Source organism: Sturnus vulgaris, chromosome 29, assembly GCF_052056855.1.
Source record: "Sturnus vulgaris isolate bStuVul1 chromosome 29, bStuVul1.hap1, whole genome shotgun sequence".
In the NCBI taxonomy this organism is placed as follows: Eukaryota; Metazoa; Chordata; class Aves; order Passeriformes; family Sturnidae; genus Sturnus; species Sturnus vulgaris.
Window position 1 is genome coordinate 4,440,155 of NC_142271.1, and position 247,791 is coordinate 4,687,945.

General features: G+C 53.8%; 6 protein-coding genes, 3 long non-coding RNA genes and 2 other non-coding genes across 51 annotated transcripts; 6 read left to right on the forward strand and 5 right to left on the reverse strand.

Annotated features, from left to right (window-relative positions):
- Positions 1-282: 282 nt before the first annotated feature.
- Positions 283-46,010, reverse strand: PLEKHA6 (pleckstrin homology domain containing A6). Of its 10 annotated transcripts, none has more exons than XM_088180428.1 (27): positions 45,909-46,010; positions 21,419-21,499; positions 21,189-21,303; positions 20,986-21,090; positions 20,841-20,913; positions 20,440-20,540; positions 18,090-18,265; positions 16,921-17,430; positions 15,432-15,921; positions 14,869-14,955; positions 14,166-14,219; positions 11,882-11,962; positions 10,183-10,254; positions 9,819-9,899; positions 9,289-9,438; positions 8,964-9,059; positions 8,228-8,339; positions 7,946-8,085; positions 7,356-7,508; positions 6,136-6,262; positions 5,738-5,826; positions 5,241-5,438; positions 4,306-4,470; positions 3,914-4,047; positions 3,465-3,607; positions 2,379-2,503; positions 283-2,073 (listed from the first exon to the last, which is right to left on the reverse strand). In XM_088180428.1, exons 3-26 carry the CDS (start codon positions 21,288-21,290, stop codon positions 2,388-2,390), a joined length of 3,555 nt encoding a protein of 1,184 aa, XP_088036554.1. In that variant the 5' UTR covers positions 21,291-21,303; positions 21,419-21,499; positions 45,909-46,010; the 3' UTR covers positions 283-2,073; positions 2,379-2,387. The 10 variants fall into 10 exon arrangements, with proteins under 10 accessions (XP_088036554.1, XP_088036549.1, XP_088036557.1 ...); XM_088180423.1 differs by having other exon boundaries at positions 18,090-18,205; positions 45,909-45,962; XM_088180431.1 differs by lacking the exon at positions 7,356-7,508 and having other exon boundaries at positions 18,090-18,205; positions 45,909-45,962.
- Positions 46,011-54,601: 8,591 nt separating this feature from the next.
- PPP1R15B (protein phosphatase 1 regulatory subunit 15B) lies at positions 54,602-61,910 on the reverse strand. 3 transcript variants are annotated; one of them, XM_088180432.1, is made up of 3 exons: positions 60,370-61,910; positions 58,935-59,052; positions 56,453-56,492 (listed from the first exon to the last, which is right to left on the reverse strand). In XM_088180432.1, the coding sequence occupies exons 1-2, from the start codon at positions 61,720-61,722 to the stop codon at positions 58,975-58,977; spliced, it is 1,431 nt and encodes a 476-aa protein (XP_088036558.1). In that variant the 5' UTR covers positions 61,723-61,910; the 3' UTR covers positions 56,453-56,492; positions 58,935-58,974. The 3 variants fall into 3 exon arrangements, with proteins under 3 accessions (XP_014728063.2, XP_088036558.1, XP_088036559.1); XM_014872577.2 differs by lacking the exon at positions 58,935-59,052 and having other exon boundaries at positions 54,602-56,492; positions 60,370-61,904; XM_088180433.1 differs by lacking the exons at positions 56,453-56,492; positions 58,935-59,052 and adding an exon at positions 59,063-59,309.
- Positions 61,911-62,455: 545 nt separating this feature from the next.
- Positions 62,456-94,171, reverse strand: PIK3C2B (phosphatidylinositol-4-phosphate 3-kinase catalytic subunit type 2 beta). Its single transcript, XM_088180421.1, is given in 34 exon segments — positions 62,456-63,161; positions 63,243-63,371; positions 63,457-63,563; positions 63,660-63,741; positions 63,915-64,032; positions 64,115-64,239; positions 64,314-64,515; positions 64,599-64,708; positions 64,799-64,955; positions 65,520-65,689; positions 65,785-65,921; positions 66,102-66,231; positions 66,791-66,883; positions 66,975-67,082; positions 67,467-67,647; positions 67,806-67,900; positions 67,995-68,088; positions 68,174-68,362; positions 69,396-69,538; positions 69,619-69,730; positions 70,346-70,513; positions 71,570-71,692; positions 73,609-73,804; positions 74,566-74,599; positions 74,977-75,123; positions 76,026-76,089; positions 76,670-76,749; positions 77,196-77,307; positions 80,731-80,851; positions 82,173-82,327; positions 82,912-83,012; positions 83,901-84,299; positions 84,301-84,902; positions 94,139-94,171. Coding segments are annotated over 33 exon segments (4,839 nt in total). The 5' UTR covers positions 84,769-84,902; positions 94,139-94,171; the 3' UTR covers positions 62,456-62,972.
- A 1,273-nt stretch (positions 94,172-95,444) lies between these two features.
- On the forward strand, positions 95,445-95,517 carry TRNAK-UUU (transfer RNA lysine (anticodon UUU)). The gene has a single exon. It is a non-coding gene; the product is annotated as a tRNA-Lys (tRNA).
- Positions 95,518-95,704: 187 nt separating this feature from the next.
- On the reverse strand, positions 95,705-95,777 carry TRNAK-UUU (transfer RNA lysine (anticodon UUU)). The gene has a single exon. It is a non-coding gene; the product is annotated as a tRNA-Lys (tRNA).
- A 1,040-nt stretch (positions 95,778-96,817) lies between these two features.
- Positions 96,818-118,871, forward strand: MDM4 (MDM4 regulator of p53). Its single transcript, XM_088180542.1, has 11 exons — positions 96,818-96,965; positions 102,539-102,644; positions 102,947-103,021; positions 104,427-104,560; positions 106,178-106,227; positions 111,007-111,068; positions 111,862-111,958; positions 113,838-113,998; positions 115,124-115,258; positions 115,769-115,849; positions 116,662-118,871. The coding sequence occupies exons 2-11, from the start codon at positions 102,570-102,572 to the stop codon at positions 117,202-117,204; spliced, it is 1,413 nt and encodes a 470-aa protein (XP_088036668.1). The 5' UTR covers positions 96,818-96,965; positions 102,539-102,569; the 3' UTR covers positions 117,205-118,871.
- LOC148220941 (uncharacterized) lies at positions 111,961-113,824 on the forward strand. 2 transcript variants are annotated; one of them, XR_015808772.1, is made up of 2 exons: positions 111,961-112,067; positions 112,148-113,824. It is a non-coding gene; the product is annotated as an uncharacterized LOC148220941 (long non-coding RNA). The 2 variants fall into 2 exon arrangements; XR_015808773.1 differs by having other exon boundaries at positions 111,969-112,067; positions 112,108-113,824.
- A 1,564-nt stretch (positions 118,872-120,435) lies between the features above and the next one.
- LRRN2 (leucine rich repeat neuronal 2) lies at positions 120,436-132,626 on the reverse strand. 4 transcript variants are annotated; one of them, XM_088180540.1, is made up of 3 exons: positions 132,398-132,626; positions 123,566-123,642; positions 120,436-122,732 (listed from the first exon to the last, which is right to left on the reverse strand). In XM_088180540.1, the coding sequence occupies exon 3, from the start codon at positions 122,482-122,484 to the stop codon at positions 120,451-120,453; it is 2,034 nt and encodes a 677-aa protein (XP_088036666.1). In that variant the 5' UTR covers positions 122,485-122,732; positions 123,566-123,642; positions 132,398-132,626; the 3' UTR covers positions 120,436-120,450. The 4 variants fall into 4 exon arrangements, with proteins under 4 accessions (XP_088036666.1, XP_014728110.2, XP_088036667.1 ...); XM_014872624.2 differs by lacking the exon at positions 123,566-123,642; XM_088180541.1 differs by lacking the exons at positions 123,566-123,642; positions 132,398-132,626 and adding an exon at positions 131,231-131,253.
- Positions 132,627-135,193: 2,567 nt separating this feature from the next.
- LOC148220942 (uncharacterized) lies at positions 135,194-139,940 on the forward strand. Its single transcript, XR_015808748.1, has 3 exons — positions 135,194-135,599; positions 136,200-138,182; positions 138,567-139,940. It is a non-coding gene; the product is annotated as an uncharacterized LOC148220942 (long non-coding RNA).
- Positions 139,941-142,528: 2,588 nt separating this feature from the next.
- LOC148220943 (uncharacterized) lies at positions 142,529-147,933 on the forward strand. 2 transcript variants are annotated; one of them, XR_015808735.1, is made up of 2 exons: positions 142,529-143,313; positions 146,228-147,933. It is a non-coding gene; the product is annotated as an uncharacterized LOC148220943 (long non-coding RNA). The 2 variants fall into 2 exon arrangements; XR_015808736.1 differs by lacking the exon at positions 146,228-147,933 and adding an exon at positions 143,469-145,377.
- A 7,581-nt stretch (positions 147,934-155,514) lies between these two features.
- Positions 155,515-237,426, forward strand: NFASC (neurofascin). Of its 25 annotated transcripts, XR_015808757.1 has the most exons (33): positions 155,669-155,748; positions 173,508-173,666; positions 174,226-174,243; positions 175,047-175,152; positions 175,496-175,692; positions 176,596-176,718; positions 177,581-177,751; positions 180,970-181,020; positions 185,165-185,276; positions 185,874-186,058; positions 186,612-186,743; positions 187,289-187,432; positions 188,516-188,627; positions 188,728-188,894; positions 190,155-190,302; positions 190,902-191,026; positions 191,800-191,835; positions 192,879-192,980; positions 193,618-193,815; positions 194,830-194,900; positions 195,884-196,106; positions 197,117-197,232; positions 198,301-198,505; positions 201,728-201,850; positions 202,641-202,814; positions 206,016-206,045; positions 213,532-213,795; positions 216,383-216,499; positions 217,937-218,092; positions 224,026-224,157; positions 225,554-225,623; positions 231,820-234,584; positions 234,616-237,426. XR_015808757.1 is itself a non-coding variant. In XM_088180457.1 (32 exons), the coding sequence occupies exons 1-32, from the start codon at positions 155,530-155,532 to the stop codon at positions 232,049-232,051; spliced, it is 4,422 nt and encodes a 1,473-aa protein (XP_088036583.1). In that variant the 5' UTR covers positions 155,515-155,529; the 3' UTR covers positions 232,052-237,426. The 25 variants fall into 25 exon arrangements, 23 of the variants coding, with proteins under 23 accessions (XP_088036583.1, XP_088036560.1, XP_088036566.1 ...); XM_088180457.1 differs by having other exon boundaries at positions 155,515-155,746; positions 173,487-173,666; positions 206,016-206,030; positions 231,820-237,426; XM_088180434.1 differs by having other exon boundaries at positions 231,820-237,426.
- The last annotated feature ends 10,365 nt before the right edge of the window (positions 237,427-247,791 follow it).

The window sequence follows — 247,791 nt, forward strand, 5'->3', positions numbered from 1 at the left end:
TGTTTCTCCAACCCGACATTAAATCCCATATCCAAGCTCATTCCTGGAAAAAAAAAAAAACAACAAAAACAAAAACCAGAAAAACATCGTTGTTTCATAGATATTTTTATTTCTCTACCGCTAGGAAAATATCCCAGAAAACCAAATCCCTCCCGTCCCACCCCTCCCCAAATGCATAAATAGATTTATTTCGTCCCGATGCAAATCCTTCCCGGGTTAACAAGTCACTGCTTTATGAAGTGTTTATGAAAAATAATAACCAAAATAAAATTAAGTAATTAATTAAGGTTTGGTTTCCTTGGTTTTTATTGTTATTATTATTATTATTATTATTTATTTTTATTTTTTTTAAATAAAATAAAATCGCGGCCGGGTCGCACCTTTGGGGACAGCAGGAGGTGGCTTTGGGAAGGGAGGGATGGGAGCTTTGGGATGCTCCTCGTCCTCTCTGGATCCCACAAATGGGAATTGCTGCCCCACAGCCACCCCAGGATGTCCCCAAGGCGTCCCCAGAGTAGGGGGGGGTCTGTCCCAGTGACCCGAGAGGGGACACAGGGAAATAAACTCATCCTCTCTTCAAACTTACAGTCTCTGTATATTTTATTTTAAATAAATTTGCTTTTTAATAAAAGCAGAAAAAATAGATATATTTTTTTAAATAGGTTTTTTCCTTTTTTTTTTTTCCTTCTTTTTTGTGTTTTTCTTTTTTTTTCTTTTATTTTTTTTTAATTTCCTTCCCCCTCTGGTAAATTGGCAAAGAATTTTTTTTTTTTTTTTTTTTTTGTTGGCAGCGCTGGCGCCAACAAATCCTGCAGAGAAGAGAGAGCTCGGCACGAGCTTTTTCCCGGGAAAAGAAGAGGAAAAACCAAATATAGATATATATTATAAATGTAGAATTTCCATCAAACATATATTAAGGCATGTAAATAGCAAAATAAAGGGCCAGCTTTATGAGCTAAAGGGGCTGAGGGAGGCTCAGGAATGGGATTTAGGGCTCCAGGGATCCTACAAGTATTGCTAAATTGGGATTGGGATGCAGGGAGTTTGGGGTTTGGGGTCGGGCCAGGAGGGATGGATGGGATTTGGGATTATTTGGGATTTGGGATCCAGCTCCTGGCTGCCACCCTCACATCCTTCCAGGGATTCTGCTTTTTTTTTTTTTGTTTGTTTTTTTGTTTTGTTTTGTTTTTCCCACCCTCCAGGGTGATAAAGACAAGGGGGAATTTGCTACAGGAAATCCGAACCGCTGGAAGAGGCTGGAGAGCCGCGGGAAGGGATTTTTGGAGGGTGACAGCGGGATGGGGGCGGCCCAGGTGACCCCGCTGTCCCCAAACCCCTCCTCAGCACCGTCCCCACCCTCCAGAGTGGGGAGGGGTCCCTGCCGACCCCACAGCTCCGTTATCCCCCCTGGCCCCCCAATTCCCTGCTCTGCTCCCATCCAACATCCCCATCCCTCCGGGTTTGGGGAGCCCTCGGGGCACCCTGGGGACATCTCCGTGTCCCCCTGGAGAGCCCCTGGACACTTCCATGTCCCCCTGGAGAGCCTTTGGGGCACCCCAGGGACACCTCCGTGTCCCCCCCCAGTGCCACCCCCATCCGTCCTGTCCCCTTCTTTCTCCGGTCGGGCCACCAGCAGTGACACAGACGGGTCCCAAAATCAGGATCAGAGCTCAGGGAAGGGAAGCGGTGCCCGAGGAGCCGACAGGAGCATCCAGGAGCGCTGGAAGGTGGCAGCACCATCCGTGGTGGGGACAGGCGGGTCCCCACCCCAAGAGCCCCGTCACACACCTTGGGGGTCCCTGTGCTCGCCGCTGGCCCGCTGGCCACTGTCACAGCTGTCCGGGTGTGTCCCTGTGGCCGGTGACAGCCCTGGGGGCTCCTTGGGGACAACCCCCAGCCCCACCCCTGTCTCCTTGGGGCGGTGCCACATCTCCCGGTGCTGTCGCCGCCGGAGGGAGGGAAGGGGGTCCGGGAGAGCCGAGGACGGTGGCGAGAGGTTCGGTGTCACCTCAGGAGGGGACTAAAACGTGGCCCCGTGGAACTTGATGGCGCCGGCAGCAGCCAGGGCTTGAGCTGGGGAGGGGGACACACAGGACAGAGGGGCTGAGCTGGGGGGGCTCCACCCTGAGCCCACCCCCCCCCACCCTGGAAAATGGAAAATTTGGCTGCGAGGAGCCGGGGGAGGCTGTGACCCCCCCGCAGTTTTCATGCTGGACCCTCCCCCCCGCCCTTTTCCACCCTGCACTTCCCCTTGGATTTGGGGACTTGGATTTGGGGGGGGGGGGGGGGGGGGGGCGACGCTCGGTCCATGGAGGAGCCGGGGCTGACGTGGCAGCGAAGGGATGGAGGGGGTGACGTCAGAGAGAAGAGGTGCTTACGTCACAGGCTCACACCCGCATGAGGTGGCTGCTGTCGGTGGCCCGGGGCGGCTCGGACGAGAGGGGGTTGGTCGGTGGAGTCGGGGAGGCTGGGGAGGTGGGAGGGCTGGGGGTAGCGCACTGAGCTGGAAACGAGAAACGGGGAGAGGGGCGTGAAGGAGCGGCCAGAGGGGAGGGGACAGCGGGGAGGGGACAGCGGGGCTGGGCAGGGGACAGCGGGGAGGAAAGAGAGAGGAAAGGGGGGGAAAGCAAGCGCGGGTAGGGCAGAATCACAGCTGGCAGGGCGGAGAGTCACAGCTGGCAGGGCAAGCAGCCACAGCTGGGCAGGACAGAGCCACAGCTGGCAGGAGAAGCAGCCACAAACAGGCTGCCAAAAGCAGCCTTTCCTGTCAGCCAAAAGCAGGACAAACAGCCACAGCTGGCAGGGCAAGCGGCAACAGCGGGGGGCAGGACAGAGGCACAGCTGGCAGGAAGGACAGAGGCACAGCTGGGCACAGCTGGGCACAGCACGCACACGTGAGCTCCCGGCAGGGCTCCTCATGGACAAGGCATGGTGTGGCACCGCGGGCACCCGGGCACGGTGTGGCAGCGCAGCCAGCCAGGTACAGGATGTCACCGTGCTCACCTGGGCACAGCGTGCCACCACAATCCCACCCCCCGCCCCCAGCACTACCATGCACGGCCACAAAGTGCCAGCCCGTGCCACCACAACCCCTGTGGCATGGGGTGACACCGCGATTCCCTGGGCGTGGGGTGACACGGCAATCTCCCTGCAAGGGGCGCCACCCTGCTTGCTCAGCCACTCCGTGCCACCTCATGCCACTTCATGCCACCTCATGCCACCCGGCCAGGCACTCCCACCCTCACAAACACTCCCCACAAGGTGCTGGAAGCTGTGCCCGGCTGGAATGGCTGCTCCATCCCAGGATGTCAGGGCAGGCAGCCCCAGGAGCTGTTGGCATCCCCCTGTCCCCTCTCCTGCCCACTGCCCCCTTGCCGTGCTGCCAAATCTGTCCCTGCCTTCACCCTCCTGCCCTCGCTGTCCCCGGGATCTGCAGGATCCGAATCCAAGCCCCCGATCCTCACCCGAGAGCATCCGGCCGCGGCGCGAGGCCTCGGCTGCCAGGGCACACGAGATCTCGATCCTCTTCTCCTGCTCCTGCAGCTGCACCTCAGGGTCCTGGGGGGTGTCCACCTCCCCCTCGCCCAGGGGGATGACGTTCTGCAGGCTGGGAATGGCACCTTGGGGTCAGCACCCCTGCCAGGACCCCCGGGGTGGGATGGAATGGAATGGGATGGGATGGGAGGGGTGGGATGTTCCCCCTGGTATGGGTGGGGGAGCAATGGAGGTGAGTGGTCATTTCCCCTCAGGATGGGCTGGGTGGTCATTTCCCCTCAGGATGGCCACGGAAGGGATGGACATGAGTGGTCAGTCCCCCTCAGGGTGGCCAGGGAAGGGGTGCAGGTTGCAGGTGAGTGCTCAGTCCCCCTCAGGATGACCCCTGGCATGGCCGGCGTGGGCGCTGCAGCCTCACCTGGATTTAGCAATGAGGGTCTTGATCCTTTCCACTTTCTTCTGCTTCTCCTTCATCTCCTCGGGGCTGAGGGGAGATTCGGGCTCCAGCTCCACGTAGCGCTCAGGGATCAGCACTTTGTCCGGCGTGGACAGCTGGGGAAAGAGGGACAGGCTGAGGAAGGTCCTCCAGGGGGTGGATGGTGACACGTGGAGCCACACAGTGTCCCTGTGCTGGACACTGGGGACCTGGCCCCTCCAGCCCACACTGGACACAGCTCCAGGATGCTGCCAGGTGAAGTCCCCCCCTCCTGGGGACACTCAGGGACACCCTGTGCTCACCCCCTTGTTGATGTTCACATCCCAGGTGAGGTGTGACTCCCCTGGGGACATTTGGGGACACCCTGTGCTCACCTCCTTGTTGATGTCCACGTCGTAGTGCTGCGGCTCCAGCTCCATCTTGCGCAGCCGGGCGATCTCCTCCTGCGGGGTCTCGTACACCTTGCCGGGCTCGTCGGAGCGCAGCGCAGCCTCCAGGTCCGAGATATCCACCTCGTGGATGCTGCGGTGCCGCCGCACCTGCGAGGGACCACGCCCTGCTCAGCCTGTGGGCTCTGCCCACAGCCCTGCCCTGGAGGGATGTCCCTTGAATGGGGTGTCCTTTAAATGAGGTGTCCTTTGAATGGAGTGTCCCTTCAATGGGGTGTCCTTTGAATGGGGTGTCCCTTGAATGGGTTGTCCCTTAAACTGGCTGTGATTATTTTATCTCAACCCTCCTGGAAAGATGTTCTTTAGGCTGGCACATCTTCCCTTATCACGGTGAGCCATCCCCAAAGGTTTCAGTGATCCCACCATGCCCTAATACCCGTGGTAACGCATTGCTCTCTCCCCCTTGCCACCACCCTTGCTTTCCTCCATAAAAACCCCAGTTTTTCCCCCAGTTCTCAGGGGAGCAGTCATCCCTTCCCAGAGCTGCTGGATAATAAAGGAATCTCTGCGGAATTGCCACATGAAGCTCCTGTCTCTCTGTCCCCGAGCTGGCCTGGGATGGCCCCGCAAGCAGAACTGAAATCACTGAGAGCTGAAATCACTGATCAGAGCTGATCACTTGTGGCCACAGGCCGCTGCTTGCTGAGGCTTATCTGGTGGCCAAAGACTGCCAGAGACCCCCCCAGAAGGCTGTAGACCCCCCCCTCAGAAGGCTGTCCCTTGCAGGACCCTCTTTCCGGGAAGGTTGGTGGCTTCCCAGGAGCATCAGACCTCCACGGACCCCCTTAGCAGCCTACAAGCATCCCCTGTGCTGTCCCTTGTGCCACCCCACGCTGTCCCCACCTGGCTCAGGGACTCACCACCTTGTAGGAGGAGGGGGTTTTGGTGCCGGGGGGTTCGGGCTGGGGGCCGGGCAGCTGCTGGGGGCTGGGGAGCTGCAGGCTGCGCCGCTTCTCCTTCATGGAGCCGCTCTGGTGTCGCTTCATGCGGTCGATCTGCTCCTCCACGCTCATCTTCACCTTGGTCTCGGTGGCGAACACGGCGCTCTTGGGTCTCTCCTGGGGGAGGGGGGGACGTGTCCAGCGCCGTGGTCACTCACTGGTGGCCGGCCACATCCTCCCAGTGCCACATCCCTCTGCTGTGAGCCGCTGGGATGTCACTCCCGGGATGCCACTCCCGGGATGCCACTCCCGGGATGTCACTCCCAGGAGCACGGAAGGTGCTGAAGTCACCCTGGGGGTCTCCAGGAGGTGGGTGGTGACACACAGAGCCACACAGCCACGTGCTCCTGTCCCCAGGCTGCAGCTGAGCCCCCCCTTGGCTCACCCAGCCCCCCCAGCCAAGCCCCCAGCCCTACCCGGGAGCTGAGCCCGTTGGCCAGGCCGTTCCTCCTGGGCACCGCCTCGTCCTCAGCCGGAGATTTGGTCCTGGGGGGCACGATTCCCACTGTGGGGACACCACAATGCCAGGGTGAGCCGGGGCAGGGTGCCAGTGCCACCCCTGTGTCCTGCCGGGTGTCCCCAGTGCCACCCCCGGCTCCTCCCGAGTGTCTCCAGTGCCACCCCTGTGTCCTGCCGGGTGTCCCCAGTGCCACCCCCGGATCTTGCCGGGTGTCCCCAGTCCACCCCTGTGTCCTGCTGGGTGTCCCCAGTGCCACCCCTCTGTCCTGCCGGGTGTCCCCAGTGCCACCCCCGGGTCCTGCCGAGTGTCCCCAGTGCCACCCCCGGGTCCTGCCGGGTGTCCCCAGTGCCGTACCCTTGTTGAGAGCCGCTTGTTTGTCCCCGTCCTGCTCCGGCCGGCTCTGCTGGAGCCCCTCGGGCGCGGGGCCGGGGGGGCTGGGCCGGGGCGGCTCCTTCTTGCTCTGCTCGAAGCCTGGCTTGGGCTGTGGAGGGGGAAAAATGTCCCCAGTGAACCCCAGTCCTGCCTGGGGGCCACGCTCTGCCTGAGGACACTCGCTGCTCTTGGGGTGACAGATCAGGGACACATGGACAGGGGACACCCACTGCTCTTGGGGTGACAGACAGATCAGCGGCCAGGTGGGGCCAGGGCACCCCAAAACTGTGGGGAGAGGGACTGATGGAGCTCTGCTCTTGTCCCTGCTCTGTCCCCTCCTGTCATGGCTGGGCAGCCATCGCTGTCCCCACAGGAAGGGGCGAAGGTTCCTACAGGTGACAACCCCTCCACAGCCCCCAGGAGCTGGGGGACGGGGACAGGGACATCCTGGCTCTGTGCTGGGCTCCAGCCTGGTTTGAGGCTGGCACCGATGACCTCATGGGGTGACACAGGGCCATGAGAGCAAAGGGACATTTTTGGGGTCCTTCCCCTCTTGTATCCCATGGGAACAGCCCAGAAACTGCTGGGGTGACAGAGGGGTGTGACAACAGCCCCAGCAGCCCAGTGTGTCCCCCTAAATGCACCCTGACACCCCTGTGTCACACACAGCCGCCCCTGTGCCACCCACGGCAGCTGGAAGTGCCACCTGCGCTGGCACCGTGCCCCTTCCCAGCTCGGCACAGCCACGGCCACACATCCCGAGCCCTGGCTGTGAGGCCACTCGTGTCACCTGTGTCCCCACACACGGCCGAGGTGTCACCAGGAATTCCCCAAATCCAGGTTTTCCCTGGAGCTGCGGGCTCGGAGCCTGCCAGCGCCACGCCGGGAGCGGTGACACGGAAGGACAGTGAGTGACAGAGGCGAGGGCAGAGCCAAGCAGAGGGGACAACCAGGGACAACCTCCCCAGGAGAAGGAGGAGGAAGAAGAGGAGGAGGAGGAGGGGACAATCCCTGTCCTGAGCGCTCACAGGGCGTGGCGACCTCCTGGGGACACCAGGGGTGTGACAGGTGCCACCTCCACGATGTCGCTGTGGATTTGGGGCGGGCAGCTCCAGCTCCTGCCTCATCCCAGCGCCTTCCTTGCCACGAGGAGGAGGAAGAGGAGGAGGAGGAGGGCGGCGGTGCCCCGCAGGGTTCGGTACCTGTCCCCGCTTGGCCTCTCCACCGCCTTGGTGCCAGGAAGGGGAGGCGGGGTAGGGCCAGAGGCGGCTCTCGCTGGGGAGCGGAGGAACGGCCGGAGGAGACTCCAGGGGAACGTAGGACTTGGGGAGGGGAGGTCGAGGCGGGCCCGGTTCCTGGGGCGGGCAGGAGCGGGAGGCGTGAGAGCAGAGAAGGAACAGAGAGTTAGAAAAGAGACCGAGAAAAAGAAACACGGCAGGAGCAGCCTGGAGAAAGGGATGGAGCAGGGAGTGACTCCGGGGTGTCCCTCTCGGTGTCCCCAGCGCCAGGCAGGGCTTGATAGCCCTTGGGGGACTGGCGTCGCCTCTGTCCAGCCAGGCGGGGCTGGGGAGTCCCCAAATTCCAAATTCCTGTGCATGAAGGTGACAGCAGCCCTGGGTTAGGACACCAGGAGCCAAAAGCTGGCGCTGAGCAACTCCCGTCCCTCCAGAGCCACAGCCCTGCAAGGACCACGGACCCCAAAGTCACCAGGTGACACCAGGCAGCTCCATGGGTGCCCAGCAGCCCCCCAGCCCCTGCTGGTGACAAAGAGGGGACAGGCAGGGTCACTGACCTCGCCGGGGCCGGGCTTGGTGGGCGATCCCTGGGAGCCGGAGATGAGGGAGAAGGGGCTCAGGGGGCTGGTGAGGCTGGCAGAGCTCAGGGGGCTGGCGGGGCTGTTGGAGCTGTACGTGCCCGAGGGGCCCAGGGCCACTGTGGAGAAGAGCAGGAATGAGGTAATTATAACATAATTATAATATAATTATAACATAATGATAAGATTTTAACGAGGGTCTTCATCTCCCTGAGCAGGAGCCCATCGGGGACACCCCAGGCAGGGACAACCCCCCCTCACCTCTGTGCTTGGCGGTGTCGGTGCCACGGGAGGGGTTGTTCTTCCTCAGCCCCTCCATCACGTCCTGGATCCTCCAGATCTCCTTCTGGATCTGCCTGTTGAGCATCTCGTTCTGGAATGGGGGAAAGGCAGCGCTCGGAGGGGGCTCGGGGACATCGGTGCCAGCCTTGGGTGCCCCCAAACTGAGCCCGGGGACATCGGTGCCAGCCCTGGGTGTCCCCAAACTGAGCCTGGGGACGTCAGTGCCAGCCCTGGGTGTCCCCAAACTGAGCCTGGGGACGTCAGTGCCAGCCCTGGGTGCCCCCAAACTGAGCCCGGGGACATCGGTGCCAGCCCTAGGTGACCCCAAACTGAGCCTGGGGACGTCAGTGCCAGCCCCAAACCAGGCTGGAGCCCAGCCCCAAACTGAGCCATAGGAACTTTTGGAGGCTGAGCCATCACCACCAGGATTGTTATCTCTGGATCTGCTCCCCAGGACCCCACCTGGGCTGGGGACAGCTGGGGGGGACTCTGGGCTGCCCCCCTCGATGGCACCCAAGTGGCCAAAGCTGGACATGAGGGCTGGGCATGGAGAACCAGAAGGGGCAGAGGGGGATTTCATCTCCATGGGGACATCAGGGATGGCAGGGGATGTCCAGGTTAAGGGTGGCAGGGGACCTGGGTGTCCAGGTTCAGGGGTGACAGGGGACCCTCTCACCTGGATGTCCAGATTAAAGGTGACAGGGGACATTCTCACCTGGATGTCCAGGTTCAGCTGCTCCCAGAGGTCATCGTGCAGGGTGGACACCTCGCTCTCCAGGCTCTCGTACTCGGCCGTGCTGTTTGCCAGGGCCTGAGGGGACAGTGAGGGGGGGGGATCAGGGGGGTCTTTGCCACCCAGCACAGCCCCCCGAGCTGGGGAGGGGGTGGCAGCAGTGGGGACAAGCCCTGAGGTGCTGAGGTGGCACCTGGGGGTGCCTGATTTGCTTTGTGCCATGGGAGGGATTTTGGTCCCCAGCCAGAACTCCCGGCTCGTTTTCCATCCGGGAAGGGACAAAAGGGACCCGAATCCCCCCCGTTACCGTGCTGGCCTGGGACAGCTCCACCCGGATGTTGATGAGCTGGTTCTGGAGCGATTCCTTCTTGTGCAGCAGCTTCTCAGGGTAGGCGGGCTGGCTCCCGAACATCTCCAGCTCCTGGTGCGTCCCCATCAGGGCACTCTCCAGGCTCTCCTGCGGGAACAGACGGAGCTGCGAGGTCCTGGCTGCTCAATAACGCACCGGGAGCGCCGTGGCCTCGCCCCCAGCTCAGAAATGTCCCCAAGCTGTGGCTGCTACATCCCTGGGAGTGTCCAAGGCCAGGGTGGAGAACCTGGGATAGCGGCTCAGAGGTGGAATGAGATTTTTAAACGTCCCTTCAACCAGGGATGGCAGGGGACACACACACCTGGGTGCCCAGGTTAAAGGTGACAGGTGACACACACACACCTGGATGTCCAGCTTGAACCCAAACCCTCCCGTGGTGACGTCACTTCCTCACCACACAGGTGCCACCACCACGTCCCCGAGCGGCCACCTGAGGTGCCACCACCTTCTCAGGTGCCACCACGCACCTTCTCAGCCCGCAGCTGCTGCACCAGCCTCTCCTGCTCCCGCAGCACCTTGTTCTGCTCGCAGAGCTTCCCCAGCAGCTTCTGTGCCCGGCGGGAAGAGAAACGGGGGAAGAGGATGAGCAGGACGGGAATCCCAGCGGGATGCAGCCAGGACTGGTGGGATTGATGGGATTGATGGGATTGATGGGATTGATCTGGGGGGAGGAGGGGGTTTCCAACCTCCTGCTGTCATTGCAGGGGGTGACACGGGACAAACCGGGACCTAAACTCAGGGCTGGATTTATCCCTGAGGAGCACAAAGCCACGGGCACAGCTCTGCCTGCGGGGACAGGGGACACCGAGAGGGGACAGGAGCGGCTCTTACGTCGGTGTCCTGCTCGCTGATCTTGTAGGGGGGGTGCAGGGTGTCCCTGTAGGGCTCCGGGAACGGCGTCACCTGCAAGGAGAGCGAGGGGTGAGCCCGGAATCCCCCCGGGACGAGCAGGGAAGGGGAGGCAGCTCCCAGCCCCTCTCTGCCATCCCTGCGAGCCGGGAAAAGGAAACCAGAGCCGAGCTTCGGGTGCTCCTCATCACTCAGGAGCCACTGGGATGAAATCAGCCTCTCCCTGGCCATTCCCAGCGGGAACGATCCATCGTGAATCATTCCAGCGGCAGGGAAAACAAAAGGCCCCGCGATTGAGCTGTAATTCCACCTCGGCGGAGTGGGAGCACCTCTAAATCAGCAGCTGCTGCTGCGGCAGCAGGGCCTGTTTACCCCCGCCCGGCTTCTCCGTGAGTCATTTTCCTTTCCTGGAAATCTCAATTACTAATGGGACCTGCAGCAATTAACTGCCTCCCAGAGCTGGAGATGAAAGGCGCGAGATAGGAAGGAGGGGATCATTATTGCTAGAAAGCAGAGAGGGTTGCTTTGGAGCCATTTAAAACTCCGGGATGACGCAAATGGATCCGGATCTGGGAAATGCCCGCGGGGTTGGAGGCAGAGCCGGGTGGGTCGGGATGAGGCGGGCAGGGAGCCCGGCCAGCCAGAGGAGCATCCCGGGAGCTCCCGGCTCACCCTCCAGCACATCCCTGCTGGCAGCAGATGGAAACAGGAAAATCCTTTTTGGTTGGAAAATTCCATCCAGGAAGTCCCCAGGGCAGCACAACCCGGGCTGGGTGGCATTGCCATGTGACATCGCAGGGATGTCCCAGTGCTGGGGACAGAAGGAGCCTCCGGGGTGGAAAAGCCGTTCCCTGTCCCTGTTTCAGGAATTATTCCTTTGCTTTAAGAGCTGCGTTCCTGTCACCCTATTCCTTCTCCTTGAAAAACAAGGACGGGTCAAGTCCCGCGTGTCCAAGAGTGCCTGGGACAGCTCTGTCCCCAAAAGTGCCTGGGACAGCTCTGTCCCCAAAAGACCCCTGGGGCAGCTCCGTCCCCAAAGGGTTCCGGGACAGCTCTGTCCCCAAAAATCCCCGGGGCAGCTCGATCCGAGAGACCTGGGACATCTCTGTCCGCAAGAATCCCCACGGGCAGCTTGTCCCCCAAAAATTTCCAGGGGCACCTTGGTCACCAAGAGTCACCGGAGGCAGCTCGGTCCGAGAATCCCGGGACAATTCCGTCCCCAAGAATCCCCCAGGACAGTTCCGTCCCCAAGAATCCCGGGACAGCTCCGTCCCCAAGAATCCCCCAGGACAGTTCCGTCCCCAAGAATCCCGGGACAGTTCCGTCCCCAAGAATCCCGGGACAGCTCCGTCCCCAAGAATCCCCGGGACAGTTCCGTCCCCAAGAATCCCCCAGGACAGTTCCGTCCCCAAGAATCCCCGGGACAGTTCCGTCCCCACCTCGCGCTGCCAGCACGAGGATTTGCCGGCTTGGAATGGCTCATGGATGGATCAGCAAAGCCTGGGATGGAGCAGCGCGTCCCCCCAGAGCGGGATGTGCCGGATGCCGCGGCTGCTGAGCGAGTGGCGATGGCAGGAGGTGACCCCGGGGTGACAGCAGGTGACCCCGGGTGGCGCGGGGAGTGGCCGGCACGGCCGCCAGGCACGAGCCATGCGGGGCCATCCGGTGGCCAGAGCCTTACTTGCATGTAGAGCTGGGCCCTAGGTGGGGAGGTCTCCACCATCCTGTTCACCATAGTGATGAGGGTCTCGCTCTCGCTCATCTGCGGCACACAGGGAAGGAAAGGGCACAGGTCAGCGGGGACACGCGTCTGTGCCGGCGGTGACCGGGCCAGGAGCCCTCAGGATGCAAAATGCCACCTCCCGAGGTGGCCCAGCGGCTCCAGATGTGGCCCCAGTGCTGCTGTTGCTCCGTTTAGTGCGGTTTGTTTTTTTTTTTTTTTTTTTTTTTGGAAAAATACGGATAAAACAGAGCCAGCTCGGAGCAGACGGCACAGACAGACACGAGCTCGGGCAGGGACGGCAGCAGCGTGGCCTGGCACACAGACGGACACACGGACAGGCCCTGGCACTGCCCCACGGCTCCGTGCTCAGCTGGGCCCTGAAAATGAATGCTGGGTGCTGGGGAAGTGGCTGAAAGGTGGGATTGGGGACAGCAGAGTCCCCTTTTCCAGGTGGCACCGGGAGTGGCACATCCCTGCTGCCAGACACGGTTTGGACAGGTTTGTGCCACTCCACGGGGACAGGACTGTCCCCAACCAGCTGTGCCACCTCGGTGCCAGGTGACAAAGCCACTCAAGCCACCAGCACCAGAGCTCCTCGCAGAGCCCCCCAGCCCTGAGCTGGGAGCAGGGAAACCCTGAAATCCAAAGGGTGACAAGACTTTGTCACCAAACCAGCGCCCAAACCCTGCTGGGGCTGCAGCGGGGGGAGCTTGGGCGAGGAAGGAGAGAGAAACCAGAGCAGGAGGATGTTGGAGGAGAGGCCCTTGACAGCATCACTCCAAATCAGCCTCTCCAGAGGCCGCTGGAAGAGGAGGAGGAATGAGGAGATGCCAAAACCTTTTTTAGGGAGCGTTTTAAGGAGTCCCAGAGAGGCTGCAGAGCTCTGAGACAGCGCAGGGAGCTTTTATTGCAGCGAGGGCTCCTGGCCCCGCTCCAAGGCGGACACACATCCTGGCCACGGGACATTTGCATCCAAATGGGATCGTGCCCAGGAGCAGCTCCCTCCGTGCCAGCCTGGCCCCGGGCTGCAGCTCCTGTGCCCGGCTGTGGGTCCAGCTGCTGCCTGGACACATCCCTGGGGGCTCTCCCGCCTGTATCCCCCTCCCCAAATTCCCGGGATGAAGTTAGAGCAGTTTTCCTCCAAAAATCGCTGGTGAAATCAGGGTTTTCTTCTAAAAACGTCACGCAAAATCAGGGTTTTCATCCAAGGTTTTCCCCCCAAAAACCCTGTGAAAATTAAGGTTTCCTCCAAAAAACACTGGCAAAAACAGGATTTTCCTCCAAAAATCACTGGTAAAATCAGGATTTTCCTCCAAAAATCACTGGCAAAATCAGGATTTTCCTCCAAAAATCACTGGCAAAATCAGGATTTTCCTCCTAAAACATCACACAAGATCAGGATTTTCTTCCAAGGTTTTCCTCAAGAAAACCCTGGCATAGCGTTTTCCTCCAAAACCCTCTGGCAAAATCAGGGTTTTCCTCTAAAAACCCTGTTAAAATTAGGATTTCCTCTGAAAACCACTGGCGAAATCAGGGATTTCCCTCCAAAAACCTCCAGCAAAATCAGTCTCTTCCTCTAAAAATCACTGGCAAAATCAGAGTTTTCCTCCAAGGTTTTCCTCCAAAAAAATTGCTGGTAAAATCAGGATTTTCCTCCAAAACTCCTGCCAAAATCAAGGTTTTCTTCCAAAAACCTCCAGCAAAATCAGGTTTTTCCTCTAAAAATCACTGGCAAAATCAAGGTTTTCCTCCAAAAATCCCATTGAAAATCAGGATTTCTCTCCAAATCCACCTGAGCACTGCTGAGTTTTGGGCACCACCTTTCACCCCCGAGGTGCCACCACATCACCAGGACCACGGTCCCCACTGTCACCTGCCACCCCCGGCACGGGGGACACACCCTGGGCACACCTGAGGACACCATTCAGGTGTTCCAGACCCCTGAGCTCCAGGACAACACCCAGAGCACCCAGAAATGTTGGAATCTGCCCCAAAACCCCCAAAACTCCCCCCCCCCCAAAAAAAATCAGAGCTTTGGGGTGGGGATTTTTCTGCCCAGCGATGAGCGGCGCTAAGGATGCAGAGGATGGAAGAAGCAAAACCAAAAAAAAAAGACAAACTGGTGCTACTGGGATGCTGCTGGGATGCCGGGAGGGGTGAGGATGGATGGCAGCAGGGGACAGGGACATGGTGGGGACAAGAAGCAGCCGGTGAGGTGAGGCTGGCAGCCAGCTCCGCCTACCTGCTGGTCCAAATACTCTAGGTTTCTTTGCAACTGAAGGTCTAAAAGTTCATCCTACCAGGAGCCAGCAGGCAAGAAACGAGCAGCAAAAACACATAAAAGAAGAAGCAAAGCGGTTAGGGGGGAGCCTATGGAATTCCCAGGCTGGGAATGATGCTGGGAATGTGCCCTGTGGGCCCTGGACAGCTGCTTTCTTATTTTTCTCAGTTTTCTTATTTTTCTTATTTTTTCTTAGCTCTTTTTTTTTTTTTTTTTTTTTTTTTTTTTTTTTAATTTTTTTTCTGGGGAGACCCTGCCTCCGGCTGCGGGGGATGGATGGGCGGCATGGGTGGGCTGTGGTGAAATTCAAACTTCTCCCTCCTCTGGCGGTCCCGTGCCGGGGTTTTGGGATCTGCAGGGACCTCCTGGTGTCACCCCCCAGCTCCGGGAGGGGACACGAGGCAGGAGAAACAAAGCAGCTGTGGCCAGATGTGAGGAAGCAGAGCGGGAGAGGTTTGGGGACCACCCTGGGGGTCCGAGGGTGTCCCATTGCTGCAGAGGGGCCTTCCCACATGGATTTCCTTTGGGAACGGCCGGGAGGGACCGGAGACACCAATGAAAGGCCCAGGGGGAGTGAGGCCCCCCCCAAACCGCCCCATGTCCCCGGGGTGCGGTCTGTGCCCCCCCTGTCACGGGGTCACCCCAGGGGACAGCGGGTACGTACCATCTTGTCGTGGATGGTGGGGGATGCTGGGAAGTGGTACGGGTACACCCCGGCTGGGACAGGCCGCCTGTCACCCAGGTAATCGTACTGTGGAGAGAGGGGACCCCCAGCCCGAAATCAGGGACACGGGACAGGAGAGGGACAGGGGCGTCAGTGCTCCCTGCTTGGGTGCACATCCGGGGTGGCCCTGAGCATCACATCCCATCCCATGGATCCCATCCCATGGATCCCATCCCATCCCATGGATCCCATCCCATGGATCCCATCCCATCCCATGGATCCCATCCCATCCCATGGATCCCATCCCATGGATCCCATCCCATTCCATGGATCCCATCCCATGGATCCCATCCCATCCCATGGATCCCATCCCATGGATCCCATCCCATCCCATGGATCCCACCCCATGGATCCCATCCCATCCCTTGCAGGATGGCTATGTGCATCCCAACTCCACCCTCCGCTGCAAGCCACGCGCTCAGTGTCACTTTGACACCGAGCCACGCCCACACAGGTGACCCAGCCACACCCCCGCCCCACCTCCCCGCCCCTCAGGTCCCCACCTTGGGCGAGCTGATGGACCTGCGCATCACGAAGGTGGCGGGGTCGGCGTAAATCTCATCCCCGCGGGGCTGCAGCCGCTCGAAGCGAGCGCTGGGCGAGCGCACGGGCGAGTAAACCCTGGCATGGCCGTAGGAGCCCTGGCTGGGCGAGCGCGGCACCGAGCGGGAGCGCGGCTGCAGAGACATCCTCCGCAGCGAGCCCGAGGCCGCATCCACCTCGTCCAGGTAGCTGGGCGGCCTGGAGGGCGCCGCTAGCCACAGGGGCATGTCCTGGCGACCGAAGGCGGGGTGGAAGGGACCCCCGTTGCGGAAGGAGTGGCGTTTGTCCTCCAGCGCCCATGGGGGGCTGACGCGCTCGAAGGCGGGCATGGAGCAGATGCTGTCGGGGCGCACGCCCGGCGGGTAGTACTGGTACTCCTCGGGGTACTGCGGCGAGTAGGGCGAGTAATAGTCGGGCACGCGGCGGGATACGGGGTAAAACCTGCTGGGGCTGGAGAGGGGGAGACCGAGGTGAGGGGGGTGGGCAGGGACAGCACGAGAGGAGGCGGCTCGGGAAGAGGGGAAGTCGGGTGGGTGGTGTTTGTGCTGCCAGGGGTGCCACGCTCGTGGGATTCCTCCTGCCTGGGGGCTCTGTGGGAGCTTCTCCTCGTGGAATTCCACCTGCCAGGGGTTCTCGTGGAATTCCATGAGGGAATGGGTTTCCCTCATGGAATTCCTCTGTGGGAGCTTCCACTCATGGAATTCCTCCTGCCAGGGATTCTGTGGTGGCCTCCCCTCCTGGCATTTCTCATACCAGGGACTCCATGGGAGTTTCCCTTCATGGAATTCCTCCTCCCAGGGACTCCATGGGAGTTTCCTCTTGTGGAATTCCTCCCTGGGGTCTCGTGGTGGCCTCCTCTCCTCGTGCCCCTCCTGCAGGGACACTGAGGTGGCTTCCTGTCCCGATATCCCAACTCCCAGGGGCTCCGTGGGAACTTCCCCTCATGGAATTCCTCCTGCCTGGGATTCTGTGGTGGCCGCCCCTCCTGGCATTTCTCATGCCAGGGACTCCGTGGGAGTCTCCCCTCTCCTGCCAGGGATTCTGTGGGAGCTTCCCTTCATGGAATTCCTCCTCCCAGGGACCCCGTGGGAGTCTCCTCTCGTTGAATTCCTCCCTGGGATCTCGTGGTGGCCTCCTCTCCTCGTATCCTTCCTGCAGGGACACTGGGGTGGTTTCCTGACCTGGCATCCCTCATGCCACAGATCCTCTGGTGGTTTCCTGTCCTTGTATCCCTCTTCCGTGGTGGCTCCCCCATCCTGGCCACCCTCCTCCTTTACAACCCACCCTCCTCGCCTTTTTGGGATATCCCACACCCAGCTCCGAGCTGGGAGAAAAACAAAAGAAAAGGGAGGAAAACGAGATTTTTCTCACCCCCAGGAAGCCACAAAGAACCGGGAAAAGGGGCAGAACATTCCCAAGAGGAATGGAGCATCGCGGATCACCCCTCACCTGCGCAGTTCCTCGGGGGGCGCGGTGGCGAGGCGCGAGTTCATCCACTGCTGCAGCTGCGACATGGAGCTCTTACGCTGGGCCACCTTCTCGGGGTGGGACCTGGGGGTGACCCCCCGGCGCTGGGGGACCCCGATCTCTCCGTCACCCCCCGGAGGGAAGGCGGTGCTGCCGGGCCGGCTGGGCGAGGGGTACGGCCACCCATTGGGCTGTGCCGGCCGCTCGGCGCTCGCCGGTCCCCGCGGCCCCTCGGGGTAGGGACTGCCGGGCTCTGAGGGTGCCTCCTGGCCGCTCAGCCCGTTGGTTTTAGCCAGAGGTTCCTTCTTGCCGTCCGTCCTCTCCGATGGTTTCCTCTCCATCTTCTCGGAGCCGCGGCCGTCGCCCTCCCCGCGGGCTTTGGCGTCGGGCTCGGCCTTGGCGTGCTCGCGGTGGGCGGCGTTGCAGTGGTGGTGAAGGTGGTGCTGGTGTTTGCTGGGGGGGATGTTCTCCGAGTCCGGCTTCTCCGAGTGCCTGGGGTGGGGGGAGAGACACCACAGAGGGGTCACCAACGCCTGGCAGTGCCCCTGGGGTGGTTGGTGATATCCCTGTCCCTTCCTGAGCCTTGTGGGGTCACCCAGTTCCCTTCTCCAGTGTGCCTCACGTCCCCAAATGTCCCTGGGCCCCTTCTCCAGAGTGTGCTTCACGTCCCCAAATGTCCCTCATGCCCCCAATATCCCTCACGTCCCCAAATGTCCCTGGGCCCCTTCTCCAGAGTGTGCCTCACGTCCCCAAAGTGTCCCTCATGACCCCAAATGTCCCTCACACCCCCAGATGTCCCTGGGTCCCTTCTCCAAAGTGTCCCTCATGACCCCAAATGTTTCTGGGCCCCCAAATGTCCAAGCTCCCTTCTCCAGAGTGTTCCTCACACCCTCAAATGTCCCTGGGCCCCTAAATGTCTCTGGGTCTCTTCTCCAGAGCGTCCCTCACACCCCCAAATGTCCCTCATGCCCCTAAACATCCCTGGGCTCCTAAATGTCCCAGGTCCTCTTCTGCAGAGTGTCCCTCACACCCCCAAATGTCCAGAGTGTCCTTTCTCCAGAGTGTCCCTCACGTCCCCAAGTGTCCCCGGTCGTGGTGCCAGCACGGCACCGTGTCCCCAGGAGGGCAGAGCGGTGGCACCGGGCGCTGACCTCTGTGTCGGGGGGATCTGCACGCGGGCAGCCTCGCCCATGGCCTGGATCCAGGATTCCTGCTCCTCCGTGTTCTCGGCGCTGAAGAAGTAGGTGCGGATGCCGGCGTGCTCGGCCTGGGGAGACAGGGACTGCCCGTTACCCGCCGGCAGCTCCTCCAGCCAGCACACCGTCACCTGTGGGGACACAGAACGGGGACACAGACACAGACACGCGGGTGAGAGCTCTGCTTCCAGCCTGGCAGCCCATCCTGCTGCTCCCAGCTCCCCTCCCTGTGCGGCGGGAAAGCTCTGCAGCCTCCTCACAGCGGGGTTTTAGCCCCCCCTTGGAGTCACTCCCAAGGGGGTTTTTGGGATCAGCATTCAAGCTCCCCCGAAAGGAGCAGCTCCCCAATACTGGGGTGGCAAAGGGTCCTGGCGAGAGCAGCAGCACCAGAGGAGCATCGTCCATGCAGAGTGAGGGGGAAGGTGGCTTCTCAGCCCAGGAGATATTTTAGGTGGAAAATATTTTTGATCCATGATATTGGTGGCTGTTCTCCACCCAGAACGTGCTGGAAGGAGTCTTTACTTGAGGGCCTTTTTGAAGCTTCCACCTTCCCCCCATGTGGAAAAGGGATGGGGCAAAGCGAGGAGGAAGAAAAGGGAGGAACCGGAGTTTTCCTCCTGAAAGAATTTCAAGGGTCAGATCTCTTAAAAAAAAATAAAAAATGAACTAAACTAGAAAAATGAATTCTGATGAAACCCCTCCCTTGAATTTCCATCCTCCCCAGAGCATGCAGCCACCGTGCCCAGCTAGGGTCACCCCCATGCATTTCTGGAAGCTCTGCAGGCAGGGGAGGAGGCGAAATCGCAGGGATCCATCCCTGGGATTAGAGGGAGCGGGGGAGCAGAGCGAGCCCGGGGGTCCCCCAGCCTCTGCATGCAGCAGAAACACAAGAAGGTACTACCTAGGTGCTGGTGGCTGGGTGCTGGCGTGGTGGGTGGCACCGAGAAACCCCTCCTGTCCCGGCATCCTCAGAGGAGGAGGAGGAGGAGGAGGAAACACAGACACGGGGTCAGTGGGAGTGGGGTGGGAACCTCTCTGCCCTTCCCTGGACAAAACCGCCCTCCCAAAGCCGAGCTCTGCGTGTGGGCAGCAGCTCATCAGCGTCAGGCAGCAGGGATTTCACGGAATCATGGAATTACTGAGGCTGGAAAATCCCTCTAGGATCATGAACGGGATCCATGGGATCCCTGTGGGATCATCGAGCCCGAGCTGTGCCCGATCCCCACCCTGAGCACTCAGTGCCACCTCCAGGTGCCACCTCCAGGGACGGGCACTCCAAACCTCCCTGGGCAGCCCCTGCCAACCCTTTCCATGAGGAAATTCCACCCTGAGCCTCCCCTGGCCCAGCCTGAGGCCGTTCCCTCTCCTCCTGTCCCTGTTCCCTGGGATGAGATCCCAAATCCCCCCCGGCTGGCCCCTCCTGTCAGGGAGTTGTGCAGAGCCACAAATTCCCCCTGAGCCTCCTTTTCCCCAGGCTGAGCCCCTTCCCCTCAGGATTCTCCAAACCCTTCCCTGGACATCCCCATGTCACTTCCCTGCTGTCACCTGCAGAAAGTGACAGCACCATGGGCACAGGGCAGACCCCATGTGTGACCCATGGCCATCCCTCCCCGCTAAACCTCACTCAGCTGAGCCTAAATTCAGGTTTAAGCAGGGGCAGCTACACAAATCCCTCCCTTAGACTGGGAAAAACTCGGGAGTGCCCCGTGGGGACCCCAGCACCGTGGGAGGACACACTGGGATCAACCAGGGAGTGTCACAGTGACCCACGACCACGAGCAGCCGGGCTGGGGAAGGTGCCCGGTGATGCCAGAGGTGCCCAGCGGTGCCAAAAAAGTGCCAGAAAAGTTTAGACCCTGCCAGGGCCGGATGTGAGGGAGCAGCAGCCGCTGTCACCTCTCCCTGCTCCCCTCTGCAGCCCCACAGCAGCCACTGGTGACAGGCTCCCCCCTTCCCGGTGACACTTGCCAGTCAAGCAGCTAAACCAGGGCTGGAATTGGGGACAGCTCCGTGCGCGGCTCCGGGAGGGGAGCAGCAGCCATGGAGAGGGGAAAGCAGGGCAGGAGAGGGGTGGGAGCCCCCAGCAGAGCCCTGCAGAGTGGGGGCGGTGACCTTGGGGACACTGCCCTGTCCCCATTTCCCCAGCAGATCCACGGGGGTCACCCCAGCGTGCTCCATGCGCCGCCACCAAGAAAGCCACGAGAGCAGCAGGGACCCTGCCAGCATCACCAGCGCCACCCCAGCGCCACCCCAGCGCCACCCCAGGGCCACGCTGTCCCCTGCAAGCCCCGGCAGAGGCACTGACCTTGAACGTGTGCTTCCTGCTGATGTTGTCCGAGGGCTGCACGGCGGCCACGCGGAAGCTGAGCAGGGGGATGCTGCCCAGGATGTTCTCCTCCTTCTCGTCTGGGGGAGGTGGGGGGGGGAAATCCTGGGGTTACACCCACGGAGGGACCCCCGGCACAGCCCCCTCATCCCCCGGGATCCCACCTGTGGGATCGGCTCCCCGCCTGTTGCTGCCCCCGCAGCTCTGCCTGCCTCACAAACAACCTCCTCAATTATTGATGCCGGCCCCGGGCCGAGCTCGGGAGCTGCCAGGGAGGCGGGGAAAGCTCGGGATTAACCCCTCGGCGAGGAAAACACCAGGGTGGAGCGCGGAAAGAGCCTGGGACTTTGTGCTGGTGACGCTTGGGGGGGTGGCCGTACCTTTGTAGTAGAAGAGGCAGCGATCCACCAGCACGAACCAGCGCTTGTTCCACTGCTTCACCCCCGAGCTGGCCTGCGAGAGAGGGGCAGTGAGAGCGGTCCTGGGGCTCTGTGGGGCCGGGGAGGGGTGGCACGGGGCGGATACCTGCTTGTAGAGCCACCCGCTCTTGGTGACAGCGGCGTTGGGGTTCCTCTTCATGGAGTTGGAGCGCTTCCCGAAGGCGATGCCCTTGCGGGAGGAGCGCGGAGCCTGCAGGGAGCGACAGGAGATGCTCAGTGCCCGGGTTGGGGTCTCTGATTCCCTGTTTGAGCTGGTGACAGCCGTGCCACACGGCCCTGGGCACTTACCCGGCCTCCGGGGCGCTCCGGGGGCACCTCGGCCACCATGGCGTGGTTGGGGGGCTCGCTGGGGACGGTGGCCGGCCGCTTGCTGCTCGCCTTGCTGGACATGTCCGAGCTCTGTCTGTGACACAGATGGGGGGGATCAGTGGCTCTGTGCTTCTGCACCCCCCTGGAGCTGTGCCACCACCACCACCATCCCACCCCGCTGGGCACCGAGGGGATTTTGGGCCACCTACTTGGGCAAGTCAAGCCTTGAGGTGTCCTCGGGGACCTGTCCCGTCACTGGGTGCAGGAAGGTGTTCCGCCTTTCATTGTGGCTGTGGGGACAGCGATGGGGTGGGTGTTAGGAGTCCCCATGTCCCCCACAGAGTCCCCATGGCCCCCACAGAGTCCCCCACAGGGTCCCTTTAGCACCACGTTTGCTCCTCTGTTGGTTCCGGGGTTGGTGTCCCCTCCCCTGCCCCGCTAATCCCACGCTTAGGATCCTCCACGGCATCACAGAATCACGGAATCGTTAAGGTTGGGAAACGCTCCAAGGTCACCAAGCCGAGCCATCAACCCAGCACCACCAAACCGTGTCCCCAAGTGCCACACGCACCCAACTGGTCACTCCCAGGGATGGCGAGCGGAGCCCTGGTTGCCCCCTCCCGTCAGGGAGAGCCTGAGGGTCCCCCCTGAGCCGCCTTTTCTCCAGGCTGAGCCCCCCCGTCCCTTGCCCAGCTCCATCCCCTTCCCTGCACACTCCAACATTTCATTGGCATTTCCCAGGAAGTGCCCAGGCAGGGCCAGCCTTGCCAAAATCAGGGCTGTGGTGGCCGAGCCGTCCTTCCCGCTGCTGTCACATCCCAGCTGTCACCGCTGGCCACACTCACAGGTCGCTGCAGCAGCAGCAGCAATGGCCCATGCCGGGCTGTGCCTGCAGCCGTGTCCCCAATGTCACCTCCTCCCCTGGCTGCTCTCGGAGCCATTTCCAAAGCACCTCGAGGCTTTGAGTTCAGGGCTCCATCCCGGGAATTTCGCACCGGACCCCATCCCCTCCTTCCCAAACCCGCCGGGCACCGGGACACGGAGCCACCCCCGTGCCACCAGCTCCTCCTGCCTGCCAGCAAAACCGGGGAAGGTGGAGCAAGAAAACACCGCTGCCAAGACCATGGATCCCATCCCATCCCATCCCATCCCATCCCATCCCATCCCATCCCATCCCATCCCATCCCATCCCATCCCATCCAACCCTGGCACCCCAAAAAGTGCTGCTGTCACTGAGCTGCCGCCCTTTTCAGTCCCACCCTGTGCCCTCCCAGGTTTCTGATTCCCTCCAGCAGTGCTCGGGGGCACCTTAAAAACCTGGGGGATGTGTGTGTACCCCATAACTGGGGGGGTTCGCTCTCCAAACCCCCCCAGTGCCCGGAGTCACCCCCAGTGCCCGGCCCAAGCTGCAGCGCAGCCGAGGGGGCTCTGCCGGAGCCTCTCCCGGATGGTTTTGTCACCCTGGCAGTGCCTCCGGGGGGGTTCAAATCCCGGGAATTGGGGCAGGTCCCATCCCCGCAGTGACGCTGATGCACAGGGAGGGTGAAATGCTGAGAGAGCAGCACCCCGAAAGTGCCAGGTGTGGGGAGTGGGCGCTGCCAGCACCCACCAGCTGGTCTGGACTCCACGCCGGGGGTCCTGAACCCCACGCTGGCTGTCCCCCCCAATCCCTGAACCCCACTCTGGATGTCCCCTCATCCCTGAACCCCACTCTGGGTGTCACCCCCCATCTCTGAACCCCACTCTGAGTGTCCCTCTCTATCCCTGAACCCCACTCTGGGTGTCCCCCCGCTCCCTGCCCACCCCTGTCCCCGCAGGCTGGCCTCTCCCTACGGGCAGGACTCCCCCATTCCGCAGCTCCCTGGGCTCCTCCTGGCACCCACCGCGCTGCCTCCCCCCACCCCACCCCACCCCACCCCCGTCCTCACCCCCGGCCTCCGGGAAGAGCCGGGAACCTCCCGGGAGCCGCTCCCGGCAGCCGCTCCGGGGCTGCCCCCGCTCCACAAAACTCGCCAGTCCCCATCGCCTCCCGAGCACTGCAATGCAGCAGCCACTGCCCGGCCCGAGGGTCCCGCACCGCCGGCTCCCCGCGGGTCCCCCGGGGCTCCCCCCAAATCTCCGGGGGCTCCTACCTCACCCTCCGGTCCGCCCGAAACTTCAGCATGGTCCCTCCCGGGCTGGGGGGGGCTCAGCGCCCGCTCCCGGCTCCCGGCATCGCCACCGCGCTGGCCACGGCCGGTGCCAGCGGCCACCAGCGCGCTGCCAGGGGACAGCGCGGGCCACCAGGGCAGCCCCGAGGGGGCAGGGGGACGTTGGCGGTGGGCGAGGGCTGCGCCCGTTCTGTGCCAGCCGTGCCAGTCCCTCCCGTGCCCCGCGCCGGTGGCATTGGCGGTGCCGGAGCTCCGGGGGGTGGGGGGCTCCTGGAGGGGCTCCGGGGGGATCCGGTGGCTCCGGTAGCGGCGGGGTTGGGCAGCCCCGGTGTGCGGCAGCCAGCGGGGAAGGCGACAGCGGGGACAAACAGCTCCCGCTCGCGTCCCCGCAGAGGAGAGGCGAAGGGCAGCGCGGCACAGCCGCCTCCCCCCAGCCCAGGTGCGGAGCCGGGAGATGCTGCTGGTGGCAGGGGAAGGGCGGCACGGGCAGCTCGGGGGGCTTTGGGGGGGGTTAGGGGGGTCAGGAGGGCTGGTGAGGGGCTCCTGGGACCCCTCCAGCCCGGCAGGGCAGCGGGGAGGGCGGGTGTCACAGCGAGGGAAGCGGCCGCGCTGAGCTGAGAGAGCTCTGGCGCTGCCCTGGATTCAGCGGCCGCGTCCCTTCCCCCTGCTTGTGTCCCCAAAACATCCCTGAGCGTCCCCAAAACATCTCTGACTGCCCCCAAACCATCCTCATGTGTCCCCAAATCATCCCTGGGTGTCCCCAAACCATCCCTGGGTGCCCCCAAGCCATCCCTGCTTGTGTCCCCAAAACCATTCCTGAGTGTCCCTAAACCATCCCCATGTGTCCCTAAACCATCCCTGGGTGTCCCCAAACCATCCCCGGGTGTGTCCCCTCCTCCCCGCTGCTGTCCCTTCCCCAGGTGACACCGGGAGGAAATCCCGGGGACCACGATGGGCACAAGCACCGGACCGGGGGAGGGGGGGACGGACGGACCCCGCAGGGCATCAGCACCCCCCAAAAAAAATCCCGGGGAGCCCTTCACAGGTTGGGAGCAGGATTTGGGCTCCGCCTGGACTTTGGGAAGAGAATCCCAAGCCCTCAGGGCGGGTAGGAAATCCTCGGGAAAGAGGGAGGGAGGGAGGGAAGGAATCCGGCTGACATTTCCAAGAAAGCTCCAAAGAAGGAAGCGGAGCACGGGGAGGCCGCTGGGCTCCATCCCTGCTCCGGAAAAACCCGGGAGCACCGCGGGGCGCTGCCAAAAATCCCAATTGCACCCGTTTGGGGTGAGACCAGAGCCAGAGACCAGCTCAGGGATGTCCCCGCTGCCCCCTGGATGGCACCAGCGGTCCCAGCCCGTCCCAGAATGTGCCAGCGCTGTGGCATGGATGAAACTGAGCTCAGACTAAACTGAACCCAAACTAAACTGAACCCAAACTAAACTGAACCCAAACTAAACTGAATCCAAATCAAATCCAGACCAAACTAAATCCAAGCCCAAAGCAAATTCAAACCCAAACCAAATCCAAACCCCAACTAAATCCAAGCTAAACTGAATCTAAACCAAACCGAATCCAAACTAAACTGAATCCAAACCAAATCAAATCTAGACCAAACTAAATCCAGACCAAAGTGAAACAAATCTGAACCCAAATCAAATCTAAACTGAAACAAATCCAAAGCAAACCGAATTCAAACCAAACTGAATCCAAACCAAATCAAAACTGAAATCAAAGTAAAACCCAAACCCAATTCAAACTGAACAAAATCCAATCTAAACCAAATCCGAACTGAACTGAATCCAAACCAAACCGAATCCAAACCGAACCGAATCCAAACTCAAACCAAATCCAAACTGAAATTAATCCAAACCAACCAAATCCAGCCTTTTAGGGCACGGGGTGAGGCACATCCATGGCCTAACTCCAGCACTCTGCCCGTGGGCAGCACTGGCCTCACTCCAGGGGCTGAACAAACGCCCTGGTGCTGCTGTCCCCTCGTGTCCCCTCATGTCCCCAGCACAGTGACTCACCCGCTCCTCCATCACCACCAGCCGAGGATCCGGGGCCAAGGTCCCCCAACGGCTGGGGGCTGGTGCCAGCCCTGCTGGGTGACAACGCCAGTGCTCGCTCGGTGGCACTGCCACCACGGGACCTGCCAGGGGAGGCTGTGGCCACTTTTGGGGAGAGCAAAGCGGGGACAGCAGGGAAGGAGCCACAGGAGGCTCGGTGTTTGGTGTCACAGGGGCTGTGCCAGCCTCGGGGGTTTTGAGCCGGGTCCAGGCCGGGTTTACCAGCCTGGAGGTCCTGGCACCAGGCGGGCTCTGTCGCGGGCACCAGTGTCCAGGTACAGCCGTGGCTGATCCCTGATCCGTGGCTGATCCATGGGCACCTCCAGGGGTGCCAACAGCTCCCCCCGACCTCCCGGGAGGGCTCAGGGGGAAAAGTCGCTGCTGCCCTCGGGATAAACATCAGAGAAACCCCTGGGAGCCCCCTCGTGCTTTCCCAAAGGGACACGGAGCAAGAGGAGGGAATAAAGGCGATAATTGAGGAGTAAAACTCCCAACGCCGCCGTTCTTCCCCAAAGTGTGTTGGGAGCAGAGTGACAATCCCTGTCCCCCTGTCCCCCTGTCCCCTCCCTCAGCCCACTGGGGCTTTCCAGCTCCTCAAATCACAAAGCATGGCTGGGGCAGGTTCCCGAGGACCCCCAGAGCCACTGTCACACTGTGAGTGTCACCCCCTGTCCCCAAAGACCCCCAGAGCCACTGTCACACTGTGAGTGCCACCCCCTGTCCCCAAGGACACCCAGAGCCTGGAGCTGAGTGTCCCAGGGAGCTGACACTGCTCCAGCTGGGAAGGAGCAGGTGCCACGGTGACACGATGACACGGTGACACGATGACACGGTGACAGGACAGAGCTGTCCCCTCGCCAGGGCTCTGTGCCCGCAGGGGGAGCAGCTGAGGGGAGCAGTGTCCCCCCGTCCCCCCCAGAACCCCAGAGTTAACAGAACCATTCCCACCCCAAGGCCATTCTCGGGGTGTCGGGGCTCCCCAAATCCCAAGTGAAGCAGGATGGGGACAGGGACAGTGACCCTGCTGTCCCCTCCAGCCCTGCCCGGCTCCGTGGGAGCCTCAGGGCTGGCAAACCCCATCCCAAAGAGCTCGGGGATCCTCCCACACCCCAATCCCGATCCCAGCTCCGGCGGGGACCCCCGTGGCTCGGAGAGGGCAGGGATGGAGGGGTGGGGGTGGGACAGGGCAGGGATGGGGGTGGAGGCAGCCGGATCCCCCCACAGAGGCCATAAAACCCCTTCATCCAAAGGTTTTCCATGTTCCTGGATTGAGGGACGGGGCTTGTGTGGCCACCAGCCAAACACGCCCCGCACGTTGGCCTCTCCCCCTCCCTCCCTCCCTCCCTCCCTCCCTTCCTCATTTTTCCAACCCTTTCTTCACCTCTCCCTCTCCTCCCACTGCAGCCCTCTCAAATCCCGTTCTCCCCAGGAACTGCAGGGCTCAGCACCCATGGGAGGGGACTCGAGGTCACCCTGTCACCCATGGGAGGGGACTCGAGGTCACCCTGTCACCCAAGGTCCCCACCAGGGAAAATCCACCCTTGGAGGAGCAAGGACAAACTGCTGAGGAAGCCAGGGTGGGGGAAAAAAATGGATTATAAGGCACCAAATAAAACAGGGATGCTCTGCACTCCGGGTCCACCGTGTTGGGCAGGATTTTTTAAACAATAAGGATGAAAAAATTAAATGGAATTCAGTTTCCTGGGGGGGTCTGGCAGGGATGGGTGGCAGCAGCTCGGCTGCTCCAGCATCTCCACACGGGCTCATCCCAGCTCCTGCCCTGCCCAGCCAGACCTCGGCCTGCTGGATTTGTAGAAATTCCATGGCAGCCCTGGGAGAGGGCAGGAAAGGCTGCAGGGAAGAGGAAAAATGGGATGGAGAAGAGCAAGGAGCCCCCCCGTGCATCGCCAGGCCCCACATCCAACCCCAGCACGATAAATAAATGGGAATAAATCAATAAAGTGGTTTGTGGGCACTCAAAATCCAAGTGTGGAGCCACACTCTGAGGCTCCCTCCTCATCCCTGAGGAGCTCCTGGCAGATCCCACTGCTCCACAATCCCATCCCAGCCCTAATCCCGGCCCCTCCATCCAGCTGAGCCAGCAATTCCAGCCCTGCATCCATCAGGGCTGGGGGTCAGGAACAGCACAGCCCTGCTGGGGAAACAATCCCACTCCTGGATAAGAAACCCCACTCCTGGAGAAGGAATCCCACTCCTGGATAACAAATCCCACTCCTGGAGAACCAATCCCACTCCTGGAAAACAAATCCCACTCCTGGAAAACAAATCCCACTCCTGGAAAACAAATCCCACTCCTGGAGAATGAACCTCATTCCCGGGGCAGACCCCAAACACCATCCTCGGACCCCCCAGGGCCACCCTGTCCTGCAGGACGCGCTGGCCACCAGCTCGCCACCGTGCCCGTGTTTCCCGTGGGAGCCGCGCAGGGAGGGAGGGCGGAGGCGGAGGCTGAGCTGGATCCCCTGGGAAGCAGAGCCAGCCCTGCCAAGCCGGGCAAAGTCCTCGGGAAGGGCGGCCCGGCAGCTCCCGAGCACCCAGGGCCCACGTGCGACACACGGGGACATCCCGGCTTTGGGGGGGGGAGCACGGGGAGGGACAGCGGGAGAAACTCCGGGTGGGATGGAGAGGGGCAAGGCCGGGGATTTCCAGAGAACAAAGCGGCTGTGGCAGCCAGCGGGGCCGGCGGCGGCGGGGAGGGCGAGTCCCCCGCTGCCGCGCCAGCTGGGGTCGGGGAGAAGCACAAAAAGCAGAAAAAAAAAGCACCGGGAGTTTGTGTTTTATCTCCCTGGAAACCTCGGCTCCATCCCAGCACGGCCCGCGGGGGCTGCCGGCCAAAATCCAGCTCCTGCTCCTGCTCCTGCTGCTGCTCCTGCTGCCGGGGATTCGGAGCAGGCCGGCAGCAGCGCCCTGACCCCGTGGGGGACATTTAGGGAGGGTGACAACCCCGCATCGGGGCAGAGCGGGTGACAGTCCATGCCCCCCGGCAGCTCTGATGTCACTCCATTGTCCCCTTATGGGGACAGAGCCCCAGTCCCTTGTGCACGGGATCACCGGGCTCGCAGGGCCACCATTGCCACTCGGAGCCACCATTCCCTCCCAGAGCCACCATTCCCAGCAGAAGCCACCAATGCCACCTGGAGCCGCCATCTCCACCGGGAGTCACCATTGCCACTTGGAGCCACCATTCCCATCCAGTGCCACCACTCCCTCCCAGAGCCACCATTCCTATCCAGTGTCACCATTCCCATATGGAGCCACCATTCCCACCTGGAGCCACCATTGCCACGTAGTGCCACCATTCCCAACGCAACCTCCCAGCCATGACCTGGCCTCGCCCCTGGAGGGTTTGAACTCTCCCTAAGCTCCTCAAGAAGCCACTTCCACGGCCGGGAATACCTGTCCCGAGCAATCCCTGCCATCAATCCTGTCCCGAGCAATCCCTGCCATCAATCGTGTCCCGAGCAATCCCTGCCATCAAAGCAGCGCGGCCCCAACCCCTGCCCGGCCAGGTCAGGTCAGGGGATTACGGCAGCGGCGCTGCGAAAATCCTGCTGGGACAAATCCCCAGCACCTGCCCGAGCCGTGGAGCTCCATAATCCCACCCAGGTCCCGATGGCGCCGTGCCTGGAGCGCTGCTCCTGCCAGCTCTGCTTGTCACCACGCTGGGTGGCACTGGCCGCAGACAATGGCCCACGAGTGCCATGGGCGGGCTCTGTGTGCCACGTTCGGGCTCTGTGTGACACGTCCGGGCTCCGTGTGACACGTCCGGGCTCCGTGTGACACGTCCAGGTTGTCACCACGCCACACTCACACACACGGACACACTCACCGGTGTCACCGCGCGTCCCCTCCGCCCGCTGCGCCACTCGCCGAGCCGGTGGCTCTCCCGCAGCCGGCCGGGGCGGATGATTTCCCTTCCAAGCCCATGGAGACCGTCATTGGTATCAATCATTAACAGCCGCCGCAGCTGCCGCCAGCTTAACCCCCTCGGCCCCGGGCGGAGCGCCAGGAGCCATCCCTGGTTCCCGCTGGAAGGGCCTTTAATGGCACCGTGACACGGCACTGTCACCGGCCGGGCAGGACAAAGGGGTCCCAAGGGGTCCCACAGCCCCACGGAGCCGCAGCCGCTCCTGGCTGGGTGTCCCCCCAGCCCTGTCCCAGCGCTGGGAACAGCCTCGCGTGTCGCCGAGCTGCCACATCCAAATTGTCACATCCAAATTGTCACACCGCTGTCCCCAGGGCGATCCCGGGGGGCTGAGCCCCGCCAGGAGCGGCCCGGAGGGGCAGGGGCTGCTCCCTCCAGCCCAGCCAGGATCGCGGCTCGGCGCTCCCGGAGCTCCCTCTCCCTTTCCCCGCAGCTTTTCCAAGGAACATCCATGGCTGTAACTTTACCCCGGCGTGTTTACAACCCAGCTGCGGCTCTTGGCTCCCTCAGCAGTGCCGGGGGCCAGCTCGGCTCGCGCTCAGCGGCCACACGGTGCTGTCACAGTGTCCCTGTCCCCCCTCCCCCAAAACCCGCGATGCCGGGGGTCCCCCGCACGCTGCGCATGGGGATCAGCACCTGCATCCCCATGGATGGAGGAGGAGGAGGAGGAGGAGGAGGAGGAGGAGGAGCGCTGTCCCTGCGCCTGAGCCCTGCGAAGGGTGGACAGATGTCCCTGTCACCTCCCCCCGCCCCCGCCGCGCTGCTGGCTGCGTTACCCAACCTGCCGAGGGGTTGAATGATTAACCTCGGGCTGCGCCATCGCCGGCTCCCTGCGGTGTCCCCGCACAGCCCCGCGGCGCGGTGGCACCTGGGGACCCTGCGCTTCTGTGGCCACCAGCTCCCGGGAGCATCCCATGCCAGCTCCCCTCAGCTTGTCCCCACAAACACACGGAGGGTCCCCACGCCTGTCCCTCGCCCCTGTCCCATGTCGCACGGCTCTGGATGTACTCACAGCACCGACAGCACCGCCCAGCTCCCTCTTCCCGACACGGCCACCCCGGGAATTTCGCCCTTGTCCAGCCCCAGCTGCAGCGCCGGGGGCGTCCGGGCTGGAATGATCACAAACAGCCTTGGACAAACATCTGCACGGCACCACCCCGCGGGCTGCAGCCAGGCCGGCCGAGGGATGGTTTCAATCACGCTCAAATCCCACCAAAAGGCCACAAAAAAACCGCGCAGGGGAGGGAGCCAGGCACGGCAGCTGATAAGGGACTGCAGATGTGGGGCTGGGTTTGACTCCCCGTGTCCATGAGATGCCGTGGAATGGGCACAGCTTTGGGAATTCCCATTCCCCACAAATTCCTCACCAACACCCCGAATTTGGAGCATCCCCCTGCTCCCAGCAGTGATTCCAGGAGCTGCTATTCCCGCTCCAGCCCACCGGGATGGGCCACAGGCCGAGCCCCAGCCTGGGCTCCATCAGGCTGTGCCACTCCCTGTGGAGCCTCTTGACGGCTTTTGGATAAATTCCCCAATTTTCCGCTGCCGGATCTCCCACGCTCAAAAAAAAAAAAACAAACCCAAAGCCACAAACGCAGCACCTAAGACGGGCACGGGCAGCAGCAGCTTCCACATCCGTCCTGCCCCCACGGGATCCCGTTTCCCGGAGGGGTTTGGAGGCTCTGGATCAGGGGGTTGGGCAGCGCTGGCTCTGCCCCAGCCCGGGAGCCGCAGCTCTGCCAGGTCTCCCGTGATTCATCCCAACCCCTCGCCCCGACCTCCCGCAGTCAAGCCCCGACACATTCGGCGCATTCCTGGCATAGCCGGCACCGCGGAGCCCCACACCTGCCGGAGCGGGAGGCTGGGAAGGTGCCAGCGGGGAGATTTATGGATCCCAGGCACGGTCCCAGGGCCGGGATGGCGGGGCAAGAGCGGCTCTGCTCCGGTGACACAGCAAACTTGTCACCGTGGGCAGCTTGTCACCTCCCCAGAGCTGTCCCAGTTGCCTTGCTGGTGCTGTGCCACACGTCCCTTTTGCGTCGGGATGGGTGTGAATGGGGAAATTCTCCTTTTTTAGATCAGATCCCGCGCCTTGCCGGGTTTGGGAACAGCCTGTCACCCGCGGTGACACAACCGAGCGCGGCTTGTGCAAGGGCTCGGCACCGAGCTGATCCCAAGGACGGGATCAGCGCCGGCTCCGGGCTGGCCCTGGTGGCTCTCCGGCCCCAAATCCATCTGTGTCACCTCCCACGGCCCCGGCAGCGACCCGCGGTGGCGGTCTGGGTGCCAGGAAATGTGCGGAGTGGCCAAAAGCGTTCCCGAGTGGCTGGAGGCAAGCCTGGCACTGATGGATGCCACGGAAGCCCCAGCCCCTCCAAAAAAAATGGGCACGTGCCCACCTCACCAATCTCCGTATAGAAAAGAACCAAAGGTCCCCCAAATTAGGTTTGTCCTAAGCAAAAAGTTATAAAAAATCCGGCACCCAAATCCCAGCATCAGGGGATCCCAAATCTCAGGACCTGCAGCTTTTACCAAGATTTCCCCCGGCTCTGAAGCGGTGCCATCCCTTGGGACATCCCGGGGGGAGTCACAGCTTTTCCCTCGCTGTCCTCGGAGGCGACAACCCCGATTTAGTGTCACCTCCACACCCTGGTGTGCCTGGCACGGCCGGGAACGGCTTCCCGGTGAATCACAGCTCATTCCCAGCTCCTCAACCGCCTTAGCGCCCCAAGCCCAGAGCAGCCCCGGGGGAAAAGCCAAAAATCTGCTGGGGGGAAAAACAGAGGGAGCCGAACACCCCCCGCACACACCCGGCCCAACCCTGGGAGTGTCCCAGGAGGCGCGGGGACAGGACACACCTCTGTGTCACCAAACAGCCCCGGCCGTGTCGCTTGTCCCCCCTCCCAGCGCCACCTCCGCAGCGCCACGGGCGGGCTGGGCTCTGCCCTGGATGAGGTTCAGTCACCGTGGGATGCTTCCAGTTGGAAATCGGGACAGTTCCAGGCCGCTTCCCAGAAATCCCATTAGCGCAGGAGCCCGCTGCCAGTTCCCCCTTCCTTCTCCCCCACGAATGAACGCGGGCCCGGCTCTCCCTCCGCCCCGCGGGGAGGAGCAGCCTCGGGATCCGGGGAGGGAAGCTGGAAGGACGGGATGGCTGAGCCGGGCTGGAGCCGGGCCAGTCCCGGAGAGAGCCCCCGGCGGTGCCTTTGGCGGCGGTGGAACAGCTCGGGATGGTCAGAGGATTCCCCCTTGGAATGCTCTCCAAAAATGTCACAGGATCCCTCCAAAAATGTCACAGAATTCCTCCCAAGAATGTCACAGCATCTCTCCCAAAAATGTCACAGCATCCCTCCAAGGGTGCCACAGGATCCCTCCAAGGATCCTCACAGGATCCCCTCTCGGAATGTCCACTGGATACCTCCAAAAACGTCACGGGATCCCTGCAAATGTGTCACAAAAATGTCAAGGGTGCTCACAGGCAGCCGGGACCGAGGAGCTGCACCGAGGAACAGGAACAGATGAAGGAGCTGGAACTGGTTTGCTCGGCCCCGGGAAGAGCCCGAGGCTCGTTCCACATTTCAGCTCTGAGGGATGGAACTCTCAGGGGTGGAACTCTGAGGGATAAAAGGCGTGGGAAGAGCAGCCGGGCACGGCGGAGCTGGGGGATCCCTCCAGCAGGTGCCCGTGGCTCCGTGGCTCCCGTTTTCCGTGGGTTTGGGTCAGGGTTGTTGTTCCATGTGATTGGAACCGGTGTCCCCCAGCCCAGTCTGAGCCAGGAGCCGCTGGGAATGGAGGGAATGTGATCCCAAACCTCAGCTCCTCAGGAATTCAGGGAAATCCGTCCATGCCCTCAGCCTGCCCCGCTGCCTTTTCCCCTCTCAGCTTTTCCTGTCCCAGCAGGACACAGCGAGCCCAAGGAAAGACAGAGCAGGATGGAGCCAGGACCGAGCTCAGCTCCAAACCCGCCCCCTGCCAGTGCTGGAGAGTTCATTCCCAGCTCCTGGGCATCCCATGGATGGCTGGGAGCCATGGGATGGAAACCACAGCAATCCCAAATCCCACAGCAGGAACGGGAATGATCCACCAGAGCCATCCCACAGCAGGACAAGGAAATCCCATCACAGCAATCCCAAATCCCACACAGGCCAGGAATGATCCACCACAGCTATCCTAAATCCCACATCCCACAGCAGGACAAGGAAATTCCATCACAGCCATCCCAAATCCCACAGCAGGCCAGGGAAATCCCACCACAACCAGCCCACATCCCACAACAGGACAGGGATGATCCACCACAGCAATCCCAAATCCCACAGCAGGATGGGAATGATCCACCACAGCCATCCACATCCCACAGCAGGCCAGGGAATGCTCCAAACCCAGCACACCCACACAATGCTTCCAAACAAGGGCTGGGGCACCTGCCACGGGGATTTGGGGAAGAATGAGCTTTTCCAGGCTCCAGGAAAACCCTGGGAAGTGTGACAGAGCCCACAGGGAAGGGTGGCTCCAAAAGAGATTTTCCTTTAAGGAGAACGAAGCAGGAGACAGAGCGAGGTCTCTCCCAGGTGATTTCAAGCAGCACTTCCAGGAGATTTTAGCTGGAATCTCCAGAAGAATCCCGCAGGGCTGCTCCCCCAGCCTCCAGTGGCACAGGGAGAGCCCCCCGAGCTGGGCAGGGTCCCCTCGAGCCGGGCAGGGTCCCCCCCCCGAGCCGGGCACCGGCTGCCTCTGCCCCGCTCCCGGCCCTGCCAGTCTTTTCCTGCTGCCACACCTTCCCTGGAGCTCCAGCCCGGAATTAACCCCTGCCAGGCCGTGCCCGCAGTGCCACCTGCCCGTGGCCACGCTGTCACACTCTCCCCGTGTGACACTCGGGGCTGCGTCCCCTCCCCACCAGCTCCTCCCAACCCGATCTGAGGCTCAAACCCCTCCAGCACCTCCATCCCTCTCCCTCCATCCCCTCAATCCAGTTTTTAACCCCTCCGAGGCCGGGCAGTGAGGACGGAGCAGCCGCAGCCGCCTCGGTTACCTGCTCCAGGTGCTGCTGCGGGGAGGGCGGAGGGGCAGAGCCGACGAGAGGAGCCCCGGGCTGGCGGGGAAGGGACGGGAAAAGCCTCGGTCGCGTCCGGGAACGCGGCAGGAACAGCCCAGCCCGGCTGATAAGCGAAGGCTGAAATCCGAACCTGCAGCTCGGCTCCTTCCTATATAAACACCACGCACACCCCCGGCCGCGCTGCCTCTCACGCCACTCCCGCAGCTCCGGGGCCACGCCAGCGACAGCGACAGCCGCGCTGCCCGAGCCTCTTGTCGCCAGTCCTGCCCTCCCCCAGTGCTGGTGCCAGCCCAGGGTGGAGCCTCTGGCTGGTTTGGGGTGGTGCTTCAGGTGTGGTTGAGCTCCATGGTGGGGCGGTGAGAGCGGGATTTGCGCTTTGGGAAGGGGAGCGGGCACCGGGTGGGCACCGGGTGGGCACCGGGCACTCGGGCATGGGGGAATAAACCGTGTGGGAGAAGCGAATAACGCGAGTTTTAGTCCGCACCCCCCAAAAAAAAAGAAAAAAAAACCAGGTGGGAGGGGCTCAGCGCGCCGCTGGGGCACCTGTGGCCGTGGGAAATGTCCCCTTTTCCCTGCGGTGACACCACGGGGGTGACAAGGACACAGCGTGTCCGGTGCCGCCCTGAGGGGACCCTCGGCCGGCTGGGGGCGCGGTGGCTGATGGTGGCCACACCGTGCCACCACTGCGCGACTTCCTTGTGCCACCGCGGGACTTCCTTGTGTGGAAGGACTTCCCGCCCTTCCTGGCTCGGCACGGAACCCTCCGCAGGACAAAACCCTGCCCTGTTGTTTTTTTTTTCCCCCCAATTCTTCAGGCTCAGCCCCAAACTGGGATGGCCACATACCATGGGCGAGGCTGGGCTGGGAGCCGTGGGGAGAGCGGCGTGTCCTGCTCAGGGACACGGGGATCATCCAGGGAATTCTCCACTGGAAAAGAGAATCCCAGGAGCGCTCTGCCCGCTGCGGGTGACGCCTCTCCGTGGGCACATCCTTGGGGACATCCATGGGGATATCCTTGGGGACATCTCCATCTGTGACAACTCTGTGCTGGGCAGCTCCGTTTGCGCTCCCAAGGATGGATCCAGGCTGGAATTCTGCAGCCGGGGTGCGGGGAGCCCCACGGAGCTCGGAGCCAGCTCCCCGCCCCGGTTGCACAAGCGGCCCTGGGGCAGCCCCAGCCTGTTTACGAGCAGCAGCCACCTGCTGATCCCTGCAGGAAGGACTCCTGAGCCACCCTCTGCCACCCTGTCCCTGCTGGACAGGGTCACCATCTGTCCCCAGAGCCACCTCGGGGCGTGGGGACACTCCTCGGTACAGGTGGGTGCGGCGCTCTGACCTTCAGCATCCTCCAAAGGTGTTTTTGGAAAAGCGAATTTGGATGGGTTGGATTGAGCAGGATTTCCTCCCCAGGGCCACCCCGAGGATTTTGGCTCCTGGGGACAGCACCCACCGTGCCCCGGGTATGGAAATTCCTCCTCTGCAGCTCCCACAAGGCCTGGCAGCACCCAAAAATCACCTTCCAGCAACCCCAAAATCCCCGGGGATGGAGCAGAGAACTCCAGCGCGGTCTGGGGCTCCTGCCAGCACAGAGAGGAGAAGCTGAGAGCCTCTCCTTGGGTGTTTTGAATGCACAATCATCAGTCTGGCCCCAAATATGAATTTTTTTTCTTCAGTTTCTTTTGTTTACAGGGAAGAAGTGACGGAGCCAAACCCCCCACGCCGTTCCCAGCCCCAATTCCCCAATTCCTGCCCCATCCACGCGAGGAAAGGCGCGGCCTCCACTTCTCCCAGGGGCTGCTCTGTGACCCCAACCCCACACCGAGCTTTTGGGGGGGATCCCCAAAAATACGGGGGGGTTCAGCCACCCCAGCCCCCCAGCAGCGGGACACGGAGCATCCCCCCCCGTCCCTCGTCCTGCTCCAGCAACCCGAGCCTGAACCCAAGGTCCCGCTTATCTGCAGCACAAGCATGTCTGGTGATAAGGCCGGCGATGAGATAAAGCCGCGGCAGCCTCGGCGCTATCAGCAGCCCTTCCTCCAGCCCCTCGCCCCAAGGCTGAGGGGTTCGGCACCCCCCAAAACCCCCCAAAACATCTCCCCAAATTAACCTCTCGCTTTGACGAGAAAACTTCCATCCCATTCCGCGCTGGTTGTTTCCCAATCAGGCAAAGCGGAGATTCAGGGGAAAGGGGGAAAATTAAATTAAAAAGCAAAAAAAAAAAAACAAAAAAAAAACCCAAAACAAACCAAACCCAACCAAATAACAAATAAATCACAAAGCAGAGCAAATAATGTGTCAGGGTTCCCCTGACAGCACCGGGGGGGGCACACCCAGCCCGAGCGCATTAAGTGAGCCGCAAAAACTGGAATTGCAAATCATCGCTGCTCAGCCGAGCTGAAAGGAGAGCCGAGGAAAACAAACCCAGGACCTCACCTGGGGCTCACCTGAGCCTTCCTCCTGCTCCTCCTCCTCGCTGCGGGCACTGCAGGCCGAGCATCTCCCGAAAAGAGGAGGGGAGCTCACCCTGGGGAGGGGGGAGCGGCTCCGGGGGTCGCCCCAAAAGCTGAGCCAAGCCCCGGTGCCCCCCGCCCCCCATTCCCGGTGCCCTCGGTGCCATCCCCGCGATCTGCCCGCGCCTGGGTGGAGTTAAATTGGAGAATTAAAGGGAAAAAATAAAAAACCCAAAACTGCCCCTTCGAGTGGGGTTTGCGTGCCAGGCTACCAAAACCCGGCAGCCACTGGCCCGCTCGGGTGGGGGCGTGGGATGGCAACACGAGGGGACAGCGGTGGGGACACGCTTGGTGGCACTGCGGGGACACATGGGGTGGCTTTTCCTCTGGGGCAGGGAGGGAGCAGGGCAGGGAAAAGGGGACGGTGCCAGCTGGGTGACACCGCCAGTGAGTGGGGTGACACTGCCACAGCGGGGTCACCCTGCCACAGGGGGGTGACACCGCCACAGCGGGGTGTGGCACTGCCCAGCAGGGTGACACATGCAGAGAGGTGACACTGCCAGAGGGGTGACACTGCCACAGCGGTGGCTTTTCCTGTGGGGCAGGGCAGGGTGGGTCAGGGAAAAGGGGACGGTGCCATCGAGGTGACACTGCCAGAGAGGTGACACTGCCAGAGAGGTGACACTGCCACAGCGGGGACGAGGAAGGGAAAGTCCCCAAAGCCCCCGGAGCAGCCGGGGCGCGCTGCCAGGCTGGCACGGGCACTGCGGGGACACGCCACCGCCCGCTGTCCCCGGTGCCACCAAGCCACCCCTCTGTCCCGATATCCCAAAATCTCCCCGGGAAATGTCGCAGGAGCCGGCGCAGCCCCCGCGGAGGGCTCGGGGTGCGACACCGGGGGGATGGCCCCGGGCAGGGGAAGCGCTTTGGAGCGCGGGCCCGCCGCAGGATTGCTGCCTCATTAGAGAGCAATTACCGGCTAATTACGAGATGGCAACACCCAAACCCGATCGGGAAATGGGGCTGCTGGGTGCCGGCGGCTGTGCGCGTTCACAGGAGCGCACATCCCACCCCCACTCCCAAAAAAAAAAAACAAAAAAAACCTCGGGAGCCTCTGGAGCAGGGATGGGACACGGCACGCGAGGTCACCGCCTCCAATTCCTCCAATTCCCGCTGGGCTGGCTCCGTGCCTCAGTTTCCCTGGCTAAGGAGGCGTTTCCTGCTCCCAGCCTCACCCCTGAGGTATCCAAGAGCCCCAGCGTCCCCTCCCTGCACCCCAAAATCACCCGCGGTGCCTCTGCCTCGGTGGGCAGCGCCCCAATCCCACCGAACCCATCCCGTCCTTCTCCAGCAGGCATCGGGATCATCCCCCGGGAATGGGAATGGGGTTTGTGCCACCCCACTGTCCCTCCTGGGCCTGGTGGCACCTGGAATGGGGTGACCCCGGAATAGGGTGGCCCCGGAATGAGGTGGCCCTGCACTCTCGGCCATCCCATAACCCAGGAGCCGGTGGCTGCAGAGGGCGGGTGAACTTTAGCCCCATAAATCACATTCCTGCGGGCTCCCGCTTATCTGGGGTGCGCCTGGCAGCAGCCAGAGAGGCCACCAAGGACACTGGGCAAGAGAATAGCGGCCAGAAGTGGTCCCTCCAAACGGTCCTGGGACCTCCAAAACCCTCCTGGGACCTCCAAAACTCTCCTGGACTTATAAAACTCTCCTGGGGGTTCTCTCCAAATTTCTCCAGGGGTTCTCTGCAAATGGTCCTGGACATCCAAAACCTTTCTGGGGGTCTCTCCAAACCCTCCTGAATCTCCAAATCTCTCCTGGGGGTCTCTCCAAGCCCCCCCTGAGACTTCCAGGACCCTCCTGGGGATTCTCCGAATGGTCCTGGACATCCAAAACCCTCCCAGGGGTCCCTCCAAGCCCTCTTGGTCCTCCAAAACTCTGCTGGGAGGTGTCTCCAAACTCTTCTGAGGGTCCCTCCAAACAGTCCTGGACATCCAAAATCGTCCTCGGGTCCCTCCAAGCCCTCCTGAACCTCCAAAACTCTCCTGTGGGTCTCTCCAAACGGTCCTGGACATCCAAAATCGCCCTGCGGTTCTCTCTAAACCCCCCTGAGACTCCCAAAACCCTCCTGGGGGTCTCTCCAAGCCCCCCCGAACCTCCAAAAGGCAGGGCCAAGGTGACGGCGATGACAACTGGCAGGGAGGAGACGCGAGGGGACAGGGACAGGACACGCTGGTGGCACCTCCGGGCACGGGGACAGAGGGGACAGGAAAGGAGAGCTCGGGACTCATCACCGCGATCACGGCTGAGCGCCGCAGCCCCGGGGGCGGCAGCGAGCTCCCGAATTCCCGAATTCCCTCATCGCCCTGACAGGAGCGCAGCCGGAGCTCCGGGAAAGGTCACTGCGATTGCACATCCACAAAACAGGGGTTTAGGAACAACAAGAAGAAGGAGGGGGGAAAGAATCCCCGCGTGGGAAAGAGGGAGGAAAAAAATCCACCCGGGGGAACGAGGGGGGAAAAATCCGCTGTGGAAAAGAGGGAGGGGGAAAATCGCCCGTGGAAAAGAGGAAAAATCCCTCATGGAAAAGAGGGAGGAAAAGAATCCCCCATGGAAAAGAGGGAGGAAAAAAAAATCCTCCGTGGAAAAGAGGGAGAAAAAATCCCTCATGGAAAAAAGGGAGGAAAAAATCTCCCATGGAAAAAGGGAGGGAAAAAAATCCTCCTTGGAAAAGAGGGAGAAAAAAATCCCTCATGGAAAATAGGGAGGAAAAATCTCCGATGGAAAAGAGTGAGAAAAAATTCGCCCGTGGAAAAGAGAGGGGGAAAATAATCCCGGATGGAAATGAGCTCCGGGAAGCGGAGCCGAGCTCGAGGCTCGTCCCCGCGGGACCGGCCGGGCAGGGCTGGGAGGCGGCCGGGGCTGCCGGACCGGTCCCGGCTGTTCCACCGGAGCCCGACCCACGGCACGGCATCCCCGGGGCTCCGGGACAGCCCCACGGAGCCACTCGAGCCCTCGGAGGCTGCGGGGTCAGTCCTGGCTGTCCCCAGCCCTGTCCCCATGGATCAGCAGCACCTCATCCCCCAGCTCAGCTGCAGCTCAGCACCCTCAGCCACCTCCAAAACCCTCCTGGACCTCCTAAATCCTCTTGGGGGTCCCTACAAATTCCTCCTGGTGGTTTCTTCAAACCCTCTTAGATCTCCAAATTCCTTCTGGGGGTCTCTCCAAAAGTTCCTGGACATGCAAAACTCTCCCAGAGGTTTCTCCAAACCCTCTTGGACCTCCAAATCCCTCTTGGGGGTCTCTTCCAAAGTCTCCTGGACCTCCAAAATCCTCCTGGGGGTCCCTCCAAAAGCTCCTGGACCTCCAAAATCCTCACAGCGCTGCTCCAGCCCCAGCCGCACACGGAAAGGGATCTCCCACCCTTGTTCTAGAGAAATCCAGCAGCCACATCCCTGGGGTTTGGGGGTTTTTTGGTTGTTTTTGGTTTTTTTCACCTGGATGCGACATCCAGGCCTCGGTGTCACCGGAGCCGCTGCCGGAGTTACGTAAGGAAAACTCGGAGGGGGAAAACGGCGGCGGGAGGAGAGGAACAACAACAGCAGGAGCGGCTGGGAAAAGGGTGCGGGAGCGGCGGGAGGATGCGGGAATCAGCAGGAGGATGCGGGAATCAGCCGGAGGATGCGGGAATCAGTTGGAGGATGCAGGAATCAGTTGGAGGATGCGGGAAGCACCAGGAGGATGCGGGAATCAGCGGGAGGATGCGGGAATCAGCGGGAGGATGCGGGATGTTCTCTCTGCTCCGTCACCGCCAGGACAAGCCCCAGATCCCCTCTCCCAGTTCCAGCCCCTCCAGGACTGAGGAGGCGCCGAGGATGAGGAGGGATGGTCCGAGGGATGCCCCGCATCGGGTCCGGCCTCCCTGCTCCGAGAACAAAGGGATGCTCGGAAAGGCTCCGGTGGGACTCGGGAGCAGCTGCGCGGGGATTTCACCAAATCCCAGAGTCGGGAGCGGCCCGGGAGATGAACTGGGGGGGACACGGCGTGGGGGGATCACGGACACGGCACGGGAATTGTGAACACAGCACGGGGGGGATCACGGACACGGCCCAGGATCACGGACACAGCTCAGGATCACGGACACGGCTCAGGATCACGGACACGGCCCAGGATCACGGACACAGTCCCGGATCACGGACACGGTCCCGGATCACGGACACGGTCCCGAATCACGGACACGGTTCAGGATCACGGGCACGGTTCAGGATCACGGACACGGTTCAGGATCCCGGATACGGTCCCGGATCACGGACACGGTCCCGGATCACGGACACGGTCCCGGATCACGAACACGGTTCAGGATCACGGACACGGTCCCGGATCACTGTCACGTCCCTTCCCCGCCGCCCCGGCCCCCCCCGGCCCGCGGGGTGCTCGGAGCAGGGCGTCTGTCGCCGGGCTGCCGCACACACACAAAAGGCGTCTCATTATCCCCTAATTAGTGCTTTGCCAGCTCCTGCAATTAACACCCGTGCAGGCGGCTGTTGTTGAGGTAAACAGAGGGTTTGAAGCGCCCTGAAGAGCCGGGGGTCCTGGCGGGGTGCGGATCCCCCATGGGCCGAGCCCGGAGGGTCCCACTCAGCTCCAGAACCCGCCGGGGGAGCTGGGCAGGGAACAGGGACCCCTTCCACTGTCCCAGGCTGCTCCAAACCCCGTGAACCCGGCCTAGGACACTTCCAGGGATGGGACAGCCACAGCTTCTCTGGGGAATGCATCCCAGGGCCTCCCCACCCTCACAGGGAACAATTCCATCCCAAAATCCCATCCATCCCCTCCCTCTGGCAGGGGGAAGCCATTCCCTGTGTCTGTCCCTCCATCCTTTGTCCTTCCCCAGCTCTCCTGGAGCTCCCTCGGGCACTGGGAGGGGCTCTGAGCTCTCCCTGGACCTTTCTCTCTCCCAGCCTGGCTCCAACCCTCGGAGCACCTCCGTGACCTCTGGGCTCGCTCCAGCAGCTTCACTTTCTCCCAAAAGGAGCCCATGAGTCAGGAGCAGCCGGGGTTGGGCTCGGGGCTGCGGGAGCTGCCCTGGAGGAGGCCGAGCCCTCCTGCCCAGCCAGGTGTTCATTCCCTGGAAACATCAAAGGAATCGCCCAGCTCTTAAATGGCCTTTCCCCGGCTGACCCAGAAACGCGGATCAAGAGCTGCCTCATCCCTTAATTGAGAAGTTGGTGACTTTGAATCTTTATTAAAGAGCTTTAGTGAATTCGCAGATTAAGGGCACGACCGGCCGCTGCCACCATCCAGCCTCGTTCCGTGTCACCATCCAGCCTCACTCCGTGTCACCATCCAGCCTCACTCCCTGTCACCATCCAGCCTCGTTCCGTGTCACCATCCAGCCTCACTCCCTGTCACCATCCAGCCTCACTCCCTGTCACCATCCAGCCTCACTCTCTGTCACCATCCAGCCTCACTCCCTGTCACCATCCAGCCTCACTCCGTGTCACCATCCAGCCTCACTCCCTGTCACCATCCAGCCTCACTCCCTGTCACCATCCAGCCTCACTCTCTGTCACCATCCAGCCTCACTCTCTGTCACCATCCAGCCTCACTCTGTCACCATCCAGCCTCACTCCCTGCATCCCAGCCGGGGCCACCTCGCCCTGCAGCTGCTGCCCCAGAGCCCTGTCCCTGCTCCAGCCTGGCTCTGGAGCTCCGGATGTGCCCTGGACAGGCCCTGGAAGGGCTCCCTGTGGTGCTGCCGCTGAGTAAAAACCAGAATCAAACCCAATCCAGCACTGCCTGCACAGAACCGTCCAATCCCAGGGGATTTTCCGGTTTGGGATGATGGAAGGGCTGCAAAGGGGGGCTCCACACGCGCCCCCTCCCTCCTTCCCTCCCTCCTTCCCTCTGCCTGCAGGTTTCCATCTGCCCGTGCCCCGTGTGCTCCTCAGCGGTGCCAGGGATAACAGGGATGTTTGGGATCATCACCTCCCCCCGGGGCAGGGGGAAGGGGCTGCAGGGGGGGCAGGACGGCCCTGGGTGGGCGTAGAGCTGTGAATGCTGGGGAAGAACGAGGCTGGAGAGGAAGGAGGCTGGAGAGGAAGGAGGCTGGAGAGGAGGCAGCGCGCTCCTCAAGGCGCTGTTCCTGCCTGCTGCTGCGGATTATCGTGTTTTCCAAGGAAAACAGGAGTGGGGGATGTTACAACCAAATCCTGGGAGAGACACAGAGAGAGGGAGAGGAGCAGCAGCGGAGCCAGAGCCGCGCGTCCCCTTCCAGCCGAGCTTTGGGGGAAATCTCCAGCCCGGCTGATTCCCGGGGGCACAGATGGAGCAGAAAACAACCCCCGGCCCTGCCCGCCTGCCTCAGGAGGTCTCGGGGGGATTAAAAAAAAACCCTCAGTGCCCATCTGGGACGGGTTTTGTGCCCGAGGCCAGGCCTGGAAATGGCGTGAGGAGTGTGGGCACCGCGACACGCGTGGACACACTGACACACTCACCCGTGTCACGGTGACACGCAGCCAGGGTCACACGCCGCTGTCCCTTGTCCCTTCCCCCAGGGCGGGGAGCAGCCGCTGGTCAGCGGTGACCTGGTGGCGTTGGCAGTGCCAGCCGTGTCCTTCACCCTCCTGCCCGTCCCTCCTCTGCCTCGTCCTCGCCAGCCCGGCGGCTGCTCCCGCCTGTTTCTATGGGAACTCGGCAGCAAAACGCGGTTTGCAGCGCCAGCCCGATGCGGTGCCAGCCTGTCACCCTGTCACCCTGTCACCGCCTCTGCCAGGGGCACCTCTGGGCACACGGGGACCCCTCGCCACAGCCCCTGTCGCTGTGGGGTGTCCCTGGCAGCCTGGTGGCCCCGTGCAGCAGGGTGGGTGCCCATGGTGAGCTGGGGGTCCCCTGCAAACACTGACTGCCCATAAAGGCCGGATTTTGTGCTTCCCATGGGATTTTTAGCTGGGGAATTTTAATTCCTATGCCACCCCCTCTCTCTGGGTGTCCTAATCCTGGCTCTGTGTCCCCAAGGGGGTGGCTCGGGGTGGGTGACAGGCGTAGGTGTCCCCCAGCCACGGCTGTGCCAGGCCGAGGAGGGAAGGAGCTGCCTTGGGAAGCCTCTCCTGGAAAAGGGAAAGGGACAAGAAGGGGACAGGTCCGAGTCTGAGTGGGACAGGAGCTTCAGAGCGGGACAGGAGCTCTGCTCTCCCAGCGGGAGCCGGGAGAAGGAGCTGGAGCAGCCACAGGAACAAGCCGAGCCCGGCGGGAGCAGGGCTGAGCATCCCGGGATGAGCTCCGTGCCGGGGACGTGGAGAGGGATTCAGGGCGGGATCGTGGAGGAATCACGGCGGGAATCATGGGGGGATCGGGGAGGGAATCATGGGGGGATTCCTGAAGGGATTCATGGAGAGATTAATGGAGGGAAACATGGAGGGATTCATGGAGGGCATTCCTGGGGGAATTCATGGAAGGATTCATAACAGGATTCATGGAGGGATCAAGGCGGGATTCCTGGAGGGATTCATGGAAGGATTCACAAGGGGATTCACGGCAGGATCCATGGAGGGACCACGGCAGAATTCCTGGAGGGATGCATGGGGGGATTCACGGAGAGATTCACAGCGGGATTCATGGGGGGATTAATGGAGGGGATTCATGAAGGGATCACGGCAGGATCCATGGGGGGACCACAGTGGGAATCACGGGGGGATTCAAGGCGGGATTCACAGAGGGATTCACGGGGGGATTCATGGAGGGATTCAAGGCGGGATTCATGGAGGGATTCACGGTGGGATCCCGGCTCTCCTGCAGACGCGCAGCAGCGGCAGAGAGCAGCGGGTGCCGCCGATCGCCGCACGCAGCGCCGCAGCCAGCCTGGAGGGACGAATCCTGCAGCAAACGCCAGCCCCGGCTCCCTCCGCTCCCGGCCCTCCCCGCACCCCTCGGTGGCCACCGGCAGCATCCCCGCCGCCCTCCCCGCACTCGGGGATTAACGGAGCGGCTCCCGCCGCCATCTGGAGCCGGGGGCCGGCCCCCCTGCCCCCGAGGGACCGCGGGCCACGGCAGGGCCAGGTGCTGCGGATCCCGGAGGTGACAGAATGACCGGACACCCCCCCCCCCCCCCCCGGCCCGTGGTCAGCAGCACCTTGGGGAGGGGGGTGAGGGGGGAGAGGCCGGTCCGGCCCCTTCCGCTGGGGTTTAATAGACTCGTGGCGTATGAACATCCCCATCATGTGATGAATCAGAGGCTGCTTCCCCCCGAGCGGCGCAACAAAGCTGCGATTGAGGGCTCGGGGCAGCGGCTGCGGCTCGCGCGTCTCCGGCACCGCCAGACACCCCCCGGTGCAGGGGAGGGGGGCCCCGAGCGGCGGAGCTGCCCTTCCTCCAGGCCCAGGAGGAGGAGGAGGAGGAAGAGGAGGAGGAGGATGGCTCGCTCCGCGTTCGCAGCAGGCAGCGAAAGGAGCCGCGGAGCCAAGGGAAGGTCTCGGCTTCCCTGGGAAGCGCCAGACGACATCTCAGCCTCATCCATCACATCCCGTCCCCAGCGCAGCGCGGGGGGCCAGGGGAAGGGTCCGGCCCTTCCGAGCCCCTCCCCTCACCAGGATGGGGTTTGGGGGTGCTGAGACAGCGAATAGCGGGGCTCCCCCAAAGCCTCGGCGCTGCTCTGCCCCTGCACGCAGTGGGGGCCAAGCCCGGGGGATCCAAACCCGGAGGGTCCCAGCCCGCAGCGTTTGGGGTTCTGGGGACACAAACCGAGCTCGCAGCCCATAAACACACGGCGGGGACAGCTCGGGGGGCCCCCTAAAAGCTCGGCACGAGGGGCAGGGGGTGCAGGGACAGCCGGGGGGTGCCGGACCCCAGAGCGCGCCCCGCTCTGCCCATGGGGCCGGAGCGCAGCCCCCCCTTTTTCCCTAAAAGAGCCCCCCCCAGCACCATGAGGGGATGCGCTGCCGCTCGGCTCCCGCGAGGAGGAGGAGGAGGAGGGGGAAGAGAGGAGGAAGAGGAGGAGGAGGAAGGGAGCCGCGCCGGAGGCACTCACCGTGCGGGGCGGGCAGCGGCCGGTCCCCCCCCGCTGCCTACGGGAGCAGCATCTCCCCGGCCGTCCCCAGCCCCAGCCCGAGCCGGAGCGGGAGCCGGAGCCGCAGCCGGAGCTGGGCATGCTCGGGGGCCACCGAGCGGCACGTGACGCCGGGCTGGCACCGAGCAGGGCGGGGGGGCCCGCACCGCCCCCACCGCCCCCCAACCTCCGCAGCCCCCGGGGGGACCGCGCCGACCCCTCCGTGTGCGGCACCGAGGGCGGCCGCGACCCCGCGAGGGGCTGGAGAGCGCTGCCCACCCCGAGGGGATCGCGCTGATCCCGCACCCCGGAGCCCTGGGGACAGCCTGGACCCCGCATTCCAGCTGGGGGGGATCGAAATTCCCGTGTCGGGGGACAGAGGGGACCCTGCTCGCTTTCCCCCATCCCAGTTTCCCGGATCCTGCATCCCAGCACTGGGATGGGGCACGGAGAGGTCCCTGCATCCCTCCTGGATCGGGGGACAGCCAGGACATCCCTGCGCATCCCTGGGACCCCGCATCCCTCGGGATCCTGCGCCTGGCGGGGCAGGGGAGCCCCTGTGGTGCCAGGAGGGTGTGGAACCCTCTGGAGTGGGGCGGGCTCTGCACCCCCAGGCTCTGGGGAGAGAGGATGGGCAGCGGGACAGCCCCCAGCGGCTCAGCTGGTGCCCAGCATGGCTCAGGTGGGGTTGGCAGGACCCTGCTCGGGCCCCTGTCACGGCCTGGTGGCTCCCAGAGCTGGGCACGGAGGTGCTGGCACTGCAGATTGCTGCCCTACAGCGATGGCGCCGTGCCCCGATCCCTGGCACTGCCCTCATTCTGCCTGTCACAGCTGCCAGGCTGTGGTGACACCCTGGTGGCACTGCCAGGCCCGTGGTGACACCCTAGTGGCACCTGTCAGGCTGTGGTGACACCCTGGTGGCACCTGCCAGGCCCAGCTCGGGCTCGCACCCCACAGGGACCTTCCCTGCTGGGCCTGGGGACAACCGGGGGCTCTCCAGGAAAGGGAAAACCGCCCTTGATCCCATAATCCCCCCATGAGCCATGGGGAATTAGGGGCTGGGCAGGGGGGGTGGCTTTCACCGGATCCGCTGCCTCCTGTGTCCCCACAGGGCGGGGGGACAGCGTCCCTCCCTGCCAGCCCACAGCAGGACCCCAAAACTGCAGCTGTCCCCTCCCCAAGGCCACTGTCCCCAGGCAGAGGGGACCCACAGGGGTTGCTCCATCTCCCCCTGTCCTCCTGCTTCCCAGGAGCGCCCCAAAAACAGCCCAGGAAGCCCAAGAGAAACCGGGGGAGCCCCCCCAGCCGAACCAGGCAGGCTGAGCACCCCCAGTTTGGTGTCCAGTTATTCCCTGACCCCTTAAGGGCACATCAGGAGCTGCTGGAGCAGCCCCCACCCCAAAACCACGGACACTGCAGGATTTCCTCCTGCAGGCAGAGCTGGGGCAGGATGGGGATGGGAAAACCCCACGGGAGCAGGGGATAGGGACTGGGTGCTGCCCACCCACACTCGGGGCCACCCTGGGGGGACAACGGCCACCACTGTGTCCCCTGTGCCCCAGGTGGGGCTGGCAGGACCCTTCTCCAGCCCTGGCCTGGTGGCCACCACCTTCCAAGCCCATTCCCTGCCCTGCTGTGACATTCCCAGGTGCCCAGGAAAGGTGGTTCCTGCCCCAGAGGAGCACGGCACAGCTCCAGCCTGGCCTGGATGGTCCCGGAGCAGCCCCAGCCCCATTCCCTGCTCCCTGCTGTGGAATTCCCGGGTCCTGGGGCACGCAGGGAAGGTGATTCCTGCTCCAGAGGAGGCAAAAAAAAATTCCACAGCTCCAGCCTGGCCTGGAGGCTCCCGGAGCAGCCCCAGCCCCATTCCACTATGACATTCCCAGGTCCTGGGGCACACAGGGCAGGTGGTCCCTGCCCTTGGGGTCACAACTCCAACCCCACCCGGAGCAGCCCCAATCCCACTCCCTGCTCTGCTGTGACATTCCCACATCCTGCGACACTCAGAGAAGGTGGTTCCTGAGATCAGAACTCCAACCCCACCCGGAGCAGCCCCAATCCCACTCCCTGTTCCACTGTCACATTCCCAGGTGCTGGGACACACAGAGGAGACGGCTCCTGGGGTCACAACTCCAACCCCACCCCGAGCAGCCCCATCCCCAGTCCCGGCCCCGTCTGGGGCTGCCTGAAGGACACCTCGTCTGCACTGCCCGGATTAGATCGGCTTTGCTCCAGCCCGCCGGGGGATCTTTGCTCTCGCCGGGGTTTTATGGCTGTCTGGGCACACAGGGAAAGCTCCGGGTGCCAGATAGGGACGGGCTCAAAGATCCCGTCTGGAACAGCCTCACCCGGCAGCACCCGGAGCCCCACGCGAGGCGAGGCACAGCCTGCAGCTCTCAGCCTGTCTAGACACCAAAATCGCCTCGCCACGGCCCCAGTCCCAGCACTGGAGGCAAGGAAGGGGAGAGAGGGAAATGGGGAACAACGCACTGGGATGAGAACCGGGAGCGGCGCCTCGGGCTGGAGCCTCCCCGAGCCGCGCTCCTGCTGCTCCAGGGACCCTCGGAGCCACCGGGCTCCTCGCCACAACCTCCGGGAGCTCGGCAGGAATTCCCCGCTGGGCTCCGGGGGATGTTTCCCTGCGGGATGACGCGGGACAGGAGGTGGCCGGATACGCCCACCCCACCCCGGAGCTCCGAGAATTTTTTTTTTTTTTTTTTTTTTTTTTTTGCATCTGTGATGGGCGTTTGGAGCAAGAGCTGCAGGTGCAGAGCCCAGAGCTGGGGCTGGTCCTTCCCCATCCCATCCCGGGATGCAAAAACTTCTCCCCCTCCCGGTCCCTTCCCACTTACTTGATGAAGTAGAGGCCGCCGTGCATGGTGGTGTCCACCTCCCAGCCTCGGGGCAGCCCTGCGGGGACAGCCCAGCAGCGGGGTCACCCTCCCTGTCCCCCCTCAGCACCCCTGGACAAGGGCAGGGATTGAGGGGTGACCGCCACACTTTGTGCTTGACTCTCACAACGCTCAAAGCGCATTTTTTTTTTGGGGGGGGGAGAAGTTTGAGGCCCCTCCTCATCAGGGACCACAGGAGGGAAGGGAAAACTCCCCAGGAATTTCTCCAGCTGGAAAACCCACGCTGGGAAGAGACAGAATCACCTCGTAGAACCCTCCCAGCCCTCCCCAGCTGCAGACAGACCCCCCCGGCTCAATTTTGGGGGGGGTCTCCTTTGCATTCCCGGAGGATTTCGCTCCGCATTTCCCAATCCTGCCCCCCCAGGAGCGGGGTCCCAGCCTCACCTGCGCAGGAGAAGTGCCCGCTCTGGATGGAGTAGCCCGTGCCGGGGTGCACCCAGCTGGTGGATTTGGTGTCGTCGCTGTGAGGGGACAAGGACAGAGGGGCTGTCAGCACCCCCGGGGGGCTCAGAGACCCCTCCCCACCTCCGGGCAAGGCTCTTGGCACCACGGGGAATTCTCCAGCCAAACGAGAGGATTTTTAGGGAAGAAGGGAGGTGGCCGCAAGAAGGGAGAAAAGCGAGGGCAGCAGAGGTGGGACAGCAGGAGCGACCCCGTTTCCAGCCCAAACCGAGCCCCCCGCCCTTCGCAGCCCCCCCAAGCACCCACCCCGCTCCCCAGCCCGCGCCGTACTCGATGAAGAAGATTCTGCCGTCCCCACAGACGCCGTAGGTCCACCTGCCCGGCAGGTCCAGCCACTCGATGTCATCCCCCATGGGGGTGGCACGGGGGGCTCCTCGGGCACGGAGCAGCCCCGCGCTGCCAGCCAGGACCAAAACCCGGCTCGGGAAGTGCCCAGCGCGGAATCCCGCTCTGTGCCCGGGAGCAAAGGCTCAGCTCAGCCCTTCCACCCCGGCTCTGCTCGCTGCGAATAACCCGGGAGGGAGGGAAAAGAAAAAAAAAAAAAAAAAATTCCCGACCAAACCCATGGAGTTTAACCCCCTCGGAGCCGCGGTGCGCAGGGCACCGTCCCAACCCTCCCCGTGACTCTCCAGGGCCAGCCCGTCACTGCTTCCTCCAGTGCCTACTCGCTGTAATTACCGTCAATTAACTCGAGGTGAGTAATTACGGAGTTGTTACTTCCCTCTCCTGTTCATTTGGAACAATGTCGGATTCTTCTGGCCCGTCTGATCTCGCAGCCAAGCCGTATGTAGGGCACCCTGATGATTATCTGCGGCACTTGTGGGGCTGCCCACCGGGTATTTTCTCTCGCAGCCCTCAATTAAATGTCTTTTAAAGCCAAAGGTGGGGTCTGGGAGGCACCCGGGCCGATGATTGAAGGAGCCAATTCGCCCTCCTGTCTCAGCGGCGCCTTTGCAAAGCTGCTCGTGGCACCAGCAGGGAGATGCTGGCTCGGGAGAGGCCTCAGAAGTGGAAAAGAAAGGCAAAAAAAAAAAAAAAAAAAAAAAAAAAAAAAAAAATCCTGGATCCCAAAAACTCCCTGGTTCTCAAAGCAAGGATTTTAGGATTATTAAGGTTGGAAGAGACTTCCAAGATCAAGCTGAATATTTGATCCAGCACCACCACGGGCACGGAACCATTTCAGGGATTTTCCTGCTCAGTCCCCACATCAGAGCAGTTCCCCGCCGGGATTTGGGGAAACCAGTTCCCCGAAAGCTTTTCCCGGGGTTCTTTGAACCGCGGGATGAGAAAAACACGTCTGGTTGGTCCCTTTGGGAGAGCAGGGATGGCACCGTGGCGCTGCCACCGTCCTGGGCATTTTCACCTGGAAAAGCCGAATTCCCTGGGCATTGTTTGACCTGGAAAAGGCGAATTCCTTGGGCACTGTTTGACCTGGAAAAGCCCCATTTCGTGGACATCATTTCCCCTGGAAAAGCCCCATTCTGTGGACATCATTTCCTCTGGAAAAGCCGAATTCCCTGGGCACTGTTTCACCTGGAAAAACCCTATTCCCCGGGAAGTTTCACCTGGAAAAGCCGAATTCCCTGGGCATTGTTTCACCTGGGAAAGCCGAATTCCCTGGGAAGTTTCACCTGGAAAAGCCGAATTCTCTGGGCATTGTTTCACCTGGAAAAGCCCCATTCTCTGGAACCTGGGAATACCAGTGGGGGTTTTTGTTTCCATGGAATCCCAAACTGGTTTGGGTTGGGAAAGACCTTTAGGCTCACCCAGAGCCATGGGCAGGGACATTTTCCATATCCCGGATTAATCCAAGCCCTGTCCAAGCTGGCCCGGGACACTTCCAGGGATGGATATCCGGTGTTATCCACAGGGATCCATCCCTTTGGGTGACTTTGCTGTGATTCCCAACACCAATCCCAAATTCCCACCCTCCCCATCCATCCGTGACTGTGCCCCGAATTCCTCATTTTTCCCCCAAAGAAGGAGCAAAACGGGGAAGTGGAGGGATCTGGGATCGAGGGAAATAAATCGGGAGCTCAGGCTGGAGCTGCTTCAGTGCTGTGGTGACTCCCAGGATCCCCAAATTCCATCCCCTCTCCTTTTCCCGGGAAAACAAAAAACTTGGGAAGACCAGGAAGAGGGAGGGGACAGCGGGATGAGAGGGAGTGTCCTGCAGGAAGATCCACGGCCTTGGACAGGGACGCTGGTTTGGAGAGGAGGAGTTTGCTCCCAAGAGGAGGATTTCCCATTTTCCTTTCCCATTTTCCTTTCCCACTTTCCTTTTCTCATTTTCCTTTCCAATTTTCCTTTCCAGTTTTCCTTTCCTTTCCCATTTTCCTTTCCCATTTTCTTTTCCTTTCCCATATTCCTTTCCTTTCCTTTCCTTTCCTTTCCTTTCCTTTCCTTTCCTTTCCTTTCCTTTCCTTTCCTTTCCTTTCCTTTCCTTTCCTTTCCTTTCCTTTCCTTTCCTCTCCCGGATTTTCCTTTCCCGGATTTTCCTTTCCCGGATTTTCCTTTCCCGGATTTTCCTCCCAGGAAACGAACACGTCCCGATGTCCCCCCAGAGAAGCCACCAGCCGCCACCTCCTCCTCCATCCCGACCCTCTGGGGAACAAAGGGGCGCTCGGTGAGGGGACAGCGCTGTCCCCGCGGCAGGGAGGACAGCCAGCCCCGCGGTGACCCCGCCGAGGGACACAGAGCCCGGCTCGGGGACATTTCCTGCTGGATGCGGTGGCTCGGGCAGCAGGAATGTCACAGGACCGGGCGTTGCTCCCGCCCTGCATTTTCCAATCCCAAAGCTCATCCCGAGGACAGGGAAGGGGTGGCAGGGAGGAGGTGGCACCTTAGGGGCAACCTCAGCGCGGGGGGTGGTGGCCTCGGCGGCGGCGGCTGCGAGTCCCGAAGGGTTCTGGCACCACCTCCTGGACAAAACATTCCCGGGAAAAAAAAAAACACAAAAAAACCCACAAAAAAAAACCCCAAAACCAAACCGGGAATGCGGCTGGGAGCGAGGGATGCGGCGCTGGCACTGCTGTCCCCAAATGTCCCCTCCGTGCCTGCAATCGTGGAAATGTTGGGATCGGGAGATTTGGGGATCATCCTTAGGGAAGGAAGGGACAATTCCCGCCGTCCCCGTCCAGCCCGGCCTTGGGCACTGCCAGGGATGCGGCACCACGGATAAATCCGGGAATTCTGTGCCAGGGTGTCCTCACCAGAGTGTCCCTGGCACTGCAGGTGAGTCCCTGAACTCCAGGTGTGTCCCTGCACTCCAGGTGTGCCCCTGGCACTCTAGGGATGTCCCTGGCATGGATGGGACATTCCAGGTGAGTCCCTGCCACTCCAGGTGTGTTCCTGGCACTGCAGGTGAGTCCCTGGCATGGATGGGACATTCCAGGTGAGTCCCTGGCATTCCAGGTGAGTCCCTGAACTCCAGGTGAGTTCCTGGCACTCCAAGTGTGTTCCTGGCATGGATGGGACATTCCAGGTGAGTCCCTGGCATTCCAGGTGAGTCCCTGAACTCCAGGTGAGTCCCTGGCACTCCAGGTGAGTCCCTGGCATGGATGGGACATTCCAGGTGAGTCCCTGCCACTCCAGGTGTGTCCCTGGCACTCCAGGTGTGTCCCTGGCATGGATGGGACATTCCAGGTGAGTCCCTGGGATCCAGGTGTGTCCCTGGCATTCCAGATGTGTCCCTGCACTCCAGGTGAGTCCCTGAACTCTAGGGGTGTCCCTGGCATGGATGGGACATTCCAGGTGAGTCCCTGCCACTCCAGGTGAGTCCCAGTGGGATTCGTGTGTCCCAGGTGGAAAAATCCCAATTTTCATTTGAAAGCAGATTTTTCAGGCACCAAATTATTCAGAATTTTTAAAATCTGCTTTAAAACCCCCACATCCTTTTTTTTTTTTTTTTTTTTCCTAGGAATACTGCAGGAATTTCCATGGTTTTTTTTTCTTCATTCCAGCAGTTTTTAAAATCCTGATAATCAGGAAAAATCAACCCTGGGATGTTTTTTAAGGATGAAAACAAAGAGGGGAAAACACGGATTGTGCTCCAAGGTGGGAATTCTGAGTGAAGAATTTTTTTTTTTTTTTTAAAAGGAATAAACCTGCAGGAACTTGGAATTTCTTCCCAGAGATTCCCAGGGAATGTCCAACACTGCCAAAGGGAAGTGGCAGCAGGATTTTAGGATTAAATCCCCCAAAAAAAAATCCTTCATCCCATTCATTCCTTGGGAATCCCTGGAAAAAAAAATCCAGTTTGTTCATCCAGGCACCTTCACCCTTAATTTTGGGATAATTTTGGGATCATTCCCCAATAATTTCAGCTTCCCCCTGGATGGAATTCCCTTCTTTAAAACCCAAGGAATGACAAATTCATTCTCACCACCCAGAAATCCTCGGATTTTGCAGTTTTTTTTTTTTTTCCCCCAAAATTTATCTTGCAAATCTCTTTTATTACAACACATGGATTAGTCCTGAAGAGTTTCTTATGTACAGAAATAGATTTTTTTTTTTTTTTTTTTTTTTTTTTTTTTCTTTTTTTTTAGGTAGAAAAAAACCCAACAAAGAAGCAACAAATCAAGGAAAAGAAAAAAAAAAAAATCCATAGAAAGCCAAATCCAAACTTTTCCCCGAAAATGATACAAAAATAAAAATCTTGAGGATCACAGTTTTGATTTAAATCCCTCCCACGGATTTGAAGGAATTTCAGAGGGAAAAGGGGAACTCTGGGATGGGTTTGGTGTTAATTCCATTTTTTTTTTTTTTTTTTTTGCTGGAAAAAAAAAAGGAGGTTGGAGAAGGGGGAAAAGCTCATCCAAGCAGTGGGAATAAAAATCTCATTTTTCTCAAGTTTTTACCCTTTTGCAAACACATTTCTGGTTTTTTTTTTTTTGTTTTTAAATCCCATTTTTCCAAGCAGCTGTGGATTCCCCAAGGTTCTCCAGAGCACCAAGAAATCCGAGTTGTCCATTAAAAAAAAAAAAAAAAAATAAAAAAAACCCCCAAAAAACTGAAGCACCAACATTCCCAAAAATCCCAAGGATTGGGAGATCCATGGGAAAACCAACTGGGAAATCCATGGAAAAATGAGTGTAGTGTGATTTCCTTGGAATTGTCATAAATCCACACATTTTTCCTCTTAAAATTCCACTTTTTTCTTTTTTTTTTTTCTGTTGTGTTTCCCTACCCCTGAAAATAAAAAGCAGATCCAATGTGAGCAAAATCCTCCAAAAATTCCAAGTGGGTTTTTCAGGATTTGAGGGTGTGATGTAAATTTGTAATTTTTTTTTTTTTTGAGGGGGAAAAAAAAAATCCAATTTTTTGGGATGGGAAAGAGCTGGAATTTGAATTAAAACAGTTCCTGATTTAATTAATCCCCTCAATTTCTTAATTGCACCACAAAAAAAAAAAAAAAAAAAAAAAAGGGGGGATTTTTCAACTCAAAGAAGCCACTTCCTGCAATAAAAATAAAGGATAAATCCAATAAAAATAAAGGATAAATCCAATAAAAATCCTGGGATTTTCAAGTCAGGATAAAGCAGGAATAAATAATTTTCTTCCAAATTAAAACCTGAAGGAATTATGGGTAAGTTTAAAGCACTTTTAAGTTGTTTTTTTTTTTTTCTCTTCTACAAAATGGAAATTACTGTGACCAGCTGAACAAATAATTGATTTATTGACCCAACTTTGTGCAAACATTGGAATTTTTTCCATTTTTATTCCCTGCTTGGAAAATTCCCACACCAACCTCCAGCTCCAAACCCCTTTTTTTTTTCCCCCCCTACAAGGTTTTTAATTAAAAGGATTTAATGGTTTTTAAATTAAGAACATAAATAAAGATTTTTGTCCTCTCACTGAAATGTTTTTGGTGACCCCAGTGCAGACACAAAGAGTTAATACTGATTTTTGGGGAAGAAAAATCAGGAATTTTTTTGCTTTTAAATTTCCTTAAATCCCAAGATAATTTCCTTAAATCCAAGAAAATTATCAGGATAGGCAGATTGGATATTAAAAAAAAAAAAAATCACTTTTTAAAAGCAGATTTAACAGCAAAGATTAATTAAATAATTAAGGAATTTTCCTCCCTAAATTCAAGCATCATCCACAGTTTTAATTATTAATCAGGATGAGGAATTTCCTTGCCTAAAAAAAAAACCCAAGGAATTTATTGGACAAGCAGCCAAAATCCTCTGGAATAATCTTGGAAAAGAGAATTATTTAAATTATTCAAACCTCAAAAAGCTCCAGAAGCACTCAAATATTGGATTATTCCGTGCAAAAAAACCCCAAAAAACCAAAAAAAAACCCCTAAAAAATGAGGGGAAATCCCATAAAATGAAGGGATTTTTAAAAATAAGGATTTTGGAAAAACCCCCCAAAAAAAAAGAAAATAAAAAAATCCCACACCAGCAAAATCCCTCAGGGAAATTTCAAATCAAAACTGCAATTCCAGGGAATGAACCCCCATAAATATTTCCTTCAAAATAGGTTTAAGCTTTGTAATTTTTTTTTTTTTTGTTATTTTTGTGGTTTTTTTTTTTTTTCTCTCCAAAGTGCAAAAATCCAACAGAACAGTCCCCACTTTCCCAAGGTATGGCAGGAAAAAACATTTTAAAAAAAATTTTTTTTTTTTTTTTTTTGGGTGGGGTGGAACGGATTGAACTCCTCCCAAAATCAACCCTGGCTTTTGTTAAGTGCTAATTAACAGGAATGCAATTAAGAACCACCTTTTTTTTTTTTTTGGGGGGGGGGAAGGAGCTACAAAAGTAACAAAATAAAAAAAATTTAGAGTTGAACTGTGAGAGGAGGAGAAAAAAAAAACAACAAAAAAACAGAAAGGAGGAAGGAGGGGCGGAAAAAAAAATAAATTATTTTCCCTCCGATATTTCACCGCGCGCAGCTGCCACTTGTGATTTTTTTTTTTTTTTTTTTTCCAAAAAAAAAAGGTGCCAGAGAGGTGAAATTTTGCTGGAAGGTTCTAGAAGGGCTCGGTGCTTTGGGGATGGGAGCCGTGGATGCTCTGGAACACTCGCAGCCTGTGCTCTGGCCTCAGGCAGTAGCCGATGGCTTCCTCGGTGTCCCGGATCCTCCTGTGGAATCTGCAGCCATCCCGGGCCAGCTCTTCCCAAGGTCCTTTCCTGTCCTCCTCGCTGCTGATGTAATATTCGGTCACCTGATCCAGGAATGTCACCTGGATGAGACAGGGGAGGGGAAATAGAAATTAAAAAATTAAAATAAAAAGAAAAAGAAAGAGGAAGGAATTGGTGTCGGGAGCGGCCCGGGGTAAGGGTGGAGCTGGGAGGGTTTGGGGTTTGTTCACAGGGTGGGGATGGGGTTTTGGGATGGGATTCCTGGCTGGAATGGGATTTTGGGATGGAGTCACAATTAGGATGGGATTTTGGGATGAGATTCCCAGCTGGGATGGGGTTTTGGGATGGGATTCCTGGCTGGGATGGGATTTTGGGATGAATTCCTGGCTGGGATGGGATTTGGGGATGAATTCCTGGCTGGGATTGTTTTTTGGGATGGGATTCCCAACTGGGATGGGATTTTGGGATGGATTCTCCTGGCTGGGATGGGATTTTGGGATGAATTCCTGGCTGGAGTAGGATTTTGGGATGAATTCCTGTCTGGGATTGTTTTTTGGGATGGATTTTCCTGGCTGGGATGGGATTTTGGGATGAATTCCTGGCTAGGATGGGATTTTGGGATGGAGTCACAATTGGGATGGGATTTTGGGATGAATTCTCCTGGCTGGGATTTTGGGATGAATTCCTGGCTGGGATGAGATTTTGGGATGAATTCCTGGTTGGGATGAGATTTTGGGATGAATTCCTGGCTGGGATGAGATTTTGGGATGAATTCCCAAGGAGGTGTGGGGGGGATCCATACCTGGGAGTGGGCAAGAGTGGATAAAATGGGTAAAAATGGAGAAAAAAAAATGGATTAAAAGGGGTAAAACATGGATAAGAAAGGGTAAGACACGGATTAAAATGGATTAAAATGGATTAAAATGGATAAAATGCACCTGGGATAGTGGGAGGGTCCCTGCCCATGGGATTGGATGATCCCTTCAAACCAAACCAGTCTGGAATTCCAGAATTCCATCAGCTGCTCCCTAATCCTGCCCAAAATATTTCACCTTCAGCTGTAAAACCACCCAGGGCTGGCCCAAAACACTCCAGAGTTACTCCAGGTTGGGAATGTGCTCTGGGAAAAGGGCTGGGATTGTGGGGATTGCTGAGGGGTACATAACAAACCCCCAAAAAAGAAAAATAAAAGTGAAAAATGAAGGGAGAAAGGAGAGAAAGAAAAAGAAGAAAAAGAAGAAAAAGAAGAAAAAGAAGAAAAAGAAGAAAAAGAAGAAAAAGAAGAAAAAGAAGAAAAAGAAGAAAAAGAAGAAAAAGAAGAAAAAGAAGAAAAAGAAGAAAAAGAAGAAAAAGAAGAAAAAGAAGAAAAAGAAGAAAAAGAAGAAAAAGAAGAAAGAAGAAGAAAGAAGAAGAAAGAAGAAGAAAGAAGAAGAAAGAAGAAGAAAGAAGAAGAAAGAAGAAGAAAGAAGAAGAAAGAAGAGAGAAAAAAATAAAAAGAAAAATAAAAACGGGAAAATAAAAAGCGAGAAAAATTAAAAAAACGAAAACAAGAAAAAATAAATAAGAAAAATAAAAAAGAATAGAAAAAAAAGAAAATAAATAAAAAAATAATAATAAAAAACCAAAACAAGCAGCAAGGTTTTGATGAGTCAAGAGCCCCGTGAGTCACCACGGGCACAGATAAGGAAAGAACACTCAACCCTACGTGACTGGACTGGAATTCCAGGGGGTGGAGCTCAGCAAGGAAATTAAAAATAATCCAAAAATATCCACACAAAAACTGTCACAAGCCCTCCTGGAATTGCAGGGGGGGGGGGGGGGGGGTGGAGTTCACACGAGGAAATTAAAAATATCCACACGAAAACTGTCACTTTTAACACGTATTAAACTGTTTTTGAGTAAAGAAAGGAATTTATAGGCTCAGGATCTCTGCACTTGGCAGCGTTTAAATTCGGATTATAGCGAGGATTTAAGTCTGAGTTAAACTCAGTTTATTTTAGGCTCCTGCTGGAATATTTGTGCTTTTACATTCAGCTCTAAAAAGGCACAAAGTGAAATGCCAGCACCTCGAAAATCAGGATTGATTCCTCAAAACAGACACTGGCATTCCAAAAAAAAAAACCAAAAAAAAAAAACCAAAAAACCCAGGAAAATCTGGAATTCCAGCAGGGTTTTTTTTTTTTTTTTTTTTTTTTTTACATCCCATTCCATAAAGGACATCTCCCACTATCCCAAGCTAGGATGAAGAATCTCCCAGGAATTCTCTGATCCCAAAAAAAAAAAAAAAAAACCAAAAAAAATCCGTGGGAGCAGGGCCAGCAGGTGCCACGTGCCCTCCCCTGAGCCCGAAGTGTGAAGGAATATTTCAATTTTTTTTCTCGATTTACGAGCAGGAATTTTTTTTTTTTTTTTTTTTTTTTTTTTTGGTAGGATTCCAAAGGGGAACGGGCTTTGAGCTGGCTGAAGGATCCCAAAAATTCCTGGAATTTCTCAGGAATGTCCCCTCGTTGCTTTTAGGAGCTGTTACATCAGCCCATCCCCACCTTGCAGGGTTTTTACATCATTCGGTGCCAACCCCGGGGGTCACAATTCCCGAGGTTCTGACGTCATTTGGGATATTGCAGCCAGCTCATCCCAAATTTCACCACGGCTCGACAGCACCTGGACCAAAAAAAAAAAAAAAAAAAAAAATCCCGGCTGGAACCACAGCCCTGGAACTTAGGAGTGCTTTAAATTAATTATCAATTGAAACGAATGGAGAAAAGTGTTGTAAAAAATAAAAGAAATTATAAAGATTTTTTTTTTTTTTTTTTTTTTTTGCTGTTTGCATGGCTCGTTCCACAGCTGGATTGCCCAGGGATTTGGTGCCCAGGTCATTCCACCACATCCAGATGTTTTGAGGTGTCCACCTTGAACATCTGCAGCACCAAAAAATGCAGAATAAATTCCCGTTCATCTGCATCCCAGCACATGGATTATTATTATTATAATATTATATAATATTAATTAAATTTAAAAAAAAATCTAATTACTCTGCCTGTTCGGGCTCAAAAGTCCAGTTTTTGATTACATCACTTCTATAAATAACTATTCTATAAATAGAACTATGCTATATAAAAAACTATCCTATATAAAAAACTCTTCTATATAAAAAACTATTCTATATAAAAAACTCTTCTATATAAAAACCTCTTCTATATAAAAAACTCTTCTATATAAAAAACTCTTCTATATAAAAAACTCTTCTATATAAAAAACCCTTCTATATAAAAAACCCTTCTATATAAAAAACCCTTCTATATAAAAAACCCTTCTATATAAAAACTATATTATTATATCCTATAATATATATACCATATAGGATATATTTGATATACTTATGATAGAAATATTATATTTATAAATAGTATAGTGCTAATAATAATATGTTAATGTTATGTAAATATGTTAATGATACTATTCAATAATATCTTAAACGGAAATGGGAATATTGGGATAATTTATATGGGAACTTCAGTTTACTTCAGAACACTCAACAAGTCCACTAAAAAAAAAATCCTAAAAAATTCTTTCGGTTAGAAAATAATTTCTTTTTAACAGAAATTGACGCTCCCAGCTCTGGAGTTTCCCAGGGTGAAAACAAACAAAAACCAAAAATAAGTTACACCCCCAACCCTGGAATTTCTCTGACGTCGAAACCACATGAGAAACAGAAAAGAAATTTCAACTCAAAAACGGAAGCAGAACTTGGGAGTGTCCAGGAGGAATCGCCAAGCCCGGCTCTCTCGGAGATTCTCAAAATTTCCCATCACGTGCCAAGGATGAGGCGCAGCATTCCAGAGAAATTCCCGGCACGGACGGGAAACACGGAACGCTGACCTCACCCCCCACTTGACACAGCGCGAAGTTTTTTTTTTTAAATTTAAACAATCCCCGAACCACCAAAACACGGCTAAAAAAATATCCTTGTGCCCGTACCTTTTTCCGCTTGGAAGTGGCGGTTGTGTCCCCGCGGTTGTGTTTTTCCAGCTGGGCCCTGCACACGCCGAGGTGCTCGGGGCTGACAGGGCTCGGCCTCTCTGTTCTTTTTTTCTCCGCTGTCTGAAAGGCCGCCGTGAAATTCAAAGGGTTATAGGGATCGTCCGAGCTACAGAACGAGTTCCAGAGTTTTAAGTTTTCCCCCTCATCCCCGCTGTTGTCGCAGTCCCACTCGTCCTCCTCGGAACTGGGAGAGGCCTCGGAGGACTCTGCCCATGAGCCTTCCTCCTCCTCCTCCTCCTCCATGTCCGACATTCCCTTTCCCGGCTCGCTGGGAGCCGTCTGGATGGTGGCTGTGAAGTTCTGAGGGTTGTAGGGATCCAAGCTGTAGAAGGAATTCCACAGATGGAGCCTCTCCCCGTCCTGGCTGCCGGCGTCCGAGTCCGAGGGCAGCTCTTCGCTGTCAAACCCGTCATCACCTTCATCATCACCATCATCATCATCCCAGTCTTCCTCATCCTCACTCTCCTCCCCACTGGATACTCCCCCGATGATATAATCGATTAATTTATTCGCGCACGCGGGTCTGGCCGAAATTGGGAAGCTTTGCTCGGTTTCCGAGTCCTCACCTTCCTCTTCGGCCAAGGCTTCCCTTTCCTCAGCCGCATCCCGGAGCGTCTCGGGCTCCCCGGGGACACCTCCGGGCTGTGTCCCCGAATCCTCGGGCAGCTCCAAATCCCCAGCATTGCCGATTTCTCGGCGGCCATCCCCGTGCTGCTGCTGCTGCTCCTCCTCCAGGCTGTGGTAGCCGTGGTCAGGGTCGGGCACGGGCAGACGCCCAGGCTGGAGGAACGCCAGGCGCTTGCTGCGCAAGAACTCAACCTCGGGCAAGCCCTCGGCTCGCAGGGGCTGCGGAAAGTGGCTCCTGCCCTGCTCCAAGCCCAGCACGTACCAGTAATCCACGGGAAGGGTCCCCATGCTGCCCCGCACCGGCCCGGCTCCCCACAGCCCCGCCGGCGGCTCGGGGCCGCTCTCCGGCCGCTTCTCCGGGGCTTCCTCCTCGGTCCAGTCCAGCGAGGTGTCCGCCTTGGGCAGCAGCACCAGCGGCAGCGGTGCCTTGGCGGGGCACAGCGCGGAGCTCAGCGCGGCGCCGGGCAGCAGCCGCTGCAGGAGGGCGGGCAGCGGCGACAGCAGCTGCGACACCACGCGCAGCAAGGAGAAGGGCGGGCTCGCCTGCGACGAGCCGCCGGCGGGGGCCGCGCTGGGCCCCGCCAGTTTCGGCCAGGCCGCGGCCAGGCCCAGCCGGGCCCATCCCAAGCCGTGGCCGGCGCGTTCGCGACCGCTGTGCTCCATGAAGCCGTTCAGCGCCGCCTGCGGTGCGGAGGGGAGTGTGGAGCGGCGCTCCGTGGCCGTGCGGTGAGTCTGAAGGCTCGGGATGCGGCGGGCAGCTCCAGCTCGCGTTTCGAATCCATCCTGAAGCAGCTTCAGCACAAAATGGCGGCGCCGCCGCCGCAGCTCCTTTCACCCCCAAGAGGGGAGGGGCGGGGGCGGCACCCACTCTGCCCCGCCCACTTCGCGTCAACACCTCCCATTGGGCGGTGTCGGTGAGGCCACGCCCCTTTCCCCGTGGCCACGCCCCGCGGGGAATTGCATCAGCCGGGCGCGCGCCGCGCGGCAGCGCCCCCTGGCGGCCCGGCGGGAGTGGGGGGGGGGGGAAGCCCGAACCCACCCGGGGTTGGTCACGGGACATTTTGGGGACCCTCTGGGGACACTTTGGGGACAGCGGTGGGTGAGGGGCGCACTGGGAGAGGAGCTGGAGGATGTTGGGGGTTGAGGGAGGCAGAGCCCAGACCCCCAGGGCTCGGCATTCTGGAGGGTGTGGCAGGCAGAGGTGCAGAAGTGCGGGCAGATGTGTGCCCAGATGTGCGCCCAGATGTGCAGGCAGAGGGGCAGATGTGCCGCCCCGTGTGCCTTTCATCCCCTTTTTTGATCCCATTCCCGTGCTCCAGGCAGGAGGCTCCCAAGGCAGGAGATTCCCAATTCCCCCACCCGTGAGAAATATCCCCACACTCCAACTGCCACCAGATGCAATATTTAAAACTTTTAATATAAAGGTTAAAGTTAATTATTCTCGATCCTGAGAAACATTTCGTCCGTTTACGGAGCTGTCGCTGTAAACAAAGCACCACAGGCACCAAGCCCGCACCCGGGGCCGGGTGACAGGCGGGGAGGACACAGATGTCCCCAGGGCATGGGGACACCAAGGGTGGCACGGGGCGGGCACCTCGCCACGCCGCTCTCCTTTGGGAGCGAATTCCCTGCCGTGGGAATTGCCCGGTTCCTGGGGTGGGGAGAGGGGTTCCACACACCCCAAAAAAAACCCCCCACCATGTGCCACCTTCCCTTTCCCCTCCGCCCCGGTGCTCACGCTACTCGTTATTAAAAAAAATTAAAATACGCATATCCCGAAGGAAGAAATAACCCCCGAACCGCCCCACGCCCCTCCCTCCCCGCGTTGCTCCCTTGACACAAGGTAAACTTAAAAAAGAAGCCACCTGGGCAGCGCCCTTTTGGGGACACACCCGGGGGTCCCCAGGGGGCACTCAGAGGGTGCCGTGGCCACGAGATCCCAGGGCGAACCAGCCCATCTTCTCCTGGGCCAGGTCCAGGTCACGGAGGCGAATTCCCACCTCCCCCAGCAGGATGTTCTCCCAAAATCCTTCCTCGCTCAGCACGCTCAGCCGCAGCTCCCGCTGCTCCAGGTCCCCCCGGGGGATCCCGTCGTACACCAGCTGCGGGGACACAAAGGGGACAAACCCCCTCAGCCACTGCCACCCGTGGGGACGCCCCAAATGCATCCCAGGCCCGCCTACCATCTCGTTGTAGGTGGGGTTGCAGGTTTTTCGGGCCACTTTGGTTTTCCTCTTGGTGGTTTTTTGGGGGTCGGGCAGCAGGTAGGTTTTGACGTAGGGGTCGGGGTCGTTGCCGTCCTGCAGGGGTGGCTGTGGGGGCGAGTGGGGACACGAGGTGAGCACAGGGAGGGGACAGCGCCACCCCACCCTGGTCCCATGGGTGCCCCGGTCCTACCAGCCCTCGGATGTGCATCACCATGATGAAGAGCTTGTTGTTCTTGTAGGAGATGGAGAGTTTCACCTCCCCGCCGACCTTGCCCAGGGATCGAGCCCACGTGGCGTCTGGAGAGGGGGACAGGAAGGATGGGACACCCCTAATGTCACCCCCCCTAAAATCGCCCCCCAAAATCACCCCCCCCAAAATCATCCCTTCCCCACCTGCTGGCTTCGGGCTCGGGTTGGTTCCGGCCGCCTTCTCATCCCGGGGCAGGGGGTGGAAGAAGGTGTAGATGAGGTCACACTGCAGGGCCAGGAGGCGACATTAGTGGTGACAGCGGTGACAACATCCCCGCCACTCCAAACCAGGGTACGCTCCCATGCTGCGTTGTCCCCAAGCACTCCCCCCCCCCCCCCCCCCCCCACCTCGCTGGTGGCCCTGGCGCTGTCCCCACCTCCCTGCAGCCGTGTCCCCACCTCTGCCACCTCGGGGGCGGCGTGGATCAGGTGCCAGATGTAGCCATTGAGCTCCTCCTTGCGCCGCTCGGCCACCGCCTCGCCCCGCGAGCGCCCGATGACAAACCTGCTGGGGAAGCTGCGGGGACAGACACTCATGGGGGGGCGTCCCAGGGGGGTTTTGGGGAGTCCCTGAAGGTCCAGAGGGGTTTCGGGGCTACCTGGGCAGCAGCGAGGAGGGGAAGAGGAGGCGCAGTTTGTTGTGCAGCTCCTGGAACTCCTCGAAGGTGCGCTGCACGAAGGTCACATCGCCCGGGTTGTCCCTCTGCACCTTCACCACGTAGGTCTGCAGAGAGGAGGGGCCGTGACCCGGGGTGGCCTGAACCCAGCCCGGGGCTGTCCCCAGCTGTCCCCACTCACGTAGCCCTTGCTGGGGTTGAAGACCCGCTCGTGGCGGCACAGGAAGACGTCGCGGATCCGGCCGGACGTTTTGAGGGTGTGCGTGCGGGGCGCGAAGGACAGCGAGGGCCGCGCCTCCGAGCCCGTGAACTTCATCTGCGCCAGGTTGTGGATGAAGAAGTTGAGCTTGGTGGCCACGCTGCCCAGGCTGGACTCGATCAACCTGTAAGGAGGCCACCGTGTGCTCAGTGCCACCATCCGAGGGACGCTCCGGGCGCTGCGGTGTCACCCACCCGTGTCCCCGACCTGGTGAAGTAGGTGGTGGCATCGGCATCGGAGTCCTGCGGCCTCAGCGCGTCGTAGACGTACTTGAGGTCCTCCAGGTCGGAGAGCTCGGGGATGCCACAGGACAGCATCTGGCAGGAATGAGGACAGGGGTGAGGACAGGGGACAGAGGGATCCCCGTGCCATGCTGAGGGTTATTTGGTGGCCCCCCGGGCTCTCACCAGCCCCAGCAGGTTGAGGAAGAGGTGGGTGTGCTTGCGGATCAGGTTGTAGGCCTGGCAGCACAGGTCCACGAAGTCGTGGAAGCGGCTGGAGGGTTTGTCCCCACCGTTGATGACGTACGCCATGTCCGAGGTGAAGACAAACGGCGCCCGGTCCCTGCCAGGGGACAGGAGGGACAGAGTGAGCAGGGATGGGGGGCGGGATGAGGAGAGGGAGAGGTCACTGATCACCAGGACAGGGAGAGGGAGAGGTCACTGATCACCAGGATGAGGAGAGGGAGAGGTCACTGGTCACCAGGACGGGGAGAGGGAGAGGTCACTGATCACCAGGATGAGGAGAGGGAGAGGTCACTGATCACCAGGATGAGAAGGTGAGGTCACTGGTCACCAGGACATGGAGAGGGAGAGGTCACTGGTCACCAAGACAGGGAGAGGTCACTGATCACCAGGATGAGGAGAGGGAGAGTCACTGGTCACCAGGACACGGAGAAAAGGAAGTCACCCACCACCAGGACAAGGAGAGGGAAAGGTCACCCACTTCCAGGACAAGGAGAGGGAAAGGTCACTGATCACCAGGACAAGGAGAAGGGGAGGTCACTGTGGCCACCACTGGGATGACAGGGAGACGTCACCCACCACCAGGACAAGGAGAGGGAAAGGTCACCCACCACCAGGACAAGCACAGGGAGCTTCCCCCCGAGATTCCAGGGGCTTCTCTCACCTCTTGATGTTGCCGAACATCTGGGCGTGGCCCAGGAACCTGCCAAAATCGATGTGGAACATGTGGCCCGTGGTCTTGAGCATGATGTTGTCGTTGTGCCTGTCACAGATGCCCAGCACGTAGGTGGCCACGCAGCAGCCGGCGCAGGAGTAGATGAAATTCTCCACGGCCTGCGAGGAAGGAGAGAAGGACAAGGAGAAAGGATGAGAAGCAAGGGGGTGGATCCTGGAATGGGGGGCAGGAGGAGCAGTGGGTTCTTCCTCACCTTCTCGTACTCGTCCTCCTTGGGGTTGTGTTTCTGCAGCCAGTCTGCCAGCGGCCGGTCCTTGAAGGAGCCGGTGACGCCGTGCTCCACCTGGATCTTCCTCAGGGTCTCGGCGTTGGGGATCATCTCCACCATGCCTGGCAGGTGGGACAGCGCGGTGAGACCCTTCCAACCCCAAAAAACCACGACCTCAACCCCTTTGTCACCAAGCCAACCGCTCCCCACCCTGTGTGACAGGGATGGGCTGGTGGGATCAGACCCCAGGATGTCCCACCCGGAGCCTGGTGACCCCTGGGGACCCCCAAACTCGGGCTCACCTCGCCCACGGCCGGTGGAGAAGCAGCGGAAGATGACCATGCGCATGTCCAGCCCCTCCTGCACCCAGATCTTGTTCATGATGCGGATCATCTGCAGCGTCAGCATGTCCTGCCGCAGGTCATCGCCACACTGCCGGGACAAGAGCCAGCAGGGCCATCAGGGCCAGGGGAGAACCACCGGGGCCAGGGCAAGAGCCATCAGAGCCAGGGAGGACCCATCAGAGCCAGGGAGGAGCCACCAGAGCCATCAGAGCCAGGGAGGACCCATCAGAGCCAGGGAGGAGCCACCAGGGCCATCAGAGCCAGGGGAGAACAACCAGGGCCACCAAAGCCAGAGAAGAACCACCAGAGACACCAGAGGCAGAGGAGAACCACCAGAGCCAGGGAAAAGCCACCAGAGCCAGGGAGGGGCCACCAGAGCCAGGGAGGGCCCACCAGAGCCAGGAAGGAGCCATCAGAGCCAGGCAAGAACCACCAGAACCATCAGAGCCAGGGAAGAGCCACCAGAGCCAAGGAGGAGCCATCAGAGCCAAGGAGCCAGGGGAGAACCCCCAGGGCCTCAGAGCCACCAGGGCCAGGCAGGAGCCACCAGAGGCACCAGAGGCAGGAGGAGCCCTCAGAACCCAGAGCAGGGGCAGTCTCAGAGGGCTGTGCCAGGATCTGGGCATTCCCAAAGGCGCCGGGCTCACCTTGAAGATGACGCGGATGTTCTCCCCGAGAGGATCCACGTTCTGGAAGGAGAGCTTCAGCGGGACGGCATTGGAGTTGAAGTAGGAGCAGTCCTGGCAGGGGAAGGAGGGAGGGGCAGCTGGGTCAGGGGCGAGCTGGGAGGGGGCAGAGGAGCCCCCCGAGCCCCCCAGGCCGGGTACTCACCCGGGGCACGATGCCCTTGACCAGCAGGCTGGGGCTGAGCGGCAGCCGGCACGAGCCGTGGGCCTTGAAGAACTGAGCCACGTCCTCCAGCCCCTCCCGCAGGATCCCCTGTGGGGTGGGATAATGGGATGGGATGGGATGGGATGGGATGGGATGGGATGGGATGGGATGGGATGGGATGGGATGGGATGGGATGGGATGGGCAAGGAACAGGGTGACCATGGGATAGAGAGGGATGTGCATGGGAAAGGATTAGCATGGAACACAGTGAGCAAAACGCAGTGTGGACACGGGAAAGGGTAGGAATGTGATGGGACGAGGTGGGAATGGGATTGGAGAGGTGAGTGTGGGACTGGCACCCAGCACCCCTGCACCCCTCCCAGCACCCCAGCACCCCACCCAGCACCCCTGCACCCCTCCCAGCACCCCAGCACCCCACCCAGCACCCCTCCCAGCACCCCCTGCACCCCTCCCAGCACCCCCAGCACCCACCTGGCGGGCGGATGGGGCGGCGTCCCGGACCTGCTGTGCCAGCCGGGCCAGCGTGCTGACCAGCAGGCACTGCCGGTCGAATTCCTCACGCAGCCCCTTCCCGCAGCAGCACAGCAGCGCTGCCAGCAGGTACTGGTACCGGATACTGAACTGCGAGTCCTTGAGGCCATCCTTCAGCAGCCTGCTGGGGACACGCGGGGTCAGGCCAGCCTCGGGGTGTCACTCGGTTTGGGGACACGCGGGGTCAGGCCAGCCTCGGGGTGTCACTCGGTTTGGGGACACGCGGGGTCAGGTCGGGCCCAGGGTGTCCCCAGCACTCCCAGAGCCCCCCAGACCCACCAGAAGAAGTAGTGGGTGACCTTCAGGTCACAGATGGCTCTCTTCATGAGGAAGCGCACCAGGGGACTGTCCAGGTAGCACTCGTACTTCAGGGCCTGCACAGGGGACAGTGGCACAGGGCACAGTGTCACAGGGGCACGGTGGCACCACAGGGCACCCCCTGTGGCACATCCCGGGGCCACCACACACCTGGACCAGCTGGGGCAGGTAATCCAGCAGCTCCGTGTCCGAGATGGAATCGATCCACTGCACGGCCGTCCTCCTCACCTCCTGGTCAGGGAACCTGCAGCCAGGACACGGCCATGGGGTGACAGTGTCACCACCACACGGCACAGGGGTGTCCCCACGGCCCATCACGGGTGGCTTACGTGGCGTGCAGCAGCCCCAGGGCGTCCTGGTGGCTCATGGAGCTCCAGTGGCTGAGCAGGGCGTAGATGTCGGGCAGGCAGCCCCAGTCCCAGCTGGGGGCACTGGCCAGCAGCATGGGCAGGGCGCCGGGGGACTCGTGGCAGTGGCAGCGCTTCTCCCACAGCCGCTGCCGGTCCGCGTCCGTCAGCCTGCGGGGACACGGCGACACGGGGACAGCGTCAGGGACAGGGGCAGGGTGGCGGTGGGAGGGTGAGGAGGTGGCAGCCCTGTGACCCCAAATCATGCTGGAGCTCAGGGAGATGCCATCCCCGTGTCCCCATCACACACAGAAGGTCAGGACGTGCCATCCTGTGTCCCCACCACATGTTGGAGCTCAGGGAGGTGGCATTGCTGTGTCCCCAAAACACGTGGAAGGTCAGGGAGGTGGCATCCCTGTGACCCCAAAACACGTGGATGGTCAGGGAGGTGACATTCCTGTGCCTCACTGTGCATGGAGAGAAGAGGGGTGGCAGGACGGGGAGGTGGCATCTCTGTGTCCCCATCACACATGGCAGTTCAGGGAGGTGGCACTCCTGTGCCCCACTGTGCATGGATTAAATGGGGTTGTCAGGATTGGGAAGTGGCATTCCTGTGACCCCAAAACACACGGATGGGATGGGGCTGGAAGGTCGGGGAGGTGACATTCCTGTGTCCCACTGTGCATGGAGAGAAGGGGGGGTGGCAGGACAGGGAGGTGGCATCCCTGTGACCCCAAAACACACTGGCAGGATTGGGTGTGTGGCCCCTCTGCCCCCACCTTTTATTGGAACCCAAATAAATCCCCTGAGCCCTCCCCGCACCCCCGCCTGGCCCTGCCCCTGGAAAGGAGGGGCTGAGGGACAGCAGGACCCAAAGCCCCGTGCCCAGGGTGGTCTGGGCTGTCCCTGGCTGTCCCCCTGCCCAGGGACCCCCGAGCCAGCCCCGCTGGCCGAGCACCCCCACACTCTGCTCAGCTGCTGACACCCGATCCCCCCGGACCATGCCAGGCTGTCCCCTGTCAGCTGTCCCCAAGGAGAGGGACAACAGCGAGGGCAGAGCACCCAGAACCGCCCAGCTCCAGAAAACTCCGACTCCTCATCCCTGGAGGGAGGCTCAGCCCCTCAGACACCGCCTGTGTCCCCATGGGGGGATGTCACCGCTGTCCCCCCCCAGCAGGGCAATGCCACCGCCGGGTTTATTTACCAATAAAGGGATTTTTTCTGCATGGCCTCCCGCAGCTGGCGCTGGTCCTCCTCCCCCAGGCTGCCGAACTCGTACCTGGGGCTGCTCTCGGCCGCGGGCGGGTTGGTGAACTTCACCTCGAAGGCCGAGGTGGGGAAATCGATCTGGGGCAGAGGCAGAGGGTGAGGGGATGCCCACGTGGGGCTCTGGGGGGGATCTGTGCCCCTGCAGTGCCCGGCTGTACCTGCAGGATGACGCTGTCGGGCTGGTTGAAGTTTGGGGCGCTCGACCTGGCCCTGGAGTTGTCCTGAGTCGCCGGCCACAAGCCCAGGAGCTTCCGCCCGCAGGTCAGGACCCTGGGGGGGACACAAAGGGTGGCACTGGGGGGGCCGCTCTGCTGGGGCACGAGGGTGGCACCGCTGCTGGTGCTGAGCTGAGGCACTGGGGACATCATGGCACTGGGGACACCGAGATTCTGGGGGCCCCATGGCACTGGGGACACCGAGATTCTGGGGACACTGAGGTTCTGGAGACCCTCCTGTCCTCCCCAGGGATGCCAGCCCAGCCCCTCCCTGTGCCCAAGGTTCTGGGGAGCCCACAACACTGGGGACACCAAGGTTCTGGGCACCCCAAGGCACTGGGGACCCTCCTGTGACCCCCAGAGATGCCAGCCCAGCCCCTCCCTGTGTCCAAGATCCTGGGGACCCCACGACACTGGGGACACCGAAGTTCTGGGGACACTGAAGTTCTGGGCACCCCACGGCCCTGGGGACCCTCCTGTGCCCCCCAGAGATGCCAGCCCAGTCCCTTCCTGTACCCAGGGTTCTGGGGACCCCATGGCACTGGGGACACCGAGGTTCTGGGGACACTGAAGTTCTGGGCACCCCACGGCCCTGGGGACCCTCCTGTGCCCCCCAGAGATGCCAGCCCAGCCCCTCGCCGTGCCCAGGGTGCTGGCACACCCCACGTACTGCCTGAAGTTGAAGAGGGGGGTGGTGACCCAGCCCAGGGCCTCGGGGACCCGGCGTTGCTTGTTGGTGTCAGAGGAGCTGCCCGGGGGTGGCACGGGCACGGCAAAGAGGGTGACACTGAGCAGGGTCTCCCTGGGCAGCCGGTTCACCTGGACTGGGAAGCAGATCCTGCAGGAGAGAGGCTGGGAATGGGCTCGGGGTGGTGGGGATGGGCTCGGGGTGATGGGGATGGGCTCGGGGTGATGGCGACAGGTTTAGGGTGCCAGGGGGAATGGGTGCAGGGTGATGGGGATGGGTTCAGGGTAATGGGGATGAGCTTGGCATGGCAGGGATGGGCTCAGGATAATGGGGTTGGGCTCAGGGTGATGGGGACAGGCTCAGGGATGAGCTCAGGGTGCCAGGAACAGGCTCAGGGTGCCAGGGATAGGCTCAGGGTGCCAGGGACAGGCTCAGGGTGATGGGGACAGGCTCAGGGTGATGGGGACGCGCTCTTCCAGTCCCCTCCTTGGGATGCCCCAGGAGAGCCCGGCCCTACAGCCGCCTTTGCTGCTGGCACCGGGGTGTCCCTGGCAGTCCCTGGCAGTCCCTGGCAGTCCCTGGCAGTCCCTGGCAGTCCCTGGCAGTCCCTGGCAGGCCCAGACACCCCCTCAGGTTTGGGCACAGCCGGCTGGTGCTGCCCCAGCTCCGGGACTCCCGGCTGCACTCTCGGTCCCCGAAGGTGACCGCAGGGACAGGGCCCTCCACGGCGACCCCGCCGGGCACTGACCTTGCCCCACAACCCCGTGGGACCCCGGGGCTGGGATTCCTCTCCTGCGCTCCCAGGGAGCTCGGGGTGGCAGCTACATCCCGCGGGAAGGGGATGGATCCCCGGGATCGCCGCGCTCGCCGCCGTCCCGCCGGGCCCCTGTCCTTGGGGGCACCGGCGCCTTCTAAAATTATCCCAGCCCATCCCCACCTCCCCGGGCTCTGGGGATGCCAGGCATGGCCAGGCCTCCCCGCCTGCTCCCGGAGCTATTTTGGGAGCAGATCCCCTTTCCCAGGGCTTGCTATTCCCGGGGAGTGACACAAAAACTTCCAACACCCAAAAAAAAAACAACCCAACAAAAAAAAAAACAAAAAAACAACCCGGCGCGGAGAGGAACAGGAGAGGAGAAGAGGATGGTGAGGATGATGAAGGCAGCGTGGGTGGGCACCAGGACCCCCGTGGCCGTGCCGTGGCCTTACTGCTGGTCCCAAATGATGAGGTGGAAGAGGTATTTGTAGACGTGGGCCTTCCTGGTGAGCAGGGGGCTGCACAGCTCCTTCCCGCCGTGGCTGAGGGAGCACGAGAGGTAGAAATCTTCATAACTGTGGGGAAAACACCAGTGAGCTGGGCGGGGCCACCTGAGCCCCTAAATCCTGCCCCGAGGATGGGAAAAGGGTGACAGGGGGTTACCCGGATCACTGGAACCCCTAAATCCTTCCCCAAGGATGGGAAAGAGGTGAGGGGGTTTACCAGGGCCACCAGAAACCCTAAATCCTGCCCTGAGGATGGAAAAGGGTGAGAGGCTTTATCAGGGCCACGAGAACCCCTAAATCCTGCCCCAAAGATGGTAAAGGGGTGGGGGGGTATACCCAGAACACCAGAACCTCTAAATCCTGCCCTGGGGATGGAAGAGGGTGAGAGGATTTACCAGGGCCACCAGAACCCCTAAATCCTTCCCCAAAGATGGGAAAGGGGTGGGAGGGGTTACCCAGATCACTGGAGCCCCAAAATCCTTCCCCAAGGATGGAAAAGGGTGAGGGGTATACCCAGAACACCAGAACCCCTAAATCCTTTCCCGAGGATGGGGTTTACCAGAACCCCTAAATCCTTTCCCGAGGATGGGGTTTACCAGAACCCCTAAATCCTTTCCCGAGGATGGGAAAGGGGGACAGAACGGGGCCATTTCCCCCCCCCCGCGATGTCCCCAGCGCCATATGGCACGGCGCATTCCGGCACACGGGGAGGGGGGCCCGGCCATGTGGCAGGTGCCGAGCGACAATCCGGGCAGGGCTGCGACAATCCGGGCAGGGCTGCGACAATCCGGGCAGGGCTGGGGGGCGCGGGGGTCAGGGGCTGGCGGCATTTCCCAGGCTCGCCGCTTTGTTCGGAGCCACTCACCAAGGGGAATGCATTAAGGACAAGGACAAAGGCGAGGGGTCCCCGCCGGGGTGGCTCTGCCGCCGCCGCTGTCGCCACCCCCCTGTCCCCTCCCGGTCCCCTCCCGAGCCGGGCACGGGCACGGAGGAGCAGGAACAAAGGGGCCACGCCGCGTGGGGCCATCTGTCACCTCCCCCGGGTGGCCTCGGGATGAGCCGAGCTGCGGCGACATCGCGCCCTGCATGGCAGTGCCAGCGCTGCCGGGAACGGGCTGCGATTTTGGGGTGTCGCAGTGGCAGCATTCCCAGGAACACTGGGATTTTGGGGTGTCCCAGTGGCAGCGTTCCCGGTAACAGAGCGGGATTTTGGGGTGTCCAGCATTCCCTGGGATGTGCTGGGATTTTGGGGGGTCCCAGTGCCAACGTTCCCAAGAACACGGTGGGATTTTGGAGCTTCCCATTGCCAGCATTCCTAGGAACACTGGGATTTTGGGGTGTCCAGCATTCCCTGGGATGTGCTGGGATTTTGACGTGTCCCAGTGCCAGCATTCCCAGGCATGTGCCAGGATTTTGGGGTGTCCAGCATTCCCAGGAACAGGGTGGGATTTTGGGGTGTCCCAGACATACAGTGGGATTTTGGGGTGTCCCAGTGCTAGCATTGCCAGGAGTTCTTGGATTTTGGGGTGTCCCAGTGCCAGTGTTCCCAGGAACACGGTGGGATCTTTGGGTGTCCAGTATTCCCAGGAACATGCTGGGATTTTGGGGCATTCCAGACACACGGTGGGATTTGAGTGTCCCAGTACCAGCATTCCCAGGAACACTCTGGGATTTTGGGGAGTCCCAGACACACAGTGGGATTTTGGGGTGTCCCGCTGCCAGCATTCCCAGGAACACTGGGCTTTTGGGATATCCAGCATTCCCAGACACACAGCAGGACTTTGGAGCACCCCACGAGCTGGAATTCCCAATCCCTCCCCTCTCAGAACACCCCACACCCCTTCCCCACCACACCCTCAACCCGCAAAACCCCGATTGCACCAACCCGCTCCGCCTGTCTCCCCCACATCCTCCCACCATTCCCGGCAATTCCTGGGGTACAAACCACACGGGGAGGGGTGCGGGCTGCCCAGGTGAGGCTTTACCTGGCGGCCCAGGTGATGGGGATGCGGTGGGTGGCGTACACGGTGAAGGACAGGGGGCAGCTGAGCAGCCGCGCCTCCTGCGCCGCTCCCAACTCGCGGCTGCCGGGAGCGGCCGTCTGGAAATCGGCGTTGAAGGTGCTGCAGTAGAGCTCCACCAGGTTGAGGATGGCGGCCGTGAGGCTCTCCACGATCCTCTCTGCGGGAAACGGGGAAGCAGGGATCTGTCAGAGCATCAGGGAAACCGGCAGGGATCCGTGGGTTCCCTCAGGGAAAAGGGCAAGGATCTGTCAGCCCCACAGGGATCCGACAGGGACAGGGATCTGTCAGTCCCGCAGGGATCCATCAATCCCTCAGGGATCCATTAATCCTTCAGGGATCTGTCAATCCCTCAGGGATCTGTCAGTCCTTCAGGGATCCATCAATCCCTCAGGGATCTGTCAATCCTTCAGGGATCCAAAAGGGACAGAGATCCATCAATCCCTCAAGGATCCATCAATCCTTCAGGGAATCAAGGACAGGGATCCATCAATCCCTCAGGGAAACACGGACAGGGATGGATAAATCCCTCAGGGATCTGTCAGTCCCTCAGGGAATCAAGGACAGGGATCCATCAATCCCTCAGGGATCCATCAATCCCTCAGGAAATCATGGACAGGGATCCATCCCTCAAATCTAAATTTGGGATCCCTGCACTGCTTCCCCCCCACCCGGGGATGAATTAGTGAATTAATTTCCCATTCGGATTAAGGGCAATTCCAGGTTTCCCATTTGGAGTTCACAAGGAGCAACACCACCTCCCAAAATCCTCCTTTTTTTTTTTTTCTTTTCTTTTCTTTAACCAGACAGGTTTCCAACCCGTTTTTTGGCCTCAAGAATTGAAGGGGGAGGAGGAGGGGCTTGGAGATGAAAAGCACCACGAACTTGAGCCCAGAAAGGAGAGCAGGAGAAGAGAAATACCTCGATTTTCCCTCTTGGCCAGAACATTTGGATCCTGTGGAGAGAAAGAAAAAAGAAAGAAAGAAAAAAAAAAAAACCACACACACACAAAAAAAAGGGAGAAACCACCACAAAAAAAAAAAAATAAAAAGAGAAACCACAGAAAAAAATGAGAAACCACAAAAAGAAAAAAAAAAAATAAAAAAGAAACCACAAGAAACCCCCAAGCTCCAGCCCGGTGCTGCCAAGGCAGATTTATTTATTTTACATAACCACCCCAGGCTGCCAGATCCCGGCTATTCATGGATTTTTCACGTGGTGGAAGGAGGGAAAAGAGCCAGATGTGACCATTTTTTTTTTTTTTTTTTTTTCCCCGCCTCTCTCCCAGCTCCTGGCTGAGCTCCCCCAGCCCTGCAGGTGTCCCTGGCTCACCTTCTGGATTTTGGGCTGCATTCGGGACGGGCAGGGCGGCATCTGGTTGAGGGCAGCCGTGATTTCCTGGGATTCCACGGCCGCCAGGGCGTTGCAGATGGCCATGACTGACTGGATCACCCGCTCGGCTTTCGGGGAAAAATCTCCCTGCCAGGGGGGGGAGAGGGGCTGGAGTGGGACCCCCAAAAACCCAGAGGGGCTGGGGGCACAACCCGGCGTGGGGATGCAGAGATTTGTGGCTTGGTTTCTCTGTTTTCCAATTTTTTTTTAGGGAAAAAAATAAATGTTCTCTCCTTGGAGGGTGGTGGGGATTGGGAAAGGGTCCCCAGGGAATGGGGAGTGGGGAATGGAAATGGGGAATGGGGAATGGGGAATGGGGAATGGAAATGGGGAATGGGGAGTGGGAATGGGGAATGGGGAGTGGGGAATGGGGAGTGGGGAATGGGGAATGGGGAATGGGGAATGGGGAATGGGAATGGGGAATGGGGAGTGGGAATGGGGAATGGGAATGGGGAATGGGAATGGGAATGGGAATGGGAATGGGAATGGGAATGGGGAATGGGGAGTGGGGAATGGGGAATAGGGAATAGGGAATGGGGAATAGGGACTGGGGAATGGGGAATGGGGAATGGGGAATGGGGAATGGGGAATGGGGAATGGGGAATGGGAATGGGGAATGGGGAATGGGGAATGGGGAATGGCACGGCCAGAGCTCCAGGAGAGTTTGGGAAATGCACCCAGGGGTGCCCAGGGTGGGGTTCTGGGGTGTCTGTGCAAGGCCAGCAGTTGGAATTGATAATCCCTATGGATCCTCCCCACTGTGGGTATCCCAGGATTCCTGGATTTTCCCTAACACACAATGGCACGAGGAAAAGAGGGAGGAACCCACAGCAAAGGCAAAGTGACCCCAAAACCCCCCAAACCCCCAAAATCCCACAAAGCCCCCCAAACCCTCAAAACCCCCCAAAACACCAAAACCCCCAAACATCCCCAAAAGCCCCAAATCCCCAAAATCCTCCAAAGCCCCCTCCAAGCAGCGCTGGCCTCACCTCGGCCGCCAGGAACGCGTCCACCTCGTTGTGGAAGGTGTCAAAGAGGAGGCTCAGGGCCTGCCTGGGGGACAGGGGACAGGAGGGGACAGTGCTCAGCCCGGCTGGGGACACGTGGGGACAGTTCCCCTGGGTGGGCACATGGGGACACTGCCACTGTGTGCCCCCCATATGGGGACAATGCCACCACGTCCCCCAGGTGTGAATTGGGGACAGTGCCACTGTGTCCCCTAAGTGGGGACAGGGGACAGGAGACAGTGGCAGCGTGTCCCCTAGGTGTGAACTGGGGACAGTGGCAGTGGCAGTGTGTCCCCAGGTAGGGACAGTGGCAGTGCCATTGTGTCCCCAGGTGTGAATTGGGGACAGGGGACAATGTCAGTGTGTCCCCAGGTGTGAACTGGGGACAGTGCCATTGTGTCGCCAGGAGGAGACAGTGGCAGTGGCAGTGACAGTGGCAGTGTCAGCGTGTCGCCAGGAGGGGACAGTGGCAGTGGCAGTGTCCCCAGGTGTGAATTTGGGACAGTGGCAGTGTGTCCCCAGGAGGGAACAGTGGCAGTGTCAGTGTGTCCCCAGGTGTGAATTGGGGACAGTGTCGGTGTGTCGCCAGGAGGGGACAGTGGCAGTGGCAGTGTCCCCAGCCGTACCTGCTGATGGTGTGTTTGATTGGCCGCTCCTGCAGGTGGATGTGGTGGTTCAGGGTGGAGGGGCTGCGGTCATCGCTGGCCTGGGGACACAGAGAGGCTGAGCGGGGCCACAGGGGGTGACACCGACCCCAGACAGGTGACACTGACCCCAGAGAGGTGACACCGACCCCAGACAGGTGACACCGATCCCAGAGAGGTGACACCGATCCCAGACAGGTGACACCGACCCCTCAGTGTCCCAGGGAGGTGACCCTGAGCCCCTGTGTCCCAGAGGGGTGACAGTGAGCCCAGGAAGGTGGCACCAACCCCAGGGAGGTGACACCGACCCCAAGGAGGTGACACAGACCCCAGAGAGGTGACACTGACCCAGGGGGGTGACAGTGACCCAGGGGGGTGACAGTGACCCCAGGGAGGTGACACCGACCCCAGGGAGGTGACACTGACCCCAGGGAGGTGACACAGACCCCAGGGAGGTGACACAGACCCCAGGGAGGTGGCCCCCAGCCCCTTGGTGTCCCACACCCACCGTGCGGGCCAGCTCACTGCGCGCTGCCTTCCTCCGCAGCAGCTGCAGCCGGATGTCGATGTCGAATTTCCTGCAGTGCTGGATGTGCTCGTGGCTGCCCAGAGCGTGTTTGCTGTGGGGTGACACACACAGGCTCACCCCACACCCCAAAATCCTGCCTGGGTGCCCCAAAATCCCGCCTGGGGTGACCCTAAAATCCCCAAATGCCATGGCCAGGCAGCCTCGGGTTCCCAAGGAACTTGGGTTGCCTGCAGGGCTGGGTGGATTTGTGGCCGTCCAAGATGAAAGGACAGCCCCACAGGCTGATCCCACACCCCAAAATCCTACCTGGGCTGCCCTAAAATCCCCAAATCCCACAGCCAAGCGCCTTTGGGATGGGCTCAGAGCGAGGCTGAACTTCCCGCAGGGCTGGATGAACTCCAAAGTGCAAAATATGCAGGGAGAGCTCATCCCACATCCCAAAATCCCGTCTGAGTGCCCCAAAATCCCGCCTGGAGTGCCCTAAAATCCTGCCTGGAGTGCCTTAAATCCCTCCTGGAGTGCCCCATCCCGAAATCCCACACCCAGGCAGCCCTGGCAGGGGCTCAGGGTGCTGCACAGGGACCTTTGTGGCACCAGGAAAGCCGGAGAATGAGGAATTGTTTTCCCTCCTTCCCCTCCGGAGCCGGGCGTGGAGGAGCCCGGCCTGCCTGGACCTGCCCAGGGACCCGTGGGAAGGAAAGCGTGGATTAGAGGGATCCGTGGGGTTGGGGTGGGATTGGGGTGAGCCAGAGCATGGATCTGTGGGATTGGGGTGAATTAGAGCATGGATATGAGGGATCCGTGGGATTGGGGTGAACCAGGGAACGGATTTGAGGGATCCGTGGGATTGGGGTGAGCCAGAGCATGGATCTGTGGGATTGGGGTGGGATTGGGGTGAATTAGAGCATGGATCTGAGGGATCCATGGGATTGGGGTGAACCAGGGCACAGATTTGAGGGATCCGTGGGATTGGGGTGAACCTTGGAGCTGGGAGTGGCAGGAAGAACCTTGGAGCTGGAAGTGATAGGGGGGACCTTGGAGCAGGGAGTGACAGGAGAACCTTGGAACTGGGAATTACAGGGAATTCTGCAACTGGGAATGACAAGGAAAACCCTGGAGCTGGGAGTGACAGGAAGAACCTTGGAGCTGGGAATGAGAGGGGGAATTCAGGAGCTGGGAATGACAGGAGGAATTCAGGAGCTGGGAATGACAGGGAGAATTCTGGATCTGGGAATGAGAGGGGGGAATTCAGGATCTGGGAATGAGAGGGAGAATTCTGGATCTGGGAATGACAGGAGGAATTCAGGAGCTGGGAATGACAGGGAGAATTCAGGAGCTAGGAATGACAGGGGGGAATTCAGGATCTGGGAATGCCATCCTGATTCCCCCATCCAGACCCCTCCAGCCCGGCTTCCTTCGCTGGCTCGGGGCAGAAGGAGCCGCCTGAGCCTGGCTGAATCCCACGGGAATTCCATGGCAGCAGCTCAGGGAGCCGAGCAGAGCTCCAGGGCCTGCCCGGGAGGGTTCTGGCACTTCCAGCCTCGGCCAGGGGAAGAAAAGATCGGCCACAAAAGGGGCTTTGTGTCCCCAGAGGAGCTGGGAAATGTCCCCTGGGGGCTGCTCCCTGCTGCAAAAAGGGGGATCATTCCTTTGGGAATGCCAGCCCGCAGCTGCATGGATCCAGCCCCGGCAGCTCCGAGCCCCTCCAGGGCTGCTGGGCACACCTGGGCACACCTGGGCACACCTGGGCACACCTGGGCACAGATGGGCACAGCTGGGCACATCTGCACGGGGCAGTTTGGGTCCACAGGGGTCGGCACCCTTGGGAACAGCACCTTTGGGTGGCCCTGAAGCCCCTTTGGTGGCCCTGAAGCCCCTTTTGATGGCCTTGAAAACCCTCTAGGTGGCCTTGAACCCCCTCAAGGTAGCCCTGAAGCTCCTCGGGGTGGCCCCAAACCCCCTCGAGGTGGCCCTGAATCACTTCTAGGCAGCCTTGAAGCCCCTTTGGTGACCCTGAACCCCCTCTAGGTAGCCCTAAATCCCCTTTTGGTGGCCTTGAATCCCCTTTAGGTAGCCCTGAACTCCTTCGAAGTGTCCCTGACATCCCTTTGGTAGCCCTGCACCTCCTTTGGTAGCCCTGCACCCCCTCTAGGTAGCTCTGCACCCCCTCTAGGTAGCCCTGAACCCCCTTTGGTAGCCCTGAAGCCCCTCAGAATGGTCCTGAACCACCTCTAGGTAGCCCTGCACCCCTTTTGGTAGCCCTGAACCCCCTTTGGTAGCCCTGAAACCCCTCGGAGTGGCCCTGAACCCCCTCTAGGTAGCCCTGCACCCCCTTTGGTAGCCCTGAAGCCCCTCGGAGTGCCGGGAGCAGCTCTGGGCTCCCTCTCCCGGTCCCAACCATTCCCAGCCGTCCCTTTAGATCCCAAACCCGCGGTTCCCCCGGAATTCCCGGGGCAGGGCCGGCTCCAGGGCAGCTCTCCAGCAGCAGGAGTTGGCTCCAGCCCCGGGAAAAGCCGGGAATGCCGTGCCTGCTGCTTGTCCCTCTGCCCAAAACCCCTGGAAAAAAAAACCCCAATTCCTCCAGGAAAACCAGCGGGGCACGGAGGGATGGGATCCACTTTGCCCTTCCCGGGAATTCCTGAGCCCCCCACATCCCTCTCCTCATTCTTCTCCTGGGATTTATCCAAAGCTGGGAGAAGTTGGGCTCCTCTCCCTGACACGGATTTTGATGGAATTCTCCTCCAAAAAGCATTTTTGGCAGCTCCCAGCTTCCCAGCCTGTTTTCCAGCCGCACCAGGAGTGACATTCCCAACACGCTGCTTTTGGCAGGAGCAGCTCCAGGGGCAGGAAAAGGAGCAGAGAAATTTCTGCTGTGCTCACCCAGCTCAGCCCTGGGTGTTCATCACACCCCGGGATGCCAGGAGGTGGATTTTCCCTATTTTTTTTTTTTTTTTCCATCCTGGCTTTTTCCCTGTGTCTTTCCTGATTTTTCCCTGTTTTTCCCTGATTTTTTCTGGGTTTCCCCCTGTTTTTTTCCTGTTTTTTTCCTTAATTTCCCCCTGATTTTTCTGATCTTCCCCTCTTTTTTTCCTGAGTTTTTTTCTGACTTTTCCCCTGTTTTTCCCCTGTTTATTTTCCTGTTTTTTCCCTGTTTTTCCCATTTTCCCCTGGTTGTTTTCCCTGTTTTTTTCCCATGTTCTTTTCTCCTGATTTCCCCATTTATTTCCCCGTTTTCCCCATTTCTCCCCCTGATTTCTCCCCATTTTCCCTGCTTTTCCCCAATTTTCCCCCATTTATCCCTGTTTTCCCGTTTTTCCCATTTCCCCCTGTTTCTCCCCATTTTTATCCTGTTTCCCCCCTGCTTTTTCCCTGTTTATTTCCCTTGTTCCCCCCTGTTATTTCCCCATTTCACCCCCTGATTTTTTCCCCATTTCTTCCCCATTTTTTCTCAGTTTTTCCCCATTTTTTCCCCCCGTTTTTCCCCATTTTTTTTCCCCCCACTTTCCTCACTCACTTCTGCAGGAATTCCTCGAGGCCGCAGATTTTGAGCAGGAAATCCTCGACGTCGACGGCTCCGAGCTCGTCGTGGGTGTAGCAGAGAGCCTGGTAAATGAGCAGGTCCACGGTGGAGGAGCCTGGGGGGACACAGAAACCTCGGGAATTCCGGGAATTCCGGGAATTCTGGGGATGGGGGGGATGGTGGGGATGGGGGAATGGTGGGAATGGTGGGAATGGTGGAATGGGGAATGGTGGGGATGGGGGAATGGGGAATGGTGGGAATGGGGGATGAGGGAATGGTGGAATGGTGGAGTGGTGGGAATATTGGAAATGGTGGGAACGGTGGAAATAGGGGAATAGTGGAATGGGGAATGGTGGGAATGGGGAATGGTGGAATGAGGGAATGGTGGAATGGAGAATGGTGGAATGGTGGGAACTTTGGGAATGGGGCAATGGTGGGAATGGTGGAGTGGTGGAATGGTGGGGATGGTGGGAATGGTGGGAATGGGGGAATGGTGGGAATGGTGGGAATGGTGAGGATGGTGGGAATGGGGGAATGGGGGAATGGTGGGAATGGGGGAATGGGGGAATGGTGGGAATGGGGGAATGGGGGAATGGGGGAATGGTGGGAATGGGGGAATGGTGGAATGGGGGAATGGTGGAATGGGGGAATGGGGGAATGGGGGAATGGTGGAATGGGGGAATGGTGGAATGGGGGAATGGGGGAATGGGGGAATGGGGGAATGGGGGAATGGGGGAATGGTGGGAATGGTGGGAATGTGGGATGGGGGAATGTGGGAATGGGGGAACGGTGGAATGGGGGAATGGTGGGAATGGGGGAATGGGGGAATGGTGGAATGGGGGAATGGTGGAATGGGGGAATGGTGGAATGGGGGAATGGGGAATGGTGGAATGGGGGAATGGTGGGAATGAGGGAATGGGGGAATGGTGAGGATGGGGTGAATGGTGGGGATGGTGGGAATGGGGAATGGTGGGAATGGTGGGAATGGGGAATGGGGAATGGTGGGAATGGGGAATGGTGGAATGGTGGGAATGGGGGAATGGGGAATGGTGGGATGGTGGGAATGGTGGGAATGGGGGAATGGGGGAATGGGGGAATGGTGGGAATGGTGGGAATGGTGGGAATGGGGGAATGGTGGGAACGGTGGAAATAGGGGAATAGTGGAATGGGGAATGGTGGGAATGGGGAATAGTGGAATGAGGGAATAGTGGAATGGGGAATGGTGGAGATGGGGGAATGGTGGGAATGGTGGGAATGGTGGGAATGGGGGAATGGTGGGAATGTTGGGAATGGTAGAGATGGTGGAATTGTGGAAAGGACAAAACAGTGGGAACTTTGGGAATGGCGAGGATGATTGAACGGGCAGGAACATTGTGAACAGCGGGAGCTTTGGGAATGCCAGAATTCCCAGTTTCCCGAGCTGTGCTGGCTCTCACAGTCGCAGGTGAAGGTCAGTGGCTCCCTCAGGCTCTCGCCCACCACCGTCACCTTCAGGCTCACGCCCTGGCCCAGCTGCTCCGGGCTCCGGCTCACGGCGTTCCACACCAACCCCGTGCCGGGATAATCCTCGGTGCCGGAGCTGCAGCGCAGCCTGGGGGAGCAGGGATGGCTCAGGGATGGCAATCCTGGGGGATTGCAGGGCTGGCCCCCACCCCAAAAGTCACCTGGGTGGCCTTCAATCTGCTTTTGGGGACACAGGGTCTCGGCATCCTTGGCTCCTTTGGTGGCCCTGAACTCCCTCAGGGTGGTCCTGAACCCCCTTTTGGTGGCCCTGAATCCCCTCAGGCTGGCACTGAATCCCCTTTTGGTGGCCCTGAAACTCCTTTTGGTGGCCCTGAACCCCCCTGGGGTGGCCCTGCAGCCCATTTGAGTTGTTTTGGGGCTGTTTTGGAGTTGTTTTGGGGCTGTTTTGGGGTTGTTTTGGGGCTGTTTTGGGGTTGTTTTGGGTCTGTTTTGGGGCTGTTTTGGGGTTGTTTTGGGGTTGTTTTGGGGCTGTTTTGGGTCTGTTTTGGGTCTGTTTTGGGTCTGTTTTGGGGTTGTTTTGGGGCTGTTTTGGGTCTGTTTTGGGGCTGTTTTGGGTCTGTTTTGGGGTTGTTTTGGGGTTGTTTTGGGGGCTGTTTTGGGGCTGTTTTGGGGCTGTTTTGGGGCTGTTTTGGGGCTGTTTTGGGTACTCACACATCCAGCATGTGACAAAAGGCGGCCACCTCCTCGTCCCGCTCCTCGGACACCTCAAAGAGCTCGTAGCCATTGGCCAGGGAGTGCTGCCGGGGGGCCACCTGTGGGGCAGGGCACGAGCCCGTCACCTGGGGGCCACCCCTGGGCCCCACACCCCCATGGGGGTCACTGGAAAGGTTGGATTCATCCCAGGGTGGGATTCATCCCAGATTTGGGGGTCTGGAGAGAGCTGGCCCATGGGAACTCCAGGGTTTGGGGTTTTGGACAGGTCTGGTTTATGGGATCTGCAGTTTTTGGGGTCTGGGCAGGTCTGGCTCATGGGATGTGTCCATGCTCAGATGCCTCTTCCCACATCCCACACAACATTCCACAGAGCCACGAGGATGGGACAAGGGGAACCCACCCAAAAGGACACCCCAGCTCTGAATTCCCAACTCTGGGACACCCCAGCTCCAAACTCTCTACCCCATCCCTGCCCCAATTCCAATTCCAATCCCAATTCCAATTCCAATTCCAGTTCCAGTTCCAATTCCAAATCCAATTCCAATTCTAATTCTAATTCCAATTCCAATTCCAATTCCAATTCCAATTCCAATTCCAATCCCAATTCTAATTCTAATTCCAATTCCAATCCCAATTCCAATTCCAATCCCAATCCAATTCCAATTCCAATCCCAGTTCCAATTCCAGTTCCAATTCCAATCCCAATTCCAATTCCAATTCCAATGCCAATTCCAATTCCAATTCCAATTCCAATTCCACTTCCACTTCCACTTCCACTTCCAATCCCAATTCCAATTCCACTTCCACTTCCAATCCCAATTCCAATTCCAATTCCACTTCCAATCCCAATTCCAATTCCAATTCCAATTCCAATTTCACTTCCAATTCCAATTCCAATCCCAATTCCAATTCCAGTTCCAATTCCACTTCCAATTCCAATCCCAGTCCCAATCCCAATCCCAGCTCCAGCAGCGGGATCCCCTCACCGGCTCCACGGAGATCCTGCGGTTCCTGTTTCCCGCCAGGTTTTTCCTGTTGCCCGCTCGGGCTCCGCAGGTGCGCGGGGGCACCTGGGGGGGCATGGTTTTGCTCCGTGCCACCGGCTTCCCGCTGGATTCCTTCTCCAGGATGCTCCTGCCTTCCTTCCAGCCCCGGGAATTTTCCAGCAGCACCTGGGACTCGTAGGTGGATTTGAGGTTGAGGCAGGTGATGGCGTCCACGCCGTAGGGATCCTCCTGGGAGATGCGGCGCCCCAAAAGCTTGTCCTGAGCCACCGAGAACATGTTGATGTCCCTGGGCTGGCCCTGGCCCTTGGGGGACAGCGGGGACGCCTTCCCCGAGCGCTGGCCACCCTCGGGACAGCCCCACAGCGGGTGCCGGGGGGGGCAGCGGGGGCGGCGAGAGCTTTTTGGGGGATCCGCTGCCGTTGTGGGGCTGGGAACCATTGAGGGATTCCCCGAGGAAATCCCGCTGGGAGCCCTCCAGGATGAACAGGTAATCCCCGCTCAGGGGACCCTTCTGCCACGGCTGTGACTCCGAGCTGGGTCCTGGTGGCACTTGGGGACCCTCGGGGACAGCGGGGCCGTTGTAGCTGAGTGTGGGGTCGGAGCCCGAGAGCGCCCGCGTGGCTTTGATGCCGGCACAGCCATTCCTGTCCGCGGGGTCATCCCAGGAGATGAGGGGACGCTCCTGGAGCTGCTCCTTCCTGGCCCTGCTCTCCTCCTTGTCCTGGCGCAGTCGGGATAAGGCGTCGTATTCCATCTGCAGCGCCTCGGCCAGCGCCAGCTCCTTGCGGCTCAGCCCCACCGACTCCAGAGCCGGCCACTGCTCGCCGGGGCCACGAGGGCCCGACATCCTGCCGGGATCGGGGTCAGGAGAGCGGGATTGGGCCCCACATCCTGCTGGGATCGGGGTCAGGAGAGCGGGATCAGGACCAGCATCCTGCCGGGAGCGGGGTCAGGAGAACGGCATCGTGCTGCTCCGGCCTCCTGGGAAAGGGAAAGTGAAGGGTTAATGACGGGATTGGGGATGTGAAGGGTTAATGATGGGATTGGGGAAGTGAGGGGTTAATGATGGGATTGGGGAAGTGAAGGGTTAATGATGGGGATGGAGAAAGGGATTAAGGGAATAAGGAAAAGCGGGATTAATGCTGGAAACGGGGAAAGGGATTAATGGATGGGCAGCCAGGGATGCTGGGAATGGGGAAAGGTGAGGGATTCATACTGGGAATGGGGAAAGGTGTGGGATTCATACTGGGAATGGGGAAAGTGTGGGATTCATACTGGGAATGGGGAAAGGTGTGGGATTCATACTGGGAATGGGGAAAGGTGTGGGATTCATACTGGGAATGGGGAAAGTGTGGGATTCATACTGGGAATGGGGAAAGGTGTGGGATTCATACTGGGAATGGGGAAAAAGCTTAATGGATGAGAATAGGGAAAGGTGAGGGAATAATGGATGGGTGCCCATGGATGCTGGGAATGGGGAAAAGTGGAGAGTTAATGGTGGGAATGGGAAAAGGGATTAATGCTGGGAATGGGGGAAGGTGAAGGGTTAATTTTGGGAATTGGGAAAGGTGAGGGATTAATTTTGGGAATGGGGAAAGGTGAGGATGAGCAGGTGGGAGGGGAAGGTTGGTGGATGGAGGGGGCTCCCAGAGAACTGGAGGGGGATTCGGGAGAACAACACAGGGAATGGGCTCCCACTGGAAAAGTGGAGATTTCGATGGGATATCGGGAAGGAATTCCTGGCTGGGAGGGTGGGGAGAGGCTGGGATGGAATTCCCAGAGGAGCTGTGGCTGCTCCATCCCTGGGAGTGTCCCAGGCCAGGCTGGACAGTGGATAAAATGGAAAAAAATGGATAAAAAGGATCAAATGGATCAAATGGAGCCTGGGATAGTGGGAGGTGTCCCTGGCCATGGGATTGGATGATCCCTCCCAGCCCAAACCATTCCAGGATTCCCTGTGCTGGTTTGGATGGGATTTTGGGAATAAATCCTTCCCTGGGGCTGGGATGGAATTCCCAGAGGAATCCCTGGCAGTCCCCAAGGCCGGATGGGGTTTGGGACAAACTGGGATCATGGGAATTGTCCCTGCCCATGGCAGGGGTGGGAATGGGAACCCAAACCATTCCATGATTCCATTAAAAAAAAAATAAAAAATCCCAATTTCAGCTCTCCTGACTCATTCCAAGAAAATCTGTGGCTGCCCCATCCCTGGGAGTGTCCCAGGCCGGGTTTGGATCACCCAGGGGTGGTGGAAAGTTTCCCTGCCCGTGGAATGGGATGGGATGGGATGGGATGGGATGGGATGGAACATCCCAAAGTCCTTCCCACCCATCTGGAATCTCCTGGATAAGGAAGGCCGGGCTGGCAGCTGCTGGCTCAGCCCTTCCTGGAAAAAAGGGAAACGTGCTGGGGAGCCCAGCAGGGCCAGGGGGTAAAAATAAAAATAAAAAATAAAAATAAAAAAAAAATAAATAAAAAAGCAAAAATAAAAATAAAAAATAAAAATAAAAGTAAAAATAAAAATAAAAGTAAAATAGAAATAAACATAAAAATAAAAATTAAAAATAGAAATAAACATAAACATAAACATAAAAATAAAAATAAACATAAAAATAAAAATAAAAGTAGAATAAAAAATAAAAATAAACATAAAAATAAAAGTAAAAATAAAAATAAACATAAAAATAAAAATAAAAATGTGACTGCAGCTGCTGCTGCTTCCCCAGGACCCCACAGACACCCAAGGGCTGAGCCAAAATCCCAAATTTTTTTTCCCCATGGATAAAATCAGCCCCAGGTTTTGGGATGGCAGCAACTCCCAAAACGCCAGCACCGTGATTTTATAAAAAATTATCAATGATTCGAGGAAAAAACATCAGCCCCTGCCTGCAAATCCAGGGATTATTGAGACAGGATGGAAAAAAAAGGAGATGGAAAATGGAGGGGGGGGGGTGCTGAGGGGGCAGCTCCCATCTCCAAAATTTATTTCAGGAGAGGGAACTGGGAATGGCCTGGGACAGCCCGGGAATTCCTGCAGCTCATGGATCCACCCAGCACCCAACACCCAGCACCCAGCACCCAGCACCCAGCACCCAACACCCAACACCCAACACCCAGCACCCAACACCCAGCACCCAACACCCAACACCCAGCACCCAGCACCCAGCACCCAACACCCAGCACCCAGCACCCAGCACCCAACACCCAACACCCAACACCCAACACCCAGCACCCAACACCCAGCACCCAGCACCCAACACCCAGAACCCAACACCCAGCACCCAGCACCCAGCACCCAGCACCCAGCACCCAACACCCAACACCCAACACCCAGCACCCAACACCCAGAACCCAACACCCAGCACCCAACACCCAGAACCCAACACCCAGCACCCAGCACCCAGCACCCAACACCCAGCACCCAGCACCCAGCACCCAGCAGCCAGCACCCAGCACCCAACACCCAGCACCCAGCACCCAACACCCAGCACCCAGCACCCAGCACCCAGCACCCAGCACCCAGCACCCAGCACCCAGCACCCAGCAGCCAGCACCCAGCACCCAACACCCAGCACCCAGCACCCAACACCCAGCACCCAGCACCCAGCACCCAGCACCCAGCACCCAGCACCCAACACCCAGCACCCAGCACCCAACACCCAGCACCCAACACCCAGCCAGGCACTGCTCAGCTCCAAAAATCACCAGCAGGGACCCGCAGGTTTTGGGGTTTTGGGGCAGGTTTGGGTCATGGGACCTTCAGTTTTTGGGGTTTGGGCAGGTTTGCTTATGGGATCTGCAGTTTTGGGGTTTTTGGAAAGGTTTGGCTCATGGGGTCAGCAGTTTTTGGGGGTTTGGGCAGTTTTGGGGTTTTTGGCAGGTTTTCTCATGGGACCTGGAGTTTTTGGGGGTTTTGGCAGGTTTTCTTATGGGATCTGCAGTTTTTGGGGTTTCTGAAAGGTTTGGCTCATGGGATCTGCAGTTTTGGGGTTTTGGAAAGGTTTTCTCATGGGATGTGCAGTTTTTGGGGTTTGGGCAGATTTGGCTCATGGGACCTGGAGTTTTTGGGGTTTTGGGGCAGGTTTGGCTCCAGTGCCCCCCGGGCTCTCCTCTGCCCCACACAGGGCTCTGTTGATGCCCCAGTTCAGGGCACAAAGGAGCCACTCCCCGTTCCCAGCAATGACAAATCACTGGGGCATCACCATGCCCATTCTGGGGAAAATCCTAAATCCCGAAACACCAGAGCCAGGAGGGGTCTGGGACCTCCCCCAGCCCCACAAGTGGCCCCCACACCCCACCCCAGTGACCAGTGGCCACCTCCCCCAGCCCAGGGCGTCCCCCAAAATCCCTGGGGGGTTTTTGTCACCCCCCTCCAAGGGGCCCCCCCTGACCCCGAGCTCTGCAGGACCAGATGGTTCCTACTGAGCTCCACAATTCCCACAGGATTTGTCCCTTCCCAAGTCCCTTTCAGCCCCCCAGCTCATCCAGGGATTTTGGTGCTTCCCAGCTGGAAAAAGTGGCTCCAAGGGGGGGTTGGAGAGGTTGGGAATGTTCCCTTCCCTGGCATTTCAAGCCCTGCTGGCAGCTGTGGCTTTTTCCTGGAAAAGCAGAAATCCCAAAAAGCTGGACGCCGAACAGAGGAAAATCTGCTTTTAACCCAAAAGCAATAAACTCAAAAAAAAAAAAAAAAAAAAAAAAAAAACAAAAGAAACGAGTGAATTTTGTAGCTGACAAAGCCACAGCTCCGTGCTGGTGTCCAAGACAAACATTCGAACCCTGCTGGAGCTCGGAGCCGCGTGTGGGGCTGGAATTGCCACGGGAATGGGAATGGGGTGGGAATGGGGTGGGAACGGAGCAGGTTGGACCCCACAGAGCTGGAGGAAAGCCCTGCTGAGGGGTGTCACTGCCACCGCCGGGTGTCACCTGGCTTGGGGACACCCTGAGCAGGTGCCTCACAACCCCTTCCCTTCCCAGAAGGAGCGAGGATTTGGAAAATCCCATGGAAAAGCCCCAAAGCGCTGGTCCAGCAGCAGGAACCGATGCTGGCTCAGAGCCTCCAGGGATTTATTGGGAATTTTAACGGTGCCGACGTTAAAGGGAGCACCCCGATCCTGGGAAAGCTGGCAGGATCCCGTGGGATCCCATGGCAGATCCCTGGATCCCAGGGATGGGATCCCAGGAGCTCCTTAAGCTCCCCCATCCCTTCCTTTCCCCCCTCAGGATCCCACAGGATCCCTGGATCCCCGAGCCCAGGCATGGGATCCCAGGATGGAGCTGTGGGGGTTCCCTGAGCACCCCAATCCCTCCCTTCCCCCTCTCAGGATCCCATGGGATCCCCTGGCAGATCCCTGGATCCCAGGGGCTCCTCAAGCACCCCCATCCCTGCTTCCCCCTCTCAGGATCCTACAGGATCCTACAGGATCCCTGTGCCCAAGGATGGGATCCCAAGGATTCCCTGCCCACCCCAATCCCTCCATCCCCCCCCAGCCCCATCCCGGATGATTTGGGAACAGCCGGCACCACATTCCTGGCCGGGAGTTTCTGCCTGTCCGGGACACAATTCCCGATCCATTCATCATCCAGGAGGGAGGGAGGAGCCTCCGGATAAAGCCCCGGCCTCCACCTCCATCCTGCTGCTCCCAGCCGGAATTCCCAGCCCCTGGAATGATCCCAGCCCGGCCACCGGTCCTGTGTCACCCCCCAGGGAGGGGACAAAGCTCCCTGGATGTGCAGAATTCCAGGGATATCCCCAGGGATGCTCCAGGATTTTGTGCCAGGGCATGGGGGGGGGGGTATTCCCAAGGATCCCAGCAGCTCCAGGAAAAGTGGGATCCACTCCCCTCATTCCAGAAAAAGCTCTCAGGGGGGAAATGGGGGAATTTTGGGTGACATTCCCCACGGAATGCCCTTTGGGATTGGTCTCCAGGTGTTCTTTGGACATGGGGGAAGCTCAGAATTCCCATCCCAGTTTGGAAAAATCCCAAAAGGGAATCTGGTCTGAAAAACCACGGAAAAAAAACAAAACGACTTCCAGAGTGTTTCATTCCTGGAGTAACAAACTCATCCATCAACCCCAAACCCAGCAAATCCAACCCTCTGGAAGCAAAAGATTCCCCCAAATCCCATCCCAGCAGATTTTTCCTGGCATCTCCCTTCCCATTCCCCACCCTGTGGACAAAAAATCGAACCCCAAACCCCTGGGGGTTGCACTCCCAGATTTTCCAGAGGGGTTTGCAGCTGGATCCTCACACCAGGAGCTGCCAGCAGGATTTTTTTGGGAGGGGCAGGAAAGGCCTGGATTTCATCCCAACAATCCAGCCCTGCTTCCAACCTGCTTTTGGAGGATTTTCCTGCTTTTCCAGCTGATTTTTGTCCTGTGGACAGCCCGGCCCAGCTCTCTGGAGGAGGCAGGATGTGCAGCCCGACCCTGCCAGAGGCTCTCCCGTGGTTTTCCACGGATTTCCACCCTCGGGAGGAAATCCTGCCCTGGGAAGGGTTTGGGATGAGACAAAAATCCCAAATCCCCAAGCGGGGACAGCAAAAAAAAAAAAAAGAGGGAGAACCCGGAGGCAGCGAGTCCGTGATGGGGACAGGGGAGGGGACAAGGGGACAAGGGTGGGGCTGAAGGGGGGTGGCACCTGTGTCTGTGATGGGGACAGTTGGGGACAGTGGAGGGGACAAAAGTGCCAGGGAGGGGCAGAGAGGGAGAAACACCTGGGGACAGCTGGGGACAGTGGAGGGGACAAGGATGGGGATGAGGGGTGGCACCTCCCGGAGCTGTGTCTGCGATGGGGACAATGGGGACAGTGAAGGCGACAAGGATGGGGATGAGGGGTGGCACCTCCCGGAGCTGTGTCTGCGATGGGGACAATGGGGACAGTGGAGGGGACAAGGGGACCAGGGGGGCGCAGAGGGCGGGAGACACCTGGTGACAGCTGGGGACAGTGGAGGTGACGAGGATGGGGCTGAGTGGGGCACCCCCCCGAGCTGTCTCTGTCATGGGGACAACTGGGGACAATGGAGGTGACAAGTGGACCAGGGTGGGACAGGGGAGGTGACAGAGATCCCTCCTTTTAAAGACAGCTGTGACACCCCTTCTCCCGGCCCCATGGGACCCCACGGTGTCCCCACGATGTCGCCAGACCCCAGCCCGACCCCGGAGCCACCTCCTGTCGCTGTCCCCGTGTCACACCCACGCCCGGAATTTCGGAATCACTCACCCCCCCTCCCCCAGGGCCGGGGTTTTGGGGGGCTCGGGCCACCCTCGGGGGACGCTGGAGGTGGCGTCGCGCTGTCGCCGGTGCCACCAGCCGTGTCCTATGCAAATCTCGGCTTCCTCCCTGCCTGCCACCCACCCGGCAGCGGCGGCGCAGGGGACAGGAGGGGCAGGGGGGACAGCAGGGGCTGGAGCCCTAAAAATACCCCAAAACCACCCCCAAAGCACCTCAAAAACACCCTCAAAAAGAGCCTCAAAACACCTCAAAATCACCCCATAAAACACTCCAAAACACCCCAAAAAACGCCGCAAAAACACTCAAGAAGATGTCCCAAAACCGCCCCCAAACCACCCCAAAACCGCCCCCGAAACACCCTAAAAACGCCAAAAAAACACCCTAAGAACGCTCCAAAATCACCACAAAATCATCCCAAAAACGCCTTGAAACGCCCCAAAATCACCCTAAAATCACCCCAAACCCGCCCCGAGAGCGGATCCGTGTGGAGCCCAGCTCGGGAAAGATCCCGGGATGCGCTGGGGAGCAGCGGCAGGAATTGGGATGGGTTCGGGATGGATTCGGGATGGATTCGGGATGGATTCGGGATGGATTCGGGATGGATTCGGGATGGGTTCGGGATGGGTTCGGGATGGATTCGGGATGGATTCGGGATGGGTTCGGGATGGATTCGGGATGGATTCGGGATGGGTTCGGGATGGGTTCGGGATGGGTTCGGGATGGATTCGGGATGGGTTCGGGATGGATTCGGGATGGGTTCGGGATGGTTTCGGGATGGGTTCGGGATGGGTTCGGCATGGATTCGGGATGAATTCGGGATGGGTTCGGGATCGCCCTCCCTTGCCCGCGCTGCTCCAGGGCGGCCCCGGGGGATGGATCCCGCTGCTGTATCCATGGAAAACGCTCCAACCCCTTCCCTGTTGCCATGGGGCGCCTCTCCCGGTGCCAGATGCTCCCGCAGGCGAAGTGCCGGGATGCAGGGAGCACAGGGATCATCCTGGGATGCAGGGGAAACTCACAATTCCCATCCCAGTTTGGGATTGCAAGTGACAAAAATGAACCCGGTCTCAAAAATCACCGGGGAAAAAAAAAATTAAACAACACCCAGAGGGTTTCGTTTCTGGAAGGCACAAACGCATCCATCGATCCCAAATCCAGCAAATCCAACCCTCTGGAATAGAAAAGGGATTCAGGGAGGACCGGGATCATCCCAGGGTGCACCCCAAACCCTTTCAGGGCCCCATAATCCTCACCAGACCCATCCCAGTCTGGAATGGGAAGCAGCTCCTAGGGCTGCTCATCCCACAGGATTCCCATCCCAAGGACAGGCCCAGAAAACTGGGAATGGGGCTGGAATGGGACTGGGAATGGAGCTGGAATGGGGCTGGAATGGGGCTGGGAATGGGGCTGGAATGGGGCTGGGAATGCTGCTGCTCCCTGGAGGGATCCCCGAGCCTTTCCCATCCCCAGCCTCGCACAGCCCTTCCCATCCCGGGGTATCCCTGTGCTCCGGCTGCCACATCCCAGTGAATCCCGGTGAATCCCGGTGAATCTCAGTGAATCCCAGTGAATCCCGGTGAATCTCAGTGAATCCCAGTGAATCCCGGTGAATCCCGGTGAATCTCAGTGAATCCCAGTGAATCCCGGTGAATCCCAGCAACGCTCCCACACGGAGCACCTGCTCCCACTGCAGCAGGCAAGGAATGCTCGGCTGCAGGGTTGGAAGGGAAGGGCTGGAAGGGCCGATCCTCTGGATCCTCTGGATCCTCTGGATCCTCTCCCCAGCCGCCTTCTGGAATTTAGGAGGGTGCTCCGGAGGCGAGGAGGTGGGGAAGGTACCTGGCCAGGGCGGTTATCCCGGGAAATCCGGGATAGGCAGGTTCCCTCACCCCACAGCTCCCTGTTATCCCATCCCTCCCACTCTGGGAAGGAAGGGTTGATTTTCCTGGGAATACCGGGCTCCAGGAATGTTCCCTCACCCCACAGCTCCCTGTTATCCCACCCCAGCTGCTCCGGGAAGGAAGGATTGATTTTCCTGGGAATACCGGGCTCCAGGAATGTTCCCCCACCCCACAGCTCCCTTTTATCCCACCCCAGCTGCTCCGGGAAGGAAGGATTGATTTTCCTGGTCACGCTGGTGCTCGCCCAGCCGGGCCCAGATCCCGGGAACAATCCCAGCCGTGCTCGGCCTCGCACACACGAGCAGGAGTCGATGGAGCTCCCTGGCCCAAGGGGAGCAGCTCCCAAACCTCTGGAATTCGCTATCCAGGAGCGTTCCCGCAGGTTTGGGATCCGCAGGAGCTCAGGGATCCAAGATCCCTCCAGCATCCTCGCAAGAGCTTCCAGCCCCTAAAACCGGGGGGTTTTAGGGTTGGGATTGAGCCCACCCTGCCCGGCCTCACACCACGGCTGGCCTGTCCCTGTCCCTGTCCCTGTCCCTGTCCCTGTCCCTGTCCCCAGCCGCTGATCCAAGGGTGCCATCCCTGCCCAGGGCAGGGGGGTGGGGACCAGAAGGTCCAAAACCAAAAACCAAGCCCAAAATCATTCCGGGATTCTGTGATCCCCGTTCCTTCCCTATTTCTGTCCCCATCCCTGTCCCCATCCCTGTCGCTCCCCCTGCCCCGCCGGGAGGGGACAGGACCCCCCCTCACCCCAGCCCTGTCCCCTTCGCCCAACTTCGCCGTTCCTCGGGCACCATTTCATTGTTCCGCTCATCCAAACCCCCCAAATTCTCGCTGCCCGCCACCCGAGGGGACACTCCGGGACCTCCGACCCCTCCGCGTGTCCTAGGAAGGGACAGCCCCGCATTTCCCCCATCCCGATTTTCGTGTTCCCGGTGCTCCGGAGCAGCACCAGCATGAGCCGCACCTTTCGTGGGGAGCAAATTACGGATACACAAAGCTACATTTAAATATAAAATATCATTTTTTTTTTTTTAGCGGGGACCAACCCAGCAGAGCCCCCCGCTCCCCGGCGCGGCCCTACCTGCTCCGAGCGGCGGCGGCGGCGGGGCCGGGATGCGGGAGGAGCCCGGAGGATGCGGGAGGAGCCCGAGGGATGCGGGAGGAGCCGGAGGAGCCGGAGAGAGGCGGGAGCACCGCGGTGGAGGCGGCGGACAATGGCGGGCGCAGCGCGGGGCGGTGCGGGGCCATCTCCCGGCCGCGCTCCGCATTGCACAGAGCCCGGGCTGGTGTCCCCCTGTGTCCCCCTGAGTATCCCCAGGATGTTCCCGGCCACCCTCCGCATTGCCCACAGCCCTGGGTGATCCCCCCGGTGTCCCCCTGAATGTCCCCGGGATGCTCCGCATTGCCCTGAGCCCGGGCTGGTGCCACCAGCTGCCTCCCGAAAGACCCCGGGATGCTCCCTGCCACCCTCCGCGTTGCCCAGAGCCCGGGGTGATCCCGCCCGGTGTCCCCTGGTGTCCCTCGGTGTCCCCCGAATGTCTCCAAGTTGTTCCCGGCCACGCTCCGCATGGCCCAGAGCCTGGAATGATCCCCCCGGTGTCCCCCTGAATGTCCTCGGGGTGTTCCACATTGCCCTGAGCCCGCGCTGGTGTCCCCCGCTGTCCCTCATAATGTCCCCAGGATGTTCCCTGCCACCCTCCGCGTTTCCCAGAGCCCCGGCTGGTGTCCCCCACTGTCCCCCTGAATGTCCCCGAGATCTCCGCATTGCTCAGAGGCCGGGCTGGTGTCCCCCGGTGTCACCCGGTGTCCCCAGCACGCTCCGGGTGCCCCACAGAACGCCCGGGATGCTGAGGGGGGTCAGTCGGGGCGTGCAGGAGGAAGGGTCCAGATAGGGGAACCCATAATGGGGTGTGGATAATGGGGTGCGGAGAAGGATACAGATAATGGGGTGCAGACAGGGGTACAGATAATGGAGTGCGGATAATGGGGTGTGGGTAATGGGGTGCGGATAATGGGGTGCGGATAATGGGGAGCAGAGAGCGGGGTACAGATGATGGAATGCAGATGGGGGTGCAGATAATGGGGTGCAGACAGTGGGGTGCAGACGATGGAATACAGGTGGGGGATACAGATAATGGGGTGCAGACAGGGGTGCAGATAAGGGGTGCGGATAATGGGGAGCAGAGAGCGGGGTGCAGACAGTGGGGTGCAGATGATGGAATACAGATGGGGGTACAGATAATGGGGTGCAGACAGTGGGGTGCAGACGATGGAATACAGATGGGGGTACAGATAATGGGGTGCACACAGGGGCACAAACAAGAAAGCCCCGGCAGGCCCCCAGCCTGTACCGGTGATATGTCTGCAGCGCTGCCGGGAGCCGCAGAGCCCGGATAGCTCAGTCGGTAGAGCATCAGACTTTTAATCTGAGGGTCCAGGGTTCAAGTCCCTGTTCGGGCGGCTGTGTTTTTGCCTTATTTTTTCACTGCCTTGTTTTTTTTTTTTCCCCAAAAATCCCTTTTTTACACCCGCGGCGCTGCCGGCGCTGCCCGCCGGAGGGTCCCGGCTGCGTCTGAGGGGAATCCTGGCAGGAAATAAAAAAAAAAAAAAATCATAGAAGAAAAAAAAAAAAAAAAAAAAGGACATCCGCCCGAACAGGGACTTGAACCCTGGACCCTCAGATTAAAAGTCTGATGCTCTACCGACTGAGCTATCCGGGCTCTGGGTGCGCTCCTCTCTCCGTGCTCTTATCACCGTACACCAGAGCGGCCGCTCCTGGTTTTTTTTCGGGGAATTCCGATCCGCTCCCCGTGTGCGGTTCCCACCCGCCGTGGCCAAACACATAATTAGACAAAATATTGTAATTATTTCTGTCCGAGTCGGCCGCAAACCCAGCAAACGGAAGCGGGTTTTGCTGTCGGCACTCAGCGGTTCCGCTTTGGTGGCTTCCCCAGCGCTGCCCCTGCGATAGTTCGGAATTTTCCAGAGGTGTGGATCGCAGTTTAGAAGAGAGCGCTGGAAATAATTCAGTCCAGCCCCGCGGCAAGGCAGGGTGACCCGGAGCGGGTGGCACAGGAAAATGTGAGGTTTGTAATGAATATAAATTGATATTCTCATATCCAGGTGGATATTCTAATATCCAGGTGGATATTCCAGTGGATATTATAATGATCCTCATGTCCAGGTGGGTATTAAAATGAAGATAGCTCAGCTCTAGGACGCAGGGACCTTGAATATTTTTCCAAGTCAGCGATTTCTATATAGACACACATCGACATTTTGATTTATTTCATCCTTAAGGCTCGATAATTCCAGGGTGCCCTTGAGTCAGGGATGTTCCTGCTGCCTGCTCCACTGAGCTCTCCTTTCTTGCTGATTAGACCTGAAAATAGACAAGGATCTTGCATCGAAGAACATCCTGACTTGAGATAATATTTTATTTTTTTTTCAGGAAGTTCTTATTACTTTCATTGACATCCCTCATTATTATTATTATCCACTCATCATTATTATTGATTTTTAATTAAAATTCGCTATACTGCAGAAAATAATATAACACCCAAGATTTAGTCATTATTTACCTTTTAAAATTTAATATTATTATCTTATTTTTTTTTTTTTTTTTTTAATTCACGTTTGAAATCATTCATTTACATTTCGCGCCGCCGCTGAGAGGCCGCACCGCCGCGGTCCTCCAAGCCACCAGGGGGCGCCACGTACCCTCGGCATCACCCCCTCCCTTCTAGCAGCACATCCCCTCTCCTCTCTATGGCCCCGCCGCCATGTTGGCCGTGAGGGGAAGCGGCGGCCCGGACCCCGCTAAAATGGAGGCGCGGAGCCTTTAGGGGGGTGTAGGGGCTCCTTCCCCTCCCCGACCCTCAGCCCGGAGCCCATGGAGCGGCCGTAGGGTGAGCACGGCGCTGAGGGGAAGGCGGGGACCCCCGGGGGCGTAGGGCTGAGGGGGCGGTGAGGAGGAGGAGGAGGAGGAGGAGGAGGAGGAAGAGGAAGGGGGGGGGCAGGAGGAGGCGGTGCCGGCGGGAGGGGCCTGAGGCGGCGGGAGCGTCCATGAATTTTTATCTCTTCCCGAGAAACTCTGCGATAATTGGGATTGTCCCGCTTGGAGAAGGGAAACTTCGGGCTGGTTTCATTGTGGCCTGGAGGGATCCGGCGAGGAAAATGGAAGGGAAATGTTTCCCCAGGCCTGCAGGCACGGGAAAAGGGGGAATGGCTGCCGGCTGACTCAGGGCAGGGATAGGTGGAGTTTTGGGAATAAATCCTGTCCTGGGATGGAATTCCCAAAAAATTCCTGGCTCTTCTGTACCTGGAATTGTCCCAGGCCAGCTTGGGGCAGTCCTGGGATTTTGGGGAATGTCGCTGTCCCATGGAATGCCATCCATTTCCATTCTTTTCCCAACCCAAAGCGCTCTGGAATTCCCTAATTGCAGAATTTCACCCTCATAAAGATCCCGAGGGGTTGATCCCACTAAAAACGAGATTTGGATTATTGGGAAAAAAAAATTTCCATTTTTTTTTTTTCCCCCCCTCTTAAAATAGAGATAAACCCAAATCAGGAGGTTCGGGGTGGTGGAAACGCTTCCTTATCCCAAATTCCTGCAGGGATTTCGGGAAATTTGCACCACAATTGAATCTTTGTGACTTTAATTGATGACTTTTGTTTTTTTTTTTTTTTTTTTTCCTCCCGCTTTCACAACATTTCTCAACCGAAGGAACAGTTGCAAAACTTTTTTTTTTTTTTAAATTTATTTTTTTTTTAATTTGTTATCTTTTATTTACCCAAGATTTGGGTGGCATTTTTTTGGGGGGGGGAACAGCCCAAAAATTCGTGGCAGATGCATCGTGGCAGCCACAAAACTCATCTCGGGTACAAATCAGAATTTTTAAAGTTTTTTTTTTAATTTAAAGGGTTAAATTTGAGGCATGAAACCCCTTCAGGGACTCTGATGAGAACAAATTTAATTATCAATGACTTCATGATTGAATCAGTGTCTGTTTAAAGCCTCTCCTTCAGGGCTGGAGAGACAAAAATTCCCCTAAAATTCCCTAAAATCCCAACTTTATTTTTAATATTTTAATTTATTTGAAAGCTGGAAAAATTACTCTCACCTGAATCCAACCCCTGGTGTGTTTCTACTTTAAACCGAATTTTAAAAACTCATTTTTTTTTCCTTTCAATTTAGACTTTTCGAAAACCCAAACCTGAAAAAGTTTTAATTTGACTTCTCAGCCGCTTGAGGTTTTTTTTTTTTTTTTTTTTAGTTTAAAAAAAGCTGCGGTTTTTTTTGTTTTTTTTTTTTTTTGGGGTGGGGGGTTTTGATGCCTCAAAAAGGAATTTTTAGTCATTAAAAAAAGCAGATGAGTCCTTGCTGTAAAATTTGGAGTGGAAATTTTGCTCAGCTCATGACTCGGGTGTGATTCACGATTTCCTCTCGAGGTTTTTTTGATTTTTTTTTTGGGTTTTTTTTTTTTTTTTCTCCAGGGACATTTTTAGCACCTAAAATTCCCCGGACACCCATTCCAGGTTGGGGGTTGGGTGGTGAAATTTGGGATTATTTCCAAATAGTAAAATTCGGAAATAAACCAAATTTCTGAGCTGGCTGAGCACTAAATTCCCTTTTTTTTTTTATTTATTTAATTTTTTTTTTTTTTTTTTAGTTTCCGCCACGTGGGAGCTTTTTAGGGAAGCTCTAAATTCGAATTAAATTCTAATATCTCTAAAATTTTCTGGTGTTTTACTGCCTGGAAACGTTTTAAACAAAACTTTAATCAACGCCGAGATAAATTTCCGATTAAATACGAATATTAATGAGAACCGAACTGCTAAAAAAAAATTTAGAAAGTGTCAAAAAGTGATAAAATCAGCGCTGAAAAGGTTAAAATTCATCAGCCCCGGGGCAGCCGAATCCTTTTCCAGGAAAGGGGAGGAGGGAGAGGAAATCCCGATTTTTTTTTTGGTTTTTTTTTTTTTTTTTAGCCTCTTTAAAGTTGATTTTTTCACCCCAGCCCAGCCGTTATCGGCCACTCTTTGGGTCCCTCCCTCTTTCCCCTGCTCCGGGCGAGGTTTAAAAAAAAACAAAATAAAAAAAACCAAAAAAAAACCAAAAAAAAAACCTCCCGGAGCATCCTCAGAGCCTTCCCCCGGAATTATCCCTGAAAAAAAAAAATTAAAAAAATAAAATAAAATGGGATAATAATCCCAGGATATTCCTGCCAGGCACAGAAAAATCAAGGTCGGTAAGTCCAGCTCATTTCTGGATATTTTATCTTCAATATTTTGATTTTTTTTTTCATCAGAAATCCGTTAAAAATTTAAAAATGTGAACCTGGGGAGTGGTTAAAGCTGTTATAATGTAAATTGTTATTTAGAAATTTAAATATTTGACAAGTTTGAATTAACTCTGCTCCCAGCTCATCCTGGGAAATTTAAGGGCATTTCATGTTCAATATTTTGTTGTTTTTTTTTCCATCAGAAATTGGTTAAAATTTAAAAAATATGAAATGGGGAGTGGTTAAAGCTGTTATAATATAAATTATTAATTAGAAATTATTTGATGTGCTTGGATTAACTCTGTCCTGCTAATTTTGGGAGGTTTAAGGGAATTTTATGTTCAATATTTTGATTTTTTTTTTTTTCATCAGAAATCCGTTAAAAATTTAAAAATGTGAACCTGGGGTGTGGTTAAAGCTGTTATAATGTAAATTATTATTTAGAAATTTAAATATTTGATGTGCTTGGATTAATCCTGCCCAGCTCATTTTGGGAGGTTTAAGGGAATTTTATGTTCAATATTTTGGTTTTTTTTTTTTCCCATCAGAAATCTGTTAAAATTTAAAAAAATATTAACTGGGGAAGGGATTGAAGCTGTTATAATTGGAATTATTATTTAGAAATTGGAATATTTGATGTGCTTGGATCAACCCTTCCCAAATATTTCATTTTTGGGAATGATTTTATTCCATTTCATCCCACAGAAATCTCCTAAAATCCCTAAAAATCTTTTTTTTTTCACAGCTCAGAATTGGTGCTAAAATTCAGATTTTTTTTTTTTTTTTTTGTGGAGTTTTGAGCCTGTTTTATCTGCAGCTGAATTCCTGAGGCAGGAATTGGATTGTTGTCAAAATATTCATTTTTAAACTCAAATTCCTGATAATTCCTGTGGGAATAAATCCATTTATCAGGGAGAAGTCCCTCAAAACCCATTTAGATTTTACTTTGAAAATGTTGAAGCTTTGCACTTTCAAACCTCATTATTTTATTTATAATTAAAATTTAAAAAAATTAAATTAAATTTTAGAATTAAAATTAAATTCCCACACGGATTAAAAATTCCACCTCCCACACAAACCCAGGAGTCAATTTTGGGAATTCTTTTCCTGCTTCAACCTAAATTTTTCCCCCCCCCAAAAAAAAAAAAATCTCCTGATTCTTACAAAAATTGAGATTTTTAATTTCCATTTCTGGGCTGGGGGAGACACAAATTTTTTTGCCTCAAGGTCAAGACTTTGAGCCAGTTCAAAGTTGCTTTTTTTTTTTTTTTTTTTCACCCCCACTATTTAATTGACAAGAATTCCTAAAATTATTCCTAAAAAATAATTTCATTATTTCCAAGTTTTCCAGCCCCATTTTAGGGAAGGATTTAAGGAGTGATTGCTGAGGTAAAATCTGATTTCTGTGGCCACTTTTCTGTGGAAAAAAAAAAAAAAAAATTCCAATTTTTCGGGATTTTCCCATCCAGGAAAGGCTCTGGCAGCTGCTGAGCCAGGAATTCTGTTAAAATTCATTTATTCCCTGAATCCAGGCTGGGTTTTTTTTGGGAATTTTTGGGGAATTTTTGGGAAATCAGGGAGGTTCTGGTTGTGATTTCAGCCTTGGGAATGAGGAGAATTCCATGGGGATGTGACTCAGCCCTGAGGCACCAATTTCACCCTGGGGATTTTTTTTTTCCTGCTGGAGATTCCCTAAATTCCTCACTCTGCTGGGGATGAGTGAGGGCAGGGAATTCCAGAATTCCCAAATCCCAGAATTCCTCCCCCCCCAGTGCCACCTCCTGTGCTTTTCTTTAGGGTTGGGAAAAACTTTTGGGATCAGTTTGGGATCAGCAATTCCAACTTAAAAATCTTTAGGATTGGAAAAGACTTTTGGGATCAGCAAATCCAACCCAGGAATCTTTAGGGTTGGGAAAAATCCTTTGGGATCAGCAAATCCAACCCAGGAATCTTTAGGGTTGGAAAAAACTTTGGGATCAGCAAATCCAACCCAGTTGGGAATCCTGAAATTTTTAGGGTTGGAAGAACCTTTAGGATCAACAAATCCAACCCAGGAATCTTTAGGGTTGGGAAAAACTTTGGGATCAGTTTGGGATCAGCAATTCCAACTTAAAAATCTTTAGGTTTGGAAAAGACTTTTGGGATCAGGAAATTTAACCCAGTTGGGAATCCTGGAATCTTTAGGGTTGGGAAAACCTTTGGGATCAGCAATTCCAACCTAGAAATCTTTAGGATTGGGATCAGGAGATTCAACCCAGCTGGGAATCTTGGAATCTTTAGGGAATCCTGGAATCTTTAGGGTTGGGAAAAACCTTTGGGATCAGTTTGGGATCAGCAATTCCAACTTAAAAATCTTTAGGATTGGAAAAGACTTTTGGGATCAGGAAATTCAACCCAATTGGGAATCCTGGAATTTTTAGGGTTGGAAAAGACCTTTGGGATCAGGAAATCAGGATCTTAGGAAAAGACTTTTGGGATCAGGGACTCAAACCCAGTTGGGAATCCTGGAATCTTTAGGGTTGGAAGAACCTTTAGGATCAACAAATCCAACCCAGGAATCTTTAGGGTTGGAAAAAACTTTGGGATCAGCAAGTCTGACCCAGGAATGTTTGAGGTTGGAAAAGATTTTTGGGATCAGGAAATTCAACCCAACTGAGAATCCTGGAATCTTTAGGGTTGGGGAAACCTTTGAGATCAACAAATCCAACCCAGGAATCTTTAGGGTTGGAGAAAACCTTTGGGATCAGCAATTCCAACCTAGAAATCTTTAGGATTGGGATCAGGAGATTCAACCCAGCTGGGAATCTTGGAATCTTTAGGGAATCCTGGAATCTTTAGGGTTGGGAAAACCTTTGGGATCAGCAATTCCAACCTAGAAATCTTTAGGATTGGGATCAGGAAATTCAACCCAGCTGGGAATCCTGGAATTTTTAGGGAATCCTGGAATTTTTAGGGTTGGGAAAACCTTTTAGGATCAGCAAATCCAGCCCAGCCATGTCCCCCAGTGCCACTTCCTCAGGGATTTTTGACCTTCCATGGATAACAACCCCACCCTGACCAGCCCATCCCATCCCAATTTTTTCCAGGATCATTTTTCCCTTTTTTTTTTTTTTTAACTTTTCCCAGCCCCCTCTGCAGCAGCAGAGATGAAAATTGGGATTTTTGGGGCCGATTTTAACCCCAAATCCATTTTCAGGTCGGTGCTGGAGCAGCTCCTCACTGCCAGGATGAGCTTCCCAAATTCCAGCCAACATCCAGGAGCTGGGAATTCCTGCAGGATCACCCTTGGACAAGCCAATCAGGTAAAATTAGCAGCTAATTTGTTTTCCCTTTTTTATTTTCCAGTTTTTCCCTCCCTTTTTATTTTCCAGTTTTTCCCCCCTTTTTATTTTCCAGATTTTCCCCCTTTTTATTTTCTATTTTTTCCAGTGGGAATGAGATATTGGGAAATGCTCAAATCCAAGCGGGAGGGGTTAAATCCAAATTTTTTGAGGTTTTTTTTGGGAGTGGTTCAATCCAAATTCCTTCGGTTTTTTTTTTTTGTGGGGTTTTTTTTTGGGATTTGATTGCTGGAATTCCAAGCAATCCCTGCTATGTTTTCCAGGTGATTCCCAAAGTTCCCCTGCTGAGGATCCTGCAGGCTGCAGGGGCCCAGGGAGAGACCTTCACCCTCAAAGAGGTGGGAGCAGTTCATTCCTGCTGGGAATTCCACACATTCCTTACATTCCTGATGGGAATTCCACACATCCCACACATTCCTGATGGGAATTCTACAAATCCCACACATTCCTGATGGGAATTCATTCCACACATTCCTGATGGGAATTCCACACATTCCATCCATTCCCTATGGAATTCCACACACATTCCTTATAGGAATTCCACCCATTCCTTACATTCCTGCTGGGAATTCCACACATTCCACACATTCCTTATGGGAATTCTACAAATTCCATCCATTCCTTATGGGAATTCCACACATTCCATACATTCCCACATTCCTTATCCTTATGGGAATTCCACACATTCCTTATAGGAATTCCATACATTCCCATGTTCCTGATGGGGAATTCCATACATTCCTTACATTCCATACATTCCTTATCCTTATGGGAATTCCACACATTCTCATATTCTTTATCCTTATGGGATTCCATACATTGCATACATTCCTTATGGGAATTCCATGCATTCATATATTCCATACATTCCATACATTCCTGATGGGAATTTCATCCATTCCCATGTTCCTTATGGGAATTCCATACATTCCATACATTCCCACCATCATTATCCTGGGGTTTTTTTTGGGAATTGGGATGGGATTCACTCATTAATTCCCTGTATTTCAGCCTTACCTGGAAAATATTCTCATTTTACCTTTGGGGTCACTTTGGGGTCACTTTGGGGTCACTTTGGGGTCACTTTTTGGGGACACTGGGGTCACTTTTCAGGGTCAGTTTTTGGGGACACTTTGGGGTCAGTGGAACAGTCGTGTTTTGAACTGGGATAGTCCCATTTTCAACTGGGAATAATGCACTCTGAACTGGGATCACCCCATCCTGAACTGGGATCACCCCATCCTGAACTGGGATCACCCCATTTGGACTGGGAATAATGCAGTCTGAACTGGGATCACCCCATTCTGAACTGGGATAGTCCCATTTTCAACTGGGAATAATGCAGTCTGAACTGGGATCGCCCTTTCCTGAACTGGGATCACCCCATTTGAACTGGGAATAATGCATTCTGAACTGGGATCACCCCATTTTCACCAGGATCACCCCATTCTGAACTGGGATCACCCCATTTTCACCGGGATCACCCCATTTTCACCAGGATCACCCCATTCTGAACTGGGATCACCCCATTTTCACCGGGATCACCCCATTTTCACTGGGATCACCCCATTTTCACCAGGCCATTTCCCTCCTCACCAACCATTCCCAACCCCAAACCTCCTGTTCCAACCTAACCAAAATCACCTCCAATTCCCCTCCCACCCCCCCCATGAGCAGCAGGATACCCCAAATCCCCGGGAATTCCCAAGTTTTGGGGTCTGAGGGCAGGTGCTGTCCCCACAGGTGATGCATTTCCTGGGCCAGTACATCATGGGCAGGCAGCTCTATGACAAGAGGCAGCAGCACCTGGTGCACTGTGGGGGAGATGAGCTGGGAGAGCTGCTGGGACTGCAGAGCTTCTCTGTCAAGGATCCCAGGTAGGGGAAAATTCCCTTTTGTAGCTGGGAAAAATCTCATTTTTATCTAAAAATATTCCTGTTTGTGTCTGGGAAAAAATCTCGTTTTTAGCTAAAAAAATTCCTGTTTGTGTCTGGGAAAAAATCTCGTTTTTAGCTAAAAAAATTCCTGTTTGTGTCTGGGAAAAATCTCGTTTTTATCTAAAAAAATTCCTATTTGTGTCTGGGAAAAAAATGCCATTTTTATCTAAAAGTATTCCTATGTGTGTCTGGGAAAAAAATCACATTTTTATCTGGGAAAATTCCCATTTGTATGTGGGAAAAAATTCCCATTTGTATGTGGGGAAAAATTCCCATTTGTATCTGGAAATATTCCCATTTGTATGTGGAAATATTCCCATTTTTACATGGAAAAACTTCCCATTTTTATGGGATCTGTGAAATCAGCCCCTGTGGGTTTGTGATTTATGGGATCTGTGCAATCAATCCCTGTAGATTTATGTTTTTGGGATCTGTGAATTCAACCCCTGTGGGTTTGTGGTTTTTGGGGATCTGTAGGAAAATCAATTCCCTGTGGGTTTGTGATTTTATGGGATCTGTGCAATCAATTCCCTGTGGGTTTGTGATTTATGGGATTTGTGAATTCAATCCCTGTGGGTTTATATATTTTGGGATCTGTGAATTCAGTCCCTGTGGGTTTATGAATTTTGGGATTTGTGAATTCAATCCCTGTGGGTTTGTGAATTTTGGGATCTGTGAACTCAATCCCTGTGGGTTTATGAATTTTGGGATCTTTGAATTCAATCTCTGTGGGTTTATGGTTTTGGGATCTGTGCAATCAGCCCCTGTGGGTTTATGAATTTTGGGATTTGTGAATTCAATCCCTGTGGGTTTGTGGCTTTGGGATCTGTGAATTCAGCCCCTGTGGGTTTGTGGGTTTTGGGATCTGTGCAATCAATCCCTGTGGGTTTATGACTTTTGGGATCTGTGAATTCAATCCCTGTGGGTTTATGAATTTTGGGATCTGTGAATTCAATCCCTGTGGGTTTATGGTTTTGGGATCTGTGAATTCAGTCCCTGTGGGTTTATGAATTTTGGGATCTGTGAATTCAATCCCTGTGGGTTTATGGTTTTGGGATCTGTGAATTCAGTCCCTGTGGGTTTATGAATTTTGGGATCTGTGAATTCAGCCCCTGTGGGTTTATGGCTTTTGGGATTGTGAATTCAATCCCTGTGGGTTTATAGTTTTTGGGATCTGTGAATTCAGCCCCTGTGGGTTTGTGACTTTTGGGATCTGTGAATTCAGCCCCTGTGGGTTTGTGATTTTTGGGATCTGTGCAATCAGTTCCCTGTGGGTTTATGACTTTTGGGATCTGTGAATTCAATGCCTGTGGGTTTGTGGTTTTTGGGATCTGTGAATTCAATTCCCTGTGGATTTGGGGTTTTTGGGATCTGTGCAATCAATTCCCTGTGGGTTTGTGGCTTTTGGGATCTGTGAATTCAGCCCCTGTGGGATTATAGTTTTTGGGATCTGTGAATTCAATCCCTGTGGGTTTATGACTTTTGGGATCTGTGCAATCAATTCCCTGTGGGTTTATGACTTTTGGCATCACTGAAGGATTTCCTGTCCCTCCCCAGCCCCGTGTACGAGATGCTGAAGAGGAACCTGAGCCCTGCTGCCCTCCCAGGTAGGTTGGTCCCGTGCCATAAATGTTGCTCTCACCTGGTAAGTACCAAAATGCAGGAAAACCCGAAATCCTGTGGCTGCAGGAGGAATAAACTTCTCTCAGGAGCTTTCCCAAGCAAATCTCTCGGAGTTTGTGTCTTTTCTGTGTGCCAGGAGCTGTTTGAGTGGTGCCAAAAAAAAAAAAAAAAACCAAAAAAACCCCCAAAATTTGGGCCAAGGTTAAATCCTGAAATATTCAAATCGATCTTCCATCAATCCAAATCAATTTTTTGTTCAGAGCTGCCAATTCTTGCTCTCACCTCATTTTATATTTTCAGCATCTCTAAAATTTTTCAAGGTTTTGATTTTGAACCTTGCAGATTCCCCAGCTTCGTGAGAGGAATCAAAATTCAATTCCATCAGAATGAAAATTTATTCTCCTTAAAAATTAATCAATTTTAAAATAAAATTAATCTGAGCTGGGGTGACTTCCCTTGAAACCAGTTCCTGGGAAAAATAAAAATAAACTCCACTGGCAGAGCTGTGGATTTTTGTGCCACATTTCCCATTTTTTAAAACATAAAATAGATTTAATCCACAGCTGTGGAAGTTTGTACCACATTTCCAATTTTTTAAAAGCAGATAAAATGGATTTAATCCACAGCTATGGACTTTTGTGCCTCATTTTCCATTTTTTCAAACAGGTGAAATGGATTTAATTCACAGCTGTGGACTTCTTTGCCTCCTTTCCAATTTTTTAAACAGATAAAGTGGATTTAATCCACAACTGTGGAATTTTGTGCCACGTTTCCCATTTTTAAAACAAATAAAATGCATTTAAACCTTTAGGACGACTCAGTGGAAAAATTAAAAATTAAACTAAAATTCAAAACCTGGCCTTAAAGAGTTCCATTTCCAACCTTGAATTTTTTTTTCACAGAAGATTCTTCAAAAATATTTTGATTTCTTTTCTAGAAGAATCTTTGGAGCTCTTTTTTTCTTTTTTTTTGCACTCTTTACCTGTAGTAAAATGCTGTGAGTGCTGTTCCCAGGCAAAGCTGTGAGTGAGAGCTGAGCTTTCCCAGGCCAATCCTGGCACTGGGCCTCCCTTAAACCTGGCTCAGGAAAAGCTTTTCCTAACACTGAGTTAGACCTGCCTTTGTGTGAGTGGGGCCCAAACCAACCAAGCTTGGCAGACCAGACCTTGGAGTGCACAGGGAGGGAGGATCCAGCTGTTCTCCTTTCCCTTTTCCAGCTGTTTTCCCTTTTCCAGCTGTTCTCCTTTCCCTTTTCCAGCTGTTTTCCCTTTTCCAGCTGTTTTTCCTCCCCTTTTTCCAGCTGTTTTCCTTTCATTTTCATCTGTTGGTTTTCCTTCAGCCCAGCACAGGATTTACTTAATTTTTCTTCCTTCTTTTCTTCTTTTTTCTTCTTTTCTCCCCCCTCTTTTCTTTCCTATTTTCCCCCCTTTTCTTTCCTATTTTTTACCCCTTTTCTTTCCTATTTTTTACCCCTTTTCTTTCCTATTTTTCCCTCCCTTTCTTTCTTAATTTTCCCCCTTTCCTTGTCTAATTTTCCCCCTTTCCTCATTTTTCCCCCCTTTTCTTTCCTCATTTTTCCCCCCTTTTCTTTCCTCATTTTCCCCCCTTTTCTTTCCTATTTTCCCCCCTTTTCTTTCCTATTTTTTACCCCTTTTCTTTCCTATTTTTCCCCCCTTTTCTTTCCTCGTTTTCCCCCCTTTTCTTTCCTCGTTTTCCCCCCTTTTCTTTCCTCGTTTTCCCCCCTTTTCTTTCCTCGTTTTCCCCCCTTTTCTTTCCTCGTTTTCCCCCCTTTTCTTTCCTCGTTTTCCCCCCTTTTCTTTCCTCGTTTTCCCCCCTTTTCTTTCCTCGTTTTCCCCCCTTTTCTTTCCTCGTTTTCCCCCTTTTCTTTCCTCATTTTCCCCCCTTTTCTTTCCTAATTAATTTCCCCCCCCTTTTCTTGTTTAATTTTCCCCCTTTTCTAATTTTCCCCCCTTGTCTTTCCTGATTTCCCCCCTTTTTCTAATTTCGCCCCTTTCTTGCCTCGTTTCCCCCTTCCTTGCCCACTTTTCCCAAGTCTGACTCCCTCAGGATCCATTTAGGAATCCCTCACCTTCAAGTTGCTTTTTCTGGGAAACCTTCCAGCACCTGGAGGATTTCCACTCCCTGAAAATCCCCTTTTGGAAGGAGGAGTCTCCCTGTTTTCCACCAGGGATTCAAATCCCAGCAGCTGGAAGGTGATGGAAGCAGGAAAGAAAAGCAGGAATTTCTGCATCCCTGCCATCTTTGATGCTGGAATTTTGCTCCATTTAAAATGTGGAATTTTTCTGCCATTTCCCAGCTCTTCCCTATCCCTGTGTGATTTTCCTGGTGGCAATCAGCCTCATCCAGGAGGGAATTTCAGTTCCAAAGGGAACAGGCAGGAACCAGCCTGGCATCTTTTGTTCTCTCTGTTCAAAGCCAGACTCAAAAAAATTCCTGTTAATTGGATTTCCTGTTCATTTAGCTCAGCCTTTTAATGAATTCTTTTGGAGCAGCATCATCATCAGCTGGATCCAGCTGTGTCCAGCTTGGAATTTTCCCTTCTTTGCTCTTTATTCCTTCAGGAAGGGCAAAAATCCTCAGGAATTCCCAAAAAAAAAAAAAACCCTTTCCAGGTGGGATTCCCTCTGGAATCCTGGTGTTTGAGGAATGGGTCTGCAGTCATTCCCTGCAAACCATCAGGAAACTGAACAAAAATGGGAATTTTTTTTTTTTTTTTTTGGGTGGATCTGTCACATTTTGACATTTTCCCTAATGGGAATTTCTTGCTGGGTCACTCTTGGAGATTTCAATAATTTTGGGAGCAATTTTCCTGGTTTTTTCCACTTTTTTTTATTCAAGGAAGCTCAGGTGGAAAAGCAGCTCTTTGCAAAATGTGGGTGTTCCCAGCTGGAAATTCCCTGGATTTACAAACCAGCCTTGGCTGTGCCTTGGAAACTCCAGGGAAAATTCCAAACCTCAGGAGCAATTCCAAATGCAGGAGTAAGAGATGCACAGAAATTGAGAATAACCAGGAATTCCTGTGGCAAAGCCCTGGAGCTTGGGATGGATGTAGGAAAAGGAATCATTTTTTCCATTTGGGAAGAATATTCTGAATATTTTTCCATTTGAGAAGAACCTTCTGAATTTTGGATGGCTGTAGGAAAAGGAATCATTTTTCCCTTTGGGAACAATATTTGGAATTTAGGATGGCTGCAGCAAAGTGAATCAGATTTTCCCTTTGGGAAGAATATTCTGAATATTTTTCCATTTGAGAAGAACATTTGGAATTTGAGATGGCTGTAGATAGATAAAAATCATTTCCCTTTGGGAAGAACATTCTGAATTTGGGATGGCTGTAGGAAAGAAGCAGATTTTCCCTTTGGGAAGAATATTTGGAATTTGGGATGGCTGTAAGAAAAAGAATAATTTTTCCCATTGGGAAGAATATTCTGAATTTGGAATGGCTGTAGAATTTGGGATGGCTGTAGGAAAAAGAATACTTTTTTCCCCTTTGAGAAGAATATTCTGAATATTTTTCCCTTTGAGAAGAATATTCTGAATATTTTTCCATTTGGGAAGAACATCCTGAATTTGGGATGGCTGTAGGAAAGAAGCAGATTTTCCCTTTGGGAAGAATAATCAGAATTTGGGATGGCTGTAAGAAAAAGAATAATTTTTCCCATTGGGAAGAATATTCTGAATTTGGAATGGCTGTAGAATTTGGGATGGCTGTAGGAAAAAGAATACTTTTTTTTTCCCTTTGAGAAGAATATTCTGAATATTTTTCCCTTTGGGAAGAACATCCTGAATTTGGGATGGCTGTAGGAAAGGGAATCAGATTTTCCCTTTGGGAAGAATATTCTGAATAGTTTTCCATTTGGGAATGAACATTTGGAATTTGGGATGGCTATAGGAAAAGGAATGAGATTTTCCCTTTGGGAAGAATATTCTGAATATTTTTCCCTTTGGGAAGAACGTTTGGAATTTGGGATGGCTGTAGATAAAAATCATTTCCCTTTGGGAAGAGCATTGTGAATTTGGGATGGCTGTAGGAAAGGGAATCAGATTTTCCCTTTGGGAAGAACATTCTGAATTTGGGATGGCTATAGGAAAAGGAATGAGATTTTCCCTTTGGGAAGAATATTCTGAATATTTTTCCCTTTGGGAAGAACGTTTGGAATTTGGGATGGCTGTAGATAAAAATCATTTCCCTTTGGGAAGAGCATTCTGAATTTGGGATGGCTGCAGGAAAAAGAATCATTTTTCCCTTTGGGAAGAACATTCTGAATTTGGGATGGCTGTAGGAAAAAGAATCATTTTTCCCTTTGGGAAGAACATTCTGAATTTGGGATGGCTGCAGGAAAAAGAATCATTTTTCCCTTTGGGAACAACAATATTTGGAATTTAGGATGGCTGCAGCAAAGTGAATCAGATTTTCCCTTTGGGAAGAACATCCTGAATTCGGAATGGCTGTAGAATTTCGGATAACTGTAGGACAAAGAACACTTTTTTTTCCCCTTTGAGAAGAATCTTCTGGATATCTTCCCCTTTGTGAAGAACATTCTGAATTTCCAGCCATGCACTTCACCCCACACCCATCATTTCCCCCCCGGGATTTTCCCCACCCCGGGATTTTCCCCACCTTTACCCCCCATCTCTGCCAAGCCTGGCCCGGTTGTTTAGCTCTGCCCAGGCCGTGTGTGCTGTGTGAGTGGGGGTTTCCAGGGGAAGGATTTTCCTTGTGTTTTACCTGCCATCTGCAGATGCTGCACAGACTCTCCCAAAGGAGCAGAGCGTCGCTAAGCCCAGCCCAGACCAGCTGCAGGTAAACCCCACTGCCCAGTGGGTTCTTTTCTTGTACAGAGCCGCCCCTTCTCTGTACCCTCTGCATGGTGGACTGCCAGAACTTTGTATTTTTTTTTTTTTTTTTTTATTATTATTATTTTTTATTTTGTGCTGCTCCTCAGAGAGGAAACACCACCCCCAAAATTAAAAAAAAAAAAAAAAAAAAAAAGTTCTTGGAGTCCACAGAGCAGGGACAGAGCCACCCTTCTCTGTTCTCCTCGTGACAGAGTTCCAGTCTCTGAGCGTGTTTTTCTGGGCTGCAGCACTTCCAGGCCTCAGCTTCTCCAGCTGTGCTTTCCTGCTTTTTTTTTTTTTTTGTTGTTTTTTTTTCCCATTTTATCCTACCTTTTCTCCCAGTAGGAATTGCTAAATAATTCACTGTGCCTAGTTAGGATTGGTTTCCGTTTTAGCAGGTGAAAACCTAGGAAAAATCTTGGCGCCTCCAAAGTTTTTCCCGGTGTGGTTTGGGGTGAGGGATGGGAGGTGTCAGAGAGTCACAAAATCACTTTTACTGCAGGAAAAAAAAAACAAAAAAACAAAAAAACCCCCACCAACTTTGGGGTTTATGCCGAGCTGAAGATTTTTCCTTGGTTGGTTGTGCTGATTTCCAGAGGTTTGAAAGAGAAAATAGTTTGTAGTTTTTATTTTGAATTATTTCCTCTTCCTACACCTGCTTGGTCTTGTCCTGCAGCTGGTGCCTGGGGATGGAAGTGCTGCATCCCCTTGTCCCTGCAAGCTCTGCTGGGCTCATTCCTGGATTTTCCTTCCTGCAGCTCAGCCAGGGGGAAGGATCTGACTCTGGGATCCTGGAGGGTGACAGCAAAACCTCTGCTCCAGCGACCTCAGAGCCCCAATGTGACACTTGTGAAGGTGAGGGACACATTTCTGCATTGTCACAAGGTGGGTGAAGGTGAGGGAAAAAATTCTGAATTGTCACAAGGTTTGTGAAGGTGAGGAAGAAATTCTGAATTGTCACAAGGTTTGTGGAGGTGAGGAAGAAATTTCTGAATTGTCACGAGGTTTGTGAAGGTGAGGGACACATTTCTGAGTTGTCACAAGGTTTGCAAACACGTGTGGGACACACAGCAGAAAAATGCTGGAGGAGGGATTTAGGAATCTTCAAAAAACTTTGGTCTGGGATAGAATAATTGAAAATATTGGTGCTAAAGACTGAGAACTTGCAAAGTTCACCACAGGTGTTTTATTTTCTGGCTCATAAACAAACGCTGTGAATGCAGTGGCAGGTTAAACCCCCAAATCCCATCTCTCACTGAGCAATGCCATGAAAATAAAATCTTGCAGACCTTGCTGGAATGTGTTTTAAATGTTGGAATTACCCTTGGATCCTTCCCAAGGGAGGCTCCTGAGCACAGGAACCCAACCTGGGCTGGCTGCAGTCCAAGCAGGGAACTGAACAAAAATGGGATTTTAAATTTATTTATTTTTTTAGTGGATCTGTCATATTTAGGCATTTCCCCTATGGGATTTTTTTTTTTTTTTTGCTGCAGATTTAAGAAGTTTTGGGAGCAATTTTCCTGTTTTTCTACCTTTTATTCTCTGTTATGAAGGAAGCTCAGTTGGAAAAGTTTCCAGTTGAAATGGGAGAGTTTGGAAATTCCCTGGATTTATAAAAACAAGGCTTGGAAATTCCAGGGAGTGCAGGGAGGGAGCTCCAAGGTGCTCCTGGAATCCACAGTGCTCACTTTGGGCTTGGAGCATGGAGGGGAGGATGGATCCTCATTTCTTGGGAATTCCAAAACAATTTCTGCATCTGGAATCACTCAAGGAATCCACTCGGGGCTGCCTGGGGAAGTGTTGGTTTTTCTGTGGTGAAAATTTAAATTAAACTCCATCTATCCCAGTTCAGGGGAACTGGGATCACTGGGATCTTCCCTGATTTTTGCTGGATGGAACATCCAAACCCCAAAGCTCTCAGCCTGGTGGAAGAAGTAAAAAAAAAAAAAAAAAATTCAGATTTGGTCCCAATTTTTCTCTGCTGTTCTGTTGGAAAAAAATAAAGATTTAACAGGAAGGTTTTACAGATATGTATGTATAAAAAAAGATTTTTGAATGTAGAAGATGAAGAAAAAAATAAAAATAATAGGAAGTTTTGATATAGAAAAAAAGAATTACTGAGCCAGTTTTAGTGGATAACTAAAAGAAAAAAAGCAGGTAAGTTAGAAGGAGATTTTATAACTCTAAGCAAAGAATAAATCCACCTCTGACAAAAAATGTTTTTACTGGACAAAAAAAAATTGCACAGACAAACAAAAATGCCAAGTTCTTTTTACAAGTAAAAAGAAAAATCTCAAACTTTTTACTAAAAAAAAAAAACACCTGAAAAACAACATCTAGCTTCAACTATAACATCCTGACTTTTTAAAATTGAAGAACAGTAACATAAATATGGTAATTTAGTAGTTATGGCAGGCTAGAAGTAAAAGTATTGATTGGTTGTCATATTTTAAAATGCTCTGCAATAAATAAAAAAAAAAAAAAATAGATAATGCATTCTATATTATATATAGAACTAGAGTTAGCTTGAAATGAACCCACAGCTGTAGCTGAAAAATCTCTTTGTCACCTGGAAATTGCTGTATCATTTCAATACAATAAACAGCATTTTTAAAAAATCCTCCTAAACCCCCACATCCCTCATTTCAGCTCTTGCCTTTTATTTTTATTTTTTTTTTTTACCCAATAATTTGATTTTTTTTTTTTTTTTTTTTTTTTTTTTTGGTTCTTCCAGACCAAAACTTACTAGAAAACCTCTCCAAAAGCAAAAAACCCAAGCTGGACCTGGTTTTTGAAGAATGGGATGTGGCTGGGCTGCCCTGGTGGTTTTTAGGGAATCTCAGAAACAATTACAAATCCAGGAGCAATGGATCCACAGATATCCACACAAACCAGGTGGGTCACCTTTCCACAGCCATTTTTGGCTACCAAAAAAAAATCCAAATTTCTCCTTTTTTTTTTTCCCCCTCTCTTTCCATTCCCCGCTCTGGGATTTTCAGCTTTTTCCCTTTGGGTGATTTTTTTTTTGTTTTTTAAACAAGAAAATTCTGTCTTCAAGGTCCTCGGAGGTGCCTGGATTTTGGGGGATTTTTGGGGTTTTTTGGGTTTTTTTTTTTAATTGGGATCAACGTTGTAGGGTGGTGGTCAAGCTGGAAAGGGGAGGTGGAATAGAGAGAGGTTGGGAAAAGGGAACTTGTGAGGGGGAAATTTGGGAAAAAATGGAATTTGTGAGGGGGAAATTGGGAAAAAAGGAAATTGGGAAAAGAGGGAATAATTAGGAAAAGAAGGAATTTGTGAGGGGGAAATTGGGGAAAAAAAGGAATTTGTGAGGGGGAAATTGGGGAAAAAATGGAATTTGTGAGGGGGAAATTGGGGAAAATAAAAGGAATTTGTGAGGGGGAAATTGGGGAAAATAAAAGGAATTTGTGAGGGGGGGAAAAGGGGAACCTGTGAGGTGGAAATTGGGGCACAAAGGGAAGATGTGAGGCAGGAATTTTTACCAAGGGGTGTGTGAGGGCAGTGAGCTGCTCAGGAAATGAAAATGGGGCAGTGCTGGGTGTGGGGCTGCTCATAAATTGTTTTTCCTGGTATTTTATTTTCTTTTATTTTATTTTTCTTTTTCCTTTCTTTTCCCTTTTCCTTTCTTTTCCCTTTTCCTTTCTTTTCCCTTTTCCTTTCTTTTCCCTTTTCCTTTCTTTTCCCTTTTCCTTTCTTTTCCCTTTTCCTTTCTTTTCCCTTTTTCCTTTCTTTTCCCTTCTTTTCCCCTTTCCTCTCTTTTCCCCTTTCCTCTCTTTTCCCCTTTCCTCTCTTTTCCCCTTTCCTCTCTTTTCCCCTTTCCTCTCTTTTCCCCTTTCCTCTCTTTTCCCCTTTCCTCTCTTTTCCCCTTTCCTCTCTTTTCCCCTTTCCTCTCTTTTCCCCTTTCCTCTCTTTTCCCCTTTCCTCTCTTTTCCCCTTTCCTCTCTTTCTTTATTTTTATTTAATTTTTTTATTTTTAAAATTTTCTTTATTTTCCCCCCTCAGGACATAGACACTGCCATAGTTTCAGACACCACTGATGACCTGTGGTTCCTCAACGAGTGTCCCCTGGAGCAGGGCAGTGCTGGCCTCAAGGTGGAGGTGCTGGACTGCGAGGAGGTGACACAAGGGGACACAAAGGTACCTCGGCCACCGTGTGCTCCATTTTAATCCATCCCCCCGCCAAGGATGGGTCTGTTCCCATCCACAGCTTTAAAATCCTGGTTTTTAGGACAGGCTGTTGCCATTCCTGGTGTGTTCAATGGTTTTTTTTCTGTTCGGGTTTTGGTTGAAATTCATATTTTTCAAGGCATAGAATTAAATTTGAAATTGAATTCAGCGTCCTCGGCAGCAGGTGAAGTGGGTTTCTTAACCAATAGCTGCAAGAGTTATAAATCAAAAATAATCATGGAATTAAGTTTGGAAAAAGCTTATAAAGACTCAAATCTGATCATGGTAAACCAGTTAAAGTCACCAACGTTCTGCAAAAAAAAAAAACTTGAAAAATGACTTTTTATTCACTTTTAGAAATTATTTAATGAGCAAGGTGATGATGTAATCCTTTAATTGAGGTGTGCAGCACCAGGCAAACAAAAAATAAGGAATATTCCAACATTTCCACCCTCTGACAAATCTTTCCTGGAATTCCAGGTGCCTGAGGATGTGTGCTTGGATGAGCTGGAGGATTCCCAGTGCCTGAGTGATGACACAGACACAGAGGCAGCTTCTGAGGTGGGAATTCCTTGGGATCAGCTTGACCTGGGGCTGCTTTTGGGGTGGGAAAAACTGATTTTTCTTGTGGGTTTCCCAAAAAAAAAAAAAAAAATGTAGTGGCTGATACCCAGGCATAATTTAAGAAGGTTTTAAAATAAGGTTTTAAAATAAGGTTTTAAAATAAGGTTTTAAAATAAGGTTTGTAATTCCATTTTGTCCTCTGGATGGAAATCTGGAGGATTGTCCTTGGAAGAAATCTGGAAATCTAAAGTAACACTTCATAATCACTCAGAGTTTTAATGGTTTTAGCAGAATTTTAATGGTTTTAACAGAATTTTTCAGCTGGAATAAATGGGAGTGTCCCTGGCTTTGGACAGCTGAGTGCTGGCTCTGCACTTGGGCAGCTCCTGCCCTTTTCTTTGAGATAATTAATTAATAAATCCATTAATTGTGCAGATTCAACAGCTGATGAGTGATGGGTGAGCCTGGAAGACAAATCCCTGCCAAATTCCAGGAGCTCTCCCCTTAAATTTTGATCAAAAGCTTTGAAGATTCTCCTGAAATGAAACAAAAATGAACTGCCCCATCTTGGATTTTTCCAGAGGGCTGGGAGAGAGGGAAGAGAGGAATTCATGAGGGGATAAATCAATCCCAAAGCACAAAATATTGATTTTTCCAGCTCAATAAATCACTCGTTTTCCTCGCCGCTTTTCCCACACGGCTAAAACTAAGAATACCCCCCCCCCCCAAAAAAAAAAAATTTAATTTTTTTTTTTTTTGGGGGGGGGTGGGGGTCTGGAATTTTTTTTATTTCATTTCCAATCCCTCAGGATTGCTGGCAATGCTCCAAGTGCAAGAAATTCAACTCTCCAGGGAAAAGGTACTGCTACCGCTGCTGGGCCCTGCGCAAGGACTGGTACCGGGACTGCCCCAAACTGCCCCATTCCCTGTCCCTCTCCAACATCAATTCCATGGAAAAGCAGGAGCAGGAGGAAGGGATGGATGTCCCAGACTGCAGGAGGACGATTTCAGCTCCTGCTGGCCAAGCCAAACACATTTTCCTTGGAGAATCCAAACCCTTGATGGATCCCGGCGGCTCCATCGAGTCCTTGGATCTGGCGCTGGATGGCAAAAATCGGGATTTTGGCAAAATGAAGAAAGAGGAGGAGGTGGAATCTTTGGAGAGCATCAAAACCCTGCTGAACCCCTGCTTCCTGTGCCAGCACAGGCCTCGGGATGGCAACATTGTCCATGGAAGGACTGCTCACCTGGTGGCCTGCTTCAGGTGTGCCAGGATGCTGAAGAAGAAGAAATCGCCGTGTCCCGTGTGCAGGAAGGAGATCAAGATGGTCATCAGGATCTTCATGGGATAGCAGGATTGTCTGACCCTAAAATAACCCCAAAATGGAGATTTTTGCACTCAAATCCCCGTTTCAGTGTGTGCAGGAGGGAGATCAAGGTGGTCATCAGGATCTTCATGGGGTCATCAGGATCTTCTGACCCTAAAATAACCCCAAAATGGAGATTTTTGCACTCAAATCCCATTTTGTGTGTGCAGGAGGATCAGGATGGCCATCAGGATTGTCATAGGGTAGTAGGATCTTCTTTTTGGGGTTATTTTAGTAGTAGAGTTTTTTTTGCACTCAAATCCCAATTTGTCTGTGCAGGAAGGAGATCAAGATGGTCATCAGGATCTTCATGGGATAGCAGGATTGTCTGGCCCTAAAATAACCCCAAAATGGAGATTTTTGCACTCAAATCCCATTTTGTGTGTGCAGGAGGATCAGGATGGCCATCAGGATCTTCATGGGGTCATCAGGATCTTCTGCCTCTAAAATAACCCCAAAATGGAGATTTTTGCACTCAAATCCCATTTTGTGTGTGCAGGAAGATCAGGATGGCCATCAGGATCTTCATGGGGTCATCAGGATCTTCTGACCCTAAAATAGCCCCAAAATGGAGATTTTTGCAGTCAAATCCCCATTTCAGTGTGTGCAGGAAGATCAGGATCATCATGGGGTAGCAGGATCTTATTTTTGAGGTTATTTTAGTAGTAGAGGTTTTTTTGCACTCAAATCCCATTCTGTGTGTGCAGGAGGGAAATCAAGGTGGCCATCAGGATCTTCTGACCCTAAAATAACCCCAAAATGGAGATTTTTGCACTCAAATCCCATTTTGTGTGTGCAGGAGGATCAGGATCTTCATGGGGCAGCAGAATCTCAACCAACCCCCAAAAGAGGATTTTTTTTTTTTTTTTTTTTTTTTGCACAAAAACCCCAATTCCAGGGCTTGGTCTGCAGGATCAGGATGGTCATGGGGCAGCAGGGCCCTTGGCTCCTAAAATCATAATTTTTTTTTGCACTCAAATCTCCCATTTCAGTGCAGGAAAGAGATCAAGGATGATCACCGGGATCTTTGTGGGATTGCAGAATCTCCTGCCCCTAAATTAAAGCCCAAAATGAAGATTTTTGCACTCAAAGCCCAATTCCAGAGCTGAGCCAGTGAAACCAAAGAAAACCAAGATTTAAATCCCACCAAGAATCCTCTGCAGGATCCACTTTGCCGTGGAAATCTCCTCCAGATCAAAATCCCAGCTTGGAAATTTTCCCAAATTTCCCAATTTTATCCCTTGGAATTCTTTCTCCTGACCAAGAACAGAAGATTTGGGAAAAATTGTGACTTTTGGAATGTTTGGTTTTTTTTTTTTTTAATCCTAAGTCCTGACTTGTGCAATTCCTTTGGAGCTGAGTGATAAAAATGGAAATAAATATTTATGGTGGGAGGGCAGGGGATCTGGTTTGGAGAGAAGAAGGAAGAAAAATAACTTTATTCCTGATTTTTTTTTTTTATTGTTTAAGGTCAGCAGGGTGAAAAATTCCTTGCTCCCAGATGGGAAATAAATGCAACTTTAATCCACACCTCTCAGGTCACAAATCAGATGGAAAAATAATAATAATTGTGTTATATTTTGGGGTTTTTTTGGGGCTCTTTAATTTCTATTTCTCCTGTTTTTTAATATATTTAAATCTATTCTGTGTCACCTGTGTCCAGCAGGATTTAATTCCAGCAGCTTTGGGATATTTTGGGATGTTCCACCTGCCCTCACCTATTCTTTAGGATTTTAAAGAAATCCTCATTTTTGAGTGAAAAATGGCTTTAAAAACAAAACATGAACTTTTGAGGGATAAAATATTTCCTTTATAGCCCCGTTTGCACCCTCTTCTGGCACATTTTTCCTTTTTCCAGGCAGATTTTTTCCCTCTTTCCAAGCAATTTTTTCCCATTTCCAGGCAAATTTTCCTCCCTTTTCGGGCCGATTTTTCCCCTTTTCAAATACATTTGTTTTCCTCTTTCCATGCAGATTTTTCTTTTTTTTCAGACAATTTTTTCCCCCTTTCAAGTCAGATTTTTTTTCCCCCTTTTTAGGAAAATTTTCCTCCTTTCCAGGCCAATTTTTCCCTCTTTTCAGACAGATTTTTCCCCCTTTCCAGGCAGACTTTTCTTCCTTTTTAGGAATTTTTTTTCCTCGTTTCCAGGCAAATTTTTCCTCCTTTTTAGGACTTGTTTTCCCCTTTTTCAGGCAGATTTTTTTTCCCATCCAATATCTGCAGAATCCCAATCCCAGCGATGCCCCTCCAGGTGCATCCCAGCATTCCCAGGTTTTTTCCCTTGTTTTTTTTTTTTTATACAAACCCACAACTTTCTCTTTTTTCTTCCTGTTTTTCCTCTTTTTTTTTTTTTTTTTTTTTTTTACCTTTTATCCACAAAAGTTTTGGGATCCATCCCACCCCACAGGGAGGTGTCACCATCACCATTTCCCCTTCCTTTATCCCAAATCCCTTCCTGCTTCCCCCCGGGTGACAGCAGTGAATCCAAAAACCTCCGAAAATAACCCCAAACCCCACATAGATCCCAAAGGAAAAAAAAAAAAAAATTTTTTTTTAGCTTTTTCTTGTATTTCCAAAGCAGGGACTGTCCAGCGAGGAGGATGACACTGGGGGTGCTTTGTTTGATGATCCCAACGCTCCAAAAAAACCCAAAAAAGAAACCCCAGGTCCCAAAGGAAGAAATCTCAATTTTTTAGGTGTTTTTTTTGTTTTTCTTGTATTTCCAAAGCAGGGACTGTCCAGCGAGGGGGGTGACATTGGGGGTGCTTTGTTTGATGATCCCAACGCTCCAAAAAAACCCCAAAAAAGAAACCGCAGAGCCCACGCAGATCCCAAAGGAAGAAATCTCTTTTTTTGTTTGTTTTTTTTTTGTTTTGTTTTGTTTTTTGGGTTTGTTTTTTTGTATTTCCAAAGCAGGGGCTGTCCAGCGAGGGCGGTGACACCTGTGGGGTGTCCCTGGTGCCACTTTGGGGTTCCTCATTATGGCTCTTCACCCACTCAGGGCATTGTCCCCACGGCCTTTTCCGTCCCCTCTTGCCTTCCCAGCGCAATTTTTTTGCCATCCACGTCCAAACCTGGGACCTCCAACGCCTCCTCAAGGTCACGTCCACAAAATTTCTGATTTTTTTTTCCCCCCCCCGCCATCATTTTTTTGGATAAAAAAACCCTTTCCCTCCCCTTTCCACCCACCCACCCACCCATCCCAAAAAACCCCACTGACCCTCCCCAAAATCAGCACTCGGGGGGCTCCGCCTGCACCTCCACGGCCACGAGGCGTCCTCGTGGCTGCGGGGGCTGAAGCACGTGCACGGCCTCGGCGCCTCGACGCCCTTCCCGCCGGAACCTCGCACGCGCCGCCGCGCCCAGGAGCAGCAGGCACGGCAGCGCCACCACCGCGGCCACCAGCGTCCCCTGTCCCCAGGCCGTGCCCCGCGCGGCCTCTTTAGTCCTGGCGGTGACACAAGCCACCCGGAGCGGCGACGCCACCAAGGCCACGCGCAGGCACGCGCGGTACTCGGTGCCGGGCCGCAGCCGCGTCACGTTGAAGCTGTGAGTGCCCGCCGGGATCCTCGCCTCGCCCAGGCGCCAACCCGACGCCGAGCTGGCCCAGGTGAGGTTGGAGGAGACGGCGTTGAGGCCGGGCCTCCAGGCCAGCAGGATGCGGTGGGCACGGACGTCCGCGACCAGCAGCCGCAGCTCGGCCCGGCCCAGCGGGAAGGAGCGGTTGACCGAGACGCGGACGCCGCGGGTGTCGGCGCCCAGCAGGTTCTGAGCCACGCACGTGTAGAGCCCGGCGTCGCTCGCCGCGATCCCGCGGATCTCCAGCGTCCCTTCGGAGCGCACCTTGAACTTGCCGTCAGCCCCGAACGGCAGCAGCTTCTCCCCGGCCGGCGTCACCCAATAAATCTCCGGCTCCGGCTCCGCCAGCGCCCGGCAGTGCAGCGCCACGTCGGCGCCGGGCTCGGCGTGCAGGCTGGCGGGGACGCTGCGGGCCGAGATGAGCGGCAGGCACTGCTCCGTCATGTCGCCGAAGGGAACGTCGCGGACGTGGCGGCGCCGCAGCTCGGGGGGCTCGGCGCACAGCGTGGACTGGGGCTCGATGAAGCGCACGCGGGGCCGCGTGCTGTTGACCCAGCGGATGACGCAGTCGCAGCGCAGAGGGTTGCCGTGGATGCTGATCTCCTGCAGGTTGGGCAGCGACTCCACCGTCTGCCGGTGCAAGGCACTTAGGGCGTTGTTGTTGAGCATCAGCGTCTCCAGCTGCGGAAGGTGCTGGAAGGCCTTGGGGTGGATGAAGGACAGCTTGGGGTTGTTGGTGACGTCCAGCTTGGTGAGCTCGGGGAGGTTGATGAGGGCGAACTGGTCGATGGACACCAGCTCGTCCATGTTGTTGAGGCCCAGCTCCTTGAGGTGCAGCATGTTGGTGAAGTCGCTCTGCTTGACCCTCTGCAGCGGGTTCTTGTTCAGATCCAGGAATTTCAGGCCTGGCACCTGCTGCAGAGCCCTCTTGGGGACATCTGCCAGCTTGTTGTCGTAGAAGGAGAGGCTCTCCAGGCTCCTCAGCCCTTCCAGGGCGTAATCCGAGATCTCCCGCAGCTGCATCCCGGCCAGCACCAAACTCCGCAGGTTGCCCAGGGGCCGGAAATTCATGTCCAGGATGGCGTCCACCTTGTTCCCCCCGACCATGAGGATCTCCAGGCTGGGCAGCATCTGGAACCAGCGGGAGTCCAGCGTCCTCAGCAGGTTGGAGTTGAGGTGCAGCCGCAGGAGGCTGCCCAGGCCGGCGAAGGCGCGGGGGGCGATGCTGCGGAGCCGGTTGTGGTTCAGGTAGAGCTCCTGAAGGTTCCCCAAACCCGGGAAGCTGCTGTCGGGCAGCTCCGAGAGCTGATTCTCCTCCAGATGCAGGCTGAGCAGCTGGGGCATATTCCTGAGCCCGAAATCCCAGATATCAGAGAAGCTGTTCTGCGACAGATCCAGCTCGGACAGGTTCCTCAGGTAGCCCAGCTCGCCCTGCTCCAGCCTGGCGATGTTGTTGCTCTGCAGCAGCAGGGTCTGCGTGCCCTCGGGCAGCTCGGGGGGCACCGAGGTGATGAAGAGGTCGTTGCAATCCACCGTGGCCGCCTCCCGGTAGGACGAGCGGGGCGTGTACCAGGGCCGGATCTGGCAGACGCAGCGCGGGGGACACGGCACTCGCCAGGGCACCGTGGGCATGGCGCTGGCGGCCACCACGCACAGCAGGAGGCAGCTGGGCTGGAGGCCTCTCATTTTGGGCTGGAGAAGGTCACAGGGAGCATCCAGAGGTGGCCACGGGGTGATAGCGAGGTGGGGACGGTGCCCGTCGGGGGAGATGCTCCATGCGAGCCCCTGGAAGGGTCGGGCCCGGCTTGGTGCCCCCCGAAATGGGAGCTCAAAGCTCTGGGGGCACCTCAGTCAGAGCTGGGCCTCTTCTTCCTCCCCAAAGGAGTCGTTCCCGTGCTCGGCTGCATCTTCCGGGCTCCTCCTCGAGGTCATTCCTGGAAAAACGGCAGAGTTGGGTTAGAGGAGGGTTTGGGCTGCTGGGGAACAAGGGGGAATGGGTTGGAGAGGTAAAAACCTGAGCATGGGACCCCCAGTGCCCTCAAAACTGCCCAGCAAATCCATGAATTCTGTGTTCTATCCGTGGTATTCTCTGTGCTCTCTCTCATCCCAGAGAATCTGGGTGGAATTACCCCATGGAATTTGCCCAGGATCCCCAGCAGCCCCTGGATCTGTGGCTGAGCAGAGCCAGGGGCTGCAGGTGTTGGGAATGATTATCCATGGGGATAATTATCCATGGGGATAATTATCCATGGGGATAATCTTCCTGCAGTCTCTGCTCTCTGCCCCTCATCCTCCCCAGCTCCAAATTCCCCCATCCAGGAGCTCCAGCCTCATTTGCAGCCCTCCAATTTTAGGATATTCCTCCGGGAAAAACATCCCCCAAACGCCGGGAATGCTCAGGGAGGGGCTGGGATGGGTTTGAACCCCCCGGTTCCAATCCCACCAGAGCCACTTTTGATTCCATGATTTCCTCCAGCTCTCCTGCCTCATCTTGACCCCAAATCCAACCTTTTCTTCGCTTAAAAGCCTCTCACCCAGCAGGGAACAACAACAAAAAAAAGCATTAAAAGAGTGGGAAAAGCAAAATTCCTGCTTTATCCCTGCTGTGCTCTCCCTGGAAAAGGCTCCTGAGCCAAATTTATTCCTCATCGACTCCTCCTGGATCGATCCTGCTCTTTTCCCTCCTTTCCTGCTGTTTTTAAGGACAAGCAGCAGGAAAGGAAAGGATGGAGCCATCGATTCCCGCTTCCCTCTGATGGATCCACACCTTTCCTTTTAAGTGCTCCGGCGTTTTTGGGTCTGTAAAAATCTCCAGCTGTTCAAAAAGCTTGAGAATCTTTTCTCCTTAAAAAAAAACCAACAAAAAAAATCTATTAGGGAGGAATCTGGCAGGGTTTATTTATTTTCTTCAAGCTATGAAGGAAAGTCTGGAAAAGGGACCTGCTTCCAAGTCTGGTTTTCCAGGGAAAACCATAATTGGATTTTTATCCCATTTTTCCCAACTCAGGCAGGACTGCTGGGAGAAACCTTGGATATGGGATAATCCAGGGGTTGGTGTGAGTCATGGGATGGGATCTTGTGGGAAAAGGGTGGATTTGGGAAAACTCGGCGCTAAAATCAAGGGAAGATTGGGAGAGAAGGGAAAGGTGCCACGACAGCTCCGTCCAGGGAACACAGCACACCTGCACGGTCACCTGGCCACGCCACGGAGCCATTGTCCACACTCGGCCTGGGTGGGGTCCTCGGGGTCTCTTCGGGAGGCAAAAAATCGAGGGAAACCTCAAACCGACCCTTAGAATATCCCAGAGAGACTCAGGGTTCCCTGAGCATCCCGAAGAAATCCCAGATTCCCCGAGCATCCCAGAAAAAGTTCAGGATTCCCTGAGCATCCCAGAGAAAGTTCAAGATTCTCCGAGTATTCCAGGAAGGTTCGGGATTCCCAGAGCATCCCAGATTGGTTCGGGATTCCCAGAACATCCCAGAAAGGTTCGGGATTCTCTGAGCATCCCAGAGAACTCCAGGATTCCCTGAACATCCCGAAGAAATCCCAGATTCTGAACATCCCAGAGAGATCCAGGATTCCCTGAGCATCCCAGAAAAAGTTCAGGATTCCCTGAACGTTCCAGAAAATGTTCAGGATTCCCAGAACATCCCAGAGAGTTTTGTGATTCGCTGAGCATCCCAGAAAACATTCAGGATTCCCGGAGCATCCCAGAAAAAAAGTTCAGGATTCCTTGAACATTCCCAGAGAGTTTCGGGATTCCCAGAACATCCCTGGGAGGTTTGGAATTCCCCGAGTATTCCAGAAAGGTTCAGGATTCCCGGAGCACCCCGGAGAGGTTTGGTGGCCGCGGTGACAGCTCCGGGCGCGCGGGCACCACCCTTAAATTAAAATTTATCAGCTCTGGGATCCGGAACGCGCCGGGAATTCCCAGCAAAATTCCCGGGAAAAGGCTGCGGGATGCCAGAGGGGCCGGGGGAGCAGGAGCGAGACGGAATCGCTTAAACTTCATTAGGGCAAATTAAAAGCGGGAGCGGGATGACAATTGCAATTAGCGAGCGGTTAATTGTTCTCTGCTCGCTCCCAGGTGGGGCCGGGATCGGAAACGGAGCGGGAAGAGCGGCCGTGAATGTGCCCGGGGGAACTGGGAATGGAACTCCGGGAACTGGGAATGGAGCTCCGGGAACCGGGAATGGAACTCCGGGAACTGGGAATGGAGCTCGGGGGATCGGGAATGGGACTCCAGGAACTGGGAATGGAACTCCAGGAACTGGGAATGGAGCTCCAGGAACTGGGAATGCACTCGTGGGATCGGGAATGCGGCTCGGGGAACTGGGAATGCAGCTGGAGGAACTGGGAATGAAGCTCGAGGAATCGGGAATGCAGCTCCAGGAACTGGGAATGGAGCTCGAGGAATCGGGAATGCAGCTCCAGGAACTGGGAATGGAGCTCGAGGAACTGGGAATGGAGCTCCAGGAACTGGGAATGCACTCGAGGAACTGGGACTGAAGCTCGAGGGATTGGAGATGGAGCTGGGGATGATTCCAGGGTCAGCACTGGGAATTCTCAACCAGGAATTGTCAACCCCGCCCGCTGGGAGATGCCAGGGTCGCCATCCCATGGATCCCATCCCATCCCATTCCCTAGAATTGCTGAGGAATCAGGCCAGGATTTTCCATCAGGATCCACATCCCGCTGGAAAATCCCTCTCTGGGAGCTCAGGAAAGGCTCAGCCCCCTCAGAATTCCCGAAATCCGGCTCTGCTCCGTGCGGGGACGCTGCTGTGTCACTCCCAGTGTCATTCCCAGTGACCTTCCCAGCGGATCAGCTTCCCGGCGGGAACGATCGATAATTAATTCCTCATTAACGCCGCCTCATTTGCAGAGCGGCTCCATCCAAACCTCCCTCCCCTTTCCAAGGGCAGCGGGATGGGGACGGGAATGTCAAAGCTCCCAGATCCCAAATTTTTCCATAAATTTTGAGGTCCAAAGGACACAGAGGGCGGGGGAGCGCATCCCAACCAATCCCCCTCCCACTGGAAAGGCTGGAGACGGCGGCTCCCAACATTCCAGAATCCTGGATTGGATGGAAAAAACTCCCAGCCCTAAATCCAGAGGTTGGGAATTGCCAGGGGCTGCTCCAGTGGCGGCTCCCGACATTCCAGAATCCTGGATTGGATGGAAAAAACTCCCAGCTCCAAATCCAGAGGTTGGGAATGGCTCCCGCGCGGCCCCTCGGGGTATTTTGGGAATAAATCATCCTCCAGCTCGGCGTTGGTGTGGGATTCCCTCCTCAGGGATAAATCCAGGCTCCTTAAAATTCCCCCAGGCAGGAAGGGAGGGGAAATCCAGGTTATTAAAAGCGGGGGGGAAAAAAAACAAACCGGGAATGATTCCCTGGGTTTGATTAAAACCAAACCCATGGTGGGAGCGCTCCTGTTATTTCTCCAGAGGTTCCTGTGGTTGGGAAAAATTCCTGCGGCTCAGTGCTATTGCTGCAGGCGGGAATTCTGCACAGGGAAGAGGCTGGAGAACCTGGAATTTAACTGGAGAACCAGGAATTTCGTTGGAGAATTGGGAATTTTGCTGAAGAAACGGGAATCTCACTGGAAACCCGGGAATCTCACTGGAAAACCGGGAATTTCGCTCAGGCTCGGATGCTTTTTTTGTCTCTCCATCCATGGATGAAGCTGCTCCTCCCGGAGGGAAGGGAGGCAGGGATGGGGCAGCAATTCCAGGGAATTCCAGTGGGAATGGGAGCTGGGATGGGGTCACAAAAAACGGGGAGACCCCCAGGGCTGCTCCCACGGAATTCCAGCTCAGGATGGCACCCGTGGGATCAGAGCCATTCCCAATCCCAGGGAAGCTTCTCCCGGTTTTTTGTTTTTTTTTGTTTGTTTGTTTTTTTCCCTGGAGCATTCCAGCCTCTGTGGATGCCGGGAGTGGCCAAATCCATCCCGAAACTCTCGGAATCGCATCCCAGCCGTGTCTGCAGGATCCGGGATTCTGCTGGGAGAGCCGATCCCGATCCCTGGATCCTGCTGCTCCAGGGCCGGGATTCTTCTGGAATTCCACAGGGATACGAGGCCCCGCTGGCCCAGCTCCCAATTCCCGACAAATCCCAACTCTGGAATTCCAACCGCAGGTCAGGGTGAAAAGGAAGGAAGATCCGGCAGTAAAAAAAAAAAAAAAACCAAAAAAAAAAAACCAACCAAAACCAAACAACATTAAAAAAAAAAAAAAAAGGGGGGGGAAAAAAATAAAATCCAGGCTTTTCAAGACAAGGAAAGAGAACAACCTTCAGCATCCCCCCCCCCAAAAAAAAATTTAAAAAAAATTAAAAATCCGTGGATCGGCGCGGATGCCAAGGAATCGTTCGGAATCCTAAGGAAAATGTACGGTTGCCATGGCGACTGGCAGGCAGGGCTCGGGGCACGGAGCGGATCCGTGGGATGGAGGCGAATCCCTCTGGAAACGCCGGGAAAAGCTCGGGGAGCTGGGGAGGGGATGGAGCAGCGCAGTTTTTATGGGATTTGAGGGATTTTCCAGCGGGATGTGGATCCTGCGCATTTCCCCCCCCTCCTCTCCTCCTCCTCCCGGTGCCCACCGGGCTGGAAAAGCCTCCCTGATTCCCGGGAAATTCCATTTCCAGTTTATCGGGAATGAAATCATCCCGCTAGGAGCTGGGAGAGGAGGGAACAGGGATTTAATCCATGGAGGAAAATCTGGGATGAGCCAGAGGGAGCTGGAGGCTGGAATGACCCCGGAGCAGGGAGAAAAAGCTTTGGAGCATCCCCAGCTGCTCATTCCCATGGAAAAAAAAAAAAAAATCCCTCAATTTCCAGGGATTCGGCAACAGGAAAGAGGAAAACCTGGAAAATGCAGCGGGAAAATCGGATCCCTGTCCCCACAGACCTCGAGGGCTCCTGATGGAACCAAATCCCATTTCCAATTCCCATTCCCAAATCCCTTTCCCACATCCATTTCCCAAATCCCTTTCCCACATCCATTTCCCAAATCCATTTCCCAACACGAATGTTCGTGTTGGAAACACAGCAGGAGAAATTCCCGCTCTCCCATCTTTTCAGCATTTTGGGAATTCCAGGAAAACTGGGAAAATCCATGGCCAAGCCATGGGGAACAACCCCTGCCCAAGGAAGAGGGAAATTAAAATTCCCAAGAGGATTTTACAGGGGGGAAAAAGGGAGCCAAGGAATTACTAAAAATCCATAAAAACAGCTGGAAAATATCCCTGAAATCCCTTTTTAAAACAAGAATTCCATGGAAAGGGAATTCCAGCGGGGGATTTCAGCGTGGATGGAAATTCAGGCAACGACTGACCCTGATCTTGCCCCTCGGTGCTTCCAAAGGGATGAATCCTGGAAATCCTGGGAATTCTGAAACTTCCCAGAGCCGGGACTGGGAGAACCCATCCCGGGAACTCGTGGGAGTTGGGGAAAAGTGACTCAGAAATGGGAACGCGCTCAGAATTTTCCATGGGAATCCAAACATTGCTGGGAAAAGCGCGGCTCCGCAGCAATTTGCAAATCGGGATCAAAGCCTCCGCCCTTTTTCCTATTTTTTTTTTTTTTTTTGGGATTTCGAGGCGAGGGAGAGGCTTTGATGAGGCATCAAACGCCGCTTGGAGCAGCCAAAATATTCCTTGAAATTTAAGGATCGTCCTGGAAAAGGCGACAAGCACGCGATGGAAAAGCTTTGGAAAAGCTTCTCGTGGCTCAGACAGAATCGGCGCATTTTTAATGGATCATAAATAACAAAAATCTCCTTTCCCCCCCCCCCCTTTTCCAGGTTAGCCAGAATTTGTATTTTTAATCCTTCCCCCCTCCCCTTCTTTATTCCCAAAGGTCCTGCTGGGAATCAGGGAAGCAAAGCTGTTTTTTATTCCTTCCAAAAAAAGATCTGGAGCCGGCTCCTCTGATCCTCTGGGAAAAGCTGGTTAAGATGCAAAACCCCTTTTCCTGCCGATTCCAAACTGCTCATTAAAAATTCCTTATTAAAGCCTCTCTCTTCCCGAAAAAAACAATTTTTTATTTTTTTTTTCCCCAGCCTGGATTCTCCTCATTTTGGCCACGGGGAAGGACAAAGCCCCGACCCTCAAATTCCACTTGGAATTGATTAATTTTTTTTTTTTTAGGAACGTTCTAAATTCCATTAAAAGTGGGATTTTAACCGAGACTGAGAGCCTGGAGAGAGTCAGGAAGATCCAGGATCATTCCTGGAGGGAAAACCCTGCCTTAATTCCAAACAGAGCTGGTGAATAGTTATTTATCGCGAATAATTTATCCCAAATAATTTATGGATAAGTGTGGGCGAGAAGAGCCCCAGACTTCAGTCCCAATTAAGGCCTTTGTGAATTGTCTGGGAACGGATCCCAATTTTTCCCATATTTATTTGTTTTCTGGGATCGTGCTCCAAACAGAGCCGCACATAATTCCTGCTTTTCCCGAGTGTTTGCAAACAGCTCCCGCCGCCAGGATTTAGAGGAGGGGAGGGACGGGGTTTTCCAGCTTCTATCCCACCTTGGAATTGTGGGAATTTTCCATGGAAACGATCCCCGAGAATTCCTGGCTCGATGGAGAGGGGATAGCAAAATCTCCCGGGGTGATTTTTCCCAAAAAAATCCTAAAACTCAGCTGCTGGATCCGCTTTTTCCAAAGCCTTCCATAAAGAAATGGATGTCCTGGAATGCTGCTGGGAGTTCCAGAGGCTGCCTGGGTTCTGGATAAATGGATGCTGGAAGCCTCCAGGTTTTTCCAGGTTTTTTCCCCCTCACTCAGGAGCAGAGATCCCGATCCCAAAATTCCACCCCAAAATCCCAGTGTTGGGGCTTTATCCACGGGGAACGCCCCCAAATTTCCGGAGTTTTCAACTCATCCCATTTTCCTGCTTATCCCGGTGGGAAGCAGCGGCTGGGATTGGAATTCTCCTTCCCAAGGTGAGCTGGGAATTATTCCCTTGGGAATAATCCCATAAAACCAAAATCATGGGGGAGAGATCCCAGCCCTCATTCCAGGGCCTGGAACATTGGGAAGAGCGGGAACAGCTCCTTCATGTCCTGGAAAAGGGATTTGGGAGCAAAAAGCGGGGGGTGGTGATGAATTTTTGTGTCCTGGACTGACACTTTGGGCCATCGGGAATGTTATCCCATGGGTGATCCAGGAGAAAAATCTGGGAATAAAGGGGCAGAGCCGCGTGTTTGGGATTCAGCTGCACATTCCCAACATTCCCAGCATCCCCTAAATCCCTGTCCTAGCCAGGAAATCCAGGATCACGTCCCTGAAAGGAAGGGAAGAGTTTTTCCAGCTAATCCAGGAGCAGGGATGATCCCTCGGCTGCCCGGAGCCGTCAGGAGAAGGAGCCACGGCTCCACCTCTGGAATGGGAATTCCATGGGAATCTGAAATTCCATGGGAATGGGAACAGCTCCTCTGAACCCTCGAGGGGGCGATTCCAGCTCAACACAGCTTTTCCTTTTCCTTTTTTTTTTTTTTTTTTTTTTAATTTTTTTTTTTTTGGAAAAGCGAATTCCTGCATCTCCCCAGCCCCGCTGAGCAGGATGGGGTCGGATCGGGGTCCTGCAGAATTCCCGAACCTTTTCCCTGTGCCAAAGGGATCTGGCGGCGCTCTGGGCTCAGCTCCCGATTTTCTGCTGTGGATGGGAATAGAGATCCCAGGCAAAGGGAAGGGTCGGGAATGGGAAAAGAAATCCCACATAAAGGGAAGGGTTGGGAATGGGAATGGGAATGGGAATGGGAATGGGAATGGGAATGGGAATGGGAATGGGAATGGGAATGGGAAAGGGAAAGGAGGTCCCAGCCAAAGGGAAGGATTGGGAATGGGAAGGGAGATCCCACAGAAAGGGAAGGGTCGGGAATGGCCAAGGAGCGGAGGCCGAGCCCGGCCCTCAGATCCCGATCCTGCTCTGCCACTTCCAGCGGTGCCAGCAGGTGACAAAGCCGCTCCCAGAGCAGAGGGGACACAGAGAGCCGGGAATGCCAGGAAAAGCCTCAGCAGGGCAGGACCGGGATCCTCCGGCACAGGAGCCAGGGCTGGAGCCGGGAGATGCTGCCCCACGCCCCGGCAGTGACCTGAGGGACATCCCAGGACAATCCCCAGGACAGGGAATCGTGTCCTGAGCCACCTCCCGCCACCGCAGGGCTGAGGGACACAGGGATGAGCCGTTCCCATCCCAGCGATGTCATCGCAGCTTTTCCAGGGGCTGTGCCCGCACCCAGGCTGCGGGATCGGGGCTCCAGGGCTGGGTCCTGGCTCGGCACCAGCGCCGCGTCCCGAGGAGGGGACACGGAGGGGACACGGAGGGGACACGGAGGGGACAGGGGTGGCACCCGCGCGTGACTCCGGACACATCCAGGCCGGAGGAAGCGGATCCCGGGAGCGATGGCAGCACCCACCTGCAGCTCCCGGCCAAAGCATCCCCGCAAACGCCGCTCCCAGAGGCTCTTCCCTGTTCCCAGGGGCTCTTCCCTGTTCCCAGGGGCAGTTCCCGGTTCCCAGGGGTTTTTCCTGGCCCCGAGTTCTCCCCGCTCCCCTCCGGGGTCTCGCTGGGAGCAGCCCCGCTCCTCCCGCCTGCCTCCAATCCCTTTTTTCCAGGCTCTGCGAGAAGCCAGGGGAGGCGGCCGGGGCCGAGCTGAGCCCGGGAGAGGCGAGGGCAGCGCTGGCTCTGCCACACACGGGGCCAGCCCCGAGCCCTTTTCCCGGAGCAGCTCCCGGGAGGATCCCGAGAGGATCCCGGGGCTCTCCGGGCGGGCAGGGCTGGGCGCTGGCACAGGGAGCCGGGAGCTGGCACAGGGACTCGGGCACTGCGGGCGGTGCAGCCGCGGCGGGGAGGGGCAGGGCTGGGCAGGGGGGGGAGGTAAACACGGCACCGGCACAGAAAGCAGAAAAATGACACCGAAATGACACCGAAATGACACCACAGCTGATCCCGACGTGTCCTTTGCCACCACCTTTGCTGTCGCGCCCATCCTGGGCTGGCTGTCCCCTCCCTGGGGTGGCCGAGCCCGGCGGCCGCAGGTGAAGGAGGGCTGGGCAGGAGCCCCAAGGGCCGCGTTGTTGATGGATTTCACAGCCAGTGTCCCTCCCGTCACATTTTCCGCGTCGCTCGGGCACCGAGGGGTTAATGGCCGGGAAGCGCCGCTCCCGCCTGGATCGCATCCTGCCAGCATCCCTGGATTCCAGCCCCGCCGGCGGCTCCGTGACCAGCGCATCACCCCCCATCCCCATCCGTGAGGATCCGCTCCATCCCGGAGGAGTTTCCAGGATCGGGAATTCGGCTCCCGGCCCCTGGGAACCATCCCCGGCCTCCTCCCGTGCCCTTTATCCCCTCCCGGAGCATCGCTCTCTGTCCATTCCCTATTTTCTTTTCCCCACCCCTTTTCTTTCCAAACGCACCATTTCTCCTCAAATCCACCATGGAGCATGGAAAGCAAAGCTCTGGAATGGGGAAAAAAAAAACAAAAACCAATCCCGGCCGAACTGCCGAGGCTGCAGAGCTCAGGAGCCCCCCCAAAATCCCCCCCCGGCCCAAAACCCAAACCACGGCGCGGCCCCCAACTCACCCTCCGAGTGTGTCCCCGTCCCCCGGCGCCGCTGTCACCGCCTGCCACCCCCCGCCACAGCTGCCCGCACATCTGGCTCGGCTGGCAGACAAAAGGCCGGGTCTGTCCTTGCGGCTTAGGACGGCGACAGGGCCAGCAGGACCCTCCGGCCACGCTGACCCTCGGGGCTGGGAGCCCTTCACCCTCCGCTCGCCCGGCGCCTTTGCAGCCGCACAGTCCCCGCTCCTCCTCCTCCTCCTCCTCCTCCTCTTCTTCTTCCCTCCTCCTTTCTCCCCTCCCTCCCCAATCCTCCTCCTCCTCCTCCTCCTCACTCCAGCCTTGTCGCCACGACGTGCCGCCCACCCGAGGCAGCTCCCGCCGGCTGCGCTTTAACCCCTGCGGCTCCGGCAGCAGCCGCGGCCTCTCCCAGGGGATGTTCCCGAGGGATGGGAGCGCTCCCGGGGATGCTGAGCCGGCCCTCGGCATCCGCAGTGTCCCCGCTGCGCCACCGCTGTCCCCTCCCTGCAGGCCGGGGTGGCCCGGGGGGCTGCGGGGGTGGCTGGGAGGGGTGGGGGACATTCGGTGGATTTGGGATTTGTGTCCCAAATCTCCTTCTACCCACCGGGATTTCTCGGTATTTCCAAAGATCCGTGCGGCCCCGCCAGTCCCGTGTCCCTCCCCGAGGGGACAGCTCAGACCCCGAGGGGTTCCCAGCTCGGTCCCCAAGCAGGGCCCGCTGCCAGTGGCTCGTTTTCCCCAAAAGGAGATGCTCTGGGACTCTTAATCTCGGGAAAAAAATCTGGGAAAATTCTGCCTTTTGCTCTGGAGAGAGCTGGGTCCCAGCTGTGTCACCCAGAGGTGCTGCCCCACCCCCGGTGACACCCAGCGTGACACGGGGACACGGACCTGCCAGCTCGGACAAGGGCAGGGTTTGGGGTGGGGGCAGCAGAGTCCCCCAGATTTTTTTTTTTTTTTTGCATCCCAGGAAAGCCTTTCCCAGCCCCGGGGAATGCTCGCGGGGATGGAGAGGCCATCGAGTCCCCACATCACACTCGGCTTGGCGAGGAGGAGCCCGGGGATGGGGATGGAACGGGGATGGAGCCGGGATGGAACGAGGATGGAACCGGGATGGAAAGGGAAGGGAAAAGGGATAGAGAGGGGATGGAAAAGGGATAGAGAGGGGATGGAGCGGGGATGGAACTCGGGGATGGAACGGGGATGGAGCCAGGATGGAACGGGGATGGAAAAGGGATAGAGAGGGGACGGAACTCGGGGATGGAACGGGGATGGAGCCGGGATGAAATAGGGATGGAACGGGGATGGAAAAGGGATAGAGCGGGGATGGAACGGGGATGGAACGAGGCCGGATCTCGGGACTGGAGCCTGGGTCCGGAGCTCGGGGCTGGAGCGGGATTGGAGCGGGGTTGGAGCGGGGTTGGAGCGCGGTTGGAGCGGGGTTGGAGCGGGGTTGGAGCGGGATTGGAGCGGGGTTGGAGCGCGGTTGGAGCGGGGTTGGAGCGGGGTTGGAGCGGGGTTGGAGCGGGGTTGGTAGCTGGGTTGAAGCTCGGGTCCGGAGCTCGGGTCCGGAGCTCGGGGCTGTCGCGGGGCCGCGCACACGCCCAGCAGAGCCCGGAGATCTCTCCCGCTCGCACTGACCTGATTTAATTGGCGGCGCTTCAATGGCATCGAGTCCCTGCCCGGCCGCGTGCCCGGCCCCCCCCTCCTCAGCTGAGCCTTTCTGAGCGGGAGCAAAGCTCGGCTTTGGCGTCACTGCCGGGTTTAGCAGCGTCCCCGGGCTCAGGGGGGCTCAGCTGCACCGGCCCCTCCAGGGTTTTCCAACAACAAAAGGAAAAACCCGAGGTTTCAGCCAGCGCTGGGTCATACAAGGAAATATCCATTTATTTTTTTCCCAGATCCCATTAGCATCCTGTGGAAATCACCGAGGAGCTCCCGGTGGGCTTGGAAAGTGGATTCCAGGTGGATTTTTGTGCCCGTGCCCGCTGCCAGGGCTGGCGGTACCTGGGGCAGGGTTTTGTTTTTACAGCCCCCCCCACCCCCCCCGAGCTGTGGGGTCAGCAGGGAAAACTCCGGGCACCTCCCCGGGCAGATCCCGGGGGCTCTGATCCCCCCAAAACCATCCCATGCCCATTCCCACCGAACTGGAGGCAGCTCCAGCCCTGTCCCGATTCCCGAGGGGATCTCTCATCACCCAGAGGTGCCACAGCCGCGTGCCAGGGCCACCTTTGGGGACAGAGCCGGGGACACCTTTGGGGACAGAGCCGGGGCCACCTTTGGGGACAGGGACAGGGCCAGGAAGGATTTCCCTGCTGGATGCTCCTGGCTGGGTCCCCCTGCACCCCTGGGATTTTTTTTTGGGACACCTCTCACCCCTCAAGGTGCCCCTGGAGGCGCCGGGTCCATCCCCGGCCTATCCCGTGTGCAGCAGGGTGGGGACACCGCTGTCACCTCCCCGGTGCCACGGCAGCGTCCCCTCCTCTTTTAGGATCAGCAGGAGCATCCCCAGGTCCGCATTTCCAGCCGGCTCCGGCTCCGGGCAGGGAAGGAGCTGGGATCTGGAATTCCCAGAGCCCCAGACATTCCCTGGGGGAAGAAAGGAGCTGGAATCCCGCGTTCCCACTGTCCCAGATATTCGTTTTGGGAAAAGAAGCAGCTGAATCCGGCATTCCCACTACCCCAGAAATTCCCTGGGGGATGGAAGGAGCTGGGATCTGGAATTCTCAGTGCTCCAGACATTCCTTGGGGGATGAAAGGAGCTGGAATCTGGAATTCTCAGTGCTCCAGACATTCCCTGGGGGATGGAAGGAGCTGGAATCTGGAATTCCCAGAGCCCCAGACATTCCTCGGAGGAAGGAAGGAGCCGGAATCCCGCATTCCCGCTGTCCCAGATATTCCTTTTGGGAAAAGAAGGAGCTGGAATCCCGCATTCCCAGTCCTCCAGCCATTCCCTGGGGGATGGAAAAACCTCTCCCGGATGTCCCGGAGCTCTCTCCATGCCCCACCTCGCCTCCCGCCGCGCTGCTGAGTAATTCCTGCGGCTCCCGAGCTGCTCCTCAGGCAGCCGGGAACATCCCGATCCAGGTTTGAATTGCGTAGGAATTTGTGGGATCGCAGCCGAGGTGGCTCGGATTTCTCCTCCCTGCTGCGCCAGCGCTGCTCCCTGCCCGGCTCTGGGATCCAGCTGGAGAAAATTCCCTGGGAAAGGGTTGGAAATTTTACCTTGGATAAAGGGGAAATGAAAGCTCGGAGCCTGGAGCGGGTTTTTTCCCGCTCACACTTGCGGGGTTGTGGGGAGATTCCCGGATTTTTATCCCTTAGGTCTCCTGGGGGAGCTGCCCTGAGGAATTTTCCTGGAGAACCAGAGGATTTGGGAGGGTTAAGCCGGGCTCAGCCAAGCTCAGCTCTGCCAGACCTGGATGAACAAAGGGTCCAGCGCCTTTTATTCCCTTCTGGCTCAGGAAAACCTCATGGACAGAGGAATGCTGCAGGCACCCCCAAATCCCATTTTTAACTCTGCTCCCCCATCCCAAATTAAAGCCGTAAATGCCAAAAATGAAGCCAAAATTCCCATAAATTTGGGGTGAGCCGAGGTCGCTCCTGTGGGATGGGGATGGGATCCCATCCCTTTCCCAAGCTGGAGGTGAATTCCCAAATCCAGAATCCTGAATTCAGGGCTGCCCCTCTCCCTTCCCACATCCCAAGAATTCCTCACTTTTTCACCCCTTCAAGGTGGGATCCCAAATCCCATTCCTAACCCCAATCCCAAATCTCCCCCAATTCCCAACTCCTGCTTGTTCCCATGCAGAAATCCCGGAATTCTCCGGAGAACCCATCCCACGATCCAGGAGTGGGAAAAAAATGGGAATAACCGGAATTGGAGCCGAAATGAGACCAACTCCCTCTGGCAGAGCTGGGAATTCACCGGGATTTGTCCTTTCCTCATTCCCAGAAATCTTCACATCCACCTCGGGAAGCGATTCCAGGGGTGAGAACACCTGGTGGAGTTATGGGGTTTTTTATGGATATTTTTGGGGTTTTTTTATGGGTAACATGGGATTCTTTAATGGATATTTTGGGGGGTTTTTTATGGATAACACAGGGGAATTTTTAAATGGATAACATGGGGGGGTTTTTTGTGGATAAAATGAGTTTTTCTTATGGGCAATATGTTTTTTTTTTAATGGATACCGTGGGGGATTTTCATGGATAACATGAGATTTTTTTAATGGATAATGTGGGGATTTTTATGGGTTACATGGGATTTTGTTTATGGATATTGTGGGATTTTTTAATGGGTAAGATAAGGGAATTTTTTTATGAATAACGTGGGGATTTTTATGGATAACATTGGGGGGGGTTTTATGGACAACATGGAGTTTTTTTACGGATAACGTGGGGATTTTTGTGGATAACATCGGGAGTTTTATGGATAACTTGGGTTTTTATGGACAACATAGGGGTTTTTATGGATATTGTGGGGTTTTTTTAATGGATATTGTGGGGATTTTTTATGGATAACATGAGGGAATTTTTTTATGGATAACGTGGGGATGGATTCCCTGGATTGTTCCCTCTGAGCTGCTCCCCAGGATCAGGGCTCACCCCCCGGACAGTTTTGAGCTCAATTCCCACAAACCCAGCGGATTTTCCAGAGCTCCAATCCCGCTCCTTTCCTGTCGGGATGGAGAGGATGGAGCAGGGAGAATAATCCACAGGGATTGGAAAAAAATGGGAGAAAAATCCTGGAATCTGCTTTTTTGGGGGGTGAGCACCGGAACGTTTTTCTGCAGCTTCGACACATCCTGGAGGGGTTGGGCAGGACGAGGCTCTGCTCCCAGTTTGCCCCAAATTTTTCTCCCAGTTTGTCCCAGATTTTGCTCCCAGTTTGCCCCAAATTTTTCTCCCAGTTTGTCCCAGGTTCCGCTCCCAGTTTGTCCCAGGTTCCGCTCCCAGTTTGTCCCAGGTTCCGCTCCCAGTTTGTCCCAGATTTTCCTCCCAGTTTGCCCCAGATTTTTCTCCCAGTTGTCCCAGGTTTTTCTCCCAGTTTGTCCCAGGTTTTTCTCCCAGTTTGCCCCAGATTTTCCTCCCAGTTTGTCCCAGGTTTTTCTCCCAGTTTGCCCCAGATTTTCCTCCCAGTTTGTCTCAGGTTCCGCTCCCAGTTTGTCCCAGGTTTTTCTCCCAGTTTGTCCCAGGTTTTCCTCCCAGTTTGTCCCAGGTTCTGCTCCCAGTTTGTCACAGATTTTCCTCCCAGTTTGTCCCAGGTTTTTCTCCCAGTTTGTCCCAGGTTCTGCTCCCAGTTTGCCCCAGATTTTCCTCCCAGTTTGTCTCAGGTTCTGTTCCCAGTTTGTCCCAGGTTTTTCTCCCAGTTTGTCCCAGGTTTTCCTCCCAGTTTGTCCCAGGTTCTGCTCCCAGTTTGTCCCAGGTTCCGCTCCCAGTTTGTCCCAGGTTCCGCTCCCAGTTTGTCCCAGGTTCCGCTCCCAGTTTGTCCCAGGTTCTGTTCCCAGTTTGTCCCAGGTTTTTCTCCCAGTTTGCCCCAAGTTCTGCTCCCAGTTTGTCCCAGATTTTCCTCCCAGTTTGTCCCAGGTTTTCCTCCCAGTTTGTCCCAGGTTCTGTTCCCAGTTTGTCCCAGGTTTTCCTCCCAGTTTGCCCCAGTTCCCGGCAGTGGAAATGCGGTGGGAGATGGGGAATGCTCCTGGCTGGAAGAGGAGGAGGAGGAGGAGGAAGAGGAGGATTGTGGGGTTGCCATGGTGATCGAGCATCTCCAAATCCTCGGATTATTTATCCCCAGGTTTGTTTAGGCTGAGGGAAAGCCCTGAGGGTGGGAAGAGATGAGGAAGAGGAGTGTGGGAGCTCAGGAATTCTGATCCTAGAGGAGAAATCCTAAAATTTGAGCTCTGGGGCTCAGCTCCACCTTTGGAGCAGCAAAAAAAAAAAAAAAAAAAAATTAAAAAAAAATTTTAAAAAATGGGGATTTTGGGGTGGTTTAGGGGGACTTCGCCCTCTCAGGGATCCTGTGATCCCAAATCTGCCCCGGATTTCCAATGTGGGATCTGGCCCAGGGAATCCAGGTTTAATTGGGATTAATTGGGGGTGTCTGGATGGGTTTGGATCCGGCTCTGTGGAGCCAGCCAGATGCTGGGAATGCTTCCCAAAACCATTTCCCGAATTCCAGGGGAGTTGGATTGAGCGATCCTCTGATTTCTGGGATTGAGCGTCACCTCCCTCAGTCCCTTCCTTGAACATCCCATGCGCTTCCAGCTGTATCCAGCTGCAAATTCCCTCGGGAAGAACCAGCCTGTGTCCCTTCCTTGTGGAGGAATTCTTCCAGGAATTCTGGATGCTCCTTCCAGATGTGCCCCTGCCACACCCAGGGAAAACCGGGACACTTGGGGATGTTTGGAGCTGGAATTTCAGGATAAAGCAGAACCGAGAGATCCGGGAACATCCCGGTGTTTCCATGGCCCCCCTTCCCTCTCCCTCCTTTCCATGGGATCTGTAATTGCTCCTAAACCTCGTCTCCGATTCCTTTTGATGCCTCCCGTGTCCCCATTATGGAAATCCCAGCTTGGGAACTCCGTGGATTTTATGGATGTGGAGTTTGCGCAGCTGAGGGGACACCTTGGATTGTCACATCAAAGGACGAGGGGAAAAAAAAAAAACCTCCAGGAAATTGGAATCCCAGTGGATAAACGGGTTCTGCTTGATTTTGCCAACAGAGGTCAGCGGGAAGTGTGGAGGAGGCTGGAATTGGGGAAGAAATCCCGTTATCCTGGGAATATTTTCAAAGGAGGAAGGGAGGGAAAAGGGAGGAAAAAGGGGGGGGAAGGGAAAAGGGGAGAAGGGAAGGGAAGGGATGGGCTTTTCCGGAGCTTTCCTGCAGCTTTTCCACAGCTCCGACTGGGAATTCTTCAGAGAAAAGTGACACGAAGGAATAAATAAGGAATAAATGGAGCCCATTCCCTTTCCAAGGGATTTCTGGGAAGGCCAAGGAGCATCCATCCTCAGGGAATGAGGGTCCCACCAGAGCTGTCACGGCTGGGAGGAGGAACGAGGATTTTTTTTCCTGGCTGTGGATGCTGGAGGAGCCTTGGATGAAGAAAATCCTCCCAAAATCACGGAAATGGTTTGGAAGGGAGGTCACCGAGTCCCTGAGCAGGGACATCTCCCCCTAAACCTCATCCCAGAGCCAGCAGGATGATATTCCATGGAAAACAGCACAGCCAGCACTCCCACAGCTCCAAAAACCCAGGACTAAACCCCAAAATCTGGCTAAAAAAAACCCGGGAGGAGCAAACAGCTTTTCTTGGGAAGGGGAGGAGAAAGCTGGGAATGTTTGGCAGGAGCCCCCCTGCTCCAGCGCGGGGAGGACAATGACAAACGAGGTGAACTCGGAGGCTGCGGAGAAAATCTTGGCAGCGGGCGGAAAAGGCGCTGCCAGATTCCGGGGAATTTTAACTGGCATTTAATTAGCGGCACTCAGGTGGTCACAGGAGCGGTGGCAGTGCCGCAGTTCCTGGCATTTGTTAATTAAAGCCGCTCCTGACAGGGATTAACGACTTTTTAATGAATCTGTTGTCTTAATGTCTGATTAAGTTTTGACTTTTCCCCCCTCCCCCGCCGCCAGTTTTCCTGGGAATGGCAGCATCCGGAGGGATGGGAGGTGTGAGGGGCGGAAGGGCTGCACGGCTCCTTCCCGACTCCCAAAAAATTGGGAATGTGCGCGTTGAGGTGGGGGAACTGGGAGAGGAGGTGGCGCGGCCACAGGGCCAAATTTTTGGGGGGTGTTGCTGGAGGAAAATGGGAATCAGGGATGGGTGTGGGAGATCCCAGCCCTGCTGATGGGAAAAAATGGGAATCAGGGATCAAGGTGGGAGATCCCAACTGATCCTGGAGGATATTGGGAATCACAGATCAAGGTAGGAGATCCCAACTCTGATCCCGGAGAACATTGGGAATCTGGGATCAAGGTGGCAGATCCCAGCTTTGCTGATGGAAAAAACTGAGAATCAGGGATCAAGGTGGGAGATCCCAACTCTGATCTTGGAGCTCAATCTGAAAGGACTTGGAAAATGGCTCTGAAAACGGGGAGCAGGGAATGAGGAGAACAAGGAATTCTGCCAGGCTGAGACCCTGGAAATGGAGGAAAATGGATCCATGATTTCCTCCCCAGCGGAGAGCTGGGTGGGATTTGATCCCATCCCATCCCATGGATCCCATCCCATTGATCCCATCCCATCCCATCCCATCCTTTTGCCCACGCCGCTCTCAGAACCGGCTGTGGAACAGATTTTTCCCCCCGAAAGCCGCGTGCAGGATCCAGCAGGATCCTCATTCCATCTTTTCCCGGGCTCTGCCGCATTCCCGCATTCCCAGGAACTCCTGGTGGGAGCCCAGGGAAGGCGAGGCTGGCGCTGCTCCTCCAGTCCCCGCTGTTGACATTCCTGGGAAGAGCAGGAGGCAGAATCCCCCAAAATAGATCCCATCGCTCCTTCTAAATTTAACATTCCCTCTTCTCCTCGGAACGGACTCGGCTCCGGCAATTAACTAATGATGAGGATGATTAAGGAGCGCTCTCGTGCTTTGCATTTCGAGCCTCTCTCCCACTCCTTCCCTGAATAATAAATTCCGCGCTTTTGCAGCACCTGCAGAGCATTCCCGGGAAAGCCGGGAATGAGGGAAATGAGCGTTAAATGGATGAGGGAGAGGGATAAATCCCATGTTTGCTTATCCCAAATCCGGGATGGGGTTGGGATCGTGGCTGGGATCACCCTGAGGTCTCAGGGGAGCGGGAACAGCTCCGGAATGGGATGGAAGCACGGGAATGTCGCTGCTGGAACTGGGATGCAGCCGGGCTCCGTTCCTGGCTGGAATGGCATTATCCCGGGATGGGTTGGGCAGGAAGGATCCCAAAAACTCATCCCATCCCCCCCCCCAACACCTCCCACTGTCCCAGATCCCTCCAAGTCCTGTCCAACCCGGCCTGGGACATTCCCAGGGATGGAGCAGCCGCAGCTTCAGGGAATTCCATCCCAGCCCCTCCCCACCCTCACAGCTGGGAATTCTTTCCCAAAATCCCCTCTGTGACCCTCTGGAAGCCATTCCCGTGTCCTGGCGCTCCGGCTCCTGGTGAAGATTCCCTTTCCAGCTTCCAGGAATGATCCTGGCAGGCGAACACGGCGGGACCATCCCGGATCCATCTCACTCCTCTTCCCACGGGATTTTCCTGTTCCTGTCCTCGCCCGCTCTTCCCGACCCTGCAGCAGATCCAAGGCCTCCAGAGACTCATTCCCGCTCATCCACGTCCTGTCCGCGCCTAACCAGATGCTAATTTATTAATTAAATGCCGCGGTTAATGACAGGGTGAGGATTAATGAGAGTCAATCCCACGGAATGTTCCTTGGGAAGAGACAGATCCGTGCATCCAACGCTGCCTGGGGGATTTTTGGGAAGCTCAGGACTCCAGAAAAGTCCTTGGGGATGCTCCAGGGTCTCAAATCATCCAGCATGGAATTATTCCCATGGAAGCAGCTCCGGGCGGGAATATCGGCAGCACCTGCTCGGATTTGTTGGAGCGAGGCTGGAACGGAGAGAATCCCTCCCAGAAAAGAATTCCACCGACAAATTTTGCCTGGAAAACTTCCTTGAGAGCAGCTTTGGATTTTTCCTGGCCAGATAAAAATAAATTATGGAATGGCTCCTGCGGCAGCTGCGCAGGAGGAGATTTTCGGGATGAGCTCCGAGCTCTGGCTCCGTTTTCCTTCCATCCCTTTTCCCAGCGGGGTGGCTCTGGAATTGCTGGGGATGGGCAGCTCTGGATGCGCTTTCTGGAAAGCTCTCCCCGAAAATTCCTTTGGATTTTGGCTGTTGGCTCCAGCACGGGAGCCAAGAAATCCATCAGCAAAATATTCATGGAATAAAACAAAACGGAATCTGAGGAGCTCACGGAGGAGAAATTTGGCTCCTCCGTGGGGATCGGTGACTGAAAACTGGGAAATGTTGGGAATTCAGGCACTGGGAAGTGCTGGGAATTCAGCCCCTGGAAACTGGGAAATGATGGGAATTCAGGAACTGGGAACTGGAAAGTGCTGGGAATTCAGACTCTGGACACTGGGAAATGTTGGGAATTCAGACACTGAGAAATGTTGGGAATTCAGACACTGAGAAATGGGAAGTGTTGGGAATTCAGCCCCTGGACACTGGGAAATGTTGGGAATTCAGGAAGGAACTGGACACCGCAAAGTGTTGGGAATTCAGACTCTGGACACTGGGAAGTGCTGGGAATTCAGATGTTGGGAAATGCTGGGAGCCAGAAATTCCCCATATCCCCCTTTTCTCCAGGCTGAGCCCCTTCCCAGCTCCCTCAGGATTCTCCAGACCCTTCCCCAGCTCCATCCCCTTCCCTGGAAATGCTCCAGCCCCAAAAAGTCCTCCCTGAACTGAAGGAATAACAGGATAATTCCCTTTCCTTAGGATCAACTCCACGGATCAGTTGGAATTAAATAACTTGGGGTTGGAACAAGATCTCCCTCCCAACCCAAACCCCATTGTAATTCCACGGATCATGAATTATTCCCTGGATAATGAAGTTTAGGCGGCAGCCGTGGCGCCGGAATTCCTGGGAATCATTGTGAGAGGAGAAATCCAAGGATTGCAGCAGCTCCCTCCTCACTTATCTAAAATTAACTCGGCTCTCGAGCTGCACTTAAGCAAAACCAGTTGCCATGGTCACGCTGGGGGCTCCTGGATGCAGGAAACCAGGAATTCCGGGATAATGAAGGGCTCTGGAATATCCTCGGGATGTTCATCCACCTGTTAAACCCACAGGAGCCCAGGAATTGGGAAAGGAAATTCCGAATTTCCCCCTCTCTTCCCGTGGATGTGAGTCGGGATCAGGAGGAAAAACGTGGGATGAAAAAAAGGTGGATAACGGGAGGCCAGGAGGGATTTTTTTTTTTTTTTTGGGAATGTGCAAATGCTGAGGTTTTTTGCTGGAAGGTGCTGGAAGGGGGCAGGGACGCTGATATTTATAGCACCTGATTAATCCTTGATTTGCTGCTGCTCGAATTCCGGTTAGGAATGAAATCTGCACTCCAGGACTGCTGGGGGCTCCGGGAAAAGCAGGGGAAGAGCCCCGATCCTACAGGAAAAGCAGGAAAAGGACCCTGATCCTATGGGAAATGCAGGAAAAGAGCCCTGATCCTACAGGAGAGGAAGGAAAAGAATCCCAGTCCTACAGGAAAAGCAGGAAAAGAGCCCTGATCCTACAGGAAAAGCAGGAAAAGAACCCTGATCCTACGGGAAATGCAGGAAAAGAGCCCTGATCCTACAGGAAAGGAAGGAAAAGAATCCCAGTCCTACAGGAAAAGCAGGAAAAGGGCTCTGATCCTACGGGAAACCCAGGAAAAGAATCCCAGTCCTACAGGAAAAGCAGGAAAAGGGCTCTGATCCTACGGGAAACCCAGGAAAAGAATCCCAGTCCTACAGGAAAAGCAGGAAAAGGGCTCTGATCCTACGGGAAACCCAGGAAAAGAATCCCAGTCCTACAGGAAAAGCAGAAGAGAGCCCTGATCCTACAGGAGAGGCGTTTCCAGGGTGAAATGTTGGATTTATTAAGTCCCAAACAACCTCCCTTCCCAAAACCAGGAATTTTTTTTGCCAACTTAGGGTCTGGAGCAATGGGAAAATCCCATTTTCCTTCCGACCTGGGATTTCTGATGGGAGCAGAACTCATCGCGAGGTTTTTAAATCCGGAATAAAGACACAGGAACGGTTTTGTTCGGATCCGTGTCCCCTACAGACATCACAGACCGGCTCCTCCCGCGCCATAAATCCCAAATCCCGGTTTTCCCATTCCCTGCCGCATTCCCACTGATTCCCATCCGCGCTCCAGTTGTCAAATCCGGAGAAATGAGCTCGGCTGGGACACGCGGCACAACCTCCAGGTCCCCAATTATTCCCCTGGAGAGGCAGGAGAGGCTCCTGATCCGCAATTTTCCATCGCCCTTTGGAATATTCCCGGCAATTAACGGCCCCGATGGGTGTGGAGTTATCATGGGGAAGGGAAAGAAGGATTTTTAGATTTTTATGCCTTCAAAAAAAGGGCGGAGAGGTCGGGAATTCACGGCGTGTGCCCTGACAGGAATTGCAGGCGGGGGCAGCGTTTGTCATTCCAACGTTTTTGTTGGAGCGGTTCTGGTACAAGGTCAAGGAAAAAACAGGGACGGGGGGAAAAAAACAGGAAAAAAAGAATGAAAACAGGGAAAATATCGACCACAGAATTTCTGAGTCCCAGCTGAGATCTGTCCTGGAGTGCTCGGGGCAGAGGGAATGGCTTTGTGCAGGAATTCCGGTGCTGGAATTTTGGGAATTTCCAAGTATTTTGGGAAAATTCCGTTTTCCCTGCTTCTGCAGCCGTGGATTTGCTGGATGGGATGGGAGATGGGAATTATCCCGGTGGGAAAAGGAGAAGGAAATCAGCTCCAGGCTGCTGCTGGGCTCTGTGCCTTCATCCCATCCCAGGGATCCGATCCCATCCCATCCCATCCCAGGGATCCCATCCCATCCCATCCCAATTGGGATTTGGATCCTATAAACTCCAGCTTTTGGTACCAGGAGGAAGAGGAAGGAAGGAGGGAGAGGAAGGATTTGTCTCTCACTCCTCTCTGGCAATTTGAATTCCCTGGAATGCTGAGCTCTGGCTGGGAATCGGGAATATCGGGAATATCAGGAATATCGGGAATATCAGGAATCCTTCCTGGAGCTGTTGGTTCCCAGATCCCGGCTGGGCACTGACAGGGAGCGATCTCGGTTCTGTTTTTATCCATTTTTTATCCAGACCTTTTCTCTCCATTCCCTTTGTATTCCCTCTTTTCTCCCCCTTCCCAATCCCTCCCCGCTCTGCTCCGTCTCTTCCTTCTCTTCTCCTTCATTTTCCTTCCCTTTGGAGCGTCCCGCTAATTAGAGCTGCTAATTAGTGCTGCTAATGAGTTCGTGTTTGTGCATCCAGCAAAGGAACGTGCCGGGCTCCGAGGGTTAATGAGCGGGAATGGGGGTGGGAATAAAAAAAATGGGAATAGGGATGGGAATGGGGGTGGGAAAGGGTGGGAATAAAAAAATGGGAATAGGGATGGGAATGGGGGTGGGAAAGGGTGGGAATGGATGGGAACAGGTGGGAATAGGGATGGGAATGGGAATAAAAATGGGAATAGGGGTGGGAATGGATGGGAATAGGAATGGGTGGGAAAAGGCTGGGAATGGAAGGAGTGGGAATGGACGGGAATAGGGATGGGAATGGGTGGGAATAAAGATGGGAATAGGGGTGGGAATGAAAATGGGAATGGGGTGGGAATGGATAGGAATGGGAGTGGGTGGGAATGGGTGGAAAAGAATGAGAAGGAGTGGGAATAGATGGGAATGGGTGGAAATTGGGGTGGGAATGGGTGGGAAGGAGTGGGAATGCAAGGGAAGGAATGGGAATGGGTGGGAATGGGTGGGAAAAAATGGGGGTGGGAATGGATGGGAATGTGTAGAAATAGGGATGGGAATAAGGGTGGGAATAGGGGTGGGAATGGGTGGAAATGAAAACGCTGGACGGATCCTCTGGGAACGACCCAGGCATCCCTGAAGCCCCGACACTTTCTAAATCCCATTCCTTAAAATATTTGGGAGCAACATCCCAAAAATCCCCGGCTCCGAGCAGGTGGAGAAACTCCAATGAAAGGAGAATTTGAGGGAGAAGTGTCCGAGCTGTCCCCAAGTGCTCCAGAGGACTCCAAAAAATTCCTTTAATTTCTTCATTAATCTTCTTTTTTTTTTTTTTTTTTTTTTTTTTAGGAGATGGAACAACTCCATCCTGATCTGGAGATTCCCGGATCAATTCCATTGGGAACGATTCCTGCTGCTGAGTTTGGGCTTAATTTGTTGAAGAGAGGGGAGGGGAAAAAATAAAGATCAAAAGGAAATTTTTTTTTTTTTTGCAGGAAAAGCGGTGGAAAAGGCTGGGAATCGAGGGGGGAGGAATCTATTTTGGGATTCGGAGGAATCAGCTCGAAAATTGCCGGAATTTGGGATGGATCCGTAGGGATTTGGGATGTGGGAATGAGGAGGATGCAGCTCCTGAGGCTCTGCTCTGCTTCCCACCCTGGAAAAATATTCCCTGGAGATCCTTGGAGAATTCATGGAATTCTTTGTTCCCCCCTCACCCCTTCCCGTGTGATTCCCACATCAAAGCATCCATGAATTCCTTGGATCTCCCCTGGCTGGGGAATTGTTCCCATCCAAACAAAAACCTGGGCAGATTTTCGCTCCTTCCCTGGAAATTCCGGGATTTCTGCTCCTCTGGAAGGGCAGGAATGAATCCTTGGAAGGGAGAGCTGGAGCTCAACCCCTCGGAATTCCAGGAGCCAAAATTCCTGGATTCCCATCCCAGGAGTTGTGCAGGGAATTCCTGGAAGTGGCACTCCAGGATCTCGGTGACAAAATTGGATTTGGTGACATTGGAAGGTTTTTCCAGCCTCAAAAATCCTGGGATTTCTTTCCCTAATCATTCCTGCTCTGTTTCTTTCCTGATTTTCCTGGAAAACTTGGAGCAATTCCTTTTTCCAGGACTTTTTTCCCCACCTGTGGGATGAGACCTGAGCCCTCCTTGCAGCGCCTTGGAGTCGGGAAATTCCCAATTTTGGGACCAATCCCTGATCCTGGACACAGACAGAGAAGGAAAAGTGAAATATTCCCTAAAAAATGAGGTTAAACCGGTCGGTATCCAGATGTGCCAACGAGATGGGAATATTTGGGATTAAAAGTTACTTTGGGCATGGAAAAAACTTTGGAATTCCCTTCCTCGTGTCCCTTTTCCACGGAAAAGATCTTGGAATTCCCTTCCTTGTGTCCCTTTTCCATGGAAAAGATCTTGGAATTCTCTTCCTTGTGTCCCTTTTCCATGGAAAAGATCCTGGAATTCTCTTTGTGTCCCTTTTCCATGGAAGCCCCTTGGAATTCCTCTTCCCCCTGTGTCGCTCCCTGAATCCCTAAAAACCCCATGGATATTTATTTCTTCCCTGGAGCCCCATGGAATTCTGGGAGAACATTCCAGGCGTTTTTGGGGGGACAATCCATGGATGTGACGATGGAAGGCGACGTTTAACCCCCCCCCAGAGCCGCATCCTGAGGTTTTTCCATGTTTTCATTCCTTTTTTTTTTTTATTTTTTTTTTTTTTACTCCCTGCTTTTCCACCCTCATCCATCCTCCCCTGGCAGGCACTGGGATGAATTCCCGTGATAAATTCCCAATGTTTTGTTGTTTGAGGGATCGGGACAGGCCAGGCGCTTCGGGGAGATTAATTTTTGATTTATGGCCGGCTCCCAGGATTTATTCCCATTTTTCTCCAGAGGGAAAAGCAGTGCTGGAAGTATTTTAAATTCCAGGGGCTCTGCTGGAAAGGGGGTTGGGATCAATTGGAATCACGGCGGCTTTTCCATGAAATTACTCCAAATGTCTGCCGGGAAAGGAGGAAAAAGGAATAAAATCCTGATATTTTAAATGTTGATTTTATTAATTGAGGGGTGTTCTGGGATTTCTCCTCTTGCTGATGGGAATAAATGGAATTTTGGAGCTGGATGCATCTCCCGGGATCATCCTTCCCAAATATCCTTCCCAAACTCTATTTGGATCATCTTTCCCAAATTCTATTGGGGTCATCCTTCCCAAATCCCACTGAGATGATCCTTCCTGAATATCCTTCCCAAATCCCATTGGGATCATCTTTCCCAAATCCCATTGGGATCATCCCCCCCAAATATCCTTCCCAAATATCCTTCCCAAATCCCACTGGGATCATCCTTCCCAAATATCCTTCCCAAATCCCATTGGGATCATCCTTCCCAAATCCCATTGGGTTCATCCTTCCCAAATCCTATTGGGATCATCTTTCCCAAATCCCACTGGGATCATCCTTCCTAAATCCCATTGGGGTCACGTTTCCTAAATCCTACTGGGATCATCCTTCCCAAATATCCTTCCCAAATCCCACTGGGTTCATCCTTCCCAAATATCCTTCCCAAATCTTACTGGGATCATTCTTCCCAAATCCTATTGGGTTCATCCTTCCCAATTATCCTTCCTAAATCTCACTGGGATCATGTTTCCCAAATCCTACTGGGATGATCCTTCCTGAATATCCTTCCCAATTCCCACTGGGATCATCCTTCCCAAATCCCATTGGGTTCATCCTTCCTAAATTCTATTGGGATCATGTTTCCCAAATATCCTTCCCAAATCCCATTGGGGGTCATGTTTCCCAAATCCTACTGGGATCATTCTTCCCAAATCCTATTGGGATCATCCTTCCCAAATATCCTTCCCAAATCCCATTGGGGGTCATGTTTCCCAAATCCTACTGGGATCATTCTTCCCAAATCCTATTGGGATCATCCTTCCCAAATATCCTTCCCAAATCCCACTGGGATCATCCTTCCTAAATCCCACTGGGGTCATGTTTCCTAAATCCTATTGGGATCATCCTTCCCAAATATCCTTCCCAAATATCCTTCCTAAATCCCACTGGGATCATTCTTCCCAATTCCCACCGGGATCATCCCTCCCCGCCCCCAGGGCAGGGATGAACATTCCAGAGGCTCCGAGCTCTGCCAGGATCGATTCCCTGGCAGGATCAACAAAGCAATTTGCTGTCTCAGGATATTCCTGCCGGGAATAATAATCAGCCCTGGAAGTCTGGAACACCTCGTGGGCCTGGAATTTGGGAGCCCTGGGAGAGGCTGGGAAAGGCAGGGAAGGAAAGGAGGGAGAGAATTCCAGGTGGTTTTTCACTGGGGATTCATCCAGGGATCCTCAGGAGCTGGAGGAGGGGGAAAGGGAAAGGATTTAGGGATGGGAACGGGCAGGAATTTGGGGATTGGGAAATGTCCCTGTAGTGGGAAAAAGGTCAGGAATTCAGAAATGGGAATGAGCAGGAATTCGGGGATTGGGAACGTGCCCCTGTAAGTGGGAAAAGGTCAGGAATTCGGGAATTGGGAAAAGGTCAGGAATTCAAATATCTGGAAGTGTCCTTGAAGTGGGAGAAGAGCAGGAATTTGGGAATGAGAACGGGAAGGAATTCAGGGGGATGAAAGTTTTCCTGCAGTGGGACAAGGGCAGGAATTCAGGGATGTGGCAGGGCAGGAATTTGGGAATGTGAACGGGACAAGGGCAGGAATTTGGGGATGTGAACATGTCCTGGTGGGATTTGGGGACAATTGTCTTTCCCATTTCACCACTTCCCTCTTTTCCTTCCCGGATTTCTTCCAGGATTTTCCCTCCAGCATCCACGGCCAAGTTGACCCAAGAACTGTGGGAACCCAGTGATCCCATTCCAGCTTTTTGTCCCCATGGATTGGGATGGATTGGGAAGCTCTGGACACGCTGGGCTCTGCCCGTGGCATTTTTTCCTAACCAGGAAATTCCCGCGGGTTGGATTCATCCTAAGGGCAGGAATGTTCTCGGCCGTGTCCTTTCCGCACCATTTCCCACCTGGATTTTTGCTCCAGTAAATCCAAGATGTTCCAGCGGCTCCTTTTCCCTGCCCGGGAATGCGCTGGCAGCAGAAATTTGGGATGTGCTGCGATCTAGTGGTGAAGGAGAATCCTGGAATTCGCTCCAGGCTGGATTCAGCTTTCCCAAACCAGGATTTTCCAGGTTGTTTTTCTGGGAATATCCTGATTCCTGCAGGATCCAAGAGATCCTGGAGTGTCAATTCCTCCCTCAAATCCTGCCCCGCTCCTGGAGCACAGATCCCTCCCAAAATGCTCCGGACACGTCTCAGGAAACAAATCCCAGCGGGAATTTTGTCTGGAATGCTCCACGGGATCAGCTCTGGATCATCCCTCTGCCCGAGGGGGGAATATCCTTAATTAGAGGCAGATTTTTAATTAATAATCAAGTTCCGTTTCCCTGCTTTTCCCTCTTATTCTGCATTCCCTGACCTTGCCCTGCTGGAATTCTTTTCCTTTTTCCTTCCCTCAGATCCTGATCAGCTCCAGCCCCATCCCAGCCTCTGTTTTCTGGGAATTTTGGCTTTTTCCTTTGAACAGGAGCTGTGGCCTCCAGCTGTGCAGAATTCCCGGATTCCTGAGGCTGGAAAAATCCCTCCAGGATCATCAACCCGTGCCCGATCCCCATCCCCCGAGTGCCGCATCCAAGAATTCCTTGGATACCTCCAGGAATGTGGGGATTCCAAAGCTCCTTCCAAAACCTGGCCACCTTTTCCAGCAGGAAATTCCAGCTGGAATCCCAGCGGGATGAAGGGAACATTTTTGGGATTCCCCACTTGATCACGGATTTTTCCAGGTGATGATTTTCCCATCCCGCTACCGCTCCCCACCTAAAACACGGGAATGTTTGGGAATGTTTGTTTGGGAATTCCCGGTGCCACAGCTCCGGGATTTGCTGCTCCGGGATTTGGGAAGGATAAATCCCTGGAGCGGGGACAGGAGGGGACAGCAGGTGGCACTCCCCGACCGCGGACAGCCCCAAAACGCGGCTTTTTTGGGAATTTTGGGAATATCAAGTGGGATTTTCTTTCCGGGATTGGGAATTCCAACAGCTCCGGTGTTGGATGCTGCTGAAAGGAGCGATCCCATCTCCTTTAATTCCAAAAATTGGCTCCCAAGGGAATCCACTTTGGAATTTGCGCTGCTTTTCCTGTTGGAATAACAATAAAGTCGGGATGAGTTTGTTGAAATCCCAATCCAGGTTTTAATTCCTGGATTTATAGGGAATAAACAGCGATTGAGGCCAAACCCCTCTGCCCGTGCTCCTGTGGAATTCCTGGAAAAACTCCGTGTCCCAGGATTTCCTGGATGGGATCATCCATGTCCTGGGGAGGGAGAAGCTGCTGCTCCATAAAATCCCAGATTCTGGGATGTGCATCCTAAAAATTGAGATTCAGGGATGTGTATCAAAAAAATCAAGATTCTGGGATCTGCATCCATGAAAACCGAAATTCTGGGATTCACATCCATAAAATCTGAGTTCCTGGGATGAGTGCCCATAGAATTGGAGTTCCAGGAATGTGCATCCATAAAATCTGAGATTCTGGGATGTGCATCCATGAAAATTGAGTTTCTGGGATGCACATCCATGAAAACAATACCTGGAATGTGCATCCATAAAAATTGAGATTCTGGGATGTTCTTACGGATGTGCATCCATAAAATCTGAGTTCCTGGGATGCACATCCATGAAATCCGAGATTCTGGGATGCACATCCATGAAAACAGAATACCTGGGATGTGCATCCATAAAAACCGAGATTCTGGGATGTGAATCCATGAAAATTGACTTCTTCATGCACATCCCAGGATCTCAAATTTTATGGATGCACATCCCAGGATCTCGTTTTTTCTGGATGCACATCCCAGGATCTCGTTTTTTTATGGATGCACATCCCAGGATCTCGTTTTTTCTGGATGCACATCCATCACCAGTTTGTCCCCAAGGCCTCCCCACAAATCCATCATTCCCGAGGCTTTCAGGCTGATCGATATTTCCCCCAAAGGAATTGGAGCAGCTCGTTTTCCCTCTTTTCCATTGGATTAATTGGATTGCTGGGAATCTCCATCTGGGAATTCCCTGCTGATCCCAGCGCTCCCAAAGGGATCCTGGAATTTCAGGATGCATTTCCCATCCCATTTATGGGATTTTTTTGGTGTTTCCAGTAATTAAAAAAAAAATTTGCTAATTTTTCCTCCGGATTTGGTTGCTCCCATAGGACCAGGAGACACATCCCGGTTTTCTTTCTTCCATGAGAAAATTCCAAGCTTTTCTTCCTGCTCTCCCCCTCTTCCAGGTTGGAAAAAAAATTGGGGAATTTTGGCTCATAGCCCGAACATAGCTCAGCCCTGTGTGGTGTAAATCAGATTTTGTGAGGGGTGGGAGGGCTGTGGCCTCTTCCAGGTGGGAATTTCCATGGAAGCTTCCTCAAAAAAAAGGGATATTTCAGTTCCTTCCCAGCCATTTGTGGCAGAGAAGGGAAAAAACCTTGCAGGAAAAAAGGGAAAAGGGGAAAAAGGGAGAAAGGGGGAAAAGGGGGAGAAAGGAAAAAGAGATGGAAAAAAGGGAAAAAATTGGAGAAAAGGGGGAAAAAAAGGGGGAAAAAGGAGGGGAAAGAGTGCGAAAGGGGAAAAAGGGGGAAAGGGTGGAAAAAGGGGGGGAAAGGGTGAATAAAAGGGGGAAAAAGGGGGGAAAAAAAGGGGGGAAATGGGGAAAAAAAGGGGAAAAAAAAGGGGAAAATGAGGATAAAAAGGAAAAAAAACTTTTCAAGGCCTTGAGAATCTCCAGAAGTGCAGCTTGCCCTTGGATCCCTCTGGAATTCTCTGGGATCAGCATCTTGGAGGAGCAGTCAGCACTGCTGGAGGGGCAGCTCCGGGCTGGAATTCCCTTCTCCCGGCCGGAATCCTGCAGGATCCGGGCACAAAAGACAAAGGTCGGTGAAATCTGAGGTTGCCAAAGCTGCAGAGTCAGGGAGAAGATCCCTGACTTTGTGATATCCATGGAAAAACGTCCCCGAATTGGACTCCGGGATTTTTTTTTTTATTTTTTTTGTCCTTTGTTGCTGATCTTTGGGGATGATTTGGGTTTTTTTCCTGGTTTTCTCCGTGTTTCTGCACGGTTTTATTCCAGTTTTCCCCATTACTTTTTCCTGGTTTTCCGCATGTTTTTTTCCCATTTTCCCTCATGTTTTTTTCCCAGTTTTCCCTCTGGCTTTTTCCCATTTTCCCTCATGTTTTTTTCCCATTTTCCCCCAGGGTTTTTCCCATTTTCCCTCATGTTTTTTTTCCATTTTCCCTCATGTTTTTTTCCCATTTTTCCTCATGTTTTTTTCCCATTTTTCCTCATGTTTTTTCCCATTTTTCCTCATGTTTTTTTCCCATTTTCCCTCATGCTTTTTTCCCGTTTTCCCCCATGGCTTTTTTCCTGTTTCCCTCATTTTCCCCATGGCTTTTTCCCATTTTTCCCCATGTTTTTTTTTTTTTTTTTCCCGGTTTTCCCCAGCTCCCAGCAGCTGGGGACGGGGGGTCTGGAATTCTTAATTTCCTGATTGATTTATCTCCCTTCTTTCCCAGCAGCTGCTCCCTGGATCTGTTATTCCATAGGGAAATCGGGATTTTCCAGCTGTGTCCCCACATCCCCCCCAGGAAGATTTTTCCCTTCTGGCGATCCAACAAACACAGGGATCCCCGTGGAATTTCTGCCACGGGAATTTTTTGGGATTCCCTGGAAAGGGATTTTTTGGGATAAACAGGGAATGGAGCAGGAGAGGGGGGGTGGGACTCTGCCCCCCCTGAGTTGTTCCAGCCCTGGAATTCCCGGCTCAGGAATTCCAGGAAAATTCAGGAATTTTAGCAAATCCAGAGGAAGCTCCAGGATGATGCGAGGGAGTGAGGAAAGGCTGGGAATTTGGGATCGTTCAGCCTGGAAAATGGAAACTTCGGGAATGATCCAGTTGTGCCTTCCAGGAGCTGAGGGAACAAGGGGAAAGATGGAAAAGGATTTTGGACAAAGGATGGGGAGACAGGAAAAGGGGGAATGGGCTCAGAGCGAAAATTTCAGTTGGATATTGGGAATAAATCCTTCCCTGGGAGGGTGGGGAGGGGCTGGGATGGAATTCCCAGGGAATTTGTGGCTGCTCCATCCCTGGAAATGGAGATATTGGGATTTGATTCGTGTGGAAATTTCGGGATGTGAAGGAGTTACAAGGGAGGAAAAGGGAATCTGCAGCAGGAATTGGGGCGGTGGGACAAGGGGAAGGGTTCAGGCTGAAAAAAGGGAAAATTGGGTGGGATTTTGGGAATAAATCTTTCCCTGGGAGGGTGGGGAGGGGCTGGGATGGAATTCCCAGGGAATTTGTGGCTGCCCCATCCCTGGGAGTGTCGCAGGCCAGGCTGGAAAATCCTGGGATGGTGAAAGGTTTCCCTGCCCGTGGAATTGGATTAATTTAAGGACCCTTCCCACCCAACCTATTCCATGAATCATTCCATGATTTCCACTGGCGTATCCAATATATTTAATTTATACATCAATTTATCTATAAAATCAAATCTTTCATCTTTTTATATTCAATCAGCAGAGAGATGAAACCCAGGCTCCCTCTGGCGCTTCCCGACTTCCACCTCCATCAATCCCAGCTCTGCAGCCTCAGCAGAAAATCGGGAATTTAATAAAATCCCGGGAAGGGGAGGCCGCAGACCCGGCTGGCAGCGGGGGAGCTTCAATTAAAGTGACAGCTCTGATTGGAGAGAGGACACGGGGACACCCCGGGCCCGGCCACCTCGGCGGGGTCACCCTGGGGACAGCGCCAGTGCCAGCAGTGCCAGAAGTGTCACCGGTGCCAGCAGTGCCACCAGTGCCAGCAGTGTCACCAATGTCACCAGTGCCACCGGTGCTGGCAGTGCCAGCAGTGTCACCAGTGCCTGCATTGTCACCAGTGCCACCAGTGCCAGCAGTGTCACCAGTGCCACCGGTGCTGGCAGTGCCACCAGTGTCACCAGCACCATCAGTGACACCAGTGTCACCGGTGCCAGCAGTGCCATCAGTGCCATCTTTGCCAGTAGTGCTGGCAGTGCCACCGATGCCATCAGTGTCACCGGTGTCATCGGTGTCACTGGTGCCAGCAGTGTCACCGGTGCCAGCACTGATACCTGTGCCATCAGTGCCTGCAGTGCCACCAGTGCCAGCAATGCCATTGGTGCCATCAGTGTCACCGGTACCAGCAGTGCCCTCAGTGTCACCGGTGCCATCAGTGTCACCAATGCCCTCAGTGTCACCGGTGCCAGCAGTTGATGTCGCACCCCGAGCCGGGCAGTGCCACTGGCGCTCCTCGCCCTTGTGGGGGCACAGAGCCCCCCGGGGACCCTGCGCACCCCGAACTCGTCCTCCCCTTGCCCAAAATTCCCGTTTTTGCCCCCGGATCGCGCGCGGGGCTTTGGGAGCGCTCAGCTCCTCGCCCTTGGGGGGTTCTCCGCCCCCTCGGGGTGACGCAAACTCGTCCCGTCCTTGCCCAAAATTCGCTTTTTCTGTGCCAGGATTGCGCCGTTAGCCTCGGGCGGGCTCAGCCTGCGGCTGCTCATTAAGGGCTCCGCTAATGAGCTCCTCCCCCTGCTCAACCCCCTCCCCTCCAGCCCGTGCCTTCATCCCTCCCTTCCCCGCCTCCTCCTCCTCCAGCTGCTGCCGCTGCTGCCGGGGCGCGCTCGCTCTCCGCCCGCTCGGGAGCGCGCAGTGCGGCGCGGCCGCGCCCGGGAGCGCGCAGTGCGGCGCACCGAGCCCGCACCGAGCCCCGGCTGTGCCACCTCAGCGGCGGCGGGTAAGGACACACCGGCACCGGGACGCACCGGGAATGCGGGAAGATCTCGGGGGATGCTCGGGGCTGCGCACGGGGCGGGGTTGGGGGGATAGAGGGGGGAGAATCCGCGCATCCTCAGCGCGGATTTGGGGTCCTAAAGCTGCTCGGTGACCCCCAAAATCTCCCGGGTTTTGCTGTCAGGACCCCAGGAGGGGGGAGCAGGGGCATGTGATGGGATTTTGGGTTCTTACGTCACGGCTCCGTGTGGCTGCGTGTGACAAAACCCCGCGGTGGCAGTGCGGGGGCACGGGGAGCGCAGCCCGGGTGGGGACCTTGGGGTGACAGCGCAACTTTGGGGCGCCGAAACCTCTCGGGGAGCGGCGGAACGCGCCCCGCTCCTTCCCTGGTCGCCTCCCCTCCGGAAGAACATCCTGGGCCGGAAAAATCCATCGGGGAAAACCGCACCTGGCTCGGGGATGCGGAGCCGGGAAGCGCCGGGCCCCGGCGGCGAGCGGTGAGTGGCGGGTGCGGGATCCGCATCCTCCCGCAGCCGCTGCCGGGGATCGATCCCCGACCGGGAACGGCGGGGAAAGTGCTGAATCATCGGGATCCCGGCTCCAGCGGCGCTCCCGCTGCTCCCATGGCCGCCAAAAGCTCGGGAATGAGGCTGAGGAGGGCGAGGAGGCCGTGGGAGCGCTGGGGCCTGGGAGAGAGGGATGGCTGGGATGGAGCGGGGATGGATCAGGGATGGAGGGGGAATGGAGAAGGGATGGAGCGAGGGTGGAGTGGGGATGGATGAGGGATAGAGAGGGGAAGGATCAGGGATGGATCAGGGATGGAGCGAGGATAGAGAGGGGATGGATCCTGGATAGAGAGAGGCTGGAGCAGGAATGGATCGGGGATGGATCCGGGATAGAGAGGGGATGGATCAGGGATGGATGGATCAGGGATGGATCAGGGTCCTCCCTTTTCCATGGCCTCAGGTGCTCCTTGGAGGACAGGGAGCAGGGAAGCCGCGCATTCCATCCCGGGGAGGAATTTTGGGTGGCAAAAAAAGACGTTTCGTCCGGAAAAATCCCCTCCCTGCTAAAACTGGGAATGGCCGGTGCGTCCTGCCTGGATTTGGGGTTTTGCTGCCCGTGGGCTCCTTCCTCAAGGTCAGGTCCTTGGGATGGCTCTGGAGCACTCCCCAAAGTCACCCCGGCGCGTTGCCGGCAGAGGGGCAGTGCCGAGGGCCGGGGAGAAGCGGGAATTGCGGGAAAAGCTGGAATTGTGGCATGCCCAGCACAGGCCCGGCTGCTTTAAGATGGATCCTGTGGCGCTGTGGTGTTTCCGGGGTGCTCCTGGCAGCTGCCGAGGACAAAAGCAGGAATCCTGTGACTTTTCCAGGGATGCTGACTCCTTTCTTTCCGCCTGTGCTCCTGGAAAACCTCCCCCTCTTTGGCAGACACCGAGGGGCTGCTTTGTTCCAAGAAAACTTTGCTTTTTCTCTCCTGAAAGCAAACTCGAATTTAGCGTTTTCTGCTCGATTTTTATTTTGAATTTTGCCGTTTCTCAGTTCTGGGCTGGGCCTTTGCTGCTTTTCCCTTTTTTTTTTAATTTTAATTTTTTTTTTTGTGTGTGTGTGGTTGTAACGTGAATCCAACATAAATAATGCACGGAAAAGCGCTCGGCTGACAGGGAGAAGTTGTTTGGTTGGAAAAGTGACTTTGTTTACAGGAGTTGGGACCTGGGCCTGGCTTTGTGTTAATTCTGGGTTTAACAAAGCTCCGTCCCCATCCTCATCCCAAGGGATTTGGTTTAAACCCAGCCCAATCCAATCATCCCTTCTCCCAGCTGCTGATTAAATGGGGAACATCCCAAGTTTTCCAAATTAATTGATGAGGATTTGTTTTCCTCTCATTCTCTCCGGGGTTTTTTTGGGGGGGATAAAATCCCCCAAAATCCTCTGGAAAAAACCCCACCACAAAGGGTCCCAAAAATGGGTGAAAATATTGAATAACAATGAGAAAACGAGGATTTTTTTTTTTTTCCCCTTAGCTTTTGCTCCTGGCAGGTGTTTGGGATTTTCTGAGCAGGATTTTCGTGGGATACTCCTGGGTGTGGAGGGGTTGTACCCACAAATGTCAGGGATGAGCAGGGAAGGGGTTGGGAGCAGGTGGGAACCACAAAGTGGGAATGGGAACTGGAAATTAGGAATGGGAAGCTGGGGATGGGGGAATTAAAATGGGAATGGGATGGGAAGCTGGGAATGGAATGGGAATGGGAAGCTGGGAATGCCATCCCAGGAAACCCTTGGAGATTCCCAAGATTGTGAGGAAAGGGATGGACACGGGCAGGAGGAAATGGGATCTTTGTTGGTGCTTCCTTTGCTGGGAAAAAGGGGGAATAAATGGATTTAAGGAAGTTTCACTTCCCACTGGAGCCATCCTTAATCCCAGAGCTCCATCCCAGGTGGGGTGACCTTGGGAAAAGGAATTTTCCATAGGGATCGTGGCCTTGGGCTGGATCCTCCCTCTGTCCCTGCCACCCTCTCAGCTGAGAAAAACTGAGAAGTTTTGGGGTTCTCCAAGGAAATATTCCCTGGATAAAGACCAGAAATCATCAGGAATGTGATGGTTATGGGATGCTGCAAGGAAATATTCCCTGGATAAAGATAAACTTTATCCAGAAATGCAGAAATTGGCAGGAATGGAAAAATTCTGAGATGTTCCAAATAAATATTCCCTGGATAAAAATGAGTTTTACCCAGAAATGAAGAAATGGGGCAGTTCTGGGACGCTCCAAGGAAATATTCCCTGGATAAAAACCAGTGGAGCTCACCTGGGCAGGTGGAACTTGGAAAGGAAACTTTGGAATTTGTTGCTTCCATCCAGAGCTTTGGAATTTTCCAGCTCCATCCTGCCCTTGCTCAGAGAAGGAGAAGCCTCAAGGGAAAAGTTTGGGATTTGTTTGAGAAACCTGGGAAAACGGAGCAGCCGCATTCCCAGGACTTTCCTGAGGCTCTGATTTTTATCTGGGAGCGCTGGGCAGGAATTTCTGGATTTGTTTTCCATGTGGGAGTGGATTTTCGGTGGGGCTGTAATTTACTCGTCTGGGCAGCACCAACCTTCCGAATCCCAGCAGAATTTCATTTACAGGGGGGGAAAACCTGGAATTTCAGGCAGAATTCCTTCATTTCTTTGCTTTCTGGGAGCTGTGGAATTCCCTGTTTTCCACACTTTTTAGGTGGCATAAAAGCTGAATTGGAAAGGTTCAAACCCATTGAGAAAATCAGATTTTCAGGGGAAAAAAAAATTACATTTTATTTGAATTCAAACAGCAAAACCTGTGAGGAGACTCCTAAAAAAGCACGGAAAAAAACCTCTGGCACTTCCTTTTATTCCTTGAGTTTTGTTTGCCCTTCCCAAAGTATTCCTAAAATCCTCCAGGATCCATCCCGGGGTTGGATTCCCTTACAATCTTTGTCAGATCTCGTCAGGGAGGTCTGGATTCCTTCCTGCCCCGGAGGGAATTCCTCTCCAACCTCATTTCCTTCATTTTCTGTGTTGTTGGATGACTTCTGCTCCAGCTTTTCCATTTTTCCCCCCTTTTCCCGAAGCCCCTTGGTTCCTTTCCAGGCTATCCGGGATAATTATTGCGTAATTCCAGGGATTCCGGCTCGGAATGAATTTGCTGGGAGTTGAAATGTTCCTTAATCCCCGTCCCCCCCCCGACCTTTTCTCTTTTTTTTTTTTTTCTTTTCTTTTTTTTTTTTTTTTTTTCCTTTAATGCCAAGATGAAAGAAAGCGGGCTGGGTTATTACGGATTAAAAAAGAGGAGGATTTATCCCTGGGATTATCGGGATCACCATTCCCACTTAATGAGATCGGAGGAGAGGGGATTATCCACGGGAAAAAACCCAAAAACCAAAACAAGGATGAGTTTGGGTGGGCAGAAATTCCCAACGACGCCTCCTTATGTTCCTTTGGATCTCATTCCTGTGTTTTGAGATCCCGCCCTGATTTCCTCAGGGATGAAGCCGGGAAGGAGCATCCAAAGGGCACAGGAGAGAGGGAATAATGGAAAATTTCCCTTCAAAGGAGAATTTGGGAATTTTTTTCCCCCCACCCCCGGCATTCCTCTGCCCGCGAGCCCAAAGCAGGGGGTTGGTGCATTCCCAGTTTGGAGCAGCATCCAAAGGGAAGAGGGAGCTTTGAGCAACCCAGGCCTTGGGAAGAGCTGATAAATCCCTGTCCTGGAGAAATCCCGGGATGCTCCTTCCCCTCCTCTGGAACAAACCGGGATGGTCACAGGGAGAGGGAAAACAGGAGCAGAACCCCCGGGCTCGGCGCAAGGTGAAGCCGGAGGTTCATTGGAATTCCTGGCAGGTTTTCCAGCCGCTTTTCCGCCTCCTTGGCAGCGGAATTTTGCTCCTTTTCCCAGGGACAGTCGGAATCTGATCCCGCAGCTCTGTCAGCCTGAATCCCAAATTCCTCCTGAAATCTCCTGGCACGGTTAGGCCGGGCTGGCAGCTCCAGGGGGAGCTGGGAGATTCTCCTTGGATCAGCGGAAAATGCACCAAAATTCCCTTTTTCCCCTCGGAATTGTTCCCTTTCCCTGGTTATCCCAAAGATCCCCGAGTTCAAAGAGCTGCAGAATCATGGAATAATTTGGCTTGGAAAATTAACACTCATCCCATTCCACGGGCAGGGACAACTTCCTCTATCCCAGATTGCTCCAAGCTGGCCTTGGACACTTCCAGGGATGCAGCAGCCACAAATTCTCTGGAAAAACTGGGAATGCCGAGGCCGGGAATGTTCGTGGGTGGGAAAAGGATCCTCTTGGATCCGGCCGCTCTCCAGGGTGCTGAAGCCCCTCCTGGGGATTTGGGAACTCCACGTCATTCCCTGAGTTCCCATCTCCCTGCTCCCACTGGAATCCAGGATAAAAAAAAAAAAAAAAAGGGAAAACAGGGATACACTGGAACAACAGAACGCAGGGAATGTGGGAATTCCTCCTTTTCATGTCCAGCGTGGAGTTTGGGTGACTCCTCAATTTAGGACAGATTTTAAACCTCACCTAGGGAAAGCCTGGCTCAGCTGGGCTGAGCTTAGAGCTGATCCTGCTCCTGAGGTAATTCCAACTGGAATTTGGGGATCTGGCTGCCTCCAGGATTTTTGGGAGCAAGGAACAACATCCGCTCTCTTTTTGTGTGGATTTGGGGATTTTTCTGCTCCTGGCCAAAGCTCGGCTGCCCATTCTTGTAGGAACAGTTTTTATTGGACATTCCCAGCAGTTTTTATTGAATATTCCCAGAGATTTTTATTGGATATTCCCAGTAGTTTTTGGTGGATATTCAGAGCAAGTTTCATTGGGTATTCCGAGTGGTTTTATTGGATATTCCCAACAGTTTTTGGTGGAAATTCAGAGGAAGTTTTGTTGGATATTCAGGATATTCCCAGCAGGGTTCTTTTTGGTATTCCTGGCAGACTTTATTGGATATTCCCCCAACCTGTGGGCAGGGAAAGAATCACTTTTCCTTCCCTTTTCCTCTGGATGAAGATCAGCCATTCCCTCAGGCTCTTCCCTTGGGTTTTGTTTGCCCTTCCCAAAATATTCCCTCGGATTTTAAACCCGCCAGGATCCATCCCGGGGTTGGATTCCTTTACAATCTTTGTCAGATCTCGTCAGGGAGGTCTGGGTTTCCTCCTGTCCCACAGGGAATTCCTTTCCAACCTCATTTCCCTCATTTTCTGCGTTGTTGGATGACTTCTGCTCCAGCTTTTCCATTTTTTCCCCTTTTCCCTCGGCTCTCCAGGATGGTGACACTCGGGATTTAGGGACACGGCCTCACCTGTGGGGGCTGGGATGGCTCCCGATCCCATTCCCAGCGGGATAAAGGCTCCTCTGTGAGCCGATGGAGTGCGGGGCCCAGGAGCAGCTCCCGTCCCTGCTGTCACCTCGGCGCTGTCACATTCCTGAAATCTGGCTTTGACATTCCCAGCAGACCAGGCCACAAAGGCTCCTTGTTGGGATCTCCCTTGGGATGGGGTTGGGGCCATCCCAGCTGGGAGCGGGAGGAGGGGAGGGACAGGACGGGGCTTTGTGCCACCCGCACGTGCCAGGACACTCGGGGACATCCTCTGGTGACAATCCCGACAGGCTGGGGGTGCTGGGAATGGCCGGCCTGGAGGAGGGAATGTTGGGGACATCGGGATTTGGTTCCCGTGGGGACCTCAAACCTTTTGGTTCGTGTGGAAACCTCGGGATCTGATTTATGTGGAAACCTCGGGATCTGATTTGTGTGGAAACCTCGGGATCTGATTTATGTGGAAACCTCAAACCTTTCAGTTTGTGTGGGAACCTCGGGATGTGAAGGGGTTAGAAGGAAGGAAAAGGGAATCTGCAGCAGGAATTTGGGTGATGTGACAAGGGGATGCGTTCAGGATGAAAAAAAGGAAGATTTGGGTGGGATATTGGGAATAAATCCTTCCCTGTGAGGGTGGGGAAGGCCCTGGGATGGAATTCCCAGAGAATTCATGGCTGCCCCATCCCTGGAAGTGGATGGATCAGTATTTGATTTGTGTGGAAACTTCAGGATTTGATTTGTGTGGAGTCCTCGGGATGTGAAGGAGTTACAAGGAAGGAAAAGGGAATCTGCAGCAGGAATTGGGGTGATGGGACAAGGGGATGAGTTCAGGCTGAAAACGGGGAATTTTGGGTGGGATACAGGGAATAAATCCTTCCCTGGGAGGGTGGGGAGGCCCTGGGATGGAATTCCCAGAGAATCCATGGCTTGGAAGTGTCCCAGGCCAGGTTGGGGTGGAATCATCTTCCACCTCCCTCCCAACCCGAACATTCCATGATTCCACCACAAATCCACTCAAGAATTTGATAATCCCATTTCCTTCTTCCCCCATATCCGGAAAACTTCAATTCTAACATAAAATATCTTAACCCCAAACTTCCTGTCAAAACTCAGCTCTCCCCCTTCATTCCCAGAAAATCTGGAGTTCATTCCCAGAAAAGCTGGAATTCATTCCCAGAATTTGGCTGAACTCGTGATTATTTTTTTTTTCCATCCAAGCCCAGACCCGCACATTTTAGAGGGAGGATTTTCCCCGAATGTCCTTCAAAATGTGACTCTGCACATCCCGGGCTGCCATTTCCTGCTGCCAGCTCCGGGATCCAGCTGCCAGCGCTCCCCAGGGATTTATTCCCAGCCATCCCAGCAGCTGGGACCAGCCTGGGGATTTTTGGTTGACCTCGTCTGAATCGTGCTGGCCCCCGGTGACAGCTGCCAGGCTGAGCTGGCCCCGGCCCAGGACAGCAGGCTGCTCCTGAATGTTTGATTCCAGGGATTCTGGCTCCTTTGTCTCCCTTTTCCAGCCTTTTTGGGCAGGCTTGGGGTTGGGAATGATTCCTGGGAACAGCACGGCTGAGCTGGGGAGGAATTTGGGGTTTTCTAAGTGCTCCTGGCAGGATTTTGACCGCAATCCCAGGTTTGGGATGGAGGTGGGAATGGGCAATTCCTGGGAATTGCCATCCGTGGATGATTCTCAGAATTCCTCTTCCAAACCAGAGCAAGGTGAAAACCAGGGATATCCAGGAGCATCCAGGGATGAAACCCCCCGGGAAGCAAAACAAAACCAAACCCTTTTCCCAAGGGAAAAGCAATTCCTGCCCTATTGTCCGGTGGAAAGGGGGTTGGGATGGCTGGGATTGATCCCGAGCAGCTGCTGGGATGTGGGAGGGCAGATGGCACAATTAAATCTGCAATGGGATGGGCAGTGTGGGGCTTGGGAGGCTTTGGGATCCCTTTCCCTGGAAACCTGAGCTGGAAGAGGATGTGGAGGGGATTTGGGAGGTTTTGGGATTCTCTTTTCACTAAAGGAGGGGCTTTGGGAGAATTTGGGGGATCCCATTTCCCAGAAACCTGAGCCAGGAGAGGCTGTGGAGGGAATCTAGGAGATTTTGGGATCCCTTTTCTTGTAAACCTGAGCCAGAAGAGGATGTGGAGGGGATTTGGGAGATTTTGGGATCCCATTCCCTGGAAACCTGAGCTGGAAGAGGGTGTGGAGGGGATTTGGGAGATTTTGGGATCCCATTCCCTGGAAACCCGAGCGAGGAGAGGCTGTGGAGGGAATTTGGGAGGTTTTGGGATTCCTTTTTCACTAAAGGAGGGGTTTGGGGAGAGTTTGGGATCCCTTTCCCAGTAAACTTCATCCAGGAAAGGATGTGGAGGGGATTTGGGAGATTTTGGGGTCCTTTTTCCACCAAATCTTAGCCAGGAGAGGCCATGGAGGGGATGTGGGAAATTTTGGGATCCCTTTCCAACTAAGGGAGGCGCTTTGGGAATTTTGGAATCTTATTGCCACCAACCTGGAGACCGGGAGAGGCTTTGGAGGGGCCGCTCCTGGGAGATTCCCGAGCAGGGGAATGTGCCAGTTCGGGATGTGCCAGTTCGGGATGTGCCAGTTCGGGATGTGCCAATCCCAAATTGTGCCACCCCGGAGCGATCCGTGCCACCCTCCTGCTATTTCTGCTCCCGATCTGTGCCACAGCCGGAGCTGTCCTCGGGATTGGCCTCCAGAGGCCATAAAAAAAACCCAGGATTTGGGATTTGAGGGATAATTTTAGCCCCGTGCTCCGCTGGAGGAGGGGGAAGAGCGGGAATGGTGCCTTGGGATGGAGCTGAGCCCTCTGATCCAGCGGGATCCATCCAGCTTGGAATCCTTGGAATCCCATCCTAAATCCTCATCTCGGGGTTTTTTTGGGGGGAAAAGGATCCAAAGGGCTCCCCTGGGAGCCAGGGGAGGGCTGTGGGATGTGGTCTGAAATGGGAATGCAGGAATAGCTGGGAGCGCTGGAAGAGGAGGAGCAGGAAGTTCAAGGTGCGCTGAGGTGATAATTAGGATTTCAGAAGTGTTAATTGAGATTTCTGGAGGGTTTTTGGGATTCAGCCTTGAGTGTTCATCAGGAAGATTCTCCCCTTTTATTCCCCCCCTTTTATTCCCCCCCTTTATTCTTCCCAGGAGAAATTCTTGGGGACTTCTCCAGGTTTAGGGGAAATTCCTGGGGACTTCTCCACTCTCCAGGGAAGATCCTGGACCACAGCTCCAGCCCCACAGAGCCAAACCCGGGAAATCGGGAAGCTGAGGCTTCTCCAGGCAGGATTTCCTGGCTCTGGGCACTGGGAAATCCCAAAATCCTTGTGAAGGACCAGTCCAGCACTGGGCAGAGTGACCTGGGGGAGGTCTGGGAGTTTGGGAATGCTGCTGTCCCCTCCTTCCTTCCTCATCCTCCTCTCCCTCAGAAATCATGGAATGGCCAGAACCCCCCGGGTGGGATCAGATCCTCTCCAAATCCCATTTTTCCTTTGGTATCCCGATGGAACATCCCAGGAGCTGCTCCAGGGAATGAAATTCAAACCCGCTCAGCCTCGCTCAGATTTTCTCTTTCATCTTCCCTCTCCAAGAGGCTGGAGCAGCTTTTAATTCCAGCGGATCCAGGGAAAACCGGGAAAAGGAACAAATCCATCGGCAGGGATGGGGTTTGATGGTTTCGAATCCCGAGCTTTGCTCCTCTCGCTGTCCAATCCTTCTCCCTCCCAGCCCAATCCCAATTTTCCAGCTGTTGGGAATCTCTTTGCTGTGCCCGGTGGGCATCGCCCAATCCCAGAAAATCCGGGATCAACCCGGCTGGAATTGTCCCAGCGGCTCCCGAGGGTTTAACGAGGCTCGAAGTGGAAGCGAAAGGGGTTTGCGGTGGGGGAGGGAGGATTTGGGGGATCCTGGAGATGGAGGGAGCCGGGATGGGATTCAGGGCACCCCCAAAACCTCGGGAGCGGCTCCTGGAAGCTCCAAGTTCTCAGAATCGCCGCCAAAAAAGGGAATTTTGGTGGTGGAGATGAGAACGTTCCCCTTGGCACGACGTTAATTCCATGTTGGGATGTGGGAGCTGGAAAACAGGGAATGTTCCCTCCCAAATATCAGGGTTTGGAGACATCCGGGACGGGAAAAAGGAGGGAAAAAAGCCGGGAATCCTTGGAGAGCACCTCGGGAAGCAGGAAAATGGGAATTCTTGCTCCGAAAGGTGTCCCCAGGGCTCGGAGCCGGCACCGGGGCACGTCCTCCTTCCAAGCGTTTAATCAGGAAAATGGGAATTGCATATTAATGAGATGCTAATGAAGCCGTGCATGGGATTGGGCGATTCCTCATTTAAAGCTACAAAGCGGAGCTTTGTTTTTAAGCCGGGTTTATCGCTGCTGGGCCCGCCTGATTAATCCTTCACCAGGAAATTCCCGCTTTTATTCTCTGGGAAGTCTCTCCCGAAGTTCCTGCACCGCTCTCCAGGGAAATCCCGGCCACCTCTATTCCAGAATTATCCCCACAAAGATTCCCTGTCCCTCCTTCCCCAATCTGTTCCCAAATTTCCGCTGGAGCAGGGATACGCAGCCAATTAAAATTTGGATTTGAAAATTTTATTTTCAGTTAAATTCCCTCTTTTCCCTGGCTGGGGTTGGCTCTTTCCCAGCTGGAAAATCCCAGGATGAGGAACGAGGTTGCTGGAGGTTGGAAAATGCGGATCCCCGCTATTCCCAATCCCTAATTCCTCTGGAATTTTCTTGCTGCGAAATTCCTATTTCTCTCTGGAATATGGGTGGGATACTCAGAAATTCCCGGCTGGGAATTCTCTGCTCGGCTTTTCCACAGGATTGGGAACAAAAGGGAGCTGCATCTGGGAAGAGAAGGGAGCCACCCCCTCTCTGGGGACACGGGGACAGGCCCGGGCTGGCACTCGGGCACAGAGCGGGCACTGTCCGCTGCCACGGCTCCATTGTTCCCGCGGGAAAAGCAGGAAAAGGGAGAAAGAAGGGAAAGGATGGGGAAAATCGGAATTATGGATGCAGGGCTGTGGATTTTCTCCGGGGTGGAGGGGTTGGGATAAGCCAGCTGTGCGTGGGGAGAGGGAAACGGGGAAATTTTGGGATGTGCGGGGTCAGGGTGACCTTCCTGAGATGTGGAAAATCATAGGGGGAAAAGGGGAATTTTTGGGATGAGGGGAGCTCAGGGTGTCCTTCCCGGGATGTGGAGAATCTTGGAGGGAAAGGGGGATTTTTTGGGATTTGGGGAATTCGGGGTGTCACTTCCCAGATATGGGAAATCTTGGAGGGAAAGCAGAAATTTGGGATTTGGGGAGCTCAGGGTGTCCTTCCTGGGATGTGGAGAACCTTGGAGGGAAAAAGAGGAATTTTTGGGATGTGGGGAATTCGGGGTGTCCTTCCTGAGATGTGAAAGATCTTAGGGGGAAATGGGGAATTTTTTTTGGGATACAGGGAGCTCAGGGCATCATTTCTGGGATGTGGAAAATCTTGGAGGGAAAGGGGGAATTTTTTGGGATGTGGGTGCCTCCTTTGGGATGTGGAAAATCTTTGAGTTTGGGATAAAGAGAGGGAGAACCTCAGCTTTGGAAGGGGGGAAAAAACCGGGAGAGGGAAAGGGAGGTGTCTCCCTGCCCTTGGAATAACGCGTGGCAGAGATTTTCTATAAATCCTCCGGTTTGAGGCACTTTTTATTTGGGATAAAGAGAGGGAGAACCTCAAAACCTGAGCTCTGGAGAGGGAAAACCGTGCCTGGTGTGGGAGTGGGAAAGGGAAGTGGCTCCTCGTGCTTGGAATAATCAGTGAGGAGGAGGAGATTCCCTGGAAAATCCTTGGATTTGAGTTCGGGATAAAGAGAGGGAGGACCTCAAAAGCGGAATTCTGGAGAGGGAAAACTGAGCCGGCCATGGGAGAGGGAAAAGGAGGCGACTCCCTGCCCTTGGAGTAGGAGGAATAAATCAAATCCTCGGGGATTGTGGAATGTGGTGGGATGGGCTCATTCCAGCGGGATGCACACGGGAGAAAGTTTGGAGCTCCCTGCAGCCTCCAGGAATTTGGAGCTGCAGCTGAGGGAAGTGGGATTTTTGGGATTTTCGAGATTTTTGGGATTTGTGGGATTTGCGGGACGGGGTTAATTCCGAGGGTGGAGCAGCGGGAAGCACAGGCAGGAAGTTTGGAAATCCTCCTGGAATTGGGAGCTGATGGAGCAGAATTCCCTGGGGACAATTCCATGAATGTTTGAAGCCAGGCTTTGCCTGCTCCGCTTTCCCAAAATCTCCTCCCGCTCACATTCTCTGGAATGAGGCTCTGAAAAAGCCGAACCAGAGGAGCAGGAAAGTTGGGATCACCAAGGATCCCTCCAGGAAGATTTTCCTCCCGATTAAACTCAACAACAACAACAACAAAGGGAATATTTTCCCTTTTTAATAATAAATCGGGGGCGTTTTCCCAATGGGAATTCCGAGGATGCGTTTTCCCGCCTGCTCCGGGCAGGAGCAGCTTCCAAAGGTTCGGCTCCGAGTTCTCCCTCATTCCTCATGAATAATTTTCCGGATTCCTCCCCTTTCCCGCACGGATTGGCGTTGCCATGGCCACCAGCGAGGGATGCGATCCCGAGGGATGCGGGAGAGGGGCAGGAAAAGGGTTGGGAAAATGAGAAAAATCCCAAAAAAGGGATCTGGAGTCCTGCAGGGTCATCCCGCTCCGAGATTTTTGTGGCATTCCCTGACATCCTAAAGGGGTTTTTGTGCCTGGATCTTGCGGGATTCATCCCTCCCGCATGGAAATTCCGCTTTTTCCATGCTCTGAGCACTCGTTCCATCTTGAGTTTGGAAAAAGGGAGAGAAATCCTTCCCAAAGCCACGTGAGGGAGATTCCCAAATTTCCAGCTCACCTCAGCCAAGACGGGACACGCTCTGCATTCCCACATTACCCTGGGAGAGAAAAATTTGGAATTTTTTTTTTGGGGGGGGGGATAGTTTGTGCCCCGATCGTGCTCCTGAGCTGTGCCAGAAGTGGGATCCTTCCTCCTCTCCCGAATTTTTCATGGAAAAACCTTCTCGGTATTTTGCTGAAATTAAATTCCAGCTCCAATTCCGACCTGCAGAATTCCAGGAATTTGCCGATCCAACCCTCATTCCCGATCCCTGCTCTTTGTTTCCCTCAGCTCCAGGGTTTTAATGGATTTTCACGCTTTTTCCATTGAATATTCCCAGCAGGAAACTTTGGTGGATCGGAGATGAGGTGGGAGGAGTTAAATATTGAAATTTCCCTTTCCTTTGTTTTTTTTTCCCTCGACTTTAAACTCCGCTATTTTCCTGTGGATTTTCCCTCCCGCTCCCGGGGGTGTCAGCAAAGGGAGATTTGTCTTTCCAAGGATTCGCAGGACACGGATTCCACCTTTTCCAGGGATTTTGGAAAAGTTTTGGCGGATAAAAATCCTCACTTCAATCATCCCCTGACTCAGTCCATCCCCCCATCCTTCAACCTTTTCCAAGGAAAGCCTTAAATTCCAGCCCAGCCTTTTAATTCCCTACAAATCCCTTTTATTTTTATGGAATTTTTAACCACAGCATCCCTGGGCTCCCTCCTGAGCTGGGCTTGTGCCAACTTCATTATCCCGGAGCCAAAAGCTTCTCCCAATTAATTTATTCCCATTCCGGCGGCAGATGGAGAGGTGGTGACACCAGGATTTGATGATTGAGTGACAAAGGGTGACAATTCCATGGAGAGTGACAGGAAAAGTTGTGAGAAATGCCAGGGAATGGTGGGAAAAATCAGGGAAGGGTGGGAAATAGCAGGGAAGGGTGTCGCCCTCCTCATTCCCAGCTCTGGGGAATAAATTTGGGATTTCTTTGCATTTCTGTGGAAAATCTCCTCGAGGGTTGTCAACAATTTCTGGGAAAAGAATCGGGAACGGGATCACCTGCCAGGAATGATGGGACACTCCTGCAGTGTCAACTTTGGGTCACCAGCTGGGTTTTTTGGGAATGAACTTCCATGGAAATGTCCAAGGCCACGTCAATTCCCACTGGGATCAATCAGTTCCTATTGGGATCAATCAGTTCCCATTGGGATCAATCAATTCCTATTGGGATAAATCAATTCCTATTGGGATCAATGAGTTCCTGCTGGGATCAATGAGTTCCCATTGGGATCAATCAGTTCCCATTGGGATCAATCAGTTCCTATTGGGATCAATGGGTTCCCACTGGTATCAATCAGTTCCTGTTGGGATAAATCAGTTCCCATTGGGATCAGTCAGTTCCTACTGGTATCAATCAGTTCCCATTGGGATTAATCATCTCCTACTGGGATAAATCTGTTCCCACTGGGATCGGTAGTGCCTGATGCCCTTGGCAGGAGGGAGAGCCGGGTCTGGGATCCAGGGATGGGATCAGGATCTGCTGTTCCTGAGGGTTCCTCTCACGCAGGAGAGGAATTCCAAGTGTCCCAAATTCCCAGAGTGGGTTTTCCCACGGGAACAGACATTCCTGGCAGGGACAAGCTGTGGGTTGTGTCCAGCAGGGGAGGGAATTCCAGCCAAACCCTCTCCCAGCTCCGCACGGTCGGAGAAATGCCGAGTTTTCCTGCGTGTTGCATCCATCATTTTATTCACAAAAAAATCATGGAAAATCCCGAGTGGGAAGGGACTCCTGGGGATCCCAAAAATCCCGCAGTTTATCCAAACATTCCCATCCTTAGCCAGGCTCAAGCCCGGGTCAGAATCTCCTCCAGGGCAGCAGGAGCAGAGGTGGGAGCCGGGAATTTTTTCCAGAGGCTCCAGATCCATCCCAGGGCCGATTTTCCACCTGATTAAGGCTCGGCTGATCCCAGGGCCAGCTGCCACCAGGGAGGGGTGGCCTGGGGACACTGTGGGGACAGGCATGGCCCGTGTCCCCCCGTGCCACCAGCTCCGTGGGTTTTCTGGGAGCAGCGTGGGACGGATGGCCCCGGACAGGAGGTGACAGTGGCACAGTGTCACCTGTGCTGGGCTGGGCTGGGATTTGCTGGGCTGGGATTTGCTGGGATGGGATTTGATGGGATGGGATTTGCTGGGATGGGATTTGCTGGGATGGGATTTGCTGGGATGGGATTTGATGGGATGGGATTTGCTGCTCCATCAGGGACACGACAAGGGGACCGGAGCGCCCCTGAGTCACCACCCCACAGATTCTTTGGGATTTTCTTAATGGGAAAATGGTGCTGGAGCAGCCCCAGTGCCCCCCGGTGTCCAGTGAGGGGACACAGGGAGGGTCCTGGGTGGCACCAAACGTTTCCCTTTCCCACCTGGATTTTCCCTTTTCAATCCCTATTTCCCCCCTCACTTCCTTTCCTTGTTCCTCCCAAATCAATCTCATCCTAATTAAGCCACCGTGTGGGTTTTTTTTCCCAGTTAAAAATTCCAGGATTTGTAGGGCTGTCCCTCCCTTTGGGATGAGGCTGAAGGATTTTTCCTGCTTTTTTTTTTTTTTTTCTTTTTTTGGGGCCAGTGTCAAATCCTTTCTATGCAGGAAAAAAAACTGGCAAAATGCTGATTTTTGGGAAAAGCTTCTCCCCTTCCATTCCCCCAGCTCAGAATGTCCCCGATCTCTTGTGGCAGCTCCAGCGTCCGTGCCTGGAGAATTCCCGGCAGGAGCAGGCGGGACAATGCGGGGCTGTGTTCTCCAGGAGCCACCTACACTCCCAGGAATTGTTCCCAGGGATTGTTCCCAGGGATTGTTCCCGCTGCCCACATCTGCTCCGGACAAAGGAGCCCTGGAGGAGCCTGGAGGAGCCTGGCATTTTCCAGGGCATGAATTCCCTGATGATGAATTTAAGGGGATGGGATTGAGGGTCTGAATTTAAGGGTGTGGATTCCAGAGATGGATTTGATGGATGGATTTCAGGGTATGGAGTTGAGGATCTGGATTTAAAGGGGATGGAATTGAGGTTATAAATTTAAGAGTGTGGATTCCAGGGATGGATTTGAATATGGATGTGAGGACATGGATTTAAGGGGATGGAATTGAGGTTATTAATTTAAGGGTGTGGATTTCAGGGATGGATTTGATGGATGGGTTTCAGGGCATGGAGTTGAGGAAATGGATTTAAAGGGATGGAATTGAGGGTGTGGATTTGAGGGATGAATTTCGGGATATTAATTTGTGGGGATGGATTTGAGGGTGTGGAATTGAGGATATGAGTTTAAGGATATGGATTTCAGGGTATGGAACCGAGGATGTGGAATTGAGGATCTGAATTTAAGGGTGTGGATTCCAGGGATGGATTTGATGGATGGGTTTCAGGGCATGGAGTTGAGGATCTGGATTTAAAGGGGATGGAATTGAGGATCTGAATTTAAGGGTGTGGATTCCAGGGATGGATTTAGGGTGTGGATTCAAGGGGACGAATTCCCTGGTTTTCCCTGCTCCCAGCCAGCGCTGCTCTGTGCAATCCTATGGATCATCCTGGATTATCCAGCCAGGACATTCCCGCGGGATTCTGCCCACGGGTTCAGCTCAGGGATCCTGTGCCATTTTTTACGGCTCAGAAATTATCTGGAATTTCGTTTCTTCCTGATATTCCCGGATTTTTGCAGCCTCATTGCAGTGGGACCTACAGGGATTTATTTGTAGGGAGAAGCCACCCTCGGATTCCTGGAAATGTCCAATCCCAGGATTGAGCAACCTGGGATAGGGTTTAGAGGTTTTTGGTTTGCTAATTTGAAATTTTTTTTTCTGTGAGATAGGATTAGCAGGAAGGCAAAACAGGCTTAACTTTAAATGGTACAAAGAAAAACTTTATTACTAGAAAAGATAAGAAAAAAAGGATAAAACTCAGAATAAAACAATTTAGAACACTCCTCCTCCTCCCACACTTTTTATTTTACACTGACAATGTACAGAAAACAACTTAGTTTGCTATTTTTAAAATAATCTTTTACCAATTTATTTGGGAAAGGAGTCACAAATTTTTAAAAATCTTTAAAAACCGCCACATAGGGGAAGGTGTCCCTGCCCTTGGGATGAGCTTGAAATTCCCTTCCCAACCCAAACCATTCCAGGATTTTGTGTTTTGCCATCAGAGCTTGGGCTCAGCCCTTTTATATTCCTTTATTTACAAATATCCCCCGGGAATCTGTGTCAGGAACTTCCTCCTTCCCTCTCAGCCATTCCCCACTCCCAAATCCAAGGAAAACAAAAAATTCCTCACTTTTTCAAACTGTTCCCATTTTTTCCTTTCTAACCCCCACTGCTTCCCTCCTTTAAAATATCCCGGTTTGAAACGGATTTAAAGATTTTCGTTTTCCTTTTGGGATCTGCGTTTGTTACAGGGGGGATAAAAAGTGTCCGGGGTGGAAAATGGGATCCCAGGAACTCGGGCGGGATCTGGCAGCAGCGAGGGGAACATCTGGATCCTGGCTGGGAATAATGGGATTGTTTGGAGTGCACTTGGGAAAGATCCCAATCCCAAAATTCTGCTGGATCATTTTGGGACAGCATGGGTGGCTTCCAGACCCCCGAGATCATCCAGATATTCCCGAGGAATCGGATATTGCTCAATAATTTTTATGCATCAAATACAATTAATATTAATTTTCTAAATAACAACTCCACCTTTTTATCCAATCCCCTGGGCTCCATTTGGATCCCACTACTCCCAGGAATTTTCTCTTGGTCCGGAGACCAAACAATCCCTAAAATCCTTCCAGCGGGATGATCTCAGGTTCGGGAGAGCAGTTCCCGTGAGTTCCCCAAATCCTGGGCACCATTCCCACCGTATTTTTGGACAGAAACCCCACATTCCCAAAATTTCCCTAGGGAAAACACCAGGATTGGCTCAGCCGTGTGACTTTGGGGTTGTTTTGTTTTTGTTTTTGTTTTTTTTTCCAGCTGAGGTTGTTTTTTTTTTTCCTCTGCACGTGCCACCCCAGGGGACACCCCGACGTCACCCCAAGGGACATCCCAAAATCCTGAGGCCACCCAGGGAAGCTCCAAGATGATCCCGAGGAGAGCTCGGATCTCGGGTGCCGGAATTGCCTTCGCCCTCTGCCTCCAGCACCTCGTCAGCGCCATCGAGGTCCCCCTGGACTGTGAGTTTGGGATTTATCCTCTCCAGTTCCTTCCCAAAAATTCCTCACTGGGACGGGGAGGAGGTGGGGTGAAGGTGGGAACATCCCAGGTGGATTTTCTCCTCCACATTTGGGGTTTCTTTTCCAAATTGGGATTTTCCCCTCAATATTTGGGATTTCTTCTCCAAATTTGGATCTTCCCCTCTATAACTGAATTTTCTCTTCCACATTTGGATTTTCCCCTCCACATTTGGGGTTTCTCCTCCAAATTTGGGTCTTCCCCTCTATAATTGAATTTTCTCCTCCACATTTGGATTTTCCTCTCCACATTTGGATTTTCCTCTCCAAATTTGGGGTTTCTCCTCCACAGCTTGATTTTCTTCTCCACATTCGGGTTTTTTTTTCCCTCCACATTTGGATTTTCTTCGCCATATTTGGGAGGAAAAGGCTTTTTTGTGTAGGGTTTCCAAGGACCTCCAAAAACTCCCCGGATTTCTTTTCTGGCTGAGCTGGGAACAGGACTGCTCCTGAATTAACCTCCTGTTTCTTTCCCCCTATGCATTCCCTTCGGGAATAACAGCAAATATCCAGAGAGAATGTAAGTGCTCCCCTTCCCATGTCCTTGTCCCCAAAACTGCATGAGGGGCCACTGTGCATGCGCTGGTGGTGGCCGTGGTGGCTACAAGGGGACCGTGGCCCCTTTTCCTGCACATCCAGGTTGGGAAATGCATGCCAAGGCTGGAGCAGCGTGGGATGAGCTCCCAGCTCTCCAGGCTGAGCAGGAACCAGGCTGGGTTTGCATGGAAAAGTTGTTCCTGCAGGGTTTGGGTTTGGGGAAGGGTGGGAATGAACTCCAGGCTCAGTCCCACATCCTGGAGAGGTGGGAGCGTCCCTGGATCTCAGGGGGTGAGGAAACAGCCTTGGATGCTCATCCCAGGAGCTGGGATCTGCAGTTCAGGGATCCATTCTGGCCATGGGGTTCCTGTGTCCCTATTTCCATCCCTGTCCTCCTAAATCCCAGGTCTGAGCTCATCTGGGGCCGTCCTGGGGGGTTGGAGCCGCATTCCTTGCACCAGGAATGTCTCAGGATCCATGGCCCAGCCCTTTCTGAGCTGCAGATCCGGGATGAATTCCCATTGGATTCACCCTATGGGAACAGGGGGCTGCAACTGGGACATTCCCAGACCAAGATGCAGAAAGGGAATTGAGGCTTTTTGGTACCTAAAGGGAGTCCGGATGCTCCGAGAGGTGAACTCAGGGATTTCACAGGAATTTCCTCAGGATTCAGCCTCCAAATCACACAGCCAGGCAGGGGAGGGAGCTGAGATCCCAGCAGGAATTGCTGTGGGATGGCACAGAGGGATCTCCCCCGGCTCCTCACGGATTTCCCTGTCCCTGCAGTGCCGCAGCCCCCCACGATCACCAAGCAATCCATCAAGGATTACATCGTGGATCCCAGGGATAACATCTTCATCGAATGTGAAGGCAAAGGCAATCCCTTTCCCACGTGAGTGCATTCCCAGCCCTCATCCCGCTGTCCCTCAGTGCTCTGGAACTGCTCCAGCTGTTCCACCATCCCATCCCATTCCAGGGATCCCATTATCCCAGGGATCCCATCCCATCTCATCCCAGGGATCCGATCCCATCCCATCCCATCCCAGGGATCCCACCCCAGGGATCTCATCCCATCTCATCCCAGGGATCTCATCCCATCTCATCCCAGGGATCTCATTCCATCTCATTCCAGGGATGCCATCTCATCCCATCCCATCCCATCGATCCCAGGCACATCACAGGTAAGGACCTTCCCAGGGGAATGGTTCCAAACTCAGCTTTCCTTGCCATCCCAGCTTTTCCTGGACGAGGAACGGGAAGTTCTTCAACGTGGCCAAGGATCCCAAGGTGTCCATGAGGAGGAGATCCGGGACTTTGGTCATCGACTTCCACAGCGGGGGCCGGCCCGACGACTACGAGGGCGAGTACCAGTGCTTCGCCAGGAACGACTTCGGAACGGCCCTTTCCAACAAAATCCACCTGCAGGTTTCCAGTGAGTGATTCCCGGGAAGCTGAGCAGGGCCACGGGAGGTTTGGGGGGGGAATATCCAGCGCTCAAACGGCTCCAGGTGTGTCCAGGTGTGTCCAGGAGACAGGGAAGGAGTGGGGCTGATGGGAATTGCTCGGGAGGGATTTGAGGGTGCGGAATTGAGGATAGGAATTTAAGGGTGTGGATTACAGGGATGGATTTGATGGATGGATTTAAGGGTGTGGATTCCAGGGATGGATTTGATGGATGAATTTAAGGGTGTGGATTTGAGGAGTGAGTTTGAGAGGATCGATTTGAGGGCAGGGAATTGAGGATGTGGAATTGAGGGACTGAATTTAAGGGTGCAGATCCAGGGATGGATTTGAATATGGATGTGAGGACATGGATTTAGGGGGTTGGAATTGAGGGGATGGAATTGAGGATATGAATTTAAGGGTGTGGATTTCAGGGATGGATTTGAGGGATGAATTTTGGGATATTAATTTGAGGGGTGAGTTTGAGGGGATGGATTTGAGGGCAGGGAACTGAGGATGTGGAATTGAGGATCTGAATTTAAGGGTGTGGATTCCAGGGATGGATTTGAGGGTGTGGATTCAAGGGGATGGATTTAAGGATATGGGTTTGAGGGCACAGAATGGATGTGGAATTGAGGACCTGAATTTAAGAGTGTGGATTCCAGGGATAGATTTGATGGATGAATTTAGGAATATGGATTTGAGGGTGTGGAATTGAGGTCTGAATTTAAGGGTGTGGATTCCAGGAATGGATTTGGGGGGATGGATTTCAGGTCATGAATTCTGCACACGCCCAGACCAATTCCGAGCTGAAACCAGGCTGGATCCGGCGGGAATCCCTCCGCAGGATTCCTTCCCTTTTTTCCTCACTTCCCTTCCCTTCCCGCGGCAGAATCTCCCCTGTGGCCCAAGGAGAAGGTGGATGTGATCGAGGTGGACGAGGGGGCCCCGCTGAGCCTGCAGTGCAATCCCCCGCCCGGCCTCCCCGAGCCCGTCATCTTCTGGATGAGCAGCTGTGAGTCGGGAGCGCCTTTCCCGCCGGGAATTCCGGGAATGGCGGCTCCACCGCCTGTGGGGTTTAAAATAACCGTGAGTGGGGTTGTTGCTGACAGTTTGGGGTTGGTTCTGCCAGCTTGGGGTTGATCCTGCTAGTTTAGGGTTGGGCTTGATAATTTAGGGCTGGTCCTGAGAGTTTGGGGTTGATCCTGCTAGTTTGGGGTCGTTTCTGTTAGTTTAGGGTCATAACCACTAATTTAAGACATTTTCTGCTCATTTAGGGTCGCTTCTGTTAGTTTAGCTTCATAACCATTAATTTAGGGCACTCTCTGCTCATTTAGGGTTTTTTCTGTTAGTTTAGTGTCATAACCACTAATTTTGGGCACTTGCTGCTAGTTTAGGGTAGTTTCTGTTAGTTTAGGTTCATAACCACTGATTTTGAGCACTTTCTGCTAGTTCAGGGTCCTAACCACTAGCTTAGGATGCTTTCTGCTAGTTTAGGGTCATAACCACTAATTTAGGGCATTTTCTGCCCATTTAGGGTCGCTTCTGTTAGTTTAGCTTCATAGCCACTAATGTAGGGCACTTTCTGTTAATTTAGGGTCGCTTCTGTTAGTTTAGGGTCCTAACCACTAATTTAGGGCACTTTCTGTTCATTTAGGGTCACTTCTGTTAGTTTAGGGTCCTAACCACTAATTTAGGGCACTTTCTGTTCATTTAGGGTCGCTTCTGTTAGTTAATCTTCATGCCCGTTAATTTAGGGCACTTTCTGCTCATTTAAGGTCGTTTCTATCAGTTCAGGGCCCTTCCTCCCCACCCTCAATCCCCACCCCACATTCCCCGTCCTCCACGGATCCCGAATTCCCGCCGTTTTCCCGCAGCCATGGAGCCGATCCCGCAGGACAAGCGCGTGTCCCAGGGTCACAACGGGGACCTCTACTTCTCCAACGTGCTGGCCCAGGACGCGCTGACCGACTACAGCTGCAACGCCCGCTTCCACTTCACCCACACCATCCAGCAGAAGAACCCCTTCACCCTCAAGGTCAAAACCAGTAAGTGGCTCACTGGGCGACCAGTTTGGGCTCTGTCCCGGCCAGGAATCCGGCAAGGGAAGAGTGGGATGGTTTGGGTGGGATAAGGATGGGTTTTGGGGTGGGATGGGGTTGGAGGTTCTGGGTTTTAAGGGTTCTGGAGGTGGTTTGGTGTAGGAATTGTTGATTCCGTGTGTTTGGGATTAAACTGGGAGTGTTTGCAGATGGGGCATTCCCTCCATCTCCAGGGAAATCTGGGAATTGCCAATTCCATGTTTGGGATTAATCTGGGAGTGTTTGCAGATGGGGCATTCCCTCCAATTCCAGGGAAATCCAGGAATTGCCAATTCCATGTGTTTGAGGCAAAATTTGGAATGTTTCACAGATGGGACATTCCCTCCATCTCTAAGGAAATCCAGGAATTGACAATTCCATGTGTTTGAAGCAAAATTTGGAATGTTTCACAGATGGGACATTCCCTCCATCTCTAAGGAAATCCAGGAATTGCCAATTCTGTGTTTGGGATTAATCTGGGAGTGTTTCACAGATGGGACATTCCCTCCATCTCCAGGAAAATCCAGGAATTGCCAATTCTCTGTGTGTGTGGGATAAAACAGGGAACATTTTATCAGAGATGTGGCAATCCCACGATCTCCAGGGAAGTGTGAAATATCCAGAGGTAACTTGAAGCAGGAATCACCAAATCCCTGTGTTGGGATAAAACCGGGAGTGTTTCAGCCCAGTTGGGGCATTCCCACCATCTCCAGGGAAACGCAGGGATCACCAATTCCGTGTGTTCGGGGCAAATCACAGAGTTTGGACACATCTGGAGTATTCCTACTGATCCAGGGAAATGTAAAATATCCAGAGGTGATTTGGTGCAGGAATTGCCAATTCCGTGTGTTTGGGATGAACTGGAGAGCGTTTCTGTGTCACCTGGGAAATTCATCTCCAGGGAAATGTAAAACATCCAGAGGAAATTTGGAGCAGGAATCGCCAGTTCCACATCTTTGGGATAAAACTGGGAGTGTTTCCACATTCCCACCACACTCAGGGAAATGTAAAATATCCAGGGATCACTCCCTGCTCCGGGAAGGTGGAATTGGCCACGGTTTGCTCCAGGGGATTGGATGTGGAAAAACGAGTGTGGAACGTGGCTGGGGATATTCCTGGGTCTCCTGTGCTCCAGGAGGGTGGGAGCCTCTGGAATCGGGTGGGGGCCTCTGGAATCTGTTGGGAGCCTCTGGAATCGGCTGGGGGCCTCTGGAATCCGGTGGGACCCTCGGGATGGGCGTTCCCAGGTGTCCCCACCGAGCATCGACGAGGGGACACCAGGGGCTCTCTCCAGAGCCTTTCCGTTGCCTCCACGCTCTTCCAGGGCAGGTTTTCCTCCAGGAATGAGAATTCCTGAAGGAAAAGGAATTCCTGGTGCACTGGGGTGACTCTGGAAGAGGGAATGGCGCCAATTTTAGGGACACGAGGGCCCTGAGCTGTCACAGAGGTGACAAAATCCTCAATGGACATCGACCAAGGCAGGAGCTTCCACCCATTCCCAGCATCCCCAGGAAGATCCAGCTGGGAGGTGCTGGCTGTTTTTTGGGAAGCACCAGGCGCTCCTGAATGCCGGTGGGAGGAATTTAATTTGATTTCCCGGCAGCTTGAATGAACAGGAATGTGATGAAAGGGACCTGGGAGTGACGAGTTTTCCACCTCGGTGTAGCTGCTCCTCCTCGGTGCAAACCTGGAGTAGGGAATCAGGGATTTAAATCATTCCAAGGGGTTCTTTTCCGGGGCTGGGAATGCGGGCAGCTCGTTTATTCCGGATATAATTTGGAAATTCCAGATGTTATTTGTGAATTCTGAAATATTTGTCTGTTCGCAGAGCTGGGCAAAGAAAATCCCAATATTTATTTTTGGGAAAAATCCCAGCGAACAAAGATCTGTGGGGTTTGGAGCCATCAAGGGCTCCAAACGTGTTTATCCAGCTCTGGAAGTAACCTGGATGAAATCCTGGTGGATTTTTGTGGATTTTCATGGATTCGAGCTCCCCCCACCCTGCTCCCCTCAGGTGTCCCCACATCCCTTCACTCCCAGATCTTGGAAAATCAAATCCTTCTCTTCCAGTTTTCCTTGGGAAACAACTGCTGTAGGATCAGAGGCAAATTCCACCCCAGGAGCCTCCCAGATTCCTTAAAAAATTTTACAACTGAGGCTTTAATTTCCCACACAAAAAATTCTTGATCCCTAAAATGTTGGAAGGGGGCGATTTCCCTCTCCATATTGCTCCAATTTTGGGGTTTTCCCAAAGATTCCAAAGAGAAAAAACATTCCAAGGAAATGTTTACTCCACAATTCCCACACTTTTAGCTCTTCCCACCCCTTGGAGAGGGAAATCAGCTCCTTTTCCTGCTTGTGTTTGTCCGAGTGCTTCTGGATCCCTTCCCTGCTCCTGCCTGTCCCATCCTTGCTGGTTTTTGGGAATTCCAAGTGTCCCCATCCTGGCTGATTTTTGGGAATTCCCCGTGTCCCCATCCTGATTGTTTTTTGGGATGTCCCCATGACCTCCACCCTGTCGTATCTTTGATGATTTTTTTGGGAATTCCCTGTGTTTCTCATCTTGACTGGTTTTTGGGATGTCTCCATGTCCCCTGCCCTGTCCCATCCTTATTGTTTTTTTGGGAATTCCCTGTGTCCCCCATCCTGCTCTGTCCTTACTGATTTTTTGTGGAATTTACTGTGTCCCTGTCCTTGGGGGTTTTTGGGAATTCCCCGTGTCCCCATCCGGGCTGTTTTTTGGGATGTCCCCTGTCCTATCCTTAATATTTTTTGGGAATTCCCCATGTTCTCTATCCTGGCTGTTTTTGGGAATTCTTGCATCCTCCGCCTTGTCCAGTCCTTGGTGTTTTTTTGGGAATTCCCTTTGTCCCCATCCTGGCTGTTTTTTGGGATGTCCTCTGCCCTGTCCCATCCTCGCTGATTTTTGGGAATTCCCTGTGTCCCCTGTCCTCGCTGATTTTTGGGATGTCCTCGTGTCCCCCATCCTGGCTGGTTTTTTGGGAATTCCTTGTGTCTCTTATCCTTGCTGTTTTTTTGGAATGTCCCCGTGTTCCCATCCTTGCTGATTTTTGGGATGTCCCCGTGTCTCCCATCCTGGCTGGTTTTTTTAGGAATTTCCGTGTCCCCTTCCCACGCTGTCCCCGCCTCCCCGGCGCTGCTCACGGTGTTTTGTTTAATTGCAGAGAAGTCCCATAACGAAACGTCTTTAGGAAATTCCCCCGCCATGTACCGCGGTGAGTCCACGCTGGCTTTGGGAGTCCCGGCTTAACCCAGTCCCGCCTAACCCCACTGACCCCATTCCCTGCCCGTGTCCCCTTTGCTGTCGCCGTGTCCCTTCGGCTTTGCCAAAAAATTTATCGGCATAAATCCACCCGAGCGACCACGAAACCCCACAGGGTTCCCCCCTGTCCGCTGAGCGGGGTTTAAGCGAGTTAAGCCCGGCCTGGGGGGGGGTTGGGGTTTGTAGGATGTGCCCCTTGTGGTTAAGCTGAGTTTGGTGTCTCCTGTCCTGTCCTCAGCAAAGCTCAGGATTTAAACGTCAGATCCTCATCCCTCTTTTCTGTGTCTCCAGAAGCAGCGTTTCCAGAGGGAGCATTCCCGGTATTTCCAGCTGAACTCAGGCAGGGATATAAAGAGGGGGGGGAAAAAGAGGAATATTGGGAATTCAGGAATATTTTCCTGAAATCTGGGTGATTTCTGTGCAGAGAGGTTGGACATGTGCTGGATGCTTCCACAGGCTGCTCCCACTTGTCGGGACAGGGAATTCCCTCTGGATTCTGTGTTTGCTGGGAGAATCCCATCCCAAAATCCTGAATCTGGGCAGGGAATTCCCTCTGGATTTTGTGTCTGCTGGGAGAATCCCACCCCAAAATCCTGAATCTGGGCAGGGAATTCCCTCTGGATTTTGTGCCTGCTGGGAGAATCCCATCCCAAAATCCTGAATCTGGGCAGGGAATTCCCCGTGGATTCTGTGTCTGCTGGGAGAAGCTCATCCCAAAATCCTGAACCTGGGCAGGGAATTCCTTTTGGATTCTGCCCTTTCTGGGAGAATCCCACCCCAAAATCCTAAATGATGCTGCAGGCACAAAAAAAAAAAAAACAACCGGGATGGTTTCCCTGGGAATGGGTTGGAATTGTCAGGGATGTGTTGGGATAACAAGGGCAGCAGTGAGGGATTTTAGGGAGTGGGAAATTGGGGCTGGTTTGGGAGCACAGGGAATCTTGGGAATGTCTCCAAGAAGCCACCACGGATTCCAGCTGCTCCCAAACCCGGAGCTGTCCCGGACAGGATTCACTTCCTGCCCTTCCTGCTGCTTTTGGGGCCGGGAATGTGCGGGGCCAGCTCTGGGAATGTCCCTTGCTGTCCCCACCGTGTCCTGGAGGGAAATTCCTGCCGGAGCCGGAGTTTCCCCACAGCCCAGGGGACAAAACCCATCCCGTGGGGATTTTTGGGGACAAGCAGGGAGAGCTGGAGTGCGGGAAGAGCGGGACGTGCCAGGCAGGGCCAAGGGATTTGGGATCCTGGCATGGGGAGCAGGAGGGTCTGGAGGATTCTGAGGAGCTGGGAAAGGCTCGGCAGCGGAATCAGCCCGGGAGGAAGCGCTGGAATGGGCTGGACAGTCTGGAAATCCTCGGGAAAATGGGTGGAAAAAAGGGATTTTCAGCAAAATCAGCTTCGGTGGGAGCAGCATCGACGACCTGTAAGGGAAGGGACAAAGGGAATTCCAGTGGAGAGTTTTCCCATTGGATATCTTTGTTCAGGGAAAAAGGATTTTAAGAGTCACTCCATCAGGAAAATGGGATTTTATCCACACAATCCCATTCTATTTCATGGATGCACAGGAGGAACTTCCTGCTGTTTGTGTTGTAACATTCCCTGGAAAACTTCCTGGCTCCAGAGGATCCCGGTCCCCTTCTCCCACCCCTGTGCAGACCCAGACTCCAACCCAGGCCGTAATTAACTCAATAATTAATGAGCTGGGGATAAAAATTCTTACCCTCAGTCCTTTTCCTGGTTGCTGCCTGGAATGACCTGGCTGGGAATGCTGGAGGTTTTGGGATTTCGGAGAGGGATGTGAATCCCAAAGATTTGAGGTGTTGGGGGAATTTTGGGGCTCTTGGCTGTTCTTCCTTGGGGTGCTGATCCCCACGATCCTGACTCGGCTCCAGAGGAAGCTGGAAAAGGGTTCTGGAAGGCTCTGAATGCCATTGCCAGGATGTTCCTGAGCTTGGGAATGTGGGGACATGGAACACGGGAGATCTGTGGGACACTTGTCCCAAATTCCTCTCCAGGGCTGGGATAACCACGGGAAGTGTCGCCCACCCCCGGTCCCCAGAGCCTGGAGCGATGATTCCCAGAATTCCATGGACAAACCGACTGCAATTACCAAGGGAAAAACGATCCGAAAGGATAAATGGAATATTTCATTAGCAGAATTCCCACTTGTTTTTTTCCTTTTAATGGAATTAAAACCCTGTTTTGCTCCTTTTCCTCTTTTTTTTTTTTTTTTTTTTGGCAAACCTGAGGCTGTTTGAGCCTGGCTGTGCCGGGGCTGAGCAGCTGGGATGTGTCGGGATTCCTGGAAAACTGATGGAGGAATTTTGGGGCAGTTTGGCAGCTCTGGGATGAGAACTGGATATTTCTGGGATGATCCCAGCTCACAGCAAAGCTTGGGAGCAGAGTCCATTTTTTTAAGCTGAAATAAACAACCCCAGGATTTATTTTTCCAGCTGGGATCTCTCCAGAGGGATGAGGAAAACCTTGACACTTCCAGCTGGAACTTCCACATGCTCAGACCCTCTGGTTCTGAGGGAGTTTCTGGCTGCTCCCTGTTAGAAACAGCAAAATATTTATTATTAAGTAATTTCTATTTATTATTTATTAATTATTATTTCTTAACGGTGCTGTGCTGAAGCAAAAATAATTATTTTTTTCTGTGCTGTCCTTAAGTTCATTAAAGCCAGGAGGGTGCTAATTAATCCCCCTGATTTTTAATTGCCATCATTAATACAGGCTTGTAAAATCCAGCTTGTTCCGCTTAGCACTTCCAGTTATCCCACAGGATCTGGAGTGGGAATAAATCCTGATCAAAGCCAATCTTGGCGGATTAAAGAATGAATTCCCACTTTTCTGATTTGGTGGGAGAAGATCCCGGTTGTGGTGGAGGTTTGGGAGCTGGGTTTAACTGGGAATGGGAATTTTTCTGGGAGCAGGGATGCAAACAGACCCGGAGAACTCGGCTCTTCGGGATAAACTTGACATTTTCCTGCCCTGATAATCCATTAATCCATAATTAATTAACTGGGAGCGCACGCGGAGCCCGTGGGTGTGGAACCAATTCCACGGGTGAATCCTGGGGTTGGATTTTCCTTCCCTAAAGTGGGAATTCCCAGAAGATCCCCTGTCCTCACTCTCCTCCTCCTTCCCCTGCTCTGGAAGTTCCCCAAAATCCCCAAAATCCAAATCATTGAGCCAAGGAAATTTTGGGGCTGCATCCCAAATCCTGCTCCAGCAGTGGGATGGTCTCTCCCCATGGATCACTCCAGGATTTTTTGTGTCCCGTTTCTCATCCCATCCTTTTCCTAATCCCATAACTTCCATCCCTGCTACTGCTGCTTTCCCGCCCATCTCATCCTGTTTTGTCCTCACTGATCCAGATCTAGGTCAATCATTCCACTTCTTAATGGAATTTTTTCCATGAATAATTAATTTTTTTCCCCCTGCAAAGAGGCCGTCACTGTGTGTGGATCCGTAGGGAATTGTCTCGTGTCTTCCCTTTGTTTTTTTTCCCCTGTCCAGCCCTAAATGGGTCATTTTGGTGGCTGAGCTGTCCCTTTCCAAGGGGAATTATCCTTCCAGGCCTCCAGGAAAGCTGGAAAACCTCTTTGGTGCTGCAGGAGCCCTGGGGATGCTCCATATCCCAGAGATTTCCTTGGAAAAGCAGCTCCGGGTCTGAACAAACCCTTCCCGTACCCATTTTTCCTGCTGTCCATCGTTATATGTTCCATCCATCAATATTTCCCAGTTCCATCTGATTCCAGCCCATTTTCCAGAGGCAGGGAGGGCAGGAAAAGCGGGAACTGATGGAATGGGGACCGTCCCCAAGGCTCAGCTCCCTCTGCTGCTCCTTCTCCTCCCTGCCCTCCAAACTTCCTCTCTCTTCCCCCTTTTTTGGGATTTCAATCCCAAATCCATTTGGAGCCCTCCTTTCCTTTCCAGGCACATTCCTGGGTGAGTTCAGAATCCCGGGATGTCGTGGGAGGTGACACCTCCCAGGTGAATTCCCGGAGACTTTTAAAAGACCCGTGTTTTGTTTTCTTTGTTTTTCTGTTTTATTTTTGTTGTTTCGGTTTTCCTTCTCTTCCCACCGATTCCAGCCCGAGGGATCACGGAAACCACTCCCAGCTTCATGTATCCCTACGGAACTTCCAGCAGCCAGATGGTGCTCCGAGGGGTGGATCTCCTGCTGGAATGCATCGCCTCCGGAGTGTACGTACCACGGAGAGGGAGATCCCTGCCAATTCCCAGCGGGATCAGGGCATGGAATCACCCCTGGATGGGGAAAAAGGGATCGTTCCTTCCTTTTGATGAGTTAACAATGCTCCCATAACCTGCTCAATGAGCAAACAGAACAGCTGAGGTTTCCAGGTGTCTTCAGATCCTTGTCCGAGGATAATTCCCCACTGGTTTGTCCTAAAATTTGGGAATTTTCTCCTCATCACGCTGTGGGGGAAGATAATTGTGTCCCACAGAAATGTCCTGGGCTCGTGGTCCTGCCCACAGCATCGTGGTCAGGGACGGGCTTTGAGGTCCCTTCCACCCCAAACCATTCCAGAATTCCATGATCCTGCATTCCCAGGAGGATCAGGAGGAGAACGTGGATCCTGACCAGCTGGGGACGCTCAGGGCCGTGGTTCAGGGACAGTGATTGGAATAAGGGTGGCCCATCAACCAGATCAGACCTTCTCCCTGGATTTTAGTGGTTCCCAGGATGGGAATTTCACTGTTCCTTAGGAATAACAACCCTTGACTTGGGAGCCATTCCCTGGCCTTTGGAAAAGCTCTGATCTGCTCCCCTCTCCTCAGACCAGCACCGGACATCATGTGGTACAAGAAAGGCGGAGAGCTCCCGGTGGGCAAAACCAAACTGGAGAACTTCAACAAGGCCCTGCGCATCTCCAACGTGTCCGAGGAGGACTCCGGGGAATATTTCTGCCTGGCCTCCAACAAGATGGGCAGCATCCGCCACACGATCTCGGTGAGAGTGAAGGGTACGTCACCTTTACCTTCCCTCTTCGGGTCCTGGCCGCCTGCAGCCGGGAGGGGACGTTCATGGAATTCCGGGAGGGACAGCAGGGCCGTTCCCTGGGGATGGGTCCGTGCTGTGTTCTTCAGGGAATCGTGGAATGGGTGGGGTTGGAGGGATTTTAAAGAGCACCCAGTTCCGGGATGCATTCCGTGATTCCAGCTTGCTCCAAGTCCCATCCAACCCAGCTTTGGACACTCCCAGGGATGGGACAGCCATGGTTTCGCTGGGAATTCCATCCCAGCCTCTCCCCACCCTCCCAAAGAATGATCCCATCCCAATATCCCATCCCATTCCGTTCCCTTTTCCAAATTAAATCTTGTCCAAACGGCCCCGAAAGCAGCGGGAGATGGGATCCCGCTGACAGGAATGGTGCTGGCTTTGTGTGGCCACGGAGAGGGAAAGGGGCCTCTCCTCCTCCATCGAATCCCGGGAAACCGCTCGGTGTTTCCATCCCCAGGGAGCCTCGGAGGGGGGATTTTGTGTCCCTGTGTCACCGGGGTGGGGCTGTTTTCCAGCTGCTCCCTACTGGCTGGATCAGCCAGAGAACCTGATCCTGGCCCCCGGCGAGGACGGCAGGCTCGTGTGCCGGGCCAACGGGAACCCCAAACCCTCCATCCAGTGGCTGGTGAACGGAGAGCCCATCGAATGTGAGTGAGGGAGAGGCTGACCCTGCTCCTCCAAAATCCCAACTGAAATCCCAGCCTAGGATCTCATGGCTGAGCACGAGCCAGAGTTCATTCCTCCTCCAAAATCCCAGCCTAAATCCCACCAAAATCCCAGCCTAGGATCTCATGGCTAAGCATGTGCCAGAGTTGATTCCTCCTCCAAAATCCCAACCCAAATCCCACCAAAATCCCTGCCAAAATCCCAGCCTAGGATCTCATGGCTGAGCACAAGCCAGAGTTCATTCCTCCTCCAAAATCCCAGCCCAAATCCCACCAAAATCCCAGCCTAGGATCTCCTGGCTGGGCACGAGCCAGAGCTGCTGGTGTGCCCCAACACCCACACGAGCTCCCCGGGAACCCCCAGCTTGTCTGGGACAGCCCCAGTTCACCCAGTGGCTCCCAGTTGTGGCTGTGGAGCTCACACACCCTCACCGCGTTCGAACCGGGCTGGGAACGCTCCCCATGACATTACGGGGGTGGATTCTCATGGAGGGAACCGAATCGAAGGAGCCGTCCTTGTTTTGAAGCGTCTCCCCCCAACCCGAGCCGGGAGGTGGCCGGGGACACCATCGTGTTCCGGGACACGCAGATCGGCAGCAGCGCCGTGTACCAGTGCAACGCGTCCAACGAGCACGGCTACCTGCTGGCCAACGCCTTCGTCAGCGTGCTGGGTGAGCCTGGGGGCGTGCCAGAGCCCAAACCTCGCATCTCCCTGCAACCCGAGGGTGGGAAAGCTCGAAAAGCTCAGCTCAAAGCTCGGCTTAAAAGGGTGGATGTGGCGCTTAGCGTCGTGGCGGTGTTGGGTCGTGGGTTGGATTTGGTGATCTTAAAGGTCTTTTCCAACCTTGCTGGAAATATTTTCTGACCTCTTTCCAACCAATTGGAAAAACTGGAAAGCTTTTCCTACTGTTTTCCAACCAACTGGAAAAGTTGGAGACCTTTTCTAGCCTTTTTCCAACCAATTGGAAAAACTGGAAAGCTTTTCCGACCGTTTTTCAACCAACTGGAAAAGTTGGAGACCTTTTCCAGCCTTTTCCCAACCAACTGGAAAAGTTGGAAATCTTTTCCAGCCTTTTCCCAACCAATTGGAAAAGCTGGAAAGCTTTTCTGACTGTTTTCCAACCAATTGGAAAAGCAGGAGACCTTTTCCAGCCTTTTTCCCCAGTTGGTTCTGGGATTCATCTGGAATTCCATTTGTGATGGGTGGGGGATGGAACCTTCCACTCTCCCAGGGTTCTTCAAGCCTGGCCTTGGACACTTCCAGGGATGCAGGAGCTGCCACAACTTCTCTGGGAATTCCATCCCAGCCCCTCCCCAGCCTCCCAGCCAGGAATTTCTTCCCAATATCCTACCTAAACTCTCCTGTTTTAGTTGAAAATCATTCCCCTTTATCCTATTACCACATTCCCATGTTAAAGTCACTCTCCCTGTTTTTTCCAAGTCCCCTTTTCCCTGTGGGAGTTTTCCCCTTTGCTGCTCTGAGGGAATGCACAAAGGCACCCAGGCTTTGGAGCAGGAATCCATTGCCATGGATTCAAACCAGGCAAAGGCTGAGCAAATCCAGGGATCTGAGTCACAAAACGAGGCTGGAAGGAGAGGGAAGGGGAATGGAGAAGCTCTACCGGGTTTTCAAAGTGCCAGTAGGAAAAGTGAACCAAAAAATCAGGGAAAAGGCCAGGGAAAAAAAAAAAAAAAAAAGCAACAGAATCCATTTTTTTCTCCTTCTCCATGGCTGGAATTTTGGCTGTTGGCAGATGTTTCCCCCCGGATCCTGGCCCCCCGGAACCAGCTGATCAGGGTGATCCAGAACAACAGGACCCGCCTGGATTGTCCCTTTTTCGGGTCCCCCATCCCCACCCTGCGCTGGTAAGAGCCGGATCCCATCCCTCTCCGTCCCGAGGGGTGGGAAAGGGGAGGGGTTTCCTGCTTTTCCTTCCCTTCCAACAGCACTTTGTGGTGTTGGGAGGTTTAAGAACGGCCAGGGGAACACGCTGGATGGAGGCAACTACAAAGCCCACGAGAACGGGAGCTTGGAGATGCTCATGGCTCGGAAGGAGGACCAGGGGATCTACACCTGCGTGGCCACCAACATCCTGGGCAAAGCTGAGGCCCAGGTCCGCCTGGAGGTCAAAGGTAGGGGCACGGAGGTGCCAAAATCTTGGATCTTCTGGAGGTTGCAGCAGGAATAGTTGAGGTCAAAATTTTGGATCTTCTGGAAGTTGCAGCAGGAATAGTTGAGGTCAAAATCTTGGATGTTCCAGAAGTTGGAGTAGAAATAGTTGAGGTAAAAAAATCTTGGCTCTTCTGGAAACTGGAACAGAAATAGTTGAGGTCAAAAATCTTGGATCCTCTGGAAGTTGGAACAGAAATAATTGAGGTCAAAATCTTGGATCCTCTGGAAGCTGCAGCAGGAATAGTTGAGGTCATTCTCTTGGCTTTTCTGGAAGTTGCAGCAGGAATAATCCTTGAGGTGAAGGGGGTTGGTTGTGCCTGATCTGGTCTCCCAGCAGGTCAGAGCTGGGAGCTTTGAAATGGTGGAGATTCCATTTTAATGTTGGGAAAAAAGCAAGGCTGGGGATGGTGGAGGGGCTTGGGCTGGGAGGCGCCATCAGCAACACCAACACTGTCCCCAAATGTTCCTCAGGGTGAGCTGAGGACAATGAAACATTTTTGGAATCGTTTCTACCCCACTCAGCAAATCCAACCGCTGACTCAAAAAAATGTTGTTTTTTTTTAAAGGCTCAGAACGAATTAATGACTTGTTAAAAATTTATTTGTTCAAAGTGGGACAAACACCCCAAGTGTGTTGTCCTTCCCAAATAATCCCGCTCTGCTGAGCCCGAGACAAGCCCCAGGATTTTGGGACACGACACTTTGTCACCAGGATCATGGGGTGACACGAGAATTTTGGGGACATAACCCTTGTCCCCGTGCAGGGGACAACCCTAGAAGGGTTGGGAGAGAACCTGGGGAGTTTGGGGTGTGACCCTTTGTTTGTGACCCCACACAGACCCCAGAAGGGCTGAGAGGGAACCTGAGGAGTTTGGAACCTGATCCTTGACCTGCTGCAGACCCCACCAGGACCATGGGGGGACACGAGAAATTTGGGACATAACCTTGTCCCCACACAGACCCCACCAGGATCACGGGGGGGTCCTGAGGAGTTTGGGGTGTGACCCTTCGTTTGTGACCCCACACAGACCTCACCAGGATCACGAGGGGTGCCCTGAAAATTTTGGGACATAACCCTTGACCTCCTGCAGATCCCAGCAGGACCACGGGGGGACAAAAGAAGTTTGGGACATAACCCTCGTCCCCACACAGACCCCACCAGGATTGTGAGGGTTTCCTGAGGAGTTTGGGGTGTGACCCTTTGTTTGTGACCCCACACAGACCCCACCAGGATCGTGAGGGGCCCCGAGGACCAGGTGGTCAAGAGGGGCACCATACCCCGGCTCCACTGCCGCGTCAAGCACGACCCCACGCTCCGGCTCATGGTCACCTGGCTCAAGGACGATGCCCCCCTGTACCTGGGGAACAGGTGTGTGCTCAAAAATTCCATCGATTTCTCTCCCAGAATTGTCGGATTTTTAGCAGAACATTCCAGGTGTCCCCAGGGATAAATATTGTGTTCCCACCTAAGCTACATTTGATGGTTTTGACACTTCTAATCTCATTGGCTGCCTCCAGTAATTCTGGCTGGTTTATCAATAAATCCAGACTTTGCCGAGGGTTTTATTCCCAAATTTCTTAGGACATCTTGATAAAACCCGGGAATTCATAACGAGCCATTCCAAAATTAATGTTTCTCTGCTGTGGCTGGCTCAGCTTTAATTTCCTTTCCGTACCTGACTCCCCTTTCTTGTGAGGCAAGATCTGATCCCAGAGCACGAGCCTGGGGCTGGCTGCTGTCCTAAAAATGTGATTATTCCCCAGATACTCCCCAGAGCGCGTGATTCCTCAGGAAATGAGCTTTCCCAGAATAACCCAGCACATCCTTAGCTGATAAAACCTCCAGACCGGAGATGTTCTCCTGCTCCGGGTCGAGTTTCCAGCTGGATTTTGTCAGGGAACATCCAGACTGTGACACTGCTCCCAAAATCCGTCGGGGCAGAATTTTGGGATGTTGTTTCCTTGAAGGATGAAGAAGGAAGAGGATGGTCTGACGATCTTTGGAGTGACTGAGAAGGACCAGGGCGATTACACGTGCGTGGCCAGCACGGAGCTGGACCAGGATGCTGCCAGGGCCTATCTCACCGTGCTGGGTAAAGCCCTCCTGACCCCACAGCTGAGAGCTTGGCTTTGAACAAGACACCCCGACCTCCAGGTCAGGCTGGAAGGGAGGTCTGGCCTCCAGGATTGTCCCCTGGATGCTCTGCTGGCAGGGCAGGGCTTCTGTTGTTGCAGGATTCGCCGCCTCGTCTGGGATGATGGCGCGGAAATTGTAAAAAAAAAAAAATATCTTGGGATTTGAGGGCAAAAAATGAACAGGGATTGTTGCACACAGCCCGAAATATCCCCAGGTGGATGTTGAGGATCCATGAGAAAAGCCCTAAATTTGGGGGTGAATTCAGTGGGGTGTTGGGGTGCTGAGCCAGCTCCTCCTGGCCCTGTGTGTCCCCTCTGTGTGTCCCCTTTGCAGCACAGGGAGGGACAAACGTCACCCAATTTCCCATTTGTGCCACTGCAAACTCAGCTTGGCAAACAGGGATTTATCATCCCCGGGGCCACCTCGGATTCCTGGGAATGCCACCACCTGCAGCTGCTGGAACAAGAATCCCAAAATCCCAAATAATTCCCCTAGGCTTGATTTATTTCCCTTCTTTTCCCCTAATGGCTCATTAACCCCATATCAGGCCGGTATTTCCCTTTTACCGTCAACCACAACTGTGGAGGTCTGTGGGGGAAGGATATTCCTGCTCTGCTTCCCAAACTTGACCAATTCCCACTGAAATCTGGAATTTTATGTTTGCCAGGTGCTCCTTTGGCCACCCAAGCTTAAACTAACCCGGTTAACAAGCACTGTCTTACCTTGCAGCCATCCCCGCTAATCGGTTGAGAGATTTACCCAAAGGTAATCGTCACTAATTCCTCTCCTTCCTTTTTATTTTCCATATTGGTTTTGCTTTTCCCTCACCAGTAACTCCAAGAGGAAAAAGGGTGGCAGCTGGAAAAACTGGGGGATGATGGTTCCAGGTTGTCCTTGGTGGAGCTGATTTTTCCAAGTCCTGCCCAAACTGTCCTTGGAGGAGCTGATTTTTCCAAGTCCTTCCCAAATTGTCCTTGGAGGAGCTGATTTTTCCAAATCCTTCCCAAATTTTCCTTGGAGGAGCTGATTTTTCCATTTTGTGTCCCACGGTGGCAGTTCCTGAGTGCACCAATCACTTTACCTTGTACTTAAAAATCCTGATGGGATTTTCAAACCCTCACGTGGAATCCCCTGATTTTTTACATGGAGTTGATTCCTGTTATTGTTTGAGCCGGTCCTTGTGACCAGATTAAAAGAAAAAAATGGGGAATTTCGATCAGATTTATGTTCCCACTGAGGTTTTGTGTCCTTTCCTTGCTGTTCATTTGCATTTCTCTGTGTAAGGTCAAAAATCTCCCTAAACCAGCACATGATGCTTCTCCCACCGTTTTTTATTTGGGGAAAGGGCAGGATTTTTCTTTGGAAATGCAGGATTTTTCCTGGAAATGTAGGATTTTTCCTGGAAAATGCAGGATTTTTCTTTGGAAAAGCAGGATTTTTCTTTGGAAAGGCAGGATTTTTCCTGGAAATGCGGGATTTTTCCTGGAAATGTAGGATTTTTCCTGGAAATGCAGAATTTTTCTTTGGAAATGTAGGATTTTTCCTGGAAAAGGCAGGATTTTTCTTGGAAAATGCAGGATTTTTCCTGGAAAAGGCAGGACTTTTCTTTGGAAAGGCAAGATTTCCAGGCAAGACAGAAATATCAGAAATGACCACATTTACATTTTAAAAAATCACTCTGGTCCCCTAAAGAGCCGCAGGACCTGGACTGTGCCTTGGAGCACATCCTGCCACGGGTCTGGGAGGGGTGATGGGAACTGGGACTTGCTCCTGGGACAATTCCAGCCTCATTTATCCCATTCCAACAGAACGACCCGACCGGCCCCGCGACTTGGAGCTGACGGATCTGGCCGAGAGGAGCGTGCGGCTGACGTGGATCCCTGGCGATGACAACAACAGCCCCATCACAGGTCTGTCCCCAAAATCCCTGTCCCCCTCCCTCTTCCCAGTGATGGAAAATCCCATCCAAACCCTTCGGCCTGTGTAGGAGCTGAAACAAGGGGCGCATCTGGAGCCAGCTCTGGTCACAATGCGTTTTTTACTTTTTATTGCAGGGCATCTTAAAACGCGACAGCCAATCGATATTTTTACTATTCCCTATAGCCATTTGTAACTACTGACATTGCAATATTCGTGGTACTATTTCCCAATCACAAGAAGTTATTATGTTGCAGTTTAATCTAGGAGCTGTTTTCCAGTTTTCTCGCAGTGGAAAAATTTTGAGACCTTTCTTTCTACTTTCAACACCGGCTTTCTTGCTTGCCTGTGAAAATGTTTTTGCTTGGTAAAAACACCTTTAGTTTGAGGCGGATTTATCCTTTGCTCTGAGTCTTAAAAACCCCTTCCAACTCACTTGCTAACTCACCTTTGGTTTCTAGTTAACTGGCTCCATTTTTTTTTTTCTTCTGGATCAAAACTTGCTACCCTTTCTGGTCCTTTCTCAGATTTTACATTCAAAGATCCTTTTGTTATACAAAAAATATCTGTGAGACCTTCCTGCCAAATCCTTTCCCTTCCCAACAACCCCTCTCCTCCTGCTCTTCCCAGACTACATCGTCCAGTTCGAGGAGGACCGAATCCAGCCGGGGGTGTGGCACAACCACTCCAGGTATCCCGGGAGCGTCAACTCGGCCGAGCTGAGCCTCTCCCCGTACGTGAATTACCAATTCCGCGTCATCGCCGTCAACGACGTGGGCAGCAGCGTGCCCAGCCTGCCCTCCGAGCGCTACCAGACCAACGGGGCACGTGAGTTATCCCCAGGAAATTTTTTTTGGCTTTTTTTTTGGTGTTTTTTGGGGTTTTTTTGGTCCTTGGAATCCATCACTCTCCACTGAAGCTCTTCCCTGGATCGCAGGAAGAAGTTGGCGAGAGTGGAATTTTCCGTATGGGATTCTGTCCTTCAAGGCAGCAAAGCACAGAGATTTATACAAAAGTCACTCATTTTTAATAGGGAAAAAACCCCCTAGTTTTCCTTCTTTTCCTTAAAGGAATTCTTCCAGTCCTTTCACGCTGCAGGAAGCTCGGAAATCTGTAGGAAAATCGGGCTCAAGTGCAAATATTGTTAATTATTGGCCGCTGTTAAAGCTGGTCAATGCTGTGGGGGTGCTGGTGAGGCCCTGGCACAGATTATCCAGAAAAAAAAAAAGTGGCTTTGCCATCCCTGGAAGCGTCCAAGGCCAAGTTTGACGAGGCTTGGAGCAGCCTGGGATAGGGGAAGGTGTCCCTGCCATGGCAGGGGGTGGAATTGGGCGATTTTAAGATCCCTTCCCGCCCAAATTCCACGACAAAAGAACAAAACAATCCACTCCAATCCACAACCAAGATTTGAGATTGTCCCCTCGGTGCTTCGGGAAAATTCCGCGGGTGGAATTCCTGGGAATCTCAGCAGTTCTGCTGCGTTTCCTCCTTTAGCTGTTCCAGGGAGATTTTTGGAGGATCTGCTGGCATCTAGTGTTGGCTGCCAGCAGTGCCCGCCGTGTCTCAGGCTCAAAGTGACAAACTCTGCTCCCTCCACAATGGTTTCCTTTCAAAGATTTAGGACATTTAGGGAACAAAAAAAAAGAGCCTCCTAAATAAACGGCCTGGTTTTCCGGAGGACTGAGAGTCTCGTGTCCCATTAACCTGAATGGGAACTTCTGGAAAAATCAGGCCATTAACTTCTGCCTTGGAAGGACTTTCGGCTTGCAGGGTTTTAACCACTCAGTGGTTGTTTTCTGACGTTGAAAAATTCATTGTTTTGGTTTTCAATGTGAATTTCAGGTCCTGAGATAAATCCAACGGGAGTTCAAGGGGCGGGGACCCAAAAAAACAACATGGAGATAACGTGGACAGTGAGTTCTGCATGGATGCTTTTTGGGATGGAGTTCAGGATGAGTGGAAATGGGTTCAGAGTGTTGGAGGGCAGGGATAGACGGGATTTTGGGAATAAATCCTTCCCTGGGAGGGTAGGGAGGGGCTGGGATGGAATTTCCAGGGAATCCATGGCTGGCCCACCCCTGGGAGTGTCCAAGGCCAGGTTGGAGCAATCTGAGATCGTGGAAGTTCTCCCTGCTCATGATGGGGGGCGGAAATGGAAAGGAATTTCAGGTCCCTTCCAAACCAAACCATTCCAGGGTTCCATGAAATAAAAAGCAGTAGGTACGAGAAAGGCTGTGATAAAAAGAATGATTTAAAAAATTAAAAATAAAGATAAATCAAAGACGTGGCACCCAAAGATGCCGGATTCCAGTCTCAGCTTCCCGAGGACGCCCCAAAGTCCTTGAGCAGCTCCGAGGATTCACGGAGCCTCTCCTGCTTTGCTCCCTGCGCCAGCAGGTGTCAGCCACAAATCAGGGATGAGCTGAGGGAAGGGCAGGAATGGCAGCGGGAATAGAGATGGGATACGGGGATGGCGGATATGGAATATTTATTGTGGAATTCTGTGCCTATTTGATTGATTTTTATATAATATAAAGATGAGGAATCTGCCTTTGTGGAACCTGATTTGTTCCATGTTTGTCCCCTGCCCATGGAAGGGGCTTGGAACTGAAATCCCTTCCCACCCAAACCATTCCAGGAATAAAATCCCGGATTTTGTGAATAAAATCTCTCGGTCCTTGCCCTGGAGAGGGCAAGAATTCATTCTTAGGAACAAAACCTCGCCCTCCTTTGGGATTTGCTGACGGAGCCTGGGGTAAAACCCCACCGCTGAGCGGAACTTCATGGATCTCCTTGGCGGAAAACTCCGATTGGATTTTGATTCGGTGGGGCTTTTTTTTGTTGTTTTTTAATACTCCTTCTCACTTTCCCCTCCTCTTTTTCACCCCAACCCAAGCCTCTGAACGCCACGCAGGCCTACGGGCCCAACCTGAGGTACATCGTGAGGTGGCGGCGGCGTGACCCTCGTGGGAGCTGGCACAACGAGACGGTGCGGGGCGCGCGGCACGTGGTGTGGAACACGCCGGTCTACGTCCCCTACGAGATCAAGGTGCAGGCCGAGAACGACTTCGGCAGAGCCCCCGAGCCCGACACCTACATCGGATATTCCGGGGAGGATTGTGAGTGTCGCCTCGGCCGCAAGGGTGGGGGTTTGGGGTGGAGCCCGCTGGGTTTTGGGGTCTCCAGGGAGCAGGGAGCGCTCCCAAGCTTTGCCTGGATTGAATCTGGCTCGGAGCTCGCCCTCAGAGCAGCAGGGTGAAGGGATCGGAACATGAGGAGAGGCACAATTCCAGAGTTTATTCTGTGAAGGTATCCAGTCTTGGATATATTCAACGGTTGGGGTTTTTATATCTTTTGAGGGTGTAACATCTTGCATCAATTACCAAGGGAATTCTACATTCTAACCAATCAATCCACGAATGATTTTACATTCAAAGCTAGCCTATATTTTTAATTTTTATATAAAATTACAGATAGATAACAGGGGGTCCACTAATGGGGGTTGGAATTCCTTTTTGAATTCGTCATTTAACAAGCAGTTTCTTGTCTTTAGGCTGTGGCTCTAGGGACACAGGGAGGATTTTCTGCTTTATGAATGTTTTCTGCTCCCTCCACAGATCCCAGGCAAGGGATGTGGGCGGGGCACTGTGGGATTTGGGACACAATTCCACTTCCAGTTTGGACAAATAGATCTGAGCTGCTTCGCTCCAGATCTCTCCACACAGCAGGAGCTGCAGAAAGGAGCGAAAATCCCAACGGGACCAGCAGCAAATTGTCCAAATTAAAAATACAGAATGGGGGTTTTTTTTGGAGCTTTGGGGTCCAACTTTAGGACAAGCGAGGCAGGAAAGGGTTGGATGTGCTGGAGTCCCTCACCTGGAGAGGGAGGTGAGCCAGACCCTTCCCTGGAGCAGGAATTTCCACTTTGAGCCGGATCAGGAATGTTCTCCTGATCACTGGAGGGGTGAAATGGGATTTATTTTCCTCCCATGGAGCCATGGTGGGGCTGCTCCTCACGGGATTTGTGATGGGAAAAACCCAGCAGGAGGTGTCCATCTGTCCATTTGTCCGAGCTCCAGGGTCATTCCAGGTTCCTAACAGCCACTCCACTTTATCCCTGCCCGCCCAGATCCCAAGGCTGCGCCCACGGATGTCAGGATCAGGGTTTTAAACAGCACAGCCATAGCTCTGACCTGGACCCGGGTGCACCTGGACACCATCCAGGGACAGCTCAAGGAGTACCGAGTGAGCAAATCCCAAATTCCCCAAATCCCTGCCCAGCACTGACCATTAACACAGCTAAACCTCCCAAAATTCCTGGCTGGCTCCCAGGGATGGGGCTGCTGGGTGTGGGGATGACAGAAAACTTCCTTTGGTGGCCAGGAGCCTTTGGGTTTGGGACAGCACCAAGGATTTGCTCTTTGGAGTGTCAGGATGGGGTTGGGGTTGCTTCCTCTGGACTCGGCTGCAGGATTTGGGATGCTCCAAGAAAACAAGGAAGGTTTGGGGTGGTCCTGGCCACGAAGCAAAGGGGCTCTGAGGGAGTGACCCCCCCAACCAGGTCAGGTTTTGTGTCATCCCCAAAATACTGACAGCGTTTTTTACTGATCAACAACCGCTAAACCTGCGCTCAGGACTAACTGAGCGCTAAAACCAGTGTGGATCTGTGCTTTTCCAGATCTTTCCAGGCTTATATTGAATATTTATCTGTCTTTCTGAACTTAGATCTAATATTTAATATTTGCTGCTGATGCACAAAGGATGGAACCATTCAAACCAAGCCAAACTCTGAGCAGGGCCCTGCCCTGGACATTAAAACATTCCCAAAACCTCAAAATTCCTGCAAAGAACCCCAGCATCCCCAATCCGATCATCTGCTGATCATCTTTTCCCAGTTCTGGGGGATTTTCTGAATGGATTCTTGTTTCTGCATGAAATAGGATTTACAGTCAGGAGCTCGAATGGGAGATTTCCCAAATTCAGGCTTTTATTCGTGCCTGGGTGTGTCCCTCCTTTCCTTGCCCACCACTACTCCAAGTGGAAAGGGAGAATTGCTCAGATTTTAATCCTTGGGAATTAGGAACAGCTTTAGTCCGAGCTCAGTGGTTTTGGGAAGCTCTTAACCCCCTGCTCAGCCTCTTCCTCGGGTAACAACCCCGATTTTCCTCATGGAGCTCCACTAATTCCTCTAAGACCTCCCACAGCCTCGAGCCTCGTTTAGAGGCAAAATTCTGCTTTTTAACACCTAAAAACCCCCCAAAACCTGCGATTAAACGCGAAAAAATCTTCCCCTGGCCCGCCCATCTCTTGAAGGCCTATTTCTGGAGAGACAGCAGCTTGCTGAAGAACCTGTGGGTCTCCAAAAAACGGCAGTTTGTGAGTTTTCCTGGGGACCGCAACCGGGGCACCGTGTCCCGGCTGTTCCCTTACAGCAACTACAAACTGGAGATGGTGGTGACCAACGGGCGTGGGGACGGGCCCCGCAGCGAGATGAAGGAATTCCCCACCCCTGAAGGAGGTACGTGGCCACCGGGGCTGCTGGGGAAGGGAATCCGTGAGCCCCCTGTGGTTACTGCACTAGGAAAAAAAAAAAAAAAAAAAAAGAGAGAGAGAGAGAGAGAGCGAGGACAGCAACGCACGTGGATTTCTTTAGGGAAAAAAGGTCAATTTATTGTACAGACAGTTTGGATTTAAAGTGTGTTAGTGCAGCCAGGACAGGACAGGAGCTCATGGGACAATTGGGAAAAACATCCTCGGGACAGCACCTCAGGATGTGTCCCACGGGAAAGACACCAGGGGTTAATGTTGGTGATGAATTCCACTCTGTTTGTCACCGTGTTGTCACCCTGGGAGACTCCTCCCTAACTGAAGCTGCAGTCAGCTTGTCAGCCTGGGAATGGAGCTGAGAGCCAGGAGAAATCCAGGCCTGGAAAGAATTTCCAAGAACTTCCAAGAATTTTCCAAGAATTCCCCAGCTCTCTCAATGTGTGTGTTCCTCAAGACCCCCAAAGTGCCCAGGCAGTTCTCGATAACAAAGCACCTTCGTCAGCCTTGCCCGGGTGAAATTCAGGCTCACAAAGCAGCTCTCGAGCCAGCAGAGATGGAGAAGTGCACACAGGAGGGTTCCACAGGGTTTATTCCTTCTACAAAGGGGACTCCAGTCCAGCAAATCCAGCTGGGTGGGGTTTCTAAGGGGTCTTTTAAGGGTTTTACATTTTGCACCAATTACCTGTAGCCGTGGAAAGGGGTTTTAACCCTTTAGAAATAAAAACACCCAGCCACGTGGTCTTCTTTCGTGATAGGAAAGAGAGAGCCAAGTTTATTCACAAACACACTTGGTTTTATAGCAGGACTGCAACTCCCAGAGCAGAGAAAAGGAGATTGGTTCAGAGAGAAGACACCCCATGGCCAGGGCCTGGTCACACACCACAACAGGGGTTCTGTTTGTTATTAATTCCTTTTTATTTTGACCAAATTATCACCCTGGGAGAAATTCTCCCTGGCCTTGAGCTGGACCAGCTCATGGGCTGGGAACAGAGCTGAGAAGCTCCAGCCTGGAATATTTTTCAGGCTGTAATTTTCTTACTTTCTCAATACGTGTGCCCACAATTACCAAAGGAATTTGATAACTAACCAATCTGCAAAGGGCTTCAGGGGAAAAAGGGAACCAACCATCTGAGAGGAAAATGAATCACTGATATTACAGAAAGATAACACAGGAGTCTACCGGGGAGGAGAGACGTTTCTTGGTCTTGGTCACTCTAAGCAAAAAATTCTTATTTTTAAGGTGTCCTTCCATGGGACTTGGAGAGGGTCTCTGCTTCACAAATGGTTTCTGCTCCCTCCACGCACTGGGAATTTTTTCCCGCTGGGAGAGGTCTGGGTGGGGCAGACCCAGGGAGCTGAGGAATGGTTTTAGCTGAGCGTCACCCGGCGCTGGCGGTGATGTCGCTGGAGTTGGCTCCTGAGCCTTTCAGCATTCCCAAAAATCCCTGTCAGGTGCTCTGGACACTCCAGCCGAGAGGATTTAGGGCTGAGCGTGAGAAATATTTGTAAAAGCCTTGCCTAGGCACAGCTCTGTGCCCTTGGTTTGCTGCCTGAGCTGTGAATGTCCCCGAGCCGCGTTTTGGGGACGTGGCAGTGATTGGATCCAGCCTGGAAAAAGCTGGAAAACCTTCCCAGGACCTTCAGGAATCACTGATTCCCCTTGCCAGGCTTTTAAGGCAAGAGCACCTCGTTCTTGTGTCAAGGATGAACTCCAAGGTTTAATTTTGTCACTGGCACAGGAGCTATTTATAGACACGCCGATAATTCCGAGTTGGAGCCGCAATTCCAACGGCTGGAAGTGACTTTTCCTACGGCACAGCAGGGAATTCGGGCACAGAAGGTCACAAAAACGCAAGAAAAGATTTGCAAGTCTTGCCTCAAAATATTTTGGGGTCTCCCCTTTTCTCTTCCCATCCCACCCCGGTGTCTTCCAGCGCTGCCTCTTCCTTCCCAATTCCTTGGGAAAATCCCAATTTTTAAAGGATTTTCTGTGGATAATCGAGGTTGTTTCAGAAGAAAGGGTTCGATTCCTGTAGGTTTTGTAGGCAGGGGCATTGTGACCCTAATTCTGAGGGATTTGGGGTGGCTTGGGACATTTGGGGTGATGATAAGGACGTGTGGGTGGCGTAAATTAATAATTACAGTGGATTTTATTCTTTTCAAGGGGAAAACGCAGATTTTAATTTTTCCTACACCACCAAGCCCTTTTATCGACTCAAACTGACATTGAGGAAGCTGAAGGGTACCGTGAACAACTAAAAATAAATCTCTGAGCTCTCCCATCTCTCTTCCCCCAATTAAGACACCGCAATTAGGAGGAAATCAGGAGAATAATTTAACTCCAGGCTGGATAATTCTTTCCTTCCTTCAGCAGTTAAAGCAACAATAATCCCAAATATTCCTTAGGGTGAGAGCAGCAGGCAGCAGCTCCCTGGGGGAGATCTCTGGAATTCCGTTTCCCAGTGATTTTTTGGGGGATAAGAGAAGCCCCTTCTGGGGGTTCTAAGGGAGGAATCTTTGGGATGAAAACTTCGGGATGAGTGGGGGATGTAAAGAAGGTCGGGAAATTTGGGTCCAAGAGAAGTGGAGCTGGAGTTAGAGAATTTTTGGGATACTTTTTGTGCTTCTGAGAGAAATTTTTGGGATGAGTGGGGAGTGTAAGAAAGGTTGGGAAATTTGAGTCCAAGAGGAGAAGTAGGGCTGGAGTTAAGAGAAATTTTTTGGGTAATTTGTGCTTCTAAGGGAGAAATTTTTGGGTTGAAAACCTTGGGATGGGAGGGGTGTGTAAGAAAGGTCGGGAAATTTGGGTCCAGGATGAGAAGTAAGGCTGAAGTTAAGAAAAGTTTTTTTGAAACATTTTGTGGTTCTAAAGGAGAAATCTTTGGGATGAAAACCTTGGGATGTGGGAGGGGGGTATAAGGAAGGTCAGGAAATTTGGATCCAACAGGAGAAGCGGGGCTGGAGCTGCATTCCAGCTCTGCTTCCACGGCCTTGCCGGAGGATCCCACAGGATTTGGATCTCACCAGAGCTGCTCCTCTTTTCCTCCCTGCTCACCTGGCTCAGGGTTTTTGGGATAAATCCTTGTGTGATCCATTCAGGGCGTGTCCGTGCGGGAATTTCGGAGTCTGCAGGGCGTGGCCCGGGTTCGTTACCCCGTGTGTGTTTTCTCCTCTCTCCCCGCTCCTCTCCAAGTGCCCAGCTCCCCCAGGTACCTGCGGATCCGACAGCCCAACCTGGAAATCATCAACCTGGAGTGGGACCACCCCGAGCATCCCAACGGGATCATCACGGGATACACGCTCCGATACCAGCCCTGTACGTCCCGCCTCTTCTTCCCGGGGATCAATCAGGAAATTCTTCCCTTTCCTGCTTTCTGCCAGGGCGGGGAGATCCGTGAGGAGCTGGAGAATTCCATGGGGGGACAAACGGGTGTTGGGAGGGGTCCCGGCCATCTGCAGGGCGGGGGGTGGCGGGTGCTCAGCAGCTCCCCAGACTGAATTTTTGGAAGGAAATTGGTTTTGTCTCAGATTTAGGGAGATTTCAGGTGCAGCCTGAGGCATTTTTGTGCTCGCCCCACGCGAGTTGGATGAGGTGATAGCCAGAGCCTGGAGGTCCCTGAGCTGTCTTTGTCCACCTGAAGGTCCCAGCCAGGCTGTCCCCAGGTTCATTTAAGCTGGGTTTATTTAACAGCTCTGAGCCCCACAGTGACCCCACAGAGCCTCTCCGAGGGGAGGGGACACGATGCAGACATCTGCACCTGATCAAGGCTCAGCAGCTCCCCAGACTCCATTTTTGAGGGGAAATCAGCTGGATCTTGGATTTAGGAATATTTTAGGCGCAGCCAAAGTCGTTTTTGTGATCATCCAAACACAAGGTTTAGGAATTGATACCTCAGAGCCTGGGGCAGTCGAGAGCACCTGAAGGTCACCCCCAGGGTGGAGTGTCACCAAGCTCAGCCATGTTCAAGAGCAGCTCTGAACCCCACAGTGACCCCACAACGACCCCACAATGACCCCACAGACCCTCCAGGGGCTGAGGGATGAGCAGGACACCGCAGGAATTGCCGTCCCAGGCTGAGCTCAGCCTGCCCTGGTTCCCTCTGCAGTTAACGGGTCCCGGACGGGCCGGACAGTGGTGGAGAACCTGTCCCCGAACCAGACGAGGTTCACCCTGCAGAGGTCAGACCCCATCTCCCGCTATCGCTTCGTGCTCCGCGCCCGCACCCAGGTGGGAGAGGGCGAGGCCCTGGTGGAGGAGTCGCCGGCGCTGCTGGATGAAGGTAAGGACAGCACCCGGCTCTGCCGAGGGCATGGGGGGACAGCGTGTGACAAACCCCAAAAATGGCATCGTGGCAGGGTGTGACAAACCCCAAAAATGGCATCGTGGAAGGGTGTGACAAACTCAAAAAATTGCCCTGTGGAATAGTGTGACAAACCCCAAAAATGGCGTCGTGGCCAGGTGTGTCAAACCCCAAAAAAATGACATTGTGGCAAGGTGTGACAAACTCAAAAAATGGCATCATGGCAGGCCATGGAACAGCCAAAAAATGGCATTGTGGCAGAATGTGACAAACCCCAAAAATGACATTGAGGCAGGATGTGTCAAACCCCAAAAAATGACATCGTGGCGGGGTGTGACAAACTCCCAAAAATGGCATCATGAAAGGATGTGGCAACCCCAAAAAATGGTATTGTGGCAAGATGTGTCAAACCCCAAAAATGGCATCGTGGCAGGCCATGGAACAGCCCCCAAAAAAATGGAATTAGGGAATCCAAAACACCAGGAGTGAGGGACAGCGATGGCCACCGAGGTTTTCCTGCCCAGGTGGAGGTGGCCAAAGGCCACAATAAAAACTGAGCTGAGGTGACCTGGGGACTGTCCCGTGCTCCAGGACACCTCCTGGGTGTCCCCAAGGGAGGGACATTCCTGGTGTGCCCTGGAGCAGGAGGACATTCGCTGAATTTGTGTTTTATACCAAAAGAGGGCAGGGCGAGATGGGATTCGGGAAGGAATTCCTTGCTCGGAGGGTTTGGAAAAGCTGGCAGGGAGAGGTTGTGGATGCTCCTGTGTCCCTGGAAATGTCCAAGGTCAGCTTGGAGCCCCCTGGGATGGTGGAAGCGTCCCTGGGTGGCACTGGATGAGATTTAAGGTCCTTTCCAACCTGAACCAATCCGTGATTTTGGGATCTCGCTCTCCTCGTGCTGAGGGTGAAGCTCTGATTTGCCCCTCTGAGTTTCTTTGTGAGCTCAACAGGGGCAGATTTGGGGGATTTTTGTGTGCAGGGACCTCGGTGCCACCTCCCTGTCACCCCACAGGTGTCACCCGACCCTAAAAGCCTCCAGAGCCCCAATCTCGGCCCCATAATCAGATAAAATTCCCAGAGCCACCTCCCTGTCACCCCACAGGTGTCACCAGACCCTAAAAGCCTCCAGAGCCCCGATCTCGGCCCCATAATCAGATAAAATTCCCGTTGTGGAACATCCATCAAATTTAAGTGGAAGTTCTGGAGCCCTGAGGGAACTCTCTCCTCTCTTTAAGCTCGGCTCACAGAGCTGGGATTGGGTTAGAGCTGGGATTTAATGGGGTTTTCTCTCCTTCTCTCCATCCCCCATCCCACTAATGGCTCTGAGTGGGGAAAACGATTCCTGCCCAGATCCAGTGGGAATAAAATCATTCCCGACCCCCCTGGGGCGGGATCCAGCTACATTTATCGGTTAGGGGGAAGAAAACAAATGGGGAAAACACTGGGATTGCTTTAAAAGAAATTGTGAGAGCTCAGGGGTTGGATTGAAGCTGAAAATTGAATATTTTTATCTGGTTCACACCCAAATTTTGGACACTGACAATAGCGAGATAACAGTCGTGGAGTATAAATTTAAATTTTTTTGGATCAGTTTCACGGACTGGAAATATCCAGTGGTGCCCAAACCTGCTGGACAAGATAAGGAACCTCAGCTGTGGGATTTGGGGTGAGGATGTGGCACCAAACAGACAAAATGTGGCTGCCAAAACGCAAAAAAAAAAAAAAAAAAAATCATAAAATTTACATCATTTACTCCCAAATCACAGAAATTTGCCCTCCAAACACGAGGTCCAACAGGAAACAGGCGAGTTTTGCTCACTTTGATGGGAATTCCTGCCAAGCTGAAGGAAAGACGAGGTTGGGATTTCAGGAAAACAAGCAGATGAAGGAAATTAAGGAAATTAAACTCATTAACGCGCTCCTCCACATGCGGGGTTTAAATCAGGTGGGACGAGCAAGGAAAAGCCGAGGTGAAAATCGCTGCCAAAACCGGTTTTTGTTGGGATTAGACCTAAACACCCACTGAAGTACTCGGCTTAACGACACCAATGTCACTGCGATGTCACCTCGATGTCACCTCAGTGCCACCTCTGGCCCCGCCTGGGTGTTTAACCTGGATCCTGGTGTGGTTTATCCCAGATTCCCTGGCGTGGTTTATTCCTGGTTTATTCTGAATTCACTGGCTTCGTTTATCCCAGATTCCTGGTTTATCCTAAATTCCCTGCCTTGGTTTATCCCTGACTGCTGGTTTGTCCCTGATTTATCCCGGATTCCTGATTTATCCCAGATTCCTGGTTTATCCTAAATTCCCTGCCTTGGTTTATCCCTGATTCCTGGTTTGTCCCTGATTTATCCCGGATTCCTGATTTATCCCAGATTTCTGGTTTATTCTAAATTCCCTGCCTTGGTTTATCCCTGACTCCTGGTTTGTCCCTGGTTTATCCCAGATTCCTGATTTATCCCAGACTCCTGGTTTATTCTGAATTCCTTGGCTTGGTTTATCCCTGACTCCGGTTTATCCGTGATTGATCCTAGGTTCCTGGCTTATGCCTGATTTCTGGTTTATCCCAAATTCCCTGCCTTGGTTTATCCCGGATTCATGATTTATCCCGGGTTCGTGATTTATCCTAGGTTCCTGGTTTATCCCAGATTCCCTGCCTTGGTTTATCCCTGACTCCTGGTTTGTCCCAGATTTATCCCGGATTCCTGATTTATCCCAGATTCACTGACTTGGTTTATCCCTGGTTTATCCTGGATTCTTGGTTTATCCTGGATTCTTGGTTTATCCTGGATTCTTGGTTTATCCTGGATTCTTGGTTTATCCTGGATTCTTGGTTTATCCTGGATTCTTGGTTTATCCTGGATTCTTAATTTATCCTGGACTCCTGATTTATCCCCGACTCCTGATTTATCCCAGATTCCTGATTTATCCCCGACTCCTGATTTATCCCAGATTCCTGGTTAATCCCTGACTCCTGATTTATCCCCGACTCCTGAACTCCAGGTCCATCCCAGGTTGGATTTAATCCCTCTTTCCCCCCTCTTTCTCTCTCCACTCTCCGATGCCTCCGCGTGTCCTGGCGGCGCGTTGGGGTTGTTTGATAAATTCCTGTGTTTTTCTCTCCCCTCTTTCCCGTTTTTCCCTCTCTCTCTCTTTCCCTGGCGCTGCCTCCGAAGCCACGCCAAGCCCAGGTACCGTACCCGGAGGTAACCGGCATGGGGGCAACGGAGCTTGCCAATTAAGCTGCCAATTAAGCCGAAAAGTTCATTAAAACCCTTCCAATGGCCACGCCGATCGGGCATTTCAATCGTTCCAGGCACAAAAGGAACCGGGGCGGCTCCGCAGCGGGGGCAGGCAAAGATTAAAAGGTCTCTAAGCCAGGCTTAAAAGCCACTCAAAAATGTCGTGAAAACCAAAGCACGGTGGCCGTGGGCTGGGCGAGCCCTAGGGAGAGTCGAGTTCCCATTAAAATGGGGATTTTTCCCTATTAAATTGGGGATTTTTTCCTATTAAACTGGAGATTTTTCCTCTATTAAACTGGGGATTTTTCCTCTATTAAACTGGAGATTTTTTCCTATTAAATAGGGGTTTTCCTCTATTAAAGTGATTTTTTTTTCCCTATTGAAGTCGGGATTTTTCCCTATTAAAGTGGGTTTTCTCTTATTAAAGTGGGGTTTTTTTCCCTGTTAAAGAGAGGGTTTTTTCCTATTAAAGTGGGTTTTTTTTCTATTAAAGAGAGGTTTTTCCCTATTAAAGTGGGGGTTTTTTCCCCTGTTATAGACAATATTTTCCCCATTAAAGAGAATTTCCCCCCTATTTTATCAGGGGCGTTTTCCTCTATTAAAGAGCTTTATTTTCTTGCCTATTAAAGGGATTTATTCCAATATTAAAGAGGGGTTTCCCCTATTATAGAGAAGGTTTTTTTCCCTATTAAATAGGATTTTCCTCCTCTTAATGAGGATTGTTTCCCCTATTTTAGAGGGGATATTTTCCCATATGAAAGAGGGGTTTTCCCCTATTAAAGAAGACTTTCCCCCTCTTTCTGAGGGGTTTTTTCCCATATGAAAGAAAAGTTTTCCATAATAAAGAGGTGCTCCCCCCTACTAAAGAGGAAATTTTCCTTATTATAAAAGGGGTTTTTTCCCCTATTTAAGAGGCTTTTTCCCCTAATAAATTTTTTTCCCTATAAAAGAGCTTTTCCCTCTCTCAGGGAGGATTTTTAACCCCAGCTCTGCACAAACCCCTCTCCCTTTTTAACCCTCTCCATCCCCAACCCCACAAACCACAGAACATTTCTGGCTCCGCGGGATCCCCTCCGGCACCTGTGGGGTCACACCTGGAGATTTGGGATTTTTTTTTTTTTGGGTAGGGGGGGATTCCCAGTAGCTCTCCCAGGGCTTTGATCCAGGAGATTCCTGGCATTCCCGGTGTCCATTGGAAGGGTTGAGCGGGAATTTGAGCTGTGCATGTTCTGCATGGAGCCTTCTGCTGGCTTTGCCCTCCTCGCAATTCCCAAAAAGTGGGAGCAGGGAGGGGATTTATTAATTTTTTTTTTGCAGCACCAGGGACAGCTCCTCCTCCTGCCGCTCCCATGGAGAAATCCCCGTTATCCCACACAATTCCAGGTCACTCAGGGAAGGATTCCCACCTCTCACAGATTTGGAAAATTCTGATTTCCACGCACCCCACACGCATTTCCCACATTTTGCTCGCCAGGCTCCTGCAGATGCGGAGTTTAAATCAGGAGGGACGAGCAAGGAAAAACCGAGGTGAAATTTGGTGCAGGAACGACCGAGCCAGGGGTGCAGCTAACCTTGAACTCATCCCAAAAAAAAAAAAAAATTTAGGAGCAGCAACAGCTCCCGATTCCCCCCACCGAGGGCTCTCAACAGGTCCTGCTTCGCCTCTGCAATTCCAAGCAGGAACAACTTCCCAGGGAAAGTTTTCCCGAGGGATCCAAGTGCAGGATTCGCTTTCCTGCGTCGTGGATGTTCCTTTTCCTTGGATTTTGTTGCAGCGATGTCTCTTCCCGATATTATTTTGCATTTTCCTCCCCCTTTCCCGAACAGATGCCAATCTTTCTCCTTCCTGTCTTTTTCTTTTCCTTCACCTTAAAAAAAAAAAAAAATTAAGAATAAGAGATTGGTCAGGTTTAGGTGACGGGAACCTGAAAATGCAGTTTAAAATCCTGGAAATGCACATAAAAATCCTGAAAATCAACCCCCAAAAAATCCTGGAAATTAACAAAAAAATCCCTGAAAACGCACATTAAAAAAGCTTGGGATCGGGATCACTCTCTCCTGCAGCTCCTTCTCCGTCCAGGGTTTGGCTCATCCACCAGAATCCAGATTTTCTTTGTGGATCAGGATCACCTCAAGTCCTTTTCTGCTTCCAGAGGGTCTTGCTGAACTCTGGAATCACGCCCTGATCTCTTCATCCTCCCAGCACCGAATCATTCCCAGCTTCATTTCCTGCCCCGCCGGAATTATTCGTGATTTCAGGGATAATCCTCCGATTATCCAGAGCTCATCCCTCCCTTTTCCCCCTTTCCAAAAGGACAAATAACACTTTGGAAAAGGCTGAGAGTTGGGAAATGGAGCTGGAGGTTGGGAATTTCTGCCTCATCTTCCTCCCCATCCCAGTTCTCCAGGGGAGAACTCAGGGCATGGAAAATTCCCTCTCCCATCCATCGTTTCTCCTCAGCCTCCAGAGGATATTTCCAGCAATTCCCAGGAAATGCTCCCTGACCTTTCCCATCTCTGCTGGATGACCCAGACCGGCTGGATTTTTATGGAATTTGTCCTGAATTGCAGGAAAATTCTCCTGGTGCTGGCAGGGAATGGAGGAAGGTTCCTTTTCCAGGGAAAAGCTGGGAGGGACCGGAGCAATGATGGAATCGAAGTGAAGTGCAGGGATTTTCCCTCAGGAAAAGCTTCACCTTTCCTAAGCCAGGCTTTGGACAACAGGAGAGGAGATTTGGGAAAAAGAGATTAAAAATAGGCTTTTATTATGGTATGAGTGAGAAAAAAAAAAAATCCCAAACTGGATTTTTAATTTTCTATCCTTATGGAAAAAACTTCATCGGGGGCCATAAAGAAATCAGGTTTAGACTCGGAGGAAAAATCCTGACTTTTCCCTGTGCATAAATGGGAATTTGAGGAGAAAAATCCCATTTTTCATTTTAGAAACAGAAGGAATTGCTGAGCCCTCTCTTTCTGCTCCGTCACCCCCTTTTCTTCTCCAATTTCTTCTCTTTCCACATCGGATTTTCAGCTTCTTCACAGCCAAGAATTTCCAATTCCATTCTGTTGGTAAAAACCGGGAGAATTAAAAATAAATCTCCGCCAATGTCCTCGGCCCAATCATCCAAAATCATGAAAAATTCATCCCAATTTCTCCAAGCCTCATTATTTTGTAGACACACCCCAGGGAAAGCTGCTGCCACAGCCCAACAACACATTAAAAGCACCTTTAAATAATTAAAAAGCAGCAGAGATTGGGATTGTTTCCTGGATAAAAAAAAAAAAAAAACAAAAAAAAAAACACCAAAAAAAAAAGCCACTTTTTACTGAATTATCCTACTCCGAGCAGGATTTGTGTCTTTTCCTTAGAACTTCCCTTAAAAAAAAAAAAAAATTCCCATTTTCCCCTTAGGATTCTCCCTCTCTGGGATTTTTCCACCTAATCCGAGCTTCAAACAGGTTTTTGTGGAAGGTTTGGATTCTTTTCTCACTGCTCTGCTCCCGGCTGGGGAGGCAGCGAAGAGCTCAGCATCTCTCATTAGTGAAATTATTAATTGCTGCATCCTCAATCCATCATCTGAGAGGGAATAATGGATCTTGGAGACAGAAAAAAAGCCTTGAAAGGGAGGCAATTAAAGAGCTGAGTGCTCGTTTGGCTCTTTCCAGGAAGTTGGGCTCGGCTAAAATGGGATCAAGAGCTGGGAATTGCTGCTGGTGGTTCATAAATCTGAATTTCCCAGGTGATTTCTTCCTTCTTGAAGCAATTCCCAGATGCTGCCCCGCTCTGGGATGGGGTCTTTGGGAAAAGGGGGATTTTCTTCCCCATCCCACAAATTCCAGGTGCTCCGTCCTTGTTGCCAAACTTTCCATCCAAGCCCTGGGAATGCAGGAAAACAACTCCAGCCCCTCCACAAAGCTCGGGGATGCCGTGGCTTGTTTGCAGGAGGGTGGATGGGATTTTGGGGCTTCCCAAAAGTCTGGGAATGCCAGCCCGGCTCTCCTGTCTCCCTTCAGGATCTTTGTCACTCCTGGTGGCAGTGAGAAGTCCCGGGAAGGGACTCTGGGATGGCTGAGATCCCTTTTCTTTGGGGGATATCGGATCCCTGAGATCCCCCTTGATCCTCGTGATCCCTTTTTTGGGGATATCAGATCCCCGGGATCCCTAAAACCCCTCTTGCTCCCAATGATCCATGAGATTCCTGAGATCCCCCTTGATCCCTGGGATCCCCGAGATCCCTTTTCTTTGGGGGGGATATCAGCACCATGAGATCCCCCTTGATCCTCGTGATTCCTGGGATCCCTTTTCTTTGGGGGATATCAGATCCCTGAGATCCCTCTGATCCCTGAGACCCCTTTTCTTTAGAGGATATCAGATCCCTGAGATCACTCTGATCCCTGAGATTCCAGAGATCCCCCTTGATCCTCGTGATTCCTGAGATCCCTTTCCTTTGGGGGATATCGGATCCCTGAGATCCCCCCGATTCCCGGGATCCCTGAGATCCCCCCAGCCCTCATTAGGGGATGGATTTCAAGGCCCAGTGATCCCCCCCCGATCTCCCCCACCCCAAATCTCCCAGCAGAGCTCTCCTCCCTCATCCCTTTCCACGTTTAAACCCAAACGAGGCCACGGCCTCGCATCCCGGGGCGCTTTAGGATCAAATCCCAGCCTCCCCGAGTTTTCCAGCTCACCCCATCCCACTCTTCACCCGTCCCTGCTCCTGCCAGGATGATTTCCATCCCTTCCATCCCTCCCATCCCCTCTCGCTCGGGAGCCAGCCCGAGTTATCCCGATGGGAAGTGACGGCTCCGCTCCCGGGGATCGCTTCCCCCCAGAGCCGGGGAAATGGGGCAGGGAGGGCAAATCCCGCCTGGAATCGCTGCCAGCTCATCCCGGGACAGAATCCCGGAGGATTTGGGTGCGTGAGGGATGCTCAGAGAGGAGATCCCGCACCGGGAATAGCGAGGCTGGGATTTATCCCGGATAATCCCTTCCCATCTGAAGTCTGGAGGAGCATTAAAGCCGTGCCAGGTTTTCCGCCCGCTCCCGCCTTCCCCAAAGTCACTTTGTGCCTTTGGAGGTCTCGTTTTCCTCCGAAGGGAGCCGGGATTCCCATGGGAATTCTGAGCCTGCATTAGCTGATCCCTGATTGTCCGCAGCCTCCGGCGCGGCTCCATCCCGTTAATGGGGACATTAACCCGGCGACACCAATCTCTTAACCCCACAAACCCGCCAGGAGTGGGCGGAGATGGATGGGGACAAATCCCAGGGAAGCAGGAAAAGCTTTTAGCGGCCTCGGCACCCCGCAAAGTCCTTGTGGAACAAACCCCGAAGGGCAAAACGCGAAAATCTCTTTTTTTAAAAAAATTATTTTTTGGCTCACCACGAACACGCGAGGGCAAAGCCGAGCCTTTGGATGTGTCCCCTCCCTGTCCCCTCCCCCGGCTGGGGCAGGGACGGGCCGTGCACGGGGGGCTCCGGGTCGGGGTGCATGAGATGGGGATGGGGTCAGGACCGGGAGGGGATTTCGGGGTGACTGTGGCTGCTCCTGGGGCTGGGCTGGGGATTTTGGGGTGACTGTGTCTGCTCTCCATGGCTGGGCTGGGGATTTTGGGGTGACTGTGGCTGCTCTCCATGGCTGGGCTGGGGATTTTAAGGAGCTGGGGATGCTCTGGGGGCACCTCTGGGTGTGGCCTGGGGTTTTTGGGGTGACTGTGGCTGTTCTCCGTGGCTGGGCTGGGATTTTTTTGGGTAACTGCAGCTGCTCCTGGAGCATTTTGAGGACCCGGGGGTGCTCTGGGGGCATCCCTGAGGCTGGCCTGGAGTTTTGGGGGAACTGTGGCTGCTCTGGGGGCACCCCTGGGGCCGGGCTGGAATTTTTGAGTACCTGGGGGTGCTCTGGGGTCACCCCTGAGCTGGGCTGGTGCTTTCAGCTGTGCTCTAACTCTAATTTTGTGTCTTGGACCCAGCGAGCTCTCTCTGCCTTTGGATGCTGAGTTTCAGAGCTTGGGGATGGGCTGGGAGGGAAAGAAAAGCCTGGCTTGGTCCTGGGACTGGTTTTAAAGTGCTTCCCTTGAGCTGTTGTGGTTTGGGGGAGATGTTTATAAAATCTGGCTCCCTTCACCCATCAGAGGGATTTGGAATCCCGTGGCCCGCAGGAAAAATGACGATAAATATAATTTAACCTGAGCGTCCCGGGGTGAGTCCCCTCGGAGTCACCTTTGGTATTTGGAGCAGAATTCCGGCTGCGTTTTCTGCTGGAAGGTTCCAGGCCCAGCCAGAGCCCCCCTCCCTCCCCGTGGGACCCTCACCCCACTCAGGGTGGGTTAAAGGAAACATTTCCCCCTTTCCCTGGAGCTTTCCCGTTTTTCCTTGGAATCACAGCCCAAGTGAGACAATTAACAAACAAACCGCTCCCAATTATCCCCCTGGACTGCTCGAGGTGTTCCAAGGCCTCATTTAAATGGAAATCGGGAGGGGCAGCGCTGCCCAAGCTCCGTCCCTCCCTCCCCCCCAGTTAAATCCCCCTCGATGTCGAAGCTGCTCCTTCTCCAGGCTGGAAAAAGCTGGGAAGCCTCAGGCTGAGCTGACAGCTCAAAAAAATACTGGAGGTGTAGTCCAGGAGCAGCTGGATGAATGGAATTGAGGCTGGCCCGACAAATGGGATTAGTGCCTTTTCCTCGAGCTAAATCCCGTTTTCTGGGACAATGGGATGAGGACAAACCTGTGCCTCCCCTCAGCCGCGTTTTTCCAGGCTGTCCGTGCTGGTTTATCCCAGAGGGTGACGGGCAGGGAAAAGGCAGAGGACAAGTTCAGGTTTGGGTTTGGGATTGGGATCGAACTGGGGGAACCAGAGCAGCCCCAGCATCTCTCCAGCCTCTGGGATGGGCTCAGGGGGACAGGAAAACGGATCCAGCCTCATGTTCCCGGTGGGGGATTTGCTCCAGCCCCTGGGATCAGCCCAGGCCTTTTCTGGATGGGGATAGGGACAGGAAAAAGGATCCAGCCGTGCGTTCCCAGTGGGATTTGCTGCCGCAGCTCTCCTGGGATGGGCTCAGGACACCTTTGCATGGGGACAGGGGTAGGAAAAAGGGCTCAGCCTGGAATTCTCAGTGGGATTTGCTCCAGCCCCTGGGACGGGCTCAGGACACCTTTGCATGGGGCCAGGGGCAGGAAAAGGTGTCCAGCCGTGTGTTCCCATTGGGATTTGCTCATGGATGGGCTCAGGACACCTTTGCATGGGGCCAGGGGCAGGAAAAGGTGTCCAGCCGCGTGTTCCCATTGGGATTTGCTCATGGATGGGCTCAGGACACCTTTGCATGGGGCCAGGGGCAGGAAAATGTGTCCAGCCGCGTGTTCCCAGTGGGATTTGCTCCGTGCCGTGCCGCTGTGGGGAGGGCAGTGCCCAGAGGATGCCACCTCAGGTACGAAGCCGGTGTTTCCCTCTCCCAGAGGCAATTGAGCCGCCTCCAACCGCAGTGGAGGAAACCAGTCCTGAAACCACTCCTGAAACCACTCCTGAAACCACTCCTGAAACCAGTCCTACAACCAGTCCTACAACCAGTCCTACAACAGCCCCAACCACCACCGACACCACAACCACCACCACAACCACCACAAGCACCACAAGCACCACCAGCACCGCCGCCAGCACCGCCGCCAGCACCAGCGCCGCTGCCGAGAGGGCTCCGGCAGCCACCACCAGGCACGAGTTGGGTACTGAGCTTTCCTTTTCCTCTAACCCCTCTCTAACCCTTCCCCACCTCGATTCTTTGGGATATCGGGAAAAATCGGAGCCATCCCGCGCTGCCGGGGTGGAGATCTGGGTGTACGAGTGGGAATTTGGAGGGTTCTGTGTCACCCAGCCCTGCTGGGGGTGTGGTGATGCCGGACGAGGTTTGGGAAAAGCTGGAAAACTCCATAAAAATTCCGCCCCCCCCAAAGTGTTCTCTGGTGTTCAGAGCTGTTAAAAACGGGTTCTGCGGGAGATGTCAGCTCGGATTTAGCACCTCAGCTGTTCGCAAGGAGACCTGTCAGGATTTATCCGAGTGCTTGGGTTTATCCCGCTGCTCCCTGCGCTGCCGGAGCCCCCGGGAATGCCGGGGAAGGAAGGGTGGGAGTTCCAGCTCCATCCCTGTGCCGGGCGTTTCCCAGGTCAGGAGAAACTTCTTGGACCATCGGGAGAATCAAACTCTGCTCCGGCAGGGAAATCTTCCCTCCTGGATGTGGCTGAGGGATAAATCTGGAAGGATTTATCTGGCTCTGAAACACCAGGATAACGGAATGTTTGCGGTTTATAAATAATCAGGACTGTTCAAAAAAAAAAAATCGAGCAAAAAGGGAATGAAATCAGGTTTAAAAACGTGGATGGGGTTTGGAGCAGCCCGGGAGAGTGGAAATTGTGGATTTGGGGTGAATGAGGTGAGTTTGGGATCCCTTCCCACTCAAACCAGTCTGGGACGATTCCATGACTGAGATCAAAACCATTTCTCTGTATTTTTGCATAAAATCCGTTTAAAATGCTTTAAAACCACCAAAACGCTTCTGCAGGGGGGATCTGCCCCCACCTGACACCCCAGGGTTGGTGACGAAGCGACATCACCCCCGCACCCGTCATTAACCCGTGAGAAAACGCCGCTAATTAGAAACAGGGAATGAAGAGTGAGGCACAGAGCAGGGAAAGGGGACAAGGAGGAAACGAGGAACCTCCGGTGTCCCCACCCAGCCCAGGATGGGATTTAAGGGATTCCAGGTCACCCCACAGCGCCAGGTGCCCTAAAAAACCCCAAATCGGCTTTTTCCAAGGGGTTGTGGCGGTCGATCCCAGATTTTGTGACATCAAAACGTTGAAACCCCTCGAGGAAAAATGCCAATAAAACCCCAAGGTGTCACTTCTGTGCTGTCCCTTAAAATCCCACCAAAGCGTGGGATTGGCTCCCGCTTCTGTAGGAACAGGAATCATTCCCAAGCCACGTCGAGATCCCTTAACTTCAACCTCACACACGAGTGACCTCATTGTCCCAGCGGGGCCACAGCGAAGTGACAATTCCCTGCCACTCCCGGCGCTGGATCCGTGCTCGTCCATGCAGGAATTCCTGGACGAGGATTCCAACATTGGCCCACAACCTCAGGGATGTGGCCCTGGAAGAATTCCTGGATGAGCCAGGAATTCCAGGATTTAAATAAGGCCAAAAAAAATTCCCTAAAAATGTTTGGGAATCTTGGAAAGAATCGACCCAGCTTTAGGCTGAGGTTAATTCGTGCTTAGGCTGAGACCGAAGTGTTCACTCCAGGTTTTTGTAATGATTTTGTGAGGTTTTGGTGAGGTTTTTTGTAGGGATTTTGTGAGGATTTTGTAAGATTTCTGTGAGGTTTTTGTAGGGATTTTGTGAGGATTTTGTAAGATTTTTGTGAGGTTTTTGTAGGGATTTTTTGAGTTTTTTGTAAGGTGTTTGTAAGGTTTTTTAATGTTTTTATGAGGTTCTTATGATGCTCATGAGTTTTGATGAGGTTTTATAAAGTTTGTAAAGTCTTTTATAAGGATTTTGTGACGTTTTGTAAGGATTTTGTGTCTTTTTTGCAACGTGCTTGTAAGCTTTTAAAAAAGGTTTTTATGAGGTTTTATGATGCTTATCTGTTTCTATGAGGTTTTGTAAGGTTTTTGTACAGTTTTTTAACGTTGTTTTGAGGTTTTGTGAGGTTTTTGTCGGATTTTTGTCAGGATTTTATCAGGTTTTTTTTCAGGTTTTTGTCAGGTTTTGTAAGATTTTTATCAGGTTTTATAAGGTTTCTATCAGGTTATTGTAAGATTTTTGTCAGGTTTTGTCAGATTTTGTAAGGTTTTTATCAGGTTTTGTGAGGTTTTTGTCAGGTTTTTGTCAGGTTTTTGTCAGGATTTGTAAGGTTTTTTTTATCAGGTTTTTGTCAGGTTTTGTCAGGTTTTTATCAGCTTTTTGTCAGGTTTTTGTCAGGTTTTGGAAGTTTTTTAATCAGGTTTTTGTCAGGTTTTGTCAGGTTTTTATCAGGTTTTTGTAAGATTTTTTTGCCAGGTTTTGTAAGATTTTTTCTGGTTTTGCCAGGTTTTTGTCAGGTTTTTGTAAGGTTTTTTGCCAGTTTTTTTTCTCAGGTTTTGTAAGGTTTTTTGCCAGGTTTTTGTCAGGTTTTTGTAAGATTTTTACCAGGTTTTTCTCAGGTTTTGTCAGATTTTTTTTTGCCAGGTTTTTCTCAGGTTTTCCAAGATTTTGAGCTCTGAGCCGGGCCTAACCCCACTAAACACTAACTCGTGTTCTAACCTGTCCCCCAGCCGCCAATGGATCGTCCATATGGGACATCAGAGCCATGGCAAACAGTAACTGGGCAAACATCACCTGGAGCCACAATTTCTCGGCAGGAACTGACTTTGTGGTTAAGTATATCACCAGTAAGCATCAGATCGCGTGGGGACTCTACGGGGTGGCGCTGCCCTTAGAGATCCTGCCAGCTCCTGCCTTTCCCTTGGATTTAATTCCATGATTCCACGGCCAGCCGGGAAAAAAATGGGAGGGCAAAAACCTCGTGGCTGTGGTGCTTGGGGTGGATCAGGGGGGTGTTTCTGCAGGGGGGTTCCCTCTCCGTGCGCCGGGGTTTGATGATCTCTGGGAATGTCGAGTTGTGGTCGATGGAAAGAGGTGGGAAACACAGAGGGGAAATGAAATTGGAAGCTGGGATTCCTGAACCTGGAGTTGGCAGAATCCTCTAAGATCCCCAAACCTCCTCCTCGGTGTTTCTCGGCGTTGTGCGGCTCCGTCCTGGGCTGGAAGCGGAGCCGGGATCTCCGGGTTTGGTGCCGCTTTAGGGAGAGGATTTTGTGCTCTTGGTTGGTTTGGGGTTTCTGCAGGGCAGTGCCGGCTGCTGCTCATCCCTGAGTTTATTTCCCAACTCTTGCACTCGCTGCTGTGTCGGTCTGGAATCCCTGGAATTGTAATTCCCAGCAGGAAACCCGTCCTGGCCATCCCAGCTTCCCTTAGGAAATGACCTTGAATTGTCCTTGAAACGATTCCCTGTGCAAAACCAGTCTCTGAAATTCCCATATTTCAGGATGCATGATCTTTCCAGGCCCCAAATCCCAAATATCCCAGCTCCCAAACCACCCCTATTTTTCCCCAGTCACTGGGAAGCACAAGGAACAATCCCAGGTGCTGAATCCATGCAGCATCATCAATTCCTTGGGATTCCCTCCCCACGATCTGGCTGAGGGATGAAATCTTGGAAACTTCAGCCCTTCCTGGACAGCTGTGGTTGTCCATCCCGTTTTGGTGGCATTTGAAGGAACAAAATCTCAAAGTCACAATTCTCAGTGAGTAGTGAGCCCAGCACCTCCTTGTCCCCGGGGTAGTGACCCCAAACCAGCAGCTCCTTGGCTCAGGAAATGATCCCAAACCAGCAATTCCTTGTCCCCAGAGTCACATCATTCCCACTCAATCTCCAGGGATGTCACAGTGCCCTGCCTGCAGTATCACGACCCCAAATCAGCAGCTCCTGTCCCCAGAGTAATGACCCCAAACCAGCAGTTCCTTGGGTCGGTACCAACCCCAAACCAGCAGCTCCTGTCCCCAGAACAATGACCCCAAACCAGCAGCTCCTTGTCTTGGTACCAACCCCAAACCAGCAGTTCCTTGTCATAGGAAATGATCCCAAACCGGTAGCTCCTTTCCTCAGGAGATGACCCCAAACCAGCAGCTCCTTGGCTCGGTACCGACCCCAAACCAGCCTCTCCCTGCCCGTGTCATTCCGGGCCAGCCCCTGCCTGGGCCGCAGTGTCCCCGGTGTCCCCGTGGGGTGTCGGGGCAGGGTTTGATGTGCGGTTTCTGTTCCCCAGGTAACAAGACAGAGAAATCAATCCCCGTTAAGGCTCAGGGCCCGTCCTCGGTGCAGCTGGCGGATCTGACGCCGGGGATGATGTACAAGCTGTGGGTGTTCCCCATATGGTCCCACCCCAGCGAGCACTCGTACATTACCTTTACCACCAGCTCAGGTGAGACAGGCGTCGGCCGCGTGTCCCAGAGCGTCCCTGGCGTGTCCCCAGCGTGTCCCAGAGTGTCCCTGGCGTGTCCCCGGCGTGTCCCAGCCATTCCATGGTGCTTTGGCCATGGCTGCATGGAAATCCCTCATCCCATCGCCCTCTGCTCTCGGCATTCCTCAACCCAGGGGTTGCATGGAGGAGGAGAATCCCAGGAAGGGATGGGGATCCCTCAGGATGGGGATCCCATGTGGTGGGGATCTCTTTGGATGGGGATTCTTTAGGATAGGGATTTCCCTTGTGATGGGGATCCCTTGTAATGGGAATCCCTTTGGATGGGGATCCCTTTGGATGGGAACCCCTTTGAATGGGGATCCCTCAGGATGGGGATTCCTTGGAATGAAGGAAAGGGAGGGGAGCGCCTTCACGTTGTCACAGCCTCTGCTTGGGCGTTGGGACTCTGGGGGACAATGAGATGTCGCTGATGGGATGCAGGATTGGGAGCGGGGATGTGCAGTTGGCACAAGAGAATCCCTCAGGATTTCCATTCTCCTGGGATGTTTCCTCTGGCACTTTGTGTGGAGTTTTCCAGGCTTTGTATCCGTGTGGTTTCCACCTCTCCCTCGTTGTGGTTTCCCCCGTTTCCCACCCGGCTCCAGGCGCTCCCTCCTTTGTCCCAAGGGAATTTTGTACATTTGTAAAACTCCGCCGTTCCCTCCCTACAATTCCCACTAAATCCAAACATCCTTAAATCCCCTCGTATCCACCCAGGGCTTTTTCCACTGGGATCTGTGCACAGCTCCTGTCAATTCCACTCTGCTGGAATTCCACGGAGCAGGAAATGCTGGAGCAGCCTCCCTGAGCGTGTCGTAGGTAGAGTTGGGGATTTCCAAGGATTTAAAATGGTTTTGCTCGGCTCCAGGTGTCGGATGGGAAGCTCTGGCAATTTCTGGGCTCTGTCAGAAACGGCAAAAGGAAAATGGGAATCCCAGTGAGGGAGAACTGCAGGAATTGGGGAGCAGAGCTCCCCACACCGCCCTGCACACACCCAAAATTGTGAGAAAATCTGGAATATCACAGAGTAATTCCCTGGCAAGGGACAGATGGCGGCTGCTGACGTTCCATGGAATTAACATTGGAAAAACCTCTGCCACCATCGAGTCCCACCATTCCCTGGCACTGCCAAGGCCACCGTGTCCCCAGGTGCCACATCCAGGTGGTGGCTGGAGCGTCCAACCCTGCTGACAAACCCCCAGCTTTGTCCCCAAACTGCTCCAGAGTGAGTGAATCCACGGCACAGCAGCCCCTGGAATATCCTGATCCCCTTCGAGCTGATTTTACACCCGGACCCCTCCCAGCACAGCTCCAGCGTTTGTTAAATCCCCAATTTTGTTTCTGTTTCCGGATCTTTCCCTGAGTCCGAAATCTCCGTCAGCTCCCACCCTACCACAGGAGTTATCCCTATGGATAACGATTTTATCCCTCTGAATAATCATTTTATATATCCATAGCCATTTTATATTTATTAATATCCTTCTGGAAATCCGTTCCCAACCTGGACCCGCCTCTTTTCCTTCCTCCCCTGCTTTTCCCCCATTTTGGCATCCGTGGGGTGATGGAGGGGACAGCAAGGGACCGGGAATCATTAAAAAAAAAAAAAAAAAAAAAAAAAAAAAAAAAAAGGAAAAAAAGCACAACATCCTTGGCTGATTCCTGCTGGGAAGATTCTGCATATATTTTCCATAATTGAGAGTTTCCCACTGATATTTTCATGGAGAATAAGGGCTGGAGCCACCTTTATCCCCGGGATTGAGGCTGGTGCTGACCTGAGCCCTGTGGGATGCACGGAGCTGTCGCCTTCCCTGCAGGAATAAACGCTCCACATCCATTTCTCTCCTGGCTGGATGCTGCTGACACAAGTGCCAGACCCCCACTGATAATCCTGTGGCATCGGGAATGCTTTGGATAAAAGGGAATTGAGCATTTTTAGGGGTTTAGGTTTTCTTTTTTTTTTCCTTTTTTTTTTTTTTTACATCTTGTAAATCATTGTTCTAAAGGTTTCTTCAGGCTAGGGGCAGATAAATAAGAAATATTCCCCTGCAGGAGACCGGGTTCTGATTTTGCTCCTGATTAACTGGCAGCTCATTAAGCCCACAGAATTCCTCCCAGGAGCAAAGGGCACTTGGAAATGACAAAAATAACCGAGTAGAAGGAGGGCTGCAAAATTTGAAAGAAATAAATAAATGAGTTTCTCGACTTGTCCAGACACTGGGAATAGCGTCCAGGGAAGGGAATGGAGGTGGGGAAAGGTCTGGAGAATCCTGAGGGGAAGGGGCTCATCCTGGAGAAAAAGGAGATCAGAGGGAATTTCTGGCTCTGAAAAACTCCCTAAGAGGAGGGGACAGCCGGGGGGGATTTGGGATCTTTGGATCAGCAGGAATTTCCTCATGGAAAGGGCGGTCAGGCCTTGGAAGTGCCCAGGGAGGTTTGGAGTGCCCGTCCCTGGAGGTGGCACCTGGAGGTGGCACCGAGTGCCCAGGGTGGGGATCGGGCACAGCTCGGGCTCGATGATCCCACACGGATTTTCCAGCCTCAGGGATCCCGGGATTTTGGGAATAGAATCCCACAAGGCTGGAGCCAGAGGGAACTTTTCACACCCAAGAGAAAAACTCGGCGGAGCTGAGCTCTGCTCCTGGCACGTCAAGGCTGACTCTTAGCTATTAGCTAAATTTTCTGCCACGAAATTATCATTAATTATTTTTTTTAAAAAAAAAAAAAGCCTCTGCAGCTGCAATTCCAATCAGGACCTGTCAGATCCTGCAGCTGCTTTCCTGTTTTCCCTTGAGGTTGGCCTCACCTTCAAGCAAATCACAAAATCCCCTGGGAGAGCCACGGGCGTCAAACCTTCCTTCCTGACGGTTACTCCAAATCTTTACAGGGACTTTGATTTGCTCCTCAAGTGTTGCTTTTTTGGGAAGGATGGATTTATCCACATTTTTTGGGGAAGGATGGATTTATCCTCCTTTTTTTGGGGGGAAGGATGGATTTATCCCCCTTTTTTTGGGAAGGATGGATTTATCCACACTTTTTGCGGGGAAGGATGGATTTATCTCTCCTTTTTTGGGGAAGGATGGATTTATCCTTTTTTTTTTGGGAAGGATGGAATTACCACATTTTTTGGGAAGGATGGGAATTTCCCCCTTACCCACAGGCAGCTCCCCATCCTCCTGTGAGATTTCCTGGGAATCTGGGATTTAAAATGCTCCCTCCTTTCCAAACCCAGCTCCAACCCCCATCCCTCCTCTCAACCTTCTCTGGAATTTCACATTTTGAAGACCCCCTTGTTCCTCCCCGGAAAAATCCCATCCCATCCCATCACTGTTCACGGAATTTTTCCATCTCCAAACTTTCCAGCAAAGCTTCCTTCCCCTCCCCTTCCCGAGCATCCTCGAGAGCTCGGGCTGGGATAAGGAAATGTGGGATTTGGCAGAGTTGGAGCCAAAGGAAGCATCAGGCAGCTCCTTCCCCTCTCGGTGCTGCCCAAAATCCACAAAACATTCCGGGTTCAGGATCACTTCTTCACCGAACATCCTCCTCCGTGTCATTCTCTTCTTTAATCCCAATTTCCTCCCTGCAATTCCCTGCATTCCATCCCCAGGGCAGGACTTCTTCTCCTGGCTGCAATTCCAATGGAATAAGCACGGTTTGATCCCCGAAATTCCGTGGGTTGGGAATTTTTGCCAATCCAACCCTCTCTTCCAAGATCCTTTCTCTCCAAACACGTTAAGGGAGGGCTGCTCCCTCCTTTCTCTATCCATCTTTTTTCCCCTCCCGGATTTCCAGGATGCTCCCAGCTCTCTCCCCATTCCCAATCCCATCCCAACCACTCTGGTTCTCCCACATTCCCACCGGGAACGCCTCAGTTTTCCCTCAGCTGGGATAAATCCAGCTCCTCCGCCGTGCTGAAGGTTATTTTCTCCTCTGCCTCGCTGAATTCCAAGGAGAGGCTGGGAAAGGCAGCCTTGGAGCTATTTTTAGGCCGTGGATTTGTCTGTCTGACCGTGTGGGAGAGCTGAGAACTGGGAGTGGGGGAATGGCAGGGGAGGACACGGGAGCTGGAGGATGGGAACAGGCGTGGGATTAATCCCACAAACAGGCAGGAGCCTTGGGAAGGAGCTGGAAGCAGGAATTGGATCCAGGAGAAAAATCTTGGAGCGATCAGATCCCTCTACGCTCCCGTTCATCCCAGTTCATCCCAGTTCATCCCAGCTCATCCCAGTTCATCCCAGTTCAAGGCTGCCAATGAACTCTTAGGGCTCAGCAATTCCCTGATCCAGGTGCTGCCCCAAATCCCTGGACACCAGGGCTGGATTTGTGTCATTCCCGTTGTCATTCCCGGTGTCATTCCCGGTGTCATTCCAAGGTTTTCCCACTTTTTCCCAGGTCTTGGGGGGCTTCCACCAGGCCCCTCTCAGTCCCGAGACCCTCGGTGGCCACCAAAGGCAGCAGGAGCCACCACTGCCACCTCTGCAGGGACACCGGTTCATCCCAGTTCATCCCAGTTCATCCCGGTTCATCCCAGTTCAAGGCTTCCAATGAACCCTCAGAACTCAGCGATTCCCTGATCCACGGGTGCTGCCCAAAATCCCCGGGCAGCAGGACCTGGGAATGTTTCTCTCGGATCTTCCCACACCCAGGGCAGTTTTCAGATGCAGCAAATTCCATCAGATTCCTTCCCCAGCTTCCTTCGCCTTTATCTGCAATTCCCTTTTCCCAGATTTTCCTTTCTGTTGGGCCCCTTCGTTGTTTGTAGCTCCTGATAAAACGGATTTATTTTGTTTGCCACTATAAAAGGAAAAAACAAAACAAAACAAAACAAAACAAACAAAAAAAAATAAAAGGGCACCAAAATCCCACCAAAAACCACCAAAACCCCACCAAAAAATAGCCAAAACCACCAATAAAACACTAAAAAACCACAGAAAAAACAGCATCAAAAACCACCAAAGGCACCAAAAAATACTAAAAACACCAATAAAACACCAAAACAAACACAAACACTGTTAAAAACCGCCCCAAAACCCACCAAAAAACTCCACAAAAAAACCTCAAGGAAATACCGAGAAAACACCAAAAAAACCCCACAAGAACCCATCAAAAATTCCCCAGTAAAACCCCACAAAAACCCAACAAAAATCACCAATAACGCACCAAGAAAACACCAATAATGCAACAAAAAACGCCAAGAAACCACAAAAAATCACCAGGAAACCACAAAAACCCAAGCAATAAACCACCAAAAACCACAAATAAAACACCAAAAAAACCCCCCCCAAAATACATCAAAAAATCACCAAGAAACCACAAAAAAATCACCAATAAAGCACAAAAAAAATGCAATAAGCTACCACAAAATCATTAATAAAGCACCAAAAAACACCAAGAAACCACAAAAAAATCACCAAGAAACCACAAAAAATCACCAGGAAACCACAAAAACCGAAGCAATAAACCACCAGAAACCACCAATAAAACACCAACAAATCCCCCCAAAAACATTAGAAAATCACCGAGACACCACCAAAAAAATCACCAATAAAGCACAAAAAAATGCAATAAACCACCAAAATTCACCAAGAAAACACAAAAAACTGCAATAAACCACCAAAAAATCACCAATAACGCACAAAAAAACTGCAATAAACCACCAAAAAATCACCAATAAAGCACAAAAATAAATGCAATAAAGAACCAATAAAAACAAAAAAAAAACCCCAAAAACATCGAAGAAACACCAGAAAAAACACCAAGAAATCACCAAAACCCCACAAATCCCCGAGCTACGACCTCAACTAAAGAAAATTCCCCGACTTCCTCTTCCTCCATTCCCTCCGTGGTTTGCTGCGTTCCTCAGGAATATTTTCCCAATTTTCCCGATTTTCCCGCAGCCTACACCAAGAACCAGGTGGACATCGCCACTCAGGGCTGGTTCATCGGCCTCATGTGCGCCATCGCCCTCCTCGTCCTCATCCTCCTCATCGTCTGCTTCATCAAGAGGAGCCGCGGCGGAAAGTACCCGGGTGAGAATTCCCAAAATTCCAATTCCTGGGGATCGTCCAGTGGTGGGGAATATCCAGGTGAGAGTGGGAATGGGGAATCTCAAAATTTAAACAGGTCCAGGATCATCCGGTGATGGGGAATATCCAGGTGAGAGTGGGAATGGGCAATCCCAAAATTCAAATTCTTGGGGATCATCCAGTGGTGAGGAATATCCAGGAGGGAATTGGAATGGCCATGCCCAAAATTTAAGCAGGTCCAAGATCCTTGGGGATCATCCAGTCCTGGGGAATTTGCAGGTGAGAGTGGGAATGGGGAATCCCAAAATTCAAATTCTTGGGATTCCTGGGGATCATCCAGTGGTGAGAAATATCCAGGTGAGAGTGGGAATGGGAAATCCTAAAATTTAAATAAGTCCGGGAATCTTGGGGATCATCCAGTGGTGGGGAATATCCAGGAGGGAATTGGAATGGCCATTCCCAAAATTTAAACAGGTCCAGGATCATCCAGTGGTGGGGAATATCCAGGTGAGAGTGGGAATGGGCAATCCCAAAATTCAAATTCTTGGGGATCATCCAGTGGTGAGGAATATCCAAGTGAGAGTGGGAATAAGGAATCTCAAAATTTAAATAAGGTCCAGGATCATCCAGTGGTGGGGAATATCCAGGAGGGAATTGGAATGGCCATTCCCAAAATTTAAACAGGTCCAAATAATCCAGTGGTGGGGAATATCCAGGTGAGAGTAGGAATGGGGAATCTCAATAGTTAAATAGGTCTGGGAATCTTGGGGATCATCCAATCCTGGGGAATATCCAGGTGAGAGTGGGAATGGGAAATCCCAAAATTTAAATAGGTCCGGGAATCTTGAGGACCATCCAGTCCTGGGGAATATCCTGGGGAATATCTTTGCAAGTCTTTTGTAACCCCTTTGTAAACCCTTTGTAAACCTCTTTGCAATTCCTTTGCAAACCTTCTCTAAACCCCTTTGTAAATCTTTCAAAACCCTTTCCCAACCCCTTGTAACCCCTTTGCAAACTCTTTGGAACCCTTTAGCAACCCTTTGTAACTCCCTTTTAAACCCCATTGCAACCCCATTGCAACCCCATTGCAACCCCTTTGTAACCTCTTTTAGACTCCTTTGCAACCCCATTGCAACCCCATTGCAACCCCTTTGAAAACTCTTTGCAACTCTTTAGCAACCCTTTGCAACCCCTTTGTAAACCCCTTTTTAAACCTCTTTGCAACCCCATTGCAACCCCCTTGTAACCCCTTTGTAACCCCCTTGTAACCCTCCCCAAGCTCTCCCCGGTGCAGTTTTTCCCCCTCAGGGACACCCCAGGGCCCTTCCCCATCCCCTCCCCGTTCCCAAGCCCTCCCAGTCCTCACTGGTTTAACTGGGAGGGCTCTGCTCCTTCGCAGTGCGGGACAACAAGGACGAGCACCTCAATCCCGAGGACAAGAACGTGGAGGACGGATCCTTCGACTACAGGTAGGACACCATGGAATGCCCGAGCCCCTCCCCCATCGGCCCCTCCCCCACCATCACAGCCCCCTCCCCCACCCCGTGGTGCCACAAATCCCCCGGAACCGTCCCTGTCCCCCCCCCCCCCCCCCTTTTTTTTTTTTCCCTCCTCCTGCCGCCTTCCCGCTGTAATTCCCGAAGGAAACGGCTCCTAAAACGCTGCCGGAGCTTGTGGGGTTCCTCTTCCTTTTCCTGGAATTCTGGAATCGGCGACCTTGGGCAGCTCCCAGCAGGTGTAAACCAACCTTAATGGAACTTCTGGTGCATAAAATCCCAAAATGAACCCCAAAACCCCAAACTCTGCACGGCCTGAGGGGATTTCTGGAGTATCCTAAAGGAGAAATGCCCCAAGTTCTGTTGGAACAGTCTGGGCGGAGTTGGGATTCTGGGATCAGCTCCCAGCAGGAGCAGGGTGACCCTAATGGAATTCTTAACACATAAAACTCCCCCAAAATCACCCCAAAACCTCAAACTTTGTATTTCTGAAGCGTCCTAAAGGAGGATCCGTGGGAGAAGTGCCCAAAATTCTGTTGGGATCAGTCTGGGCAGAGTTGGAATTTTGGGATCAGCTCCCTGGAACAGCTCCCACCAGGAGCAGAGCAACCTTAACGGAACTTCTAACACAAAAAAAAAAAAAAATCCCAAAAAATCACCCCCAAACCCCAAACGTTGTAGCAGCCTGAGGGTTTTTCTCAGTCTCACCCCACAGCCTTTGTCCCTCCCACAAAGAAATATCCATGGGAGGAATTCCCAAAATTCTGTTGGGATCGGCCCTGGAAGCAGGAAAGGGGAAGGATTTGGGGTCTGCCCGCGCTCCAGCCCCACACAATCCCAGCAGAACCCCCCGTGAGGGCTCCGGCAGGGATTCAGCTGGAACCTCTCCCACTTCCCCGGCTCCATCCCGCTCTTTGCACGCAAATGTCACCCTTCAAGAGCAGCAGAGCCTTTTTCCCTCCAGGAAAAACTCCTGGGATGTGTCAGAAAGGGACAGGAGCTTCCCAAGCATTCCCAGCTCTCTGAGATTTCCCTGGAGCGGGTGCAGGGCTCACCCAGCAGCTGAGGGGATTTGGGAAATTTTATTAAAGAATTCAAATTCCTTTTCCCACCTGAGCTGGAGGTGAAACCCAGAGGGAATTTTTCCTCCTCATTTAAACCGGGGGTTCATTCAATCCTGAGTCATTCCCAGCACAGGGAGAATTGGTTTGGGATTCAGGAAGGGATGGAATAAAAACGGATTCTGCCAGAGGATTTAGGGGAAACAAAATGAATCAGAAACAGAAACGGAACGCCAGCAGGGATCACATTTATTTTGTCAGAAACTCCATTTCAGAGGGATTTTTTTTATTCCATAGGAATAAAAGTGCCCCAGACTCCCCAAAAACCCCATGGAATACAAACACATCCCAGCAGGATGTTGTAGGGAAAGGCTGGAATTCCTTAATATCCTAAACAACAGGACCGGGGCCAACACCTTCCTCCCCTCCCTGCTGCCCAGCGCTTCCAGGGGTGGCCAAAAATTCCACCTGGGAATTTTTGGGATGCTCCCTTCGGATTCCACGCTGGGACAGGGAAAACAGCAGAGGAGGAACGAGCCCAGCCCGGTCCTGCTGCAGGTTTTGGGGTCAGATCCCTCCATTCCCAAGGCAGGATTTTTTGGGGCACTCCTGGCACGGGGATGATCCATAACCAGGACACAGCCCGGCCCCAAATAATGATTCCAGTCGGGATAGGGAGCCTCGTGCTTCCCAGATTTATGGGGTGGTTTATGGGAAGCCTGAATGCCCCATTCCCACAGGGATTCCCACAGGGATTCCCACAGGGATCCCCCCAGGCCGAGCTTCTGGCAGCACTCATGGATTTCCTGGCTCTGCTTCTCCGGAGCCTTTCCTGGCCCCATCCACCATTCCCGAGGCAAATCCACGGCCAGGCACCCCCTGCCTCGCTCCAAAGGGAATCCAAGCTCTTGGAATGGCTTTTTTTGGGAAAAAAATTCCCTGGCGCCATCCAAGGGGGTGTTTCCTTCCAGGCAAGGGGAAGGATTGGGGTGAATCCTTCATCCTTGTGACTTTCATGGACAACCTCCTTCCCAAAATTTCCAGGGGAAAGGCAGAAGTCAGTGGAAGGGCAACAAAACTCTGGGATGGAGTCTGCGGAGTTTTACGGACTAAATAAAGGAGGAATGCAATAAGAACAACCAAAAAAAAAAAAAAAGCCAATAAACCCACAAACTTTGCCCCTCCTCCTGAGGAACGCCAGGATTCCCGGGAGAATTCCAGGAGCTTTCCCTCTGGGAGGCAGCAGGGAGGGAAGGGGAAGCCGGAGACTTTGGCTGATGGAGCTCGGGGCTGATTGCGGGGCCGGGCTCCGGGAGGGGCAGAATTTAGGATTTCAGGGAAGAGCAGGAATGGAGCCCATCCCGGCTGCCGTGCCCTCCTCCCCGCGGCATGGCTGCTGTGCCCTCGTCACCCTCACGTCCCCAGCGCCCCGTGCATGCCACTCTCCGAGCTCCTCACCCCGACATCCCGTCGCATCTCTCCGCTCCCATCCCGGGATAACGGCATTCCCGAGCAGGGAAGCTCCTTCCCGAGCCAGGACCGTTATCCGTGGACCACGTTCCGTGCCGGTGCCGCTGCCTCATTATACCAAATGTTCCTGGAAACTCCCCGTGCCAGGAAGGGGGAGCCGAGCGGATTTAGGGTCCGGATTCCCAGTCGGGATATCCGGGATGACGGCACAGGTGACACAGGTAGCGCCAGGAGGGGACACCTCAGCAGGCAGCGAGAGGGGAGGACGCAGAACTGTCCCAGGAGCCTCGTGAGGGAGGAAAACTCTGGAAAAGCTCGGGGAAGGTGTAGGTTTATCCATAGGGACATCCCAAGGAATCGCACAGGGCGCCGGGGTGAGCCCAGCCACCCTTGTCCTGTCACCGCTGTCCCCTGGACGCCACCCCCAGCCCTTCTTGCGCTGCCCTTTCCATGCTGGGATGGCTCCTGGGGACACCCGAGGAGGCTGATCCCGCCTGGAACGCTTCTCCCGGCTCCATTTGGTATAACGAGGCGATGATCCCCGGTTTTTTTAATTTTTTTTTTTTTTTTTTTTTTTTGGTCGTAGCACCGCCCCTGTGAATGCAGAACCTCCTCATTTCTCTCTCTGATCAGGCTCTTTCTGCTTCTCTCTGTTTTATTCCCATTCCTCCTCCTCCTTTTCACCTGGTCTATCCACATGGACCGTGAAGGTCTCTTGAAAGGTAGGACCTCGTGCTGCCAGAAGTCCGGCACATTCCGCTTTTTTTTTTTTCTTTCTTTCTTTTTTTTTGGGAATTTTATTTTCCTTCCTTCCTTCCTTGCTCCCGTTGATTTCTTCACGGCCAAAACTTCCCCGTCCCCTTTCCCACGTCCCTGCCTAACACATTAAACAAGATCCCTCTAATTCCCGCTGCCATCGGGGCTTCTGGAGAGTCAGATCCTGCTTGGAATTGCTCTGTGGGCTGGGTGTACCCCCCAAAATCCAGCCAGGCCCTCCCCAGCTCCAGCTGCTGATCCCTCCTGGTGGAGCAGGATTGAACTTGGGAATGCATGTGGGGTTTTTTTCAAGGAAAAAAAAATCGCGGATTTTCAAGGGAAAACGGTGGTTTTTTTTCAAGGAAAAAAAATTTGTTTTCCAAGAAAAAGTCCATCCCAGGGGATGGGGACAAGGGACGTGAGCCAAAACCGCTGGATCCTGACCAATCCACCCGCTCTTAGTCCTGAAAATCCTTCCTCTGGCTCCAGCCTCCCCCTCTTCCCGATGATTTATGGGATTCAGGAGAGCATTTCCCAAGTGATTCCCACCTGGGCACTCGGGTTCCCGGAGCAGAAATCCATTTTTAACAGGGTTAGATCCCATCAGGAGCTGATGGAAAACCGCTGCTCCCTCCTAATGCACTAACGGGATAAAGGGCCCTGGAGAGAGGTAAAACCTGCGGGAATTCTCCGGGAATGAATTCCCAGCGGGAATTTGGTGCCACAAACTCCCCTGTTAATGATCCGGCTCCGGATTCGGCTTGAGCTGCACCCCCCAAAATTTTGGGAAGGGGCGCTGGGAATTGAGGATCCGCGTTTTGCCTCTCTCCACTCGGCGTTTTTTGAGGCTTTCTCACCAATCCCGCTTCCAACACTGAATTATTCCTCCTTTTCCTCCCCCCTCTCCCAAAAAAAAAGCCGCTTCCAGAGCTAACCAATTAATGTTTTGTTGTGATGCCAAATTAACAGAATATTGGGGTTGTGTTATCACTGAATTCCCGAAGCGTTGATCCAAGGAAAGCCGCGGTGGGATCCTGAATTCCCGTCCAATTCCAGGGAGCTGATGAATCCCATGGAGCAAAGGAAAATTAATCCCATGCAGCAAAGGAAAATTAATGCCTTGCCCTGCTCAAGAGCCCAAGCAAAAAGCAAAAAAAAAAATTTTTTTTTAATCCCAAAATTGTCACCAATTTTAAGGAAAATAAAGGAATGGAGTGGAGCGAGCCTGGCAAATCCCAAGCTAAAAACAACTACTGGGAAAATTCAGGAATGGAGGTGGGAGGACAAATATTTCAGGGATTTCTTCAGGAACATGAGAGAATTTTCATCAACTAAGGAATGGTTGATATAAAAATTAATTTTTATATCAATTTAGAGGAATCCACTCTCATCCTTCCCAAAATATCTCAATTTATGGGATTACCAATCCCTGCTCTCCAGGGAAAAAAGCAGCTTTTTCTTGGTTAGATTTCGGTTTAAAGGAATTCTTTACAGTGATTTTTTTCCCTTTTTAGTCAAACTCTTTATTTTTTAGTGACTTGGCTTTCAGTGAAAAGAAGAAAAACCCAAACTGAGCAAGAAAAAATGCCCAGAAATAAACTGGGAATGGTAAATTCCCAGGAGTTTTGGAAGCTGTACAAAATTTGGCATCCTAAAAGTGTCCCCTCACGATGCTCCCCGTTGTGGCTTTTTTCAAGGAAAAACCGAGGTTTCAGAGGAAAAAAAAAGCATTTTTTCAAGGAAAAAAACTCAATTTTCCAAGAAACAATTTTTTTTTCAAGGAGAATTGTGTTTTTCACGGAAAAACTGCATTTTTTTTCCAGGAAAAGCCGTGTTTTCCAAGAAAAAAAAAAAAAAAAAGCGTTTTTTTCCAAGGAAAAATTGTTTCCTCAAGGAAATCTGGGAACAAACCTCTAAACCAGGTTACCAAGGAGAGCTAAAACACTGAGAGAGAAAATCCGAGCCATGCCAAGGGAAGAATATTCCTGATGTCCATCCAGCCCCAATGACCCGAGCTTTGGGTGGAGTATTGAGGTTAAGAAATCGAGGTTAAAAACCTGAGATTTAGAAATACTGAGAGTGAGAAGCTGGAATTAATGAATGGGGGTTAAACAAAAAAAAAAAAGAGATTTAGAAATTGAGAGTAAAAACTTGAGAGTGAGAAATTAAAGAAACTGAGAGTAAGGATTTGGGAGTAAGAAGTCGAGGTTAAGAAATTGAGGTTAAGAAATTAAAGAAACTGAGAGTAAGGATTTGAGAGCAGGAACTTGAGAGTGAGAAATTAAAGAAACTGAGAATAAGGATTTGGGAATAAGAAATCGAGGTTAAGAAATTAAAGAATTTGAGAGTAAGAAATTAAAGAAACTGAGAGTAAGGATTTGGGAGTAAGAAGTCGAGGTTAAGAAACTGAGGTTAAGAAATTAAAGAATTTGAGAGTAAGAATTAGAGAGTAAGGACTTGAGGTTGAGAAATTGAGGTTTAGAAATTGAGATTCAGAAATTGAAATTTAGAAACTGAGGTTTAGAAGCTGAGATTTAGAAACTGAGATTTAGAAACTGAGATTTAGAAATTGAGATTTGAGGGATTGAGGCAAAGGAACCGAGACGAGGAAATTGAGGTTTGAGAAGTTTGAGGTGAGGAAACCGAGGTTAAGAAATTTGATTTCCCAGCTGAAAAAAAAATGACAAAATCGGGTGTTCAGAGATCCCACCCACCCTTCACCTCCCACCCCCTCCACCCACAGCCGGACCAGCCCCCGTTTACTGAGGGCTCTTCCGAGCCGCGCTCCCGCTGCCGATCGATTTCGCATTTCCATCCCTCGGGGAAAAGTTTCCAGCCCCGTTTCTCAACCCTTGCCGTGTCTGTCTGTCTTCTGCTGCCAGCGATGAAGACAACAAACCTCTTCCCAACAGCCAGACCTCGCTGGACGGGACGATAAAGCAGCAGGAGAGCGACGACAGCTTGGTGGACTACGGAGAAGGGGGCGAGGGCCAGTTCAACGAGGACGGCTCCTTCATCGGCCAGTACACGGTCAAGAAGGACAAAGAGGAGACCGAGGGCAACGAGAGCTCCGAGGCCACGTCCCCCGTCAATGCCATTTATTCTTTGGCATAGCAAAAAAAAAAAAAGAAAAAAAAGAAAAAAAAAAAGGAATAAACACCCACAGCCCGAAGGGTTCGGAGCGGCCGGGGGTTCCGCCGGCAGCCGCCGCCACCGCTGCCTCCGACAGGAAAGGGAATCAAGCGAGGACTTTAAAAAAAAAAAAAAAAATAGAGAAAAAAAATTAAAATAGTAAAAAAAAAATGAAAAAAAAAAAAAAAAAGAAAAAAAAAAAAAAAAAAAAAGAAAAAATTCCAAGCAACGAGGCAGCCCAGGCGGCCGCCGATGCCATTTATCCTTAGCAAAGAGCCAACGGCAAAGGGCGCGTGGGGCGGGAGCCGGAGCGGGAATCAGCGGCTGGAGGGGAGGAAATGCTCGAGCTGCTCCTCACTTTTGGGGCTGCTCCCCCATTTTGGGGTTGCTCTCCAGTTTTGGGGCTGCTCCTCAGTTTTAGGGCTGCTTCCCAGTTTTGGGGCTGCTCCTCATTTTGGGGTTGCTTCCCCGTTTTGGGGTTGTCCCCAGTTTTGGGGTTGCTTCCCCGTTTTGGGGTTGTCCCCAGTTTTGGGGTGCCTCAGTGCCAGTCCGGAGGGGCCCCGTGTTGGGCTCGGCTCCCCGAGGCTTTTTTTTTTTTCGTTTGTTCTTTTAGGAGGGAGCTCCAACTTTTTGGGTTTAATTTATTCCAGGAAGGTTCTAGATCAGAGGGGAGGGGGGGAAAGAAATCAAAGAATTTTGGGGAGAGAAGAGGGGTGAGAGGGGCCTGGGCAGAGCAAAGGCACGGAAGGAGGAAAGGGGTGGATTTGGGGGGTGAAAACACCGGATTATTGAGCCGTCCATCCTCACGGCAGCACCTTGCCCATAACCTCTCCCAAACTAACCCTCCTTCCTGAAAAAAAAACCTATGCAGGGAAGAGCAGGTCCCCAGGACCTCCCTCAGCACCGGGATTTGTCCTTGCTGAGGCTGGGAAAACCCACAGGGAGCTCATCCCCCTTTCCCACCGAGCTCCGGAGCACCCCGGGAAGAGAAGAGGTTGTGGAGGAACTTTTGGGATTCGTGGAAGGACAGGGAGGAGCCTCTCCCCTGCCAGGCCCGGCGTAACAGCGCTGCAGAAAAAAAAAACAAAAAACTTTTTTTGAGTTTAAATTTGCTTCGTAGGGATTTTGGGATGGGAGCCGCCCTCCACCCCACGCCTGCTTTCTTTTCAAGGCAACTCCATAAATCCAATGTAGCAAAGGGGGCCTGGAAGCAGGAGTGGGATCAGAATGGGATGAGGAGACCGCAATGATTAATGAAAAAAATAATCCAAGCGAGCTGGTGAGGATGGAAAAAAATAAACCCTGAAGGATTCGGGGCCGCTCCACGAGGAAGGAACACCAGACTGGAATCCACACCTCGGCAGGCACCGGGATGAGCCGGACGGACGCTGTTTTTCCCACTAAACCCCCTCGTCCTTTCTGACAGTGGCCTTTCCCCCCCCTCCAGCACTCAGCCAAGCCACCGTGGGACCCCCAATCCCACCTGGAGACTCCCAGGATTTCAGCGACCCCCTCCCCTGAGCGCTCCCTCACATGCCTTACACAGCTTGGGACTTGCCGGGGAGTCTCTCCAAGGATGCTCTTCCCACTCCGCTTCCGCGCCCCCGACGGCCTCGGATCCTCCCGAGCAGTAGGAATGGGATCTCTGGGAGCGTTCCCAGCTCTCCCAGCACGGATCAGGGTAGAAGGCAGGGATTCCTAAAGGACTGCGTCCCGTGAATCCTCCCACTTCCTGCACTTTTGAAACCAAAGGTACCTTCGAGGAGAGATCGGGTTTCTTTCGGAAAAGACGGATTTTCGGATGGATTTTCCTTCTGGTCCTTTTTTTCTTTTTTTTTCTTTTTTTTTTTTTTTTTTTTTTTTTAATTTTTCTGAGGAGGATGGAGGGGGCTTTGTTTTTGGATGGGATGCAACGGGATTTGTGCAGTTATTTCTGCTCTGGAGACACGTCGGTGACAGGGACACTCCCACTGCTATGGATTGTGGAGAGGGACTTTGCCACATCCCGATGGATCCCGGGAAGAGCCCGGACCGGGCCGACAGGAGAGATGGATGCAAATTAATCCAATGCAAATGCCTTCCTTAAAATAATAATTATCATTTATCTTGGTCGTCTTCTCTGATAGGTCAAACGTGGGGTGAAGATGGAGCTCGTGGGGTTGGATTTGGTGACCTTAAAAGGTCCCTTCCCACCCAAATTGTTCCATGGAACCAACGGCAAAGGAATTCCAGGGTTTAGGTCGGGGTCAAGAGGCACAGCCCCCTCTCGGAGCTGGGGGAGCTGTCCCAGGGATGTCCCTTGTCCGTCACCTCCTGCCAGGACCCTCCAGCCGTGTCCCCTGGCAGGGACAGCCCCGTTGTGACCCTCGGTGTGGACACAGCCACGCCCCGATCCCGTTCCTGCCTCCCATCCCGCTCGGGACATGGATCCCGGAATTCCATCCAGCTTTTAGGGAAACACCCCCAGGCCAAAGGTGACACCGCCCCTGGGACAGGGACAATCCCATTCCCAAAGGTGATGGATGGGGACAATCCCATTCCCAAAGGTGACACCACCCCTGGGATGGGGACAATCCCATTCCCAACTCCCAGCTGAGTTTGGGCAACTCCCTGCCCAAGTTCCACTGGGAATGAGAACAAATCCATCCTTTGGATCTGGGATCTTCCCAGCACTCCCAGTCCTCGCTGCTGCCAGGGACCACAAACCCCTCCAAACCTGCGGGAATGGGGCCAGGATTGTGGGAAGCAGATCCATGTTGGACATTCCTGATGTGCCATTCCCATTAAAACCAGGATTCCTGAACCACCTCATCCCCGAGGAAATCCCTCGGCATCCCATTGGAAAAGGAGGAATGGGAGCTGGACTCTGCCCAACCTTATCCTAAATTTCCTCATAAAATTCCCAGTCCTACCCCCAGGTTACTTTGAGTAATGAGCAGAGGGAGGAGATGCAGAGCTGGACAAACAACTCGGTGTAAGTTACTCACAGCCCTGTCTCAGCTCGGTATATACTCAGTATTTTTAAGCTTTAGCAAAAACTCTGACATTTCTTCTAAATTCCCTCCCGCTGGAGTTTTGGAGCCCAGAGAAAATTCAGGTTAAAAACTCACCCTGAGCTTCTCACCTTTTACTGCTTTGAGTGAAGCTCAAGGTTTGCATGGGGAGAAAAGCCCTGACCCCAAACCTTCCACAGGGTGACCCCACAGATCCCAAAAACCCAGACGGGGCTGGGATGAACCCACACCATGTCCTGGGAGCATCCCTGGAGCAGGAGATGGATGGATGGAGAATCCACACGAGGATTTGAGGTGCTGAGGGATCCCGATCCTGATCCCATTCCCGGGAGCTGCTCCATCCCCTCCCCCGAGGGGACATCCCGGTCACCTCCTGTCCTGATTCCTGTGGTGACCCCCGGGGTCAGCAGGGAATGTTCCCATTCCCATCACAGGGACCCCTCTGGGGCAGGGAACTCTTCCAGTTCTCCAGAGGAAAGAATCCTTTCTTCAGCAAGGCTTCAAATTAGGAGCCAACTTCTCACTCATCAACAAAAAGGGAAGAGCCAGACCCAAAACTCCAATACCAGATCCCAAATTCCACAGCCAGACGCCAAATTCCAGCATCAGACCCCCAATTCCAGTACCAGACACCAAATTCCACAGCCAGACGCCAAATTCTAGCACCAGACCCCCAAATTCCAGCACCAGACCCCAATTCCAGCACCAGACCCCAATTCCAGCACCAGACCCCCAAATTCCAGCACCAGACCCCAATTCCAGCACCGGACCCCCAATTCCAGCACTCTCAGGAGCCGAGCTCAACCCCAAATGTGTAATTTGTCCTGTTCCTACAACATTCCGAGCCAACTCCACATCCATGTCCTGGAGACGACTCCAGGCTCCCTCTCAGCTCCAGGGACCTCCCAGCCCCGGGACAGCTGATGGGAACACCGGGAATTCGGGATACGAGGACACCGCTGGGCTGCCCCGATCTCCCTGAGGTGACAAAACCAGCGGGAAAAGCTGGAATTTCACTCCAAACCCCGAAATCCCGCTTGGAGAAACCCAAGGGCACACCCGGGACACGCTGTCCCTGCTGCCAGCGTTGCCTTCCTGGAGGTGACAGATCCCAAATCCGGGAGTCACCGACGATCCAGCAGGAGGGAGAAGGGAGGAGCTGGGCAGTGTCACCCAGGGCCACCTCAGCGCTCGCTCCGGCCGTGCCACCAACTTTTCCTGGCGCATCCCAACGCCACCACCCACCCTGGCACATCCCAAACCCTCTCGTGGTCCCAGCAGAGCTGCGAGTGCCACCCGCGACGTCACCTCCTCGGCCCAGGCTTTCCTTGTACCTGCAGCCACCAAGATTTCAGCTGAGCAATAAAAAAAACAACAACAAAAAAACCTTATTAAGGAAAAAAAAATAACAAAACACCTTATTAAGGGAAAAAAAAACAAACCCAACTTTATTAAGGGAAAAAATAAAAACCTTATTAAGGGGAAAAAAAAAAAAAAAAGACAAAAAAAAAGACACCTCCTACTTCTTGCACTAAAAGCTGATTTATTAACGAGAATAACGAAGCTTTTCTGGTCCTCACAACGCCACCCACGGCATCAGTAGCGCCCCTCGCCTGTGTCTCCGTGTCCTCGCATCGGGCGTGGGGCTTTGGTTGTTCAACATTGTCTAAACCCTGTCTCAGCCCCCCAAAATCCCGTGTCAGCCCCCCAAAATCCCATGCCAAACCCCGAAATTCGTGTCAAACCGCGGAGTTCTATGTCAGACCCCCGAAATTCCGTGTCAAACCCCAGAATTGTGTGTCAAACCTCCTAAGTTCTGTGTCAAACCCTCAAATTCTGCGTCAAAGCTCCCAAATTCTGTCAGACTCACAAATTCCATGTCAAACCCCCCAAAATCCTGTCAGACCCCAAAACTTCCATGTCAACCCCTCAGAATTCCGTGTCAAATCCAAAAATCCCGTGTCAACCCCCCAAAATTCCATGTCTACCACCCAAAATTCCATGTCAACCCCGCAAAATTCTGTCGACATCCCAAAATTCCTTGTCAGAACCCCAGAATTCTGTGTCCACCCCTCCAAATCCCTTGTCAACCCCAAAATCTCATCTCAGATCCTCAAAATCTCATGTCAGACCCCCAAAATTCCGTATCAGACCCCCAGGCCAGAGTCTTCCCTCCAAAATATAATTTAAATGTCGGTTCCTCCCTCTCACATCCGACAGAAAGCACCAGGACTGTTTTGTTTTCATTTAATTTGTAAATATTTCACGGTCTGTCCGTCCTCTCTGTCCAACCGGCTGGTCTCAAGTATCCTGTGTGTTTATTTGCCTTTTTTTTTTTTTTTTTTTAAGCAAAAAAAAATAAATAAATAAACAAAGAAGAAGAAAAAAAGCACCACCTTTGTGTTAACCCCACCTGTTCCAGTGAGAAATGTAAAGCTGAGGCTGTAAAAATTCAGTTTCCAGCGAGATTTATGGACTAGAAGAGGAAAAAAAAAAAAGGTTGAATTGAAGATTGAAGGACTTTTAAACCAACTGCATGAGAGATGAGAGAAGGCCAAACTACTCAGATATCTTTTTTTTTTTTTTGAATCACTGTAAAAAAAAAAGAAAAGACTGGATTTTTTTGTATAGAGAAAACACTAAACATATAATAAAACATGGTTCAAAACTCATGCTGGGCCTGAGAGTCACTCCCATCGAATTCCAAGAGGGAAAAGCAGCAGAGCCTGGTCCTTGGCATTCCCAAAATTCCCTCCCTGGATAGGAAAGGAGGATCCTGGATCAGCTCTGGGTCTTATCCAGAACCAGAGTCTGGATTGTGCCGGTCCTCAGCATTCCCAAAATTCCCAGCCTGACCAGGGAGGGATCAGCTGGATCAGCTCTGGATCCTCTCCAGAACCAGAGCCTGGATTTGGACCTCGCCATTCCCAAAATTCCCTCCCTGGACAGGAAAGGAAGATCCTGGATCAGCTGGATCAGCTCTGGGTCCCATCCAGAACCAGAGTCTGGATTGTGCCGGTCCTCAGCATTCCTAAAATTCCCTTCCTGGCCAGGAAAGAGCAGCTCTGGATCCTCTCCAGCACCATTTTCAGCCCCCAAACCTTCGGGAAGCGCAGGGGGAGAAGCTCCCGCTGCTCAGAAAATGCGGGATTGACCCCAGCCCCCCGTTCCTGGCAGCCAAGCGCGGCTCCCGCCGGGATCCATCCCCCTCTCCCAGCCCTTCCTGCCCCGAGGCTCCCGAGTGCTCCTGGCAGAGACTCCCCGGGGCGGAGAAGGGGCTGAAAGGAGGGGGAGCGGCGGAGTAATTTGGTTAATTGAGATGTAATTGCGGCGGGCCCGGCTAAGAGGATGAAGGGCTGAGTGCTTCCTGCTGCAGCGGGGGCTTCTCCCGCCCCCTTCCCGGCTTTTCCAGGAACAGCAGAGAGGGGGAAAAGCACTTTTTGCCCAGTGGAGACATTCCCAGCGTGATGGGGGCACCAGCCCCGCTCTGTCCGTGCCCCGAGGAAGGATGGAATTGTGGAATTGCGCTTGGCTCCTGGTGCAGAAATTCCATCTGGCTGGAATGCGGGGGACTCCTCCAGTCCCCCAATCCCCCATTCCCGCTGCCCGCCGCCGCTGGAAGGTCTGAGCCCCTCCACGGCCTTTTTCCAGCATTCCCGTGGGGGTTTTATCCCTCCCGGAGCGGCGGCGGGACCGTGCTGATCGATCCGGGCCAGACGCGCTCGTTGGCGCTTGTCCCATTGCATGGCCCGGCAGTGACACCGGCACCGTGCCCGACCCCCGGGGGGGCAGCACCGGATCGATCCCTCCTCCTCCTCCTCCTCCTCCTCCTGCTCCGGGAGGCAGTTCCAGCCTGTTTCCCATCCCCATGGCTGAGTTTTCCCGGCTGGAGCCGGGAACATCCAAGGGATTCCTCACAGAGCGGCCTCTCCCCGTCCCCCGAGTGCTGTCGCTGCTGTCGCGGGGTCACCGCTGTCCTTGTCACCTGCAGAGTGACCCTGGGGGAGGCTCAGAGCGGAGGGGACAAAGGGGACAAAGTCCCCTCCCTGCGGTGGGACAGGACTCATCCTCCCCCCTTGGGTTTCCCTCCATCCTTCCTTTCCCTGCGGGCCTGGCCCCCGCTCTGCTCTTCCTCTCCCACCCCAAAACTGGAAGCGGGGAGCCCAATCTGGGACAAACTGGGCGAGGGGAAGCGACACGAGACCCTCAGCCCCTGTTCCTGCCCCGGCAGCGGGAGCTTTGCCAATCAATAGAGACGTTAATGCCTTAATTACTTTTCTCTAATTGCAGCCCATTAACCTGCGGCCAGCCCCGGCGCCCGCTGCTCTCCCGGCACCACGGGCAGGTCTGGGCTGGAGCTGGCAAGGACCGGAGGGTCCCTGGCAAATTCCAAAGGCTCAGTTCCCACCTGAGCCGGAGCCCCCCCACCCCTCGGGGTCCCGGAGTGTCCCTGTCACCTCCTGTCCCCGTCACGTCCCCTCGCGTCCCTCGCCCGCCAGCCCCAGACGAGCCGGGAGCTTCGGATCTTCCCGGGAAAATCCCCCTGGGGCAAACCCTGGGCACAGCCACGGCCAAGAGTGGCTCTGGGCACACCCAAAAACCCTAAAGATGACCCAAAGGTGGCCACGCTGCCATCCCCGCGCAGCCACTGCGAGGAATTCCCGCCTCGCGGAGGGTCGGGGACCACCCACGCCATCCCGAGCATCCCAAAATTTGGCCGTGCAGAGATTTCCTCGACGCGAATCCCATCCTTGGGTGCCTACAGGCACAGAAAGGCGAGGAAATCCATGGATAGAAGGTGTAATTACGGATCGATTGTGTAATCCAGGGATATATTTAGGCACGGGGGGTGCACACGCCCAGACCCACGCAGGGATGGGGGATCCTGGGGCTGCTCCCACCCCACAGCGAGGGGCTCAGACCCCTCCAGACCCCCCACCGGCCCCACACCTGCTCCGGCCCCAGGGACGGCAGCAGCCGGGGGGGCTCTGCCGGTGGGCGCAGCCGGCGGGAGAGGCTGGGGGATGAATTATGCATGATGATGATGATGATGATGATGATGCCGCTCTGCCTGCCCGCCTGCTCCTTGCGCTGTGGCGAACGAGGTAAAAGCAGGGGAGGGAGGGGGGGGAAAAAAAAAAAAAAACAACCAAACCTAAAAAAAAAAAAAATAATAATTCTCCGTCTCCAGGGAGCGGCGTGGTGGTTGGCAGCGAGCGAGGGAGCGCGCACGCAAGGAGGGAGGAGAGGGAGGAGCACATCCTAATGCAGAGATGCTGCAGTGGCTTTGGGCACACACATCCACACTCGGCCAGCCACCAGCCGAGCTCTGCCTCGCAGCCCAGCCCCCGGCAGCCGCCAGGCCCCGCGGGGCCCCGGCTGATGCCCACGCAGCCCTCCCGCCCCAGGTAAGCGCTTCGTTCATGCCGGAGCCGTGGGGAGATCTCCGGGTGTCTCAGAGCATCGTTCCCGACCCGAGCTGGGTCCGCTCCGGCCGGGGGGACACTGCGGGGTCCCGCTGGGCTCCGGAGGATCGGGGACAGGAGCTGGGGGTGGTTCGGGCATTCCGGGGGTGGAGTTGGGAGCAGGGGGGGCCCGCGGAGGTGGCACTTGTGGCAGCGCGGCTCGGCCGAGGTCAGGGAGGCTGTCAGCAGAAATGTCTCGTACCGGGGGGAAAATTCGGGGAATATTTCGGTTCTCAGCGATTGTCGCGAGGTTTTTCCCGGCGCGTTCTGGGCCGAGGCACTTCGGGAGCGCGCTGGTGGGGTCGGGCATCTCCAGCGTGCTTGAGGGGGGGGTCCACAGGGGGTTGTGCTGCCCAAAAGTACTTCAGCACCCCCAGAATGAGCTGGCAGAGCCCTGAGCAGCCCCGGGGTCTCCTCTCCGTGGTGTCCCGATTCCCCTTCCTGAGGACAGATCCCAGGGGAGGGCTGGGATTTTGGGGTGCTCCGGGGGTGTTTGTGTGCCTGGGGCTGTGCGGGATCCAGTGCAAAGCCACGGGTCCATTCCCGCCCCATTCCCCGTGGGCACGGGGGGCACCCCACACTCAGGGCGCCCCTCTGTTCCCGTTCCCACAGGGATGGACGCTGGCATGGGGAGGCAGCCAGGGACAGGGGAAGCTGGGGAGGTTCTTGGGGCTCATTCTCGTGTCTTCAAACTCTACCCACCCACCGTGACCCCAAAACTGCCCCGTGTTGGCCCCAACTCCCACCAGCCCCCCGCGTTATTCCCGCGGCCGGGCCGGGCCGTATTCCCGGGAGATCGCGGCTCTCCCAGGAAACACCGGTTGCTGTGAGGATGGGAGGCAGCAGCCGCTGCATCCCCGAGCTGGGAGAAATCCCAAGGTTTTCCCAGAGCCCGAGCTCGGCCCTGCTCCTCCCAGGCAAATCCATGAGGAATTCTGAGGGCGCAAAGCTGGAGCACGGGGTGTTGCAGGAGATTTAGGATCAAGAAATTAACCTCTCCAGGCTGGATATTTGGGACTTAGCACAGCGACACAACCCTAAAAACCTCCTGCTTTGCTCAGCAGGGAATCCCAAACTTTCCAGAAATAACCGAGCTTTACAGGGGGTGGTTCAGAATTCCCAAAAAGTCCAGAAAACGGGAGATGGGGGGGGGGGGGGGGGGTCCTGTCCAGCCCAGCTGCACCTGGGGCTCAGGTAGAGTGAGACAAAGAGTTCCCAACGCTCCTCTCCTCCCCCTGATTAATTCCCACAAAACAGAAGCGGCCACTCTTATCCCTTTGGAATATTTGCAGAGGATTTGAAGGTCTGGGTTAGGATTTTCCCCGCGGATTTACCACAAATAAACCATAAAGTACAGAAAACCCAAACCGTGCCGTTAGCATTTCCCTCACCTCATCCACAGCCCATGGAAATGGGAATCCACGTGGAGCCACGTTAGAAATGCCCAAAATCCGAATTATCCGTGGAATATTTGAGGAGAGGCTGAGCCCTGCCGGGGTTTCTCTTCACTTTGTCGCTGTCGCCGGCAGTGCCACCACCCCCGGAGTGTGAGGCTGGCAGAGCTGGGCACGGCACGAGCCCACGCGGGCACCTGGAGCTCACCTGGAGCTCACCTGGAGCTCCGGGAGCCGCTCCCGGCTCAGCCGGGCGGGGCCGCGCATCCCCGGGATGGGGCCGGATCCCAAACCCCCGAACGGAGATCGGGATGGGGTCACAGGGGAGTTTGGGATGGGGGTCTCGAGGAGGGTGGGATGGGGTTTTAGGGAGTGTAGAGTGGGGTTTTCATGGATTTTGGGATAGAGGTCTCAGGGAGTTTGGGGATGGGAATGTTTGGACCCCGAATCCCAAACCCACAGGCAGGAAAAAAGGTTGGACACGGGATTGGAGCATCCCAAGGAGCAAAACAAACCCGGCATCACCTCTGGGAGCAGCCGCAGACTCCCGAGGGGAGATTTGAACTCCAGTGTCCCTCGGGGGCGCTGCCCCTCCCCAATATAACCAGTACAAGCACCCAGCGGTGCACTGGGAGGGCTGGAGATCCCTGAAGCCAGGCAGGGATCCCGCAAAACCCAAAACCTTGGGAAGGCTCTTGCTGTTGGTTCAGGGCTTCCCTTTCCAAGCCTTTCTCCAGGAGGTTTTCCCGAGCTCTCCGCTTGTTTTTCCCGACTCCCGGGAGCGCTTCCAGCGGCAGGGAAAGGCTGGAGCAGGTAGGAGCTATTTATACCTGAGCCACATCACCGCGCCGCGGCTCTGACGCCACCGGAGCGCGAGGGGGAGGGCGGGATAGTCCCGGCTTTAGGCTGAGCTTCCCGGAGCTGATCCAGGCCTGGAGAGGGCAGCGGGAACGGGAAGGGATGAGTTTATTTTGGGGAGGGGAGCTCAGCTCAATGCTCGCTGCCTGAAATCCCTCCCGGCCCAGCGGCTCTTCCCGGCAGATCCCGCAGGAGCAGCGGGAATTTCCCGGGAAAAGGGAACATCGGCAGCACCGGGAACGTGCCCGTGGGAATTTCTGGGACTTCGACAGCCACGATCGGCACGAACCGGGATTTGGGGCTGACATCGCCTCCCACGGTCACAGAATCGCATCCCAAAGGTCCAGAGCCAAAAACTCCCAGTCCCACCTCAACTAATTCCCGAATTCCCACTGGATTCACCCCTGCGTGGATTTTCAGATTTAGATTTTTTAGATTTTCTCCGGGAGGCACTGAGGAGACACATGGGAAGGGGTTTGTTTGGGGAGGGAAAAGAACATTTAGAATAGAATAGAATAGAATAGAATAGAATAGAATAGAATAGAATAGAATAGAATAGAGTAGAATAGAATAGTGAAAACTAAAATAATAATGATCTTGAAAATGATAATGATAATTTTTAAAGGGAAACCCACCCACTGCAAAGCTCAGATATAAAATTCACTCTGCCCAGAGCAGGAAAGTCCCACTCATAACAAATTCCCCTTTTTTAAATTCATAGTTCGATTTTACCCCCAAGCCCACCCCGCCCACTCCCCCTTTCCATGTCCAGGACCAAGGGCACCTCCCGGCTTTGTCTCCCGCACAAAGGGAGAGTTTGGAGCTAAAGGAAACTCCCCCCGAGCCCTGCGGAGCTGCGGCCAATTATTCGGGAAGAGCGCTTCCAGGAGCGGGGAGAGCGGGAGGGGCCGGAGATCCTGCTGGGAGCAGAGCCGGGAGCAGAGGGAGTGGCCGGGCTGGGTTTGTGCCCAGGGAAAGCCAGACCTGGAATGTTGGTCCTGTCAAAATCAAGGCCGATCTGTTCCAAATAAATCAATTGTGATCGATTTTTTAATTGTTAATTTAAGATTATCAATGTAAGACCCAGCAGTGCAGACAAGGGGCTGGTGCAGGGTGAGAGCAGCTGGCTCATCCCATCCCATGGATCCCATCCCATCCCATGGATCCCATCCCATCCCATGGATCCCATCTCATCCCACGGGCAGGACAGAGGGACGTGGGACCCTCCAGAAATGTTTTGGGGTCATATCTTGTGACTGGGGACCCTGGCATTGTGTCCTGACCCCACACCAGAGCAGGGACCCCCAAAGTGCAGTTTGGGGCCTGTTTGGGGTGACACAACTCCCCCCCGAGACCCCAAACCCTTTTTTGATTCCTCATTTGGAGACTTCCTTGCTCAGGAGGGGTTTGGAGTGGCCCAGAATTCCTGCAGGACCTGGAGCCACCGACAGATCCGAGCCCAAAAAAGCTCTGGGAAGGGCAGAATCCGGAGTTTTCCTCTCCATCCATCCCTGATTCCCAAAGGACAAACCCGTGACAATGGCCCTGTTTGTACCTCCCCAGCCGTGCTGTGCCGGGATGGACACGATGTCCCCAACCTTGGCAAGGTTCTGAGAGTCAGAACCCAGGGAACATCACACGCCTGCCCTTTCCAGCTTTAGATCCCGAATAAAAGAGGCACAGGAGGAATTCCAGCCTGGCCCTTCTCCGGAGCGATCCTTCCCTGGGGAATTCTGCGGCACAAGGAGCTGCCCCATTTCATCCCCAACGCTCCTCTGGTGGCTGAGTGCGGGGGATGGAATTACACTGATTTATCCCGGTAATGGATAGCGCTGGACGCGCCATCTCCTGCCCAAATCCACCCCTGAACTCCCCAAAATCCCGCTGGGATCGTCCCGCAGAGGATGCAGCTCCTCAGCCAGAGCTGTGGGTGCTGCTCCAGGCATTTCCTCCTCTCCCGGCGCCCCTCAAAGTCTCCCCGAGCTCCCCGAGTCTGCGCTCCCAGATCCCGGAGGGAAGGGAAGGGAAAATGCGGAGTTTTCCATCCCGCCTCGCTGCCGGAGGTATCGGTGACAGCCTCCATTAGCGGCGGTGACAGATCCCCTTTCAGGACACCAGAAGGCTCTCGAGTGGCTGTCAAAATACCCCGGGAAGAGGGGAAAAAAACAGCTCCCTGTGGCCCTTCCCTAATTAGGGCGGAGAGCAGGGCTCAATATCCAGTGCAGAGTGTTCCTGTGCTTTGGGTTGGATCCAGGATCAGGAGCTCGGGGTCGGGTCCAGGATCAGGAGCTCGGGGTGGTGGCTCTGGAGAAGCCCCAGGTGTCTCCAGGTGTGATCTGGGAGCAGCCGCTCCTCAGCCACAGTCTGAGGGTGACACTTTGGTGACAAAGGCAATGGGGACCATGGAAAACGGGATCCCAGAGGATTATCTCATCCAGTCTGGAATTGGGGAATGATTCGGAGAGTCTTTGTTACTCCTGGAGCTGCTCCCGGCTCTCCCATCCCGGATTTTTTACCCAGTTAAAGCACGGGATGGGCTGGGGCTGGATTTAAGAAGGGAAAACGGGAAAACAGCCGCACGTCCCTGTTCTCCCTCCCAGCAACTCCGCACATCTCACCTGCGGTGCTCCCACTTCCCGCAGGGAACAAAAACCTGGAAAGGAGGTTCTGGAAGGGTGGAGGGATGGACACGGGGGGGTGAGGAGGGGAAATGTGGCGACTGAAAGGGATCAGAGCAGATGGGGAGAGCCGGGTGGGAAGAGGGGAGCGGCAGAAGCGGGATGGGAGAAGCGATTTGCATCCTAAATAATGAATGGGAAAATCATGGAATAATTCCAATCAGCCCGGGAGGAGCACGGGCCCAGCCCGGCTGCAGCCAGAGGGGTGCTGGATCCCCATGGAAAAGCCGGGATGGGATCTGAAGCTGAAACACGGCACAAAGTGCTGATAAATCCAGGGAATGGCGGAGAAATTCCCTGGATTTCGGAGCTGCCCCAAGGAGCCCCCACCCCCAGGAGGGAGGATGGGCCCAACCTCGACCTCCTGCCTCTGCCTCCTCCTTGTGAAAAAGATTTCAGCTGACCGGGAGTGAGTTTGGATGGGATATCGTGGAGGAATTCCTGGCTGTGCGGGCTGGGAGAGGCTGGGACGGAATTCCCAGGGAATCCATGGCTGCCCCATCCCTGGAAGTGTCCAAGGCCAGGTTGGAGCCACCTGGGATAGTGGGAGGTGTCCCTGCCCCTGGCAGGGGGTGGGATGGGATGGAATTTAAGGTCCCTTCCCACCTAAACCAGTCTGGGATTACACGAAAAATAAGAAAATGCAGCTTTCCCCCTCTCTTTCCTGTTTTTTTTCCAAAATGTGAGGGAAAGGGAACAAAGAAAGCAAAGCTGCAGCCGGAGCCTTCCCGGGCGGCTCCCGGAGCTCAGCGGAGGATTCGGGCTCGGGAAACGGGGCTGGAAAAACTCCCGGAGTTTAATTTGCAGCCGCTGGTGCAGGAACAGCTCCGCCGCTCCTGCCTCTCGCAAACCCCGGAGCTGCAGAGATTTGGAAAAGTCAACTCATTAATTAGCGCAGGGCTGGCATCTCCGGCAGCCCCAGAGCGCGGCCGGCTCAAAGCTGCCCCTTGTCCCCAAGGCGGAGGGACAGGCCAGGGGAACAAAGGGACAGTGTTGGCTGCGGGGCCGTGGGCTCGGGACGCTGTTTGGGGCAGGATTCTCGGTGACATCAAGTGACTCCATGTGACCGAGTCACTCCAGAGCTGCTGGAGCGAGCGGCTCCTGCGTGGGAGCGTCTCCCGCCCCGCTGCGCTCCGTCCCCAAATTCCCTGTCCCTGACACAGCTCGTGCCTCTCCCACCAGGAGCTGCCACCTCGCTCTGGCCGCGGTTCCTCCCTGCCCGGCCAGGCGGGATAATGAAGCTCCAGCTTTATTTTGGGGCCTGGCGGGGAATAAAATCCCAGCAGGGCTGAGGGCGGCTGTCCCCTCTGTGTCCCTTCCTGCCAGCCCCCTCCAACCCCTCTCTGTTCCCCTGTCAGTTCCCTCTGTCCCTTCTCCGTCTCCTCCTGCCTGTCCCCTCTGCCCCCTCTCTGTTCCCTTCCTCTGTTCCCTCTTTCTCCCTTTCCTCTGTCCCCTCCTGCCTGTCCCCTCTCTGTCCCTTCTGCCAGTCCCCTCCTGCCCAACCTCTGTGTCCCCTCTTTGTCCCCTCTCTGTCCCCTCCTGCCAGTCCCCTCCATCCCCTCTCTATCCCCTCCTGCCCATCCGTGTCCATTCTTTGTCCCCTCTCTGTCCTCCCTCTTCCCCTCCCTCTGTCCCCTCCTGCCAGTCCCCTCCAGCTCCTGTGTCCCCCCTTTTTTCCTCTCTGTCCCCTCTTTTTCCCTCTCTGTCCCCTCCCCGTGTCCCCTGCCCAGCTCCCTGCACTGGGATCCATCCCTCGCACCCAGTCAAGACAAACCCCCGGGATTTTGGGATGCTGGCAGCCAAACCTCCCTGGGTGAGGACACAAAGAGCCCGCGCGGTCCCCGCAGCCCGGAGGGGGCCGGGGAGCGGGGCTGGGCTCCGGCTGCTCGCTCAGGTGCTGCCGCTAATGAGGAGGGGGCTGGGAAGGGGCCGAGCATCCCCTGGGATGGGCTAATCCCTGCTCCGAGGGGCCGGGGGCGGACAGATGGGCAGGGACAGGAGTGGAAGCAGCACCAGCTGGAGCAGGGGGATGAGCAGCAGGAGCGGCCCAGGAGCTCTTGGCAGCATCCTCGGCTCCTCGCCGCGGTGTTGTGGGCAGGGCAGCGGGAAATGAGGCCCTGGCGGGCTGGGGGAGAGCTCTGCGCACCATCCCCGAAGGGTTTGTTAACACAAAGAGGGGAAATCCAGCCCGAAATCCCGGCTGGAGTTCGGTGGGAAGAGGTGCTGGGGGTAGAGCTGCTCCCGCAGAGCGTTCGGGGAGCGGGGGCTGCACAAAGAGCTCGGGGTTTGGTTGGGGGGGTTGGTTTTTGGGAA

What these genes read in the sequence shown, in the direction of transcription:
- PLEKHA6 (XM_088180428.1), bottom strand. Translation starts at nt 21,290, where the DNA reads ATGTCCAGCAAGGCGAGCAGCAAGCGGCCGGCCACCGTCCCCAGCGAG. An exon ending in GGGCCCAGCTCTACATGCAA is followed by an intron (nt 10,255 to 11,881) that starts GTAAGGCTCTGG and finishes CTCTCCTTGCAG; the next exon opens with GTGACGCCGTTCCCGGAGCC. An exon ending in ACCCTCATTGCTAAATCCAG is followed by an intron (nt 3,608 to 3,913) that starts GTGAGGCTGCAG and finishes TGCCATTCCCAG; the next exon opens with CCTGCAGAACGTCATCCCCC.
- PPP1R15B (XM_014872577.2), bottom strand. Translation starts at nt 61,722, where the DNA reads ATGGAGCACAGCGGTCGCGAACGCGCCGGCCACGGCTTGGGATGGGCC. An exon ending in CCACTTCCAAGCGGAAAAAG is followed by an intron (nt 56,493 to 60,369) that starts GTACGGGCACAA and finishes TGTCTCATCCAG; the next exon opens with GTGACATTCCTGGATCAGGT.
- MDM4 (XM_088180542.1), top strand. Translation starts at nt 102,570, where the DNA reads ATGAGCTTCCCAAATTCCAGCCAACATCCAGGAGCTGGGAATTCCTGC. An exon ending in GAGCCCTGCTGCCCTCCCAG is followed by an intron (nt 106,228 to 111,006) that starts GTAGGTTGGTCC and finishes TGCCATCTGCAG; the next exon opens with ATGCTGCACAGACTCTCCCA. An exon ending in CCAGCCCAGACCAGCTGCAG is followed by an intron (nt 111,069 to 111,861) that starts GTAAACCCCACT and finishes TCCTTCCTGCAG; the next exon opens with CTCAGCCAGGGGGAAGGATC.
- LRRN2 (XM_014872624.2), bottom strand. Translation starts at nt 122,484, where the DNA reads ATGAGAGGCCTCCAGCCCAGCTGCCTCCTGCTGTGCGTGGTGGCCGCC.
- NFASC (XM_088180457.1), top strand. Translation starts at nt 155,530, where the DNA reads ATGAGCTCCTCCCCCTGCTCAACCCCCTCCCCTCCAGCCCGTGCCTTC. An exon ending in CGCCTTCGTCAGCGTGCTGG is followed by an intron (nt 187,433 to 188,515) that starts GTGAGCCTGGGG and finishes GGCTGTTGGCAG; the next exon opens with ATGTTTCCCCCCGGATCCTG. An exon ending in CCCCTGTACCTGGGGAACAG is followed by an intron (nt 190,303 to 190,901) that starts GTGTGTGCTCAA and finishes GTTTCCTTGAAG; the next exon opens with GATGAAGAAGGAAGAGGATG.